At 42.1% G+C, this 288,358-nt stretch overlaps 1 protein-coding gene and 1 long non-coding RNA gene across 8 annotated transcripts; both read right to left on the reverse strand.

Moving 5' to 3' along the window:
• Positions 1–7,550: 7,550 nt before the first annotated feature.
• On the reverse strand, positions 7,551–208,215 carry zmiz1a (zinc finger, MIZ-type containing 1a). 7 transcript variants are annotated; one of them, XM_060925961.1, is made up of 24 exons: positions 207,892–208,215; positions 152,825–152,946; positions 130,188–130,262; positions 90,096–90,215; positions 77,139–77,252; positions 66,826–66,931; positions 29,669–29,804; positions 28,221–28,335; positions 27,874–28,103; positions 27,191–27,386; positions 26,593–26,865; positions 25,774–25,956; positions 25,622–25,690; positions 24,582–24,750; positions 24,116–24,257; positions 22,257–22,467; positions 21,696–21,801; positions 19,669–19,829; positions 18,866–18,933; positions 18,706–18,774; positions 18,288–18,532; positions 17,427–17,593; positions 16,419–16,682; positions 7,551–10,716 (listed from the first exon to the last, which is right to left on the reverse strand). In XM_060925961.1, the coding sequence occupies exons 4-24, from the start codon at positions 90,162–90,164 to the stop codon at positions 10,609–10,611; spliced, it is 3,201 nt and encodes a 1,066-aa protein (XP_060781944.1). In that variant the 5' UTR covers positions 90,165–90,215; positions 130,188–130,262; positions 152,825–152,946; positions 207,892–208,215; the 3' UTR covers positions 7,551–10,608. The 7 variants fall into 7 exon arrangements, with proteins under 7 accessions (XP_060781944.1, XP_060781943.1, XP_060781940.1 ...); XM_060925960.1 differs by having other exon boundaries at positions 25,622–25,687; positions 26,593–26,883; XM_060925957.1 differs by having other exon boundaries at positions 26,593–26,883.
• Positions 208,216–229,779: 21,564 nt separating this feature from the next.
• On the reverse strand, positions 229,780–231,266 carry LOC132888672 (uncharacterized). Its single transcript, XR_009654962.1, has 3 exons — positions 231,107–231,266; positions 230,350–230,614; positions 229,780–230,011 (listed from the first exon to the last, which is right to left on the reverse strand). It is a non-coding gene; the product is annotated as an uncharacterized LOC132888672 (long non-coding RNA).
• Positions 231,267–288,358: the final 57,092 nt, after the last annotated feature.

Genomic DNA, 288,358 nt, shown 5'->3' on the forward strand with positions numbered 1-288,358 from the left:
ACACAAAGCTTGGACACTGTTAGTTAGCATGTAAAAACGGAGTTACGCTAATATGAATAACATTACCCTATCTGAAGTCCTTTCAGGAATATGTTTTAGTATAATCTTCTACATTTAGGATGTAGTTTAACAGCTCAGTTATAGAGCTAGATGGGGATGTGATCAATTTACCAGCTTTATTTCCAACAATAACACTGCATCATAACAATGTGCTATAAATTCCGTGAACGTTTTATATCTTGATTAAGTAGTTAATACAGAATCCACAACAAAATTCAAAGGAAGATATGTTTAAGTTTTAAAAAATGAGACATTATAGCCATAGGCATTTAACAGAATGTAGAAATCTTTCTTTTCTAGTAGCGTTAGCTATCCAATATGATTTTGAGTTTGAAAAGAGTTTGTTAGCATGTCAGGTGCAGTTTCACTGACTAGCTAGCTTAACGTTAAACCACCATCATGGCACAGCATGTGTTCATTTTGTGAATTCACATTTCTGTCTTTGGTAACAGCATTAGGTTTTCTAAGCGCTGTGGCAATAATACAACAATGCGTTGACAGAAAATGTACTTCTAATACTTAAGTATTTTTAAAAGAAAATACTTCAGTACTTTACCTTAAGTAAAAATTTGACTGGACAACTTTCACTTGCATCAGAGTAACATTTGACCAGTGGGATCTGTACTTTGACTTAAGTAATGAAGTTGGGTACTTTGTCCACTTCTGGTGCTCATTCAGCCACAAGAGCATGAGTGAGATCAGACAGTGATATCAGATGATGAGGCCTGAGGTTCAGTCTGTGTTCCAGTTCGTCCCAAAGGTGCTCAGTGGGGTTGAGGTCTGGGCTCTGTGCAGGTCACTCAAGCTCTTCCACTCCAACGTGAACAAACCATATCTTCATAGAGTTCACTTTGTGCACCGTGAAGGGAAATTTAATTCCACAGCACACAGAGACATCCAAAGTAATTGTGTAATTCAAACTGTGCAGGACGTTTGTTGAAGACCAACATTATGGCTGTGATGCTCAGGTGTCCACAAACCTTTGGCCATGTAATATGTATACTATATATTAATATTTATGTAAACTACTGCTTAGTCCTTTTTATGACTTTTTGTTTTGTTTTGTTTCCTTTTTTTATATAGTGACTAGATTACAAATTACAAAGAAGAGGAGTGAGGAAATAGAACAACATTGTTCTAGATTATTCAGAAGCTGGATGTAAGGGTGATGATGTGTTTGAAGTTAATCCTTTAGAAAAATCAATATAGAAACTATATAGGAAGGACAACCGGTGAACCGGTGACAGGGTCATGGGCATCGAAGGCTCATTGATTCCCATGGGGCACGAAGGCTAGCCCATATGGTCCAATCCCACAGAAGAGCAAAACATAAAGGTGTCAGCATTGACTCTTTCAGCAGTTTGTGCTACAGGAGCTCTTCTGTGGGATTGGGCCATATGGGCTAGCCTTCGTGCCCCATGCAAATCAATGAGCCTTTGACACCCATAACCTTGTCGCCAGTTCACTGGTTGTCCTTCCTTGGACCACTTTTGGTAGGTATTAACGACTGCATACCGGGAACACCCCACAAGACCTGCCATTTTGGAGACGCTCAGATCCAGTCATCTAGCCATCACAATTTGGCCCTTGTCAAAGTCGCTCAGATCCTTACGCTTGCTCATTTTTCCTGCTTCCAACACATCAACTTCAAGAACTGACTGTTCTCTTGCTGCCTATGACCTTGACAGGTGCCATTGTAAAGCCCTGGGTAAACAGTCAGGTACGATGTATGCTGCATGCTCGCTCTCTTGCATTTAGATCAGGCAGTGAGACGGAGTAAAAAGCGTTGAAGTACAGACTGAGGAAAGCCATTACAGCGGCCAAGAGGCAGTACAGAGAGAAGCTGGACAACTTCTATTCTACTGCTGACTCCAGGCAAATGTGGCAAGGCCTGCAGCACATCACAGACTACAGGACCACCCCCATCACCATCAGCTTCACAGACAGGCTGCCAGATGGCCTCAACACTTTCTACACCCGCTTGTGAGACCTCCAGCTACAGCACAGAGAGGAGGCGCACACACACACCTGGACCACCCAACCCCCCTCCCCCCACCAACAGTCTCATAAGGCCAAGTACACAAAGCTCTGAGGAAGATCAACCCCAGGAAGGCAGCAGGACAAGACAACATCCCTGGGTGGGCCCTCAGAGTATGTGCCAATGAGCTGGTTGATGTTTTCACCGCTATCTTCAACCTTTCCCTCAGCCAGAGCACCGTTCCCTCCTGCTTCAAGACCACAACCATCGTCCCTTTTCCCAAGAAGAGCCCACACACCTGCCTGAATGATTACAGGCCAATAGCACTCACTCCAATCATCTCAAAGTGCTTTGAGTGAGTGGTACTGGACCACATTCAGAGCAGTATACCGGAAACCCTGGACCCCCTTCAGTATGCCTACAGGCCCAACAGGTCCACCTCAGACGCCATCGCTGCTGGCCTCCATTATGCCCTCTCCCACCTGGAAAACAAAGACTCTTACATCAGGATGCTTTTTGTTGACTACAGCTCTGCCTTCAACACGGTCATCCACCACAAACTCACCCAGAAACTGTCCACACTTAGTTTGCACCCCACCCTCTGTGACTGGCTCCTCGACTTCCTGACTAGCAGGCCCCAGACTGTCAGGATTGATAATAGGACTTCAACCAGCATCATTACAAACATTGGCACTCCACAGGGATGCGTCCTCAGCCCCATCCTCTACACCCTGTTCACCCACGACTGTGTTGCCTCCCAGAAGGACAACATCATCCTGAAGTTCGCGGACGACACCGCAGTGATAGGACGCATCACTGGCAGAGACGAAATGGCCTACAGGAGGGAGGTGGCCAGTCTGCTGTCATGGTGTGTGGATAATAACCTCACCCTCAACACGGACAAGACGAAGGAGATGATAGTGGACACGAGGAAGGAGAGGAGACCTCATTGGCCATTGTTCATCCGGGAGCTTGAGGTGGAGAGGGTGAGCAGCTTCAAATACCTAGGTGTTCACATCAGTGAAGACCTCACATGGACACAACACCACACAGCTGGTTAGGAAGGCTCAACAGTGACTGTACTTTCTGAGGAGGCTGAGGAAGTTTGGTATGTTGCCCAAGATCCTCAGCAACTTTTACAGCTGCGTGATTGAGAGCATCCTGACCAACTGCATCACAGTGTGGTATGGCAGTGCTACAGCTATGGTCCGCAAACGCCTGCAGAGGGTGGTGAAGACTGCTGAGAGGATCACCAAAACTCCACTGCCCTCTCTGCAGAGCATCTACCACCGCAGAGTCCACAGGAGAGCTGCCTCCATCCTCAAAGACCCTACCCACCCCCAGCATGGACTGTTCACACTTCTACCCTCAGGCCAGAGGTACAGAAATGTGAAATGTAAGACTGTCAGACTAAAGCACTCTTTCTTTCCCTCCGCCATCAGACTCCTGAACAGCTGACAAGAGCCTATAACCATGGACTACCTCCCTGTAAACTGTCCTTGACTGTTTACATCTGTTTACATTTGTTTGCACATTTGCACATTACTGCCCTTTTTGCTGTTGTTTCCTTGACTGTTTTCATCTGGTTACATTGTTTGTATGTTTGCACATTACTGCCCTTCTGCTGCTGCATCCAATCATTGCCTTATTTTTGTACAACCCCAATTCCAAAAAAGTTGGGATGCTATATAAACTGTAAATAAAAACAGAATGCAATAATTTGCAAATCATGGAAATCCTTTATTTCATTGAAAATAGTACAAAGACAACATATCATATGTTGAAACTGAGAAATTTTATTCTTTTTTGAAAAATATATGCTCATTTTGAATTTCATGTCAGCAACACATTTAAAAAAAAGTTGGGACAGGGGCATGTTTACCACGGTGTTGCATCACCTCTACTTTTACCAACACTCTGTAAACATTTGGGAACTGAGGAGACCAATTGCTGTAGTTTTGAAAGAGAAATGCTGTCCCATTCTTGCCTGAGATACAGTTTCAGTTGCTCAACAATTCGGGGTCTCCTTTGTCATATTTTCCACTTCATAATGCACTAAATGTTTTAAATGGGAAACAGATCTGGACTGCAGGCAGGCCAGTTTAGCACCCGGACTCTTTTACTACAGAACCATGCAGTTTTAATATGTGCAGAAAGTGGTCTGGCATTGTCTTGCTGAAAGAAGGAAGGCCTTCCCTGAAAAATATTTTGTCTGGATGGCAGCATATTGCCCTGAAACATGTATATATCATTCAACATTAATGATGCCTTCCCAGATTTACAAGCTACCCATGTCATGTGTACTAATGCACCCTCATATCATCACAGATGCTGGCTTTTGAACTGTGCACTGATAACATGTCGGATAGTCCCTCTCCTCTTTAGCCTGGAGGATGTGGTGTCCCTGATTTCTAAAAATAATTTCTACTTTTGATTCGTCAGACCTCAAGAGAATTTTCTACTTCGCCTCAGTCCATCGTAAAAGAGCTTGGACCCAGAGAAGGTGGCGGTGTTACTGGATATTGCTTATATCTGGTTTTAACGTGCATTTGTGGATGCAGTAATTAACTGTTTTCACAGATGATGGTTTTCTGAAGTGTTCCTGAGCCCATACAGTGATTTCCACTACTGACATGTGTCTGCTTTTAATGCAGTGTTGCCTGAGGGCCTGAAGATCACAGGCATCCAGTGTCTGTTTTCAGCCTTGTCTCTTGCATACAGAGATTTCTCCAGATTCTCTGAAGCTTTTAATATTATGTACCATAGATGATGTGATCCCCAATTTTTTTTTTTTTTTGCAATTTTACACTGAGGAACGTTATTCTTAAATTATTGCACTATTTGCCCACGCAGTCTTTCACAGAGTGGTGAACCCCTCCCCATCTTTACTTCTGAGAGACGCCGCCTATCTGGGATGCTCTTTTGATACCCAGTCATGTTACTGACCTGTTGCCAGTTAAACAAATTAATTTTTTAAGCATTACACAACTTTTTCAGCCTTTTGTTGCCACTGTCCCAACTTCTCTGAAACGTGTTGTTGACATCAAATTTAAAATGAGGATATATTTTTCAAAAAACAATAAAATTTCTCAGTTTCAACATTTGATATGTTGTCTTTGTACTATTTCCAATGAAATACAGGGTTTCCATGATTTGCAAATCTTCACATTCTGTTTTTATTTGTTTTCCACAGTGTCCCAACTTTTTTGGAATTGGGGTTGTATTACACTACCTATTTTGTACTATACTGGGTGTTTTTTTTTTTTTGCTTTTATTTTACACTATATTGCCTTTACTTTGTGTTATTTCTTCCGCCTATTTATTTATTTGTAATTGGGATTCATGGTGGACAGCAAACTAAGAATTTCATTGTGCAAGAGGACGTCCTTACTGTGCATATGACAATAAACACTTTGAACTTGAACTTGAATTGTAATGAGATAATCCATGCTATTCATTTCACCTATCAGTGGTCATAATGTTATGGCTGATCAGTGTGTGTATGTGTGTGTGTGTGTGTGTGTGTGTGTGTGTGTAATTTATATATATATATATATATATATATATATATATATATACACAGTGCTCAGTGTAAATGAGTGTGTAACATCTCATCTCATCTCATCTCATTATCTGTAGCCGCTTTATCCTTCTACAGGGTCGCAGGCAAGCTGGAGCCTATCCCAGCTGACTATGGGCGAAAGGCGGGGTACACCCTGGATAAGTTGAAAAGTAACATTTTAAACAATATATCATTGAACACAAACAATTTCCAAAATGTTGACAAGACAAAGTTTAATATAACATCTGTTTAACTTATAACGTGAAAGTAAGGTTAATAATATAAACTTAGTTTACACATTTTTCAGTTTTACTCAAATTAGGGTGGTGCAAAAATGAGTACACCCCACAACAAAAACTACTACATCTAGTACTTTGTATGGCCTCCATGATTTTTAATGACAGCACCAAGTCTTCTAGGCATGGAATGAACAAGTTGGCAACATTTTGCAACATCAATCTTTTTCCATTCTTCAACAATGACCTCTTTTAGTGACTGGATGCTGGATGGAGAGTGATGCTCAACTTGTCTCTTCAGAATTCCCCATAGGTGTTTGATTGGGTTCAGATCAGGAGACATACTTGGCCACTGAATCACTTTCACCCTGTTCTTCTTCAGAAATCCAACAATGGCCTTAGATGTGTGTTTAGGATCATTGTCATGTTGGAAAAGTGCACGATGACCAAGGGCACGGAGTGATGGGAGCATCTTCTCTTTCAGTATAGACTGAGCAATACGTCTGTGAATTCATGATGCCATCAATGAAATGCAGCTCCCCGACACCAGCAGCACTCATGCAGCCCCACATAAGGACACTGCCACCACCATGTTTCACTGTAGGCACCATGCATTTTTCTTTGTATTCCTCACCTTTGTGACGCCATACAGTTTTGAAGCCATCAGTTCCAAAAACATTTATCTTGGTCTCATCACTCCAGAGTATAGAGTTCCAGTAGTCTTCATCTTCGTCAGCATGGGCCCTGGCAAACTCTAGGCAGGCTTTTTTGTGCCTGGGCTTTAGGAGAGGTTTCTTTCATGGACGGCATCCATGCATGCCATTCCTCTGCAGCGTACGCCGTATTGTGTCACGGGAAATAGTCACCCCAGCTTGGCTTTCTACTTCTTTAGATAACTGCAGTGAACTTGCATGCCGATTTTCTTCAACCCTTCTCATCAGAAGACGCTCCTGTCGAGGTGTTAACTTCCGTGGACGACCTGGACGTCTCTGTGAGATGGTTGCAGGTTGCAGTTCCATCTTTCTTAAATTTTTGTACCACTTTTGCTACAGTATTCTGACTGATAAGTAAAGCTTTGCTGATCTTCTTATAGCCTTCACCTTTGTGGTGTAATGAAATTATTTTCTTTGGGGAATTCTGAAGACACAAGTTGAGTATCACTCTCCATCCAGCATCCAGTCACTAAAAGAGGTCATTGTTGAAGAATGGAAAAAGATTGATGTTGCAAAATGTCACCAACTTGTTCATTCCATGCCTAGAAGACTTGGTGCTGTCATTAAAAATCATGGAGGCCATACAAAGTACTAGATGTAGTAGTTTTTGTTGTGGGGTGTACTCATTTTTGCACCACCCTAATTTGAGTAAACTGAAAAATGTGTAAACTAAGTTTATATTATTAACCTTACTTTCACGTTATAAGTTAAACAGATGTTATATTAAACTTTGTCTTGTCAACATTTTGGAAATTGTTTGTGTTCATTGAGATATTGTTTAAAATGTTACTTTTCAAAGGGGGTGGACTCATTTACGCTCAGCACTGTGTATAGGAATGGAATCACCAAAAGATCCCTACTGGACATATGGTGCTTTAGTGTCCATGCTTTTATACACATAGAGCAGTTATATAGGCAGAATAGCAATTAGCACTAACTAGACAAACAGCCCCCCCCCCCAAAAAAAAAAAAAAAAAAAAAAAGACTGACAACTTAATGAGTATGTTTCATCTGAATACATATTTATTAGATAAATATTAGGATGTCACAGCATCTAACTACATACAGTTTTGCAAGACTAAAAATCACAATTAGTTTTTTTTTCTTCCGAACAGTTTAGAATATGAAATGATTGTACACAGAATGTACAAAACAAAAAAGACAACTGCCACTTTAGGCGCCAATCACCTCAGATTGTACCTTTTTTTTTCTCTCTCTGATCGTGATATCAAAATTGTACAAACTATTAATTTGGTTACAATCTTTTGGAACCACTCCAGGCCCCATGCCCCATCCTCCAAATTATTCCCCAGGATTTTCTTCATCTTTTGTAGCACCTTATAGAGTACACAGGTAATGAAGCAATACACTGAAGCTAATTACACAAAGGTGAAACAAGTGTGTCTCTTTGCCCCCATAATTCCCCTTTTCTAGGAGGCGTTGGAAATATTTTACATAAGTGAAACGAAAGAACAGAAAAATGGAAAGAGGTTCCACAGACGCTAACAAACACAGATTCATTTTACCCAATTCGAGTCTGATAGGAGGTTGCAAGCTTTACAAATTCTAAATACACAATGCACATTCCCCTGGGGAAAATGAATACATTTCTGTTAACGTGTCTCTATTTGTCATTTACATATGTACATGCATCCCTTATTGTCCCCTGCTTGGGCGTTCTTTCAAAACCATTTCCCACTGAGACCTGTGGCTGAATCAGGTACAAACAGCGTCGAATTCATTTCACTGTAACTGTCTCAACACCGACTCACTTCCTTCTTCAATAACTGTACAGCTACCGTAAGTGACAGGTCTAAAACAGGGACTTGTCTCAACAACCTGCAGTGTAACCAATGTGCAAGTGGAGAGTTCAGTTCAGTTCAGTTTCTGTTTGTAGGTGTCTACAAAGTAAGAACAATAACATGGCAGTGCATCAGTTAAAAAAAAAAAAAACACAAAAAAACAACCAACCATACAAGTGAATTACAAATCAACTGGGGCTACGGGCTAAAGCACATTTACCTGTTTAAAAGGACTTAAAATGTGTCAGCAATGAACGTAAGGTCCATTCATAACCGAACACCAAAAGTCTGTGATACAAAATAACTTAAAATGGAAATGAACATTGAAAAATAAAAGACATTTTGAACGGTATTCAGCTGTTTGCATTTGTGAAGCTCGAACAAGTGACTGTATTGTTCGAGCACCAACTGGAAAGAAAATAAAACTTGAAGCAAATAACATACAGTACATTCTGATGATTAACAGAATTTAAATAAGTGAGGACTAATGCATATTTATTTGCAGCTCCTATTGTGTTGAATTTATATTTTGTGTTTCTTCATACAACAACTCTGAAACAGTAATCTGATGTGGAAAGTGGTTTCCTTTTTGACGAGGCCTTGAGTTGGGCCTCATGGGGAAAATATTGTTTCTGAGACTCTTTCAGGGGCTTATGGGAATAAAAACAAAACAGATCATGTCGACCTGTACACAGACGTGTAACCTCTACCATAAAAAGACCATAAAAATATTCTACCATACAATACTATGTGATAATTATATTGTTTTGTGAATGCACTGGTGGAAGTGAAGGTGTCACATGCTTAACCATCTCAAAAGAAGATTATTATCTCGGTACGACAGGTTTGGGCCATCTCCTCCAATCACTACGCAGAACTTTGGTAATACATGGCCATTTTGTAATAAACGCACATACACTGTACATTTAAAGAGTTACAACAACGGGGGAAAACAGGAATTATATCATGAACAATACATTGCGCATAACAAACGTAGTCCTTACATGATCATAGTTCATGTTTCAAATGATTAAAAACAGGACAGAGGAACACGTCTGAACGCACCGATTTAAAAAGGAAAATCAGTCTACACTTGGTTCAGTCACTAAAACAACGTGGGATTGGCACGAGTGCACAATGAACACACTGTATGCACACATGGAGTTCTTGTTATTCATGACATCACAGGCCTGGGAGGGACAAAGCTCATGCATTAAATGGGGAAAGCCTCCCAGAAGAGACAGCTGACAGAGCATACGGATGTTTTAACACTCAAACTACTCTTTAAAAAGTGATTGCATTACTTCTTACGTTACAAAAATGAATTGTGTTGCCCACTGACTTGGATTGCACAGTACTCTGAGATGGAGAGATTTGTGAAGGAGGTACAGTGCTGGTTATTGACGCACGTCATCACACATACAGTATCGATATGTTGGTGTTCCTACAAAAAACAGTGAAATGAATTGTCACAATGCCCTCGGGAACATGTTTTGATTTGAATACAACACTCATGAGTGAATATGATGGACAAAATGAGATATGATATGCCGATCTGAAGGGGATTCCCACACATCACACGTTCCACATGAGCTCCAGAGGACTGCGGAGGCCTGGCATTAGTCTGTGAGATGGGAGTACCGCATCGCTAGGATGCTAAACCTCTCAGTGACTGTGATGCAGCCTTTTGCTCCTGTGATGTTCTCCTTTTCAGGTCTTCCTGCTGCAGTTCTGCTGAATGTTGTTGTGCTTTTTCCAAGGGACCTCTGACATACAGTGAGGACACATCCAGTCAAAAACACTAGATGGAGATCTGGGAAGCTATGGACATAAAGCTTGGAAGAACAAACCTCAGAATGCTCAGGGGACACACACACATAAGCCAGTACAGGAAGTATTTTTTTTTTCTATTCAGGTCTTGCTTTTCACAAAAGGAAAAAAATCTGAATTAAAAAATGCTACAACACTTTCCTAGTGAGCACACATACAGTTCTGTGTGACATATATTCTTATGATTATAGCTGCACAGTTTTTTTTTTCATATTAGTATTGAAATATCACTTTAGTGCCAACCAACATGGCTGCCATACATGTGTGGAAAAAGGACGTCCGTAAAAGAGTGAGATATTTACACAAGTAGAGGCAGAGGGAGGACGAGTGTTTCGCGGTTGTAAAGTACTAAATTGGTGGTCAGGGCTCTGCTTGACTCCTGACAGCTGAACTTGTCAGTGCCTCGGGTAAAGGTGGGTTAGGGAAGTCAGTTGTTCTCAAAGAGGGAGAGCAGATCATCATTGCTGTTGCTTGGGAGGTCCGGGGGGTCCAGATATGACAGTAACTCATCTGGGTTGGCCAGCTCGGGCAGCAGCTGCACACAGGACGACAGAAATTACTTCAAATCAGGAACCGTGTAGACAGTGTTTTATTCACCAAGCACTCAAATGTAATACAATGTAGAGATGTTATCATTTAAGCATGTAAATAACAACTTTCCTTTATATTCATAATCAAGAATATTTGCTCCTTCAAACTAAACTAAAACAAGATTAACCCTGTGTGGCATCAACAACACAGTCAAAGTCACTGAGCTCACATTTTCCCTCATTCTCATGTTTGATATGAACATTAGCTGAAGCTCTAGATCTGTATCTGCATTAGTTTATGCACTGAACTGCTGCCACATGACGGGCTCATTAGATAACTGCATGAATACGCAGGGGTACAGATGTTCCTATTAAAGTGGCCAGGGAGTGTAACTTCCAAAAACAAAACAAAAAAAAGACAAGATACACATAATGAATGACATATGCATTTAAAACATATGTCTGAAAAAATACAATATGACAGCACTCCATAACACTATACCGTATATATATATATATATATATATATATATATATATATATATATATATATATAAATAAAGTAAAAAAGTTCTAAGACAAATGAAAAAAAAATCTTTATTTATGAAAATAACAAAGCTATTTCTCTACATATCCTTTATTTAAGTCTAAACACTTCTGCAAGCGATGTTTCCATCAGATAATTCCTTCTTTGTATTCCTTTTTTGAATTCTTTTGAATTCCTTTTGAAATTATAACATCTTTCTTAGAACTTTTTGACTTACCATCCACACAGAGAGAGAGAGAGAGAGAGAGAGAGAGGGGATATTATACGGTTGCACAAAGATATGAAGTTTTTCTTCGAGTGGTGAATTACGAGTAAGCACAGTGAACGAATGAAAATATTTTCAACGCAAAAAAATAAACTTCGCATCTTCGTGCCAAAGTGTAATGTTCTTTATATTATATAGACACATCCACACAAAAAAAGCAAGTTAATCAAAAGAATTTTAACTGTGAACCAGTTCGCCATTTTGACAATGTGCGTCAAGTCGGCGGGAAAACACTGAGTGACATCATTGGAGTGAAATATCGGGAATTGTTATACATACGGGACACTTTTTCGAAGGAATAAAAACATGTATTCTATTCCCTTCTCGCGGGTTTCATTCATTTGGTTTAATAGCATGCAACATTGTTAGCATATCGCTTATCCTACGTGTATTATGTCACTCTACCCAATGGAGAATGAGCATGCAATATTGTTATAATATTGCACATTGTCAAGACAACATGTTGGAGAGCGAATATCCAATGAGAAACTTTTCTGCTGCGCATGCCCAGCAGCATTTCTGTGTTCGCTGGGAAAGAGAAAGATGCACTGAACACCTGAAAGGCTGCCAAAACTTCATTAGATATTCTTCACGCATATTTAGAAGAGAAAAACATACCAACAGACATCGAAAAACTGGAAAAGAGACACATCAGAGAGTTAAACGTCCACGCTAGCAAGCAACAGTGACAATTTGTAAATAAACATGGCCACCAGGTTTGATTCGTTAAATACGGAAGATTTTGAGAGAGTTTTGGCTGCCGGGTCGCTCTGTTGTGTGTAGTTGTCAATGTTGATTTTTAAAGTAACTAAGTAAATTACACAGGGAAATGAATACTTCAGTCTGAGAGAAAAATACTGTGGCAAGTGTGCATAGAAGAAGAGTCTAGCGACAGAAATCTTAGTTTCTCGGTTGTTAGCCTGTGCTACTTGCTCTTGATAGCACTGGCTTGACTGCTTCATTAGCATTCACTAACACTACTGATGAACGCTACACTGGCTGGAAGGTGACTTCACTGCCGCGCTGACTGCGCTGACTTGCTGGTAAGCTAGCGTTGGCCTTCGAGAAGGCTGATATGCTGATATGAAGAGAGTGTGTATGTATAATAATAATAATAATAATAATAATAATAATAATAATATTGGTTGGCTTTTATTCATGGTATATCAGATATATTCCATTCAGCTAGCATGATATTGAACTCGTCTTCGACTCATTCAATATCATGCTAGCTGAATGGAATATATCTGATATACCACGAAAAAAAGCCAATATTATTTAAATATGTCACTCAGATCCACAATGTATTTCATATGAAAAATGTGAGTTTTTCAACAGGAGAAGATAAACTTCATATATTCAAGCCAACATGTGATTTTCTTTTTTATTATACAGACACAAACAAAAGGACCCAAATTTATTAAAACAATTCATCAATTTCCTCACAAATGACATATTGAGAATTATTATACATACACGCCACTTTTTCCATGGAATAAAATCATGTATTCTATTCCCTTCTAGTGGGTTTATTGATGGCATGCATTATTGTTATCATATCGCTTATCCTCCATGCATTACGCCACTCTCCACAATGGAGAATGAGCATGCAATATCATTATAATACTGCATGTTGTCAAGACAACACAACGTCACACAATGGCGCTCATACAAAGATCCCATGACAACTTTTCTGTTGCACATGCACACAATCATTTCTTTGTCGGCCGGGAAAGAGAGAAGACGGGGTTAATTCAGTGCTCAGTTTAAGCTCTAAATAAATAAACTGAAAACTGAAACTAAAGACAAATTGAACACCTGAAAGGCTACCAAAACTTCATTATATATTCTTCACGCATATTTGCAAGAAAAAAAACAGACCAACAGGCATCGAAAAACTGGAAAAGAGACATGTTGAAGACATAAAACTTCTGCGCTAGTGAGTGACTGTGACAGTTTGTACACTAACATGGCGGCGAGCTTTGCTTCATTAAAAGCCAAATATTTAAAGAGACAGACACACTGAACACCCGAAAGGCTACCAAAACTTCACTGGATATTCTTCACGCGTATTTACAAGAGAAAAACATACCAATGGACATCGAAAAACTGGAAAAGAGAGCAATAGTGGAAATAATGTCAAAGTTCTACTTGGAGGTGAGGAAAAGTGACAGAGACTTCACTCGTGGACTTCACTCAGCAAAGCCCTTTTGTTTCGAACAACTGCAATGTAACAATTAACTACGACCAAAAGTAACTTTGAACTCGAACTGTCACCCTGGATATAGCTTGTATATAAGTTGGGTTGTTGTTCAGGCTTTTTGGACTTGTACCATTTTCATTGTTAGAACTTTGACTTTGTACATGTACATTGGATTGACAGAACATTGAATTACATTTGATCAGAATCAGCATTCAGTATTGGTAAGTTACCCCCCTGTTCTTAACTTTTTGTAAAATCTATAATTGTTCCATCAAATGTGTATGTATTATAATAATAATAATAATAATATTGGCTGGCTTTTTTCGTGGTATATCAGATATATTCCATTCAGCTACTCGTCTTCGACTCGTTCAATATCATGCTAGCTGAATGGAATATATCTGATATAGCATGAAAAAAAGCCAGCCAATATTATTTAAATATGTCACGGTTGCTGTTCTCGATGTCCTGGATGTAGCTCGTATGAAAAATATAAGTGGCGTATTTCCCAGTAAAACACTCATGTCCATATAATGTAGATAGTTATGTACAGTTCAGAGATTAACGACTGACTGACATAATGATTATATTATTCGTACATAGTGCAGCTATTTGATGATTTAAAAAAATTTAATTGAGAAGACGCATCATGCTTACCAAGTTCATATATGATTGTGTTATTTGTAATCACCTCACACAATCCCAGTCAGCTCAAATAATTACGATTAGAGATTTGTGTGATACTTATGAAACATGACAGACGTCTAGCAGAATAAAATAATGTTACTTTTTTTTGTTATGATTAATTTATGAAGATGTTTTGGTATCATTAGTTCACCTTCTACCTCAACAGCTTACATGCCTTGACCTACCACTAATAAACTTTTAAAAGGATTTGGATAACTAACAATTGTCATATACTCAATTCTATTAAAAACAATTAATTATACTTTTTTCTTTTTCCCATTTAAGTGAGCACAGCATGCAAGCCAGCCCCGACTTTTTACAACCCCGATTCCAAAAAAGTTGGGACAAAGTACAAATTGTAAATAAAAATGGAATGCAATAATTTACAAATCTCAAAAACTGATATTGTATTCACAATAGAACATAGACAACATATCAAATGTTGAAAGTGAGACATTTTGAAATTTCATGCCAAATATTGGCTCATTTGAAATTTCATGAAAGCAACACATCTCAGAAAAGTTGGGACAGGGGCAATAAGAGTCTGGAAAAGTTAAAGGTACAAAAAAGGAACAGCTGGAGGACCAAATTGCAACTCATTAGGTCAATTGGCAATAGGTCATTAACATGACTGGGTATAAAAAGAGCATCTTGGAGTGGCAGCGGCTCTCAGAAGTAAAGATGGGAAGAGGATCACCAATCCCCCTAATTCTGCGCCGACAAATAGTGGAGCAATATCAGAAAGGAGTTCGACAGTGTAAAATTGCAGAGTTTGAACATATCATCATCTACAGTGCATAATGTCATCAAAAGATTCAGAGAATCTGGAAGAATCTCTGTGCGTAAGGGTCAAGGCCGGAAAACCATACTGGGTGCCCGTGATCTTCGGGCCCTTAGACGCCACTGCATCACATACAGGCATGCTTCTGTATTGGAAATCACAAAATGGGCTCAGGAATATTTCCAGAGAACATTATCTGTGAACACAATTCACCGTGCCATCCGCCGTTGCCGGCTAAAACTCTGTAGTTCAAAGAAGAAGCCATATCTAAACATGATCCAGAAGCGCAGACGTCTTCTCTGGGCCAAGGCTCATTTAAAATGGACTGTGGCAAAGTGGAAAACTGTTCTGTGGTCAGACGAATCAAAATTTGAAGTTCTTTATGGAAATCAGGGACGCCGTGTCATTCGGACTAAAGAGGAGAAGGACGACCCAAGTTGTTATCAGCGCTCAGTTCAGAAGCCTGCATCTCTGATGGTATGGGGTTGCATTAGTGCGTGTGGCATGGGCAGCTTACACATCTGGAAAGACACCATCAATGCTGAAAGGCATATCCAGGTTCTAGAGCAACATATGCTCCCATCCAGACAACGTCTCTTTCAGAGAAGACCTTGCATTTTCCAACATGACAATGCCAAACCACATACTGCATCAATTACAGCATCATGGCTGCGTAGAAGAAGGGTCCGGGTACTGAACTGGCCAGCCTGCAGTCCAGATCTTTCACCCATAGAAAACATTTGGCGCATCATAAAACGGAAGATACGACAAAAAAGACCTAAGACAGTTGAGCAACTAGAATCCTATATTAGACAAGAATGGGTTAACATTCCTATCCCTAAACTTGAGCAGCTTGTCTCCTCAGTCCCCAGACGTTTACAGACTGTTGTAAAGAGAAAAGGGGATGTCTCACAGTGGTAAACATGGCCTTGTCCCAACTTTTTTGAGATGTGTTGTTGTCATGAAATTTAAAATCACCTAATTTTTCTCTTTAAATGATACATTTTCTCAGTTTAAACATTTGATATGTCATCTATGTTCTATTCTGAATAAAATATGGAATTTTGAAACTTCCACATCATTGCATTCCGTTTTTATTTACAATTTGTACTTTGTCCCAACTTTTTTGGAATCGGGGTTGTAAACCATGTTCCTAGCGTGTGACCGCTCAAAGCACAGAGAAATGACTAATGCAGTGCTGCTGTGCACACTGACAGTACTCACCTCGAGAGAGGGCTCGGGCATGTCTGCTGCTCCCTGACCGCCTACCTGGCCCTCAGCACCAGGGTTAAAGGTCATGTCTCCATGCGTGTGGCTGTTGGGGCCAGGCTGTTGCTGCTGTGGGGGCGGGGCTTGGCGTGGGGGCGGGCCAGATGAAGGGCCGCTGTGATGTAATGGCTGTGCAGATTGGCTGTTGGGGTGGGGCGATACGTGCATTCCTGGTGGCATGGAAGCATGGGATTGCTCAGCACTCACAGGATGAGGCATCTACAGGGACAGCAGAGAGAGGCAGTGAGGCATCATGGGTATTGAGGAGCATGAGCAGCCAGACACATACAGGTTAGAGCCATGCAGATGGACCTCGGAGGATAGTACCAGGTTTATAATACGAAGGGTTACTCCGCAATGGATATCCTGTTAACCCAGGGAATCACCTTCATAACAACACAATTATACATTTATATTCAAGTTATATATGATATACTGTATGACTCCTCTCCACTATTAACAATAAACTGCATGTTTTTGTAGAGAATTCTTATGATACTTGTAATGGTAGGTGTGCACAAGCAAATAAGAGAGAGGTCATGTGACAGGATCGTTTTTGCTTCATATTTACCAGTTATTTTAAATCTTTATTCCATCTATTCACTTTTAGGGCAAATAAACCTGAACAGCAACAAAGTCTTCATCTTAAGTTTTTAGATAATTGTTCCACCTTTGGTAAATATTTGAAATGAGTCACTTTGGCCTGAACATAAAAGTTAGACAACTTTACCCAATTCCTCCTCCTCTCCAAGCAAGTGCTTATGAAAGTATGTCATAAAAATATCAAACAGGTTCTGTCAACAAATGGAAGGGTTTGGTCCAGCGTTCATGTTTGAATAAAAAGCACGATTCTGGAGTGTTTAATATAAACAACACTTGAACGAGAGCATCAAGGTTCTGGACAAGAGGCCGAGGCAGGAGCTGATGTCAGAAATCTGCATGGTTTCGACGCAGGTGTCTTACCGAGTCGGTCATGCCGTGGCTCAGAGGTTTGTCAGGGCCCATGAGGTTGTTGGGTACATCCGGAGGGTGCGAAAGCTGAGGGCCGTGCATGAAGTCATTTATTGGAGCTCCTCCACCAGAATTACTGTGTGGAAAGTCAAAGTTTCCATGGCCCTGGTAACTGTTGCCTGACAAACAAAAGCAGAGAAGAGTAATGAGAAGCTGTAACCTCAGGCATGATTAGCCAGAGGCACAGAGAGAGAGAGAGAGAGAGAGAGAGAGAAATACTCGCTTTACTGAGCCTTTTAAAAACCTGCAGGTGTCTATCTGACTCTTAGCACTGTGAAAAAATGAGTCACACCAAAAGAAAACGAAGTTGCCAAAGACAACCTGGTTCTGTTCACTAGTTTCCAATGACCATGTCATTTCTGTGGCTTTCAAATAATTAAACTGTAAAATCTATTTACAGGTATCCAATCGTATTTACGTCTCAATGATGAGCGGTATCAAAGTATAGTTACAAAAATATAGACACGAAACCCCTATATATGCTTGGAGAGCCTTTTTATGGCAGGTCAATGTGCAATAAAGACGTGGAGATCACATGACATGCAATAAAATTGTCTTTTTATAAAATTGTCATATTTACAACCCAGTCAATTTATAATACTGTTATTTCACTTGTGTTGAAATCAAGCTCGTGTGATGTGATCATAATGTCTGTGATATAAATGTCATTTTAAAAATGAATGTCCATGTGTACCTGAGAAATTGAGCCAAATGGAAAAAAAAAAAAATCATTGTTAATATTTTCCCTCTTCGAGGAGGGTTATATTATTTTGATTTAGTTTAAGCTGGAGCAGATGGACTCATGATCGCTACCTTGGCTGGTGTACTCTGTGTTGTTCCCTCCATGCTGAGGGGGGAGGGAGGTGTAGGGTGAGGGTCCTGGCCCCAGCTGAGCAATCATATCCATCACGTTAGGCATGATCATCTGACTGGGACTCATGGTTTTAAAGCGCTTGGCCAGAGGGCCATCTGGATCCTCCTTTATGTGCAGGTCAGACTTTATGGGCACCGGCCGCCAACTACATGTAGGGTCAATAGTGACCTCCTCAAACTCCGAACTAAGGAGGGAGGGGGGAAAAAAACCCAGTGGGTTATGAGAGCCCTAAAGGTTTGTACAGGTCTAAACACTGGTTGTATACAGAAAAGTTATGTGACAGTACGGTTAAATAGTTTATGAGAGTTCAAAAAAGATTTAAATGCGCTACTGATTGTGGTTTTGACTCGTACATACTTTTGGATGGCATTGAGAATTCCCCACATGTACTGGTCCACTTCCAGACCTTCCAGTAATGCGGTTTTACTACAGACAAAGAGAGCCGTATAAACTCTGAAGTTATGTAAAAAGACAAAAACACTACCTTGGTTCAACAGGGTCGAGTTTTGCAACTTACTTGCATACAGGACATCTCCACGTCCCTCGCTCACAGTTCAGCTGCAGGTAGGACTCCAGGTCAAAACACTGCAGATAAGAGGAAACGTCAGTAACCGAAAATAGTGAAACTATTCTACCCTGGCGAGGAGTGAAAGCCAAAAATCATGGCAGAACATCAAAATGAAATCAAGAATTCAAAAAAATCCAACAAGAAATGAACCGGATGCGACATAAAAGGTGCACAGAATAAGCAACCGTTCACACTGCAGATGCCCCGCGAGTGCTACTCTTCCCATATATTGCTTTGTTTTAATAATAAAGGAAAACCTACCACCTATAAACATAATAGTGTCAATAGAATACGGAAAGTGTTGGAAGGTAAAGTAGCGCCAGCTGCAACTGCAACACAGTTCACTTAAAAAGGTGACACGACACACTGAGACAGTAAACAAAAAGCACATCTGTGTTTATTCTCAGTATTGTTACAGTGCAAACAGTTTGCTGTGCAGCTACAGGCCAAACAGTCATAACTTATCATAATTACTGAGTTTAAGCAGAGTTCATAACAGAGAAAGTGGGATTTGAATGGATTTGTATGGAAATTATGCCTTACTTATGTGCAGATGTGAAAGATGGGCTCACACTTACAGACACACACTGTCTCAAGATGTGTGACTTACAAAACACTGCTGAAATGCATTTGGTGTCAACTGACCTCAAGAACTCTAACAAACGTTTCAGCACATTCAATTTCCACGACATTCCGAGTTGTGTTTACATGGAATTTTTGCCTTTCTTTCTTTTTTTTTTGTGACTATTTACCTGCACATGCTTGCAGTCGTGTCCCCGGGCTGGAAGTTGGATCCGCCGGAACGTTATGGGACACTTAAGTGACACTTTGATGGCTGTCTGCTCCACGCCATCCTCTCCGTTCAGTGTCGTGTTCCCAGAGGACGCTGCGACACTGCTAAAATTTCTCTTTACTGCACGCAGAGGATGAGGGAATCAGCAGGCAGAAGAAGAAAGGAATAACAGGTCTGCGTTACAGAGATTTTTATCACAGGTATGGGTGTTCTTAAACAGGACACAAAGCAGAGTCCCTAAAACTCACTTCGGTTTGGTATAATCTTTGTAATGCATGTCTTTGAGTGACTTACTGCTTTTAAAAAATTGATAAAAAAAAAACTCAATATGATAAAATCCAGTATATGTGAAATAAGTTTATTATTCTAGTAAATAAGTTATTATTAATAATATACACAGTACCAGTCATAAGTTTGGACACACCTGCTCATTCATCGGGTTTCTCTGTACTTTGACTATTTTCTGCAGTGTAGAACAAACCTGAAGACATCAAAACTATGAAATAACATATGGAACATATATGGAATTATGTGGTAAACAAAAAGTGTTTAAAAAAAAAGAAAATGTGTTTCATATTTTAGACTCTTCAGAGTAGCCAGTGTTTACCTTGATGACGCTTTGCACACCCTTGGCATTATCTTAACCAGCTTCATGAGGTAGTCACCTGGAATGTTTTTCAATTAAAGCTAGGCGGCCTTTCGATTTCATAAAATCAGTGAAAATTAGTTCCTCTGAAATTTGGTCATCGTGATTGTTTATTTCTGTAATATCTCAACAACAACAACAACAAAAAAAAAATCAGGCCATTCTGTGGCTGGGAAGTTATTTAATTTGAAGGGATTCCCGAGCAAATAATGTGTATGAAATCACTCGCTTTGCACAGTCAAGAAGACAAAGGAAGTCCGTGTGCGCATGCGCAGGTTTACCTTCTTCTTCTTTTGGATTTTACGGCAGCTGGCATCCAGTGTTGCATTACTGACATCTACAGGTTAACCTTTGACCGTGCACTGACAGTTACATCATTCTGTTGCTAAACGAGCAGTTGATCACACCGAGGTGCTCGCTGACCGCCAATATTTATTAGTTTGGTCCTGAGTTTCCTTTCCTTTGCAAAGTAACGTCTTTTCTTCTCGCTTTCCGTTACTGTAGTCGGTCTTTCACATTTCATTCGCGTCTTCCATTTTTCTCTCCTGTTTTAAATTTGTATCCCACAATGCCTTGCGCAAACAGGGAAAGCCCACCACGTGATGCATGACATAGTATCTTGAATTGGGTCATGGTGAAGCAGGAAAAAATAGCGGAGAATTTCGGGCCACGTGGCCCTAAATTCATTAATTGTTCCATTAAAAAAAAAACGAATAAAATTGGAAGTCTGTGATTCGAATTCAGTAGCTTTCGGTCCAGCAAACAAAAATAACTGGGTGTCAGGGAAAATTTTTTTATGACCTACACTTGAAAAATCTGAAAGGCAGTCTACCTTTAACAGTTGTGCCTTGTCAAAAGCTAATTAGTGCAATTTCTTGCTTTCTTAATGTGCTTGAGATCAAACAGCAAATAGTAAATAATAAAAATACAGTAAATAGCCCTATTCCACAACTGTAGCAATCCATATTATATCAAAAACCGCTCAGATAAGTAAAGAGAAACGACATCCATCATTACTTTAAGACATGAAGTGTCTTTTAATGAATAAAAATAAAGAAAAACACTGAATTAGAAGGTGTGTCCAAACTTTTCACTGGTACTGTATGTGTGGATTATTATTAATAATATATTATATCTCAATAAAATTTTTTCCACCACGTAGTCTGTTAACAGTAAGCTTTGGTTTAAAACCTGGTGCATTAATGCAGAATTCATTTACAGCGGTGCGTTCAGTTCAGAGGTATGTGTTTATCAAGGATTTTACAACGGCTTGAAAATGCAGCTCAGCCGCACTATTTAATAATGCAGAATTGAGTTCATTATAGAGTGTGTGCTCTTACTTTTGGTAATGCAGTGTTCTGCTGGCAGGAGCCTCTTCTTGAGCAGGCCCTGCAGGACGGATCTCACTGACGGCCTGTGCACCAGCTGCAGCACGAACAAGTGAGACTGCGACAAGAGCAGACATGTGTTAACACACACCAGCAAGACTCCCACATCATCCAATCTCCTTTACATTAGTGCCATGGGATAATGATATCTCCTCTGTGCCATTTGCTTTTCCAGCAGAAACTCATGAAACTGATATCAAATGCACACACACACACACGAACCTACACAGAGCACAGCTGCTAAACCAAACCAGTGCTGCTGTTATAGTCTATATTTTATTCATTGAGCAGACACATTTATGATGTATAATTGAGACAGAATAAAATGTAACTCCACAGCATGAACATTAATAGTGACTCTCTAGCAAGCCTTGGCTTTAACTCACGGCTTTAAAGTCAATAGCTCAAAGTGTTAACCAGTGAACCACCACTACTCCAATGAACGAGGTCAGTAAATGAGAAGCTATACATTATTCAGAGCACGGCTGTTAGCTGAAGTGCAGCGGTACTCACACAGCAGCAGGCTGTGACAGTAATCTGGATGGTGTTCCTTCCTGGCTGACACACATGCTTCAGGTGCAGGGGTTTGTGGGATGTCTTGTTGTCTCCTCTCTCGATGGTGAGTGGCGTGGCATTAACGCTGACCTGCACCGACGCTGGCCAGTTCGTGTTCATCTGCCGGTCCTCATGGTGGTAGCACTTAAACTGCAGCTCCAGGTCAGACCTGACACCAACCAGCAGGTACTCGATTAACACACTAGCATGCTTTTTTATTCTTAGAATCAAACTGCTTACTTTCTTCTTTAGTCCTCTATTCATATTATATATCACATGCATCTACTGTACATTCCATGTCTCAGGTCTGTGCTAAATTTGTGAGATACAAGCTTCAATGACAGAATAGTGCACGTGTTGTTCAGAATGTTGTGAAGAGGATATGCAAAGAAGTTAGAGGCAGTTATAAAGCCAAAGGGTGAGAATGCAGGTGTGCAGGAGACTGTTTATTTCATCTCACTCTCACCTACTTCCAAAGGAAACCTGGCCGATCCTGCCAGCTCATGCACTTATTCTGTTTGTATTTGTCTGACATATTTTCTGACAAACTTAGATTCTATTTCCAAAAAATACAAACATAAGTTATTTAAAACACACCAACAATGACCATAAAGCATTTACTGAAGATGAATGAATGTGGTAAATTTGGACTGCAGCAATCCATCAAGTCCAACATGCCCACACGTTAAATCTTTGAATTTTTTTTCATTTATTGTGTTACAGTGGTGAAAATTACAGCCTACCGTTATCATAGTTATCACTCATTTTTAAAGTGTAACGTCACTCCCAGCTCTGAGCCTAACTCCACCCACTGCACAATTTTGAAAAATGCTGAAAAGGGCAAGAATCTGACAGGGAGGTGTGGATGTGTGAGGCAGGAGTTGCTCAGCGAGTCTCGATCAGCATATATTTGAAAATGAGCGTAGTTTCACAGCCTCCCACTCAAGTGCGGTGGCTGGGGGAGGTGGGCCGCCCATCTCTGGTTAGAAGGTGTTAAAACTTTTTTTTTTTTAATAAAAATGTCATGATGTAGAGATGTACTAAATGGTGAATTCTACGTTATCATCGTCGTTGCAAGGTTCAGGATGATTTTAAACAGTAGATTTGCATCTTGAGCCATTTTCAGCCCATAAAATGCCGATTTTTATCAAAATGTAATATAATCCTGTCAATATTAACACCAGCATTGACATGTTTCACCACAGTACGGTCATATCCTTTAGTTTACAGCTCAAAAAAACACATTTAGGTGTGCAGTACCTTTCTACGTTCTTAGCCTTTTTGACTGGTCGACTGAACTGAATTAATTAAAACCTCAATAATTCAAAAATGAGTAGGCTCATAAATAAATGCCACTGTGAATCTAATTAAAAATATGCTTTAATAAAAATACGAGTGAATAAGAGTCTTTAAGGCTCCAATAAATAACCACAACGTTTATGACACATTTTAACAATGAACCAAATATTTAAGCAGTTGGATTATATTCATAAAATAAATATACTGTTTATACACGTACTGAGGGGATCAGTGGAGTCCATTTTACAGTTAAAGGGGGCCCTAGCAGCAAAAATTTGAGAACCCCTGCCAGACACTGATCATTTTTGCTACTTATGGCAATGATGGCACTTCTCTTAATGTGACAAACGACATGTACTGCTGTTAAAAATTAATTTTCTTTTTGTATGCTGCTTTTCCTAAGGGTGTGCAAACTTTTTCACTCAATTATATACACCTGCCTTCTATGCATGAAAGGTTCTACGTAAATAAGTGAAGGCTATTATTATTATTATATTTCTTTTTTAGCATTCACACACCTCCACATGAGTGTTTGATGAACAGAGGGCCGCAGGTGGAAGACGTGGTTACTGACAGCCAGGTTGTGCTCCAGTCTGAACGGCTCAAGCACCACGCCGTCACGTACGGGGAAGGTCAGCCGCAGCTCCTCAGTGGGGTTAGCTAAAAGCAGTACACAGCATTAGCTCGCACACACTCACACAAATGCCATGAGTACTTAGCTTTTTAACCGACACCCACTGCACTATATGTGGTTGAACTTTGCTTTCAGGGTCACATCATTTCAACCCTCCTACTGAAATTCATGTATTATGAATGCACTCTGTGCAGATGTGAAGCAGAGTGAAGTGAGATAAATGAGCAGTGGGACTTCTTCTCACCCACCTGAAGGTGTTAAGAGGATAAAACACTTCACTTCACTGCTGATGCTGAGCTTTTAATAAAGCTGATTGAAAAGCTTTAACCTGTGGTGTCTGTGACGCTTACCTGGTGGTGGAGGCAGAGACGTCATATTCGGTTTCATATCAGGAGGAAACGGAGGCTTGACGTCCTGGTTGGGCGATAGGTATGGAGGGATACTGCTTCCTGGAGTCATGGGTGGTGTGGGATTCCCAGGAACAGGTGAATGAGGATAGTTCACAACCTGCCGCGGAGGCTACGAGGGGAAAAATACATACACATTTTCACTTATTCAATTTATTTATTTTGTTGAAACGTAAAGCGGGTTCGCCTTCATGTTCAACAATCAGGGGCTAAAAATGAAAGTAAACAAACGTCGCTAAAAATAAAACGAAATATTAAATAAACAAAATCTCATTATTACATTTCAAATTATCCAGTGTAGTAACATTAAAAAGGGTTTCACCGATTACACTGCAAAAAAGTATCGCTTCGCAAGTGAAAATATCTTGAATATAGTCAAATTTATATAAGCTCTAAATCAAACCTAAGAACCAAATCTAAGATTAATTAAACCTATTTCTAGACATTTTTTTTTTACTAATTTCAAGCTTGAAATAGTCTTATTCTATTGGCAGATAATGTTTTTTAGTTTTAAACATTTATTTCTAGATAGAAGCAAAATTGTCTGCCAATAAAAGAAGAAAATATGAAGTTTGAAAAATGTCTATAAATAGGTTTAATAATATTATATTTGGTTAACGGTGAAGGCTAGATAAATCTGACTATATTCAAGATCTTGAATCTTGCTGTCATTTTTTGCAGTGTACACCTTGACATCACATACCAGGGTGTCCCATAAGTCTTGCATCACAGGGCTAATGAGCATTTTTATACTTTTACAGATCATAATGTATCTGAGCAAGGCAGAATGAATCCAACTAATGGATTCTACTCATAAGAAATCAAAGTCAACAAAAACCTTGAGCAAGTTTTATTTAGTTTATTTGGGGGGGGGGGTGTCCTCCTATGATGGTGGACTTACGGGACACCCTGTACAGTGAAAACACTGACAAAAGCAAGCAAGGAGCAAGAAAACCACAAAGGGATGAAGAGGAACTGCTTACCCCACTGCCTTGATTATAGCCATAACTACCTCCGGAGAAATTGTTGTTTTGGCCATTAAATGGTTCCTGCTGAAGGAACAAAAAGCACATGATGAGGTGTGTAAAATGAAGTGGGACATTGTGATTTGCACCAAGCAGTTTGTGACATTTACCTTGTAGTATTGGCCCATGGGTACCCCTGAAGGCGGGTACTGGCCTGCGCCCTGCTGGCCTGGCATCCTCTGGCCGGGGTAACTGGGAGAAGGCAGGGCTCTGGAGGCGTTAGGGTTTGGGTACTGTCCTTGCTGATTGGGAAACTGGCCATTAGGTCCAAATTGCTGTCCCCCATAGTTGGGCTGAAAAGAGAATAATAACACAATTACTTATTAAACTTCTCAAGTTTATGGGAAAGTTTTTGCATGCAATGTGTACATTTGAAAAGAAAAGAAAACTGACAATTATGTCCCAGTACAAACTTTTAGCATGAACTTGTGTTCTACTCTTTTAGTTTTTCTAAAAAAGTTAAGCAACTTAAAATGTTATTGCAAATACACCTTACTGGCTCAATACATCTTCTCAACGTGAAAAAGAATATACGCTTATCACATTTTTGGTTACAGAAAGATGCAGAAATTACCTTCAGGTCATTTGAACTGAGTATGACAGTGTGAAATATTATCTTTTCAATGTGTTTTTTCTTTGCATTCACATACTTGAATATCAGTAATACTGATTATAATTAAGAGAAAGAAGATAATATTTATATAAATTGTGCTGAGCCAATTTGCAATGAAATTTCGTTTGATGTACACTTGTCGCATACTGAATGACAATAAAGGTCGTCGAAGTCTGAGTCTAATATATTATGTACTGATTTGTATTTATAATATATTATGCATCAGAAAAAAAACCCATTGTAATTTTATGATGGCCTTGGTCAAACTGCTTGTCCATCACTTAATAATAAATATAACAGGAGGGTCGATCCTCACCTCTCCAGGATAGGGCCGCTTTGTGCCCTGCATTGGCATGGACTGAGGTCTGGGGCCTGCATATCCTTGCTGTTGTATCCTTTGGCCGTGGGCTCCAAACGGCCCCATTCCTGGTGCCCGGGGCTGGTTCATGCCCATTGGAGGGCCACTGATATTGGAGCTGTTCATGCCAGCACCCATGCCAGCTGGGTTCATGCCTCCTGCCATGGCTGGCGGCCCCCGGGGTCCGGGCTGATTCATAAACTGGTTGTTATAGCCCTGCGCAGGGCCCATCTGAAACGATGAGCACATCTGGAGAAACCACAGATTGCAATTACACACTTATAAAAATAATAATTCTTACTATACTTTCCAGTTGGCACATCTTGTTTAATGTGTACATACAGCACATAATGCTTTTCAACAGTTATTTTAATCTTTAACACGTTTTTTTTTTCATTTTACTATATTTCTTATTCTGCTCTTGCAATGTCTGTGCCAAGTCACACACTTGTGTTATCTTATTTGTCTGATTCTGACCATATAGAGACCAAGAGTCAATACATAAGCAAGGGAATCAATGGTATCGTTTCAGCTTGACCGAACACACATCATTCACCTGTCCATACTGGTTCATGTCCTTGTTGGTTTCCTGTAGGGCAGCCACAGTTGCCGTGGCAGTGGCTGTTGCAGTGGCGGCGGCGGCGGCGACAGCAGCGGCAGCGGCAGCGGCGGCAGGTTGGGTAAAGTCGGACGGAGGCCGAGTGTGAGGGGGCATGCCTATGCCACCTGGAGCATTCGGACCACCCGGGTAACTGCAAAAACAAAACAAAACAAATCTTTATATCTCAACCTAAAGATCTTAACATACATTTAAGTTAACTGACATGGCAAGATTCCAACAGACTTTCACATAAACTAAGAAGACAACTGAACAAATATAAGAAACCCTTTCTGTCTGATTAAAAAAACAACAACAACAACAACTGACATCACTGAGTCTACTGGATTTCTAGCTATATCCTTAATCACTATTCTCACTCTCTCTCAGCTTGGCACTATGGGAAGGTGATATCATCTCTTTTGAGAAAATTCCTGGAAGACTAACATCCCTGAGCTAAGTGTTGTCTTGGCATTGGAATAAAATATCAAATGTCACTAATGGAAGCCTCAATGCCCACGTTTATTGAATTCTCACAGAATGGGGCAAGGAGAGACTCCTCTCTTTGTGCAGTATCTTTTCCGTCAATGTGTTTCATTCTGGTGAGCTGATTTGTCAGTGATGTGGTTTGGAACACTCACCTCCCGCTGAATCCTCCAGCCCCAGGATGCCCTGCTCGCCCGTACATGCCCTGCTGCATGTAGGCCTGGTTGGAGCCACCTTTGGCTGAGAACTGCTGTTGCTGCTGCTGTTGTTGGCCAGGAAACTGAGGGGAGTTCAGCCCTGGGTTGTTGGCTGACATGCCAGACCCAATTCCATTGCCTCCGGGGTTCATGGGGTTGTTGGAGTTAGCCATGGGGTTGCCCAACACCTATTTTAATGACAGCAGGATTAAACCTTTAGCTGTCAACGACATTCACACAATACCAGAGATATTCAAATGGAAGCACATCATACATTATTTCATGTTGTTACTTGTCTGTCTCACCTGACTTTGTGATGTATTGGTCACCCCCCACACAGTCGTCACCACTGATAGTGAGCCTGGGGCCTGGTTGGCACTCTGCTGCCAGGGAACGGAGTCGTACGGAAAGGACCCATCACTGAAAACCAACCAAATGCATCAAGCCAAATGAGATGAAAACAACATCCTAGCTCTATGCAGCAGGGTGTAAAGCAACAACAAGCCATGTACGGGGAGGTGTGCTGACTTTGAGGAAGAATTCTCTCTTCAATGGCGAACATTGTTTCTCATGGAAGCAAAGCTGTAAAATTCACCAGGGAGACTTCTTTGGCAACCAATCAGAGCTCAGGCCTCAAGTACAGAATGTTCTATTAAACATAACTTCATTGAGCCAGCACTTCTCCTCTGCTTCGATGCCCCAGAGGCCTTTTGGCACTGTATCAACAAATAATTCTATTGCCCCGAGTTCTTTACTGACTTACACAGATAAAAGTTTAAAGGAAGGTGGGATATCATCAAATGTTTTCTCTATCTTTGGGAGTCTTAAGTTTGCAAGCTATCAAAATCATCTTGAAATGACGCAATGTTTATGCAGTACGGCTGATAAAACTTTGACTGCTGGTGTCTTGGAAAAGACTACGTACAGGCAAGCAGTGGTAACAAGAGGACTCTAAAAAAAAAAACAGCCTTATCTTTTTTTGTTCAGGTCTATTCTATTCATTGCAAATGCTCAGTATAAGTAAGGCTATACAAACATATATAATACTGAGGCAATGTGTGAATAAAAAATCATCTCATCGAAATGACATTCAGGTCATTTCACTGAAGAGTAACAAAGTGATATAAAAGTGACTAGAGAGGAAATCTAGATAAAAGGGGTAAGTGAGATAGAAGTGACTTGTAAATAGGAAACAGAGATGACTTTAGTTGTTGTTGCATTACCACCTTCTTTTATTTGCATTCACACCTGTGCACACTCACCTCCCATCCCCGAGCTTGTGAAGAGATTTTGCGTATGCCATTTACATTCATTTACATTTATTCATTCAGCTGATGCTTGTATCCAAAGCAACTTAGAAGAAAGCCATAACCAAGTGCAAGTTTATTCTTGAGCAGTTGGGGTTAAGTGCCTTGCTCAATGGCCCTACACTGTGGTTCTGGCTGTTCTGAAATTAAATTCAGCAGAACCTCAGGAGTAACATTGTGTTCCCACTGACTCAGGTCCATAAAAATGTTCCTGGTGCTAATCAGATGTAACTGATCAAAAGGTACAACAGACATTTTAAATTTTATTTTACAAGTGTTTTGCTATCAAATTTATAAAGCTGGTCTAGGTCAACGTGACACTATCTGTTGTTATAAAGTGAACAGAACATTATGAAGCTTTAGGGTCAACAGCTACGGTGGTCATCCCAGGGTTTGTAGAAGGTCCAGTGAGGGAGAAGTTAATTCTCAAGCCAGTTTATACTGACCCATGGGAGAGCGAGGGCTTCATAGAGTTCATGGGTGGCTGCATAGGCACTTTGCCTGGGGTTTCGTTCTGCCGATTCTTCTGGTGCCGCAGCAGGAGGAGCCGACCCAGGTCCTCGCACCAGGATGACAGCAGTGCTAGAGAGAGAGAGAGAGAGAGAAAGAGAGAGAGAGATGAGTCTACAGATTTAATGCACAGGAACCTTAATATGATCCCGGAGTATAGGATGTACATTGGTCTTTGTTCTTCATTTAGATAATCTACGTTCGTAACCCTGATCCAACTTGTTTATCTCATCTCATCTCATTATCTCTAGCCGCTTTATCCTTCTACAGGGTCGCAGGCAAGCTGGAGCCTATCCCAGCTGACTACGGGCGAAAGGCGGGGTACACCCTGGACAAGTCGCCAGGTCATCACAGGGCTGACACATAGACACAGACAACCATTCACACTCACATTCACACCTACGGTCAATTTAGAGTCACCAGTTAACCTAACCTGCATGTCTTTGGACTGTGGGGGAAACCGGAGCACCCGGAGGAAACCCACGCGGACACGGGGAGAACATGCAAACTCCACACAGAAAGGCCCTCGCCAGCCCCGGGGCTCGAACCCAGGACCTTCTTGCTGTGAGGCGACAGCGCTAACCACTACACCACCGTGCCGCCCCCAACTTGTTTATTTAAGTACTAAAAACACAATTTTCACCTACAGCTCATAAGTTATACACTTTAGTGAAAGGATGTGATAAATGACAAGCAAATCCATGCTGGAGAAAACATAACTGCAATAATTCAGTGAGACTGCAATGCAATAACACAACAGCGTCTCACCTTAACCTTCACTGACAATAACACCCCCTTTCGGGTTCAAGCTGCAGTTTAAGCCTTTACCACAGGAGGCCACTGCAGTCTCATATTTCCCCAAGCATTTAGAGTCATTTTAGCCTCTCTCAGGATCATATGCTTTTCATCTGCAGGGCATTGTAAGCAGTGATCCTACTACAAAAGACTGCTCTTGTTTTCTCATGGTGGGAGGATGAAAACACAGGAGAGGAAGAGAGAGACTGAGGTACGGGAGACAAGAACTGAGGATCGTGAATCATGTCATGTCAACAGTTCACTGTTTGTCTTTCTCTATATCTCTGACTCAAATAAGTGTTTTAAGTGCTCTTTGGACTCTCTCTGTCTGTCTCTTTATCTCTCCCTCGCTCTCTGCGTGCTTATTCCAACACCTGTGTGCAGTGACATGGAGGAAATGAGAAAATAAAAGAGATCTGTGCTGTCCAGTACGGTGCTACTCAGATATAGCATGAATAAAAGCCATGAACTGCCTCGCCAGTGTGGTCCTCCCTCCACCATCAAAAAGATGGTGCAAGGCAACGCATGAAATATTTCCTTTAATACAAAATGAGTTCATCCTCTGGAACAATAGCACTCTTTCTTCCCGAGACCCCTCCACGGAGACAGTGGATAGAGAATAAAAAATGCCCTGTGTGCTTATTTCGACACAGAGGGTGGTGTTAAAGAGTCTTTTTCTCCTTGTTTGGGAGACTGCAGCGCTCTCTGAGCCGAGTGCACGCTCCTTCTGTCTCTCTCTTTCCGTCTGTCTCTCTGGTGCACAGAGACAGACGTCTGCTTTAGCTCTTTCCTCCCTGTATCGATCAGCCAGTAATGACTAATAAGACTGCTCAGTTGTCTCCTGTGCCCTTAATGCTGGGAGAATGTAAACGAGCAAACACACGTCTGACAAGCAGAGAGGACCCACGTGCACAGAGCACATTTTCACCTCCATCTCAGCTTTATCACACATGGTGTGTGCACGTCTTTGAAAGACACACGATCGCTCTTGCCCACCTTTATTCATTACATTTCCAGTGATTCATTTTATTCATTGTTCTACCAATGACTGTCTAGGTTATAAAACATACAATTACACTAAGGCCATGTATCGGTACATGTATCAAAGAGCCGTGTTTGAAAGCGAGTGTGGCTCACCGCACGACAGGCATGAAAAGCCGTCGCAGCAGGCTCGAATCACCCACCTATTTAAATGAGAATTATTCCACCCTGCCATTACAGAGAGCTTATCTCCGTGCTAAATCACCACCTCTGCATGCTGGCAACTGCTATTTTCTCACAAAAGACCAACTTAGAACTCATATGACAGGTTACAGCCAGCCACTGCCTGCCAATTCCTCTCTGTAGTCCCCTGCTAGCATGCCTCCTACACCTAACAAAGAGCACAGCTCTCATGCCTGCTATCCACCCTGTGCATTAGGCGTAAAATAAATAAATAAATAAAAATCTGTACTTAGCTTTAACACCTGAATACCTTTAATCAACAAGCAACAACACCTTTCTTCTATTTGAATAGCCTTCTATTTTTTCTTACTACACCTCCCGTGTTTTCATCTGTGTGGTGACATTCCCTCCAGTCACTAATTCTGCTCTAACCACATCTACCGCAAACACACCCAGTTCTGCCTCCATTTCCTTCTCATCCTTCTCACTGTACTGTTTTCTCCCTCCCTCTTTCTGCCACAGACACCTGCTCCAGTGATAACCGTGGATTGTGTGTTGGCGACTTGGCAGTGGGCAAGATGGCACTGTCACAGGTGTAGTAAGGCACTCTTTTCTGGCATTTATGGCAAACGGCAGGACAGAGGTGTTCTGCCCTCCAGTGTTTCTGTGTGTTGGGTTAATGACAGTGTTTTCAGTGGGTGGGTGGGTGGGTTAATGCGAATGTTGAGTATGATAAGCTGGTTTGTACTGGCTCTACAGCCTGCAGTATAATGGTGTGTATGTGTGTGCTGGCTCTGTGGCAGTCTGCAGTATGGTGATGGAGAACAGGATGCCAGGTTTGGCAGGCAATGGCACGCTTTAGCCAGAGACAGACGCAGCAGAGAGCAGACAAACAGCAGGGCTCCCACTGGGCCAGACGAGCACCAGTCATCCAGTGCCGAGTCTCTACTAACACCAAATTATCCAGGAGCAGTCATCAAGTCATGATATACTAGCACAGAATGTCCAGAAGCCTTACAATCCAGTGGGATATTTGTGAATTAACAATGCAAACAACCTTATTTGTGAATATTCTTTTATATATATATATATATATATATATATATATATATATATATATATATATATATATATATATATATATATATATTCTATCTGCATTCACTGCGCAATCATACACTCTGATTGGCGACTTTACTACGAGGACATCAGCTCATATACTGTGATTAGAGAAAAACAAAATGGCGGCGCGTGTTGCTGAACCAACTTAGGACAAAATAAAAACTCTACTTGAAAACAAAACCCAAAAAAATATAAAAAAGCAACAAAATATTGAATAAAAGTATATGATGGTAAGAAAAAATATTTTTTTTTGTCAAGAATGATTATTATAGCATTTTTTAGAAATTGCTACTGTCATTTCGCCAGTTTGTGTAAATTCTAAGTGGAAATTATTTTGTCAGACATTTTGTGTAAAGTGTTTATTTATCGAATTTGCAAAAAATAAAAATAAAAATGCTCTGTTTCTCAAAATCCAGTGAATGTGGCTAGCAGGGCAGGAATTTCACGAGGGCCACGGCCCTCGTGCCCTCTCAATTTGGCCTTGTGCCCTTGGAAAAAAATATCTGCCGTAAGGCCACAGTGGCCTTGATGCCCTGTGGTTTTGTAGTCTGCCTCGTGACTGCCAATAGGCTTTAACATCACCTGCGTCTACTGAGAAAATAATACGTCTTTTGATGACATTCTGGATTCTTATTGGGCAACTCATCAGTGGTGGATCGGACTCGAGCCTGGCATGAACCGCTCCGACGTGCTATAACGACACCAATCTATCACCAGCCAACCAGGAGACTTAATCAAACGCATCCCCCGCCCACTTGTGTCCACGTCTGAGATATTGAATTTTCACAGAAGGAGGGAAGAAGTTGACTGAGGTAAGACTGTGTGATAAATTAACGAACGAATAAGAGAGGAATTTCAACATATAGGGCTTAAGTTTGTTACCGTTAAATAAGCATTGCTTGTACAGTAACGTTATGTCGTTACAACGTTGACCCACTTTTAACGTGCCGAGTACCGACTGTAGCCAGTAAGAAATGCTAATTAGCTTGCTGTCAAGTTTTTCCTTTGTCGAGCTTTAAGCATAAGGTCACGGATGTTACTCCTGCTTGTTCCTGCCGTAATATGATACGTGATATGTGCTGTTGTCTGTTCATAGCCACTTTTTTAATCTATGCAGTTAGCATTATTTTGTTACTAGTATTGTATGTTTCTTTTTGCTGTTTAACCGAAGTGTAACTGCTGCCATCTTGACGAGATCACCATCGCAAGAGATTTTCTCTCATTGTTTTTGGCATCATTACAACATTAACATTTACTTTTATTCATTTTCATATACATTCTAGTATATGTTCCGTTTACAGTCAAACATTTTGATGGACTCCAGGCTCAATTTTGATTAATCAAAAATCTGCGTAGTAGTACAGTCTGAAGATGCTCTTGCACATTCGGTGTCAATTAAACAAAAATTATGGGAGGATATAGGTTGAATAAGTTTTACAATTTTTGAAGTGAGTGATGGATTGACAAGTTTAGATGTGTTCAATATTTTCTTATCTTCAGACATAACAGTGTAGGAGATGTTTCTTTACCTGCTTGATAGTTTCGACTGAGACTCCAATCTTCCTCAGAAGAGTCATTAGTCCTTAAATTAAATTAATTATAGACGTGAACTTAAAATCATTGTTTTATTTTATGGCCTTGGTGCCCTGGCTTTTGTGCCCTCAAAAAATTGACAGCACAAAAGGCCAAGTGGCCTTGCCCCTAAAATGACGAAATTCCAGGCCTGGTGGCTTGAATAAAACAATTATTCCACTCCATCTTGTCGTACTTGGCCTACAGCCAACTCGACACTACGCTCCTCATCAGCTAGCAGCTCATGTACAACACGATTTTGTGGAATAATTGGAATATATATATATATATATATATATATATATATATATATATATATATGCACACACTAATTTTCTCAGAATGTTTTGAAATGACCGTTTCACTGTTCACATATTTAGGGATACTGATAAAAGAAAAAAAAAACAGTCTTGTTTTATGAATATCCAGCATCATGCCAGCAATGTTGGCAACCACAATATCATATCATCCAATGTACAGTAATTGCCTCGATCAGACAGAAACGTAGTTAGGCTGTTGCAACTCCGACACCATGTTCCAACAAGCTTAAAAATATACTCTACATTACATTTGTTTTCATTTAATACATACATGTCAGTAACTGCTAAATGCCATAAATGTTTGTTTACAATTATTAGTTTCCCATCAAAAGCATTAATGGTGATTTTAGTTCACAGCCAGCATCAGGCCATTCTGTGCTACAGCTCTGGTAATTGGGCACTCCACAGACTCACATAATATATCAACGTAAACAAACAGAGGCAGGAAAACATGGCACAGTTATTAGATCTAGGGTACAAATCTACAGTACAAATCCCCTGGCATAGGGTGCACATTACACAGCAGTAACTGTCATAGCAAAAAAGAGCGCCACAATAAAATGTACAATTTAATACAGTGCAAGAAGTATTATAATTAAGACGTGACATTATCAGCACTGATAACTTAAGGAGTCCTGACAGATCTTAATGAGAGACCTCTGGGCTTTAAATTATCATAAAACAGATTGTTGTATTCAACATTCAGGTACAAAACTCAGAGAAGCAACATTCTGAACATCATCTTCAACACAAATGATACACTTTAAATGTTTTATTTTTTTAAAGATATTTTTTTGGGCTTTTTTCACCTTTATTGGATAGGACAGTGTAGAGACAGGACAGGAAATGAGCAGGAGAGAGAGACGGGGAGGGATCGGGAAATGACCTCGGGTCGGAATCGAACCCGGGTCCCCGCATTTATGGTATGGCGCCTTATCCACCTGAGCCACGACGCCCCCGACTTTAAATGTTTTAAACAAGCACTAAGTCTATACAGCTTATTAATCTAGAAATTCATAAGCTGGGGAAGCAGGCGGCACGGTGGTGTAGTGGTTAGCACTGTCGCCTCACAGCAAGAAGGTCTTGGGTTCGAGCCCAGTGGCCAACAAGGGCCTTTCTGTGCGGAGTTTGCATGTTCTCCCCGTGTCCGCGTGGGTTTCCTCCGGGTGCTCCGGTTTCCCCCACAGTCCGAAGACATGCAGGTTAGGTTAACTGGTGACTCTAAGTTGACCGTAGGTGTGAATGTGAGTGTGAATGGTTGTCTGTGTCTATGTGTCAGCCCTGTGATGACCTGGCGACTTGTCCAGGGTGTACCCCACCTCTCACCCATAGTCAGCTGGGATAGGCTCCAGCTTGCCTGCGACCCTGTAGAACAGGATAAAGCGGCTAGAGATAATGGATGGATGGATGGATGCCGGGGAAGCCATGGACTAATGTTTAGAGAAGCAGCTTTGGGACCAAAAGGTTGCTGGTTTGATTCCCTGGACCAGCAAGAATGGCTTAAGTGCCATCCCTGGGTATGTTGTACGTCACTCTGGATAAGAGTAATGTAAATGAATAATATGTATACACTTGTAATGTTTTCTTTGATGCACTAACTCTCATGCTAAATATGCAACATATTTTGGCCTTATGGTATTCTTACGCCATAACCTGTTTGTACTAGCATGGGGAAGTGTTTCTGAAAGGGCTGTTTCACAATCAGGATATGGTCTTCACAATAGTCCAGTAATCAAACCTCAGATTTTTGTGTTTCTCTGCTGCCAAAAATGACCTTTTGAGATGGAAATTAATGTGCAGAATTTCAGAGCTACAGGTCATATACCGGGCATGTTACTTGTGGTGAGAAGACAGCATATTGTGTATTTCCAAAATTGACCCACTTTCTTCTAATCCACAACGGTAAGATATACAAAGTGAAAAACTGTTGAAATGTTTGTGATTTGAAGTAGAAATTAAGTACTGTGCAGCAATGTTTGTACATGGTGGAAACTGTAATAACAACTGAAGTGGTGACGATCCTTGTGTTTTTCCAGAGAGGACACTTTTTGACAGACACGCGTTTCAGCCACATGTGAAGCTCTGCTGCATGTGTGTCTCACATCTGTTTCAAGTCCTGTTTCTTACTGTGCAACAACAGAGTATTCTCCTTCAAAAGAGACAAATTTTTTCTTCAAAAATGATTTACAACCTCATCATATGGTGAGTTTTCCAGTGAGGTCATTTCTGACGAACAAAGGATGCTGTGGGAGGCACCCAGGTTACGAAAAAAAATTTATCTTCCACTTAAATATCTTTCTATTGTGAATGAAAGTCTACGTTCCAACGTAAAACCTAGTTAGTGCTAAAAAATGCAATGCTGAATTTAACCAGTAAAATGTAAGTGTAATAATTAAAGTAGAATGAAATGAAATGACCACAAGGTCAAAATATACATACATATTTATAAGAACTTATAAGAGACATTAGCGCTATAGGTAGGGCTGGTGTGTCCATGTAAAATAAGGTATAAGAAACTCCAGAATATATATATACTGGACCTAGTTGCAGGAGTTAGTTGGTGTTATTCAAAAAGACGACCATGATTGTGAAACAGCCCGAAAAGAGACTTGAGTGCACTTCTGTAAGTTGTTCTGGATAAGATCATCTCCGAAATGCTGGAAATACAACTGTGCTTCCTAGGAAACAAGCTGCTGATCCTAACACGTCAGATCATTCTGCCGTCCAGCGGATCTGCTGAGAGAACAAAAGTGTGTGGTCCACCAGACAGCTCGCAAACAAGCTACAGATTTCAGACATGACCCATCTTGGTGTCTCAATCCCTTTCACTCTATGCACCTCACATGATTTAGTGAGCTGATGCCCACCAGTCCCTCCTGCTGATCATGGTAAATCCTCTAATATGCAGGTCTCCAGTGGTCTTTGTCACCCTGGTTACACAAATAGCCCCCAAATCTGATCAAAGTATGTGGCCTCACTCTGGAGTCCTTGCACCCTTATTCCTGCATCACATCTCAACCACCGCCTTGTTATGAACTTTTTAAGTATGACAAAGCCTTTCCGTCAATAATAAAATGGAGATTGCAACAAACAGACAGTGGTGTCATGGCGAAAGGCCAAAATGAACAAAGCCATCAAAGTGGAGAACTCCACTTGACTCTATAATCACAGTCTAGTCTTATCAGATAGGAGGTTTCAGTCTGGCCCGAGCAGGCAGCCCACTGTGCCAAACGCAGCACAGTGCCCTCGTCTTTTCCATTACTTATTCATTGAATGTATTGCATCTCTGCATGTGAAGAGGCAAGCTGTGGGAAAAGAAGATTTGATTATTAAGAGCGGTGAGAATTATGAAGTGATGATGTTTTGGATAGTTACTCTGCAAGTAGGCCTATCTGCATGTTAATCTGATCTGATGAAGGATTTATGTTCTATTATTACATAAGATTTGCATGCCTACATGGCAATACTTTTGTATGATAAAGCAATTCACAGGGAACGATCATGAAAGTGAGCGTTAGGTTAGGTTTGAATGTTCTAAGTAATCACATTTCGTCTTGAGTTACACAATGGGCATTACTATTCCAGATTACATGACCCAAATCAGGATCGTTGAAAACTGAAACAATATTCAACCCCGTTTTCTGTAAATCCTCTATCACATTTCCTTTGCTCTACTTTTATCCCTCTGTTCTTTCTCTCTGTCTGGTTATTGGTGCTCAGTCCGGATGGCTGCCATGCTGGCGAGTGATTAAAGGCTATCATGTCCTGTTGTCTTGTCATAGCCACATGACACCACACTACAGGCCACTTCCTGCCCTACAATGACATCATTCAAACCCTTCATTCAGCCAGCTTAATGCGTATAATAATAATAATAATAATAATATCAGAGCAAATGTGTTATATTCTGTTACTTCAAAGTGCTGCAGGCAAGGTTGGTAATATTTCACAGTGTACGGTACATGTACAGAAGTGGAGTGTAAATAAAACAATACATGCGGTGAACACACAGAATATTAGTATAAGATAATCTGACACCTAATATCCTGTTTGCATTTTTTTTTTGAAAAGGTATATGCACCCGACTTCAGAAAAATCTCCATATTTATTTCATTCTAAATTTTTCAATCTGTTCCCATGCAAAAAGTGCAAGCTGGTCAAGAGAAATCCCAAAATATTTGAAGTTGTAATATACGCCATTAACACGCCTGCTGATGCCAGAGGAAATGTGGATTTTTTGCTACTTTTCAAATACAATCCTGGAAGAATTTGTGATTAGACAAGCGTTGGCCCACCTCAGTACGAGACCTTGTCATGATTTCACTGACTATGTTCTATTTTGCTATTTTGAAATGTCAAGTCATAAAGCTGATTTGTAATTTTTATACAGTACCATCTAATCTTAAAAGGACGTGTTTGATAATTCTACTCAACATTACATGCATTGAATTGGTGAAAAGCTGTCATGTGTACCAGATCATTATGCCAATTGAATAAACTATACTCGCAAGGCTCCTCTGTCAGATTGCACCAAAAAGCTCTGAGAGCAATTCAGCGGTGTGTATTCACATCATGGACAGACAGTATACAACCAGCATCCACTAAAACATGTTCACAATACTACTCTCCGTCTGGTTAAGTACAAACAAAAGTACATTCTGGGACCTATGTATACAATTTATCATGCAGACTATTTGAATTAACACTCTTTGGGGTATCCCGCCACTGTCATCAACCGCCTCAGAAATAGCACAAGGGCTGTGATTGTGCAGAGATGTTGTTTAGTGTGTGAAGGTGCAGTAGGAGTGTGCTCCCAGCAGCACTCTGCTATTATCTAATGACACCGTGCAGGTCCTGCCTTATGAGGAAAGCCTACATACTAATTAAAACTACAGCTGATCCTGAGTGCAGGCTGCATGAATGCCATGGGACCTATTAAACCCTAACCGAGGCTAGTGAGTCACACCGTGGTCCCCTCTACCTCTGATGTAATGGCTCAAGACAGATCTGTACAAACACAGTAGATGAACTGCACACAAGGTACACCTACTAGAATTCTCAAGCTTTAAACACAAACACTAGGGATGTAATGCAATGCCACAACTTAAATCTATATACAACTGTTCTATCCACACTCACCGGATATGAGCAATCACATGCTCTGATTGGCTACTCTATTACTAGGATATCAGCTCATATACTGTGATTAGAGAAAAACAATGGCGGAGCGTGTTGCTGAACCAACCAAGGACGAAATTAAAAACTCGACTCAAAAACAAAACCCCCCAAAATACAAATATATATATATATATATGGCGGCACGGTGGTGTAGTGGTTAGCGCTGTCGCCTCACAGCAAGAAGGTCCTGGGTTCGAGCCCCGTGGCCGGCGAGGGCCTTTCTGTGTGGAGTTTGCATGTTCTCCCCGTGTCCGCGTGGGTTTCCTCCGGGTGCTCCGGTTTCCCCCACAGTCCAAAGACATGCAGGTTAGGTTAACTGGTGACTCTAAATTGACCGTAGGTGTGAATGTGAGTGTGAATGGTTGTCTGTGTCTATGTGTCAGCCCTGTGATGACCTGGCGACTTGTCCAGGGTGTACCCCGCCTTTCACCCGTAGTCAGCTGGGATAGGCTCCAGCTTGCCTGCGACCCTGTAGAAGGATAAAGCGGCTAGAGATAATGAGATGAGATGAGATATATATATATATATGGAATGAAAGTATTTGATGGTAAGAACGTATCTTTTTTTTTCAAGACTTACTATTATTGCATTTTTCACAAATTGCTACTGTCATTTCGCCATTTGTTTACATGCTAAGCAGAAACGATTTTGTCGGACATTTTGTATAAAGTTTTTTTTTAAATTGGATTTGCAAACAATAAAAATAAAAATGCTCTGTTTCTCAAATCCAGTGAATGTGGATAGAATAAAACAATTATTCCAATCAATCATGTCATACATGGCTTATAGCCGACTCAGCGCTATGTGCCTCAACGGCTATCAGCTCGTACTGCAAGCTGGCTTAGTGGTTAGCGTGTCCACCTCTTGACTGGGAGATTGCGAATTCTACTCGCAGTCGGGTCATACCAAAGACCATCATAAAAATGGTACCTACTGCCATCTGGCAAGGCACGCTGCAATACAGATGCGAGTAGGGAAGTCAAACTCTCACGGTTACCAGAGGACTAGCCCCCCACTGTAACCCTAGCTGTATAGGTGAGAGGCTGAGGGCTATGGAAACGGAGATTGGCGCCGCACCCATGCGCCTCAAAGAGCTGGTTAGTACTGGGACAGCAGACTGCCTGGGAAGACCAGATCCTCCTGCCGTGGAAGGGACTTTGACTTTTTGATGCGTCTAATATCCATATCTGTATTCCTATTTAAACCCAAAGTAGGTCTGGCCTAAACAAGAAGTTTTTTATTTGTTTGTTTTTTATATTAAACACTGTGAACCCTACCACTATGCTCTTCAAAACACTGGAAAATTGAAAAAAAAAAACCCTCAGAGGTAGAAATAATCACACTTGCTGGGCTATTATTTTTATTTGCAGCTGCCCATGATGTTATCTAATGAATTTAATTGATTCTAGTTCCCAGGATATAACTGAACTAATAGGCTAATTTAAACCGCAAACCTAGACCAGGCAGTTGCTAAGGATGGCCTCATGATCATGTTTTAATAACTTTTTTCTTGTCTCTGTCGACTCAAGCAGATGTCCAGTGAACCTTTCTACCGAGAGAAAAAAGCGTACCTCCGATTCATATCTGTATTTGCATCTTTCCAGAGCACATTATCTGTTTAATCCAAATGCTAACACGTTCATATTCTGTTACATACTCCCTACTAAGTACAGCTGTACACTGAGGCTGTTTAGTGTGCAATCAAAACAGAGAACCTGCAATGATTTTTGTCAGAGCATGTAATATTTGTGCTGACAGAAATTCCTACAATGCAGCTTCACTGACACACAGCCTTTTTTTTTTTAAAGCATCAATAGAAACAACTTGATTCTAGGTGAACTGACAAAACACATCATATTGTGCTGGATCTACAAAAGCAAGTACAATGAATAAAATAAGGATTACTCACAAAAAGGCATTAACAACACAGAGGCTGGCCTCAGAAGTGAAGGACACACAGATGGAGGTTTTGATTACAAATACGTAGTAATATGTAATAAAATAAGGAAATAAAGAGGCAACTGGCAATGACTGGCACAGTCTGTAAAAGCTTTTCCTTGTCTGCGGTATTAAGTGAGTGCAGAGCACTTTTTGAAAATGTGATAAAAACATAACTGAGCAGCACATGCTTCTGTGATACAGTTATGGATGCCTATTTAGCAGCCAACGAGCCACACACACACCCCCGTGAGAGGAAGCACATCGAAAGCATCTGTGTCACTGTGACTCAGCTCCTGTGACTGCTCACAGATGAATAAAAAAGGAAAAAAAAAAAAAACAGCATGAATGTCCAGGGTGACAATGAGAGGGGAGAAAGATAGAGGAACAGAGAGAACGAGCTCTCCATTGGATGTGTCACACAAACCAAATGAAGCTAGAACACAGAAGAGTACCTGAGTCACTTTGACATCTCCTGCAGGTGTTGGTTTCTGTAGGGTTCAAATTCAACATTTTACTCATGGGGGCAAAGCAAACGTCAACACAAACAATGCAGCATTAACAAAAAAATCAGTTTTTAGATGAGTGACTTGATGAGGTGTGAATGGGCTTTGGTCACAGTCAGGAAGCCCTAAGCAGTGCAGTGCAGTGCCGGAATGCAGAATTTGGCCTGCCTAAAAAGGCAAAAACGTACTTAATTATTCTCGATACACTGCATATTTTTCTCAAATATTCTAAGCGCTAGTCATGAATGTTAATTATCCTACATGTAACTGAAAAACGGATCTGCCTTGTTTTGCTGAACGATGAGTTTAATGTATTATATTAAATCATTTACAGATGTAGCATTCCTTCCCCAGTCTATATCTGAAAATGGACGTGCAAGCACAGGCCAGTCTGAATTCCTCATGCTTGTGATATCACAACAGTGAACACATGCTGAAGATGTGGAGAAATGTCTAACGCTACGTTCACACTGCAAGGCTTAATGCTCAATTCCGATTTTTTTGTGAAATCCGATTTTTTTGTGAGGTCGTTCACATTAACAAATATATGCGACTTGTATGTGATCCTCAGTATGAACGAAAAGCGACCTAAAAGTGTTCCGCATGCGCATTGCAGGATACGACAACGTCACACGCAGTGAGCATGGCCAGTGTTTACGGAAGAAAAACCGCCCGGTTGCAGTATGACTCATCCAATCTAGCTTGAATAGCTGTAGCCCCCCAAATGGAAATCAGCTCCCTAACCTCTGCGTCCTTCCATTGAGAAGATTCAGAACCTTCACAGCCCGAAGCGTCCCTCGCATTGATGTCATGCGCAGGGGCGCAGATACGTTTTTTGAACTGGGAGGGGCAAAAAACTGGGGGGGACAAAGCTGCCAGCAAACCAACCCCAACCCCGATATGCCTGTCAAACTTGTTGTTAGTAACCATAGCAACCAAGCTCGAGCTCGCAACCTGTGCAGTCTGCGCAGCTCGACCAACCGAATATCAGTCTTTGTTTTATGTGAGTTGTTGCAACTATGTATACACTGCCGTGCACCTCAATAAACCGAATGGTAATTAGTCTTTTGATTTTTCCGTGAGGTTTGCCTTATGCAAAGAAAGACAGCATAGACGTTTTTTCCTCCCTATAAGTGGGGGGGACCGAACGAGGTGAATTTAAATCTGGGTGGGACGAGTCCCACCCTCTATCTGCGCCCGTGATTATGCGCCATGTTGTTGTAACTTTTTTGAGAGACCCGCCGCCTACTTCAGCGCAGAATAGTGACGTTTGTGGCTTGTTGATGACGTGTAAGTCGGATGAATGCGACCTGGCGGTTCAGACTGAAGTCGCATATGAAAAGAGCGGATAGGAATCGGAATTAGGACCACATATCCAAACGGCCTGGGTCGGATTTGAAAAAATCGGATCTGTGTCGTTCATATTGTCAATAAAAGATCGGATACAGGTCACATATGGGCGAAAAGATCGGATTTGAGTCACTTCAGCCTGCAGTGTGAACGTAGCCTAAATGTTATGCTCTTCCTTGATGGGAAGGTGTTGTGCTCTTCGAAACATCTCTGCCTAGCCATTTGAAACCTACAGACATCAGAAAGCAATGGCTGAAGTTGATCTTGTCTGATGTCCATGAGGGTTTTAGTCGGTTAAACTGTTTGCTCAGCACTTTTTAATCTGAACTGCTGGAATGCAGTTCACATGTGCCAAAAAGTCACTGCTGCAGTCCATGTAGAGTAGCTCATTTCACTCCCGTGTTTTATCTGTTAATGACTATACAGTATGAACACTGATTTGATCTTCATCTGGGATTCAACATCCAGGAATATTACAACATTTTGACATTTCACTCTGCAATAGCACTGCTCATCACTTCAACGTGCAGTATACTGCAAATATGTTCATTTGCAAAGTTGTTCATGGTAGGGATATCACAGCCACGCTGGACTTAAAATGGCCTGCTCTTGGAGCTTGTTTTCTATATACGGACTGCATTAACTGATACGTTTTAAAACGTCAAACTCATTTGTTTCATTGTTAGTTTTTTCTTTTTTATCAGACATCTAATTTTTTAGGTTTGTTTACCTGACATGTTTCGACGTACGACTGTCGTCTTCCTCAGAGTGTCACCGGATGTTATTGGTGACGCATCTTTTATCAGCTGATGTTTCCGAAGGCGTGGCCTTCCTGTCTGGATTGACAGGTCGGTCATGCCTTCTACTGTCAGTTCGTCCCCTGCAAGATGGCACTCCAGGTATGGGAGAGCATGTATGCTCCCTCATCTCAGTTGATGGTCCTCGGACTTCGCTTACGGATCTCTATGGCCTCCCTGATCCAGCGCTGATGTTTATTATCTTCTGTGCGGATGACTCTGGCATTCCCCCAGTCCATAATATGATTTTCTCTTTTGCAGTGATCTGTTATGGCTGACTTATAATTTTCCTGTTGTGCCTTTTCTTTTATTGTTCGGGTTTGTCTTGTAGCTGTCTCCTTTTCGCACTCTTTCTTATGTTCATTTTTCCTTGTGTTGAAACTCCTTCCTGTCTCCCTGATGTAAGTTTTATTGCATAATTGGCATGGAATCTCATATATGGTGTTGCATCTGTTGTCCGGATGTATTCTGTCTTTGGGATGAACCAGGATCTGACGGAGTATTGTGTATGGTTTGACAGGTGTGTTAATGTTGTATTTCCTCATTGCTCTTTGAATGCGTTCCGTTATTCCTCTGATGTATGGTAATGTCACTACTCCCCTGTGTTCTTGCTTGTTGGTTTGTTTTTTCTCTTTAGATGTCTGATAAAAAAGAAAAAACTAACAATATTCAATATAAGACATAATGAACGTAATCGAAAGCTCATTTGTTTCAGCAAAACAAGTAAAATCTTGTTGCTTTTTTTTCATGATCTGGCCATGGCAGGACATGATATAGTTCTCATTTCTCATCTCATTATCTGTAGCCGCTTTATCCTGTTCTACAGGGTCGCAGGCAAGCTGGAGCCTATCCCAGCTGACTACGGGCGAAAGGCGGGGTACACCCTGGACAAGTCGCCAGGTCATCACAGGGCTGACACATAGACACAGACAACCATTCACACTCACATTCACACCTACGGTCAATTTAGAGTCACCAGTTAACCTAACCTGCATGTCTTTGGACTGTGGGGGAAACCGGAGAACCCGGAGGAAACCCACATGGACACGGGGAGAACATGCAAACTCCACACAGAAAGGCCCTCGCCGGCCACGGGGCTTGAACCCGGACCTTCTTGCTGTGAGGTGACAGCGCTAACCACTACACCACCGTGCCGCCGACATGATATAGTCGTCAAACAAAAATATTCTCTTAAACAAGAATCTTCTCCCATATAAAATCATACGAGACATTATGCCACAACGCCTTCAAACATATTTTGTCTCACTTCCAAAGCATATGACTATCTTCAAATCAACACGTGTGTCTATATTTATTATAGACTCTATAAATTATTATAGAGCATCCCATAAGCCACTTACAAGGGGATTGTACACACTTCTTATGTTATTCTCCTGTTTCTTTATACACTGCAACCTCGCTATAATGAACTTCTTGGGGGACGTCCAAATAGTTTGCTATACTGAAACGGACCCACTTGTCACGCCAAACATTCTTACGTAAAACAAGGCCAACTGTGTTTAATATATATTTACACTTAATTCACTGACATATTTACGAAGTAAAGGAAATAAGTCACCCTTTTTGATGTCATAAAAATAATGCAAATATTGGAAATTTTCAGTTAGTAAAAGTATGTGTGGCAGCAAGGGCGTGGTCGAGCCTCGGCTGTGAACAGTGAGGTGTCAGGTTGAAACAGCAGGCAACATGTGGTGAGTTACACCTGTGTCTAATTACTGGCTGTCTATTAATGTGTCTGTGTGTCTTTCAGATGGCCAGTAATAAGAGAGAGAGCTGTGTTCCCCATCACGTGTTGTGCGTGTGTGTGAGTGTGTGTGTGCACGTGTGAGCGCAACCTAAAGTGACTGAAAAGTGAAAGTAAGGATAAGTAAGTGAAAAAACGCACCCTGACCTGTCACACCTGTCTCTCAGTTCCTCATTGTCCCAGCATACAAGATGTTACAGTACGCTACTAGCGTCCCATCGGTTTTACTAGCCGAAGAAACGTGTAATCCTGGACTGCTTTTTCTTCAATGACTTAAATGTCCGAGTCACTATCGCAGTTCATTGACTGAGTTAACAGATGTTTACTTCACCCCAATTACAAGCAACATAAACAGCATATATGGTTAATATTTGCCCTTTAACGTTGTTAGATTCCATTCCATTCCATCCATCCATTATCTGTAGCTGCTTATCCTGTTCTACAGGGTCGCAGGCAAGCTGGAGCCTATCCCAGCTGACTACGGGCGAAAGGCGGGATACACCCTGGACAAGTCGCCAGATCATTACAGGGCTTACATTTACTTTAAAAAAAAAAAGTGCTACTCGTTTTGGGCGGCATAGTGGTGTAGTGGTTAGCACTGTCGCCTCACAGTAAGAAGGTCCTGGGTTCGAGCCCAGCGGCTGACGAGGGCCTTTCTGTGTGGAGTTTGCATGTTCTCCCCGTGTCTGTGTGGGTTTCCTTTGGGTGCTCCGGTTTCCCCCACAGTCCAAAGACATGCAGGTTAGGCTAATCGGTGGCTCTAAATTGACCGTAGGTGTGAATGTGAGTGTAAATGGTTGTTTGTCTCTGTGTCAGCCCTGTGATGACCTGGTGACTTGTCCAGGGTGTACCCCGCCTCTCGCCCATAGTCAGCTGGGATAGGCTCCAGCTTGCCTGCGACCCTGTAGGACAGGATAAGCAGCTACAGATAATGGATGGATGGTTGGATGCTACTCATTTTTTGTTTGTTTTTTTAATACAGTTTTTTGTACAGTGTGTGGTCATCGAAAATGTGTTCTGATATGTATATGTTCTTTACAGAAAATGAGCCAAGGCCAATGAGTCTGAGTTTGAAAAAATAATTAATCGTATCATTGTTCCTTTGATAAAAATGAAAACGGCTCCCACAGACCCGAACACCATACAAGGGTTAAATAAAGTTGTTTGACTGTGTTGAATTTAAAACACCAAATGCAGCGGGTCCACCAGACCCACGAACACTGGCTGAGTAACAAAAATATGAACACCACACAAGGGTTAAAGGATCATGAACGGAGCCGATGATTTCTTTGTCTGTTATGGAAATGATGGAGGTTACCGGTGTACCACTCAGTACGTTTACATGCACATCCAAATCGAGTTGCTGTCGGTAATCGAGCTAAGGGTCCCAGCAGGGGTGCCAGAGAAATCCAATCCTACATGCACACAAGGAAATCGAGCTATTGTGTGAGGTACATTGTGCACCTGAGCCACAGGTGGCGCTACACGCCCCATCATGTTGGTACACTTCCGGTTGTCGTCATGAAGAAGAGCTATTCAAGAGTATAAACAAAGTTATCAGTTCCGTGTTCACAAGAAGTGTTTGTAGTTTGTATGTATGAACAGAAGTGTTCCTAATAAAGTGGGCGGCTAAGATGAAGTGTCATGCCGACCGAGGCTGTTTTTTTTTTTTTTTTGACCGAGGCTGTTGTGTTTCCCGCTTGTGGTCTCGTCACTCGTCACTTCCGGAAGGGGCAGTGCTGAAGTAAGTAGCTGGACTACGTAGCTCGATAGGGTTTACATGCATTAAGTAGCTCGGCAGAAATCGCATAATCTAGGTCGTGTAGCTCGATTACGAGAAATCAAGTTCGGTTCAATTTCAGCCGAGCTAAGGTGTTTCCATGGCATTTAGAACTTCGATTTCAGTCGAGCAACGGCAGAAATTCAATTTTCTCTATGTGCATGTAAACGCACTGATTGTCACTGTCCACCTAGCCTGGGAAATCCCATGCTGCTTTGCACAATCGTTCCGATCTGAAAAGACAGCATGGAAACTATGGTCTAAAGGCTCGCCTGAGTTAGGGAGCCAATCAGAGAGTGGGGAGGGGTGGAATGACGGTGACGCGTACTACTCGACAAACGGAAGCTTGTAGTTTATTTGGGACTGTTTACGGATCACATTTAACATGGCGGCGAGCAATACGAACCAAACTTTCGATCAAGCTTTAGACACTGTTCTGAATAGTTTAGAGCGGAAGTTTGTTTTAAAAAAAGAACAGCATTTGGCGTTACAGTCTTTCTTCGCCTCTTCGTCTTCTTCGTCGCTCTAACTACGTCACCGGGTACAACTGCCATGATTGGCCATGGGCTACGTATACGCCAAATGATAGACATTCGCAACGTCCAATAAACGGCCGTTGACAATCGTAAACCACACCTCCCCTACGAGAAATTCAATAGGCGGATTCCAGACCATATTTCACTTGTGATATGGTCTGGTGTTAACCAGACTACTGTCCACCCAGTGGCTCACGATGTTTTCTAAATCTCCATCATTCACTTCATTCATGTGTTGTAATTCACTAATGACGTCAGCAGTCATTTTGTCCTTTTAAGATCCTTTGATCACTGTTCTCAATAACTGTTAGTGATCGACACGTAAGCGAGGCTCGTTAAGCCGTTGTTTTATAGCATTAAAACATATTGTTAACTTGACTGTGGACTTGATTACTTATTGTTTGTCTTGGGGGGAAGAGGAGCGCATGGCTCAGTGAATTTTTTTTTTTTGCGAAGACTCCGACTCGTTGTCACTAAAGGCAGGGGACATAAACTTAGTTGGTTATATGCGGAAGTTTGTAGTAAAAGGGTTCATTATAGCAGGGTTGCAGTGTACTATAACTGCTTTTTACAGTTTAGCTCTTCAATATACCAGATCTCCTTACTGGCTCCAAAACAACCTAGTTTCATGAAAAATTAATATATTATTCATAGATTAATATATTGTTCAATATTTAACCCCGCCGACAGTAGTCGGAGGGGTTATTATTTTCACCTGCGTCAGGCTACGTTTACATTAGACCGTATCTGTCTCGTTTTCTTCGCGGACGCACTGTCCGTTTACATTAAACCCCCTGGAAAAGCCAGGAAACGGGAATCCGCCAGCGTCCACGTATTCAATCCAGATCGTGTCAGCTCCGGTGCTGTGTAAACATTCAGAATACGCGAATACGCTGTGCTGAGCTCTAGCTGGCATCTCATTGGACAACGTCACTGTGACATCCACCTTCCTGATTCACTGGCGTTGGTCATGTGACGCGACTGCTGAAAAACGGCGCGGACTTCCGCCTTGTATCACCTTTCATGAAAGAGTATAAAAGTATGAAAATACTGCAAATACTGATGCAAATACTGCCCACTGTGTAGTTATGATTGTCTTTAGGCTTGCCATCCTTCCACTTGCAAGTGGTAAGTGATGTGCGCTGGGATCACACACACAGCGGCTCAGTCCCGAATCGTGGCTTGTGCACTTCACTCGCGCGCTGTGTGAGCTGCGCAGGGCCGGAGTGCGCACCCTCCAGAGGGCACTCACTGTTCAGGGCGGAGTGATTTGGAGCGCAGGATGCCTGCGGAGCCGAGCGTATCCGCGTATTGGTGTTGCTGTGTGCACGGCTAACGGTTTTAGTGTAAACACGAATCGTTTTAAGAACATTAATCTGATGATCCGCTGATTCGACGTAATGTAAACGTAGCCTCAGTCTGTGTGTGCGTGTCTGTCTGTCTGTCTGTCTGTGTGTCTGCAAGATATCTCAAGAACCAATGGATCGATTTGGACCAAATTTTGTACATGTGTTGCCAATCACCCAGGAAGGAAACCATTAAATTTTGGAGGTCAAAGGTCAAGGTCATGGCAGAACTTCGAAATTTTCGCCCAATGTATTTTAATAGGGAAAAGGCGGGGTTTGCACTCGTTAGAGTGTCCCTGTCTAGTTTATAATCCATTTATTTAAAAAAAGACTTATATTTCTTAGAACGGATATAAATTCATGCTTAATCAACTTTAATCAATTACAAAATATCATTTTTAGTGACCTAATTAAAGCAGGAGATTCAGCATCCTTTATTCATTACTGAGGCAAACTTAAGTGTTATAAATCATATTTGATATTGTTATTACCAGTTAACAGCTCATTTATTAGTCAACAAATTTTTACACATAAAATATATGTATTTGAGATTATATTGGTATCATAGTATTTGTAATTTTCTATAAGCCAAGAGGTGGCATCTCAGTGGTTAAGCCTTTGTGCTTGTGATCAGAAGCTTGTGAGTTCAAATCCCAGCCCTGCCAAGTGGCCACGGTTGGGTTCTTGAGCAAGATCCTTAAGCCTCAATTGCTCAGTTGTATCCTGTCTCAATTCCAAATCTGTTTAGATAAAAATGCCAGCCAAATTGAGCAAAATGAGCACTGAACTCGAATGAAGCGTGTGAGATTTCATACAGCTTAGCTTCTCAAGTACCCCTTATGTCTATTAGTGCTCACCTGTCTGCTGGCTTGGCCCATCATTTACACCTAGTACCAGTTAGCAGACTCCTTACAATCCACAGATACGAACAAAGAAAGCATCGTTTGGTAGTGTACAGACACTATCATAAAAAGACAGTAAAAATGTGCTCTGTTGACAGGAAAGTCCTCTGCTAGCTAATCAGAGAATTAGCTTTTCACATTTAATGTACATCAAAACAAAAAATAAACTCGACAAAGAGCAAAGCAAGGTTGCTGATAACTAACTTTTGCTTTATCTCATGACAAGCACTGGAGTCTCTCGCTTACTGTGTTAGCTGGTAAGAACTGATTCCCTCTGTATTAGCATTTGTGATATTTCTGAAAGTCTAGTAAGAGTACTCAATGGCCAGTAGTGTCTAAGAAAAATATTTCAGAGATTCAGATACTTGGATTCTTGTGCACTGCTGACCTGATCCCAAAATAATAAACCAACTTCATTTCATTTGCAGTGACAAGTAATCATATAATTATGGAACACCAGTTAGGCTTAAGCTCTCTGAAATATCATTATCATACAGCATGTCCTCAAAAATAATGCCGTTAACAGGAATGCCTGGTTTATCAACAAAATAACTATCGCCTGAATAGAAAAAGCAGTGCTCCAGTCTGGTGTTGTGACTAGTGTAGCGTAAATGATTGCTAGCTGCATCTGAGAGGTTACAATAACAGAAAAAAAGCACACACGGAGAGATTTGGCAGGATTGGCACATGTGCTAATTCCTACCTCAGCTATTTGGAACAAACTGTATTGAATTCGTGACGTTTTAGCCCCAAGAATATCCTGTATAGCTAAATGCTCATGCTGTGTGAATGGTCTGTGTAAGAGCTGATTGTATCACTGTCTACAAACAAGCTCCAGAAAAGCAGAGCTATTAACCGCACCTCACTGAGGAGGCAGTGTCACTTGTGAACAGCAGGATCCTTATTATAGAAAACCACAATACATTTCACCGTTTTGTCCGTTAAAATTCTCACACACAACACTCTGAGCATTAGGAAGAGTTAGCATATGTTTTTAGAGTACTAAAGACACCTTCAGTTCTGCACTGGACAAGTTACATTCTGTATGCTAATGCTAACTGGCTCTACAAATGACATTTGGTACACAGTAACAATAGCATGACAGTTTTCTGCCATGGTTCTTTCCTTTAAGTTTATTTAGTTCAGGCCCTTTTTAGCTATTATGGCCTTTTCATTATTAGAACAGAAGGTATTGTACTCAACTTCATTCATTCATTCATTTCACTGATAAATCCTAACACCTTTCTCAGTTGCATTTCAGTGTTAGCTTACTAAAATTAATCAATTAGCAGATTGTATTACTATCTACTATAAATACTAATACTTTCATATTTCTTTTATACACATTTACAGCGGGGAAAATAAGTATTGAACGCGTCAACATTTTTCTCAGTAAATACATTTCTGATGGGGCTATTGACATGAAATTTTCACCAGATGTCGGTAACAACCCAAGTAATTCACACATACAAAGAAATCAAAACATATATGTCCATAAATTAAGTGTAATAAAGTGAAATGACACAGGGAATAAGTATTGAACACGCTTACTGAAATGTATTTAATACTTAGTAGAAAAGCCTTTGTTGGTAATGACAGCTTCAAGACACCTCCTGTATGGAGAAACTAGTCAAGTCAAGTTTATTTCTATAGCGCTTTTAACAATAAACATTGTCGCAAAGCAGCTTTACAGAATTTGAATGACTTAAAACATGAGCTAATTTTATCCCTAATCTATCCCCAATGAGCGAGCCTGTGGCAACAGTGGCAAGGAAAAACTCCCTCAGACGACGTGAGGAAGACACCTCGAGAGGAACCAGACTCAAAAGGGAACCCATCCTCATTTGGGCAACAACAGACAACATGACTATAACATTAACAGTTTTAACATGAAGTCAGTTTCGTTGATGTTATAACTCTTCACTGATGGAAACTTGAGTGCAAAACTGTTCATGACTGCAGTCCTAAAGTTAGCAAGTCAACTGTAGTCCTCAGCCATAAAAGCATTATTGTAAGTGTCCAGAGCGTCTTCCAAGTGTGACTTTCAACTGTCCATCTTCCACAGGAGAAATGTGATGAGACTCCAACCAGACATAGGGCATCAGGATGGATCACGCAGGTCCGAGGAGCAGAAGAGGTCAGCATCTCGATCTCAAGATTGACATGTAACTCAGAGGGACAGATGGAAGGATGAAACTAATCGCATGCATTGCTCAGGTGTGATTTTGGCCCATTCTTCCACACAAACTGTCTTCAAACCTTGAAGGTTCCGAGGGCCTCTTCTATGAACTCTGGTCTTCAGTTCTTTCCATAGATTTTCAATTGGATTCAAGTTGGGTGATTGACTGGACCATTCTAGCAGCTTTATTTTCTTTCTCTGAAACCAATCGAGAGTTTCCTTGGCTGTTTGTTTGGGATCATTGTCTTGCTGAAATGTTCACCTTCATTTCATCTTCAGCATCCTGGTAGATGGCAGCAGATTCTTATCAAGAATGTCTCGGTACATTTCTCCATTCATCCTTCCTTCAATTATATGAAGCCTGCCAGTACTATATGCTGATAAACAGCCCCACACCATGATGTTCCCACCTCCAAACTTCACTGTTGGTATGGTGCTTTTGGGGTGATGTGCAGTGCCATTTCTCCTCCAAACATGGTGTGTGCTATGACATCCAAAGAGTTCAATTTTGGTCTCATCTGACCAGACAATATTCATCTCATTATCTCTAGCCGCTTTATCCTGTTCTACAGGGTCGCAGGCAAGCCGCAGGCAAGCCGGAGCCCATCCCAGCTGACCACGGGCAAAAGGTGGGGTACACCCTGGACAAGTCGCCAGGTCATCACAGGGCCGACACACAAACAACCATTCACACTCACATTCACACCTACGGTCAATTTAGAGTCACCAGTTAACCTAACCTGCATGTCTTTGGACTGTGGGGGAAACCGGAGCACCCGGAGGAAACCCACGCGGACACGGGGAGAACATGCAAACTCCGCACAGAAAGGCCTTCGCCGGCCACGGGGCTCGAACCCGGACCTTCTTGCTGTGAGGCGAGAGCGCTAACCATTACACCACCGTGCCGCCCACCAGACGATATTCTCCCAGTATTTCATAGGCTTGTCCAAATGTTGTGCAGCAAACTTGAAACGAGCTTCAACATGCTTTTTCTTCAGCAATGGAGTCTTGCGCGGTGAGCGTGTATAGAGGCCATGGTAGTTGAGTGCATTACTTATTGTGTTTTTTGAAATAACTGTACCTGCTAATTCAAGGTCTTTCTGAAGCTCTCCATGAGTGGTCCTTGGCTCTTGGACAACTCTTCAGATTATTCTTTCGATGCCTCTGTCAGAAATTTTGCAAGGAGCCACCTGGTCGTGGCCGGTTTATGGTGAAATGATGTTCTTTCCACTTCCGAATAATGGCCCCAATGGTGCTTACTGGAACATTCAGAAGTTTAGAAATACGGCTGTAACCAATGCCATCAGTACGTTGTGCAACAGTAAGGTTGAGAAGGTCTTGAGAGAGCCCTTTGCTTTTACCCATCATGAGATGCTTCTTGTGTAACACCTTGGTAATGAGAAACCTTTTTATAGGCCATCAATTAGGACTAAACCATCTGATATTAATTTGCACTGATGGGGGCAGGACTGCTTTCTAAATACTGACAGATTTCAGCTGGTTTCTTGGTTTTCTATGCCTTTTTGCACCTCCTTTTCTTCATGTGTTCAATACTTATTCCCTATGTCATTCCACTTTATTACACTTAATTTATGGACATATATGTTTTGATTTCTTTGTATGTGTGAATTACTTGGATTGTTACCGACATCGGGTGAAAATTTCATGTCAATAGCCCCATCAGAAATATATTTACTGAGAAAAATATTAAGGCGTTCAATACTTATTTTCCCCGCTGTATATTTAGGCAATTATCTGCATAATAATATGCATGCCTCTATAATCCAAGAGGGGTGACTGCCTTTTTCAAGAAAATAATGATTTGTTTTCTCAGAAGTCTTAAAAGTTCACTAAGCAATGTTCTGTGCAGGTAAGACAGTGTGAGTTATTCTCACTATCTCTCACTCCATATAGGAAAAGCAGTGTGGCTGGTTTATGACTGGTGCTTACCGTGTGTTTTAGTGTTCTGTAAATGAAAAAATAATATTTAACATCCCTTTTTTCATCTCCGTTAGGTGCTTTATCCTGACCAGAACTGTGGTGGAGTGAGGTTAATTTAAAACTATACTTTCTGTAGATGGACCCAAAGTCTTGAGCACACGACCAAAAATTGTCTGATTTTATCTGTTATTTATATATATATATATATATATATATATATATATATATAAATTTGATATTCATAATCTTTCAGATAAGATGACATTATGATAGTATTTACTGGAAGCAGTACTAATGATGATGATACATGATGTTTACGAAACTGATCATTAAGCAATAACAACAGCTAGAAACACATTACCAAATAAATGATATACAGTACCAGTCAAAAGTTTGGACACCCCTACTCATTCATACAACCCCGATTCCAAAAAAGTTGGGACAAAGTACAAATTGTAAATAAAAACGGAATGCAATGATGTGGAAGTTTCAAAATTCCATATTTTATTCAGAATAGAACATAGATAACATATCAAATGTTTAAACTGAGAAAATGTATCATTTAAAGAGAAAAATTAGGTGATTTTAAATTTCATGACAACAACACATCTCAAAAAAGTTGGGACAAGGCCATGTTTACCACTGTGAGATATCCCCTTTTCTCTTTACAACAGTCTGTAAACGTCTGGGGACTGAGGAGACAAGTTGCTCAAGTTTAGGGATAGGAATGTTAACTCATTCTTGTCTAATGTAGGATTTTAGTTGCTCAACTGTCTTAGGTCTTTTTTGTCGTATCTTCCGTTTTATGATGCGCCAAATGTTTTCTATGGGTGAAAGATCTGGACTGCAGGCTGGCCAGTTCAGTACCCGGACCCTTCTTCTACGCAGCCATGATGCTGTAATTGATGCAGTATGTGGTTTGGCATTGTCATGTTGGAAAATGCAAGGTCTTCCCTGAAAGAGACGTCGTCTGGATGGGAGCATATGTTGCTCTAGAACCTGGATATACCTTTCAGCATTGATGGTGTCTTTCCAGATGTGTAAGCTGCCCATGCCACACGCACTAATGCAACCCCATACCATCAGAGATGCAGGCTTCTGAACTGAGCGCTGATAACAACTTGGGTCGTCCTTCTCCTCTTTAGTCTGAATGACACGGCGTCCCTGATTTCCATAAAGAACTTCAAATTTTGATTCGTCTGACCACAGAACAGTTTTCCACTTTGCCACAGTCCATTTTAAATGAGCCTTGGCCCAGAGAAGACGTCTGCGCTTCTGGATCATGTTTCGATACGGCTTCTTCTTTGAACTATAGAGTTTTAGCTGGCAACGGCGGATGGCACGGTGAATTGTGTTCACAGATAATGTTCTCTGGAAATATTCCTGAGCCCATTTTGTGATTTCCAATACAGAAGCATGCCTGTATGTGATGCAGTGCCGCCTAAGGGCCCGAAGATCACGGGCACCCAGTATGGTTTTCCGGCCTTGACCCTTACGCACAGAGATTCTTCCAGATTCTTTGAATCTTTTGATGATATTATGCACTGTAAATGATGATATGTTCAAACTCTTTGCAATTTTACACTGTCGAACTCCTTTCTGATATTGCTCCACTATTTGTCGGCGCAGAATTAGGGGGATTGGTGATCCTCTTCCCATCTTTACTTCTGAGAGCCGCCGCCACTCCAAGATGCTCTTTTTATACCCAGTCATGTTAATGACCTATTGCCAATTGACCTAATGAGTTGCAATTTGGTCCTCCAGCTGTTCCTTTTTTGTACCTTTAACTTTTCCAGCCTCTTATTGCCCCTGTCCCAACTTTTTTGAGATGTGTTGCTGTCATGAAATTTCAAATGAGCCAATATTTTGCATGAAATTTCAAAATGTCTCACTTTCGACATTTGATATGTTGTCTATGTTCTATTGTGAATACAATATCAGTTTTTGAGATTTGTGAATTATTGCATTCCGTTTTTATTTACAATTTGTACTTTGTCCCAACTTTTTTGGAATCGGGGTTGTAGGTTTTCTGTATTTTGACTATTTTCTGCAGTGTAGAACAATACTGAATACATCAAAACTATGAAATAACATCTGGAACATATATGGAATTATGTGGTAAACAAAAAAAGTGTTAAAAAAGCAAAATATGTTTGATATTTTAGATTCTTCACAGTAGCCAGCGTTTCCCTTGATGACGCTTTGAACACTCCTGGCATTATCTTAACCAGCTTCATGAGGTAGTCACCTAGAATGCTTTTCAATTAACAGGTGCCTCGTCAAAAGTTAATTAGTGCAAATTCTTGCCTTCTTAATGTGTTTGAGATCAAACAGTAAATAGTAAGTAATAAAAATACAGTAAATAGCCCTTTTCAACAACTGTAGTAATCCATATTACGTCAATAAAACGACATCCATCATTACTTTAAGACATAAAGTGTCGTTTAATTCATAAAAATAAAGGAAAAAACACTGAATTAGAAGGTGTGTCCAAAGTTTTGACTGGTACTGTACATGGGGTCTGAACAGTTTTACAACACAGTATGTGCACATGTTCGGATAGATATATGATTTCTCATACGAAATTGGTAAAATGCCTTTATTTTATATAATGATTCAAGTACGAAGCATCATTGATCCTACTCTCTATGACGGAGATAATAACACATCGTGTCAGCACTGCTTTCGCACCAACAGAACAACAAAGGAGACATTCGCCAGTCTGAACTACAATAACAGAGTTGCTGGAGCTCAAACTGGGAGGAGAGAAAACTGGACGCAGGCCATGGTCATGGCTGGCCTCCTCCCTCTCCGCTACAAATCTAACCTTCAGGATGCATTTTGAAGAGTTCAGAACTCCCTATATTCATTTTCTGCTGCATTCACAGTTTAACTCCGATATACAGTTTCTGATATAAACATCATTCTGTTATATTGCGTTTTCCCAAACACAATAACAAACTGATCAGCAAATATAACCACCCCATGCCTTTTCATTTCACTCGTGGCAAAACATCTGTTACTTCAACTTTCGCCCCTACAAGGTAAAGTGAGAAATACAGGAAGTCTCCCATACTCAGAGCAGCTCCAGTGGCAGGGGGTGTAACAAGTAATTTTCTGGTACATATTGAAAAATAAGGGCTGCAAAACCACATTTCCAACATACAAACGGAACACGTGCTCTACATATTAGTTCCAAACAAATGCTAAGTGCAAAGAAAAGCTGCCTTCAGATATTTGCTTCCTCAAAGATAACTTGCTCTTTGGTAGTGAGATGACCACACATCCGCTACGCTACACAGTGCAGTTGGGCTCTAAGAGCGTCCCGAGCTGCTCTGTGTAATTGGGCGAGCAGTTGGAGCCGAGCTGTCGCATGGCTCATGTCAAACGGCTAAAGGACTGCCAAAAAAAACAGCCTCAAGTAGGTCAGCTCTTCTATGAGAAATAATCAAGCCCATTCAGACCTTCTCCCTCAGTGTGCGAGTAGGAAGTGGGTCAAATGTAGTCAGCTGTTACAGCTCTATCACTCTCAGCACTGGAAGCTCCAGTCACGCTTTACAACTCGGTTTCCATTAGTTAAAGGCACAGTGGGGAAACCCTCTGGAGCCCCATGGAGGCTAAACTCATACCAGCAGCTTGATGCAGATACAGTACCACTCTGGAGCCCGCCCACACACACACACACCCAAGCACATACACACACAAACAGACACACCTCTGTCTCCAGACATTACTGATACACTCAACTACAAACAGACTTACCGATGGCCAAGCTTTGTCTCTGCACGTCTCAGCCCATTCTCCTCACAGCGCTGGGAAACGGGACTCAAGCGGTTGGAAAACAACTCCAAAAAAATCTTCAAGCTTTCTGATCTCTTCCCTGTTCTTCCCTCCCTGTTTGCCTCTCTGTCTCTCCCCCGCTCCTCTCTCTTTCACTCAGTCTGTCTGTTTCTCAGGGCACCATGACTCTGTTTTCTCTCTTCTTTCGTCTGTCCAGTGACTGCACGATACACATCAATTATTCAGAAGCGGTCTCTGGATTTCCACGGCAAAGCCAATCACAGATGGAGCTGTGTGTTAATGGGCTCCTGCTGTACCTGCCACCGGCTCCTTCATGCTCCGAGACACTGGGCCACAGGGAATCAGGTTAAGCTCTTCAAAACTTCACACAGCACACACACACCCATACACACTGGTGTCTGGTGCACACAACTCTCCACTTTCCAACACACACACACACGAGAGAGAGAGAAAGAGAGAGACACTGCTGGGAGAGTGACCGCATGCCTGTAAAGCATCTGCAGTGCAAAGCCACAAATGAACAGGAAGCTCTCTCTGGTTTCAAAGGGGTTAAAAGGAAGCAAAAGAAAAAAAGAGAGTGCAAAAGAGTGAAACAGAGAGAGAGATAGAATGAAGTAAATCCTTTCTCACCTTGACTGTACGGTGTAACTGATGTCCCCAGTCTCTCTCTGTCTAGTGATCCATTGCACCTTTGCCTAATGTCCCCATCACATCAAGATGGATGGACAGACACACACATGAGCACAGACACACACATACACACGCTCGCATACACATGCACGGCGTGCCACTTTGCCCCGAAGGGAGCAAGAGGGAAATATGCAGGCGGCTCACATTTCAGACTTGCAAAGGGGGATGGTGCCTAACGTGGCAGACAGTCTGTGTCTTGGCCCATAGCCAAAGCATCACAAGAGAGAGCGATGGGAAAAAAATCCCAAACAACAAGCTTGAATCAATCCAGTCAAAGCTGTGTTTGAAAAAAGTGATTACTGCTACCAAAGCAGGGGAATCCTCCCTATTGGTGAAGTTAATCGGTGCGACTTTACGTGGGTTTGTCTGACACTAGTGACATCAAATTACGCTGATTAATTTAGTCCAAGGCTGATGGATGGCCCAACTGAACCATCTTACCCACACTATCGGAGAGGGTGGCGGTGATGGGAAAATTGTTAGTTTTTAATTCCCCTGATGATGAGGGCTGATTATAACCACCTAAAATGTTCAAAATTAGAAACAGATCCTGCTTTTTCCCAGGCTGTCAAAGATGAGTCTCCATTAATTAATGAATAAAGAGTTGTTGAATTAGTGTAGAATTAGTGTTGCGTCGCTGGTAGCTTTAACTTGACACAGCTAAAACCCGAGCACATTATTCATGCTTATCACTGTCATCCAATTAAAAATGAATCATCTGTTCAGACATTATATATTAAAGCATCAGGTCCGGCGTGACCTCGCAGACTGAGACCCAGAATGAGTCCTTCGATATTATATTTCTGCAGGGTGAAAGAAGCGATAGAAACGCAAGGACATGTCAGGGCTGCAGGCTACATTAAAGAGGTGAGGAGATGAAGCTGGCTCAGACAGGAAATTGAGCTTCCTCTCACTCTTACTGCAAATGCAATGAGTCATAATGTAGCAGGTCTCCAACAATACAGTCACCACTTCTCACGCATCTGGGTGGATGCAAAATAAGCCTTCAAAGCCCAAACAAATTCAGATGAACTTTTGCGATTTCACTAAAACTCCGAAATGCTGACAGTTTCCCAGCAAGTACAACATAAGGACTGAACTGCAGTTTAACTGTTGCTGAGCGATTTCATCAGCTGGACAGAGCACAGAACATGTCAAAACAGTGGCCTCGTTAGAGGCAAAAACCAGTCCTGTTCATTATTTCAGCCTGCCTTCTCCCCACCGCAGGGGTTGATTACATTACTAACACAAGAGCTTCTGGCTTACTAATTACACATCATTAGAGGTAAAGCTCCACACAGAGAAACCGAGGCAGTGGATTTCTGATCGCTGGGTGGTGAACTGAATAAAAAAAGGGAGAAAGAATGGTTTGTGGCGAATGTGTGCTGCAGGGAGAGCCCTGGGCTTGGGTTTCCTGTGTATTTGCACTCGCATCAGCTCTGTAAACTGTGTGTGGATATGACATGTAAAATACAGCAGGGCCAAGGAAAGTGATCCGTCACCGGCAACATGGCAGATTGGGTGCTCTCTTGACGCTGCCTTCCAGTTGTGCTGATTTACAACATGCTAACAGAATTCTTATGCAGAGTAGCGACATTCTTTACATTCGCACTCCAGGAGGATGGCGGTAGTTACACCTCGCTGCTGCAGCTTCGGAGCCGCTTTCACTTCCACCATCATCCAGTCATTCATTCAAAACATTAAAAAGCTCATCACTGTGTCTTCTTGAGCAATCAGCTCTGTCTAACAAGGCTATTCTTACTCTAACTTACACAAACAAATGTGATTAAGGGGTAAAAAGCTCCAGCGTGGTGCAAGTTTTGTGCTGCTGAAATGAGAAGTGAGAAGCATCGCTCAAGGAGACGGCTGAGTGCATTAACATGGCAGCTCACGCTTTGCAACAGAGGGCGCCGAAAATTAAGAGATGGATGATTTTTCACCGAGCTGCTGTAAGGAGTCAGGGTGCATGCTGGATGCTATCAATCTTTGTCCCTCTCTTTGGGTGTTAAGCTGTCATTTAGAAACCCAAAAGCCACCGGAGCACCACAGCACCTCTCAAAACTCAACAGTTGATGACTTTTGGATGGCATTGTAGTCCTGAAAATGATCAAATATAGTGGCATAAACAAGAGGGTGATTCCACGACTGAGGAGCCATTTGTGTCCGACTGATATTTGATTTACAAATCTGTATGTAAATTAAAGGTAGCAGGCATTTTAAACACAGGTAAAGTGTACGATGAATAAATTTCAGATAAATACCTTAAATCGTAAACAAAACATACATACAGCACACTACATAATTACACTTTACCTTGATATATAATCAGTAAAATGCCTCAAAAAACCTTATAATTTTTGCAATAATGTGTGAACACGTTTAACATCTCATGTTTGAAACATCCTTTTCCATGAGCCATCCATTATAAATGATGAAAAATGTACACTTTGGTTCTGACAACATTCTCTCAGCCCTGCTACATGAACACGTTCAACCCTGGGAAACAATTAAATAACATCGGCTGGCTTTTTTCCATGGTATATCAGATATATTCTATTCAGCTGGCATGATACTGAATGAGTCCAACACAAGTTCAATATCATGCTAGCTGAATGAAATATATTTGATATACGATGAAAAAAGCCAGCCAATATCATTATTATTATTATTATACATACATACACACTCTCTTTTCCAGTTTTTCTATGTCCGTTGGTATGTTTTTCTTTTGTAAACAGAGGAGAACTGTCAGGGCCTTCTAGGCCTTCAGAGGAGGCCCAAACATATCAGCATTTCAAATGTTATATTTAATTTCTTTCATAATTTCATTATAATTATTCTCTTCTAATTCTAATTTGGCCTCATTTTCTATCAAATTTGCTTCAGAAATGAAAGGGTTACTGTCCTGAAAACATTAAAATAGAGTTATTCGATTAGATTTTTTTGTTTGTTGTCTCTAGGCTAAGAAGAGTTTAGAGCTGGCTCAGTCACTGGTTAGAACTTCACTGCCGGGACAGAAGGCCATGGCAGTGTATGTTTATATAGGAAGTGACAGATGAATTAACCAATCAGATTTTGATTTATTGTGGGAGGGACCAAAAATGTATCGGCCTCAGCATTCTCAAAGGCCAACACTAGCTTACCCGCGAGTGGGTGCCGTCAGCGCGGCAGTGAAGTCACTTTCCAGCCGGTGTAGCGTTCATCAGTAGTGTTTGCGAATGCTAATAAAGCGGTCAAGCCAGTGCTATCGAGAGCGAGTAGCACAGGCTAACAACCGAGAAACTAAGATTTCTGTCTCCAGACTCTTCGTCCACACATGCTCGCTACAGTATTTTTCACTCATACTCATATTCATTTCCTTGTGTAATTTACTTAGTTGCTTTTAAAATCAACATCGACAACAACACACAACGGAGCGACCTGGCAGCCTGCCGCTAATCCCTTGCAAATTACTTTGCCCTGTTGCTGTTTTGTTGTGTCTGGCTAAATTTTGACTGAGCTGAAGTCCCAGCTCGAATAGCAACGGTTCGCCACTGCTTGTAAATATGCGTAAAGAATATCTAATGAAGTTTTAGTAGCCTTTCAGGTGTTCAACGCGTCTTTCTCTTTCCCGGCGAGCTAAGAAATGCTTCTGCACATGTGCAGCAGAAAACTCTCTCATCGAATATTCGCATCAGCTCCGACATGTGACGACTTTTTGTCTTGAAACCATGCAATACTGTAAACCATATTCAATGTTCATTCTCCACTGGGCAGAATGACATAATACACGTAGGATAACCGATATGCTAACGATGTTGCATGCTGTCGAACCAAATGAATGAAACCTGCTAGAAGGGAATAGAATACATGTTTTTATTCCATCGAAAAAGTGTCCTGTATGTCTAATAATTTGGAATGTTCCACAAGTCACATGTTCAACAAGAAGCTGCATTATCTGAACTTCTGAAAGATCATGGGAAGAAGAAACGTTAGCTTGAAAGTAAACAACTGATGGAAATATATTAAGTAAATCATACTGTAAGCACAGATGCTAGTTACGGTATCCAGATGATGTGCCTCTGCTAATTCAATGGGGGGGAAAAAAAATCAGTCCTGTTACTTTCAACACTGTTACTCCTTTAAGAGCAGAACGCAGCCATTGTCAGCAAAGAAATCTAAAAAATGAGAGATGTTGCTTAATACGGATCAACATATTTTCAATGTTTTCTCAGATTCCGTGTTAACAAATGGGCTAAATGGCAACCTGGTCATGGACTCCCATGGAAACAAATAAGTAAACAGAGCAAACAGTGCAAAATCCACAGAGTTATGAATGTTAATACATCACACTTTCCTTTTAGAAAGCATTCAGTCCCTTTTTAAAATGTTTTAAAAATATCAAGGCAACTCAACGTACGATGCAGATGAAGCGAAGCCACAGAGGAGCCGCTGTGTTCCGAACACTTAAAGTACACTTTGGAAAAGACAGCAAAGCATTGTTGTGTATCCAGTCGTAACTGTCTTGTGTGCCACTTGCTAAAACTAATCAAAAGGCACGTAAAAAAAAAAAAAAACCACACTCGACCAGGAGCGCACCTTGCAATTAGTCTGTCGCAACATCTCAAGAAGAACAATGGAGTGCTATCTTTGCTCTTGCATGCAAGCAAAAACGGGTCTTATGGAGATGAAATTGGTAGAGAAAAGTGTAAACAATAGCAGGTCGTCTGAATAGGGGTGTGTGAATGAGAGACACGTCCTGCCAGACAAACACATTAGCTGTCACTCGCTATGCTAATGTACTTTCTATTAAATGTCAACATGACATGCTCTAAGGGAAGAACAAGCTGTTGATCTAAGACAGCTGACTGCTACCACTGACAGCACAATGTTCAAATAAAAAAAAAAGATGACAACGGTGGTAAAATATGTACATTTTAATGATATAAATGTGCTCAGATGAGTGAAATAATGAATCATTTCATTGGTTTGTATTTCAGGATAATTCTGATGTGTTCACATAAAAGCCTCGGAGTTCTGCGAGTGTTCAGCAAAACAGACAAAAGGGCTGCTGCTGGATGTTAGACAAAATAATTATCTTATTGCCCTGTCAGTGGGGCGCCCACCAAAGCCGGGGTAAGGAGTCTGTCTGTAGCATGTAAGCAGATCAGCTCCGAATCCAGACACACACGCGCACACACACTGTGGACAGATCACTCCAGCAATCACAGATTAATACATGAGGCTAATCCTACTGATAGAGAGGTCAGCGTTCTGTTCAACCTGTCCCTGACAAAACACTCCTCTCTCTCTCCCCACACACACACACACACACACACACACACACACACACACACACACACACACACAGCCCTAAAGATCAGTTATTGACAGGAAATGGCAGGCTTGTACACTTTGCATGAATCACATCACTGATCCCTCTTTTCAGTCTGATCAAACTGTCAAGCAAAAGTCCAGAGTATTTTTCAGACACCTGTGACGTACTACCTCTGATATCTCGGTGAGCGTTAAAATGACAAAATGACAAAGATCATCTGAGAACGCAGGATAACATCACTGTCAATAAAATTCTGATCGGCGTACAGTGAATGACGGACGCCAGAGATTAACTCAGTGAAAGACAAATAGAGTGCAACAGTAATTCTACAAAGTGTTGACTGGAAGCTTTCGAATTAGGTTAATTATGGACAGTTACGGTCTTGTCATCTGTAGTGTGTGTAGAGTGTGTTCGTACAGGCTGGGGATCTTTGGCTGACTGTGCATTGATCGAGCAGCATGGCTCGGTGCTTGAGTGTGTGGTGTCGGGTGGCTGTCCGTCTGTCGCCATCCTGCCTGTCACTGGCCTTTTTGCTTGAGCTGCGCTTTCCTACCACAACCCACCGTGCGCTGTGTACCTGTGTGTGTATGTTTGTATGTAAATATATGTATGAGAAGTAAATAAATAAATAAATAAATAGGAAGACAGGCATGGAGACGAGGAGAGAATGAGGATGTGAGCATAGGGAAGGATGTTAAGGCCAGGCGGGGCGAGCGTTTATGGCCGCTGTGTGCTGTCGTCTCCCTGTCTGGGGCAGCAGACGCCCTTGTGACAGGGCCAAGATGGATGCCTGTACCATGAGAGTGGGGAAGCTCCAGTCATATCTTCTTCCCTCCCTTCCTTCAGCAAGCATGCTTCCAAATGCACCCACTGCTAAGAGGACACAAAGGATCCTAACAACTCCACCAGTCGCCACATAGCTCCTCTCAGTTTTATGAGGCACGTGAGTGCAATCCACGTCAATAAATGTCAAATATTATCTCCCTTTATACTCAGTGCTGGTTAGTATCTACAGAAGAGAACCAGTCAGTCTTTTTGGGAGGCTCCCAACATCCGGCAATCCTGGTAATCTGTACTCCTCTCAAACATCTGTTTATCTTCATTCCCCACAGCTTGCCATGTCAGGCCTTCTCCGAATGAAGTACACACACACTTCAACCTGAGCGCTCTCTCTCGCCATCTATCTGTGTTTTGCTGATGCCTGTTCGTAGCTCACTTTGATAAATGGACAAGAACAGGACACTTCAGGAGAAGTGCTGGGCTTTGGCTGAGCAGGTCGGGACTTCAAACAGGGCCAATTAGAAACGAACACTACTCTCGAGCAATGGGCTTTTTTTAATGGCATTTTGACAAATTAGGCATTTCTGGTGATATGCAAGTGGTGAAGGAGTCACCAGGAGAAAGCAGCACCTTTTCATAACTGATCAGCTGCCCTGGCGTTTTTATCCACACAACCAGCTCAAGGTCATACATGTGGGGTGAACATTTATATCAGAGTTAATTTAAGCCTGTCCTTCTTCATAACATGTGGAAGTTATTCCGACTTTAACAGCAGTGTTGGAATGGAAGCGGTTGTCGGCTTTTTCAAGCACTTAATTACTTACTTTCCACTGGAACTGAAAGTAAAACCTTATGTTTTGTCTCGTCGTGCAACTGGCAAATATCAAGTTGAAGAAAGGCTGACCACTATTTAGCCAAATTCAGCTTTTCTGACCGCATCAAATAGACCTGTATGGCTAATAGTTTGCCTGGATGAAGTTTTAAAGGTGACTTAATAGAAAAGGAAGCTATAGTTAAAAACTATCAAAAAATATACGAAACGATTTCGCCGGATTTCGTCCACGACTGACACAACTGAGCCTAAAGTGTGCGAGCAAGTGACTGAGTGAACTGAGCGAGTGGTTTCCAAGAAAGGCTCTGAATCTGAAATGGGATACAGCATGCACAGACATGTCTCCTGTTTGTACAAGGTTGTGATGTATAAAATGTAGCCTGCATTTAAAAATGGACATAGTGCAGGACATCCAGCCTGACGTAAAAGAGAGAAAGAGAAAGTTGGCAGGGCATAAAAATTGTGAGCGGAAAAGGCCTCACCTGCTGACTTTGGGGTGAACTTGTCCCGGTTGGCTGCACACACAGCCAGGAGCCGGTAGCCCAGGTCCAAGTCAAAACCCTGCTGTGCGGCAACACGGCTCACCACCTGTAGGGACAGACCAGGAGTGTGTTAAAACATGTTTCTGTGTCAGTGCCGGTGCATGTGAAGAAACACTTCTTCTGTGCTTTGCAGAGAAACTCACAAACAAAGCCTCCTAAAACTCTCTGCACTAGGGGATACAAACTGAACTCGTTTCTTAGGACTGGGACTGTTCAATTTACATAAATCTATAGAAGATTTGCGCAACTGTGCGTCCTTAAAATTCCACATCAAACCCTCGTGAGAACAGATTAAACCAGGAGTGTGTTAGGACTACACCCTTCACCCTGCTTATCTCATCCTCTTACACAAAATATCTCTCGAAAATAACTCAGAGTGGAACAATTTCTCCTATTCCCCATTCAAACACATGAAATATTTACCATATCTGTTTGCATGAATAATACATAGCAAAGGGAAACAGCCACCTCCACTGATGTGGCTCAGTGTTAAAGCTGTATTGGTTATTTTCTCAGTGGAGGACGGATGCGTTTTCCCTGGAGATGTGCCTCTTTGTTCTCTCACTCACCTGAGCCGGAACTTGGCCCAATAAATGCAACTTTAATCAATCAATCAATCAATCAATCAATCAATCAATTTCAGTGTAAATCTGTCCTGAACAAGGCCAAAAGGTAGTGTGTAATATGAAAGATACAGTGTTGGAAATAATTCTGCCTACACATCAGGGTTCAGTCTCATCTCATCTCATTATCTCTAGCCGCTTTATCCTTCTACAGGGTCGCAGGCAAGCTGGAGCCTATCCCAGCTGACTACGGGCGAAAGGCGGGGTACACCCTGGACAAGTCGCCAGGTCATCACAGGGCTGACACATAGACACAGACAACCATTCACACCTACGGTCAATTTAGAGTCACCAGTTAGCCTAACCTGCATGTCTTTGGACTGTGGGGGAAACCGGAGCACCCGGAGGAAACCCACGCGGACACGGGGAGAACATGCAAACTCCACACAGAAAGGCCCTCGCCGGCCCCGGGGCTCGAACCCAGGACCTTCTTGCTGTGAGGCGACAGCGCTAACCACTACACCACCGTGCCGCCCTCAGGGCTCAGTCAAACAAAAGAACTCTTCGCAGAGCATTAAAGGACACTTCTGTCGTTTACTGTAACAGTGCAGAGCCCTGGATTACTGCAGTTAAAGCTCCTCTGCTTAAAACAAACATTGATGTTTCTTCACAAAAACGCTGAAGTGATCATGCAGAAAAACAAACCAAGTCCAGAGAAAACACAGAAAGCCAACGTGGCACTGATGAACAGCATTCCGTTATCTTTACCGTCAGCTCCAAGATGTCGAAGACCACTGCTCACAAACAGCACATCATACACCGCTGTCTCAGCTACACAGCTGAATAAAATCACTTATTAGCACTAATTAATTTTCTCAACTAACCTTCTGATACATGGATTCATTTAAGTGTTTGACTATCAAAAAAAATAATAATAAAAATCAGGTTTCACAAACCAAATGACAGCCTAACCTGGAAAGACAGCTTTTCATTCATGGTTTAATAATCAAATAATTCAGTGGTGACAGGACTCGGAGATCTGATGAACAGCATCTCTTATAATGAAAATCCAGAGACATTTTTTATCCTGTAGTTTGCAGGGTTTTTGACAGCAGAAATGTCTAGTTTCTGCCAAACTTTAATTTCCCTTCTGCAACTTGCATCTGCCAAGAGTACAGGACCAGGCACGGCGCCACGCAGGCTAGCACAGATTCGAGCGGGCTTTAAAAATGTTCTCTCTCATAAGCCTTCGCTTTATAATCTCTGTTCTCAGAAAGCTGGCTCAAAAATTATACAATTTACCAGTAACATTTCAGGTCACTGAACCAGGCTGATCCGAGTTTACAGATTCATCATGCAACAAGAATATGAGGGAAGCAAAACAACGACAAGAACAGTTGAGGATCAGTAGGAAAAAAAGCCGCAAAAATATAAACACCCAGGATATTTACTTTGAGTTAGCAGCAGTTGTTCCATTTACAATCAATCTTATTTTACATGAATAAAGAGTATTCTGAACGATATTGACGGAAACAGACTAGGGTTAATCCAGTGACCGGTAATTTACTGTTATGTAAATCTGACATTTGAAACGGTTCGGTATCATTTCACAAATTTCAGTAGTTAACATGACTGCATTTCACCGCTTTTTTCACTATACTTTGAAATGCACCTTATAGACTGCCTAAAGTGATGCGTTGTTACGCACACATCGCTTTAGGCAGTCTATAAGCTCATCCAATTTGCACTACTGTTTATAATTGCACTAGCCATACCCACAGACTTTTATCTGTTAGGTGCCTATGTCACTTTATTGTTCTGATGTCAATATCAGGGACTTTTATATTTATCTTATACATGTCTTTTATATATTTTATATATCTCGTAATAATCTTTACGATTAGTGTGTATTAGTCCTATATTTTCGCTTAGTGTTTATTTAATGTTTAATGTTTATTGCTGCATCGTAGGTTTGAGAGTAATGCAATTTCAATCTTCTGTATGTCCTGTACATATTGAAGTATTGACAATAAAGTAAACTTTGACTTTGAAGAGTTCACTCTTTTGCCGCCCTTTAAGGTTCTTTTCGCCAACCTTTAACTAAACCAGCGTGGTACACAGGCGTGGTACAAGTCTAATAGTGAAGAGCTCTCCTTCTGACCAGTGACCTGCCATACCGCCTCGAGTTATCTGACTAAGTTTGGGAAGATGCTATGGATTCAGCAACTGCTGAACAAACTAGTGACATGAGATTTCTGAAAAAAACAAGGCTCTCTGGGCGAGATATGGTGATATTTTGCTTTTAGGGCAAGTGGCAGTGGAGAAGTGGAGTCCCCTTCTATGTCTCTGCAAATGGTGTCTCAGGTCATGTGAGGTGGGAGGAGACAATACATCTAACCTGCTGAAACATTTGATACACTACATCCTAATTTGTACAAAGAATTCCAGGAATGGAAAGTGTGCGTGATGATCACATAAATAAAATGAAAATAAGATTTTAGCAATCATAGGTACTGAACTGTGTCCATGGTTAGCTTATTCACAATATTGTATTTCCCATCCTGAATCCAGCTGCTTGTAATGCAAGTTTAGCCGGCCTGACATTACATGAGACTAACTGGCAGACAGCCACTGTGATGATGGCACTAAGGCTGACGTTTGTCTTCTCAGGCTCCATCTACATTAATACATTTTAGTTTTAAAATGCATCACTTTTGCTATGTTTACACCAGTGTCCAAACTACTCCAGAGTTTCTGAGCCTCTAAAACGGAGACTTTTGAAAACGCGGCTGACCACGTCCATCCATCATCTGTAGCTGCTTATCCTGTTTTACAGGGTCGCAGGCAAGCTGGAGCCTATCCCAGCTGACTATGGGCGAGAGGCGGGGTACACCCTGGACAAGTCACCAGATCATCGCAGGGCTGACACAGAGACAAACAACCATTCACACTCACATTCACACCTACGGTCAATTTAGAGCCACCAGTTAACCTAACCTGCATGTCTTTGGACTGTGGGGGAAACCGGAGCACCCGGAGGAAACCCACGCGGACACAGGGAGAACATGCAAACTCCACACAGAAAGGCCCTCGCCAGCCACTGAACTCGAACCCAAGACCTTCTTGCTGTGAGGCGACAGTGCTAACCGCTACACCACCATGCCGCCGCTGACCACCTTTTAGCTTGAAAACTCCAGTGTAGTGTTTTAGTGTAAACTGGCAAAAATGGAGATGTTTGGAAACAATGACACAAACACCCATGTTCACTTCCTGATTGGGTCTCATCAGTCACGATGTATCCTTCCCTGATTCGTCATGCTCCTATCACGTGACCCTTTACTGGAAGAAAACAAATGACATCAGCTGTTTACACCAACACATCGTGTTGTAATCAAGACCACCTAAACCGAGACCAAGTCATGACCGAGACCAGAGTGTACTGAGACCAAGACAAGACCAAGACTCTGAGGGGTTGAGACCAAGTCGAAACCAAGACCAAAGCAGGGTGAGATTGAGTCAAGACCAGGACCAGACCAGTGTGTGTCAGCCGTTAACAGGAACGACAATTTCAAATTTGCAGTGAGTCACGTTACTGGTTGCATTTGAAGCAGGAAGTTTTACATCCAATCTCAGTCATGATGTTAGCAAATAAATCAGACCATGCATAAGCAATTTAGTGATATTCCCACAATGCGGTCTTGACCAGTCTTGAAATATAATCCTGAGACTCTCTGTCCAAGACTGAGTAAAAATGCAGTTGACTCCAAGACGAGACCAAGACCTTCAAAAAGTGGTCTTGAGACCGGTCTCAAGGACTACAACACTACCAACACATGGATGTCCAGTGAATAATAGTCATGTGATATGCTTTTCAGCTGTGTTAGCATGGACAGAGATTATTTCTGATACAGAGCTAAAACTCTTGGTTGGAAGGAGATCATTTTCATTTTAAAATGCTGTTTTAATTAGTGCAGATGTAGCCTTAGCCTACTTAGCAGTCTACCCCTTCATGAATTCATGAAAGAAATAATAAAGGGTCTATAGAAATAACCTCAGTCAGACGTTTTTAAAAGTAGCCTACTTATAAATTCTTCTTTCTACACCTGTCATAGACAGAATCAGGAAGTCAATGTTTTCATTCATTTAATGCAGTGTTTAACAATATAACATTTGATGTACATTAATTTCATCAGTTTGTATGAATATCTATCTATCCAAAGGTGGACAGTAACAAAGTACATTTACTTGAGTACTGTACTTAAGTACACTTTTTGAGTATCTGTACTTTAATTGAGTATTATTTGTTTTGGAAACTTATGACTTTAACTTCACTACATTTGAAAGGCAAATATAGTACTTTTTACTCCACTACATTTCTATCAAGGTCCTCGTTACTCATTACTATGAAGCAGCTTTGAACGTGGATATTTTTTCTTTTTTTTTTTTCTAAAAAGTGATTGGTTTTTCACAGGTGACACTGAGACAACCGATCAGTAATCACTAGGGTCACGTCACATCCATAGACTGTATAAAATCAAGTTCAATTATTTCTCTGCAGCATTATTTAACACAATCAGTTAATGGCAGAATGGAAGGAGGTGGCACTTCTGAGGAATGCACACACTCATGGCTATAGCTAGAACCCATGTTTCAGTTTTCTAAAAGGATTAAAGATTTGTTTCGTTTTAAACGTTTGCTTTGTTTGCCAAAAATGAACCACATCACAGCCTACAAAAACTCGCCGTCCGACCTGCGGAAGCATATTGAGGTATGTAAACGTTTTATTCCAAGAGAAAGCTTGCAACAAAGTTGTCTGTGCTTTTAGAGCTAGCGGTAACGTTGCAAACATAGCTGTGCAGTCTGGTTAGTCAAATGACTTTCTATGGATTTGCCCACCAAGTTGCCATCGCCTTGTCCACAGCTAACGTTAACACAGAGCTAGTTAACTTGGACACTGTTAGTTAGCATGTAAAAACGGAGTTACGCTAACATGAATAATGTTAACTTCTCTGAAGTGCTTTCAGAAATGTTTTAGCATAATCTTCTACATTTAGGATGTAGTTTAAGAGCTCAGTTATAGAGCTAGATGGGGGTGTGATCAATTTACCAGCTTTATTTCCGACAATAGCACTGGATCATAAAAATGTGCTATAAATTCCATGAACGTTTTATATCTTGATTAAGTAGTTAATACAGAATCCACAACAAAATTCAAAGGAAGATATGTTTAAGATTTAAAAAATGAGACATTTTAGTCATAGGCATAAACAGAATGTAGAAATCTTTCTTTTCGAGTAGCGTTAGCTATCCAATATGATTTTGAGTTTCAAAAGAGTTTGCTAGCATGTCAGGTGGAGTTTCACCGACTACCTAGCTTAACATTAAACCACCATCATGGCACAGCATGCGTTCATTTTGTGAATTCACATTTCTGTCTTTGGTAACAGCATTAGGTTTTGTAAGCGCTGTGGCAATAATACAACAATGCGTTGACAGAAAATGTACTTTTAATACTTAAGTATTTTTAAAAGCAAATACTTCAGTACTTTAACTTAAGTAAAAATTTGACTGTACAACTTTCACTTGTATCGGAGTAACATTTGACCAGTGGGATCTGTACTTTGACTTAAGTAATGAAGTTGGGTACTTTGTCTGTCCGTCCGTCCGTCCGTCCGTCCGTCCGTCCATCCATCTATCTACAGTGCTCAGCATAAATGAGTCCACCCCCTTTGAAAAGTAACATTTTAAACAATATCTCAATGAACACAAACAATTTCCAAAATGTTGAAAAGACAAAAAGTTTAATATAACATCTATTTAACTTATAACGTGAAAGTAAGGTTAATAATATAAACTTAGATTACACATTTTTCAGTTTACTCAAATTAGGGTGGTGCAAAAATGAGTACACCCCACAACAAAAACTACTACATCTAGCACTTTGTATGGCCTCCATGATTTTTAATGACAGCATCAAGTCTTCTAGGCATGGAATGAACAAGTTGGCGACATTTTGCAACATCAATCTTTTTCCATTCTTCAACAATGACCTCTTTTAGTGACTGGATGCTGGATAGAGAGTGATGCTCAACTTGTCTCTTCAGAATTCCCCAAAGAAAATAATTTCTTTACACCACAAAGGTGAAGGCTACAAGATCAGCAAAGCTTTACTTATCAGTCAGAATACTGTAGCAAAAGTGGTACAAAAATTTAAGAAAGGTGGAACTGCAACCATCTCACAGAGACGTCCAGGTCGTCCACGGAAGTTAACACCTCGACAGGAGCGTCTTCTGATGAGAAGCATTGAAGAAAATTGGCATGCAAGTTCACTGCAGTTATCTAAAGAAATAGAAAGCCAAGCTGGGGTGACTATTTCCCATGACACAATACGGCGTACGCTGCAGAGGAATGGCATGCATGGATGCCGTCCACAAAAGAAGCCTCTCCTCAAGCCCAGGCACAAAAAAGCCTGCCTAGAGTTTGCCAGGGCCCATGCTGACGAAGATGAAGATTACTGGGACTCTATACTCTGGAGTGATGAGACCAAGATAAATGTTTTTAGAACTGATGGCTTCAAAACTGTATGGCGTTGCAAAGGTGAGGAATACAAAGAAAAATGCATGGTGCCTACAGTGAAACGTGGTGGTGGCAGTGTCCTTATGTGGGGCTGCATGAGTGCTACTGGTGTCGGGGAGCTGCATTTCATTGATGGCATCATGAATTCACAGACATATTGCTCAATCTATACTGAAAGAGAAGATGCTACCATCACTCCGTGCCCTTGGTCATCGTGCACTTTTCCAACATGACAATGATCCTAAACACACATCTAAGGCCGCTGTTGGATTTCTGAAGAAGAACAGGGTGAAAGTGATTCAGTGGCCAAGTATGTCTCCTGATCTGAACCCAATCGAACACCTATGGGGAATTCTGAAGAGACAAGTTGAGCATCGCTCTCCATCCAGCATCCAGTCACTAAAAGAGGTCATTGTTGAAGAATGGAAAAAGATTGATGTTGCAAAATGTCGCCAACTTGTTCATTCCATGCCTAGAAGACTTGGTGCTGTCATTAAAAATCATGGAGGCCATACAAAGTACTAGATGTAGTAGTTTTTGTTGTGGGGTGTACTCATTTTTGCACCACCCTAATTTGAGTAAAACTGAAAAATGTGTAATCTAAGTTTATATTATTAACCTTACTTTCACGTTATAAGTTAAACAGATGTTATATTAAACTTTGTCTTGTCAACATTTTGGAAATTGTTTGTGTTCATTGAGATATTGTTTAAAATGTTACTTTTCAAAGGGGGTGGACTCATTTATGCTGAGCACTCTATCTATCTATCTATCTATCTATCTATCTATCTATCTATCTATCTATCTATCTATCTATCTATCTATCTATCTATCTATCTATCTATCTATCTATCTATCTATCTATCTATCTATCTATCTATCTATCTAATTGGTGCCAAACTAGTATCGTTGCTGTTCTACTGTGCCAGGTACTGTACCGAACCCAAAATTTTGGTACCGAACCAACCGTAAAACAGAACACATCATGTCAGTCCTTTCATGTGCTTGGGGATGCGAGTATACAGTAAATAAGAGATGGAAATAACTTGATAGGGAATAATTGTGTTGTTTCACAATGGTTGATTTACAAAAAAAACCTTAAACATAACTTCTTTAACTGGACTGGCGTCCACGCCAAGGTGTTTCCTGGGACATGCTCTGAACCCCCACAACCCAAATGAATGAATGAATGAATGAATGAATACTCTCTATAATATAAATATTGCTTATGTATTTCTAGTTTATTAGAACAATCCATGTTCAAAATATTCCCTCGTATTGTTTCACTTGAAGTAAAAAATGTAAAATTTGACCCACAGATGATGAAGGAGGACAGTGAAACAATGTGCTCCCAGATAGCAGTTGTCAGTATCGCTCCTGACAGGCTGTGGGACATGACATTTATCATTTGGTACAGTGTGGAGAGTGTGTGTGGCAGGAAGAAAGAGTGTGTTGGGGACGGAGCAGCAGCAGTGGGCTACCTGCCGCCTGAGGGGCCAATGTGTAAGACATGTCCACATCTGTCGGCCAGCATTCTTATCAGTTCTTCACTTTCATCTCCCTAACACCCAGAACAGCGCTGGGAGGCGAGGACGAGGGAGGAGGATGCAGAACACTCATTCTAATCACAACTAAATGACCAAAGACACTTACATGCAAATTGAATTGGCAAAAGTTATATACACAAACCGCACACATATACTGTGCACCTATATTATACTATGCTACAAATGTGTACCCTGCTTGTGTGGGCTTAGAATTCATGCATAACATAACCTGAAGGTCTTAACAGAAACAAAAACAAACAAAAAAAAGAGCTTTTTTCTTTCGCAAGTTTTTCAGGATTTCACTTCCATAACGGATAATTACAGGCAATCAAAATATTGGACTGTACTTTCATTATGCAGTAAAAAGACAACGCCATATACACGGGATACAGAAAGTATCAGCAGAGTGAAATCAGAATGAACTCATCCCGAATCTGTGTGCTACGGGTGGTCTTGTCAGAAGATCAAAGCTAAAGTGATCTTCCTCCTCTACTTCGGGTTTACACTTGTTTTGACATTCACTTGCAATCTCTCATGTCATCTACATTATGCACTCAGCCTTTGATGATACATTATAGAGTCACTCCAACGATGCACAAAATGCCTTCCTTTAAATTCTGCTTCTTCTTTGTGTGTTTCGTTGCCTTTCTTGCAAGTCATCAAGGACACGAATGAGATCTCAGACGGAATTTGCTCTCTGCATGAGCTCTTGATTGCAGAATTTACTGTAATTAATCAAAGGGCAAAAGGCTAAAAGTGGTTTCAAAGAGTGGCTGAATTCTCTGGTTGGCTGGTTTAAACAGGGCTTTAGGGGCTTTAAGGACTTATTTAAAGAATAAAGATTATTTTGTCGTTTACTCGATGCTCCTTCAGTTTGCCATTAAGTCCCATAATCTCGCCATAAGCTGAAGATTCATCCAGCATTACCCCCAGCTGCTCCTACAAAAGAAGACTCTCGGATCACTCAGCGAAACGTGGCTGTTGATAAGGCATAAATTTTTCCAATATGTTTTTTAGTAAATCATTAGCTGAAGAATGGAGATTGATCACAGGCAGAGTAGAAACGTCTCTGCTGGAAATCAATGGGAGGGATGGCTTTCCAGCCACGCTAAGCGGCGACTCTGGAGGGCTGTGTGAAGCTGGAGGTGCTGGTCACTGGCCTCCTGCCATAATCGATGAGCAGCTGCAGTGGAGGATGGCAGGGTTGACTGCTTCTCCCTGACCTGTGCTTAAGTACCAGTGTCTTATCAGAGCAAAGGGGAGAAGGACAGAGCAAGAGGGAAACCCAGAGATATGGACTGTGTGCGCCTGTGTGTGTGTGAAAGTGAGGGGGCAGGGCAAGATAGAGAGAATGAAAACCAAGACTGAGAAACAGAGAAGGAAAAAAAAGGGCAAGTGAGTGGGAGTGAGACAGAGATTGTGGGAGAGGGAATAAAGGCAGTCTAAGAGAGAAAGAGAGCTGGGAGAGAGAAAGGGGAGAGCCCAGCTATGTGAAGCATGACTTCTGCTTTAACCTCAGTCTTTGGCCCCTGATAGAGCAACAGGAGTGGAGCAGCTGATGTCTTACCGTCAGACATCCCATCAGGCTTTGCTCAAAGGGCCTCTGGAAAGCTCTCGGGTCTCCACACCAGTCGAGCAGCTCTGTAGCTGCTGTCTGAAAATTGGCCGGGTTCTGTAAGTGCTGTTGGAGGAAAAGAGAAAGCAAATTTACTTTTCTAAGCACTATGTCCAAATGTCACAGCAGACATTCAGTATATTTAAATTATAAAACAAATCTCATACAGAAACTGGAAAGCGACTAATTACCCAATTTGTCATTTTAAATGTTTGGCGTGTACACTGAGGAACGCTGGTGATATACAGTACCAGTCAAATATAACTATATCTATAAATATAACCAATGAAATATAACTATAACCGATTGAAAAGCATGTAATGTCGCAGATTATTAAGTTCAAAATCATATTTATTTGTAAATTGCTGTGGTATAAGAGGAATGAAACACGAGTATACAGTACCAGTCAAAGGTTTGGACACGCCTTCTAATTCAGTGTTTTTATTTTTATTAATCAAAAGACACTTCATGTCTTAAAGTAATGATGGATGTCATTACTCTGTACCTAGTTGAGCGGTTCTTGACATAATATGGATTACTACAGTTGTGGAACAGGGTTATTTACTGTATATTTTTTATTTATTATTTACTGTTTGATCTCAAATACATTCAGAAGGCAAGAAATTGCACTAATTAACTTTTGACGAGGCACACCTGTTAATTGAAAAGCATTCCAGGTGACTACCTCATGAAGCTGGTTAAGATAATGCCAGTAGTGTGCAAAGCGTCATCAAGGTAAACAATGGCTAATGTGAAGAATATAAAATATCAAACATATTTTGTTTTAAATTTTTTTCACACATTTGTGTTTACTACATAATTCCATATATGTTCCAGATGTTATTTAATAGTTTTGATGTCTTCAGTATTGTTCTACACTGCAGAAAACAGTCAAAATACAGAAAACCTATGAATGAGTAGGGGTGTCCAAACTTTTGAATGGTACTGTATGTACTGAAGACAAAATTCTGCAAACGTGTCACGCAGGTTTTGTAATTATAAAATGAAATCAGTAAAACGGTACATCACTACTGGCAAATGTAGTGTCAGATTCAAAATCATATATTTTTTGATCTGAAACAATTTTTAGGATTTAAAATGCATTGCTTAGCTTCAGTAATTATAAGAGTGATAAAATATTATTAATTTGATTAACTGATAGATTAAAAAATTGATTATTATGTATTATAAATCTGTATCTTATTTGGTTATACAGGCAAGAATGAATGAATAAATGAATGAATGAATGAATGAATGAATGAATGAATGAATGAATGAAAGAAAGAAAGAAAGATATTACCATATGATTAGGACTAGACAACAAGGCAAAAGACAATATACTACAAATTGGACCCAAAACTACATAGCTACAATCCACTGATTATACTAATAAGGTAAGCTCGCAAGGGAGGACTTTCACATAACCTCATCGTAACTGCAGATTTGTTTACACAACCATGTTGCCAGGCAAGTTTTGTGTTTTCCAGCGACCAGCACAAGTGTACACAAGTGATTGTGAGCCCAATTCAGTAAACGTCTACAGAGAAATTTATAGAAGTTACATCTAAAAGAACAATGCCAGAGACCTGTAGTGCTTTTGGATGTAATAACAGATGTGGAGATAAACCTGGTTTAACTTTTCACCAATTCCTGGCGAACCCAGAAAGACAATAATAATGGCAAGCTGCAGTTAAATGGGAAGACTGGATGATACAGTGTCTTGCAAAAGTATTCATCCCCCTTTGTGTTTGTCCTGTTTTGTTGCATTAAAGCTGGAATTAAAATGGATTTTTTTTTTGGGGGGGGGGGGGGGGGGGGGGGTAGCACCATTTGATTTACACACCATGCCTGCCACTTTAAAGGTGCAAATTGTTTTATCGTGACACAAGCAATAATTAAGATGAAAAAACAGAAATCTGGAGTGTGCATAGGTATTCACCCCCCACCCAAAGTCAATACTTTGTAGAGCCACCTTTTGCTGCAATTACAGCTGCAAGTCTCTTGGGCTATGTCTCTATTAGCTTAGCACATCTAGCCACTGGGAGTTTTGCCCATTCCTCAAGGCAAAACTGCTCCAACTCCTTCAAGTTAGATGGGTTGCGTTGGTGTACAGCAATCTTCAAGTTCTGCCACAGATTCTCAATTGGATTAAAGTCTGGGCTTTGATTAGGCCATTCCAAGACATTTAAATGTTTCCCTTTAAACCACTCCAGTGTAGTTTTAGCAGTATGTTTAGGGTCATTGTCCTGCTGGAACGTGAACCTTCGTCCCAGTCTCAAACCTCTGGCCAACTCAAACAGGTTTTCCTCCAGAAATAGTTCAGGATGTCTTAGTAACCCAAATCCAGTAGCTGGTTTGCTGTATGCTTTTCAAGTGGAATAAATACATTTGTGGGTAAATTAAGAAGAAGAAGCCTTGAGTTTTGTCACATGTAAACTCAAGCACAGTAAAATTCCTTCACTGCATTTAACCCATCTGAAGCAGTGAACATGCATGCAGAGAGAGAGAGAGAGAGAGAGAGAGAGAGAGAGAGAAGAAGAAATAAATATATTTGTGGGTAAATTATATGGATCTGTGATGCCTGCATGTTTCAGCTTTTGGATCTAGCGTGATCTGCTGGTATAAAATTAATTTTTAATCGTTTCAGAGAGATTGTACTGACTGCAGTCATGTCAATTTTCATTATGAACTGTCACAGCTGTTTCCTTGTTTGCCCAGCAATATGGTGGACACTGCGTGAAAAACAAAGTCTGTGATGCCAGTCAGTGCGTTTACATGCACATAGAGAAAATCGAATTTCTGCCATAGCTCGACTGAAATCGAAGTTCTAAATGCCATGGAAACACCTTAGCTCGGCTGAAATCGAACCGAACTGGATTTCTCGTAATCGAGCTATGTGACCTAGATTATGCGATTGTAGCCGAGCTACTTAGTGCATGTAAACCCTATCGAGCTACGTAGTCGAGCTACTTACTTCAGCACTGCCCCTTCCGGAAGTGACGAGTGACGAGACCACAAGTGGGAAACACAACAGCCTCGGTCGGCATGACAACAGTAGTAGTAACGAGCAGCAGAAGAGAACACAGAACACGGAACTGATAACTTTGTGAACACGGAACTGATAACTTTGTTTATACTCTTGAATAGCTCTTCTTCATGACGACAACCAGAAGTGTACCAACATGATGGGGCGTGTAGCACCACCTGTGGCTCGGGTGCACAATATACCTCACACAATAGCTCGATTTCCTTGTGTGCATGTAGGATTGGATTTCTCTGGCACCCCTGCTGGGACCCTTAGCTCGATTACCGACAGTAGCTTGATTTGGATGTGCATGTAAACGCACCGAGTGAAAGACCTCTATACCTTGCCTGATCTTGCAATTAAGGTTAAATGGCCAGCACCCGAATCTGCATAGTAGTTTTTCTTCTGATTGGCCAGAAATCAACCTCTCACTCACTGTTACAAACAGTGTTTTACAATTACAGTTCATTAGCAATTCCTTAATCAAACTTTTACGAGTTTTTCCTTGATGCCCTCTGCTGATTTATAGCTAGTGAGTCATACATACAGATCATGACTTGTGATTACAAAATATATGTGGCAGTGGAGGCATGGGGTCTGTGAATGAAGGGTGGAGTCAGGGAAGGTAAGTAGCAGAATCACTGCACCTGATGGGAATTAACCTGTGTTTGTGTGTCTTCCCCAGTGACCGCGCCCTATAAGAGGGGAGAGAGAGCAGAGGAAGGGAGCTCTCTCCCCAACCAGAATGCTTGTGTGTGTGCGCGTGTGACTGGGAGAGTGTAGAGTAAAGAGCTGAAAAGCTAAAATAAAAAGAGTTTGAGAACTCAGTTCTGGCCTGCCGTGCTTCTGTGCTCCACCCACCTTCAACGATTCTTACAGTGGTGCCGAAACCCGGGACGGAGTACAGAAGAGAACAGCCCCATGGAGTCCTCCCCCCTCAAGGACCTGGTCCATGTCCTCACCATGGCCCAACAGAGCCAGCAGCAGGCGCTGATTGCCCTCTGGAAGGAGCAGGAACAACGGTTCGAAGCCCTGGTGCTGGCGCAGCAGGAAGATCGCCAGGCGTTCCGGCACCTCCTCGCGTCAGCGGGGTCCACCATCACCACCGCCGCGGACCCTCCCCACCTCACCCTAACGAAGATGGGGCTGCAGGACGACCCCGAAGCCTTCCTCGCTCTTTTTGAGCAGGCAGCAGAGGCATGGGGTTGGCCGGTGGAACAGCGTGGGGTGCGCCTCCTCCCCCTGCTAACAGGCGAGGCACAGCTGGCCGCACTACAGTTCCCTGCCGACAGCCGGCTGGTCTACGCTGACCTCCGCAGGGCCATCCTCCAACGCGTGGGGCGCACCCCGGAGCAGCAACGGCAGCGCTTCAGCACGCTGTACCTGGAAGAGGTCAGCCGACCGTTCGCGTTTGGCCAGCAACTCCGGGACGCCTGCCGGCGGTGGCTGAGGGCCGACAACCGCGATGCCGAGGGAATCATCGATCTGGTGGTGCTGGAACAATTCATCGCCCGACTTCCGGAAGGAACAGCAGAGTGGGTCCAATGCCATCGCCCGGCGTCGCTGGATCAGGCCATTGTGCTGGCGGAGAAGCATATGGTGGCTGTTCCGACGGCAGGACAGCGTGTCTCCCCTTCTCCCCTCCTTTCTCTCTCTCTCTCCCCTTCTGTTCCTCGCCTTCGCCCCATTCCCCATTCTCCTCGCCCACCCCAGCCGGCCCGCCACACCCGCGGTGCCCTACCATTTCCTATTTCCGTGTCTGTGTCTTCCCCCCTCAGGTGAGTGAGCTCCGAAACACCGGTGCAGAGGGAGAGCCTGGGCCGGTATGCTGGTGCTGCGGGGAGCCGGGGCACTGCCAGCATCAGTGCTCGGCGATGGAGGTGGGCGCGGTGGTCCGGATCCCCGATGCGCCAGGGACCGCCCTCAATCGGGCCGGAGCGTATCACATACCGGTGAGTATCCAAGGGGATACGTATCAGGCTTTGGTGGACTCCGGCTGTAATCAGACCTCAATCCACCAAAGCCTGGTGCAAGACGAGGCATTGGGGAGAGCACAATTGGTGAAGGTATTGTGTGTGCACGGGGATGTTCACAACTACCCTTTAGTGTCGGTTCATGAGGGGAAAAATTTAGAGTAAAGGCGGCGGTTAATCCTCGCCTTACCCACTCTATAATTTTGGGGACTGATTGGCTGGGATTTCGGGAATTAATGACGCATTTAGTGAAGAGTGGGGCCTGCCATAGTTCAGCGGGGGGAGGTCCCAGTGTGGCACTGGCGGGAACAGCTGTCACAGAGCCGTCTACGTCATCACCACGTCAGAGTGAGGAGCAGCATGCTCTCGGGGATTCCCTCGCGGATTTCCCATTAGAGCAGTTGCGAGACGAGACTCTGCGGCATGTGTTTGACCAAGTGGTCAAACTCTCCAGCCAAACGCCACACCATCCTTCCTCTATTTTTCCATTATTAAGGATAGATTATACCAAGTGACGCAGGACACTCAAACTAAGGAACAAATAACACAGCTTTTAATCCCAAAGAGCCGCCGGGAATTTATATTCCAGGCGGCTCACTTTAATCCCATGGCTGGACACTTGGGGCAGGATAAGACACTCGCCCGAATAATGGCCCAGTTCTATTGGCCAGGGATTCGCGGCGATGTCCGTAGGTGGTGTACGGCATGCCGCGAATGCCAGTTAGTAAATCCTGTGGCCATTCCAAAAGTGCCTTTGCGCCCTCTGCCATTAATCGAGACCCCGTTCGAAAGAATTGGGATGGATCTTGTTGGGCCATTAGATCGGTCAACACAAGGATATCGCATAGTCCACCAGGACTTTATTTTAGTCCTGGTGGACTATGCAACGCGATATCCGGAAGAAGTGCCTCTTCGCAATATCTCAGCACATAGTACTGCAGAAGCACTCTTCCGCGTCATCTCCCGAGTCGGAATCCCCAAGGAGATTCTGACTGATCAAGGTACTACGTTTATGTCACGCACACTGCGCGAACTGCATGGGTTACTGGGAATTAAGCCTATCCGCACCAGCGTTTATCACCCACAAATGGATGGCTTAGTTGAACGGTTCAATCGCACCCTCAAGAACATAATTCAGAAATTTGTAAGCGAAGACGCACACAGCTGGGATAAATGGCTCGAGCCCCTGTTATTCGCAGTGCGAGAGGTCCCACAAGCCTCCACGGGGTTCTCCCCGTTCGAATTATTATACGGGTGTAAGCCGCGTGGCATTCTAGATGTGCTGCATGAAAATTGGGAGGAGGGACCTTCAACAAGCAAAAATGAAATTCAATACGTTATTGACCTGCGCGCCAAACTCCACACACTCACACACCTAACCCTGGAGAATTTGCGGCAGGCCCAAGAACGTCAAGTCCGTCTGTACGACAGGCACGCGCCTTAGGGAATTCACACCGGGAGATAAAGTACTCGTGTTGTTGCCCACGTCGAGCTCCAAATTGATCGCTAGGTGGCAAGGACCCTTTGAGGTCACACGGCGAGTCGGGGACGTCGACTATGAGGTGAGGCGAACGGACAGGGGTGGGGTGTTACAGATTTACCACTTCAACCTGTTAAAACTTTGGAACGAGGAGGTCCCCGTGGCGTTGGTGTCTGTGGTTCCAGAGAAGGCGGAGCTGGGGTCGGAGGTTCAGAAAGGAAAATTGACATCGCCCACTGCTCCGGTCCCCTGTGGAGACCACCTCTCCCCGACCCAATTCATGGAGGTTGCCCAGGTGCAGATAGAATTTTCTGACATGTTCTCGCCCCTGCCCGGCCGCACCCACCTCATAGAACACCACATTGAGACGCCCCCGGGGTAGTAGTGCGCAGCCACCCTTACAGACTGCCCAAACACAAAAAAAGGTGGTTCGGGAAGAACTTGAGGCCATGCTCGAAATGGGCATCGTCGAGGAGTCCCACAGTGACTGGAGCAGCCTGGTGGTCTTGGTTCCCAAGGCCGACGGGTCGGTCTGGTTCTGTGTGGACTATAGAAAAGTCAACACGGTGTCTAAATTCGATGCGTACCCAATGCCTCGTATTGACGAGTTGCTCGATCGACTAGGCACGGCTCATTTTTATTCGAAACTGGATTTGACAAAGGGATATTGGCAGATCCCCTTGACTCCGCTATCCCGAGAGAGAATGGCTTTTTCCACACCGTTTGGCTTACAGCAGTTCGTCACACTTCTGTTTGGGCTGTTTGGGGCATCCGCTACGTTCCAGCGGCTTATGGATAGGGTCCTCTGCCCCCACGCCACCTATGCGGCTGCATACTTGGACGACATCATTATTTATAGTAATGACTGGCCGCGGCACTTAAGCCACCTAAGGGCCGTCCTTAGGTCGCTGAGGTGAGCGGGTCTCGCAGCCAACCCGAAGAAGTGTGTGATTGGGCGGGTGGAAGTACGGTATCTGGGCTTCCACTTGGGCAATGGGCAGGTGCATCCCCAAATCAATAATTCAGCAGCGATTGTAGCCTGCCCGAGGCCCAAGACCAAAAAGGGGGTGAGACAGTTCCTGGGGCTGGCTGGCTACTATCGTAGGTTTATCCCTAATTATTCGGAAGTCACCAGCCCGCTGACTGATCTCACTAAAAAGGGGGCACCAGATCCGGTCCAGTGGACGAAGCAATGCCAGCGGGCTTTCTCCGAGGTAAAGGCTGCACTGTGTGGGGGGCCACTGTTACACTCCCCTGACTTTTCTCTTCCCTTTGTTTTGCAGACGGACACGTCGGACAGGAGGCTGGGGGCTGTTCTGTCCCAGGAGGTGGAGGGGGAGGACCGTCCAGTGCTGTACATCAGCCGGAAGCTGTCGGTGCGTGAGGGCCGATACAGCACCATAGAAAAGGAATGCCTTGCCATCAAGTGGGCGGTCCTCGCCCTCCACTACTACCTGCTGGGGTGCCCTTTCACCCTCTGTTCGGACCACGCGCCCCTGCAGTGGCTCCACCGCATGAAGGATGCCAATGCGTGGATCACCCGTTGGTATCTGGCACTCCAGCCGTTTAAGTTCAAGGTGGTCCACAGACCGGGGGCACAGATGGTCGTGGCGGATTTTCTCTCCAGTCAAGGGGGGGGGGGTCAGCTGCAGGCCAGACGGCTCCCTGGCCTGAGTCGGGCAGTGGGGGTATGTGGCAGCGGGGGCGTGGTCAAGAGTCGGCCTGTGAATGGAGGGTGGAGTCAGGGAAGGTAAGTGGCAGAATCACTGCACCTGACGGGAATTAACCTGTGTTTGTGTGTCTTCCCCAGTGACTGTGCCCTATAAGAGGAGAGGGACAGCAGAGGAAGGGAGCTCTCTCCCCAACCAGAATGCTTGTGTGTGTGTGCGTGTGTGACTGGGAGAGTGTAGAGTAAAGAGCTGAAAAGCTAAAATAAAAAGAGTTTGAGAACTCAGTTCTGGCCTGCCGTGCTTCTGTGCTCCACCCACCTTCAACGATTCTTACAATATACTTGACATATTTGCAAATGTTAAGTTACAATTGTGGTTTGTGCTTCATATTTACAAATCATAAGTCATGATTACAAAACCAGTTCTACACACTGACACTTCCTTCAGGGAGGACGTGAAATATTGCTGCCAGGCGTCATGTGATATGTGAGATGCCATCTTATGGGTGTTTTCGTTTCTATTTGCAAAACGTGCTCTACGCATTTGCAAATAGGAAAATCCAAGTACAAACTGTTTCACAATACAAGTAAAAAAAATCTGCTCCACACATTTGCAAACAGTGACATCGATTTTACACACACATTACAAAAACTGCTGAAGATTTTTTAAGAGGTTTGTCATAATTTAATCATAATTATATGCTGGGATTAGTGTTGTCATGTGTCATGTATTTAATAAAAGAGTACAATTCTAACTCAATGTCACAGCAATAATGTGTTCAATTCAGGAAGTACCAAGTACATCAGTGTACTTGGAGTTTTTCTGATATAATCCCCTCGATGAAAAGAGATAAATACAGTACAAACTAGGTGTTGGAAAATCTGTTGTCGTATGAGATAATAATGAGATTTCTCTCAAAGCCAAAGCCGAATCACTGAATCAGAGCGTAAACAACTCGGTTTGTTCAGGTCCTTGCATAAAAGCACTCTTATCAGCCTTACTTTGATCACTGGACATCGTGACCTTCACAGAAAAGTAAAATTCTTCTCCACAGATGTCTCAGAGCATTCTGAGATAAAAGGTATTTTGAGTGAGGCTTGTTTATATTTTCAAGTCTCTCTGTGGTGAGAGTTGCAGCTCCTCCTGCTCCATCTTTGCTTAACCTCTGCTGCATCTGTGTGACCCTGTGAAGACACAGCCACTAAACACAAGGCCTCCTGGCTTGAACGCAGCTGTGCATTCTGGGCTGGATCACTCCCCCTCACCCATTCCCAGTAACAAAGAGCTCAGTGCTCCTCAAGGCCTGCTCACACCACCCCAGCGTGTCCTAATCCACCCTCCTCATCATCTTTTGTCCACTAAGATGTAATAGATCCGCAACACTGAAAGCAGTAGCCGAGCAAGCCGGTAAACAAAAGAATGCACATGAGGGAAGCTTTGAGGTACTGAATGAGAAGAGGCTTATTCTTTTTCACACATTTTTTTTTATTGAGCCCTGAAATTGTTTCTCCTTTCCTTGAGTAAACCCCTCCTTTCCTTTCCATCCCTATCACACTGCTGCTCACAAGACATGATGAGAAATTTAAACAAACGAGCCAGCCTCTTCAGAGCTCTCACTTTGGAAACGGCCCAATGCTGTTCGGCCGTGCCGAGAGGAAGACCACGCACACTCTCAAAACTTCCATTATGCTTGTTGACAGGCACCTCCTCTTCCCCGCTTGCTTGAAGGAAGCAGCATTGTCTCCGGGGGGGCAGCAGAGGTCGCCATTTGAATGAACGGCTTTGGTGTCCATTGACAAAGAACTCATGTGACAAAGAGCCAGTGTGTGCTGCCGCACAGCCCTGCTGAGTAAATCCCGCTCAACATAAGGGCAGTGTGGGCTGGGGGAAAAAAAAATCTCCTCCTGCCACAAAGCTGGTTGAGACGAAATTGCGTTTTGAGGCGAGTAATTCTTTGATTGAGTCGGTATTCTGAAATGAATAACGAGTGATGGAGGAAGGAGCTGAAGGTAAGACAGAGTCGAGAGTAAAAAAAAAAAGTGTGTAAATGTGTGTTTAGTGGCACAGTTGAGCTGATGTGTGCGTTGAGAGCTGCTGAGGCGTGGTTGGCACAGCTTATGGCACAGGTGTTCCAAGAACTCCAGCCAAACCTCAGCGCTCCACCTCTCCCCCTGCCATGCTGACACTGTCCAACCATGACCCCTCCACCACAGGACGCCAGCTATTTGTCACTTGAGGAACAATGACGAAGCCTCATATTGCTTAAGTCTGGGTAAGAATAATAAAAGATAATAAGAGACATCTTCCAACATTTGTCTCTCTAACGAAAAAACGTACTCTAGATCTGAAATACAGAGGCATGTCTAATCTAAAGCGATTATTTTTCTATTTGTACCAATCAAAGAGGTAAGGGTGCTCATCTCATCAGTATGATGATGTGAACTACACATCTGGCTGCTTTAGAAGCAGAGCATGGCTCACTTGCACCACACATTTGTATTCCTCTTGCATGCGAATAGTAATTCAGTCCTGCTCCAGAACATAGGAATAGGCTTTCTAATTAAAACTGAGTTGCTCTGCCATGTTTCCCTAATTAATTTCAAGCACTGAAGTTCTTGGTCTTGAAGAGGAAGGGGTAAATTAATTGTTCTGATCATCTGAGATAACATTTTTAAGCGCTTCGAGGGAAGTGCTGTGAACAATAAAGAGTTATATAGACTCTGAACAGAAGGGAGTTTTGCTCTAAGGAGCTGAAAGTAATGGTGTGCCAGATCCAGGATAAACACCGTATGGAATTTAGTTTGAAGTGCAACTGTAAGGGCGTAGGAGCTGTCACTGAAGCACTTCTCATTTTGTTTGATAGCTTTCAGCTGCTCTCTGCTGGGCATGTGGCTTTTACTGTGCATCAGGAGCCCTGTGACAACCAAAGATATGCAGGGAAAGGCCTGTGTAAATAAATGAAAGTCCTTCAACAATGACGGGAAGGAAAATATTACTCCTTTACTCTCGCTACCTTGAAGAAAATATCAACAGATAAGAGATAGGAGCAATGTCAAGAGTTGGGTAAAAGTAATACTGAGGATCAGTAACATCTTCCAGCTGATCCTCAAGGATAGTGCCCTTAGCATACTTCATTTTCTTCATGCAGATGTTCAATAGTACATCCAAAACTGACACATGTTTAAACTTACCCAGAGACAGATTTATAGACAAAACGTAGTCAATTATCTCATTGATTTCATGCAATTCAAGCTCTCAAGAAATGTCTCGAGGTGCTTTTTAATAATAAACCAGAACTGTGCATGTTTCATCAATCAAGTATCAACTCTGATGCTTTTTTTTTTTTTAAACACACATTAGAAAGTTAGCATTGGACATGCCATATCATTGCTCAACCGTCCACAATTCTGGCTTATTATTAAAATAAAAAGCACCTTTTAAATATTTCTAGATTCGGTGTACATGTCTATGACATTTAGACAATGAGTGAAGCACCAAAGAGAGCAGCTTTTCGCAGACCAACGACAGACGAAAGAAAGGAGAATGTCCCCATCAGATGCAGAGTATCAGCCTCCCAGGCAGCCAGGCTTCAAAGACAGACCTGGAGTGATAAGGTGCCCTTGTTTACCGGCACAGAAGATCAAGCTGTACCTGCTGCAGTGAAAAAACAGCGCACACACACACACACACACACACACACTGGCCTCCAGCCAGCCAGCACCCCCGAATCAAAACAGCACAGTGCATCGGGCTGCATGAAAATACACATAACGCCGGCAATCACCGACCTATCCAGACTGACTGTCACGCCTGATATACTGCACACTCACCACAACCCAAATGTGCCATTTCAATTTGATTAATGAGTGTCAATCGATGGTGTTTTGTCTTTTTGGTTAATAAGCCACAATCTGGCATGCATAATAAAGCTAGTAATGTCATTTGTTATGAATTAAGCAGGTGAAACATTTCAATTGGCATCTGTTAATGCCATCGACTGGTATAATTGAGAGGGCAGAGGTAACAAAAGCCAAGAGTTAACACGCGTGCATGCAACTGAGATACTATAAACACTCGGGAGCGCGCACACAGCCATGTTCTGCATTCTCATAAAGCTGTCAACAGCGACAAAGCATCACACCTGCACTCATAACAAACACACTGTCAAGCAATTAGCAATGTTTAAAAAAAAAATGACAATGCGTAGCCCTGGGTCACAACTACCTGTGTGTTTACTGTATACGACTCAAACTTACATAGAGTCAATAACCTTCTTCTGGTTATTCGGAATGAATTCTGCACTAGATAGATGGAGGAGTCTAGCTAATATTTCAACAGACAAAAAAAAAAAATGGTGTCATGCGCTAGACACAAAACTGCAGAAATGCCTGGGAAAAGGGCTTAGACAGGAGGACCTCGGCTCTGGCCCCATTCTGCAACCCGATCCAGGTCCAGCCAATTGGAAAGCTAACACATCACCATTTAAGGCAGCTCACAGAGGCCAAGCAGCCATGAATGCTCAGCTACCAACTGCACACATGTGCCACTACTCAAGCTATATTTGTATGCAGGTTTTATAAAGGGCTGCGACAGAAGTAAGACAAGTGTTGCACCCTGTTTTCGACGCTACAAAGAAATCCAGGGTGTACGTACTGTAAGCCTGGACAGGATTTTTTTTTCTTACAGCTGATGAGCTCAATGTACACATGCAAGTGAAGCCTTGTTTGAGATGATTGTGTTTGGTGCTGTTTGTCAGCTTACCTGTTTGATACACTGCAGTCTGTCATTGGTCTGCTGTATATGCCTGTCCATCGAAGGAATCGAATTCATCTTGATTGCTGTCTCTTTCTCTCTACCTGGAAGCCATTAAAGTTCTTCTCTCTGAGGATTGGACAGACAGAAGAGAGGGATGTCAGCATGAGAGGGAAAGCACTTCACTGACGATCAGCTCCACAAGGATGTAAAAGACATTAAGTGTCCGGGTGCCTTTTTTTCTTTTTACATACGATTTCAAAGATAACCGTTGAATTGAACACACCTCCATTCATATTTTACGGGGCTCTGTGGTAAAGCAGAGGTAAAGTATGAAATACCAACACCAGTGCTGTTTAAGATGAGCCATATCTGCACGGTCATACCCGTGGAGTCAACTTATTGTTTGCATTGCTCAGAAGTTCACCCGTCCTTGATTTACCAGTCCACAGCCAGCTCTGTTATGGATATGCTAGTTTTCGGAGCATAGGCCAGCCACGAAAATAAGATGTTACGGAGAAGACATGCTCTACATGTGTGCGCGCGCTGTTCGCAAGCAAAGGCTGCATCCCATCAGCATGTCTATTACATGGTGTTAAAGGTATCATACCTTCCATTCAAGGTTATCAATTCTGCCTTGCTGGCTGATTTACAGTTCTATTCAGCACTGAATAAATCCAGGGCGCCTGGCTTCGAGCTGTAACTCATGTGCCAGAGGAGACATGGGGCGGTAAGGCAGGACTTCATTCCTCATCAGCCCAACTTATCACCATCACTCTTACAAATTTCCTGAATCCAAACAGGCAGGCAGCTGAAAGAATCCCCCAGCACGTAGCCCTGTGGCAGCCAGATAAAGCTTGCTTCACACGCGTTGTATATATGATCTGGGTGCATAGCATGTGCTGGAACGTGGTGCAGTTAGATATTTTAAAGAGAAACAGTTATCAGTATACTGACAGGCTCATTAATTAACCACGAGACATGGACGTGAAAGCAGGATGACAGGTGTGTATCCGTTGTATCAGACTGCCTCGTTAATAGTCTCGTAGGTTACTATATGCAGAACAGTACAGATTTATTCCAGGGTATACAGAGCTCTGGGAAATAAAGCTGAGTTAACCCAAAAGCAGCAGTTAAGCTCCAAGATGCGAGATGTGCAGAAACAGGACGTTTCCAGTAGGTGTCTCCCTCCCACACCGCAGTCTCACCACTATCAGTGCACTGCTTGTCCGTGTTCCTTTAAGCCTTTACAAGCGCTACAAATCCTCTACTCTGCTCGCTGACAGGACACTCTCAAACCTGCTGCATGCCAAGTTGACCTTGTGGCTATTGATTAACCATTTCCTACCAAACCTTGGCTGTCTCTCACCTCCAGTTACCAGCTGAGACGCGATAACAAACTGTTAAAGACAGAGGGAGAGAACATGAGAAGGCACAAGAGAAAGGAAGTAACAAGAAGAAGCTTGTCTCTGTTTCTCTCACGGTCCTGAGTTATGTTTGTTTGGAGGAAGACAATAACACGAAAACATCGTCATGGCGTATGCCGAGCATCCTGCTCTGTGACGCAGGCCAGTCGTGGAGCAAAGCCCACAGTCCGGTACTCTCCCTCACTCCTCTCTCTTCTGTCCCTCAGGCAGGGAGGGCTGGAAAAACATTGGTTATATAACCCGGCAACTACCTCAATGAAAACAAACTCATGTCTTCATTATCCTGAGAGAAGCACAACCTAGCCATGAAGTCATTCCAAACACAAAGGCTACAGTCAGATACTCAGACAGAACCAGATTTTAGAGCACATGGCATATATATAACAGTTATTCCACAAAATCGAGTCGTATATAGAATGATAGCTGATGAGGCGTGTAGCGCTGAGTTGGCTATAAGCCATGCACGATGAGACTGAGTGGAATAACTGTTTTATTCAATCCACATTCACTGGACTTTGAGAAAGACAGCATTTTTATTTTTTGCAAATTCGATAAATAAAAACTTTATACAAAACGTCTGACAAAATCATTTCCGTTTAGAATGTAAACAAACTGGCGAAATGACAGGAGCAATTTAAGAAAAATGCTATAATAATAATTCTTGAAAAATAAAAAAGGTACGTTCTTAACATCAAATACTTTTATTCCGTATTTTGTTGCTTTTTTTTTTTTTGTATTTTTTGGGGTTTTGTTTTCAAGTAGAGTTTTTATTTCGTCCTTGGTTGGTTTAGTAACACACTCCGGTTGGCAAACCAACTTAAAGGTGCATTACCGCCACAAACTGGGCTAGAGTGTGGAACAGGAGATATTGGAGGTGGGGTGGGGTGGAAGAGACGAAACTATATTCTTTTAGCTATTTCTGTTTCTTTTAAATACTTGACAAGAAGACAGTCATCTATATCCCCCGCCCTATATACCAACTATATACCAAGTTTCAAGATATTATTTGTCACATTTTTCAAGTTCTGCTGCAGGAAACCGACCCTACCTCTTTACACTGACCTCAGCAGCCCATGGTATAAGTCCACCGGACCTTTGGTCCAGGTGAGCTAAAAATTCAAATTTCTCACATTTCTTAGTATCAAATCGACACATATACCAACTTTCAAGACCATACCGCTCATAGTTTTTAAGTTCTGCTCCGGAAATAAAACCTACCCCTAAGACTAACCTGAGAAACTAAGTCTGAAATTGTTTCCATAGAAACATGGAAAATAAAAATTTCTCAAATTTCTTAGTATGAAAAGGCACATCTACATCACCTTGTTAACATGTATACCAAGTTTCAAATCTGTATCATGAATAGTTTTGGACCTATGCTCTGGAAACGAACAAGTCAAAATCTATTTTTAATGTAAAAATTTGAAAAATACTTTTTTTCAAAAATCTAAAATAGCAAAAGGCACCAGTTGACATACTGCTTGATATGTATGCAAAGTTTCATGACGATATCTTCAGTAGTCTTAAAGATATGGTCCGGAAACGAAAACGTGACCAGACGGACGGATGGACAGACGGAACCCGTTTCTATATCCCCTGCCGAACTTCATTTGGGCGGGGGATAAAAATGTGCTCCGCTAGTTTGTTTTTCTCTACTCACAGTATATGAGGGGCGGCACGGTGGTGTAGTGGTTAGCGCTGTCGCCTCACAGCAAGAAGGTCCGGGTTCGAGCCCCGTGGCCGGCGAGGGCCTTTCTGTGTGGAGTTTGCATGTTCTCCCCGTGTCCGCGTGGGTTTCCTCCGGGTGCTCCGGTTTCCCCCACAGTCCAAAGACATGCAGGTTAGGTTAACTGGTGACTCTAAATTGAGCGTAGGTGTGAATGTGAGTGTGAATGGTTGTCTGTGTCTATGTGTCAGCCCTGTGATGACCTGGCGACTTGTCCAGGGTGTACCCCGCCTTTCGCCCATAGTCAGCTGGGATAGGCTCCAGCTCGCCTGCGACCCTGTAGAAGGATAAAGCGGCTAGAGATAATGAGATGAGATGAGACAGTATATGAGCTGATATCCTAGTAGTAGTGTAGCCAATCAGAGCGTGTGATTGCTCATAGAATATACACATATTATATATATATATATATATATATATATATATACACATACACACACACACACATATACATATAAACGTGGTGCCTACAGATGTGTTAGCATTTAGATAACTTGCACACTGCTCTGAATATAGCCATATGAAACGTATAAGAGCATACACAATTAGAGGAGGTGATACTCGGGGATTACAAAACCGACCCATCTGGGCATGAAACAGCCCTCCGAAGCAGAAGGAAAATTAATCATATCAGAGAAGCGGCCCTACTAATAACGCATACCACCAGAGCGAAAAACAAAAGCCAGGAAGTGGGGCAAAAAATTACTGTGTGGAAACCCATTCTGAGGAAACAGAGGAGCACAGGAACAGGGAGATCGAGGGAGGAATAGAGAAATCGCAAGAGCTAGAGGTACAGAGGGAGAGAAAGGAGATTATCTCTTTATAATCAGACACATGCCGCATGACTGACTTCTGTATTTTCAGCTCACAAATGACTTCTCGCTCTCGCTCTCAAAATATCATCAGCCGTTCTCCCGGGTTAAGGACATGGATTGAGGGAGAGTAATACCAGCACACTGCACACAATCGTATAGAAGAGCAGAGGCCAGGCTTAAAGCAGTGACCATAATTACATATCACTGAACAGATCTGGACTTCTCAAGCACCATTATATCATAATGCTGCCTGCTCTGGGCTGCACTGGTTTTGCAAATCCTGTAGTGGCTGTTATCAGTCACCTCTCATGCTGGGTACAAGGGTGAGGAGTGTGTTAAACAGTGTGCCAGCAGGGGCCGAGGCTGTGTGTCTGTAACCTGATGGTCAGAGATGCTTGACTCCCACGCCGATCGATCAGATTAAAAAAAAAAAAAACATCCTTGTGTATACATGGTAGATGTAACTAGTTGAAGCTGAGCGCCTGGATGTGAACGCATGATAGCTGATGAACACTTAACAATTAAGAAGGACAGAGAGGAAGTGTCTCATTGTACAAGTCGCAGCAAGTTTGTAAATTCTCATCTCATCTCATTATCTCTAGCCGCTTTATCCTTCTACAGGGTCGCAGGCAAGCTGGAGCCTATCCCAGCTGACTACGGGCGAAAGGCGGGGTACACCCTGGACAAGTCGCCAGGTCATCACAGGGCTGACACATAGACACAGACAACCATTCACACTCACATTCACACCTACGGTCAATTTAGAGTCACCAGTTAACCTAACCTGCATGTCTTTGGACTGTGGGGGAAACCGGAGCACCCGGAGGAAACCCACGCGGACACGGGGAGAACATGCAAACTCCGCACAGAAAGGCCCTCGCTGGCCACGGGGCTCGAACCCGGACCTTCTTGCTGTGATGCGACAGCGCTAACCACTACACCACCGTGCCGCCCAAGTTTGTAAATTATTAAAGCAATTTATAAATACTTCTGCTTAGTATGTCATGACAGTGTAAAATCTGGTAAGTGACTCGAGCCATGGTTTAAATGTATAAAGTTTTTTTTGTTTTGTTTTTGGGGCTCCAGATGCCCAGTCCCAGCGTGCAGCCCCTGCATGAGCATAAAGCTGTGTTTGTTGTGTGTAGGGAGTTGGGCTGGGTAAAGGCACTCCACTGCTTGCCATTGTCCTGTCCCAAAATGTGCTATAATCCCCTGAACAGTCTCTGCCACTCAGTGCGTGTGTGTGTGTGCCTCCGCCTGCCCCCGCCTCTCCCTTTTTCTTCTCTCCCCATTCCCTCCTGCCACTCATTCACCCCCCTCCTCTGCTCCCTCCCTTCCACCCTTCTCTCTCTCTCTCTCTCAGTCTCTCTCTCCAGAGCCCTGGGAGCATGCTGCTTTAACAGGCTGAGGAATGGATTCATTTCATCTAATGTGGTTTGGTCTGCAGCAGAGCCACTCACCCTGAGCAAGAGGCTCCCCACTGCAGTCATGTGTTTTCATACAAGCCAATCAACACGGCTGCACCAGCCTGGCCTCTCTCTCTCTGTTGCTCCTTCTCCCCTCCCTCCATGTGTCCATCCCTTTGACTCACTCTACCTTCTCCAGTCTTCCGTTCTCGCCCACCCCCTCCTTTTCCCCTGCCTTTCTCTTTCACTCTTTCCATCTGCCATTGGCTCTCTATTTTACACTGTCCAGCAGCTGAATTTCCTCCACATCTACCTCTTTTTAAATGAATCAACTTCTCGACAGGGTCTGTTAGGAGTGTGCCATTTTTTATTCCTTGGCTTACAAGACAGGCACTAGCTCAGAATTGGTGTAAATGGGGTGGGGGCGGACCACGTGCAATCACTCAATACGCATCTAACAAAGCCATTAGCTCTGCCAGTAATAATACTAGCTTCTACTATGCAACATCTGCCAGTGGTAACATCACTACTGCTATTTTTGCCACCGACCACCTCTTCCCCAGAGGGACTGATAAGATTGGACATTATGCACTCAGCTCCTAGCTAATGCTTAATCCTGGCCGATGCTTGGTGAAGGTGGGGAGAGAGAGAGAGAGAGAGAGGCACTTGGTCCGAGATAAAACAAGAGTAGTGACAACAAAAATGAAGGAAAAAGCCTTGACACAGGAAAGCAGAATGACACGAACTGGATTATTTCCAAAAGCAGGATATACAGTGGTGCTTGAAAGTTTGTGAACCCTTTAGAATTTTCTATATTTCTGCATAAATATGGCCTAAAACATCATCAGATTTTCACACAAGTCCTAAAAGTAGATAAAGAGAACCCAGTTAAACAAATGAGACAAAAATATTATACTTGGTCATTTATTTATTGAGGAAAATGATCCAATATTACATATCTGTGAGTAGCAAAAGTATGTGAACCTTTGCTTTCAGTATCTGGTGTGACCCCCTTGTGCAGCAATAACTGCAAATAAACGTTTCCGGTAACTGTTGATCAGTCCTGCACACCGGCTTGGAGGAATTTTAGCCCATTCCTCTGTACACAATGGCTTCAACTCTGGGATGTTGGTGGGTTTCCTCACATGAACTGCTCGCTTCAGGTCCTTCCACAACATTTCCATTGGATTAAGGTCAGGACTTTAACTTGGCCATTCCAAAACATTAACTTTCTTCTTCTTTCACCATTCTTTGGTAGAATGACTTGTGTGCTTACGGTTGTTGTCTTGCTGCATGACCCACCTTCTCTTGAGATTCAGTTCATGGACAGATGTCCTGACATTTTCCTTTAGAATTCACTGGTATAATTCAGAATTCATTGTTCCATCAATGATGGCAAGCCATCCTGGCCCAGATGCAGCAAAACAGGCCCAAACCATGATACTACCACCACCATGTTCCACAGGTGGGATAAGGTTCTTATGCTGGAATGCAGTGTTTTCCTTTCTCCAAACATAACGCTTCTCATTTAAACCAAAAAGTTCTATTTTGGTCTCATCCATCCACAAAACACTTTTCCAATAGCCTTCTGGCTTGTCCACGTGATCTTTAGCAAACTGCAGATGAGCAGCAATGTTCTTTTTGGAGAGCAGTAGCTTTCTCCTTGCAACCTTGCCATGCACACCATTGTTGTTCAGTGTTCTCCTGATGGTGGACTCATGAACATTAACATTAGCCAATGTGAGAGAGGCCTTCAGTTGCTTAGAAGTTACCCTGGGGTCCTTTGTGACCTCACTGACTATTACACGCCTTGCTCTTGGAGTGATCTTTGTTGGTCGACCACTCCTGGGGAGGATAACAATGGTCTTGAATTTCCTCCATTTGTACACAATCTGTCTGACTGTGGATTGGTGGAGTCCAAACTCTTTAGAGATGGTTTTGTAACCTTTTCCAGCCTGATGAGCATCAACAACGCTTTTTCTGAGGTCCTCAGAAATCTCCTTTGTTCGTGCCATGATACACTTCCACAAACACGTGTTGTGAAGATCAGACTTTGATAGATCCCTGTTCGTTAAATAAAACAGGGTGCCCACTCGCACCTGATTGTCATCCCATTGATTGAAAACACCTGACTCTAATTTCACCTTCAAATTAACTGCTAATCCTCTAGGTTCACATACTTTTGCCACTCACAGATATGTAATATTGGATCATTTTCCTCAATAAATAAATGACCAAGTATCATATTTTTTGTCTCATTTGTTTAACTGGGTTCTCTTTTAGGACTTGTGTGAAAATCTGATGTTGTTTTAGGGCATATTTATGCAGAAATGTAGAAAATTCTAAAGGGTTCACAAACTTTCAAGCACCACTGTATGCATGTTCATCGGCCAAGTGTCCAACACTGCCAATCTATGGTGTTTCATTATTCAACAGGACAGCAAGGTGAGAAATAAACAAATTGAAACAAAACTTCTCTGTGCTCAAAGAGATTGCACAACTCACAAGTGACACACTCCAGTTCTTTGTGCAGTATATCTTCAACACCACCCCAGGAGATGCGGCGACCTCAGCGTGTATGACCTTGCCCCCAATCGTGCCAGAGAGGCAGGGATGAAAAGCACATCACTAAGACGAGGCCAGTTTCGCCGCGCTGAAAATAATGTCAAGCCAGCATTTCCCACATACTAACAGCCAATGCCATGCTGCTGCACCATAAGCAGAGCTCAGATAATATCCACTTTAACTTCTCACCTGAGGGGAAGTGCTGCAGAAAGAGCTAGCGTCAGTGCAGTGCTCAATTTTTATGCACAAGCTGTGACTTCTGCGGCCGCTCTGGGGTCAGCTCGGAGTTTTGACTCACAGTGGCAAGGCTCACTATTTCACCAGAGACGGTCAATCCTACACCAGCAGTTACTGGTGAAAGCGCTACTAGATCCGTGCAGCTGATGTGCCAACTCAGACCTTCTAAATTAAAAAACATTGTTGTTTGAAGTAAATTAATTAGCTAATAAAGGGACTAATCTGAAACACAAATGAGCTATTTTATATGGAGACTATTCCTGTGGTCCTGTGTTCTGCACTTCCCAAAAGGGGAAAATTGAGAGCAGCTGTTTAACAATTTGATATTTGAGAGCATTTGGTGGCTATAAATATTGAACAGCAGCACGGTGCCAGAGGTCCTACAATGGCAGGTATGTGCAACCAGATACCCAAGGGAAAATCCCATCATTCCATGAATGTGTTGAGGGAAAAGGTCCATGGGTACGCTTGAGGTTTGTGATTCACTGCTCTGAAGGGAGTCTGTGAAAACCTCCGGCTAGTTCAGATAAGAAGTCGCCGCCTTGCTTTGGCGCTCGGCCTGCTCGACCTCGCACGATCGCAAATCACTGCGAGCGCCTAAACCACAATTTACCTCCTTGCTCTTATCAACACGCCGGCCTGACCTGGTCAAAGTGTTGGGGTGTGTGTGGGGGGCATGGCAAAAGCATATTTAGCATTCCAGACAATTCAACATTTGACTTATCCCAAGATTTTTGCTCATTTTTTCGGTTAGACAGATAGTTGGTCTAGATGTAGGACTCAGCAATATAAAGATATACGAAGCCAATATTTGTCACACGTACACTCAAGCACAGTGAAATTTAACCTCTGCATTTAACCCATCTGAAGCAGTGACCACAAACACGTGCGAACAATGAACACACACACATACCCAGAGCAGTGGGCAGCTATGCTACAATGACCAGGGAGCAGTTGTGGGTTAGGTGGCTTGCTCAAGGGCACTTCAGCACAACCTCAGGCCATGGCTGCCTCATGTTAACCCAACCACATGTCTTTGAACTGTGGAGGAAATCCACACAGACACGGGGAGAACACGCAAACTCCACACAGAAAGGCCCCCGTTGGCCGCTGGGCTCGAACCCAGAACCTTCTTGCTGTGAGGCAACAGTGCTAACCGCTACACCACCGCGCTGCCCAATATATACAGTAGGGCAAAAAAGTATTTAGTCAGCCACCAATTGTGCAAGTTCTCCCACTTAAAAAGATGAGAGGAGCCTGTAATTTTCATCATAGGTACACTTCAACTATGAGAGACAGAATGGGGGGAAAGAATCCAGGAAATCACATTGTAGGATTTTTAATGAATTAATTGCTAAATTCCTTGGTAAAATAAGTATTTGGTCACCTACAAACAAGCAAGATTTCTGGCTCTCACAGACCTGTAACTTCTTCTTTAAGAGGCTCCTCTGTCCTCCACTCGTTACCTGTATTAATGGCACCTGTTTGAACTCGTTATCAGTATAAAAGACACCTGTCCACAACCTCAAACAGTCACACTCCAAACTCCACTATGGCCAAGACCAAAGAGCTCTCAAAGGACACCAGAAGCAAAATTGTAGACCTGCACCAGGCTGGGAAGACTGAATCTGCAATAGGTAACCAGCTTGGTGTGAAGAAATCAACTGTGGGAGCAATTATTAGAAAATGGAAGACATATAAGACCACTGATAATCTCCCTCAATCTGGGGCTCCACGCAAGATTTCACCCCGTGGAGTCAAAATGATCACAAGAACGGTGAGCAAAAATCCCAGAACCACACGGGGGGACCTAGTGAATGACCTGCAGAGAGCTGGGACCAAAGTAACAAAGGCTACCATCAGTAACACACTACGCCGCCAGGGACTCAAATCCTGCAGTGCCAGACGTGTCCCCCTGCTTAAGCCAGTACATGTCCAGGCCCGTCTGAAGTTTGCTAGAGAGCATTTGGATGATCCAGAAGAGGATTGGGAGAATGCCATATGGTCAGATGAAACCAAAATAGAACTTTTTGGTAAAAACTCAACTTGTCGTGTTTGGAGGAGAAAGAATGCTGAGTTGCATCCAAAGAACACCATACCTACTGTGAAGCATGGGGGTGGAAACATCATGCTTTGGGGCTGTTTTTCTGCAAAGGGACCAGGACCACTGATCCGTGTAAAGGAAAGAATGAATGGGGCCATGTATCATGAGATTTTGAGTGAAAACCTCCTTCCATCAGCAAGGGCATTGAAGATAAAACGTGGTTGGGTCTTTCAGCATGACAATCATCCCAAACACACCGCCCGGGCAACGAAGGAGTGGCTTCGTAAGAAGCATTTCAAGGTCCTGGAGTGGCCTAGCCAGTCTCCAGATCTCAACCCCATAGAAAATCTTTGGAGGGAGTTGAAAGTCCGTGTTGCCCAGCGACAGCCCCAAAACATCACTGCTCTAGAGGAGATCTGCATGGAGGAATGGGCCAAAATACCAGCAACAGTGTGTGAAAACCTTGTGAAGACTTACAGAAAACGTTTGACCTCTGTCATTGCCAACAAAGGGTATATAACAAAGTATTGAGATGAACTTTTGTTATTGGCCAAATACTTATTTTCCACCATAATTTGCAAATAAATTCTTTAAAAATCAAACGATGTGATTTTTCTGGATTTTTTTCTCATTTTGTCTCTCATAGTTGAGGTATACCTATGATGAAAATTACAGGCCTCTCTCATCTTTTTAAGTGGGAGAACTTGCACAATTGGTGACTGACTAAATACTTTTTTGCCCCACTGTATATGTATAGATATAACATCGATATTGTGATAAGTTACACCACAGTACAATTTTCCTGAGATATCAAGGTATTATTTTCTAATTTTCTTTTTCTTAAATTACAAACTGACTGAAAGTAAATTCAAATTTTCCAAAATGTTATAGCCTACTTATTTTTAAAAACTGAATCTTTCCTCCTTTTCAGCTAAATATTTATTATTTTTTCTTAGTGAAATTTGCTAAACTTTCCTTGCAAACCTGTGGTACATATTGTCTCATGGAAAAGTCTTCAAGAATCATGATGTGATATTTTTTTGTCATGTCATGCATCACGTAAGCTCCCCAAAAAAACCTCATCGCTCTGCGTAAATTCCTTGCCGTTTCGTCATATTACACTGCTTCCCTTCGTCCTGCATTATCCGTGGAATTTTACGCAAATCAATGGAGGTGGGTTTTGCATTTTGCTTTCAGATCCACATTGTGAAAAATGCTGTCTAGTCTGTGGTTATCGATGTAAGGGAGGAGCAGTACATTTGAAAAATCAGGTCACACTGAGGCTCATGACCGCCAGTGAATCTCTCATGTGCTGTTCCAGTCTAAAAATAGAGCTTAATGCACATCACATCGAGGCAGCCACTAAAAGTCTCTCAGCATTAGAAAAGAAAGGTTCCAAGAATACTGGAGCAGTGTACTAGTAGTCGGGGTATGCAGAACGATACTTCAGGAAACTTCATATTCCTGCTCCGACGAAGAGCTTTTCTATTTGTGCATAAGTATTGACCTCTTTACAAAGAGAATACACTTCAGAACATGCTTGTAACACTTCAAGATGTGAGCATCTCTGCCAACAAGATGCATCATCAGTTAAGAGGCAGCGAGCTTCAGTCTGAAAGCCTGGCCAGCAGAAAATGTGGTTCCACTTTTAAAAAGATGCTTAAATCTTAAAACGTCTAATTTAGGGTGACAGCAGAAAGGAGGAATTCCAGGCGCAGGCTTTTTGGATACGCTGTAATTTACATTCTTGCAAAGTTCGTCAAAGCGAGAGGTTGTATTTCAGGCCGGGTCTTTATCTCGAAGCAGAGCAGCTCCTTTCAAACACGAGGACTCCGAGTCAGGAGGTTGGGGCAGACAAAGTGCTTTAAAGCAAACTTGGCAGGGCACAGCTCCAGCATCGAGCACTTCCTGCTGAACAGGTAAAGCTGAGAAATTCCACGGCCTTCCGTTTCACGCCAGGCTCATTCCAAAAGTGCTGAAAAATCAGCTCGTGGGTGATTTACGTTGTACTGGCCAAGGGGTTCGCTGCCTCCCACACTGGACAGAGAGAGAATACCATGTCCATGCCAACTGCCAAGCACTGCACAAATACAAAACACAGTACAGCTGCATGCAGATTTTATTACACATTTATCCACTTAGACGAACATATGACCATGCAGGGCCTCCAAAGAGACAAAAATTGTAACTGTATGAGTGTGTACACACCACAGACGAGTAATAGAGATATTAAAAAGAGACAGAGATGGATGAGAAATAAAGAGGAAACTGTGTAGGAACAATTGAGCTCACGCAGAAACACATCCACACTGTGTAACTGCTACAAATCTACCACTTTTTTTTCCCCTTTAGGACCCAGAGTGTGGTGACCTCCAGTGTGACAGCTTTTTCTTCTGGTATATGAAACAAATCTAATTAGTGCAAAACCTTCAACGAAATGAAAGGAAAACCAATTAGAGGCAAAAGTGAGAATCCATGAATAGAAGTTGTCAGTCTTGGCCTCAGCCTGAGCGCCCAAGCCTAAAGCAGAGATTCTGATTAACCTAGCTTGCAGCAAATGACGCTGCTATGATAATTAAAGGGATTCATCAATAGTGGTGCACGCACTTCCCAGTGCCCATTACTCCAGGGCCTGAGTGCACTCTGCAGCGAGCCTCGAGTGCAAAAGGGCAGAGGGGGTGCGAGGAGGCTCTCTTATTTCTGCTGCTGGATTGGGCAGGGAGCTAATGAGATTAGGCTGTAATGGACTGAGAGTAAACTCACACTTAATACAAGCTCTGCTGGACAGGCGTGAGCTTGATCGCCGCTCTCGTCGGCTGTGCTAATCGTGGAAGGCTGGCGTGTGAAGGGCTGTCATGTGAAGGGTTGGCATTGGGGATCCTGTATTGAAGACCGCATCGGGCAGTGAGGGCGCCAGCGGGCACAGAGTAACAGAGCCGCAGGGTTGAGCTCAGCGCTTCACACAAACACAGCTCTGTGTTCACACTGAGGAGGCTTATTCATGTACATGCAGCTCCTGGACTTCCCCTTACAGAAAAAAAAGGCATGAAGGCAGGCGTGGGCACTACTAAATATTTGTCAGCAGGAATGTAACCGCCAAGTTCTTACACAGCCTAGATGTGTAATTCCGCCTGTTTATATTTATTGTTTAAGGAATACTGCAGTTTTTTTTTTTTTTTTTAATAAACTGACTCTCCATCTCCCACATATAGCATATGTGCGACAAGACACGTTTCCCTATTCTGAGAAAATACACAAAACTCATGTTTAAACTCACTTGTTCATGCAATGTACCTTTATGCAAAACACATTTTTCTGGAACGTTTTTATAAGTCAAATATATATTTTTATTTTTTTCATGGTGCGGTTTCCATCAAATCCTGCGCTCTGATTGACTGGCGAGCGGGTCTGTATCCTACGATACGGACCCCAGTTATGGACCCCGGTTACGGACCTCTGGCGACTCGCTCGTTCACAACAACAAACATAGTAGCATTTTTTGTCAACATTTATATTTTTTTAATAAGATTTATTTATAAGATTATCAAAAATCTTATAAATTTTTGCCAGCATTTCTCAGGAGAATAGCATTAATTTTACATCATGGATAGCGATAACGACAGTGTTCACAGCGAAAGCGAGTTTTACTACCCTGAGGAAGAAGAAATAAAAGAAAACATTTCAGAAGAAAGCTAAAAACCTCTAACTTGCTAACGGCGAGCAAAAACATGGCTGAATCCTGAATGACTCCTATTTGTATAAATAGGGGACTACATAGGTAGCAAAATGTAGTTGTTTTCCTGCCATGGAAGTGCACTTGTTTACCGAGGAGGAAGCAATTTGCATTACAGCCGTGAATGAGGATTCAAAACAACGGCTCGCCTTGGCTCGGCTCAGTTTTCCCTTTCGGGCGCTCTCGTTTTCTGTTAGAATTTGGTAAAGAAAAAAATAAATATATTATTTACCAGCTTAAGGTCGGTCCGTATGGTGAAATACCGTGACCTCGGCCTTGAATACTGACCTCGGCCCAGAGGGCCTCGCTCAGTACTTTCAAGACCTCGGTCACAGTATTTCACGATACGGACCTCCCAGCTGGTAAATAACATATATATATTGCCCTGTGCTGAAGAAAAAAAAAATATTTGAATATAAATTTCAGACGTTTCAATTATATTGCATAGTATAAGTATATTGCACTAGAACTTTTTTTTTGCACTTTTTTTCCACTGGAATGTTGATTGTGATCATTCTTCCACGCAGTACACCATTCCACAGATACTGAGCAGTGCTGGTTAAACACAGGAACGGTATTTTTAGTGACAGCAGCAGTGCATACGTAAATAACATTTCTTGAGGGTTATTCCTGTCTTTAAGAACGTACCCTGGCTTCCCGGCCATTACTTGCGTGGAACCTGCTCTATGAACTGACCAGCGGGGTGAGGTGCACCGTTCATCAACAGCACCGTAGCGGAGCAGAAGATGTGTGTGAGGAGGACGGTGGCAAAATGTCACACTATCACAGAGAGAATCGGCGCACGCAAGGCGGCCTGGAATCAATCCTGCCGACTGCCACTCAGCCCCCGTGGATTAAGATTTAAATTGGAGCCCATCTACGCTGTCACTAAAATGGATACTGTATCCTTCATGCAGGAAGTAGGGAATTACTGCGCCTCCTCCTTGTCCCTCCATACGCACACACACTGCTCTTGACAGATAAGTGGTGCAAAGCAAAGCCGCGTGGTGCAGACAGCGCTGCTCCAGACCCAGCGGCCGCCTTCATCTAGGAACGGGCAAAGAGAGCTGGAGACGTGTGGCTCTCCGAGTGACACGCTATTGCTTTCACAATCTCACATGCCATGAACTGAACACAAACAAAAACAGCCAAAGGCGGTTCTCTTTCAAACAAAGCTTTCCAAATATGTGAGTCAAATCCAAGCCAAGAAATGGCACCACCATAATACTCATGTACTTAAGTCTCCATTCTGCTCTCCTCTCCTCTCCTCTCCTCGGCTGGGATGGTGTAGCTGAAAGGTCAGCGGTAGGTAATTTGTTTTTAGCCACGCGGACAGCCTCACAACAGACGCGGGCAGGTAAACCAATTACGCCGTGACATGAATCACCATGACGAAGGGCAGTGCAGCCATGAGAGGCCATGTTACTGTCCTCCTTCTCCCGAGCACAGCCATGTCCTTGGCACCCAGGCTGCCTCTCTGAGCCTTCCTCATTAGCTACCTTAAAACGTCATTTACACAGAGACTCCAGCAGCTCTCGCTTTAGTAACTAATGCTGTTTTAATAAATCAGTGAAAGGTCATATACCATGAGTGCGACTGCTGTTTAAATGGCAACAATCATTTGAGCAAGTCACTGCATTTATTACTTGAGCAAATCAAAAAGTAAGTGCTGAAACAAGCCATGTCCTCAGCTTAATGATATAAACAGCTCTGCTGCTTCGAATAAACCATTAGGCTCTATGGCTCTGTGACGGCTTGAAAAGAATGTCCTTTAGGCCTTCCACCAATGAGCTGAAACATGAGAGATTTGTTGGGATTTGGTGGCTTTTTTGTAAGACGCTCACTGATATGAAGAGACTTTATTTTTTTTTTCTTAATAAATGATTCATAAAGGTTTGCAAGCCTGCCAGGTTTCTTTCTTTTTTTTTGTCTGGTCTTCAGCACCACCTTGTGAAAACAACAGCTTTCTTGGCATTCATTACCGGTCCTCCAGAGGAAAACTGCCGCTCTGTCTGGTGGCCATGGCTTTATGGATGTGAGCAATTTCATCCACATCCTCCTTTCTGCTTTTAATCAAATTGATTCTCTCATCTACCTACAGTCAGGAAAGCTCCTTCTTCTCCGGGCCTCACGCATACACAGACAACTACCATTTGACTTGCAGCTGGCCTATGGGTAGAGCAGATCTCCTGTGCGTCTATGTTAAATATGCCACCTTTGAAATTATTGATGCAAGCGAGCAGCACTTTTAGACTCTCTAACTAGCCTTTTCTGCCATCTGGCTCTTTTGCTCATCCACTGTACTCCATTCACCGGCCCCAGAGCAGCCCTCGGCCTCGGCTCGGCTGTTACTATGGCAACGGGGCTCTTTCAGCACTTGCAAAATAATGAAGACAATGTGTTTTCCATTTAGATTAGTTTTTGGCTTGGCGGAGATACAGAGTGTCCATCTTAGCACCTCTTTTATGCCTGATACAATACAATAAAAAATGGCTCTCCCAGTCACAACTACAGGTTAAGGTTTGCTATCGGGCAGATGGCTGACAACACAAACTGGTGCTTTAACAGCACAGAAAACTTTAATAACAGGCTAAAAGATGAGATCCATCCAACAGGAAACAAGAAGAAAAAAAGTGACATCTTTTTCAACTTGGATTTGATTAGCAAACGAATCGGTTTACCCGTATAGTCGTGAGGTATTTAAAGCGCGTACATAGGGACAATTGTTTTATGCCACGGTTTCTGTCGAATATGTGTCTTGTATAAAGGATAAAGGCAGAGCATGCACATACTGATACAGGACTGCATTCTCTTCATTTTCACACTAACCTTTGTTGTTGTTCCTCGGAGGAAATGAAACAAGTGCAATGTAACTGCTTACTCTGGTAACTCAGATTCACAGTTTTTTTGGAAACTGATGCTTTTTTCGGCGGGCAACACTCACGCTGAATGTACGTACACACTCTTACATCATAACTGATGGGGAAATTAAGCAACTGTGATAAGGTGAATTACAACACAAGTCAAAGCACACATCAGACACCGAGCTCTCTCCTCAAAGCTCTTTCGTTTCATTTCATTTCTTTTCATTTCACCACTAACAGTTCATGCCGAGGACACGGAGAAGGAACTCGCAGTAGTTAAACATCGTCACTCTGAGATACCTGTTCGTGCTACTGATATAATGTCCAAACAAACTTTTCGCCTGGTTTGGCCTTTTCCCTGAAAGGAACCTTGGTGGAAAGAGCTTAGTGCATGTTTACAGTGGAAACAGTGAGTCTGGGACATTTTCTTCAAGTCCCTTTTCCACTGTTTATACAGAGGGGAGAGGAAGAACACTTCCTGAAAGGAAAGCCAGCTTTCCAAGCCCAAATGAAATCCAAGCGTTTCAACAAATCTGCAGACAGGGGAACAATTTTTGTTTTCCACTTATTGGCCAATAAACACATGCACGCACCACTGGGCCCACGCACATGTGTATGCCTTCTTTCTCTAACACGGACATACACACACTCACACACACCACAAATAAAAGATCCATGCAAGAGATTCCCTTTTATTCTAACGAAGAAAATCCGCAATTCCTCGGCTAAATGTTTACTAGCTCTAATAGGTTTTTGTCATGCAACAGCATTAGAATTTATGAGTTTGCAACAGCAGTTTATCTGTTAAAAAAAAAAACGTAATAAACTGCTTCTTAGATCTCTTCTTGCCTGAAGTAATTGAGTTGCACATGGCCCAGCTCTGATTGTTCCTCACAGTATCTCTGGTACGATTTAAATAAAAATGCAAGAAAAAGACACTTTCCTCCTTAATTACAGTGAATAAGTCTGTTAATAAATAAGGACTGCTTATAAGTACAGAATACTGGTATCTGACTTGTGAGATCTAACTCAAATTAAATCTTTGCCAAATACAGATAATTACACAGGCGGCGTGGTGGTGTAATGGTTAGCGCTGTCGCCTCACAGCAAGAAGGTCCTGGGTTCGAGCCCTGGGGCCGGCGAGGGCCTTTCTGTGTGGAGTTTGCATGTTCTCCCCGTGTCCGCGTGGGTTTCCTCCGGGTGCTCCGGTTTCCCCCACAGTCCAAAGACATGCAGGTTAGGTTAACTGGTGACTCTAAATTGACCGTAGGTGTGAATGTGAGTGTGAATGGCTGGCTGTGTCTATTGCCGCTTTTCCACTACCAACGCGGCTGAGTTGGGCTGAGTCGAGCTGAGTGGGGCTGTTGGAGTTGCATTTCGACTACAACCGTGCTGGCTGGAAGTGGGTGGACACATTGGGTGGAGTTAGCGAAAGTGGGTGGACGTCACGTGATGTCGTTAGGCGGTGCAAACAGTGACATCAGTGATCTTTTAAGCGGTAGTCTCACGACCCGGATAGTAAACAATAAACATGGAGTCGTTAGTGTTGCTGGTCTTGGTACTGTGGCTTGTTGTCACCGACAACGCCAACAGATACTGGCAAGAGCGTATAGATGAGGCGAGGCGCATAAGGCTTCAGAAATTCTCGTAATTATTCTTCTTCCGGGTTTACGGTGTTTACAGATCCCAGCGTGCTCGCGGGGCGTGTGTGGGCATGTGAGGACACTCCTCTTCACCAACCAGTGCACAGGGGAGTGTCTCCTCACGCCCCTAGCCCCACTCGGCTCGGTTTGGCTCGCTTCAGCCCCACTCCAAAACCGTGCGAGTTTTGGGTGCTAAGCAGGGCTGAAGCGAGCTGAGTCGTGCTGCTCTAAGGTAGTCGAAACGCGAGCCGTGTCGGGCTGAAGTGAGCTGAAAAAGGGTAGTGGAAAAGGGCCATATGTGTCAGCCCTGTGATGACCTGGCGACTTGTCCAGGGTGTACCCCGCCTTTCGCCCGTAGTCAGCTGGGATAGGCTCCAGCTTGCCTGCGACCCTGCAGAACAGGATAAAGTGGCTAGAGACAATGAGATGAGATGAGATAATTACACAAAGTATGTGCATTTTTGACACTTGCTCAGTTGGCGCAAATGTCACCGCTCCTGAATGACCTGTTACGTGTGTATCTGCACACAGGTAGCATTTAATTACTTGAGGTCTACCGAGAGCAGGCAGAACATGGTAGATGAGGTTGAATGATATCTGAACTGCATGATCTAGCAAAGTCTCACATGCATAAACTACAGGAAATTCATCTCCTTCTGTAGTATCCCCGCCTTCGTTTACACGTGTGCACACACTATACACAGCAGTGTGAGAAGTAAAAAGTAATGTCAGAGGCCCAAACAGAGGAAACGCTGGTGGACTGAAGCAATATTGCAAACAGTAAGCAATTATTAGCAATCGAAAACAGTCCCAGCTAATTGGTTAGCTCAGGTCAATACACAGCATGTATATTTAATGAGCCGCTGGGGTTCATCTGATCCAAAAAAGATCACAAGGGGATAGGTGGTCAATTTCACATGGAGTAAATAACCATTTATAATGAAGTGTTGTTAACGTTGCGTCTCACAAAACAACGGGCCTTTTCTTGTTGCGATTCCTCAATAATCCTCCGCTGGTTTATGATTAAGTGCAATATGTACGAGTGAACTGCTGAGTTATATAGAGGGTATTGCACATTGGAAAAAATGGTTGAGAATTGTGATGAACAAATTCTGATTCGAGACAAAGCATGAATACATTCTCATAGACTTTCATAATAATGCTTCCATAAAGCAGCCCTCACTAAGGTAAGAACTGGGCCCCACTAACTACCCAATTATGTGTTCAGTGACCTTAGCGGAAAGTGTCACTAACTCCAGTATTAAATAGCCAAAAGCAGTTAAAACGGCAGTGCAGGGCAAAGGCCTACTATATTAAGTGCATTAAACAAGTTAAGTCCACTTTGGCCTCTGGCTCATTAGAAGAGAAAGAGGTCCATCTCTCCTTCCATAACAACATTAAAGGCCTACAGCACAAGTGTGGTGACATTCGCAGGTTTAGCTGTAAAATGGCCACTGTGTTTGAAAGTGTCAGCCATGCTGGCCTTGTCCATTCTCGGTTAGAAGAGCCCTGCTAAAAAGCCCATTGTTCCAAGTGACAGGCCTGCTCGGGAATATGTAAAGAGGAAGAAAGAGAGAACGAGAGGGAGAGAGAGGCAGGTGGAGAGGTTTGATTAATGCCACACGCTGCCTGGGCTGGGCTGGTGGGAGACCCCCACAGCGCAGCCTGCCAGCCCTCACAGAGACCACCAGGTGAGCGCCATTCATCATCCACAACTAACACAGCCAAGCCCAGCCGAGCCCAACCCGCTCCAGATCGGGCATCTGCTCACAGAGGGCCCACTCGACACTGACGCACACACACACACATGCCCCCCATGTGTCTGTGTGTAAAAGCGACACAGAGACAGAAAGCGCAAAGGAGCGAAACGCCCCTCTTCCTCCTGCCCTCCGATCCTGCTGGGGTAGATAGCATGCGAGGCCGAAGAGGCCAGCGTCCAAGCCAAAATCTGTAAGGCCGAACTCGGCCAAGTCTGGCGCAGCACGCGCTCATTAAGATGCAGCCACTTTGAGAGGAAAACGCTCGGACCAATGTCATGGGGTTCTGCACTGCCATAAGGTCACACTGCAGCCCATGCCATCGATTTACATAAATGAAACAAAGGCGCATGCAGTTGGCTATGAAGCATGTGCAATGAGCCATGCATGACAGCGAGCAGAACAGGGATAAAGCCCTGTTCATTACACAAGCCATGTGGCGTCATGACGTAGTGCTGCATTTGTGTCATGTGATCAAGACTACATGAACCTATTTATTCACATGTATTCACTTGTAATACCAACGAGCCCTCATTTTGGCGTAATGAAGTCAGATAAATTGTTTCCTCATAAAATTAACCACTGGGCAGATTATATTATACGATGATAACTGCTGTAAATGTGGATGACAAACCACTAGGCTTTCAACTAATTATCAGTCAATTCTCTGCTTGCGATCACAAAAGAAGTATGTTGATGGCTTTTTGAATTCAATTTGAAATTGATTAAAGTTACAACAGTGATTTTACTTCACACTGCGTCGCCAGCAAATACTCAATCAAGCCGTTTTATTCCCAGAAGGTTTTTATTTCATGAGACGCGTTCTATCTGCCATGTTTTATTCTTTTCAAGCTTCTCCATGACTTAACACGTGCTAATTTCTTCCGCCTGACATAAAGAACACAAACTTTGCTCCTTCGCTATCAAATCAATAAATTTGCCTAATAAGTATCGACAGTCTCTATTCAAAACAATATGACACACCGGTCCATTTAGCTGCATTAATTGGTGTTTGAAACTCATTGATCCATCTTTTTATTTTCTCAGATGCAGGACAACGAGTGTGCCGCGGCCCTTTCTGAGACGGTGCCATGGACAGAGGAGCAGAAAAGGGGATTGTTTAATTATACAAGCTGAAGGCCTTTTCTCGTGCCAGCACACAATGGGCAATGATTAGCAGAAGGTGTGTCTTTGCTGGTCGTGGATGCTAGATGTTGCGTGAGCATTGTGTTTGGCTGGCAGATCAGTGCCAGGTAAGACCAGGCTCTCCACAAAAAACACAAAAGCTCACCCTGAGCTGTCTGACTGTCAGCCAAATTCCGCACACACCAACCGAGGCGCAGCATCTGGGTTACCGAAATGAATTCTGTTTTCTGACAGTAGACAGAGAAAAGACTGCAAGGGCAGCATTAACTGTTTTATATAATCTGTATCAAAGCTGGGAAAGAAAACACACACACGCACACACACACACACAAATGGAAGTACTTGCATAACAAAACGAAAAAGTCTGATTTTATCCTACAGGATGGACTGAAATCAAGTGCCCGCTTATATCATATAGCTGTGAGCCAGATTAGGGCAGTCGGAGAGAATTAAATCGTGCTGTTAAACGTTTTTTGGGTTTTTTTTTTGGTTTTTTGTACTTTCAGATCTGTGGACAGGTTACAAAGCAAACACGGAGCAAAAGGATAGCTTTATTGTGGCAACACACAGTCAGCATGGTGTTAGAGAACAGGAGCTGAAAAAGCTGGAGGTGTTTTATACTCGCTACGGATAATGGCAGTAGGTTATACCCGAGGCAGGGAAAGAAAGAGAGGGAAAGAGACAAGGGTGGGGGCAAGCATTGATTTTGCACACTGCCCTTTTTTCTATTACAAGAAGCTGATCAATATGCTTGACACTGTGCAGCAGAGGAATACCGCTAAAGCTGCATATCTGCACTGAGCATGTGGCCTGTCTGGTAATCATTCTTTTCTGATTGCGTCTCCCCCACCACTCAAGTCTGTTTAAGTGTGTCTGTAACCCCCCCCCCAAACACACACACACCATATCTAAAGATACATGTGCACACCACACGCACATGCACACACAACAAGCATAATTATGTTCATGGAAACGCACTATAGAAAGCAGATCTTTCTACTGTGAGTGCACAGATGCGCAACAAACGGTTGACGTGACAGCTACGGTTTGCTTCACAGAGTAAATGTGTGTGGTTATGAGTGGACAGGTCACTGATCAATAGAGCACAAGCTCTATAGTCCGTATCTACAGGCCAGAGTACTGCAGGTCAACCAGTCTAAAGCACGGAAATCTCAAACCTCAGGGTGTGTTGTTCACCGTCTCCTCTCTCCTCTCTCACGGTTTCTCCATCTCTCTCTTTGACTCCATGGCCACAAACACCAACAATAATCAGAATCGTACACAAACACCCAGCTCCATCCAGAATGTAATTGTTGTAGCGTGCAGAAAGCGAGTCTATGCGGTCTGGTTTCTGCCGGAGCTCGCACGGTATGCTGCCTTTGATCAGATAATCATCGCCCGGGTGTTCATTTGCAGAATAGGACATCAGCTGCATCTCGAGAATCAATTACACCGCTCAAAAGTTCATGTCTGCTACTGAGAATGAAACTAAGCAGCGCGTACAGACCTCGTGCAAAGGGAAAAATCTGCAGAAAGTGAGTACGACAGCACTGTGTGCCCTGTGTGTGAGCTTTAGCTTGTGTCAGCACACTGATGTTATGATAGTGGCATGCAGCTATTACTCTTGGCACTACCCTCTCTTGCCTAGCTACAGATTTACCAGCAGAGTGCAGCTTCTGAATCCTCAGTGAGTGCGACACCTGAAGTTGTGTCAGGGTAAAAGTAACTGGTGTCGAGAACAGACCCAAAGGCACTTCCTGTCAGCGTTTGAACAGAAACAGGCTATTAAGCATGGAAAGATCTTATAATCCAAAAGCCTGCTTCGAGAGCTAAATAAATATAATCACTGAATACAAGCTGCTCTATGACTGCTTTTTATAATAAGCGATTTTGTTGATGTAGTCGTTTAACACAAGTGATGAAAGAGGTTCAAAGGCCTCTTAAATGCTTTAATGGGTATAATTCGATGCTCACACAAGCAAGTAACAAGTCGCTCATGTCATCTGTAGCTTCTCTTTCATGGTCATGCACCGTTCCAATAAGAAACTATACACTACAATATCCGGGGCAGCTCGTATCAATGGGTTAGCAGGATTAAACCCCGTCTTTCAAAGGTAAAAGAAAAATCAATATATGGTTTCATATGTCGGGTTTCCACATCATCTTATCTGTGGTTAATAAACAGTTTAAAGAGGATTATTTGTGATTTTTTTTTAAAACCGTGTGTAACAGCACCACTAGCGGTCATCCAAAAAAAAAAAAAAAAGCCTCAATGAGGCTGTAGCTCATACCAGCCACTGTTGTTGTGTGTGAGTTTGAAATCCGACTACTGCTGGGGGAGAAGTAGCAATTTTTGTGAAATTGTGCATGACCCCTGTGTAACCGCATCCATGGCAGGTGGCGCCACCTGGTGAACAACTCTTGTTGGAATGTGTCTTTAGAGTCTTCTGGGTGAGTTTCAGTGAAAACATTCTAGCAGTTTACAAACAGTAGGGTTTGGTGTGACGAGTCACTCAAAATTTTCAAACGTCCATAAAATGTTAAATATGACAGATGGCGCCACCGTCTTGACAACTTTTATACATACCAACCTGGGGAACATTCCATATGAGTTTGATCAAAATTTGATCACTTCTGTAGGAGGAGTAGCGATTTTCGTGAAATTGTAAGTGACCCCTCTGTAGCCTCGTCCATGGCAGGCGGCGCCACCTGGTGAACAACTCTTGTTGGTATATGTCTTTAGAGTCTTCTGGGTGAGTTTCAGTGAAAACGTCCCAGCAGTTTACGAAGAGTAGCGTTTAATGTGATGAGTCACCCAAAAATTTCAGACACCCATAAAATCATAAATATGACAGGTGGCGCCATCATTTTGACGACTTTTATGCACACCCACCTGGGGAACATTGTCTGTAAGTTTGATCGAAATCTGATCAATCCTGTAGGAGAAGTAGTAATGTTTGTAAATTGTGGACGGACGACGATGAAGGACGACGGACGGACGACGCGTGATCGCATAAGCTCATCTGGCCTGGCCTGCGGCCGGATGAGCTAACCACAGGATGATATGAAGCGAGGCTGTGGGCTAACTATAACGAGCCCAGTTCTATTGGTTCATACAGCCAATCGGCGTCAGGAGTGTCACATGAATACACAGCGTGACACGCCCGCATGGTTTTGAGCTCCAATGAGCAAATATATTCCAGCCCGTTTTGGTGACATTACCAGGAGGTGTGTTATAGACTCAGTCTAAGGTGTAATGAACGTGAACGAATTGGATTATTTACTTTATTATTATTTTTCCACTAAATTATGTTTGGAGGAGAAACTGAAAGCTGATATATTGGGCACACATTGTGTAATCAAAGTACAAATTGGACAAAAGGATAGATGACCAAACCATAAGTTTAGTGTTTTTTGGTTTGAACAAAAGGGTTACAACTTTTCTGTACACCGTGTTTTTCATTCATTTTATTTGATGGCAGATTAGTAAAGCAAGCGAACTGTAATAGCTACTATGTGCACTCACCAGGGGAACTAATAATCTCTGTAACATCCTTCCAAGTTCCTCATAATGTCTCTAAACACATTTAATGAGGGCGGCACGGTGGTGTAGTGGTTAGCGCTGTCGCCTCACAGCAAGAAGGTCCGGGTTCGAGCCACGTGGCCGGCGAGGGCCTTTCTGTGCGGAGTTTGCATGTTCTCCCCGTGTCCGCGTGGGTTTCCTCCGGGTGCTCCGGTTTCCCCCACAGTCCAAAGACATGCAGGTTAGGTTAACTGGTGACTCTAAATTGACCGTAGGTGTGAATGTGAGTATGAATGGTTGTCTGTGTCTATGTGTCAGCCCTGTGATGACCTGGCGACTTGTCCAGGGTGTACCCCGCCTTTCGCCCGTAGTCAGCTGGGATAGGCTCCAGCTTGCCTGCGACCCTGTAGAACAGGATAAAGCGGCTACAGATAATGAGAGATGAGATGAGACATTTAATGAGAGGTCGTATTTGGCAAAATAAGATAAAACCATGGTTAGACGTTTTCCTTCCATTTTTGTGCATCAACTAGTAAATGGGAACTAACTGCATTTAGGAACTAAAGTTGTGCGTGGAGAACTGAAGATACATCATACCACATTCATCATAGGACTCGTCTGAGCAATAATTTGCACCAATTGTTTAGATTTTCCACTTTACGAGATAAAAGCAACATGGAAGAGATTAAAAAAATTCCTTCCATAATGGAAAAGTAACAGATATCATGTATTCCCACTTGACTGTATTTAACGGACTGCTACGGAGCGTGAACCTCCTCAAGACATGTGAACCATGCGAGACCGGATATGACGTATAATCCACGAGGCGACAAGTCTATTGTTGAGAAAATCCCAAGCTGAGACATTAGCTAGTCAGCAATATGGCAAGAAACGAGCTGTATCACATCTCAGTTGAGAGAGTTCTCTTCCTGTTCCTGAACATTTGTTTTGTTCAAGCAAAGGCTATTTATAACAATTTTGCTTATATCTGACTGTTTTCTTTGCTTGCTGTTTTGAGTTCACCACTGGTTGTTTTACACAGAGGCAGTATGAGTAGTTCCATCGCTATATCACTACATCATCAGATATGTCACAACAGTCACACCACGTGAATAGCAAAAGATTACCGTAAATGTTACTAGGTCGCCAAAGGATTGACTAACGTTTCAACTTTGCCATTTTGCTCCTGTTGCTGGGTTTCACGTGACGTCACATCCGCCTCATTAGTAATTCAAAACTTTAGCTGGTGGTCTACCAAAGCTCAGTTGACAAAGCATTTGTATGGAGAAGGTGCACTGCTCGCATGAAAAATGCCTTACGCTTGCGTTGTTTTAGGTTGTTCAAATTGATCAAACTGTGAAACTGATAAAAGTTTCTTCAGGGTTCCCTGTGAACTAATAAAAACGGGTGAACGAACACAGGATTTCACAAAAAGACATCGAGAAAGGTGGCGTTTGAACCCCTCACTGAAATCAGAGGGAGCCGAGTCGAAGCATGCTCGAGTTTGCAGTGATCACTTGGTGAAAGGTTTGTATCTCCCTCTCAGCTATGGCCTTAGTGTTTTCCAAGTACTTTTCTTGCTATGTGTTGTTATTTTACGGTACTTTTTTTTTTAGTCACGAAGCACTAAAGTCCCCAGCTGTTTCTTTGTTTACTCCTCACAAAGTCCATGTGCATGAAGGTCACAACAAAATTCTTACCCAGCCATACAGTTACAATGCGCTGTGATCACTTCTCCGTCTTGTTTAACTAAGATCCAGGTCTTTAAAGGGGTTTCTGATGATCTTTGTGAATGATTTACCTGAGAGATAAGAGTCAACACAAGTAAGAATCAAGTGAGCTGTTGTTTGTTTACACTTCAACTTGCACCCCTTCGTTGTAAAGACGTGAACGAAGAGCTTAAAAAAAAAAAACAACTTACACGGGCAAAAACAATACAGGATTCATTCGGCAGCGACTTGATACCGAGGTCCTTTACCCAGCCACATAGAAAAAAGTTGTAAGCCTCCATACTCTTTCACGCTTTCATCTGTTTTGCGGTGTAGAAGGACGTCTGCAACACCAGATAGTTCGAGATGTCGGGGAACTCGAGTGAAGGGTAGTTTTCGAGATTGTACGATACATCCTTCTTTCCCAGACTGTAGGGGTCGATTCCATTGCACATAGCAATCTCCTGAATATATCTAAAGCGAGCAGTGGCTTCTAGATTACGAGCGTACTCTGATAAGTTATCGCTAGTTGTTTGCGCTACGGCAGCCGTTTAGACCACCAGCTTTTTCACTTTCGGTAAAAGTCACGTGACTGAAACCCAGCAATTACAGCATAATCGGAGAAAATATCCGGTTTTCAGTGTGAGTGTTAATGGGTTATCGAATTGAGAAAATCATGAAAGAATTGATATCATTTTATTTGCGCAACATATTGTTGATATTTGCGTTGTAGCTCTGTCCTTGCAGATACAGAATCTCTCTCAGACGCTTTCTGATCTGAGCAAAAACAACTGGGAGCTTTTACAAGCGGTAGCCAATGAAAACAGAGAGCAGGCAGGGCCTTGAGTTAACTGAACACGGAGTCTGGTGGATTGCTGTTCTTAGAAATGAACTGAAACAGGTTCGACTTCCTGGTGCTGTTTAACCCATCCGCATATGTCTTAAATACTCTAACGCGTGAGCGCTCCAGATAACAAGTTGCTCTTTATGTGAAAACAAGCATGGATAATAAAGCGTGTTTGTACATGACTATTTCTGGTATTTTGTTACAATATTCATCACCGTAATTTGTCTTTTTCACGTCATCCGTTTCCATTACACAATCAACACGGCCATGTGTCTGGTATTGTTTTGGTGTTTAAGGTTTAATGTTTGTCGAGTTCCATGCTGCTCTGAGTCTGGCCTCATCTATGTCTGACTGATCAGCTCTGTCTGCATGGCTGAGAGAGAGCAGAGACGCTGGGCTCAGGTCACAGCCCATAGCATTAAGTGATGTTTTAGGCAGTGACTTGAGCTACGCATTAGTCAGACACTCTGCTTCATGCTCCCGATGCTGCCGCCCACCTTCGATCAAAATTCATACGCTCTTCATTATGATTTAATGCTCCACACAAGATTCTCTAAATGAATCCTACACAAATAACATGGCCATTAGGTCATTTAATATCCTGAGTCTAAACGTGTGGGGCCCCTGGGGTTCTGCTCCTGTCTAGACATATGGAAGCACTCACACACACACATACACACACACACACTTAAAGCAATCCACCCAGTGCACTGGGGTCCCCCAGGAGTAGCAAGAGAGGCAGAAACTGCTGAAAGAGACCAGGAGCAGAGAAAATAATCAGCAGTGGAGAACTCTGTGCATTTACCAACCCAAAAAGAACATCCACTTATGCTGGCTGCTGCCCGCTCCTCGTTACCCGGACTCATCTCTCCTGCCAGCATTTCCCTGGTTACAGAGATGGGTCTGAAGTGATTAAGAAGAAGGAAGACAAAAGGATTTGCTGATGGACATATTGTGGGAGGCTGGGCCCCTAGAGCGGCCCTCCTCCTGCCTGCCTGCCTCACAAGCGTGACCTCTGAACCCTGCCAGGGGCCCAAAGCACATAGTCCCAGCTCAAGCTGAAACTTAAACTCCTGTGTTGCCATTCCATTCAGGCCACAGCTGACAACTGGCCAACAGGAACCCTCTTTGAGAAAGACAAAGACTTGAGCTGCTCCTCACACTGATAGCACAAGAAGACCAACGTGAACAAGCACTGTGCAAGCTCCGAGGCACTCTGTTTCTGTAGTTAACACTCCCTTTGGTACACAGTGTTGTAAACACATGCAAACACGTGCAAGATCACTCAATGGCCCCACTGCTTTAGCAGCAACCATTAATATCAGCCAAGCAGGAAGAAAAAAGCTCCTCTCTTTTCACACTTCAATAATAAGCTGTCTGATGCTTTGTTAGAAGATGAACAGATTTAAGAGGATGGAGAGGGCAGAGAAAGAGTGGGGGGGGGCAGCACACAGGGGGAGGAGTGACAGAGAGCGTGGTTTGAGCACACAGCTACATAAGGAGACACGACGTCCTGTTTTGGTGCGTGCCGTTCGCAATGGCAAAATGCAGCGTGTCAGCTCACCGGCTGAGTGCGCTCGGGAACAAAGGCACAGTCAAAGGGGCTGGTAATGATCTGAGAAACCTGCACAATGTCTGCAGAAATTCCCCTCGACGCAGACGCCAGCCACCCAGAGGAGGCTCGGGAGTGCAGGACTAGCCCTGGTAATCTGTCTCCCACTCGCAAAGAGTGAGAGACAGAGAGAGAGAGAGAGAGATCATGCTGAAAGGCTAGTGAGGGGGTGGTTGCTAATGCTACAGCGGATGACAGAAAATGTTTCTTTTCAAGTGTTAGGAAAATCTGTTATGCAAAATAATCTCTAAAAACAGCCTAGAGATGAACAACAACAACAAAAAAACACTCACGACCTCAATGCAAAATGAAAAGAGCAGAGAGTTGTGAATTAAAAATGATAAAATGGATAGTTTCAGTTCTAAAATCTGATTGGCTCGGACCATGTTCACAAGCCGCTCTTAAATTCCCTATATACAGTATGCACACCTATGATCTCATCACAGTAACGTCATTCCATATTAATGTGGCAAGTTTTAATAAACAAATACACAGAAAATTATTATAAACAAACAGTTTTATTGTTCTACAATTCCAGTGGACACTACACGACGATCTAAATCTCAGAAACGCCACGCAGCTCGCACTACGTGAGATTTATCACTTGCGATCTGTTGTTTTATTAACACCGCTTTGCGTCGTGCCTGCGCCTTTTACCCGTGATAAAATCACTGTAACAGACACTCTCTCATGGCTAATTGCTTAATTATATACAGATGCCTGTTATTACCTCAAATTATTATGCTTTTCAGAAAGACATTTCTGGCATACCTGTCATCATCCACACCAACTGTTATGGGAACGGAGTTAAAGTTTTGGCTGGGGCTGCAACCTGAGCAGCATCGCATTTCATGACTTGTACTACAGTGCCAGATCAAGCCTTTTAAGTAATGGACAGCTCAACATGGTGGCAGCACATCAGAGGCTTAAGCACATGGAGCGGAGACAAATAGCAGCTCAGACGTTCCACCTCATCGAGGCTGCACGGATGGACTCGACTCATAGTAATTAAGTTCATTAAGGCAGACAGGAGAGGCCAAGCTAACCATAGGAATCCTACTGAATTGGTGCTTAATCCTTATTGGGGAGGCAGTAATCCTTCAGGGCAGCAGCATCCCAACACCCTTCTTGACTGATCTAGATCGTACCTTCACCTTCACCTTCACCCTGACGCAGAGACAAAAGAAGCAACAACCGGGTACGAGCTTGTAGTAATGAGAGAAAGGAAGCCTCAGTCTGAGGCCGCCGGAGTAATTAAACTCCCACACGGCTTCTTCAGGAGATGAGGGGGTGAAATCTTCTGAGACTGACGCCCATTTTGTGTGGGCTACCGGGAGCTGCAGCGCGCCGTGCTGCGCTGGACCTGAGGGACACTAACAGATGAATGCCTGCCACTGAAATGGAGCCCTTGCCTTGTGGGAATCAGCTATAAGCACTGAAAACTAATCTATAAAAGGAAGATAGGGCCATCACGGAGCCTGGTGTATACGCACACAAGCATTTACTGCGAGCAATGAAAAACAAACAGCTGTTTCCTGAGTCATATTCATGCAACATCTACTTGTTTTGATGATTTTTTTTTTTTTTTTATCATGCATGCAATGTAAATTTACATTTTAGGTAAAGAGCTTATTTCATCAAAGAGCCTCGCTGGTCCACTGACCTCTACAGAATTGTTTCCATAATTAGTGCTATTGTATCATACTCTGTTTTCTCTATATAGAAGTGAGCATGTGGGAGGTCAGACGCATGGTGCCCCTTCCAGCTGTCAATGGGTCTGTGTATATGTAGTGGAAAATAGGCTCCATCGCATTCACAAGAGCTTTCCAGGCAACAGCTGTACCCTTAATAATCAAAAACTATGTGTGGAATTTGAATTAAACTAACATGCCTAATATATATTACCAAATTGGGACACTGAAATAAACCATACAACAACTAGATCATAGCATATGCTCAGCAGATATACAGCTGCCAAATTTCATTACGCAAAACAAGACAATCTATGTATCTTAGTGAGCAAAGTGTTTCAGTCTGCATGGCCCTGGTTCTGTGTATTTTCAATGAATGTAAAAGCCTTGGCGGAGGCCTCGTTCAGGGGGAACTGGCCTATCAGGAGAGTCCATAAGCCCATATCTGGAAGCTGATACAGCAGCAGTGATCGCAGATCATTTTTCATGTACAAATCTGCTTTTGCCAGAACACACAGGCAGGAGGCAGAGAAGTAGCAGGCAGGGCAAACATGATGGCATCCTGGGATGGGGAGAGCATGAGAGCACAAGGGAGGGGGCATTATCTCCCATCACTCCCCTGCCTTCATCCACAACCCCACCTTGGGCCTTCCTTCCCAGTTGCTTGGCCAGCTGAGCAATCAGGTCAGTCAGCTCTTCCTGCGTCGCCCCTGGTCAATTGTTCCTTCTCCACGCCTCGTGTGCAGCCCACAGCTCTGCTAAAATGATGTCATATCTGTTCCTGCGGCAGTCAGACAGTGCCACGGCGTAAACACACAGCGGAGGTGGCTGTGACTCTGGCAGGAGACAATGAGCCGGGTTCAGTTACACCAACATTTCTGATTATCTCGGCACTTCTGGCAGGAAAACGGATTGTTTTTCAAACTGCACAGATGCCACTTCTCTTTCTGTAGTTTCTGCATCAGGTGGCTCTTGAAGCAATAGATTATAAAGAACCATCACTGGTTTGTTTCTCTTTGTTTTTCTTTTTGGCTCTCTGTTTCGAGAGATGAAACAAACATTAGTGCTGTAGTCGATATGTGTTCACTCAGGACTGGTATATATATTAGCATTAGTGTGGCCATTGCGCAGCCATTATATTCACAGTATCATTACTCTAAGAGATAAGAGAGGTATTAGGATTGCTCAGAAGCATCTAACCAAGTCTCATCAAAAACTCCAGCCTCACTGAGAATGAAGCAAACGTAATGCAGTATCTATAAACTCCCTGCTAGTGATTTAAAAGAACACAAACTCCAATAACGCTCTAAAAGCAGAAGGCGTAAGACAGCTCCCCTGTCACCTAAAGTGATTACCATGCACTTCACCAAGCAAGGGATTGTAGATGAATAATTCACAAACTTCAAAGCATGAACATAGTCTGAACATACAGCCCAGACAGAATGTTTCCAGTGGGCAGTGTGAGAGAGGGAAGTGGTGAATGAGAGGTCGAATCTCCAAGAGCACAGCCTCAATGAACAGGGGGTGGGTTTTTTTTTTCCATGGAAGTGCAGAGTGTATAAACAAGCAGGCGATTTGATTAAGTGTGTAATCGAGTGAGAACCGGCGCCCACACAGGCCCAACACACTCCAACACTCACACTGCATTGACACAAACCAGCTCACAGGGCTGCTAATGAGGGCAGGCTCAGAGTACAGGGTCCACACCTAACACACACACACACACACACACACGCGTAGCACGCCCTCTTTAACACCTGTGAACAGCCAAATACCAACATAATTTATTTACCAGTGGTTCTTACATAATACAGGTCAATAAGTCTCTTCCCCCATAAGAATTTCATTACTTTCCCCAAAAAGGATCAAATTATCATCATGTAAAAGAAACCAAAGGCACTATAATTTGATGGAAATAAAAATCACAGCATGGTACAACAGTAATAATAATGATGCTGACATAATACAGTACAACCCCGATTCCAAAAAAGTTGGAACAAAGTACAAATTGTAAATAAAAACGGAATGCAATGATGTGGAAGTTTCAAAATTCCATATTTTATTCAGAATAGAACATAGATGACATATCAAATGTTTAAACAGAAAATGTATCATTTAAAGAGAAAAATTAGGTGATTTTAAATTTCATAACAACACATCTCAAAAAAGTTGGGACAAGGCCATGTTTACCACTGTGAGACATCCCCTTTTCTCTTTACAACAGTCTGTAAACGTCTGGGGACTGAGGAGACAAGTTGCTCAAGTTTAGGGATAGGAATGTTAACCCATTCTTGTCTAATGTAGGATTCTAGTTGCTCAACTGTCTTAGGTCTTTTTTGTCGTATCTTCCGTTTTATGATGCGCCAAATGTTTTCTATGGGTGAAAGATCTGCACTGCAGGCTGGCCAGTTCAGTACCCGGACCCTTCTTCTACGCAGCCATGATGCTGTAATTGATGCAGTATGTGGTTTGGCATTGTCATGTTGGAAAATGCAAGGTCTTCCCTGAAAGAGACGTCGTCTGGATGGGAGCATGTGTTGCTCTAGACCCTGGATATACCTTTCAGCACTGATGGTGTCTTTCCAGATGTGTAAGCTGCCCATGCCACACGCACTAATGCAACCCCATACCACCAGAGATGCAGGCTTCTGAACTGAGCACTGAGAACAATTTGGGTCGTCCTTCTCTTTAGTCCGAATGACACGGCGTCCCTGATTTCCATAAAGAACTTCAAATTTTGATTCGTCTGACCACAGAACAGTTTTCCACTTTGCCACAGTCCATTTTAAATGAGCCTTGGCCCAGAGAAGACGTCTGCGCTTCTGGATCATGTTTAGATACGGCTTCTTCTTTGAACTATAGAGTTTTAGCTGGCAACGGCGGATGGCACGGTGAATTGTGTTCACAGATAATGTTCTCTGGAAATATTCCTGAGCCCATTTTGTGATTTCCAATACAGAAGCATGCCTGTATGTGATGCAGTGCCGTCTAAGGGCCCGAAGATCACGGGCACCCAGTATGGTTTTCCGGCCTTGACCCTTATGCACAGAGATTCTTCCAGATTCTCTGAATCTTTTGATGATATTCTGCACTGTAGATGATGATATGTTCAAACTCTTTGCAATTTTACACTTTCGAGCTCCTTTCTGATATTGCTCCACTATTTGTCGGCGCAGAATTAGGGGGATTGGTGATCCTCTTCCCATCTTTACTTCTGAGAGCCACTGCCACTCCAAGATGCTCTTTTTATACCCAGTCATGTTAATGACCTATTGCCAATTGACCTAATGAGTTGCAATTTGGTCCTCCAGCTGTTCCTTTTTTGTACCTTTAACTTTTCCAGCCTCTTATTGCCCCTCTCCCAACTTTGAGTTGTGTTGCTGTCATGAAATTTCAAATGAGCCAATATTTGGCATGAAATTTCAAAATGTCTCACTTTCAACATTTGATATGTTGTCTATGTTCTATTGTGAATACAATATCAGTTTTTGAGATTTGTAAATTATTGCATTCCGTTTTTATTTACAATTTGTACTTTGTCCCAACTTTTTTGGAATCGGGGTTGTATTACACTGCTTTATAAAGAAATACCTTTATTTCAAAACTGCAAATTGTTTTCATTCATCATACATTTTTCGCCTCATTCATCGTTTTCTGCTCTTTAAACATAAGTTTGACTATATTATTCCACCACTGATATGATCTTGAACTTTGACCTGAAATACTCTGTCAATGAAAAGCCCTGAAGTGCGTCTGTCCTTATAAAACATGCTTGACGTATTAGTGAAAGGGTTCTCAAAGGTAACCATTGACAGAAATGCAAGCTTCCTTTCACTGTTTATCTGGTGTCAAGGTAAACGTAAGAAAGAACTACCATATATCTGCGCAATTGTGACTGCTATCTTTCAGTTTCCCGACTGTGAGCTCCTGTACACCCTTTAGATAAACACCAGATTCTCGTGTGTCACACTATGTTTTACAGCTGCATAGAGTGTAAACTCTGGGCCAAATTTTCTCGCATTTGTCTCCGTTTAGTTTCTGCCGAGCCAATGGCTATAAAAAACCTGGACAGCGCAACATCTTGAAAAATGAAGCAAGCACAGGTCTAGCGCCCCTGCTGGTTGGCTGCAGTATAATATGTAGCTCCGCCCATCCCCACTGTGTTTCAATGACAAATAGATTTATTTTCCATATCACTTTTCTTGACTAACCTAAGTCAAACAGTTAGTTTTCCTTATACTGATACCTGCAAATTTAATTTTCCCCCCAGAAATTAGTTTTTAAAATGTTGTTCTACTATATCATATGAAGGCACAGCTACACTTGGGAATGACGTGACTGACTGCCTTGGCAATGCACTAAACCTTGGTATTGGGAGAAAGGGGCAGGCCTACCGAATGAGTAGGTGTACCTGACTTGGACTCTAGTCTCTACTGTGTAGACTCTGGCTCCAGATCGCAGCAGAAAGTCCCTACTGTGCAAAATTTGGCTTCAAATTTGACAACACTGCGGAGGAATTTTGGCTTCATTTCTATAAAATGGAAGTGCATGGAACCACACCGTCCATGTTTATTACAGTCACAGTGCTGAGCAAACGGCAATCGTTCAAAGAGCACTGAGGGATAGCATAAATGTATCAATGTATTATCGAGTAGAAGAAATAACGTGCCACATTAATGTGCCGCATTAACATCAACCACCAGCCTGTCGTTTAAATAATGCGATTTGCAGTAGCTGAAATAAACAGCGTAAAGGTTGTAAAACAAGTTCAAAAGTTTGCCTGAAATCAATAACAATAATAATAATTCATAAGAGAAACTGAATTGAGAAACATATTTATGGCATTTTGTTCCATAAGCACCTCTAGTGCACTGTACCCTTCCAGCACACCAGAGGTGTGACGACCGAAACATGTGCACGACTATGAAGAAAATCCATCCATCCATTATCTGTAGCCGCTTATCCTGGTCTACAGGGCCGCAGGCAAGCTGGAGCCTATCCCAGCTGACTATGGGTGAGAGGCGGGGTACACCCTGGACAAGTCGCCAGGTTATCGCAGGTCTGACACATAGAGACAAAGAACTATTCACACTCACATTCACACCTACGGTCAATTTAGAGCCAAAAATTAACCTAACCTGCATGTCTTTGGACTGTGAGGGAAACCGGAGCACACCCACGCAGACACGGGGAGAACATGCAAACTCCACACAGAAAGGCCCTCGCCGGCCACTGGGCTCGAACCCAGGACCTTCTTGCTGTGAGGCGACAGCACTAACCACTACACCACTGTGCCGCCTGACTATGAAGAAAATCAATTTTTTAAATGCATTGTTATGAGTGTCAGTTTACTATGTTTGAGTTGAATGAGACTACAGTCTTGAAGGATATTTCAGTTAAAACAGGATCGATATAAGTATTACAGTATAAATATTACAACACAATGCAGAGACCGCATAAATAACCTTATAAAAACAACGAGTGGTAAATAATATGAATTAATAATTAGCAAGAAAACATACTTGCACAATCCCACTGTGTATTTCCTCAAAGACATCTGGTGCAATTACTCTGACTAAAAATTTGCCTAACTCTGTCTCAGTATCAGGGAGATAAAATGTTAATTCATGGCTGAATGAAATGATTAGGAAATACTTGTATGACGATAAGACGATTTACATGTGTTTGTTTTTGGTAACCAAGGCTCGGTATGTCCGCCTCATTCCTGCCCACATTATAAAAGTAGCTCTAACAAACCGATTGAATGTACGGTGATTTAAATCTGAGCAGCCTGTGCCTACATGTTAAAGCCTTGGCAGAGGCAGATGAGATCATGTCTCGGCCTGCTGTGAAGTCACGAATATTTACAGCAGTTACTCAATGGCAGCTGCGCATCATGCATCTGCGAGAGGCACCACACACCCATTTCAGCAAGTATGGTGTAGCAGTTGCATGAATTAGAGAGAGAGAGACAGACTTATGCTGCATTCATGTGCTATGGGAATTATGGTAAATACCAAATGCCGACATGGAAAGCACATATGAACGCCCCCTCTTGTGGTATTTTCCACTGGGCAACTCGTAGAAAATTTTGATACACGAGTTGCTGAGATGAGATGAACTTTAACCTTTTCAACATGGCGGCGAGCGGTACAAGACACTTGAATGTTAAGCATTGTACGCTACTAAAGTTTTTTTTTTACTAGTACTAGTGGGTAGTTTTTTGTGTCTATGCAATGTTGCGTCATTAACAAGTGTAATATAATACGTTAGAAATCCGTTTCCTTTAAAAATGTGTTATGGTTTGTTTTTACCTATCCAGAGCAGACGCTATTGCTAACGATAGCTAACTAACTATTGCTAACTTGAATCTGGTCCACCATCTTTAATTTGTCAACAACAACAAAAGCATGTGAACACAACACACTGGTAAATACCACTTCCCAACTGGAAAATATCATCTTCCCATAGCACATGAACGCAGCATGAGCTCTGGTACTTTAGTGGTGTGTAGGTTAACCACAGCTAACAGGTAATAGAAGAAACCTCCAATATCGGAGCAAATGTTACGATTCGTCCCAAACAAGATCAGTCAGATCATATTGCTCCATGGTTACATGCGTGTCTGTGCGCTAACAGATCCAGTGACTGCCTCCTACCCTGATCTGTTTTTCCCACTAATGCTGTTTGTCTCTGCTCTACATCCTCAATCCCCTCTGAATGGTGGACTCGAGAGCCATTTGTCTGCATGAGTAAGGTTAAAAGTATACAAGCTGGGATATGGCTGGAGCTCAGGGGCACCAGAGCACACCGAGTCTGGCGAATTCATACACGTTATTTATTATCCATCTGAACATTGATCACACTCACTTAGCCGAAGCTGAAGCCCATGCAGCGAACACTGAAAGTCACTACTCCAAAAGGGGAAAGGCATCGATAGCCAGAGAGGTTTTGTCGCAGGTCTCAAACCCGTATTATCCTGCATGGATTTATTTGATGGTGTTTGTAATGAAAACCAGAACTTCACATAAAGCAGTGGGACCAGACCAGGATTTCTATTTTACATGCTTTCTAAAAGAGAAGAGAGAAAAAAAAAATTACTGATTTGTTTTCATATTTGGCTTCCTTCACTGATGCCACTTGTGGGTTGCCCTTGGTGACTTTACACCCCCGTTTCCTCTTCCTGAGGTTAACACAGTGTGTCGACAAAGCAAATCCTAAGTCAACAATGTGGCTTGGTATAGAATTACTATGATTTCAATTATTATGATTTTTCCATGACAACCTCCTGCTCCTGTATACGGTCCAAAATCAATGGCCTACTTAAATCATGAACAAACAGGCTATGACGTACAGACATATTTTCTATATTTTTAAAGAAACGAAAGAAAAATGTATTGTTTTTCAATCCATAGATGCACAAAGGAAATCAATGCTAAAAGATTGAGCGGGATTTATTTCACCGTCTGCATCCACGTCACTCAGGATCTGGTTGAATGGGTAGCGTTGGTGTTTTTAATTTCGGACTGTAGCTCTCTGTCACAGCTCGGCCTCCTACAGCTGAGGGTTAAAGCTATTTAAAGGAGACCCTGGAGCAAGCCCACCAAACACACCACCACTGTACAACAGCAGCTCCCAGACAGCTGAAGAATGGCTCCATTATTCAAACACACACACACACACACACACACACACACACTAATACACACACCGTGAGGTACAAACACCACTGACCTGCTCCTTGTATAACCTATTTCTCTCCCTCTGCTTACTGGAAATTCCCCTGCTCGTGGATATGAGCATTAAGCAGAGCACATTGTTCTACTACAAGGATTCTTTACTGATAACAGATATATCACAGCATGCAAGTGCTTCATTTTCATTACTACTAAAGAACCTCTAATTAGTATCTCAAACCTTTTAGGACTGCACACTGCATCTACACTCAGACTTACATAAATTAATGTAGCACTTAACAAAGCATGGATAAATTTAATCATGCTTTATCCCAAAATCATTTCTTCTCTTCTAAGGAGTCAGCTATGTATAATTACCAGGCTAATTGGTTTATAATCTTTCGTGATCACCCACTGCAATGGGTATGAGCAAGGGGAAAAGGTTCTACGTTTTAGCTGGGGGGGGGGGGGGGGGGGGGGGGGGAATATGCTCAAGAAAATGAAGTACGGTGTAACATGAATTCACGTCCTTGCAGACACAAGTCGCAGTATTCTCCACACACAGAGAGGGATCTTGAATATATTTGAAAGGATCAGCTATTTACACCCTGAATACGCAGAGTCAAGAGGATCATGCTGTAAAGTATACACTCAGTGTGTCAGGCGGTAACAGCATTGTGAATTATACCTGATGATTAAATCCAGTTCACTCAACTGCAAACTCTAATCCTAGAGCAAGTGAATGAATGCCTACTTATTTTGCCCATTTTGTCACAGCTACCGTCTGTAAATGAACAAACTGTGTGCGCGTGTGCGTGTGTGGTGTTTATGAAACATCAGGAAATACCAAGCCAGGCATTCCAGCTCATCAGCACCCCTGTTTCTCATGTGACTGGAGACACACAGCCCAGATTGTGTGCAAGTTTGCTCGTTGAGGATGATAAGAGAAATTTAGTAAAGCGAGAGAGAGAGAGAGAGAGAGAGAGAGAGAGAGAGAGGGCTGGGAGGGGGAAGATAATCTGATATGCATGACTTGAGGTTCTTCCCAGCTTCTCTCTTTCTTCTCTCTGGCACAAATCACAGGTTGCATCCATAATTCACAGGTCGCTTCTCTCTTCTAGAAACCTGGCTGGTGCGGCTCCGCCGTCACACACTCATTAGCGTAATGCACATGTCATGGCTATATACGTGTATACAGCCTCGGTCATATACGAGATCGTGTCACGGGCAGGGTTTGCATTCCTAAAGAGGCCCCAGACTGTTTTAAAACTATTTACACGTTGATGCAACTCTGGCATTTTTAAAGTAAATCTCTTATCTCGGTAATTCCGCCTGTCATTAATAATGATGTCGAAAAACTGACACTCGCTTTGTGAGGAGAAACAACAAAGAGGCAGCATGGTTTGAGGAGTCCCTGCTGCTAATTATGACTCATGTTGTACAGTGTGTTCTGCTGTTACTCAAAAACACTAAACGAATTTGTCATTTGCCTGGGCTCAGGAAATATTACCTTACACAACACAATCCATGCGTTCCTGTTTGAACCTGTAATTATACAAGTAGGGAAGGTTCAGAAAGCAATCATGCCATGCAAGAAGCACACATGATTGTAAATCTGTGATTGGAGTGAGAGTCATTAGGAGAAATGAGGAGTGAAGGATCATCAATCAAGAACCTTACCAGAGGACGCAGTAGGTTTCTTTGTTTAGTGTTTAGCAAATCCACTCGTATATCCTCATCAATCATAGAGCTGATCTGGAATGGAGAAACAAAGCATACCGTGTAAACATCTAAGCAAAGCAACGCCATTATAATAATTAATTCTGGATAGTTTTCCAGCACAGTGTGGATGGTTAACCTGATTAAAGACAGCAGCATACCACAACGACACAAATATGGCAGAATATCACGTCTCATACTGTAGGTTGCCAGCGTGAGCGGTCCCAGAAAAAGTACAGCCCACTAATTCAGATCCGTTCCACGTATAATTCACATTCGCATGGTGATGAAAATATTTTACAAAATATATTCGACAAACATGTGTTATATAATGTTTTAATTTCTCTCTCAATAATATCTCAGTGTATCAAATCAAAGGTGTGAGATTTGTCAGCTTCATGGTACGGGAGGAAGATGATTCATCTCCCAACAACAAGCAAACTTGGGTGCAGATTAATACACAAAACAGGTCTAGATCATTAAAAACAAATAACAGCATCAATCTAAAAGTCCCATACAACCCGTTACAACATCATAAAAAATTCAAAGGTAGTTACATCAATCTTATATGCCTCTCGTGTGTATTACTCATTAAATTAAACATTTTGTGCATCCATTAAAATACTAATTCAAATTAAGTTACATAGCAGAGTGAAGAAATAAACTGCTCGGTGTGTATGAAAATATACAGTGGTGCTTGAAAGTTTGTGAACCCTTTAGAATTTTCTATATTTCTGCATAAATATGACCTAAAACATCATCAGATTTTCACACAAGTCCTAAAAGTAGATAAAGAGAACCCAGTTAAACAAATGAGACTAAAATATTATACTTGGTCATTTATTTATTGAGGAAAATGATCCAATATTACATATCTGTGAGTGGCAAAAGTATCTGAACCTTTGCTTTCAGTATCTGGTGTGACCCCCTTGTGCAGCAATAACTGCAACTAAACGTTTCCGGTAACTGTTGATCAGTCCTGCACACCGGCTTGGAGGAATTTTAGCCCATTCCTCCATACAGAACAGCTTCAACTCTGGGATGTTGGTGGGTTTCCTCACATGAACTGCTCGCTTCAGGTCCTTCTACAACATTTCCATTGGATTAAGGTCAGGACTTTGACTTGGCCATTCCAAAACATTAATTTTATTCTTCTTTAACCATTCTTTGGTAGAACGACTTGTGTGCTTAGGGTTGTTGTCTTGCTGCATGACCCACCTTCTCTTGAGATTCAGTTCATGGACAGATGTCCTGACATTTTCCTTTAGAATTCGCTGGTATAATTCAGAATTCATTGTTCCATCAATGATGGTAAGCCGTCCTGGCCCAGATGCAGCAAAACAGGCCCAAACCATGATACTACCACCACCATGTTTCACAGATGGGATAAGGTTCTTATGCTGGAATGCAGTGTTTTCCTTTCTCCAAACATAACGCTTCTCATTTAAACCAAAAAGTTCTATTTTGGTCTCATCCGTCCACAAAACATTTTTCCAATAGCCTTCTGGCTTGTCCATGTGATCTTTAGCAAACTTCAGATAAGCAGCAATGTTCTTTTTGGAGAGCAGTGGCTTTCTCCTTGCAACCCTGCCATGCACACCATTGTTGTTCAGTGTTCTCCTGATGGTGGACTCATGAACATTGACATTGGCTAATGTGAGAGAGGCCTTCAGTTGCTTAGAAGTTACCCTGGGGTCCTTTGTGACCTCGCCGACTGTTACACGCCTTGCTCTTGGAGTGATCTTTGTTGGTTGACCACTCCTGGGGAAGGTAACAATGGTCTTGAATTTCCTCCATTTGTACACAATCTGTCTGACTGTGGATTGGTGGAGTCCAAACTCTTTAGAGATGGTTTTGTAACCTTTTCCATCCTGATGAGCATCAACAACACCTTTTCTGAGGTCCTCAGAAATCTCCTTTGTTCATGCCATGATACACTTCTACAAACATGTGTTCTGAAGCTCAGACTTTGATAGATCCCTGTTCTTTAAATAAAACAGGGTGCCCACTCACACCTGATTGTCATCCCATTGATTGAAAACAGCTGACTCTAATTTCACCTTCAAATTAACTGCTAATCCTAGAGGTTCACATACTTTTGCCACTCACAGACATGTAATATTGGATCATTTTCCTTAATAAATAAATGACCAAGTATAATATTTTTGTCTCATTTGTTTAACTGGGTTCTCTTTATCTACTTTTAGGACTTGTGTGAAAATCTGATGATGTTTTAGGTCATATTTATGCAGAAATATAGAAAATTCTAAAGGGTTCACAAACTTTCAAGCACCACTGTATTCAATGGGTAAAGAAAAGATGTGAGGATCTACATCTTGATCATTACATCAATGATCTAATACTGATCCAGCGTTTTAGGCCAATATTAACTCGCTACCAATATCAGCTCAGTGCATCTTTATTACTAAGTGCAACAATTCAGCAATCCATATTCACGATTACTGAGATTATAAAGCATCCCATAGCAACTCTTAGCAACCTAATATGTAGCAGAAGCCAAAGCAGCAAAACCACAGGTTTTCAGATGAGAGCGATTATTGGTGAAACAGAAGAACAACTTTATTTATCACACGTACACTTGAGCACAGTGAAATTCCTCTCTGCATTTAACCCATCTGAAGCAATGAGCACACACACATACCCAGAGCCATGCTACAGCACCCGGGGAGCAGTTGGGGGTTAGGTGCTTTTCTCAAGGGCACTTCAGCTCAAGGCCGTCCCATGCTGACCTAACTGCATGTCTTCGGACTGTGGGGGAAACCGGAGCACCTGGAGGAAACCCACGCAGACATGGGGAGAACATGCAAACTCCACACAGAAAGACCCCCGTCAGCCACTGGGCTCGAACCCAGAACCTTCTTGTTATGAGGCGACAGGGCTAACCACTACACCACCGTGCCGATCCTCCTGACTGTTTGACACACAAGCACAATTCTTTGGCAAACTCTTTAATGGACAATATCCATTTTTATTAATGAGGCATGTAACCATATAACAGTAACTCGCAATAAAAATTTATGATGAGAATGGATGAAAAAATGAGTTGTGATTATTATCAGGCTGAGTAATCTCTGAGTTTTTCCTAGCTCTAATTGTGTCGTTTAGACAGCAGAGGGCACAATGATGTACGGTAGCGGGAATGCACATGACTTCACCATAGGCAGAAGTGGCACAGCTCTAATGCTGAGAAAATACACAAAAACAGATCTAAAATGGGAAAGAGCTGTTGTGCGATTGACTGTATAAATAAATTTAACAAGAAATCGGAGCTCTCTTTTTACAGACTGCTGAAAGCTAAAGAAACAAACAGCAAATAGCAGCAGTACAAATGTTCATTAAAGTTTACTAAGAAAGAGCCTATTTGCGATTAACTTTTTCATTTTTTATAAAAGGAATATTTTAGATAATAAGCTATTATATTTTACTACAACCTTTACAACAAGTGTTGCCAGGCAAAACAAACCTCGCCCGGCCTTTCCGGTGACCCTGACCCTCACCTTGACCCGATTACCCCCAAAGTTTAATCAGGTAATCAAAGTATGGACCATTGCTCACCTACTCTGAAAATTTGAAGTCAATCGGTGCAACCGTCTAGACGCTAGATTGTTAACAGACAGACACACAAACAAACCGCACTGATTACAATACCTCATCCCGCTTACTCCGTTGCGGGCAAGGTAAATATGGGTAAATACTTATTATTAATAAAATGAAAATTTTCTATTTCACCAAAAAATATTTAAGTTAAGGTGATTAAAAAAAAGAGGAAAATAAATGTTGCTTTTTTTTGGTAATAAAATTCTCTTCTTTTTTTTTCAAAAACATCATGGGAAAATCGTGAACTAAATATCATGAATCAAATCGAATCATCAATTGCCTTTTTATTAAATGGACATAACTGGAGCTAATCGTGATTGCACAATTTTCTTCATGAACATTTGTGAACTTGTTTGCATTTTGAATTATTGACTGAATGGCGAGAGAATCCATCCATCCGTAGCCGCTTATCCTGTTTTACAGGGTCGCAGGCAAGCTGGAGCCTATCCCAACTGACTATGGGTGAGAGGTGGGGTACACCCTGGACAAGTCGCCAGGTCATCGCAGGGCTGACACATAGAGACAAACAACCATTCACACTCACATTCACACCTACGGTCAATTTAGAGCCACCAGTTAACCTAACCTGCATGTCTTTGGACTGTGGGGGAAACCGGAGCACCCGCAGACACGGGTAGAACATGCAAACTCCATACAGAAAGACCCTTGCCGGCCGCTGGGCTCGAACCCAGGACCTTCTTGCTGTGAGGCGACAGCGCTAAACACTACACCACCGTGCCGCCGCGAGAGAATCTAGTTTGCCTAAATCCTGAGCAAAAATAACTTCTGTTTAATATAAAACTTGAGTCATAATCAGGTGCCAAAAGCATCCTCCCAAAGTTAATAAGAAACCAGAAATATTAACAGCTGGTTAAATAATAGGTTGTGGCAATGTTTCTGTTCTTATAACTTATAAGCCTTTTACGAGAAAACCGGTCCTGATAAAGGCGCTCAGTGTGTAATGTGTCACTGACAAGCTTTGAGCAAGACAGTATGTGCAGCCAAGACTCACTCACCCCGTTCAGTCAGTTCGTTAGGCTGTGTATTGGCAAGAATCTGGAGATATGATACGTGTCACAATATGCTGCAATTTTTAAATCTAATTTTAGAAAAACCGTCATCGTATAAAGATCAAATCATAAAATCTGAGTATAAAAGTTTACCTTTTACGCAGTCAGAACAGTGGGATCGGCATTTGCATTTATCACAGTTCCTGTAACATCCAACATCACAGAACTACTTTTTGTGCGATCTGATCAAAGGAATTAACATTTAACTAGAAGTGCTTACAGGATTCTTTAGGTAAACAAACAAACAAACAAACAAACAAACAAATGTAAACAGACTGTTTGAACGACATGGTTCATGAGCCGGTCTAACTCTTTCGGATTCACTCATCAGTGGTAATGTTACTAGTCAGCTAGGTTGTCGCTAGTATGCTAATGTTAGCAGTGAGCCCTTATGCTACTTCCTGTCACAGTTTACGTTGTTACTTTGGAGCGAGGCTGAAGACAGATTACAGCGCTGCTATCTAGCGCTCAGGGGTTGAAACACAACGCAAAATGAACCAATGTCTGCCACAAATCTTTCATGCAAACTATTAATTAAAAAGTCAATACGGTGTTTTTAAGAATTGATACAGTATCACTTAACATAATACCGCAATACTCAAGCGTATCGATATTTTCTTACACTCCTAACATATCATTAGTTTAGTAACTGGGAAATCATATAATCAGTACACAATAGTAACATATTTGCCAACCCTCTGAGAATGAAAAGCGGTAGATAAGATTGTGTGATGCAGTTGCGCCCTTAAGGCCTCTGCATGCTCTTGTGACAAGGCTTTCGCAGATAGCTTTTCGCAGACAGTTGTAATTTATCGTTGAGCGGGGAGTAATAGGCGTGCGCGATGTTATTCACTGCCACAACGCAAGGGGGCGCGAAGTCGCGAAATCGCTAGGAGTAGTTGGTGGGTGTGGTTAGTGGAGTGTTTATCCTCCGGTTACTTATAATGACTAGAACTGGAGTCGTATAGATGTACGTACTTCCTCACTTCCTCGATCAACCGCTCTTCGTGCTGCTCCATCTTCACTCGTGCTTTTAAAAATGGCGGTCGTGAAAACAAACCAAACCGGGAAAGTAGGGAAGCGGAAGTGCGTGTACAGCGGATGTAGAGTGGACCAATCAGAGCCCTCTTGTCTGCGACGCTGTCTGCGAGGCTTCTGCGGTGGTCACAATTTTTGGGAGGTGCGCGCAGAGCGTCTGCGAAGGTGGGGGGGCTACGCAGACACTATCTGCGACGCCGTCTGCGAGGACTGGGTTGTCAGCATAAATTGGCCTTTACAGGGGCAGCCACCCTGGAAAATTTAGGGGGAAAAAGGTGTAAAATGGAGCATTCTCCTGCATTCTGAGTGCCATATTTGAGGAAAATCCATCAAGCAATCAGATCGACATACTTCACAAAATGCATGCTTCTCACTTTGCCTCGATGCTTCGATGCTGGATGATCTGACGACCAACTCGCCTCGAATTTGTTGTCAAAGCGAATCTTTTTTTTCTTCAGAGTTTTCATAGTTCGTGATCACCACAGCATGTTTGGTTTTGACAAATACTGGCGCGATTAGTTATAATATGTGACCTCATTGCCGAGAATCAGTGGAACGGCGCGACAAAGTGACACGGCTTAGATTCAACATCATTATCAAGATCAGAAGATCGAATCCAACAGTGTTCGCTGATCATTTTGTAATGCCGTATTTTTTTTAGAACAAAAATCAATAGGTGGTATTCACCTGTCAAAATCGGTCGAGTACCGCGTGAATTGGTAGCATTGGCAAGTATGTAGTAAACATTTGTTGAAGAGAAATTCTCACTGCAAGCAGATATTTTAAAAGGTTATTTTAAAATTCAAGCAGATTTGCTGTGCGAGGTCACATGATACAGCGTGAATGGCCACTGTGAGTAAAAGGGAATAGCGGTGCTGCGTTTTATGCAGTGCAAACGCTAGAGAATCAACGCTCTTCTTGACTCAAACTGTGCTGAGAAACGAATCATGATTGCAATTTTAATACACTTTTTCATACAGTCTCACTCAGTGATGGTGTTTATTTCTTTAATGTGTCATATTGCCTTTTTCATTCCCGCCCGGCTGTGATTACATATAAATATTTCAAGTCAGCTTTTGGATAAGTGAAACTGCTGATATTGTAATGGGCTCATGCTCAGAGTATTAATAGCCTTGTTTATGGTGGCTGCATTTCTTACTGGTTTGTGCTTTAGCATTTGAGAAATGTTGAGAAGTGATGCTGCCCTAGAAGTTATACAGTATGTCAGGTCATGTCTTTCTCCAATGAGTCACTCATATGTATTATAATACATAATTACAGAAATCTGCCTGACGACTGTGACTGTGTTTCAGATCAATTAAATTGGTCATATCCCCTTAATTAATAAATATTATCCAGTTGTCTTATCACACACTGAAACTTGGTGTGTGTGTGTGTGTGTGTGTGTGTGTGTGTGTGTGTGTGTGTGTGTGTTTTTAGATACTACTGAGGACCAAATGTCCCCATAAGGATAGTAAAATCTGACAATTTTGACCTTGTGGGGACGTTTGGGCGGTCCCCACAAGGAAATTGCTGTTGTTTTGTTTTTTTAAACAAACCTTAAAAAATATGTATAAAAGAGCCAAAAAGTTTCCTCTTCATTACTGAGGTTAGGATTAGATGTAGGTGCAGGCACAGCATTAATTAACTGCAATAATAATTGTCAATGGAAGGTCCTCACAAGAATAATGAGACAAACGTGTGTGTGTGTGTGTGTGTGTGTGTGTGTGTTTAGATACTACTGAGGACCAAATGTCCCCACAAGGATAGTAAAATCTGACAAATTTTACCTTGTGGGGACATTTGGATGGTCCCCACAAGGAAATTGTTGCTGTTGTGTTTTTTAAACAAAACTTAAATAAATAAATAAATAAATAAATAGCCAAAAAGTTTCCTTTTCATTACTGAGGTTAAGGTTAGGGTTAGATGTAGGTGCAGGCACAGCATTAATTAACTACAATAATAATTATGTCAATGGAAGGTCCTCACAAGGATAGTGAGACAAACGTGTGTGGTTTTTATATACTACTAGGGACCAAATGTCCCCACAAGGATAGTAAAATCTGACACTTTCAACCTTGTGGGGACATTTGGACGGTCCCTATAAGAAAACTGCAGTTGTGTTTAAAAAAAAAAGCCAAAAAGTTTCCTTTTCATTACTGAGGTTAAGGTTAGGTTGAGGTGCAAACACAGCATTAATTAACTACAATAATAATTATGTCAAAGGAAGGTCCTCACAAGGATAGTGAGACAAACGTGTGTGGTTTTTATACACTACTAGGGACCAAATGTCCCCACAAGGATAGTAAAATCTGACACTTTCAACCTTGTGGGGACATTTGGACGGTCCCCATAAGAAAACTGCAGTTGTGTTTAAAAAAAAAAAAAAGCCAAGAAGTTTCCTTTTCATTACTGAGGTTAAGGTTAGGGTTAGGTTGAGGTGCAAACACAGCATTAATTAACTACAATAATAATTATGTCAATGGAAGGTCCTCACAAGGATAGTGAGACAAACGTGTGTGTTTTTTATACACTACTAGGGACCAAATGTCCCCACAAGGATAGTAAAATCTGACACTTTCAACCTTGTGGGGACATTTGGACGGTCCCTATAAGAAAACTGCAGTTGTGTTTAAAAAAAAAAAAGCCAAAAAGTTTCCTTTTCATTACTGAGGTTAAGGTTAGGGTTAGGTTGAGGTGCAAACACAGCATTAATTAACTACAATAATAATTATGTCAATGGAAGGTCCTCACAAGGATAGTGAGACAAGCGTGTGTGTGTGAAAAACATGACAGCAGAGAACCTCCACAGGTTTTATTCGCATCCCCTGGAGAGCGTCTACAGGATTTACTCAACCTAAGGACTTACTGAAAATAAGGTTTAGGCAAAAGAACCATAGTTATTCCCTAAGGACTGCTACTGCTCCAGATTTCACACGAGCCACTACGACTTTAATTGGTTCAGTTCGGCTATTTAGGCAGGTTTCTAATGGTGCATCCCGTATTGTCTCAAACTGCCTTTAGCTTGTTATAATGACAGAGTTATTACGTCAATAAGACAGCCGTTCACTCGCGCAAACACTCTTCACCTTAAGCCACAAAAAATGAAGTGAAGATGCGAAGGAAAAAGATGTAAGAATAAAGAGTACTGATGATGAAAGAGGAAGAGGAAAGTGGTAAGAAAAGGCACACACCGCTAAGGTTTGATTATCCGCACTTTCATACTCACTGAACACAAATGGAGAGACATCTAAGGCAGACCTCCCCTGGTTCTTGGACTGTGCCGGTGCTCAGATGGGCTCTTGGATTGGCCTGTATTGTCTGTGCTCCACACTCATTAGCTGAGTCAAGGAGGGACTTACTGGGGTGTTTAGCTCGCCAGGCTTGTGCGGCAGCTCAACAAGCACTCCCAGCTGGAGCACTGCACTCTCATCACAGCTGCACACATACAATTAGTGCAGGTGCAGCCAAAGGGGTGAACTGGTACAACACACACTCACTCACTCACTCACTCACTCACACACATCCGCCGAGGTGTTTCACACTTCCGCTGACCATCAGCATTCATATTGTGTACTTTCTATTTTCAGAATTGTAATGTGCTCAAATATGATGAGTCACTTTATGTAAATAAATTAATTTTTAGCTCTGCTACAAGAGTTTGAGTGTTTAATGCAGCGCCTGTTCTGACTGTCAGTACTACATGAATATTCCTCGGATCATAGCCAAGCTTGGCATTCCATTCTCTCATGACACTAAATTAGTCTGGGTGCGAGATAGGATTAACGTACTGACTGCATTTTAGAAATAACCAGACAGGGAAATGGGATGTGGGCATGTGCTGCTTTTTTTTTTTTTTTTTTTCCCTCTGACCTAATATTGATGCTAAGAGCTCTGCTTGCAAAACATTATAACAGAGCTGTGTGCAATGGCAAAATTACACAACAAAAGCAGGCACTTATTTGCCAGTTGTTTATTTAGGGGCCTCTAGAGGTGAAACAAATTCTGCCTGTTTTTTGGCTTTGTCTCTCTGCCACATGGAGTAAAGACAAAGAGGAGAGACTCTGCAGAGCGTTGCTTATGCTGTGATCATCTTACATCAGGATTAATCTCCAATGGATGCCATTAAGTGGAGCGGCCAGCAAAACAAGCAGTGCGTACATCTGAATGATTCATTTACAGCTCAGCTCGCTAGAGGTTTGGATTCCTGTCTGGGTTTGGTTTTTTTTGTTTAATTCTTTCAGTTTATTTTTTTGCATCATTTAAATTTTTTTTTAAATATACATAAAATCAAGCTCAGCATGAGATGGCCATTCTGTAGACATTCAACACTAATTAACTCACAGGTTCTTTTGTGTGTAGAATAAGCTTTTGTTTACCTTCACAGACAGTTAAAGACACCCGCTGATCATATGAGCATAATGTAGGACTTTGGGAGAGAAAACAGTCTTTCAGCAGGCGGTCTACAGTAAGCAGATGAATACAATAATGACGGGGAGAAGCAAAGCCACAAGGGTCATAAAAGGAGGAATGAAAGCTATCGGCACAATAAAGTATCAAACTTCATTGTGGCGTTACATCTGAATTTCAATCGAGTGTCATTTGGGGAGGGGGGGGGGGATCACATGGCAACACACTTGTGATCGCTTCCGCGTGTCCCGATGGAGGACACAAATCTGTTCTCTGTAGCTAAGCACCACGGTGGCTTGTTTTATTTCAAAAGAGGATGGCAAGAGGATGCAGAGGTGATAAAAATAAACTCCATACAATATCAAGATATGTGTTATAAGTTAGTTTTACACATGGTCAACGGTGCTAAACAAACGAGCAGGACAGTTTATAGACCTCATTTACAATCATTTATTATCTACTAATTAGGCTCCTGATGTATGGCCTGTGATCTGCATCTTCTTCGTCTTCTGCAATTCTCAGTTTCAGCATCAAAACACATATACGTGGGAATTTTTAATTACTTCGCTTGGCAGCTGCAAAATGCCACGGTAGCCCACAAGTTCACAATGGCCCTTTCATTCAAACTCCAGAAAGACAGGCAAGCGGCCAACACTACCAACCAGCAGCAATGGGCCAAGCCGTAACACCGGGCCAAATCGAGCAGACAACCACAGACATGCACACAGGCAGGGGACTGACCGACACTTTCACATGTGTGACACCGGGCAGAGAAACGCGTGGAATCATAGTGCGCCACCCTCCACAGTTCAGACTATACACACATAACAATTACCAGGCTTGTTTTATCTGCAGAGCCAAATCCTGTTTATTGGCATCTAATTGTCAAAGGTTCACAGTGTCAGCCCTCAGCAGGCGCCTCCCCCACGGTCAATGTGGTGAGATTGAGCCTAACTCAGCAAAGATGAGCGAGATTCCAGCTCAGACTGCAGCATTCCTCAAGCTGGCGTTCGTTACAGGGTAGACGGCTGCTTCTGAAGGGATTAAAACAACTCCAATTCCCTGTGGAAAGGTGATTCTCAACATGGTGACCTCAGCAGTAGCTTGTAACCTGACAGTTCAAAGATCTGTAGCATGGTATTACAAAAGGTAAGAACGAAGTACGTGAGCTGAAAACAGTGCAGTATATTAAACCGATTAAGGAATAGGTCAGAGAAAAGGAATGAAGCTAACGAAAAGTCGCTGATTACCCAAGACATGTCTGGTGTTTAAAGCTTATATTTGTAATGAAGATACGATGCTAATGTAGCTAACAAGTAAGGAAAGCTTACAGCCCCAGTTTGGCACCGAAAAAAAAAAAAAAATCATGACCCTAACCTCAGACAGCATTAAATTGTTAATCATCACACATATGTTTTCCTACATTGTTTCTGACACTGTATAAGAAAGATCTACCCCAAAAATGTCGAAATTAACAATCCAGATTTACTCCTACGGTTACAAATCCCACACAGCGACAAAGGAGCTCTAATTACACACAAATATCGCAAACTGAGGAGTGAAAGTAGTGAAAACCCACCAAAATGTTGGCAGGAGCAAACGGCTCCTGCTGGAGCGAGGTCAGCAGTGCAGGCACACAAAATCATTTGCCGCTTTCGGAAAGCTGCTTCCTCCCTTGTTTCATCACCTCATTCTGCCTTTGTTAGTGCTCGGAAATGCCTTGAGTGAGGAATGAAAATACTGGCATGTCCCTGCAGCTCGGAGTGAGTGTTTCTGCAGCTGCAACGCGAGCTTGGCTCATCAGAACAGGGCGCCCAGGTCAGGTTTCCCCCACAGATAGCCATATTAGCCGAAAAAAGCATAAACACCCACATCGCATTTCACAGTGAAAGCTTCTGAGTCATGAGGGTTACGAGGCGATCTTCAGAAAACAAAATCACTCACCAGTTTTCAGTTTCTAGCATAATAAACAAATCTCAGACAGACACATCACAACAGGGTTTGGAAAGAAGGCTGTAATTTATGGACGCATTTATCAGAAAATGAAGTGTTTCGAGAGTTCGATGTCAAACATGATTACCGCTTGTGATATATTAGGGATATGGTACAAAATTCAAGCCATAAATCGAAAAAGCATGTAAAAAGACTACGGAAAACAATATCCTGGTTCGTACTGGTGTTCTGAAGGTTTAGCTGGTCAGCCATCATGGCTGTGTTTGCATGCTTTACTGACTGCACGCGAGTTACAACGGTCGTTCTGGTGATCAGCGACGTTTGTCTGATTTCTTCAGCACACGTCTGTTTACAGCTCTGATTAAAAAAAAAAAAGAAAAAAAATCTCGCCTCTTGCTGCTTTGATTTCAGTTCAGCTCCCACGTTTGAGACATCACTGATACTCTGGCGCTCACACGTGCCAGCATGACTGTGAAAGAGAAATGCAATTTCGCATGCAGCAACGTTCCTTTGTCAGAAATGTGAGAAAACCGACACAAAAACTGATGAACGCATTCAATTACGGGTTATGTCGGAGGCCATACAGACCAACAGCACGATTATTATACGCTTGTAGCAAATCTGCTTATGATCTTTCTAATCTCCATCACATATTATTGAAACCACATGTCCATGTGCCACTGCATGTGGTGGTATCATGACCTTACTGTCGTCCCTCTGCGTTTTCCCATTAAGTACACTGCTCCCAGTAATTTTAGATGAGTCAAACTGCCTTTCTGGCTCACTCCAATTAGGCCTGGGCAGGCCAAGCGCGCACTGCAGGCCTTTTTAGCCAAAGACAGCGGGGTGACGGTGATGACATCGAGATGGCGCGTGTGGAAGCCTGAGGGCCACACTAAGGAGACAGAAATATCCCCCTCTGACAGACAGGGATACATGACACTGCGCGTGCAGCTGTCTAAATGTTGCTGCTGTCTCTCTGTCGTTCTTTCTTTCTCTCTCGCTCACTATCTCTTTCGAAGCTTAAGCACTCTGACTGCTTGTCTGCAGCTGAAGTGAGAGGTCAGGCCACCAGTTGGACATGAGTATGCAAGATGGATGGGGCTGGAACGGCTGCTGGAGCCTCCTACATAGCCCGGAGACAGCCTCAGACGTTATCAATTAAGCAGGTCACGGTGCTGAGAATAATTCACTCTCCGCTATGTTGGTCTGGACAGGGCAATGGTGTGCTGCAACTCATCCTGGCATGCAACTATTTGCTTCTCAAAACAGTGGGATTGCTTTTGTTTACGTGTATGTGTATGCCAGAGAAAACACCTAAGACGTGTGTCATTCATAGTTGCGCAAGACATCGCTGTGGTGTGCTTCGTAACCGGATATCAAACGGGTTCGCGTTTCACAGCACTCAAAGAAAAGAGTGCAAATCTATTTGGCTGCTAATCTTAAACATCTAAACATCTGCATCAGTTTACAGCAAACCTGCACAGCATCCAAAGCATTTCCAAGAACAGTCTGAATCCCAGTCTGTATCCTTCCCATGTTCCTGAAATGCGAAATGCTGCACCCTGTCCTCCCAGTGCAATCAGAGGAAACTGCTTAATAGCTAGTTTTCAGGACCTTCTCCTAATTAGACACACCATTCTCTCACTCTGTGCTTCATTAACACAAATATGCAGGCCTTAAACGCAAGCTGGTTGCTTTTCAACCCGTCCCTCCTCAGGACAGAGTGGAGCTGGAGGAGGCCTCGCTGCTGATGAAATCATTTCCATTCAGATAGCGAATCTCCTGCTGCTTTTATAACGCTCACCACATTCCTCCCTCTTCTCGCACATTCACACACATTCTTACTGAATCCATAAAATATTTTCCCCATGCTGCATCTATTTAATTGCTTTGTTTCGGTAGATCTGCTAGTGCCGGAGATACGCAGCCACATGTGCAGGTGCTGCTGGAAGCCCTGATCAGACGAGAAGCCAAGTCTCTAACAGGAGAACCAGCCTGCCACACCTGTCTCTCTTTATAGAGTTCATAAAGAGCTCAAGTCTGTGATACGGTGAGCCAAAATATACAAATAGTGAAGCAATGAAAGGCTACAGAATATAAGACACCAAAATGACAGATGTCGGATACAAGAAGAAGAAAAAAACAGCTTCCAATATAGTGCATACTGCCTGCACATAAAAGGTGGAAATGCAATAAATTCAGGCCAAAGAGCAAGCCAAATCATAACGGGCTTGAGCTTGCCATCCAGCAACGATATACAGTAGCGCTTGAAAGTTTGTGAACCCTTTAGAATTTTCTAGATTTCTGCATAAATATGGCCTAAAACATCATCAGATTTTCACACAAGTCCTAAAAGTACATAAAGAGAACCCAGTTAAACAAATGAGACAAAAATATTATACTTGGTCATTTATTTATTGAGGAAAATGATCCAATATTACATATCTGTGAGTGGCAAAAGTATGTGAACCTTTGCTTTCAGTATCTGGTGTGACCCCCTTGTGCAGCAATAACTGCAACTAAACGTTTGCGGTAACTGTTGATCAGTCCTGTACACCGGCTTGGAGGAATTTTAGCCCATTCCTCCGTACAGAACAGCTTCAACTCTGGGATGTTGGTGGGTTTCCTCACATGAACTGCTTGCTTCAGGTCCTTCCACAACATTTCGATGGGATTAAGGTCAGGACTTTGACTTGGCCATTCCAAAACATTAACTTTATTCTTCGTTAACCATTCTTTGGTAGAATGACTTGTGTGCTTAGGGTTGTTGCCTTGCTGCATGACCCACCTTCTTTTGAGATTCAGTTCATGGACAGATGTCCTGACATTTTCCTTTAGAATTCGCTGGTAACCTGGCGATTTGTCCAGGGTGTACCCCGCCTTTCGCCCGTAGTCAGCCGGGATAGGCTCCAACTTACCTGCGACCCTGTAGAACAGGATAAAGCAGCTAGAGATAATGAGATGAGATTAATTCGCTGGTATAATTCGGAATTCTTTGCTCCATCAATGATGGCAAACCGTCCTGGCCCAGATGCAGCAAAACAGGCCCAAATCATGATACTACCACCACCATGTTTCACAGATGGGATAAGGTCCTTATGTTGGAATGCAGTGTTTTCCTTTCTCCAAACATAACGCTTCTCATTTCAACCAAAAAGTTCTATTTTGGTCTCATCCGTCCACAAAACATTTTTCCAATAGCCTTCTGGCTTGTCCACATGATCTTTAGCAAACTGCAGATAAGCAGCAATGTTCTTTTTGGAGAGCAGTGGCTTTCTCCTTGCAACCCTGCCATGCACACCATTGTTGTTCAGTGTTCTCCTGATGGTGGACTCACGAACATTAACATTAGCCAATGTGAGAGAGGCCTTCAGTTGCTTAGAAGTTACCCTGGGGTCCTTTGTGACCTCACCGACTATTACACACCTTGTTCTTGGAGTGATCTTTGTTGGTCGACCACTCCTGGGGAGGGTAACAATGGTCTTGAATTTCCTCCATTTGTACACAATCTGTCTGACTGTGGATTGGTGGAGTCCAAACTCTTTAGAGATGGTTTTGTAACCTTTTCCAGCCTGATGAGCATCAACAACGCTTTTCTGAGGTCCTCAGAAATCTCCTTTGTTCGTGCCATGATACACTTCCACAAACATGTGTTGTGAAGATCAGACTTTGATAGATCCCTGTTCTTTAAATAAAACAGGGTGCCCACTCACACCTGATTGTCATCCTATTGATTGAAAACACCTGACTCTCATTTCACCTTCAAATTAACTGCTAATCCTAGAGGTTCACATACTTTTGCCACTCACAGATATGTAATATTGGATCATTTTCCTCAATAAATACATGACCAAGTATAATATTTTTGTCTCATTTGTTTAACTGGGTTCTCTTTATCTACTTTTAGGACTTGTGTGAAAATCTGATGATGTTTTAGGTCATATTTACGCAGAAATATAGAAAATTCTAAAGGGTTCACAAACTTTCAAGCACCACTGTCCTGCATGTAAGTCAAATAGAGCTCTCTGTGCCAGACTGTAACACTGATCTCTCAGCTGCTTCAATTATTAGTAAATAAGTAAGAGAAATTCATAGAATGGGTGTAGCTGAGCAAAACGGTACGTTCTCAAAGCTTCAAAGCTTCAAGTATTATTAAGGCTCAGCTGGACACAAATAACAGAACTCCGCTCCAGCCCACCAACCCGTCTCTTTGATAGTCTCAATTTCAAAATTACACTCCAATTACACCACCCCTTCCAAACGCACTGTGTAGTGCTTCGAGAATATGAAAATATCAATCTCTGACTGAACAACCCTATGAGATTGCGATGTTATCTGAAGACATATTCAGATAAGTAATTCGCATATCCTGTGCAGATGAATAGCACACAGGTTCGCATTTGTGAGAATGGCTGTGATTTATTTCTCTTCAGTCAAACCTTGAGGGTTGGCACCACTCACTCAGCTCAGGCCGGGTGCTGCCAGGAACCACACCATTTGTGATATTATTCAAATGAGCACATTGTTTTCCTGCGTGCTGACACGTATGGAGGGCAGAGGCAACACAACGAGATTAGATCATTCAGATGCAATCAGATGCTGTGCGCTAGTAGCATTCTAAGTGTTTCGCACAAATTACGGAGGCCCATTAATGAATGTGTCCACTCCTGATGCACAGTATATTACATTCATTCATCATGGCTGAACTGCCTGACAGGCCAACAGAAAACATCTTCTGTAATCATATAACTTCATGTCAAGGGTGACGTACGTTTGCATTCATTTAATGGCTCAAATGTTATTTCCCCACTTGTGAGTAATTGACAAACAATGACTGTACTTCAGTTTCAGAAACAAAATGTTCATATGTGTATTTTAAACAAGACTGACGTCCTAAACCAAGCCAACGGAATAATGTGTTAACAACTAAATATTTAACAAGTTATTCTACTAAATTGAGTCGTACATGAGCTGATAGCTGACGAGGCGCGTAGCACCGAGTTGGCTATAAGCCATGTATGACAAGATTGAGTGGAATAACTGTTTTATTCTATCCACATTCACTGGATTTTGAGAAACAGAACATTTATATTTTTTGCAAATATTTGATAAATAAACACTTTATACAAAACGTCCGATAAAATCATTTCTGCTGAGAATGTAAACAAACCGGCGAAATGATAGTAGCAATTTGTGAAAAATGCTGTAATAATAATTCTTGAAAAATAAAAAAAATACCTTCTTCCCATCAAATATTTTATTCCATATTTTACTCCTTTTTTTTTAGGGGGGGGGGGGGGGGGGGGGGGGGGGGTGAGTAGAGTTTTTATTCCGTCCTCGGCTGGTTCAGGAACACGGTCCGCCATTTTCTTCTTCTTCTTTGGGGTTTTTTGGCAGTTGGCAAACCAACTTGAAAGTGCATTACCGCCACCGACTGGGCTGGAGTGTGGAACAGGAGATATTTGGGGGGATGGGGATGGGACTATATTCTTTTATCTATTTCTGTTTCTTTTAAATACTTGATAAAGTGATATATGTGACTTGATGCATGCCACCATTTTGTTTTTCTCTACTCACAGTATATGAGCTGATATCCTAGTAGTAGTCAATCAGAGCGTGTGACTGCTCATATCCAGTGAATGTGGATAGAATAATACAGAATATGCAGAACATATTCGTTAAATGTATCATTTCAAATACGAAGCATTCTCGAACATTATTCTACAAACCCTAAGCACTGCATGTGACAAACTTTTCACAAAATTCAAGAAACACAGAACACTAGCGACCCATTTTGTAACACCAGCAGTTTCGGGTCAGTCTCAGGAAACTTTCTACTGCAAACTCTGATGTCTATCAGACCTATAAGACAAGCCTCCCTGCTCTCGCTCCCTACACGCTGCTGTCATCTGCATAGAGAGAGCACAGATGCAGCGTCCTGAGGGAAGCCATTCTCAGCTTCCTCCTGAAGCACACTGAAGGACATCCAAGGAAGGAGAGTGCTCACTGCAGTATTGAGATGTTGAGATAGTTAGGAGCAGTTACACCTGTCCCACATTTACTACACGCAGTAAGTTGACATGAGACAAAGGGCACTTTCAAATATGCAGCATTTTAGAAAAGAACTTGCCGATTAGACAAAAGTTTTAGATTTTTAGAAAATAGCTGAACACTAATACTAAAGCATGTACATGTATTTCAGTAAGGTTGATTAGAGTGCTATGAATTAAAAACAGGTAAATATACAAAAACATTGGCAGGATGCAAACGTTAACATTATAATACAATTTGTTTTTAACCCTTTCACTACCACAGACCGCTATTCCAGTCTCATTGTAGTAGGGAAACCTCTTCTGGAAAAAGTTATGCAGTGGTGAAAGGGTTAATTAAGTGAAAGCTTAAGAAAATAATACGCACACATTGTTCCCAACTGACAGTACCAGTCAAAAGTTTGGACACCCCTACTTATTCATAGGGTTTTCTGTATTTTGACTATTTTCTACATTGTAGAACAATACATTGTAGAAGGCATCAAAACTATGAAGTAACATTCATCCGTAACCGTTTATCCTGTGCAGGGTCACAGGCGAGCTGGAGCCTATCCCAGTTGACTACGGGCAAAAGGCAGGGTACACCCTGGACAAGTCACCAGGTCATCGCAGGGCTGACACGGAGACACAAACAACCATTCACACTCACATTCACACCTACGGTCAATTTAGAGCCACCAGTTAACCTAACCTGCATGTCTTTGGACTGTGGGGGAAACCGGAGCACCCGGAGGAAACCCACGCGGACACGGGGAGAACATGCAAACTCCGCACAGAAAGGCCCTCGCCGGCCACAGGGCTCGAATCCAGAACCTTCTTGCTGTGAGGTGACAGCGCTAACCACTACACCACCGTGCCACCCCTGTGAAATAACATGGAACATCCATCCATCCATTATCCATAACCGCTTATCCTGTCCTACAGGGTCGCAGGCAAGCTGGAGCCTATCCCAGCTGACTATGGGCGAGAGGCGGGGTACACCCTGGACAAGTCACCAGGTCATCGCAGGGCTGACACATAGAGACAAACAACCATTCACACTCACATTCACACCTACGGTCAATTTAGAGCCACCAATTAGCCTAACCTGCACGTTTTTGGACTGTGGGGGAAACCGGAGCACCCGGAGGAAACCCACGCGGACACGGGGAGAACATGCAAACTCCACACAGAAAGGCCCTCGCCGGCCACTGGGCTCGAGCCCAGGACCTTCTTGCTGTGAGGCGACAGGGCTAACCACTACACCACCGTGCCAACCCTATGAAATAACGTATGGAACATATATGGAATTATGTGGTAAACAAAAAAGTGTGAAACAAACAAAATGTCTTTCATATTTTAGATTCTTCAAAGTAGCCAGCGTTTCCCTTGATGATGCTTTGCACACTATTGGCATTATCTTAACCAGCTTCTTGAGGTCGTCACCTAGAATGCTTTTCAATTAACAGGTGCCTCGTCAAAAGCTAATTAGTGCCATGTCTTGCCTTCTTAATGCATTTGAGATCAAACAGTAAACAGTACATAATAAAAATACAGTAAACAGCCCTGTTACACAACTGTAATAATCCATATTACATCAAGAACCGCTCAATTAAGTAAAGAGAAACGACATCCATCCTTACTTTAAGACATAAACTGTCTTTTAATTAATAAAAATAAAGAAAAAACATTGAATTCGAAGGTGTGATGAAATGAAATATATTTTCCGCAACGGTTTTAACACGGTGTTAATTCTGGCCAGTGTTTTTAATCTCTTGTAAAGGAGCCTTGTGTAACACTTGAAAGGTAGAAACAGCCTTCCGTCAAACCTGCACGCATGAAAAGTAGAGCAAAAACCGTAGCCTTATTTGTCTCAAATGAACACAATTCGTACCAGGAATGATCATGTGGGGAACAAAAATCAAACTGGACTCGGACTCATGACCTACATGTAAGAGGAGCTGAAATGCTAACGTTAATTCCTGCAGTGTTAGCAAATCCTGTGAGTGTTGACATCCTTTCTCTTTATCATGTACACTGTGTGGCATGAACACACTCATAGTAAGAGATTTAGCATTGAATTCATTTCTTTCTTCCTATCAAAATGCTCAAGTCATCTTTATTTATGGGGCAGCACAGTGGTGTAGTGGTTAGCGCTGTCGCCTCACAGCAAGAAGGTCCTGGGTTCGAGCCCCGTGGCCGGCGAGGGCCTTTCTGTGTGGAGTTTGCATGTTCTCCCCGTGTCCGCGTGGGTTTCCTTCGGGTGCTCCGGTTTCCCCCACAGTCCAAAGACATGCAGGTTAGGTTAACTGGTGACTCTAAATTGACCGTAGGTGTGAATGTGAGTGTGAATGGTTGTCTGTGTCTATGTGTCAGCCCTGTGATGACCTGGCGACTTGTCCAGGGTGTACCCCGCCTTTCGCCCGTAGTCAGCTGGGATAGGCTCCAGCTTGCCTGCGACCCTGTAGAAGGATAAAGCGGCTAGAGATAATGAGAATGAGATGAGATCTTTATTTATAGTAAAAAAAAAAAAATTACAAGTCTATTATGGCTCATTTTAAAGCACAAGGATGAAAGTTAATAGTGCAGAATTATGCTGTGTGACTGAACACTGGACACTATGCATGTGAAGAGCAGATCCACTATCCCTGCACGCCACACACACTCTTTATATAATTACATACAGTCAGACACTGAGGAAGGGTTGAATATTAAAGCAAAATGAGAGACAGAGAGAGAGAGAGAGAGAGAGAGAGAGAGAGAGAGAGAAAGGAGGTCAAAAGGTTGTGTGCATGAGAGGCAGAGGAGAAAAAAATGAAAGAAATCGCAGAGAACCGCTTGCAGGAAATATCACCCCTCCTTCCCTTTAATGAGGTTATCTGTGAAAGCCTGGGCAGGATACCGTACCCTTTTGCTTGTCACAACGGAAAGACTTCATGTCTCCTAAAGAGGCCCCATATGAGTGCAAAGGAAGTGTAAAATAACAATTATGCCCTAAGGAACAGCACTTTTCATTACATACTGTGTAATTAATAATAATAATAATAATTTAAAAAAGCCCTTCTGATATTTCCAAAAAAAAAAAAGCTACGATAAGCATATCTGTTATGATAAACACACTGTTCAGTCTTCACAGCTATATGTCGCTTTGATCAGTATCAGAGTGTGAGGTGCAGCGCTGGTGAAGTGTGTGGCAACAGCCACTAGAGTCACTCTGTGTGTATGTGTGTGTATATGTCAGTGCTCCAGGTGGAGTGTGGGAGGAGAGCCTGGCGTTCTGGCTTTTGTTGCGATTGCAGTCTCTGCAGGCTGACATTAGCGCAATAATCGCTTTAGCTGATCCCACTCGGCTGTGTGTGAGGCAGATGTTTGTCAGGCCATGGCACTGCTCTGCATTCACACTACACTACACGAGATTAACCACAACTGTCCGTCTTTATTTATTTATTTTATTTGATCCCCCCCCCCATTTTGGCCTGGCCTAAATCTTAATCTCTCACTATAAAGATAATGCAGGGAAAATCTATATAAAAGATGTTCTTTTTTTTTACTTATTACACAAGGCACTGAAGAGTCATTTCAAAGATACCAGGTATTAAAAAAAACTGCCATAACAGAGAAATACATGTTTATGAAACATCACCTTCGCTGTTCAACAGTGTCAATACAGACTATCATGTCACCTTATCAAGTCATAGCAAATGTTCCTGCTGTAAATCAAAGAGAAAAGAAAGCGCTCGCAGTACAAAGCATTAGCCTCTGTCATTTGATTCTCTCTCGCCCCCTCTTTTCTCCCTTCCTCCCTTTTTTTTTTTTAAACTCTGTTGTTCCAGTCTGCAGGTGCTGGGGCCCCGAAGGCCCACGGCATCCACAGAAGTGAGCCAGATTCAGATGGAGGTAGCAGCCCCTTGCACGTAAACACTACCAGACTCCTTGGCCACATGTTACCTCCAGGCCCCTGGGTGACTCGAATGAACCCAGTACTTGTCATGCTCATTATACACTGTGGACAAACTTCCTGAAACATTTCACAGCAAATGGAACAGAAAACTGCACCAAAAGTAAAAAAAAAAAAAGAAAACCTGTTTGAAGATTCTGGAATCTGGTGCCACGAATTTCATCAGAGCGCCGCTGGAAGTTTCGTTAGCGTTTGAGAATTTGTTCGTGGAGGAACTCAGACAGATGGAGCACTTTATCCAATCTAGCACTTGATCCACATGTTTACCTCAATGTATCATGCTACATTTAGAATAATGCAAGAACATCTGCTAAAACATCAGCCGCCAAAACCGCATGGCTATGAATCAGGATTTCTCTGTGGCTGATATTAAAGCACGACACTCAAAAGATCAAGATGCAAAACGATATTGAATAACAAAGACAAGGCTTTTCAATTTGACGTTTCAGCATGAAATTGGATGGCCCCTTGTCTTCAACAATGTTTTAAAGCGATATAAAAATGAAAAGGCACTCCAACCTGTTTGCAGTGCAGGCCTGTGGTGTGGTGACTTGCCCCCCCCTCCCCCTCCCCTCCCTTCATAGAGTCGGCGGGGAAGCTCCTTCTGTCCCTGCTCGGAGCTACACCGGCCTCCAGCGCACCTGCAACCAGATAAAGCACACATTACACTCGGCTCAAAATGCAAGCATCTTCCATGACGCGTTCCTGAGCAGCTTCACTCCGCTTGACCCGACCATGCACGCAAGCTCCATGCTCATGTTGTGTCCTGTGTGGTTTGGGTGGGGCACATTTCGTGAAAGGCGAACGCGAGGAGTTTTGTGCGACAAATGCAGGTCTTTAACTGCAAGCAGCTGGCACCAATGGCACAGAATCACATGCCCCCAAGGCTCCCTCTCTTCTCCAGTGTCCTTCCAAAAAGGTTATCGTAGAGCCGCTTTGCCGCTCCTAATCCGAAATTCATTACATATAGCAGTTACCACAGTTTAATGTGATAGGTTTCCTGAATGCCTGGCTAAGCTCCTTCACAGTTCACTGCTAACTAAGGACAGTGCCAGTGAAAGAAGGAGACACTTTATATAAGCACGCAAGCGCCATAAACATGTATGGTGGTGCGTGTCATCGTCAAATCTAATTTACTGATCTCACAACTCATAGCACATTGACGGATAAGCCTATTAAGTCACTATTAACTCTACAGAAATATAAATAATGGCAGCGTGAAGACTTAAGTTTCTTGGCGCGAGTCAGAGCGATAGCTTTTCTTCCAATAAGGAAGGTCAAGTTGCACCGAGCATCTGAGGGTGATAATGATGAGATCTTGTCACAGGACCAGGCTCAGATAGCTGTTAACTGGACTGAATGGCCCACTGTCTCAGTTTAGACTATGAGACACACACTCAGAGCATGCGGAAAATGTGGTGAAGAAGAGAATCGGCTGCGTTTGCCATGGTCAGTCCACAGACAGTACAGTACTTTATCGGGCAGCCAGCTAAACTTTACACCCTTTCAGGTCTTCAGCAAGAGACACTGATGCTGCACCAAATATTCAACAGATGTGAAACTTTTAATCCTGAAAATAATTTGGAGAAGCGACGCATTTTATCACTTTTTATGAAACCTCTAAGAGTAGCATCAACGCCTTTATACAGCAATGCCTAATTACGATTTACTACTAGAGATTTCTACTTCATTAATGTGCTGTGGAACAAGTCGTTTCTTTTCCCTATAGCACCCAATATGCTTTTAGTTGCTGCTTAGTCACAACATTTACATTACATTTACAGCTTTTGGCAGGCATGCTTATCCAGAGCGACTTACAGAAGTGCTTTGTAGTCTGCATCAAAAATATCCTCGTGCTAGCACAAATAGGTCAAGGTCTGAGAATACGATCAAGCGCAATTCCAACAACAGCTATTTACATCCAACTGAGAACAGTCAGTGAGACTGGATGAAAATATATGTGCTTTGGGAGTTGCTTGTTTCAAGAAAATTATTCATTCATCTTCAGTATCCTCTTTATGCAGATGACTGGATCTGGAGTCCATCCCGGGAACAAGGTAGGAGTATAGCCTCTGATGGTTCATCATACACGTACACACATTTACATGTAGGGCATGTTAGAGTAGCTAATCCACCTTTCAGCCATCTTGTAAAATCATGTAAAAGATTAGTAATTGCCAGTGTGGAGCAGTAGGAAACGGTTTTGGATTGTAACACAGGTAATGACACTGCTGAGTTTATCACACACCCTGGTAAGTAGGCTATAAGTAAGTTAAAAAACTAGAATTCAGAATGTGACACATATCACATATATTTAAACCTAGTTGTGTACACCTAATAAGGTTATGGCCCAAAATAGAGCTACATCCATCCATCCATCCATCCATCCATTATCCATAACCGCTTATCCTGTACAGGGTCGCGGGCAAGCTGGAGCCTATCCCAGCCGACTATGGGCAAGAGGCGGGGTACACCCTGGACACGTCACCAGGTCATCACAGGGCTGACACATAGACACAAACAACCATTCACACTCACATTCACAACTACAGTCAATTTAAAGCCACCAATTAGCCTAAGGTGGTGTTTACATTAGACCGTATCTGTCTCGTTTTCGTCGCGGATGCACTGTCCGTTCACATTAAAACGCCGGGAAACGACTCCACAGGCGGAACAACTTGAATCCGCCAGGGCCCACGTATTCAATCCATTACGTATCTGATCCGGTGCTGTGTAAACATTGAGGAACGAGGATACGCTGTGCTGAGCTCTAACTGACGTCGTCATTGGACAACGTCACTGTGACATCCACCTTCCTGATTCGCTGGCGTTGGTCATGTGACGCGACTGCTGAAAAACGGCGCGGACTTTCACTTCCTGCTATTTGTCCCGAATCACTGCTCGTGCGCTTCACTCGCGCGCTCTGTGAGCTGCGCAGGGCCGGAGTGCGCACCCTCCAGAGGGCACTCGCTGTTCAGGGCGGAGTGATTTGGAGCGCAGGATGCCTGCGGAGCCGAGCGTATCCGTGTATTGGCGTTGCTGTGTGCACGCGAATCGTGTATTGGCGTTGCTGTGTGCACGCGAATCGTTTTAAAAACATTAATCTGATGATCTGCTGATACGGTCTAATGTAAACACCACCTAACCTGCATGTCTTTGGACTGTGGGGGAAACCGGAGCACCCGGAGGAAACCCACGCAGACACAGGGAGAACATGCAAACTCCACACAGAAAGGCCCCTGTCGGGAACCCAGAACCTTCTTGCTGTGAAGCTATATATAGTATCAGTCAAAAGTTTGGACACACCTTCTAATTCAACTGTTTTTCTTTATTTTTTATTAATAACGAAATGTTATTAATAAAAATAAACAATGATAAGGAACGTTGGTGATATACCATACAGTACCAGTCAAATATAATTATATTTATAAATAGAACCAATGAAATATAACTATAACCAATTGAAAAGCATGTAATGTCACAGATTATTAAGTTCAAAATTGTATTTATTTGTAAACTGCTGTGGTATAAGAGGAATAAAACACTTGAGTATACAGTACCAGTCAAAAGTTCAGACACACCTTTTAATTCAGTGTTTTTTTTCCTTTATTTTTATTAATTAAAAGTCACTTCATGTCTTAAAGTAATGATGGCTGTCGTTTCTCTTTACTTAGTTGAGCGGTTCTTGACATAATACGGATTACTACAGTTGTGGAATAGGGCTATTTACTGTATATATTTTTATTTACTATTTACTGTTTGATCTCAAATGCATTAAGAAGGTAAGAAATTGCATTAATTAACTTTTGATGAGGCACACCTGTTAACTGAAAAGCATTCCAGGTGACTACCTCATAAAGCTGGTTAAGATAATGCCAATGGTGTGCAAAGCGTCATCAGGGTAAACACTGGCTACTTTGAAGAATCTAAAATATCTCATCTCATCTCATTATCTGTAGCCGCTTTATCCTGTTCTACAGGGTCGCAGGCAAGCTGGAGCCTATCCCAGCTGACTACGGGCGAAAGGCGGGGTACACCCTGGACAAGTCGCCAGGTCATCACAGGGCTGACACAGAGACACAGACAACCATTCACACTCACATTCACACCTACGGTCAATTTAGAGTCACCAGTTAACCTAACCTGCATGTCTTTGGACTGTGGGGGAAACCGGAGCACCCGGAGGAAACCCACGCGGACACGGGGAGAACATGCAAACTCCGCACAGAAAGGCCCTCGCTGGCCACGGGGCTCGAACCCGGACCTTCTTGCTGTGAGGCGACAGCGCTAACCACTACACCACCGTGCCGCCCGAATCTAAAATATGAAAAAGATATTTTGTTTGTTTCACACTTTTGTGTTTACCACATAATTCCATATATGTTCCATACATTATTTCATAGTCTTGATGTCTTCAGTATTGTTCTACACTGGAGAAAATAGTCAAAATACAGAAAAACCTATGAAAGACTAGGCGTGTTCAAATTTTTGACTTGTATTATATATGATTTGCTTTCCAATTACTCAAAGATAAAAATATTTCATATTCTACTGACTATTATATACGAGCATTTTAACCAGGAATATTACTCAATGACTTTTATTCCAATGATTTACTCATATAAAATGCATACCCAGGTGCATGGAAATTGACATTTTTCTAAGTGGCTTTTTCTGAGAGCCCTATATGTTGAGGATCTCCATCTCAAAGCTTCGAAAGAGGCTCCTGTATCATTTCAATGCAAAAGAGCGCCGTGAACCTATGTCGTTCTCTGTGCAAGTGGGACAATTGACCGTTTTACAGAAACACAATTATAGTGAGTGAAATGAGTACATGTTTCACTCCAGGAAAGAGAAACTGTCATTTCTGCATATTTGAATCTACTAGAAAGCAATCACTGAAATATGCAAACATTCATGAGGAAATAAATGTAGTAGAAAATTTGGTGCAGAACTGCAATTGCATTTGGATGGGAAAGTCAGGACAGAAAACACACCGCGCGCACACACACACACACACACACACACACACACACACACACACACACACACACAGAAAGCACTACACCATCCCACTGAATATTAACTACATTACAAACAGCTTAAAAACACATAAAAATTTACTAAAACACATGCTAAAGTTATCACCCTTTGCATGTGTTATTAAAGTGTGTGCAAGTGTGAAGAAAGATGTTTAACATGCATAATTAGCTTCATGTATTTATCTGGGGAAGACTTTCTGAAGGTTATGAATATACAATATCTCTGTAAGCCACATTTATTTCATGATTGTTTAGCAGAAGCAATACAATCATTTTTAAATCAATATTTTGTATCAAATTATTGATTTCGTTAGTAAATAGCCATGCAGGAAGTAGGATAATGTACAGCGAGCCGGTCATTATTGCTAAATAAACCCTGACAGGGTTTACTTATTGTGTTGTAAATGAAGTAAATAAATCACAAGGGTTTTTTTGTTTTTTTTTCATTAAGAATATCATTAATTAAACAGCGTATACAAAGTAAATCTTAATTAGGTAGTTGATTTTTTTTAATGGAACCGCCATACTGGAGTCTCATCGCATCGCTCCTGTGGAGGACGGCCCCATACGGACAGTTGAAAGTCACACTTGGAAGACGCTCTGGATTCTTATAGTAATGCTTTTATGGCTGAGGACTACAGCTGACGGGCAGCACGGTGGTGTAGTGGTTAGCACTGTCGCCTCACAGCAAGAAGGTCCGGGTTCGAGCCCCGTGGCCGGCGAGGGCCTTTCTGTGTGGAGTTTGCATGTTCTCCCCGTGTCTGCGTGGGTTTCCTCCGGGTGCTCCGGTTTCCCCCACAGTCCAAAGACATGCAGGTTAGGTTGACTGGTGACTAAATTGACCGTAGGTGTGAATGTGAGTGTGAATGGTTGTCTGTGTCTATGTGTCAGCCCTGTGATGACCTGGCGACTTGTCCAGGGTGTACCCCGCCTTTCGCCCGTAGTCAGCTGGGATAGGCTCCAGCTTGCCTGCGACCCTGTAGAACAGGATAAAGTGGCTAGAGATAATGAGATGAGAATGAGACTACAGCTGACTTGCTAACTTTAGGACTGCAGTTGCCATGAACAGTTTTGCACTCAAGTTTCCATGAGTGAAGAGTTTATAACATCAACGAAACTGACTTCAGGTTAAAACTGTTAGAATCACGTTATCTGTTATCACCCAAATGAGGATGGGTTCCCTTTTGAGTCTGGTTCCTCTCGAGGTGTCTTCCTCATGTCGTCTGAGGGAGTTTTTCCTTGCCACCGTCGCCACACGTTTGCTCATCGGGGATAGATTAGGGATAAAATTAGCTCGTGTTAAAGTCATTAAAACTCTGTAAAGCTGCTTTGCGACAATGTCTATTGTTAAACGCGCTATAAAAATAAACCTGACTTGATACTGTGTGGCCACGAACCAAAGCACATCAACAGACTTTTTTTTTTTATTGAAAACCATGAACATACAAACATGGCACTTATTACACATGGAAGGCAAGAATACAAAGGTTGAGTGAAGAAAGAAAAGAGAGAAAAAAGGGTTACCAGAACAGGGGCTTAGAACTAAAAAAGAATAAATGTAACGAGTAAAGAGAATAAATGAAGGGCTCTCTTATCTTTTACATATTGCAGAGATTTGTACAAGATCTTAAATTCATTCAGCCACTGAACCAGACATGGAGCGGTTTTAAAGTACCTACATTTGTGAATTAAAAACTTCCCAAATAAAATTAAAATATTCAAAATAAAAGTCAAATTCTCTCCATCACAGAAAACAAATTTAATTGCTTTCCAAGTTAAAGGGAGCGTGTCAATGCTCTTGGATTGGAGCCAGCTACGCAAATCATTCTGCCGGTTTACAAAGGAAAAACAAAATTTCTATATCATTTTCACAAAATACACAATTGTTCGCTTTGAAAACCACAACTAACAGCAAAGAACAAACCATCCAAAAACAGTTTCGCTAAAATCGCTGCAGATTTCTCAAGCATTCGCCGAAGTCGACAGCATTTTTAAAGCCTCTGCTAAGGTGGTGTTTACATTAGACCGTATCAGCGGATCATCAGATTAACGTTTTTAAAACGATTCGCGTGCACACAGCAATGCCAATACACGATTCGCGTGCACACAGCAACGCCAATACACGGATACGCTAATCACATGACTAATTAGACGGCACGCAAGTTGAAATGTGTCAGTGCGGCTCAGCGCTTCCTCCTCAGCGGCTGCGCTCCAAATCACTCCACCCTGAACAGCGAGTGCCCTCTGGAGGGTACGCACTCCAGCCCTGCGCAGCTCACAGAGCGCGCGAGTGAAGCACACGAGCAGTGATTCGGGACTGAGCCGCTGTGTGCGTGATCCCAGTGCATATCGGGCATGCGCAAGTCACTCACCACTTGCAAGTGGAAGGATGGCGAGCCTAAAGACAATCATAACTACACAATGGGCAGTATTTGCATCTTACCATGAACAACATTAAGAATGGCAAAGCATTATATTCATACTTTTATACTCTTTAATGAAAAACAAAAAGGTGATACAAGGCGGAAACAATAGCAGGAAGTGAAGTCCGCGCCGTTTTTCAGCAGTCGCGTCACATGACCAACGTGGCATGAACAACGCCAGCGAATCAGGAAGGTGGATGTCACAGTGACGTTGTCCAATGACAACGTCGGCTAGAGCTCAGCACTGCGTTTCCTCGTATCTCAATGTTTACACAGCACCGTATCAGATACGAACTGGGTTGAATACGTGGGCCCTGGCGGATTCAAGTTGTTCCGCCTGTGGAGTCATTTCCCGGCGTTTTAATGTGAACGGACAGTGCATCCGCGACGAAAACGAGACGGATACGGTCTAATGTAAACACCACCTAAATGTTTCAACGATTCTTACTGTCCTTCCGCTGTACCCACACAGTCCCACTCAGAGCTAGCTCAACATAACCAGTGAAAACCTGCCACTTCGTCTGAAACGCCACGATGTACTGTATAAATCAGCACCCTGCAATTTCACAACTTACCGAGTTCAAATTTTAATACTCAAATATGCCTGACTTTATTGATCTAACGTGCACCCATCATGTCTCTCGCTCTAAATGCTTCAGCTCAAGTGGTGGAGTTGCACGAGTCTGTCTCCACTGATTTAGACGTCCTGGAACTGAAATGAGCAATAAACTACAGCTTACCTCCTCATAATACACTCTCAATTTAAACAACCCAACCAGCCTAAGTGCAGAGACATGCAGAAAAAAAATCAATGTAACCAGCAGAGCAAACGGTTGGTAATTGCAGCTGGAAAGGGGAGTACTAAAGTGATTTGTTAAGGTGAAATAACACAGCTCCCTCCTAACAGCACTCGCTCATTGGAGACAGAAGTATGGCGGCGGAGGCCTGCCAAAAGCAGTAATTGATAATTTACATGCAAATAGAAAAAGCCACAAAATGGGCGCAATTTAGAATACGCAGTGAGCTCTTTCGGATGCTGTGTGGCACCGGCTTCCTGCAAAATCAATTCACACTCTGAAGAAACCATTTTCTTCAGCTGGAGATAAAGTGCCTGACTATGAGCTGTCAGATACTTATCAATGGGAAATTAGCAAAGGAGTACTATTTCCCCAAAACAAACAGGCCAAGTGTTCCACCTAGCGCTGTTGTGTCTCTTTGGAATGAACTATATCATCATCTGTTACTTTCAGTGATGTGCCACTATAAATGTCAATGATAAAACGTCTGGAGCATGTTTCCCTCAGACGGGTTGTTTCTCATAAAATCCTGGAAATACGGCACAATCTGAATGCCACATTTTGAAGGAAACAACGCCGTTGCCTTAACTTATAACCGCCTAGGAGATCCTGCGGTGTGTAACAGTACCTGTATCTACACATAGATCCTTCCACCTCCACGTCTTATCGTATGGAAACATTTTATTTCTCTTTGGCAAACATCTATCACTTCTTGCTCAAGGCAGAAGTGCAAGACAATAGCGTTCTCGAAGAGATGACAAACTTTTCTGTTTACATGGAGTGCAATATGCAGGAACGTTCCCACTCTCAGCAGGCAGCCCAGTCGCTCATCTCATCTCTCAACACGAGCTACAAACCCCAAATTTAATTCTGAAGTTTCAACCTAACCGCGAGCCATTTTCCTTTTCATCTTACTTGAAATGTGTTTACTCTGCTCCCTAAATGTGGGTGCCAGTTAAGAAAATGCTTTTTCAAAATACAGCAAAGTAGTTTCAGTTCTAACCTTTTTAGGGCTGTCATGAATATTCAATTATAATCGACTACTCGATTAACAGCAAAAAAAAATCCACAATGAAAATTTCTCATAATCAAATATTCAGTAAATGACACCGGTCTAAGAAACTAAACAGAGTTAATATGTTGAAACTGAGTGTTTTTTTTTATCCATTTCTGTCACGAGCTGCTTCAGCGGTCGGTCTGCTTTTTTTTTTTCATGCAGCAAGAGAAAATCTTATTATCTGCTCTTTATTGTTCAGTATTTTATTGTGTGCACTTCAGATAAAACTTTGATTTCAACAATATTAATCTGAATTTGATTAAAGATGCAGGAAAAAATGTCACGTCTCGTTAAACTATTTCCATATATGCAATCAGACAAAACCTCCCCGCCAACCAATCAGCTTTCTCCGGACGCATAGCACCAGAGATACATACAACGTGTAGTTAGCGCGTGGGACGCCGCCCTCTCTGCACTGCGATGCAGATAACATAAACGCAGAAGTGCATATCCTGGACCAATTTCGTGGTTTTTTTATATGAAAGAATGTCCCTTTACACACTCATCCAGAAGGGTACTTTTGCACAAGGCCATCTGTCTACAGCAGAAAAAAATAAAATAACAAAACGCGTCTGGAAAAATCCCAAGGGAGTCTGGAGCCAGATTCGTGACGTCACCTGCGGAAGCGCCAGCAGGCTGCGAGAGCTTTGCATGGTTTCAGTGCACAGCCTGTGTAGACCAAGCGCTCCCATTTCTCTCTCATTGCCCGGTCTTTTGGGAAACGATGAGTACTAATCCCATCAAGATTGGTGTTGCTACACCCTCCTACGATACATCTGTTAACCATTTTAATAATTACGTGATAACGTTGAAGAAACTTGCAGAAAACCACCAGGTCGTTTTCTCATAAACAAACCAGCGCTGACGTAGGATTCAGAGGGAGGCGTCCCGCACGCGACATCATGAAAATCAATGTTTGCTGGGAAATCCAAATGGCAAGTTTTTTCAGAGGCGGACCAATTCGCCTCAAATGGCTTGATTTCAACTGAATTTTTCTGGTATTGCGCAAGGTAAAAAAATTGCAGAGAATGCAGAATGTTATAGATATTTGACCAAAGTTTAATATAAAATAGGAGAATTACATTGAGCTTGCTCCTGAATTTACCCCTGATATGCCCTTTAACAGCTACTTTAGCAGTTTTTAAACAAGACACTTACTTACTTTTACTCAAGCAGATCTTTCGATGAGAACTTTTATTTTTACTTGAGTATTTCTCTTCTTAGCATTGGTACTTTTACAATTGTTGATAACATCGTTAATATTCTAACGACGTCTGACAATAGCAAGTATAAGTTATTATGAAATGATTAAGAATTATTATGAAAATGCAAATATGTTTTATAACAGTGAAACATTAAAGCCTACATTTTAATGGATGATTTTAACTGAGCTAGAACAAATCAAATTATTTAATGAAGATTTAATAAAGTTGTTATAAACTGAGATTAAGGTTTTTTATTATTATTTCTTTTCCTTGTCTCTCTTACAGCGAGCATGGTGGTGTAGTGCAGCGTTTCTCAAATGCTGGGCCGCAGCCCATTTGTGGGCCACGAAGCAATCTCTAGTGAGCCACGGTGTTTTGTTTTGTTTTTTTCAGGTTGAAGCTAAGTTTTACTCATAGTAGGGCACAACTGCTGGGTCCCATCTGACGTCACATCCGTCTCATTAAGATACAGTCACACTACAGCTCGCGATGCTTTGCGATGGGTTATCGATGAAAATGAGGCGCTTTGGTGACGATGCATGGCGATATACACGTGAGCTAAAAGTTGTGGTCACACAGCAGGCGAACACTTGACTGTCACGTCTTCGCACGCTTGAGTCTGGTGCAGCTCATGCGGCCGCGCTCGCTCACGGAGCACGTTGTGCGCGTGCTTGGGACCCGGTCATTATGGGAAACACCTGATGCTGATTTGAACGCAATCAGCACATGCAGACATGGACTCTGTTTTCACTGAGGCTTTGCGAAGTATCCTCATTATCACATTTGTTTCTAATCATGCTTATAATGTTGTTTAAATTCTCCGCTTTATGATTCTGCTTTCTGTTTTGCTTTAGTTTTTGTAAATATCACGCCTGCTAATAAACATTCTTCCTGCACTTAGATCCGTCTACTGCCGTCTATCTTGTAGTGTCCTGATCCCCAGATCTCTAACCCAACCATGTATAAAAAGCTATACACCTCCATGCTGTTCCAGGTTTTCATCTGCTTGTCCGTGTAGAACGATGTCTGCAGCAGCAGGTAGTTTGAGATGTCGGGGAGCTCAACAGATGCATAATTTTCCAACTCATAGGAAAAAATCCTTCTTTGTTAACATGTAAGGATCTAATCCCATTTAGTGGTTTCTGTGTCCACTTCTTTTGAGTGTACTTCTTGGTTTTAATAACTTGCTTGTTTTCTGTACACAAACATGGCAATAAGTTCTTGTGTTAATGGACCAGACTCTACTTTTGGATCATTAATCCCTTCTGACTGAGAATGCTCTGCATGCATGGTTTTATGTTGGCTTCTGGCACATCCATACAGTTTTAAATACAACGCCTACAATAAAAAAAGTTTGTTTTTATTGCATTTATTTAATTCCTGGGCTTTCATCTGTAACAGGGAATGATGTTGCATCCCATTAATACACTTTACAATAGATTATTAGAGACTGATAGAACAGATGAACCAAAATAATTGTGGAGCTTTTTTTAATGGGCCCCGACTCGTTACAAGCATGACTAGTAGAAAAGGTACAGAACTCCTGGTGTAGTGGATAGCACTGTCACCTCACAGCAAGAAGGTCCTGGGTTTGAGCCCAGTGCCCGACGGGGGCCTTTCTGTGCGGAGTTTGCATGTTCTCCCCGTGTCTGTGTGGGTTTCCTCCAGGTGCCCCGGTTTCTCCTACAGTCTAAAGGCATGCGGTTAGGTTAACATGGAGCAGCCTTGGGCTGAGGTTGGCCTGAAGTGCCCTTGAGCAAGGCACCTAAGCCACGACTGCTCCCCAGGCACTGCAGCATAGCTGCCCACTGCTCTGGGTATGTGTGTGCGTTCATTGCTTACTTGTGTGTGCATGTGTGTGTTCACTGCTTCAGATGGGTTAAATGCAGAGGAGAAATTTCACTGTGTGCTTAAGTCTGTGCTTGAGCGGACGTGTGACAAACAAAGGCTTCTTTTAGAAACAGTAAATGTTACAGATACTGACGTATTTCTGTTCAGGAAAGCCATTAATTTTATATAAAATTAATGAAAAATAATGACTTTTTTTTTTTTAAAATACAGTCATTTGGGGGAATTTATTTTTCATTGAAAGGTCAGAAATTTAGGATAAAATGAAGCATATTTATAAAGCACTTAAGAGTTGCTATATAAATAGCACTTGGACCAAGGACTCTGGATGATGTGGAGAGATTGTGTGAAGAGGAACGGTCTCAGATGCCCTGCTCTGTATCGCCAACCTTATAAAATTTCACCAGAGAGACTCAGTGCTGTTTTACTGGCAAACAGAGGTTATCCAGAGTATTAAACGCAGGGGTGCCAATAACAGTGGTACATGTCTTTTTGTTAAAAATATTTATTTCTTGATGAGGAATCTGTTTTTCTGTGAATAAATTTATTTCAATTAAAGCTTGGATCCTTATAATTTTTTCAGTGTGAGATGAAGTTACTTCACCGAAAGGCGGATTTTTTTCTAACCCTTTTTACTAATGTTTACAAGGGGTGCCGATAATTTTGGAGGGTACTGTATATGTAGAATGTATCTAGAAAAAAAAAAAAAACTCCAAATGTCAACAATTGTGTGTATGTGTAGGTTTTAAGATGCCATATGATATCAACTACTCAATTATTAATCAAAGGAAACTGTCAACTAATGAAGTATCGTCATAATCAACAGTGATTTCTCGAAACCTTTCGGAAACAAGTGGCTCAGTGAAATAATCTGTGCTTAGCATGCAACAACGTGGCGCACGATGCAATTTCAATCACGCTATTGCCTTTAAATTGCAAGGCCCTAGACATACTGACCCTAAAATTACACTCAGTTTACCCTTCTAATTGTCATTACCATCCCAGCTACGCTACGAGTCCTTCCATGCTGAAGACATTTAGGATAATCTCGGCAACGTCTCTCATGTTTTTAAGATCAAACGGTCAAAAGGAAGCCCTGAAGACAACTTGTGATTTAAAGGAATGATTGTAGAAGCATCATATAGCAGGACGCAAAGATTTTACTCTGGGCGTCTGTTCTTTTGTTTAAAAAAAAAAACCAAACACTGTAGCAGAACAATAAATGTTGAATGAACACGGCTGTGATTTTGAACGAAGGATGCCGTGTTAAAAATGAAATGCCTTAATTAAGTTACAGATAAGCATGATAATCTGCTTAGCATTAATCAAATTGTGATACACTCCATTAGTGGACTTGGGTTGTACAATCATGAAACACATTACGCCATTTTACATATTCAACCTATGAATGAATTCAACTTGATAAGAGAACGGGGATGAGGTCGAGACCTACAAAGCACCAAAAGCTAGTTTTAATGAGACGGTGGCATCCAAAGTCTGGGACCAGCAGTAAAAATGCTACTTTGCAATTCTTTTCTAAGTTAATACAACATTTTTCATTACAAATTGTATTATTAGCAATAACACGAGGAGAATTAAATGTATGAATTTCAGAGTCTCTTAGGCTACGTTCACACTGCAGGCTGAAGTGACTCAAATCCGATCTTTTCGCCCATATGTGACCTGTATCCGATCTTTTATTGACAATATGAACGACACAGATCCGATTTTTTCAAATCTGACCCAGGCCGTTTGGATATGTGGTCCTAATTCCGATTCCTATCCGCTCTTTTCATATGCGACTTCAGTCTGAACCGCCAGTTCGCATTCATCCGACTTACACGTCATCAACAAGCCACAAACGTCACTATTCTGCGCTGAAGTAGGCGGCGCGTCTCTCAAAAAAGTTACAACAACATGGCGCATAATCACGGGCGCAGATAGAGGGTGGGACTCGTCCCACCCAGATTTAAATTCACCTCGTTCGGTCCCCCCCACTTATAGGGAGGAAAAAACGTCTATGCTGTCTTTCTTTGCATAAGGCAAACCTCACGGAAAAATCAAAAGACTAATTACCATTCGGTTTATTGAGGTACACAGCAGTGTATACATAGTTGCAACAACTCACATAAAACAAAGACTGATATTCGGTTGGTTGAGCTGCGCAGACTGCACAGGTTGCGAGCTCGAGCTTGGTTGCTATGGTTACTAACAACAAGTTTGACAGGCATATCGGGGTTGGGGTTGGTTTGCTGGCAGCTTTGTCCCCCCCAGTTTTTTGTCCCTCCCAGTTCAAAAAACGTATCTGCGCCCCTGCGCATGACATCAATGCGAGGGACGCTTCGGGCTGTGAAGGTTCTGAATCTTCTCAATGGAAGGACGCAGAGGTTAGGGAGCTGATTTCCATTTGGGGGGGGGGATACAGCTATTCAAGCTAGATTGGATGAGTCATACCGCAACCGGGCGGTTTTACTTCCGTAAACACTGGCCATGCTCACTGCGTGTGACGTCATCGTATCCTGCAGTGCGCATGCGGAACACTTTTAGGTCGCTTTTCGTTCATACTGAGGATCACATACAAGTCGCATATATTTGTTAATGTGAACGACCTCACAAAAAATTCGGATTTCACAAAAAAATCGGAATTGAGCATTAAGCCTTGCAGTGTGAACGTAGCGTTGGTCTTTGAGTATCTGCTTTTTGCTTTAATGACAGTATGCACTCGAGCCGCCATGGATTCCGCCAGTGGATGTAAAACGTTTTTCAATCAAATCCACCAGACTGTTGCTTGAACATGTGTTTCAATAGCTGGGATAAGACTCAAAGAAACCCTAACCTTTTGTATAAAGGAGTTAACACAGTCAATATCATAAATGTGCTTGAATTTCAGCAATGACCTAGAAATAGGGCAGAATCTTGAATATTCAATATATCCAACATTTCCTTTTGGTTTTAAGTTGTTCAAAATTCTTATACTTTTGGATTTCACTGTCCAGAGCACATTCGTTTAACTGAGATCTCATAAGCTGTGAGCTGAGTGATTGTACTGAAGCGCCACAGGGTCACATGGCACGGCTTTTCATTGGTTTTGTGTTTTGTGCAGGTTTTTCATGAATGCATCATAAAAGAAACATAAATCCACTGAAGTCAGGAATTCCAGCTGGAATTCAATTTCGAGAAGTTATTTCAGAGTTGTTAACTGTGTGTAATGTTTTTTTCTTATTGCCTAATCAAAACTATCCCTAGGACCCATCTATGTACATCATCATTCCTTCCCAGAAAGACACTTTTCGAAGGATCACATGCTTTATGTAGCAGCTGAATTATCTGTCAGGGAGCTGAGTTCCTAAGATTCGAGCACCGATATAAAAACAAACATGACAAATTCATAAAATTATGACTCCATTTTCTCTCCGCCGTTCTCTCAGTTCCATTTATCCCCTTCACACTGACTGACTGTTTACAACAGCGGTAATTAACAGACCCTTCTCTACCGGAGGATGCGCCAAGCAGTAAAGGTAAATTATGCAGAGTTTTGCTATGCTAATCCAGGTAATTTGCTTCATGCTGAGCAAACTTCCCCAGTCTTGATTAACGATTCATTTTACTGCATTAGTCATCCGGTCATAATATGACATACTGCAACACGCACACCTCACGGAGTTTGTAAGAGATGCTGATTTGGTTGCAGATTGTTAAGGCTGTTGGAAAATAAGACATAAGACACTGGCCAATCAGAAGGCCATCTTGTCAGTGAGTGTGAAAATCTGTTCAATGAATAAATGTCTACTGACACATGAGACCGGGCCTAGCATGTGACTGCGTCTGATAAACAAAGACTGTATTCTGAGCCTCAGCAATGTCACACTGGAGGCTTGATGTTGGTTCATGGTTATGTATAACACTTTAGGCACATGTCAGAGGTCTTATCGAGGACAGGATGACTGATGGCCATAGTAAGAGCTCCTTATTACATGGACTAAGACCATAAAGACCTAAAGAGCACTGAGCTGTTATATGAAGTGCAGGCTGAGCAATAGATATTACCATGCTCACTCTTCATAACCCTGTCGGAAAGAAAACAAACCCTTTTGGGGGAAAAAAACAACAACTCATTTTCTTAGTAAATCAGCTTCCTCCTATATTCTCCATGAGAACTGATGACAGCTTGCTTGTAGCATAGACGACTGTGCTGTCTGGAGAATCCTCCTGCTTGATACGTTCATTTATACGCCTGTCACAGAAGGCGGAGGAAATATCTCTTTTTTTCCCTGAACCGATACCTCATCAGTCAACGGGAACAAAAGGTCAGAAACATTACAATGGTCCCACTTGGCACATTTAAACCAACTGCGTCTTCTTGTCTGGGGTGAACTACAGCGTAACCCCAAATGGTAAATACAATTCTGTGCATAAACTCCAGACCACGGAAACACTGATTTGTTACAGTGTCTAAAATAATCATTGAGCGATTACAATTACAGCTTTCGCGACCAAAGCTTGCAAAGTATCACTTTCAGTTGATTGTAAACCACATCCACGGATGAGATGAGGGGAAAGATAGTTGCTGTTTTGCAGGTTGCCAAACGGGGCTGAATGCCGGAGAGATGGAGAAAGAGAAATAAGAAGGATGAGAAAGCAAGGGCGAGCTCGACAGCTGAGTAGACACTGATTATGGTGATGATGCAAGTCCAGACCTCAGGCCGAGCCACAGTGAGTCACAGAAGCGAGCAAGCTGTTTGGATCGCACAACAGAGTCTATTATTACATCTCACATGTGACAACTCCCAGCTCACCGCACGGCCGTGACCCGCACCAAAACAGCAGCAAGGCTCTGCAAAACAACCATATCAATGTGGACAACTTAACGTTAATAGTTGGCTTATATAGGCTAATTTGCTATGAATAAGTAGGATAGGATTCAATAAAAGGCATTACTATCGGTGGCCTTTCGTTTAATGTAATACAGCTGAAATGGCCACTTGACCGAAATAAAAAAGGAGCCATTTTCAAAGTCCAACAGAGCATTTACAATCATCATCATGTTAAAGCTCTTGTACCGGCGACATCCAGCCAGAGGTAAAACGGCTTAACTTCATTGAGGTCAGCAGGAATCTGGCTCGCTATACAAATACACGCTTTGCAAACTTGGTGTGAGTGAAGGTGGCAGGACGAGTGCAGGGCAGGGCGGCTCAGGCTGGATCTGAGAAATGAATGCGGCAAACGGGCGGCACTTCAGGGCCGCTCTCCACAACTAAAGACCAACAAGATCAATTACCGACAGTGAGCGGCACCTTAATGAGAGAGGTTTCCATTACCTCCATAAAAGGCCTGAGCGAGGCCCGCTGATGAAGCAGCCCTGTAATAGCCTTCCTCCCTCTCCCTCCCTAATGACACTGCAAGTGGATTATGCAGCCAATCCCAGCATCCGCCGTGTTTATCATTTATGTAAATAACATAAGGAGCGGTGACACGGCACTGCAACGAGGCTCCACTGAGGGACAAGGCGGAGGAGATGGCACAGGGGGTTGGGAAAACAGCAATACAGAAGCAGGGAAACGTCTTTTCGCAGCGTATTACATTATTAAAATTGGGTTCTACCGTGACCATGTTTATGTTCAGGGGAAAAAATATATATATTAGCAAGAATATAAGTGTACACTGAGTGTGTGTGTGTGTGTGTGTGTGTGTGTATGTGTGTGCACAAGATTTTATTTTACATATAAGGATACTAAAACCCTTCTTGCTCTGCATCAGCCAAGCATTTCTAATATGCACCACCTGACAGAAAAGGATAAAAAAAATGCATCAGCAGAAATATACACAAGTGGCAGTAATCCTCTGCCCCCAATGTTCAGGCTGCGCAATAAGCAAACTGAGCTTATCAGTTCCAACCACCGCTCCTTTTAATAGCCACCGTGATGGCAGTCATTTCAGGCAGGTTTCAGTTCCTACTTTTAAAGAGCCCTAGTACGTGCTCGTGTGTGTACACAGTATGCATACATGTGGATGTGTGTATAACAGGTCGATCTTTTCTGCTCTTTGAGCTGCGCACAGGTGAAGACTGAGCAGAAAGATGTCTGAACTGACTCATTATCTGGGAGTAAACAGCTGAAGTGAGCATGCAGCACATTAATGCTTTACCTACTGCTCGCTCCCTATCGGCCTTTAAATTAGAGTTTTGCAAGCAGCTCGATTTTTGAGGCTGTTTATCATGTAAAGCACAGTGCACTCTGTCTCCAATACCAGCACCTGATCCGGTGAAAAAAGATTCATCCCGTGGTATGAATTTAAAAGCTAATAAACTTCACCGTTGTCCATTGCGGCTCCCCAAACGCTTTCGAGAACTCGTGCTAAAACTCGGTGAGGCACCAGATCTTGAGTGACGAGGACGAACAGTAAATTCCCGCCGGATCGCAACTACGGCAATTTAGATAAGTGCCAAACAGTCCAGCGCGTGCTGCAAGCTTCGGGTGACAACTTCCTATCATTCCAAGGGGTGATTTTAGATTACAAATCAAGCTATTCACACATATTTTTATTTGGACTACAACACAGAGACACAGTGTTACACAGAGGAAAGGTTTGGCCAATCGAACCACAAGCTGAACTGATTTTCACATAAGGAAGTCCGATGATTATCTCACTAGCACATCGACTGTGTTCGGAAAGGTCAGCCGCACTATTTCAAGTTCTGTTTCATGAATGGCACTTGAGTGCGATTCTTAGCGTTAAAATTAATCTCCATCTGTAAATCTAATGGATGGCATGCATGTAACCAAAGACTTGAGAGAGGAAGCAAATGATATAAATATTAGCTGTTGACGCAAGAGTGTGACCATATTTCAGCGAAGTGACAAGGCGAGCTGATCACAGGAGCATGATAATCAAGTCAGTGACGGTCACTAATGTCAAACCATGTAAATGATCTCATTCTTCCTTGCTACCAGCAACTGCAGCTCTCGACTGTTACAAACAAGATTCGAAACTCTCAGATCTCAATAACACCAGGCCGATTTGCACACTTTCTTGAAAAGTGTTAATTAAGTAAGCCATGTATTAATAATGACAGTATAATAATGATACTAATAATGATCAACTCTGTCACCGACAACAAATTCCAGCGACTACCTCAGGCCATTATTTAAGAATGCTCTGTTTCCGGTCCACCAGCCGGGTGAGTGCCGTTTGTGCGGTTGAAATTTTTTTTTTAACGCCGGTTTTTCGACATTTTTTTTTAAAGATATTTTTTGGGGGCGGCACGGTGGTGTAGTGGTTAGCGCTGTCGCCTCACAGCAAGAAGGTCCTGGGTTCGAGCCCCGGGGCCGGCGAGGGCCTTTCTGTGTGGAGTTTGCATGTTCTCCCCGTGTCCGCGTGGGTTTCCTCCGGGTGCTCCGGTTTCCCCCACAGTCCAAAGACATGCAGGTTAGGTTAACTGGTGACTCTAAATTGACCGTAGGTGTGAATGTGAGTGTGAATGGTTGTCTGTGTCTATGTGTCAGCCCTGTGATGACCTGGCGACTTGTCCAGGGTGTACCCCGCCTTTCGCCCGTAGTCAGCTGGGATAGGCTCCAGCTTGCCTGCGACCCTGTAGAAGGATAAAGCGGCTAGAGATAATGAGATGAGATGAGAGATATTTTTTGGGCTTTTTTCACCTTTATTGGATAAGACAGTGTAGAGACAGGAAATGAGCAAGAGACAGAGAGACGGGGAGGGATCAGGAAATGACCTCAGGTCGGAATCGAACCTGGGTCCCCGGATTTATGGTGTGGCGCCTGAGCCACGACGCCCCCAGGTTTCTCGACATTTTTTTTCGGGTTCGTAAATCTAAAACTGAACTTGACATTTACGCATTCCCAGAGCTTTCCACTAAGGCTCATACTAGCCAGCCATGACAAATAAGTAGCCGGGGGAGTAAACACAAAATAAACTCCTGTGCACGCAGTTCCCAGGATTAAATGTATTTTCCACAGACCATTTATTTATTCACTTTACTCAAATACAAAGTAAAATGGCAGTAATTCTTCTTTCTTTTCTTGCGTATTGCATCATGAGGCGTTCCTGGCTTGTAAATCTCTTATTTTCGGTGCATGACACATTCACGCAGCTGAGCATGCTATGAATTAACAACGACAACGGTCTGCAGTGGCGGCTACACAATTAAACACTCAGCGAACATTTCTCCATTTGTGTATGAAAATACACTCCAACCACTCAGTTTGGTTTCATTTACAACCAACGGTGTCTTTTGATGCCAGCACGTAATTGAACGAGAGAAGACTGGTTTACCGGAGACAAAATAAGCGTCATCTCTGCTTCTGTTCCCTCCAACACACTACTGCCTCCGCCGAGTGCGCGCGCACACACCGCATGTCGGGGCCGCGGATGAGTTACTCACCCTTGATCAACGAAGTCGGCGGGGAATTTGTGGTTATTATCGGTACAAACAGCGCGAATCACAACTTAAATGAGTGCGGCTCAGTTTGTCATTATTGCCAGTCCGTTAGATAAACATTTAATTTTATTAAAATCGAAAATTAATATTTAGAGCCTGTGGGCTACAAAAATAATAGTCATTAAAGTAGCCGGCTGGACTTAATTGTGTGGCCGGCAGCCGGCGCTTGTGGAAAGCCCTGCATTCCGCGCAGAATATAGAATTGAATCAGCTCTGCGCATGCGCCGTGCGGCACAAAAAAATGGCACCCACCATGAAGGAAGGAGATCCGGAGTTTTCAAACATTTGCTTAAGTGTGAAATCGCAAAATGGTATTCTAGCGAACAACAAAATAGTAAAGATTCAGAAAAACAAATCATTCAGTGATCATTTTAATAGTGTAATTTCATCCGAACTCGGCCTAACGCTCGATTTAGAACTACAAAAAGTCCGTGTGTCGGACAGTTTAAGTACCTTTGTAAAAGTTTTGCAAATGTTGCAGTCAGCATTTAAAATGCTAACTTAAAGTTTTTGTACAAGTTTCAGTTGATTAAACTGTCATATTGTATTAAATGTGTCTGCTTTTGTAATAAAAAAGTACTGAAAGAAAAAGCAAACACAGCATTGCGATTTCTTATCCATCCATATATAAAAAAAAATCCCTCCCTCCCGACTGAAAATTTTTTTGCTCACCCGGTGGACAGGAAACGGATTTTTTTTAAGGATGGCCTCAGGACGTATTTAAAAACATACAACCCCGATTCCAAAAAAGTTGGGACAAAGTACAAATTGTAAATAAAAACGGAATGCAATAATTTACAAATCTCAAAAACTGATATTGTATTCACAATAGAACATAGACAACATATCAAATGTCGAAAGTGAGACATTTTGAAATTTCATGCCAAATATTGGCTCATTTGAAATTTCATGACAGCAACACATCTCAAAAAAGTTGGGACAGGGGCAATAGATAGTTTTCACTGACGTCACGGCATTCCGGGGAACGCCCCCCAGCTGCCATCTTGGAGGGCAAACAAAACGGACCATCGCCACTACCGGCTACGTTATCTCGGACGAATTTATGAAGTTGTATAGTCAATTTTCTAAAAAAAAGATCAATGTCGGCAAAATCAAACAAACAGAAGTATATAGATACATTAGACGACATCTCACGACAACAGTATGCAGCCAAACTGGCCTTGATTGGGGGAATTGACCCCTACGAAGTGGACAAAGATGCATTTTCAAGTGACTATGCAGGGCTGCCAAAGACTGAAACTGCCAAAGCCTGCTCCAAACCCTGAAACTGACTTCATCAAACTTTAAAGGCTGTCTGATATATACAACTTTATATATTCACAGCGCGCCTTTTGGCGGATGCCGCCTGAATCACGCAGATCCGGGTTTTTTTAGGGGGGGCGTTGGGAGTGTCTGATTGTAATTTCAAAGTAAATTCTGTATTAAAATTACTAAATAAGCAAATCCGTTACAGTCCATGAAACAGGAAGTATAAGGATGAGAAAAAAACAGTTTAAATCGGGAAGCTGCGCACATTTGCGCAGTCCTGCACACCGCTCGGGCTGCACAAATGTGCGCAGCTTCCCGATTTAAACTGTTTTTTTCTCATCCTTATACTTCCTGTTTCATGGACTGTAACGGATTTGCTTATTTAGTAATTTTAATACAGAATTTACTTTGAAATTATAATCAGACACTCCAACGCCCCCCCTAAAAAAAAAAACCCCGGATCTGCGCGATTCAGGCGGCATCCGCCAAAAGGCGCGCTGTTTGCATCCCAAACACAAATTAAATCATACAGAATAGACCTAAAATGTTTTTCAAAAATGACCCTTGCGTGAGTGAAGTGACAAGTTTCAAATAGAAACGTGACAAACAAGCGATATTAAGTGTACATTACAATGTAAACGTACACTCAGCGGTTCCAGTTAGGCATTCTCCAGAGATTGTTCACATGATGTTTTGGTTTCCAAAAACAAACTTAAACACAACTGATTGTTTAAATAAACAACTTACCACTTATAAAATGATCGGAGCAGACTTTGCTGTGTTTGGAAGGCTGATAATCCTTGCGGTTGATTCTCGCAAGCCATAGATTTCTCCTTTGTATGCTGAGTATGCTTACTTGCCTTCATGCTCCCGTACAGTGGGAATTCCATAAAAGCTCCGCTTGACTTCATCATCTGACCTATTACGACAGCCGTGAATACAACAGGTGTGCACCATTGCTAGCTTTAAATAGTAGTAATGTAACTATAAATGTAAATAATATATAAATGAATGTAACTCGCGCGCTACAATGTGTGCTCAGTGACCCGTACGGTAAGCTAGCCCTCCAAGATGGCCGCCACCAGGGAATCCCTGACTCTGTGACGTCATGTGAAAACTATCTATAAGAGGCTGGAAAAGTTAAAGGTCCAAAAAGGAACAGCTGGAGGACCAAATTGCAACTCATTAGGTCAATTGGCAATAGGTCATTAACATGACTGGGTATAAAAAGAGCATCTTGGAGTGGCAGCGGCTCTCAGAAGTAAAGATGGGAAGAGGATCACCAATCCCCCTAATTCTACGCCGACAAATAGTGGAGCAATATCAGAAAGGAGTTTGACAGTGTAAAATTGCAAAGAGTTTGAACATATCATCATCTACAGTGCATAATATCATCAAAAGATTCAGAGAATGGGGGCATCGTGGCTCGGGTGGCTGGGGCGCCGTGCCGTGGGTCCGGGGACCCGGGTTCGGTTCCGACCCGGGGTCGTTTCCCGATCCCTCCCCGTCTCTGTCTCCCACTCATTTCCTGTCCTGTCTCTGCACTGTCCTATCTAAGAGGTGAAAAAAGCCCCCCAAAAAAATCTTTAAAAAAAAAAAAAGATTCAGAGAATCTGGAAGAATCTCTGTGCATAAGGGTCAAGGCCGGAAAACCATACTGCGTGCCCGTGATCTTCGGGCCCTTAGACGGCACTGCATCACATACAGGCATGCTTCTGTATTGGAAATCACAAAATGGGCTCAGGAATATTTCCAGAGAACATTATCTGTGAACACAATTCACCGTGCCATCCGCCGTTGCCAGCTAAAACTCTATAGTTCAAAGAAGAAGCCGTATCTAAACATGATCCAGAAGCGCAGACGTCTTCTCTGGGCCAAGGCTCATTTAAAATGGACTGTGGCAAAGTGGAAAACTGTTCTGTGGTCAGACGAATCAAAATTTGAAGTTCTTTATGGAAATCAGGGACGCCGTGTCATTCGGACTAAAGAGGAGAAGGACGACCCAAGTTGTTATCAGCGCTCAGTTCAGAAGCCTGCATCTCTGATGGTATGGGGTTGCATTAGTGCGTGTGGCATGGGCAGCTTACACATCTGGAAAGACACCATCAATGCTGAAAGGTATATCCAGGTTCTAGAGCAACATATGCTCCCATCCAGACGATGTCTCATTCAGGGAAGACCTTGCATTTTCCAACATGACAATGCCAAACCACATACTGCATCAATTACAGCATCATGGCTGCGTAGAAGAAGGGTCCGGGTACTGAACTGGCCAGCCTGCAGTGCAGATCTTTCACCCACAGAAAACATTTGGCGCATAATAATACGGAAGATACGACAAAAAAGACCTAAGACAGTTGAGCAACTAGAATCCTACATTAGACAAGAATGGGTTAACATTCCTCTCCCTAAACTTGAGCACCTTGTCTCCTCAGTCCCCAGACGTTTACAGACTGTTGTAAAGAGAAAAGGCGATGTCTCACAGTGGTAAACATGGCCTTGTCCCAACTTTTTTGAGATGTGTTGTTGTCATGAAATTTAAAATCACCTAATTTTTCTCTTTAAATGATACATTTTCTCAGTTTAAACATTTGATATGTCATCTATGTTCTATTCTGAATAAAATATGGAATTTTGAAACTTCCACATCATTGCATTCCGTTTTTATTTACAATTTGTACTTTGTCCCAACTTTTTTGGAATCGGGGTTGTAATTCAACTATTCGGCTTATTATTTAAAGCAACAATAGGTAGGAAATTCCATCCGTTATCCGTAACCGCTTATCCTGTGCAGGGTCACAGGCGAGCCGGAGCCTATCCCAGCTGACTACGGGCGAGAGGCGGGGTACACCCTGGACAAGTCGTCAGATCATCACAGGGCTGACACATAAAGACAAACAACCATTCACACTCACACCTAGGGTCAATTTAGAGTCACCAGTTAACCTAACCTGCATGCCTTTGGACTGTGGGGGGAAACCGGAGCACCCGGAGGAAACCCATGCAGACACGGGGAGAACATGCAAACTCCACACAGAAAGGTCCCTGTCAGCCACTGGGCTCGAACCCAGAACCTTCTTGTTGTGAGGCGACAGTGCTAACCACTACACCACCATGCCGCCCTAGGTAGGAATTTGGCCTTCAAATATCAGCAGCTTCAAAATCATTTTGATGGTACATTGACTTGTAATAGGGAGAATGGTTTGTCTGCTATTCCAAGTCCATGCATGCCCGGTTTGCCAGTTATAGCACTACGTATCTCTGGTAGGGCGTCCCGGAAACATCTCGCGAGAACTGCTTTACACTTTACAGCACTCCGGCTGGCTTCCAACATCGGCCTGCAACACTAGCCAGAAAAATAAGCTAAATCTGGATTCTCAATATGCACACCATGGCAGTCAAGGTGAAGACACCAAAGAAGACACTGAAGGAGGAAGGCAGGAAGAGAAAAAGAGAGAGTGACTGAGTATGAGACTGGACAAGAGCAAATCATGGACTGGATTTTACTCATTGCTGAGAGCTAAGAGCAAGAAAAGGCTGCAAGACAGACACCGAGCTGGCCTTCTTTCTTTTGAACTAGTAAGCAATAGCTGCTTTGCTGTGTGTTGCACTTGCTTGATGTTTGGCTGTTAGCAAAATTGTCAACTCGCTAGCTTTTGATTATAAGCCAAGTCAGCCCATTTCGACAGAGGTTTAGCTGCTATCTATGTCTCGAGGTGATTAGTAGTGCACAGTATTATCGGCATACTAATATATTACTGTGCAATTTGTTAAAAATACATATCGCAGTATGTTTTTGACATATCGGGTCACTGATTTGTAGAATTAATAAAAACAATGCCAGTGTTTGTGTTGAATGATGAGCTAAACAAGCTCTCAGTCATTCTGTAACAAGTTAATTCACTCATCTTCAGTAACCATCTTTTTCGTTTTACCATTGTTTATATTGGGTGGCACGGTGGTGTAGTGGTTAGCGCTGTCGCCTCACAGCAAGAAGGTCCGGGTTCGAGCCCCGTGGCCGGCAAGGGCCTTTCTGTGCGGAGTTTGCATGTTCTCCCCGTGTCTGCGTGGGTTTCCTCCGGGTGCTCCGGTTTCCCCCACAGTCCAAAGACATGCAGGTTAGGTTAACTGGTGACTCTAAATTGACCGTAGGTGTGAATGTGAGCGTGAATGGTTGTCGGTGTCTATTGCCGCTTTTCCACTACCAACGCGGCTGAGTTGGGCTGAGTCGAGCTGAGTGGGGCTGTTGGAGTTGCATTTCGACTACAACCGCGCTGAACCGTGCTGGCTGGAAGTGGGTGGACACATTGGGTGGAGTTAGCAAAAGTAGGTGGACGTCACGTGATGTTAGGTGGCGCAAACAGTGACATCAGTGATCTTTTAAGCGGTAGTCTCACGACCCGGATAGTAAACAATAAACATGGAGGACATGGAGTCGTTAGTGTTGCTGGTCTTGGTGCTGTGGCTTGTTGTCACCGACAACGCCAACAGATACTGGCAAGAGCGTATAGATGAGGCGAGGCACATAAGGCTTCAGAAATTCTCGTAATTCGTAATTCTTCTTCTTCCAGGTTTACGGTGTTTACAGATCCCAGCGTGCTCGCGGGGCGTGTGTGGGCATGTGAGGACACTCCTCCTCACCAATCAGTGCACAGGGGAGTGTCTCCTCACGCCCCTAGCCCCACTTGGCTCGGTTTGGCTCGCTTCAGCCTCACTGCAAAACAGTGCAAGTTTTGGGGGCTGAGTAGGGCTGAAGCGAGCTGAGTCGTGCTGCTCTGAGGTAGTCGAAACGCGAGCCGTGTTGGGCTGAAGTGAGCTGAAGTGAGCTGAAAAAGGGAAGTGGAAAAGGGCCATAAATTGACCGTAGGTGTGAATGTGAGTGTGAATGGTTGTCTGTGTCTGTGTGTCAGCCCTGTGATGACCTGGCGACTTGTCCAGGGTGTACCCCGCCTTTCGCCCGTAGTCAGCTGGGATAGGCTCCAGCTTGCCTGCGGCCCTGTAGAACAGGATAAAGCGGCTACAGATAATGAGATGAGATGAGAACCTTAAGGCTGCCTGCAGATGAACTACAGCAAAACCACCTTGCACTGGTGAAGTTCAGTCAGATTCAACTTTGATCCAGATTACAATGACATTTTCAAAGTGCGACCAATAAGACAGTGGCAAGGACGTGTGTTTTCTCTCATCTTCTCCAAGAGACAACTAAAGACAGAACCTTTCTCAGTTTGAAATGTACAAACATGCAGAATTGATTAACTTTAAGCGCATCTTGACATAGCACCGCTTAAACCTCACGGTAGCCGCGCAGTTAGCCGTACAGTTAGCTATGCAGTTAGCCACACAGTTAGCAAATCTTGAAGAGTTAATAAACTACATTTGTTCAATATGATTACAGTTGTTTCCTGATGTAATTGTTTAATTTAAAGAAAATAAGAGCTAAACTTACACTTAAATATCATGATACGTATCACAATACATTGATCATGTATTATGATATATTACACAGGCACAAGTGGTTTACTGGGAGATACGCCACTCGTATTTTTCATATGAACTATAACCGTGACATAAATCTCTGCGTGTCACTCACGAGGAAACTGATGAACTGTTTTGATAAATTTGGATAATTTTTGTTTGTGAATGTGTCTATATAATAAAAAGAAAATCACGCGTTGGCTTGAAGACAGGAAGTTTATCTTCTCGTATTGAAAAACTCGTAGTTTTTATATGAAATACATCGCAGATCTGAGTGACATATTTCCTGATATTTCACACCGATGACATCACTCCCAGTGTTTTCCGACTGACAAGACATGTGTTGTCAAAATGATGAACCGGTTCAGAATGAAAATTCTTTTGATTAACTTGTGGTTTTTTTGTTTGTTTGTTTGTTTGTTTGTTTGTTTGTTTGTTTGTTTGTTTGGGGGGGGATGTGTCCATATAATATAAAGAACATTACACGATAGCACGAAGATATGAAGTTTATCTTCTCATGTTGAAAATATTTTCACTCGTTCACTTTGCTCACTCGTGAAATATGTTCACCACTCGAAGAAAAACTTCATATCTTCACGCCATCAGGTAATATCCTCTATATATTGCGATACAAAAATTTTTGTGATACCGATCCCTAGAGATGATGTTAGCAAATGTGCAAGATAACACTCAGACATCGGTACTGGTAATAAGTGCTCTTGTGTTGGTTTTATAAGGTTAATTTAAGTTAATAACTGGTTATTAACTGGTTATTAAGGTTATTAACAGTTAATAACTGTTCTTTGACCATTAGCGTCCCCCATCATTAGTTATGTTGGTGTTAGTGTGAGTCTGATTATATTAGCTTAGCATGCTACTATTCTGAGCTGTGTGCAACTTTGACTTGCAATGCAGCGGAAAAAAATTGAGCATGCATGTTTACTTCAAGACAAGTAGCGATCTGTCTCATAGCTAACAGGAAAACAATGACATCCTGACAGCAGAGTGAACATCTGTGCCAATGTTATTTATGAAAGATTGTGACATAGGCTGTAAACTTAGAGGTGTTTTCCCTGTCTCATGGAGATTTGTAGTTTTTCCGGATGACAAAAGTCGTCTAACCTCAGAACTGTCTCAGGCTAGTAGGGATGAGCGAGTACAGCATTATCTGTATCTGTATACCATATGAATTATCTGTATCCGTACTCGGAATGGGCGGGGCCTAACCCGGAAGTGGGAGGGATTTAACCCGGAAGTGGGTCTGGTTGTCTTGAAATGGGTGGGGCTTTAACCAGTATGTTATTTTAAGCATGCAATTGATATGGGTTGATCAGAAATTGTTATATTTATTGCTGATTAGAAAACTATTTACAGGACAGCATCAGCATTGAGCTTCAGATCAATGGCTTTGATCACGATAGCAAACAAACTATTGACAGAACAAGTTTTGCAACAATTAATACAACACATGCGGTTGCAATTATGAAATGAAATGTAATGAACAAGAGTTTTCATACTCAACATAACTTTCTTTTTTTAACTTTTAATTTTTTTTATGATCAGTGTGATTTTTTTTTTGGTTCTTTTTTATTTTTTTTTATTTCCACACCAGGTGTGTGTGTGTGTGAGTGCGTGTGTAGCTTAATTTGTAATATTATTTATACCACTACTACCTAGAAAGTGTCAGACACTCAGTGCGTGAAGTAAAATAAAACTGGTTAGAGCCAACTGACGGTTTAAAAAAAAAACTCCGACGACTGGCAGAGAGAGAGAGAGAGAGAGAGAGAGAGAGAGAGAGAGTGTGTGTGTGTGTGTGTGTGTGTGTGTGTGTGTGTGTGTGTGTGTGTGTGTGGCTGAATTTGTAATACTTATACCACTACTACCTTTATTTTTACATGAATTACAGCAAGAAAGTGTCAGGCACTCAATGCGTGAAGTCAAAAAAACTGTTTTTAACCGACGGTTAAAAAAAGAAAAAAAAATTTCCGACAGGCAGAGACGCAACGCGAGTCGCTTTCTACCAAGCACCACGTCTGAACAAACCCACGTTTACCAGAACTCTACTGGTTATAAGTAAGTACAAACTGAAATAAAAACAAACTTGAAGCTGAAGAAACCCGAAACGTTAACGGAAAAGAGCCGCAAACCTGAGTGACTGAGGGAGAGACAGAGAGCTGTTCTCTGTGTGAGTGAGCAGAGCGGTGTGTGTAGGGGAGGGGCGCTGTGATGCTGTGTGAGGATTTTCATTCAGTCCGAGCACAGATATTGACTCGTATTACTCGTATAATACTCATACTCAGCAAAAGTGCTTTATCCGTACCAGATACTCGTTTCAGCCGAGTATCCGGCTCAACTCTACAGGCTAGCATGCAAATAAATTCATTTCATGCCAAAATGTTTGGCCAGTCTTTGTCAGTCTCACACCAAATAAGCCCTGAAAACTTACAACTTTGCAAACCTATCTCAGCTAGCTTGTAACAGATTACGCCGCCAAATGTATATTATGTGTAATATGAGCCTATATCATGTTGATTACACACACACTCCATATTCAAACACTTATCAAACAATGTATATGGTCTGAAACTGTAAACACTGTATCTCAGCAAACGTAAAACTTTGTCATTTTTATCCCCTGCTGGCTGAAAGGCCCGAAGGGGGATTATGCCATGGTGATTTCTGTCCATCCATCCGTCCCGGGAAGGATGCTCACCTTCTGAAATTAACTCCTCTCACAAATTTTGGGAGGAATTTCACGAAACTTGGCAAAAGGCATCGTTATATGTCGGTATTATGCATATTGTTGTTTTGTTCAATTCAGTCGCATTTTACCAGAGTTACAGCCCTTGATTAACAACCTTGTACTTTCACAATTTCATGAAGGTGTGTTTTCCTTCTGAAATCAACTCCTCTCACAATTTTTGGACGAATTTCTCGAAGCTTGGCAAAAGGCCTTGTTATATGACGGTAATACGCATATTGCGATTTAATTTCGTTTGTGAAAATTTATCTCATTTTATTAAATATAGGAATGCATTTTTGGTAGCTATTCTGTCACTGCTATAGCAAGTTATGAGTGTCTGAAATATGCTCTGTAATATATCAGTCCATATGTGAAAGCAATGGCCGTAAATGAGATTCGTTGAGACCTGTGCGAGACATCGTAGGACGGAAGTAAAACGTACAGCGGAAATCAAAGTGACCAACATCTGCCAACGTTGTCAAAAGACGCGCGCGCCCTCTTTCGAATGCTGACGTAATCAAGCCGGAAGTTTTGTTTGTTTTGATAGCAATCAGGAAAGTTTGAAAAAAGTAGGCAGTAATCGTCATTTAAACTCGTTTTTGTGCAATATTTCATTTGGAAAACAGTTTTCAAAATGACGGCACTGACACCTGGCTGACACTTCACGTTTCGAAGTCTTGCACAAGCCTTGTGAAGATCGCGCGGATAAGCGACACCTGCCGTGGACCAAACGAACTAAATTCAACACGGCTAAAAACCCAATAGGCCGATAAGTATAATATTTAATTGCAACTAGTTGCCAATACGAGTCACGATATAAGGTTACTAAAACCAAAAACGCAATTGAATCACACGTTAATTAAGAAATAAAGCAAGTTTAAAAATAACTTCAGTTCTCCTTTAATGCTGGGTGATGATTTCCTCTATGGCAAACAAGTTTAAAAAAAAAAAAAAGCCTTTTGAGACCTGTAGAGAATTTTGTAGGAATGCTCACAAACAGATATATAATCCTTGTGCCTTTAGTTGGCGCTGTGTGCTTAAATGGAGTGTGTAAGTTTGGTGGAATGCACACACACACGCACACACACACACACCATTGCTTAATCAGGTCTAGAGCACGGAAAAGGAGGGGGTTCTCCTCAACTGGCTCTTTTGCGCCTGCACATTCTGCACATCCCTCAGGCGCTCCCAGAGCCAGCATGAAATCTCTGTCCATGCTGCAGCCTCTCTGTCTCACTGTGGATGAGTCTGAAAGACACGCACATGAAATACGCAAACATCCCAGCAGCCTGACATGAAATTCCAGCTTGTTAGTATATATCAGCTAGCCACGGCCTTCACAGTGACTTAATATGCCTCACCAACACACACACACACACACACACACACACACACACACACACACACACACACACACACACACACATATATCTGTCTCTCTGCCATTTCAGGCTAAAGGCCAGGAAGACATTACTGTGCTGTTCAGTGGAATGTTCTAGAGTTTGCCCCAAGGCCACTGAGGACATTATCATGAGAACTCAGAGGAAAGGCCATTGTGTTTACAACAGGCAACTTCCTCTCTCTGATCCCTTTGTGTTTCCACGTTAATGCAAATAGATGGGACTCGGCGCATACCTGCTATTAGCCTAGAGGAAAGGGGATCCCAAGTGGAAAAAAAGAAGTCTTTGCTAATAGAATACACGGTTGGAAATGTAGACTGTCGTCCAGAAATTGTTGCTACAGAGTATATAATAATTAGTGAGCAAAAGACTGTTTTTATTTGACAAGTTAAGAGCTCTCTTCAGCTTGCTGGCTCTTGGTGACTACTCATAGAGACAAGACAAAACAAACACAAATATCAGCACGGAGCTACGCACACACGTCTCCAGCTCCTCGCGAGGCAAAGGTCAAACTGTCAGTGTACTGCCAGAGGTAAAAGCAAGCACACCGAACTGATGATTATGCCTCTGAGTAAATTATGTGAAAGTTGGGAGTGCTTAGCGACGTGGCGCAACATGACGAGGTTAAAAGGACACATTTCATGTCACATTCCTTCGAGACTCGAAATGTTCAGCTGAGGTTAATTACAAAATCTCGCCGTAACTGCAACAATGAATTCATGGAGAATTACTCTCGGATTTAATGTAAAAGGGCTCTCCCTGTCTTAATCAAAACTCTCGCTCGCTCACACACGCACACCAATAATAAAAGTGTTGAGGACAAAACTAATAACTTTCACCGTGGGTGCAATTTTCATTTTTTGAAAAAAAAAACCCAACTACAAACCACTAATTCTTTTGACAGGTACTATCAATTTGAGATTTCAAACTGGTGACTGATATTTCATGGGCCACCAAAAGTGCTTTGAATTATTGATAACGTAGGAGCAGGAAGATTTTAAGCAGCTCTGCTCCTTTTATCAATCATTCATGCGGTTTCCATCGAAAACACTTCACTCCCTCAAGTATCAGATCTCACTTGAAGGTGGAGGGCTTACACTTGGATCTCACTTCATTTGAAGGGCTACTCACCAGGAAATAACACTCCCTGGGAAATTAGGAAGTATTATCTCCATCAAACAAAATCAAGGCTAAATTTAGAAACAGCCTTGATGTAGACCTCTTGACAAGTACTTTTACAAATATCTCTGAGTTCAACAAATTCCTCTTTTTGGAGATGGAAGAACTGATCAGGAAACAAATAAAATGTTTAAATTTGGCTCACGAATTAGTTTCCAAATGAATGCTTCCAAAATAACAGGTCATGGCTTGAGCGTACAACAAACGTAATCAGTCTGTCTCACTCCTACTCGCTATAATGCAACCCAAGGGCTCAGTGCAAAGTCCTAAGGTGCCTTTTGCCCAATTAGGGTCCACATGTGAGTGCTTTCTCCACCGGCATCACAACATCAAAAGCCAGAAACCCAGTGACAATGAAACCCAAGCTTTCACCATCTGAGCAAGTCCTTGAACCTCAGGAGATACAGATCCAAAGACCTAAATTAATTTTGTTGAACAAAAGAAAGGAGCTCTATGTCTACATATCAGGATCAGGATCATCTCTTTATTTTCAAGGACATGAAGATTTTCAGCAAATGATTAAACACGGAATTTAATCAAATGTTAAAATGTCTAAAAAAATAATAAAAGAGTAAGTACAACAATCAGTTCTCATTACACCTTCCCTTTAGATGACACGCGGATAAAGATGGTAGTCAGTGGAACCTTTCATATGCTTCTACAACCTGGGTTATTGAATCTCCCAACAACTTAGCATTATGTCTTCTTCCAGCTTTCAACACCACTAAATTAGATCATCATAAGCTGGGCAACAGTAATTACCTGCCTCAGGTATGTGGGAAATATATTAGAAAAAAAAAATATATGGACTGTTTGCTTTAAGAACCTTTAATTTAAAGGAGAACTGAAGGCCAATTTTTTATTACCAAAATTCTATTTATCTCATTTTATTAAATACAGGAATGCATTTCTGATAGCTATTTTATCACTGCTATAGCAAGCTATGAGTGTTTGAAATATGCTCTGTAATATATCGGTCCATATGTGAAAGCAATGGCCGTAAACGAGATTCGTTGAGACCTGTGCGAGACATCGTAGGATGGAAGTAAAACGTACAGCGGAAATCAAAGTGACCAACATCTGCCAACGTTGTCAAAAGACGCGCGCGCCCTCTTTCGAATGCTGACGTAATCAAACCGGAAGTTTTGTTTGTTTTGATAGCAATCAGGAAAGTTTGAAAAAAGTAAGCAATAATCATCATTTAAACTCGTTTTTGTGCAATAATTCATTTGGAAAACCGTTTTCAAAATGACGGCACTGACACCTGGCTGGCACTTCACGTTTCGAAGTCTCGCACAAGTCTCATGAAGATCGCACGGATAAGCGACGCCTGCCGTGGACCAAACAAATTAAATTCAACATGGCTAAAAACCCAATAGGCCGATAAGTATAATATTTAATTGCAATTAGTTGCCAATACGAGTCACGATATAAGGTTACTAAAACCAAAAACGCAATTGAATCACACGTTAATTAAGAAATCAAGCAAGTTTAAAAATGACTTCAGTTCTCCTTTAATGCTGGAAAAAAAAACACAGCAATCATGTATTACAATCAATCAATCAATCAATCAATCAATCAATCAATCAATCAATCAATCAAAGCTACTGCAAAAACTGCTCAGTTTTGATAGAAAAGTTTTGATAGCAAACTGAAACACTGGGAATCCCTTCAGAAATGTCAGAGAAACCCTGTATCCTGGTGCTCTGAACAAGCTCGCTCTCTTTCCTACCATCGATTTGGCCCACAGTTTGAGACGACATCTAAACCTATTTTTTATTGCTTCTTATTTGTTCCTTCCAACCACCAAATGACCTTTCATTCAGGATAATGGGCAAGTGCACTTTTGTACAGCTTCAGTGTCAACTTTGTTGAGATCCTATCAGCACATACCTAACATTTCGCAATCCAGTGAGGCCTATGATGGAAGAGATTCGGTAACATTTTCAAGCAGTGTGATTTAAAGGTCAGCTTGGTTAATAAGGCAATCATATCTGAAATGCATGGAAGAAATATGCTGAGAATGATCAAACATAACACAGCTGTTTATGAAGCGTTCACGGCTATGAATTTTAAATTTATCCTTCTGGCAGAGTGCTGTCCTCTCATTACCCAAACCAGTAAGAGTCTCAGACTCAACACCCAGGGCTCGTACCCTTTCAGTGGACAAGATTCGTTCTGGAGGTCTGTGACTTATTAATCATAGGTTAGGAAAACACACACACACACACACACTCGGAATCATTCGCCGAGAACGTATGAAGTAAATGAGAAAATCTGGGTTCGAGTACTTTATATTCGGCAGTGTGTTTACACCAATTTATTACATACTGTCTAAACAAAACAGGTCAAAGCAATGTCTTTATAAAATGCAGCTTTAGGAAGCAAAATCAGCCATGATAGACTACTACTAATTATCATCCAAAATGTTTTTGACAGCAATCCCTATGCCAGTAATCTCAGTCTTGGCGCTCTGCCAGTCATGCTTATTTATTTGATTTCAGTCACAGTCAAATGCAGGGTATAATGGAAGTAGCAGTCACTGTGGCTTCAAGAGGAAAACATGCAACCTTTCCCTTTTTCATTTACCAGCCTTGCTTATACTGTGCACGATATAGAAATTTCCTTTCAATCACTGAAAACAAACCACACAATCATACCATTTACAAAGAACAGTCCAAACTGTCAGTTCAAGTTTATGGAGAAAGAAACCACAAGATTTCTCCTTTATGATAAATTACCCAAAGTCAAATATACCATGTAAAGTAGCATTATTACAGGCAATTTTCTGTGGAAAAGCTTCCAAATAAATAAATATATAACTACATCATCTGCTGGGTTCAGTCATAATCCAAAACATCAGTGCTGTGTGACAGAGATTCCTGATCTCGTGTATTATGCAGCAGACATGAATTTCTACATTTGAGTTACCAAGCAAAATGCTTAAGGGTTGTTTTACAATCAGGGTACAAAGTTTGTGTCACAGGGGTCCAAAATTCAAACTGATTCAAACTGGTTCTTGTACCAGTCAGTGCGTTTACATGCACATCCAAATCGAGCTACTGTCGGTAATCGAGCTAAGGGTCCCAGCAGGGGTGCCAGAGAAATCCAATCCTACATGCACATAAGGAAATCGAGCTATTGTGTGAGGTGCATTGTGCACCCGAGCCACAGGTGGCGCTACACGCCCCATCGTGTTGGTACACTTCCGGTTGTCGTCATGATTAAGAGCTATTCAAGAGTATAAACAAAGTTATCAGCAGTGTTGCCAGATACTGCTAACGTTTTCCAGCCCAAAACATGTTCAAATCCGCCAAAATGCACTTAAAACCGCCCAATCTGGCAACACTGGCAGTTCTGTGTTCACAAGTTCTGTGCTCAAGCTGTTAGGCTTGCTCTAACAGACTGTATGGCTACAAACTGTCCTGCGCAGACCACTGTTTTGTAAGACAACTTATTTTGCACAATTGTATATTTTTCTAAAGTCCATTTTTTGCTTACAATTTAACTTATGTCTTAATAAACACACAAAAAGTTAAATTGTTTTGTTTCTATTGACATTCTTCAGATGTTGGACATCTATACACACACACACACACAAATACAGTGACTTGTTTATGTACACAATTCACAGCTATGCAACAGCTGTACAGATGTATTTGGTGATACAGTAAGTGAGCTAAATTTTAACAGTGCAAACAATGCCACAAAAAGAAAAGATTCATGCCGTTGTCATGCCGACCGAGGCTGTTGTGTTTCCCGCTTGTGGTCTCGTCACTCGTCACTTCCGGAAGGGGCAGTGCTGAAGTAAGTAGCTCGAATACGTAGCTCAATAGGGTTTACATGCACTAAGTAGCTCGGCAGAAATCGCATAAACTAGGTCGTGTAGCTCGATTCCGAGAAATCAAGTTCGGTTCAATTTCAGCTGAATTAAGGTGTATACATGGCATTTTGAACTTCGATTTCAGTCGAGCAACGGCAGAAATTCGATTCTCTCTATGTACATGTAAACACACTGAGTTTTTAAGTGAAGGACAAGTTAAAGAACAGATTTCAGGTAATTTTTTGACGTGTGTGTATGGTAGTTTTGTGTAATCTGCTATAAGATAAAGAAGATTAAGTGTCACTTTAAGCAGGGCTGGGAGAAACAAATGAAGTGATTCTCGGAGAGGACATTTTTTTGGACAATTCAGAATCCACTACTTCCATAGTGCTTTTAAATATAAGGCTGTAAGCTTTGTGTTAGTTGTCTCTAATATTTATGTCCCAATATCTTGACCACATTTTAGGATGAAAATCATCATTTTAGATATGTTATTTTATATTGAAAAATTAGCTGTCTCGGAGAGGACATTTTTTTGACACAATTACATACTAATTTGATCAAAATAGTCTGAAAACTTACTGGCATTCAACATTAAAACTTAACTATGTTTCCAATGATATGGAACCAAATATTGGTTTTATGGTATAAAGAATGATGTAAGTGCATCCCTTTTGGAGCTACCTGTGGTCAAAAAAAGCACTTTTTCTAAATGACACGAGTAATTTTGCTAAATATGACATATATTGCCATACATTCACCAAAAATAACGTTATCACCAACTTTTTTTTGGCATGGTAAATAGAGCTATCACAGGGCTACAATAAACAACCAAGTTTATTTAGTCAAGCCTTTTGATATTGAAGATAATAAGTGTTAAATGTGATTATTAGCTTGCGTACCCTGATTGTAAAACAACCCTTAAGCAAACATGCAATATTGATCTCTCCGCTCTTCTTTTCTGAACTCTGTCTATAATTATTTCATCTCCATCAAGATCCAGCAAGACGTGGCTCTTTTGCCAAACAACTGTCATGACTTAATGAGTTATCAGATAAAGGAAAGTCTGCACCTGTGAATGACAGGCCGAAGTATAATCTCTCTGCGCTGTGTCTTGCTTTTCAATGCCTCATCAGTAACTAAACAAACAGTGAAATAATTCAAAGAAGTGGCAGCCATCGACTCTCTCGCTACACTGGCCACACTGGGACGCAACACGTTCCGATTTTATAATGTCTGTAATGGAGCACTTTTAATATTAATCACCTGTTAAGTTTTAAAAGGAAATGAGGCAGAAATGTGCTGAAAACACAAACTGTAAATGCTGTCAAAACAACATAAAAATGAAAGGTGTCCTTTCTGCCAGTTGTGTAGATAGATTCGGAAAAATATTCAAGACGTCAAAAAGAGATTTACAAATCACTTGTAATGTAGTTGAGAATTTATCTTCATAAGAAACACTGTGGCAGCTCCAAAGCCAATAGTCTGGAATTGAGGTTTCGACTTGGCGCGCGTCACGCAGCACTTCTGTTCGACGTGCTCTTGTGAGAAATTCCTCCGCTCTGTTTTACACTCCAAAGTCTTCACTGGACAATGAACCAGGGAACATCACACCTCCACAATTAGTAACGTCACACCACACGCTATATATATTTCCTCATTTTAATGAAGTAAGCCACAGCAGCCAGTTCAATGCAGCACCAATGTCACATTTTAAGCTATTTTGACTTTATCATTACAGAATAACTGGCCTTGTTTTTATCCATTTAAACCATTCATGCACAGTGTCAAACAAAATCAATGTTTTTTTAACGTCTATCATAGCTGGGGCTTTGAGCAGTCATTATCAGTATGTTATTAGTAAGACTGTGTGCTTAAAAGTCAGGAAAATAAATACTGCCTCAGGGGAGATGAAAATGCATCTGTGACTTTCCAAACATAAGGAGATTTAGATTCAGGGTGTTATCGTTTCCCTCTTTAAATGTTCAGCACAAATGAATTACACGATGTGCAACTGGATATAAAATGGAATAAACCAAAAAGCGTGTGCTCCAGAGGAAATCGTTTTTCCATGCACAACCCACCAAGTCACGATCGGTTTCAAATCGGACAAATTTCTCACTGGCATTTGCATCCTGCCTGTGGTGAACTATAGGCGGCAACATGTGAAAAAAAAAAAATCAATGATTCGCTTCCAAAACTAAACTGAAACACGGAGTTTAATCTCGCTGTGTCCACTGCTGTGCGTCGGTGAACATCAACACGGGGTGATAAATGTCTGGTGCAGTGCATGATGCCAGGCACGAGTGACACAGGAGAGGCGAGAGGAGCTCTCAGATGTTATCAGACAACAAACAAGGCAGATCTTCAAGACGTGATGTACTTTGTCATGTTTTCTGACAGTCAAGAACCAGTCTGGTGAGGAAAATCACACTCTTGACAGTTACCCCAAAGCAGGAACAAATTACCTGCGTGTTATTTAACGCTAAACTGGATTAGTATCTAATGACTAATCTAACTGCTGCATAATTATAAAGAAAATAATTGGTGTGATTTAGTGATTAGTCCTGTCGCAAACTAAGTAAAAAAAAAAAACATCACAATTAGTACATTCATAAAATGATGGCAAAAAAGTAAACAAAAGCACTGCTAATTACTAGTACTGCCAGGAATGTTAACGCTAATAATATCTTTATCAAAGACAAAAAAAAGAAGAAGAAGAGGCAAACAAAAATATAATTGCTCAGAAGAGCAACAACTCCCTCCTTAAATGAAATAAAAAGGCTTTTAGCCATCGTAATGATTTACAAAGTGACGAGTCAAACAGATTTACAGCGACAGCCTGAAAGGAACCCAACACAAATACAATTACTGCTCACGTGACTGCTGCTCCAACCCCCCTCCACACACACGGCAAAATAATAGGAGCCACGCTACACATACAAGCTCAAAGCTTCTCCGAATCCTTAAAGGAAATTAAAAAAACAATAATAAAAATAATAATACGAACCAGAGACAGGGAATGCTACTTGTTAAAGTTCATTTTAGCGATAGACCCTTGCAGCAGTGCTGAGTGAATCTGGAAGGTTTTACAGAAATCCAGTCACTCTCGTTGCTCAATATGTGTTGAGCTGATGGAGCATGGCCAGAAGGCAGTCACGTGTGCTAATTCTTTAGACACCAGCTGCAGCTAACAACACAGGCTACGCCGCCTCATTAAAAGGGTCAACACACAACAAAACAGTTATTCCTTTACCTAAATAAACCTTTTTTTTTTATTTTGATATCGAGACGAGTACAGTAATTGACCTTGAGGGATAAAAACAGCACCTACTCATTTGTTGTTCGTTTGTGAGCAATTTTTCTTAAGCTACACACAGATTTCGAAAGCAAGAACATCACAGGGGGAAAGTCAAAAATCAATGACTTGAAGAAAAGCAACGAGGATTAAAATTATAACGTTCTTTCTGTCTTTCAGATGATATTTTTGTGCGGACGGTTTTGATAGAAAGGGTGCTTATCTTGCGCAGGCAGACTAATTTGTTGCTAATTAATAATCATAAAATGATATAATTATTGTACGTTATAAACAAGTTTTTTTTTTTAAGAAATTAGCTTTGCTGATTTCTTAATTAAGTACGTTGCTGATGTGATTGAAAAAAACCATTAGAATAGTCTAAAATAAATAACCATACAAGCCTCTCTCTTTGTCAGCACTGCTTTCATGCTAATTAATAGCAAAGTAGACTCATGCGCTGCGGCCCCCGTGAACATCTATTCCACCAGCTTTAGTTGGCCTACTTCAACACGAATAAACATGCGGGCTTGCCTGCTGGGGTTGTCAATGGCAGTGGCGTGACGCAGGCTCATGGTTCACCCCCTTCCTTGAAAGCAGACCTACAAAAAATGTTTGCGTGGGGTGTTGGCAGCTATTTGGGTGGGAATTCTCAACCGGTACAAGCCCTGAGGGCAAGCCAGATTGAGTTTCCCCATTCCGGTGTTCCAAAGTCAAAAGAATTGCACTGAAAATCAGAAAGACAACCATGCACCCAAAGTCTCATGAGCCAGTACAGGGCTGGACGAAGCGATCTGGCTTCAATAACATTCAATTAGATCATTTAGATGTCCGCTATGAAAAAAGGCACTTTGCTTTTCCATAATCAGGACCGTAAGCAGAAAGAGAATCTGACTGTTATTTGTGATCAGGCTGTTTCTCATCCGTCGGCCACAGTGTAAATTTGAGCTGGCATGTGTCATGTGTCCCTTGTGACCACTTACTGTAGATGCAAAGTCAGTACACACACCCAACACACACACACACACACACACACACACACACTGCCATCAGCTCACTCACCAACACAACTGGAAAAGCTTCTCAATTCAGCCTTGAGCAGAGAGAGAAAGCCTGAATAAATGCATCCACACACTTTCCAAAGCTCACTGACGAATGCAACAGCATGAGGGTGAAACACAGAGTTGTGACACCTTAGTAGTAAACTTTCTTGCAGATATAATAGCAAAGAGAATATTTACACTATAAAAATAATTATTAAAGATCTACTAGTTTCGAGGTCGTTAAAAACAAGGCTACTAACAAATACTTGGTGTAACAACGCATATTTTTTTAACACACACCCGGGGTAATTACAGCACTTCTGCTCAATATGAGTGTTTTAAACTTTTTCAGACATTAACGTTTTTAAATACACTCATGCGGTGCTGGTACACAGAACCAAACCAATTATTATTATTTTTTTTATTTAAAAGCCAAACTATTGAGGGTGGCACGGTGGTGTAGTGGTTAGCGCTGTCGCCTCACAGCAAGAAGGTCCGGGTTCAAGCCCCGTGGCCGGCGAGGGCCTTTCTGTGTGGAGTTTGCATGTTGCCCACGGGTGCTCCGGTTTCCCCCACAGTCCAAAGACATGCAGGTTAGGTTAACTGGTGACTCTAAATTGACCGTAGGTGTGAATGTGAGTGTGAATGGTTGTCTGTGTCTATGTGTCAGCCCTGTGATGACCTGGCGACTTGTCCAGGGTGTACCCCGCCTTTCGCCCGTAGTCAGCTGGGATAGGCTCCAGCTTGCCTGTGACCCTGTAGAAGGATAAAGCGGCTAGAGATAATGAGATGAGATGAGCCAAACTATTGCACAATCACCACAAGGATATCACAAGAGTCAGTGATTACACAATGGGACTTGTTTTTATTGCAAGAACCTGCGTGTTCTGTGCACGTACATGCTCAAAATAAGGTTTATTAGCATTATTATGCGCAATGCAACTCCTATTTGTTTACAATCGACAGTAAAACGGTTTGTTTCCTTCTTTGGAAACTGATTCATAGTTACAGTCTTCGATGTTATCAGCAATCATTTTCAAAGCCTCATGCAAATGCGAAAGTTTTAATTTAACGGTTGTCATAAAAGTATTTGATTTGCCCCATCATGGTTCTTGGTGGGCGACACGGTGGTGTAGTGGTTAGCGCTGTCGCCTCACAGCAAGAAGGTCCGGGTTCGAGCCCTGTGGCTGGCGAGGGCCTTTCTGTATGGAGTTTGCATGTTCTCCCTGTTTCCGCATGGGTTTCCTCCGGGTGCTCCGGTTTCCCCCACAGTCCAAAGACATGCAGGTTAGGTTAACTGGTGACTCTAAATTGACCGTAGGTGTGAATGTGAGTGTGAATGGTTGTCTGTATCTATGTGTCAGCCCTGTGATGACCTGGCGACTTGTCCAGGGTGTACCCCGCCTCTCGCTCGTAGTCAGCTGGGATAGGCTCCAGCTTGCCTGCGACCCTGTAGAACAGGATAAAGCGGCCACAGATAATGAGATGAGATGGTTCTTGGTTCCACGCGAGTAGCGTTTGAGTGTTGACTGAAACACCAAAACAAGCAACGACACCTTGTTGGTGGAAAAGGGCTGATAAAAATATTGTATCAAGACTTTTTTTAAGCAACTGCCACTCATAGATACTAAAACTGATTGTATCCTGATGTGAAATCCAGCTTAGATGCGAATCACAGGCTGAGCTGCTCAAACTGGTCGACCATTTTTATCTACTGGTAAATTATTCTCAAGCTTCCTCAATAAATGTTTTAGGTTTTCTAATTGTCGTGTTAAGTTTTGTGTTATATTCTTAAAAAAGAAAACATATATCATGTATCAATACTCCTATTGCAATTGAGAAACCGTTTCCTTTTTACTAGCAGTAACCAGTAAGGAAAGATGGTCTACCAGTTTGAGCACCTCTGACAGTGTTTTAGTAGTTGGTAGCTGATCAGACTAAGCTGGATTTTTCAGCTGGGTAAATATAAATGCACAATCCAAAAAGGTTTTTCAGTATTATGAAGGGCCTCGTCCAACCTTGGTGATCTCTTCACAGCGCTTTGACATGCTTACAGAACATTTTATAATTGATCTAATGGAGCTACTTGAAGACATTTTTTTTTACAATTTGCTCATCTTCCACACAGTGTAGTTCCATAATCTGAACAGGATGTAAATATAGTGGCATTTATAACTACAGTATGTCACAGTTTGACTACAACTGGCATTCAAGAGATGATTGATTGGTATTAATAAACCCAAAGTGTGCCAAGAAAACATTCCCCACACCATTACACCACCTCCACCAGCCTGGACTGTTGACACAAGGCAGCTTGAGTCCATGGATCCATGCTGTTGGTGCCAGATTCTGACCCTACCATCTGTTGCCCCTTTTCCACCAAATCAGTTCCAGGGCTGGTTCGGGGCCAGTGCTTAGTTTGGAACCGGGTTTTCTGTTTCCACTGACAAAGAACTGGCTCTGGGGCCAGAAAAACCGGTTCCAGGCTAGCACCAACTCTCTGCTGGACCAGAGGAAAGAACCGCTTATGTCACCGGGGGGGGGCCAGAGTTGTTAAGACCAGCAACAATAACAAGACCGCGAAAGATCGCCATTTTTAAGCGATGAGAAGCAGCAGCTGTACAAACGCGAAGTCATCCATTATTATTATTGTTGTTGTTGTTGCTGCTGCTTCTTCCGTGTTGTTTTTGCTTTGATATTCGCGCCAAGGTTTAAGTAAATGTAGCGCCGTAACTGACGTATACAGCGACATAACTGACGTATACAGCGACGTAATGACGTGGCTCCGCTTAGCACCGCGAGCTATGGAAAAGCAAACTGGTTCTCAGCTGGCTTGCAAGTTGAACGAGTTGTGAACCAGCACCAGCACTGGCCCCGAACCAGCCCTGGAACTGATTTGGTGGAAAAGGGGTATGTGTGAGGTTCCTCAGACCAGGCTACGTTTTTCCATTCTTCAATCGTGTAGTTTTGGCGAGCTTGTCCCCATTGCACATTCGAGTGTGCAGCCTCAGCTTTCTGTTCTTGGCTGACAGAAGTGGAACCTGATCTGGTCTTCTGCTGTTGTAGCCCATCTGCCTCAAGGTTCTACATGTCGTGCATTCTGAGATGCTTTTCTGCTCACCACAATTGTACAGAGTGGTTGTCTGAGATACCGGAATGGTTCTGTCAGCTCGAACCAGTCTGCCCATTCACCATTGACCTCTCTAAACATCAAGACATTTTCATCTGCAAAGCACCCTCACTAGATGCTTTTTTCTTTATTACAACATTCTGAGTAAATCCTACAGACTGTTGTGTGTGTGAAAATCCCAGGAGATCAACAGTTATAGAAATACTCCAACCGGCCTGTCTGGCACCGACAATCATGTCATGGTCAAAATCACGGCGATAACATTTTTTCCCCATCCTAATGTTTGATGTGAAGCTGCTGGCCATATTTGAATGATTTTGTGCATTACACTTCTGCCACATGATTAGCTGATTATATAACTGCATAAATGTGTAGGTCTACAGATATATAGAAGAAGAAGCCTTTATTTGTCACGTGTACACAAGCACAGTGAAATTCCTCCTCTGCATTTATCCCATCCGAAGCAGTGAAAACACACATGCACACACAAGTGAGCAATGAGCACACACACGTACCCAGAGCAGTGGGCAGCTATGCTACAGCACCCGGGGAGCAGTTGTGGGTTAGGTGCCTTGTTCAAGGGCACTTCAGCCATGATAGAGAGGGAGGGGAAAGTGCTGTTCATTCACTCAACTCTCCTCACAGTTTCCTGCCTGTCCCAGGAATCGAACCGGTGACCCTTTGGGCCCAAGGCTACGTCTCTAACCTTCAGGCCATGGCCTGTAAAGTGCTCTGCGAGTACATGGTACTGTAAAGTACTCTATCTCAAGCACTAAACATGCTTAAATCACTGTATGGCACTGTATGTAGTCAGTGGTTTACAGTTTTATCTGCAAAGAGCTGGTGTGGCTGCAGGCTGTCATTAAAACCAAAGCAGGAGTCACATCTGATTCCACTTGTTTAATCAATTGGTCTCGGCCTTCAAACAACTGATGAGCTGCATCAGGTGTGTGTTCCTGCTTGGCTTGGATAAAAAAAATGAAGTCATGCTGGCGCTTTGCAAACACACCAGCTACGGAGCATAATGTGTATCTATCCTTCCTGCATGGTCTAGGCCGAGTAACCATTTTAGTTTTAGCCACACTTGTCAAACAAACACAGGGAGTGGTCTTGGGTTTGTGGTTTTCCTTGTTTAAATGAACTATGGGGATGGATCCTTTTCAACACATCAAAACTGTTGCCAAGTGTTAGTGTATGCATCTAGGCAGTAGTGTGTTAGTGTACACTAAGAGTGGGCTATAATCACAAAAATATCACGATTCTCAAAGGCATTTCTGTGATGAGACAACATGTACCATGATGTATATGTGTTGCCTTTTTTTTCTTTTTGATCTGTTCGAAGCACTGTCGCCTCACAGCAAGAAGGTCTGGGTTCGAGCCCCGTGGCCGGCGAGGGCCTTTCTGTGTGGAGTTTGCATGTTCTCCCCGTGTCCGTGTGGGTTTCCTCCGGGTGCTCCGGTTTCCCCCACAGTCCAAAGACATGCAGGTTAGGTTAACTGGTGACTCTAAATTGACCGTAGGTGTGAATGTGAGTGTGAATGGTTGTTTGTCTCTATGTGTCAGCCCTGTGATGACCTGGCGACTTGTCCAGGGTGTACCCCGCCTTTCGCCCGTAGTCAGCTGGGATAGGCTCCAGCTTGCCTGCGACCCTGTAGAACAGGATAAGTGGCCACAGATAATGGATAGATGGATAGATGGATCTGTTCGATGATACTTTATTTAATGGCTCCAAAAACGTAGATATATTTACTTTTAATCTTTAAAAAAATCATTATTTTATTTAAAATGAAAAAAAACCCCATAAATCTATAAATCTGTAAAAATGAACATTTCACAATTTTCGAGATTAAGGACAAATTTTAACATCAGCTGCTTTGGGTCAGTTTGTGACTATTACAAAAAAATTACAGAAATTTAATTAAAAAAAAAAAAAAATCAATAATATTATCAAAAAAATATATCATATTTATCTCAAAAACTGTACTGTGACATAATTCATCAATATTATAAAATATATATTTCAATATCATCATCATATCGTCCAGACGTTTCAACGATACACGATATTTAGACAACCAATAAATCGGTCATGTTACTGTGAAGAACTGAGTTTAGTGATTATTTAATGTCTTATAAACATGATTCGGACTTAAAATAAGGGAACGGGAAAAAAAATCCATACAAAATTCTAACATTTTACAATTTTCAGAGATTCGGTACAAACTAATTTGTAATCGTTATCAGAAATGTTTCACACTGCGTGGATACTGACGTACAAAATGCGAATTTGCAATAACCAGCAGCTACGGTTTAAAATTAAAAACTGGTGTTTAATGTATGTGTGTTTTGTGCGTGCTCCTACCTCTATGATATGGCGTACATTTGAATATCTGTGGTGATTTATGCAGACTGTGGTCTGTGCTTCTCAAAAAACACAAGCAGTCGCATTCAGATTGGGAACGAGCACGGCACAGTGGCTCTCTCCTCTGTCACTGAGTGACAATCAGGTATCTGTTTGCCGTATGAAAAGGAATACAGAAAGCATGCACTAAGACTGGAGCCACTGTTAAGAGGGGATGAGCGAGACGGAGACGAGCCCAATGGAACACTGGCCTGGTGATAAATACTAAAGCAAAAACTGGTTTAAAATACTTGAAGTCTTGAAAACCTGTTTTAATGTGGCTAAGCAGATATGTCACTCCTTTTCATTTGTATGAATAAACACTGAAAACCAGAGGATCACAAAATGCATTCGGCATTAGATCAGCCCACGGCTGCACTTCAGCTCAGCAAAAACTGCTTTGCCAGACATTCCGTTTTAGAATATTTTCACACTGAGGGTCCAAATGTGGCTCTTTATCTAAAAAGCCCAGGCTGAAAAATGAAAAGACATGAGCTTATAAGAGTGTGAAGTAGTACAGTTGCACTGGGAGCATGAAGGAGAGGGGAGGGAACCAAGTGGGCACCGAAAGCCAGGCTTACAGGACAGTTATTAACAACTGCATGATCCTGCACTTACCTGGGAAGTGGTGCTTGCAATTACATGTCAGTTTGGTCATACACACACACACACACACACACACACACACACACACACACATTTACCTCTCTCGATTCATTATGCTGTATCTGTTGCTGAGACTGCACCAGGAATCCATGAATATGTCTCAGTTGCTTACGGCTGTCACCTCACGAGCTCTGCATTGAACCTGTCATGCATGAAATGCATTTGTGCAGCAAGATTTCTGTTCTCAGATAAAATAAGCTTTTGCTTTCCTTTTTAGGGGGGAACTTAAAAGCCAGTAGTAATAGCAGAAATGGTTTTGTACTGGATGTGGTCTGAATTCCATTTACTAGAATTCATTTGTCAGCTTTATGTGACACCTTAGCCCTGTGATAACCTGGCGACTTGTCCAGGGTGTACCCCGCCTCTCGCCCATAGTCAGCCGGGACAGGCTCCAGCTTGCCCGCGACCCTGTAGAGCAGGATAAGCGGCTACAGATAATGGATGGATGGATGGATGGATGGATGGACGTGACACCTTGTGGCTGCTTTCCTCTCAGCTTTCATTTTGTTCACCTTGCTAAAATGCCACAGTGTCGAGGTAGATGTTATGATGCAAGTCGTCAAAATCTGGACGAACGTTCTTAGTCAATTCTGCTTAATTTGCTTTGTCAGAGAGGAGAAAAGTATGTATCCTTTGAAGCCATGCTGAATGTAATTGGACCTCCCTCCTAGTGTGTCAGCCATCACTCTTGGTGATGGAGAAAACCTCCTCACACACCGACACGGCTCACACAAAGTGGCGCGCTCGAGGCTTTCCATATGTTCATATACAAAGCAACATTTCTGTATATTAAATGAAAGGAGTTATGTTTCGCAGGTGTTGCTTTCTGAGTACTGTGTGAATGGAAACATGTAAATGTAAGTGACCAGAAAAAGAAAAGAAAAAAAAAAAAAACAGGTGCTATTTTCACCTAGAATTTCACATTTGCACAGCCTCTAGGGAGAGACATTACAAGCCAGTCATACATGGTTTCCTCTAGAGCTGAAAATATGTGGAAGAATTTCAATTCCTTCTTCCTTCCAAACATTAATGGGGTGGATGATGCCACCGTTAAATAGATTCCGGAAAGCCTGCAAGGTTTTTCAACCATCTCTAATCCCACAGAAGGACATTCAACTTTGCCCATCACTGTCCTTAAGTAGTCAAGCTTTTCACACATGAAACTTTAACCATCCAAAAAAAAAAGAAAGACAGAAAGAAAAAAAAAAAACCTTGACTAGTCACTTGACTACAGTAGACTTCATTCGGAATAACTCGCCAGTTAAAATTGTTATCTCTGGAAAAAAAAAGGATAGAAAACTGGGGATAGGAACACAAACCTCTTAATGACAACACTCGGTAATCAAATTACAGCAACCGTCTCGAAGTAAATTCCACATTTAATTCTTATCTGTTACTTCTTTCTTATGAATGTTTTCATAATGATTTTTTTCCTCAGGTGATTAAAAACAACACCCATGATCTCGACACATCTTTATAAACATATTAGTTCAGTACAACGGTATGCGTTAAGGAACTATAACTCATAAAACTGGACAGCCACAAAAGATTTAGTAACCGGTATTATTTTCTTAACACCTGTGTTTCAAGTGCTCAGGTGTTTCTCAGCGAGAGATTATATTATGCAATCAAGAGCAATCGACATTATACATAACACTATCGGCGGCGGCTCTGTAGCTCTCTAAATGAAGAGCTAGTCTAAATCAATCCTCCCAGAAGACAGCGCTTGCCTAAAATACAGCATTTGATTTTCCTGTGCCTGATCTCCAACTCACAGCTGTCTATTAAGTGAACATGAATGGAGCAGCAGGGCAAACGGCTTGACACAGAGAACATGGCTCAATGAATTTGTCATAGTCAAAAGGAAACCGTTTGAGCGCAATACGTTTGCTTTACTCGGGACCGATTTGCAAGACACACAGCAGTTAGAGGAACGCGCAGGGAGCGAGCCCAAAAACGAAAAGTAATTGCTTGTAATCAGATGAAAATTTGACTGCGGAAGAACATTTTGCCCCGGCTTCCAAAGTGCAAGCTCCAATATTGAGCGAGAGTAGCTGGGTGTCATTTAGGATTCAAGATTCTTGCTCTTTTGCTGACAGAAACGGGATACATTCACTGTGACATCTTCCACGTTCATTTTTCAAAGAACGTCAAATCAAACATGCATGAGCTCATGACAGCGTGGGTTTGGAAGTCTCTATCTGAGGGCAAAGCACTCAGAGTGGCACAAGCTAGCTAATGCTGGGCCCATCGCAGCCTCAAGCTTGTGCGGTCATATTGTCAGGCTGACAGCTGGAGGCCGCCGACAACAACACATTCTTATGGGGACACGAACTCTCTTTTGATCGAATGCAAAAGAAGGAGCTCCTGTCCCTTTTGGCTTCAGCAAAGCAATAAACTGTCAGCGGACATCAAAGGAATCAAGAGCTGCTGATGCATTTAAACCCGCTGTTTAAAAGAACTGTGCTTTACAAGGTGAAAATATTTAAAGTGATAGAAGCCTCAAGAATAAAACATTTTTAAAAATAGTGTTGAAAAGTTTCCTGTTCTCTTATTTATTTGTTTATTTACTTATCCATAACCGCTTATCCTGTACAGGGTCGCGGGCAAGCTGGAGCCTATCCCAGCTGACTATAGGCGAGAGGCGGGGTACACCCTGGACAAGTCGCCAGGTTATCGCAGGGCTGACACAGAGACACAGACAACCATTCACGCTCACATTCACACCTACGGTCAATCTTGAGCCACCAATTAGCCTAACCTGCATGTCTTTGGACTGTGGGGGAAACCGGAGCACCCGGAGGAAACCCACGCGGACACGGGGAGAACATGCAAACTCCACACAGAAAGGCCCTCGCCGGCCACTGGGCTTGAACCCAGACCCTTCTTGCTGTGAGGTGATAGGGCTAACCACTACACCACCGTGCCACCTATTTATTTATTTGTTTGTTTGTTTGTTTGTTTATTACACAGCAATAAAAAGCGCTTCTTCATTGTTATAGAAATCTCACGAGTGAAATAGTTACTGGGTTATAAAGTGCGTCTGACGTCACTTGTCAATAGGAGTGAAAACTGCTGAACACATCCCCTGTGGCGTACATTCAAACAGACACAAAGTCTGACTTATGCTCGAGAGTGGGTGTGTGCAGCTGGTGACGAGTAGGATGTTCTACTCTGCGATGGATAAACACGAGCCAAGTATTTCACAACTCCTGACAATAGTGCACTAACAGTTAAATGCCAACCTGTCAAAACAGTGATTAGTGTTCACGCAGTTTTAAAGGACTAGCAGGTCTCTTGTGACTACAGGCAATAAGGCATTAAAATAACACTTAACATGAGTTAAAGAAGAAGGCAACATGTTTAACCCTACTTTTGACAATAAATCAGCAACAGACATGGTGTCGTCCAACTCTCAGATGACGTTTATATTTCTTTTGTTTTTGTCATACTTGCTTGTTTAAAGCTAGACTGCTTTTCAGATTTTTCAAGTGTAGGTCATAAAAAGAATTTTCCCTGACACCCAATTACTTCTGTTTAAAGGACTGAAAGCTACTGAATTCAAAATCACAGACTTCCTTTTTTTTCATAGAACAATTTAGAGCCACGTGGCCCTCAATTCTCCACTATTTTTTCCTGCTTCACCGTGACCCAATTCAAGATACTATGTCATGTATCACGTGGTGGGCTTTCCCCGTTTGCACAAGGCATTGTGGGATACAAATTTGAAACAGGAGAGGGAAATAGAGGACGTGAGTGTGCGAATGAAACGTGAAAGACTGACTACAGTAACGGAAAGCGAGAAGAAAAGACGTTATGTTGCGAAGGAAAGGAAACGCAGGACCAAACTAATAAATATCGGTGGTCAGCGAGCACCTCGGTGTGATCAGCTGTTCGTTTAGCGACAGAATGATGTAACTGTCGGTGCACAGTCAAAGGTAAACCTGTAGATGGCAGTAATGCAACACTGGATGCCAGCTGCCGTAAAACCCAAAAGAAGAAGGAAAAGAAGAAGGTAAATCTGCGCATGCGCACACGGACTTCCTCTGTCTGCTTGACTGCGAAAAGCGAGCGATTTCATGCGTATTATTTGCTCGGAAATCCTCTCAAATTAAATAACTTCCCAGCCACAGAATGGCCTGATTTTGTTTTGTTTTGTTGAGATATTACAGGAATAAACATATATCACAATGACCAAATTTCAAAGGGAACTAAATTTCGCCAATTTTATGAAGTCGAAAGGCCGTCTAGCTTTAAAGGAAACTTGATTTTGCTCCTTTGTGGATGTCTCAGGCACGTGTTTGTTTGGCAATTACTATGTAATTACTGATTACTGTACTAATCTAAACTTTCAACAAGATGTCTAAACCAGTGGTTCTCAAAGTGGGTTCCAGAAAGCCCCAGGCGTTGTCATTTTATTTTGTTTGCTATTTTGTAACAGTGGTGAAAATCACAATGTAATTAAAAGTTATAAAACTTATTACTGAATTTCTATAGTGATTAGCCAATTTGACTGGTCACTTTAGATGAAAGCGTTTAATCCAAACCTCAGTAACTCAAAAACAAACAGGCTCGAATTATGTTCAACTTCGAAGTAACGTGTTCTGCTGGTGTCCAATAAACAGCTCAGACAATGTGTACTGTACACAATGAATTCAGGACACAAATATCTGAATTGTTGGATTGGGCTCATTAAGAAAAATCTGTGCTCTAGGGGTTCAAGGAATTTATTTTAGTTAAAGCTCTTCCTGGCTACAAAAGGTTGGAGAACCCCTTCTCTCCGGCTTTCGATTGTTTGAGATCCTGCATAAAACTACTTTTTTCATCACTACTCTCCCACTCAAATGAGCAAAGAAAACTGACCAATAAAATGCCAATGTAATGTTATCCTGTACAACACACTTAGCAGCTATATATAATCTTATTCAACAATCACTATCACATAGCATGCTCCTTTAGCTTGAGTCCAAATCTGCAATCTCAAACTCCTTTTTAACCTGTACCCTTAAACTGGAATGGCGCGACTGTGATGGCAGCGATATGGTAAAGCTGATCCTCGACCTGAGGCCCCTGTCTGCCGAAGTGACATAAAGTAAACTCTCCTATACACATTCTCTGTTCCTGACTCACGCACGTTCACAGACATGCGCACTTCAGATTTCCCAGGAGTTTTGAAATACAAGCTGACAGAGACAGCATGAGAAAGATTTTGAAAGCAGTTTTTTAAGAACCAGTCTGGACTCTCGAAAACATCTTCTGTGGCTGTAAGAACACAAATACAGATGACTCGAACTTCATACAGTCCCTGGATGAAGACGAAAGGTGCAACCTAAGATCCGTATGACAACTAATTACCTTTCACCTTTGCACCAAAGACAAAGTGAAGTAAAGAGAAGCTTGTACATTATCAGTATCCACACAGTCATGTAAACATTGCCTCAGATTGTAGAGTGCTTTAGAAGTAGCCAGGCTATTTTCTGGTACTGATGGTGGACAGTTTACTGTTCTGGGTGAAAAATAAAGTGTTCTGGATGAAAAATAATACTCTGAAACAGTAGAGACAGACATTGCTCAGAGCTGACAGGGGCTTCTGGGTGGTTATATGATATATAATATCGGTACTGTGCATTACAACAGCATTTTTATTTGATCTATGTGAACATGATGGCTGTTTTATTAGTTCGAGTTACTGGATCTGACTGGACTTCAGGAATTGAATGAAGTTGCTTTTGGCTAACAATAGTGCACCTCGCTCAACCTTGCCCTTTCATGCCTTGCTGGTGAAAGTCATGTTTCCCTAAATTCCCACAGAAAGGCACTAACAAGGGAGGAAGGGGCCGCTCTTTCCTCCTCACTGATAGATACATAGATTCTTTATTGTCATTGCACATTACTATACAACGAAACACTGTTTCAGGGCTCAGATCACAGCAGCATATCAATAAATAAATAAATAAATAAATAATAGACATAACCTTTTAAAAAGCAGCATATTTGGCATATAAAGTTAAAGTCCTTCCCGCACCGAGTGGCACCGATCTCCATTTCCACAGCCCTCGGCCTCTCACATAGCTAGGGTTACAGTGGGGGGCTAGTCCTCTGGTAACCGCAAGAGTTTAACTTCCCACTCGCATCTGTATCGCAGCGTGCCTTGCCAGATGGTAGTAGGTACCATTTTTATGGTCTTTGGTATGACCCGACCGTGAATAGAACTCACGATCTCCCGATCAAGAGGCGGACACGCTGCCACTAGGCCACTAGCCGGTTTATAAGCAGCAGTATAAATTGCAGTACGTGATTATACAACGTAACCAAACACAGTAAGGGCGGCATGGTGGTGTAGTGGTTAGCACGGTCGCCTCACAGCAAGAAGGTTCTGGGTTCAAGCTCAGCGAGGGCCTTTTTGTGTAGAGTTTGCATGTTGCCTGCGTGGGTTTCCTCCGGGTGCTCTGGTTTCCTCCACAGTCCAAAGACATGCGGTTAGGTTAATATGGGACGGCCTTGGGTTGAGGTGCCCTTGAGCGAGGCACCTAACTCCCAACTGCTCCCCGGACACTGTTAGCATGGCTGCTTACTGCTCTGGGTATGTGTCTGTGTTCACTGCTTCAGATGGGTTAAATGCAGACAGGAATGATGGATAAAGTTGTGCTTTCTTTCTTTCTTTCTTTCTTCCTCACTAACAAGGGAGGAAGGGGCTGCTCTTTCCTCCTCACTGATAGATTACTGTCATTGCACATTACTATACAACAAAACACTGTTTGAGGGCTCAGATCACAGCAGCATATCATCTCATCTCATTATCTCTAGCCGCTTTATCCTGTTCTACAGGGTTGCAGGTAAGCTGGAGCCTATCCCAGCTGACTACGGGCGAAAGGCGGGGTACACCCTGGACAAGTCACACACCAGGTCATCACAGGGCTGACACATAGACACGCACAACCATTCACACTCACATTCACACCTACGGTCAATTTAGAGTCACCAGTTAACCTAACCTGCATGTCTTTGGACTGTGGGGGAAACCGGAGCACCCGGAGGAAACCTACACGGACACGGGGAGAACATGCAAACTCCACACAGAAAGGCCCTCGGGGCTTGAACCCGGACCTTCTTGCTACACCACCGTGCCGCCCAGCAGCATATCATCTCATCTCATCTCATTATCTCTAGCTGCTTTATCCTGTTCTACAGGGTCGCAGGCAAGCTGGAGCCTATCCCAGCTGACTACGGGTGAAAGGCGGGGTACACCCTGGACAAGTCACCAGGTCATCCAGGGCTGACACACAACCATTCACACTCACATTCACACCTACGGTCAATTTAGAGTCACCAGTTAACCTAACCTGCATGTCTTTGGACTGTGGGGGAAACCGGAGCACCCGGAGGAAACCCATACTCGGGGCTCGAACCCGGACCTTCTTGCTACACCACCGTGCCGCCCAGCAGCATATCAATAAAATAGAATAAATAAATAAATATTTATTTAGTCCAATATATAGTCCAAGTCTGGATCAGGCCTCCAGCAGAGCTTTTACTGCTGAAGCTCAGCTCGGATCTGATCTGATCTGATCTGATCCTCCTCTGTCTATCCATCAATCAGCTCGGCGGTGCAGCTACAAAACATGCAACTTCATCTCGCCTGCATCAAATAAAGCCGCTTTCTGTTCGGAGGGCAACACCGTGCTGGTCCCGGAGCGCGCGCTGCTCTGCGCTGCGCGGGGACTGACCCGCTGCAACAAACAGCACATTTACTGCATGCACGTGCTTTAAAGCAGAAGCGCTGTGTGATAGAAGCGCTCAGTGCGTCACCGTCATGCAGCGCGCGGAGCTTACACTCACTCACTCACTCACTCAGTCCTGCCGGGATGCCGAGCAGCTACACATACTACACTTACGCCCGGCCCGTGACAGTGGGAGTCCGTCTGTCGAATCTGCAAACAACAATAACAACAACAAAACAAAGCAACACAGCTTAAACAGACAGAAAAGCGGACTGCTGCTGCTGCTGCTGCTGCTGCTGAGGATCTCATCAGGCTGCGTCTCACTGAGCAGCACAAAAGCCAAATTCCGCGTTGCTTATATTCACAGGGAGAATATCCCTCGATCACCTCGCGCGCGCCCTCACACTCACATCCCGGAGGCCGGGAAACAAACACAACAACACACAAACAAACAAACAAACAAACAAGCACAAGCCATGATTCAAAAGCTACACTTGAGCGATCCTTTCAGCCTCCACTCTATTGTTAGCTGAGGTCGGCGCTAGCTTTACAGGCTACATTCAAATGCAATGCACACAAAAAAGCTGGAGGTGCGAAAACAGCTCGCAACTTACTTTCAGCTCTGATCCGAGCGCAAACCCCTCTGCGCCTCAGCCCGAGCAGCGCAGGCTAGACTATCGTTTCTTGTTTTCCGTCTCCTCTGCAAAAACAGTCAGGAAAAACGCGCAGAAGGATTTCACCGGAGTGCGACTCTGCCTGAATCAACTAGCGTAGAGCACGGCAAGTTGAAGTGTCAAATTACACGGGCTATTCTATTACCACAGCCAAGCGTGGCGGCTGCTAACAAAACGCGTCCCAGACTGCTCTCCATAAGGACACTGATCACACTGACGCTGCCTCATTGATCCTGCCCGACTTCCGCTCTCCTGTTTTTGCGTTTCTAATCGCCCATTCAGCACGCCTTCCTCCTCCTCCTCCTCCTCCTCCTCCTATTATTATATTATTATTATTACTATTATTATTATGTATTATTATTATTATTATAAACGTTTGGTGGAATAACAAAAGAAAACAGCGCACGCGCGCCTCACAGGCTCTCACTTTTTTTTTTTTTTTTGGTATTGTTTTGCTTGGCGCGTGCCAGGCATCATCAATTAATCCAGATCTTCAAAGTGTAAAGATTAGCCCGTGTATAAGAGCTGAACTGATTGTCCATGGCCACGTGACTCATATTTACCGTGTCGTAGAACAAGAACGAGAACAAGAAGTGACGTGATTACTATTAGACCGATGACACATTTTATTCTGGTGTAACATTATAGTGTTACAGCAGCAATCGACTCGCGTGCGTAATCCCCCTACTGAGTTTCCTCGAAAAGGCAGAGGACAGGAGAGAGAGAGAGAGAGAGAGAGAGAGAAGGAGAGGAGGAGGAGGAGAAATGCCTGCTTCCGTATTTTGCGAGTCGCCGGCTCTGTGCGATTGAAAGCCCTGAATAACAAAGACGTGTTTGAGAGCAGCGGCGGCTCGCGCAGTCTCGCGCTCAGCGGTGACGTCAAGGAACAATGAGTCTCTCCCGACAGTGGAAAGAAGGAGAGAAGCGCGAGCTCGCGCGCCACTAACGCACTGCGTCCTCCTACTCTTCCTCTCCTTCTCCTTCTTCTTCTCCTTCTTCTTCATACAGCGCCGCGAGACTGAACTACCCCCCAGGGGGTTATAAAAGGAGGCAGGTTCAAATCTCTACGAATGCTACATGGCATTCATTCATTCATTCATTCATTCATTCATTCATGAGCCTGTCCAAACATTGACCGAAATAAAAAAATAAAAAAAAAGGATGCATTATGCAAACTATGACATGAATGCGCAAATGAGCCTCTAGTCAATTGAGCAAATTAGGCGTTGTTTATTTACAGGTCGTCGACCTCATTGGTGTTATCTTTCTAAGCTTCTTTATATTACCTGGTGCTTTACAAAGAAACACTAGCTGTGTCTTTTGAACAGCGTCCTTAGCTCTTCCACTACAAGGCTTTGACACTAATGCATTGGGCTTATTCTGTGAGCACTCTGTCTCAAGGACACTAGCTCCTGTGCAGTTATCTAAGTTGGCAGGGATAAATCTGGCAGATGACATCACTGGTTTCAGGCACTCGTTCATTTTTATTTCTGTCCTGCTCTTATATGGTGATGGTCCGAATGACAAGAGAGGTATAGCATGGGCAATGTCAGACTTCACATCTTTATCAGATCGGTCATGTTTCCTTCACGGGATTGAATTATACTGTTTTACGTTTGATTGGACAATCAAATAATGTGAAGTAGTAGGGTACATTTGAAAAAAATTGGTTAAAATTCTTAGAATATGCTTTTTCAGTCCCCTCGAGGGGAGACTGTGTAAGTGTTTTAACAGATGCTGAAGTTGCAGACATCTGGATTTTTTTTTTTTTGCAGATGTAGGCTGGTGCTAGAGATTTTCCAAAGATGGACACATACCCATGTAATATCAGTATCAAAGCAAGGCTTAGTTATTGCAAGTGACCCAGCATCTATTGTCAGATAGGTTTCAGTCTGCTTATAATATCCTGTGTTATGGACCATTAATCATGTTTTTGTGATGTCGCTCAAAGTTGCATGGGTTCATCATGTCACTTTAGTTCAAAGCCAGTTGTTGTACGAACCCCTGGTGTTGATGGGTAGGCCCTCAACTCTTGCATTCTGAAACAATATAGCCAGATGGCTGCCAAGAAGATGGATGGACTATAGGTGGAGTGACTTCAGCTTGACTGAATTGCTGTATAATTTTATACATACACGCAGCTGTGAGGTGTTATTACAGAATATTTTGCATTAGCAAAAGGATGCTTCAGCTGCCATGTATCTTGAAGTATTAAGATGCATTGTTGCTAGAGTAAGGCTCTTGTCATTTTAAATCTGTTTTCTATAAATTCTAAATGTTCAACGACATCTACGACTGCTCTAATTTTCCTCATATTCCCATCTGATATTAGAAAAAGTCATTGCACAAAGTATTCTCCAATGCTAACATGACTTTCAGGCTGAGGTTTGTGAACTCGACTGCCATGGTGAACCTCAGCTCGACTAATTCCCTGACAATCACAGGGGAAATGATTGATGCTGTTGGGCCTTCAATGCTACATGATGGAGAGAGAGTTTCAGTTCTGCTGACATAAGCTTTCACACACAGGCCGAGCTTTCACAGATTATTTACAGCTCCTATTTGCTTTACACAGTATACTATCGCTCTCATGGACCTCCTCAGAGGAAATATGGGCTATGCTGCCAAACTATCATTAACATGGTAGGAGAAGAGATTATTAAGAAAATGTGTAACAAACAAGGTGGGAAATGCAGATAAAAGACAAGATTATGAGATGTCGAGATTCCTGATCTTACCCACCGCAGAAAGGCAGAGGTGCACAATATATTTGACAACAAGACACAAGAGAAATCTGTTTAAGTACACTATTGATCCTCTTTGGAGCAGAGCCACCGAAAGCAGAGGCAGGAGTGAGACAGCGAGAGAGATGCATCTGGCCAACTATTTGCAGGAGAGTAGAGGAGGAACTCTCATGGAGACTCTCTCTCCCCCTCTTTTATTTCAGTGAAAAATGTGAGTGGTGGTAGATAAAGCAAAGAGCCTATACCCCATGCTGACTGGCTTGGCTGGCTTTGGAGAGGGTAGAGGCAATCAATGTGTGCTCACAATAGAGCAAGTGCATTGAGAGAGCTAACTGCTCCCTCAGGCCATGCACGAAGGAGGGCATGGTGGTGGTGGTGGGGGGACATTGGGGGCTAAACGGACAGAGAGTGAGTTAAGGTTCATTTTGAACTTCCTAATGAACAACTGAAAGTGGAGTTGTTTATTTTGCCCTTCTACCCCTTAACAAAGAATAGATTATGCTCAGCGTCGACACCTTAAACGATGTAAATTATTAGCAATGTTTCACAATCAATATTTTCTGTATCCTGCTCGATGGTTGTCTCACACCATGTTTACATTTGTACATTTACACACTGCAAAACCCGATAAGGTCACTGAGCTCAAAAATTTTATTGAAACCGATTACGTAAAAATTTTTGAGGTAACTTACTTTTTTTAAGGTAAGATTTCTTAAAAATTACACTATAGTTACACTTAATTGTAATTTTTAAGAAATCTTACCTTAAAAAATTTAAGTTACTTACCTCAAAAATTTTTACGTAATCGGTTTCAATAAAATTTTTGAGCTCAGTGACCTTATCGGGTTTTGCAGTGCATAATGTTGTTATTATATGGAAAATAGGAATTATATAGTTTATGTGTTAATCAGAACTCATCCATAGAAAGCAGCAGCAGCTGAAGGCTGCGAGTTATAAATGTCTTAGAACGAATGTATATAATATTTTATCTAAATGTCAAGATACAAAGAATGGCAACCTGAGGTAATGACCACAATCATCCTCTGTATGTGAGAAACAACATATCTCATCTCATCTCATTATCTCTAGCCGCTTTATCCTTCTACAGGGTCACAGGCAAGCTGGAGCCTATCCCAGCTGACTACGGGCGAAAGGCGGGGTACACCCTGGACAAGTCGCCAGGTCATCACAGGGCTGACACATAGACACAGACAACCATTCACACTCACATTCACACCTACGGTCAATTTAGAGTCACCAGTTAACCTAACCTGCATGTCTTTGGACTGTGGGGGAAACCGGAGCACCCGGAGGAAACCCACGCGGACACGGGGAGAACATGCAAACTCCAGAAACAACATATTGAAAGATTAAAGTAACTGAAGTAGATTAGTGCAATCCCACCTCTTATACAGAACATCAAGTAGCTCAAAGATGAAGAAAAATCTAACCTATAAAGTTGGATCTCACCAAAACATATCAGACAAGCACTTCAGACATCTTGTTGATTAATATGTAAGGCATGACCTGCAGGAATGCAGAAATATTTTAAATTCTGGCATAATCCTGAAGATTATATATATATATATATATATATATATATATATATATATATATATATATATATATATATATATATTTCACTTTTGAAGCTTGCCAGACCTTGCCTCAGGGATTTTACTAATTTGTCTGATTTATAGTTTGTGCATGTAGCTGTTTACTGTGAACATACTTCACAAATTGTCTGGGTTCTTTTTTCTTGTATGTTTGTTTTGCTTTTGCTTTTTTAGGTGCATAGATTTCCAATAATTATCTGTTGTGTATGTGAGTTGTAGGAAATGAATCATAATGAGAGATAAACTACTGCATTATCAGATGCCCATTTTAAAAAGTAAACAAAACTTACTGGAAGGTTCGCTTATTGAGGGCTAAGCTGAATAATCATTACTGCGGTCTCCAAGGAGCAGAAAACCTGTTAATATAAAATATCAGATGTCTATCGAGCAGGTCAAACTAGCAGAACACAAAACCTTTAAAACAACTTTTTCCAAATGCTCCTTTTGTCACCATTAACCGATATTCATATATTGAATATTCATGATACTTTCATTTGGTGTAACTGAGCGCTTGGTGCAGTGCTGATGTACTGAATTACCTCCCTAAGAAATAAATAAAGCTCTTGTCTGAGAATGACCAGCATTTTCTCAAAGCTTTTGGAGATGGATCATATTACTGGAGAACTGGCATGAGCCAGCCGGCTGAGACTGAAGAATACCTCTCCATGCATGACATCATGTGGTTAAGCAGAATGTAGCAGACAATCAAAATTCATTTTAAGCCCTCACTGAGAGGGCATAGGAGATTAGTTGCTGTATGACTATATACTTTTCTTTTAGCTTAATTTGGAATAGTTGTCTCTATCAGTAGAGTCACAGAGGTGGAACTGAGCTCCTTTGCTGCTCATGAAAAATGTGTCAGGTTTAGTAGAAATGCTCATTGAATATGGCACAGCACAGTGTTGTATACACCACTTATTTTAAAGATAATATTTGACATATGTTATTGGTCAATGATCTGAGAAGTATTTCAGGATATAAGAAGAAGTCCACACGGGACGAGACCTTTAGTAACACAAGGTACGACTATAGTTTCAGATGTCTAGGCATGTTTCACCAGCACAACAAGTGGGAGCTTCAACTGGGCAATTAGTAGACAAGTGGCATGAAAACATGCTAATGAAGTTAATCCTTCAAAGGAGTGGTGGCTCTCAGGCTCTGATGATTCAATGACAGCGATGCTAATGCCTCTCGCCAACACAAACTGGGAAGAGGGGGTGCACAATAGACTGTGAGATTGTGTTATTGTGTGGGATGAAATTAACTCGCACTCTGTTGCCAGTAAGGGTGGTCTCCCCATCTTTGCTCCGTGCAGCATGAAAAAAGGGGATTCTCCAGGGTCTTATGTCATCCAAAAAAATAAGTTATATAAATGCACAGACAGATGATACCGATGTCTGAATGTATTACATTATTTGTTTAATTTGATTTCCTGCTCAGCCTGAAACACGTCTGTGTACAAATTTCTTCAATACTGGTGACCTAGAAGTCAAATCTGAGACATTTTCTATGTTTTAAAGTATCTTATACAAGTAATCTGGTGAAATTGTTCTGCAGCAAAGTAAAGTTCATCTCATCTCGTTATCTCTAGCCGCTTTATCCTGTTCTACAGGGTCGCAGGCAAGCTGGAGCCTATCCCAGCTGACTACGGGCGAAAGGCGGGGTACACCCTGGACAAGTCGCCAGGTCATCACAGGGCTGACACATAGACACAGACAACCATTCACACTCACATTCACACCTACGGTCAATTTAGAGTCACCAGTTAACCTAACCTGCATGTCTTTGGACTGTGGGGGAAACCGGAGCACCCGGAGGAAACCCACACGGACACGGGGAGAACATGCAAACTCCGCACAGAAAGGCCCTCACCAGCCACGGGGCTCGAACCCGGACCTTCTTGCTGTGAGGCGACAGCGCTAACCACTACACCACCATGCCGCCCCCAAAGTAATCAGCTATTAAGTCCTTATTGCAGGAGCCCAGCTGTTATTGTGAAGATGACTGTTTTCTGTTATTAATTAATGATCATTACATACCCAGTGCTGGATTTTCATGACACTTTATGTGATATAATATGTTGTAACTGAAAAGTGTGCCTCGAGTGTGTTTGAGTCCAATCCACGCTAATGGCTCACTTAGAGACTTGTGTCTCACACTTAAATAATCTCCTGACATCAAGTGTTTAACCTTGGGCCTTTCCACAGCCCTCCAGGGTGATGGCATATGGGAAAAGGCATTGATACTACAGAGAAGACTGACATCTACTGGCTGAGTGTCACCCAGCCTCCCTCATGGCACAGGCTAAAGCTCAAGAGTGATGATATATACAGTATGCTATATGTATTTATAGGAAATTAAAGATTTTGGATGTCCTAAGCTCAGGCTTCTGTATGGATATCAGCATTGTTTTTATATCCACAGTACTAGGAATGTACTACATGCTTGCATAATCAACATGTAGCCTCTCAACAAAATATCAGGTATAACTTCTTACCTCATAACTCCATACCTTTCCTATTTCCGCCGTAGCTTTAGCTGTATAGATGCTGAATGCTTTACAGTACTCACCGAATAATCTGCTATACAAAATAATGACAGTAATAATGTTTACTCTTAATATTTGTGAACGAAAAGCATTGTTTCGACCCATTGTACTATAGAAATATCAAATTAAATGAAATAGATACAGTCCGGCGGCACGGTGGTGTAGTGGTTAGCGCTGTCGCCTCACAGCAAGAAGGTCCGGGTTCGAGCCCCGTGGCCGGCGAGGGCCTTTCTGTGTGGAGTTTGCATGTTCTCCCCGTGTCCGCGTGGGTTTCCTCCGGGTGCTCCGGTTTCCCCCACAGTCCAAAGACATGCAGGTTAGGTTAACTGGTGACTCTAAATTGACCGTAGGTGTGAATGTGAGTGTGAATGGTTGTCTGTGTCTATGTGTCAGCCCTGTGATGACCTGGCGACTTGTCCAGGGTGTACCCCGCCTTTCGCCCGTAGTCAGCTGGGATAGGCTCCAGCTTGCCTGCGACCCTGTAGAAGGATAAAGCAGCTACAGATAATGAGATGAGATGAGATACAGTCCAAAAGACTGATTATTGTTCTCATTCTGAGTGTCCATACTTTTTTGGATTGAATTGTTAAAATAGACAAGTGATGATTAATAAGAAACAGTAGACTGTCTCAACAACTACAGACTGTTCATGAGGGACTAAAACATCCTTGAGTCTGAGCAACAGATACCCAGTTGACTACTAATGCATTAACACACACTTGAAAGCAAGCACACACACACACACCTCGGTATTACTAAGCGTTCGTACATAACTGGCATCTTTCACGCATTTGAATCTGGTGTTTTTGTTGAACTCATTCACTTTACAGGCATTAAGGTGTCTCTGTCATAGGAGATTCTTCATTACTACAAGTAGGTTAGGAGTCATTAGGAGTTATTAGGATTCTCCCCACTTTTGTCCTTCACAAAGTCTTTCCTATTTAATAAGTGCATGCAGTAAGCAGTATTTCTAGTTCCCACATTTGTCCTATTTACAGCGCGACTGTGTGTATTGACCTTGCTCACCTGTTCCTGTAGACATGACTCTTATTTTAACTCTTCCGCCTGTGTTGACCTAAGCATCATGTAAAAGCCCAAATGAAATTTATTCGCAGCCTGCCGCAAAACCTCCTGCACGTTACAACAGGCATTCAATACCCTCTGATGGTTTTAGTTAGAAAACAAACTAACAGCTCATAAGGCATATGCTTATGCATTGTGTGTATTGTTGCATTAATAATAAGTACAAATGCCTGCATTTGCACTTGGTACATCCTGCCCCAGACAAACTCACAGTTTGTTACCAGTTAAAAGGATCACTGATTAAAGACAGCCAAATGCTGGCTAGACTCCAGGTAAGCATAGGCTACACTAAAATTATGCTTCACATTATTACAGTGTATAACAGCTTAATGATTTGGTGAATGATACAGCTACTTAGCTGTCAAGCATGGCATAATTTCCCTGAAAGCTCATCTTAAAAAGGCCGCTACAAATAAATAAATAAATAAATAAATAAATACAAATCTGTTCTGAATCACGAGAACAAAAGTCTACTAGCCAATTCTACTAACATTTGGCGGTGTCTGTCACATATGGTCTCTGCTTCATGCTCCCTGCTTTGGCATGTGGCTGTATACGCAACACATGCAGTCTTTGGTTGCTGCTCATTATGTCACTGGCTATAAACAAGAGCACTTTGAGCCCTGGCCTAAAGCACTAAAATGTCAGCATATCAAAATAGGAATGAGGTGGAGAAGAACTCCATGTGCATTTTGGAATTGTCATGCTGAAAAAAATAACTTAAGAAAATGTACGATTGGAGAACAACAACCTCTTTTGGGTTTTTTGACACAGAGAAAGTAGTATTGTTTCAGCAATCAATATGATTCTCCACAAGACTCCAGTGACGTAATTAATCAAAAGCCTTCCAGTCATGCCAGTGTGCGGGGTGGAGCATGTTATAGCACTGAGTGCACAGTATGAATTGAATTAAGGATGTTTATTAGATTCGGTTTGCAGAGATTTCTCGCTCTACAATGCATGCCAGAAAATATTGTTTCATAGTTAATACTAAGCATGCAGTGTAAGTAAACAGCTATCAGTATGTGGTTTTACTCAGAGCAAATGCCTTTAACAGCTTTTTTTAATGACAAGTCTAGCCCTCTAGTAAAGTTTTTATGCAGTGTATAACTTTGATAAAGCACAGGTGTGCTGGGCGCTTGAAGAAAAGTGACTATCACACAAAAATGTGTCAAAACTTGAAACAGGGCTATTTTATTACAGTGGATCAGCAGGTCTGTTACAAGCTTTTTTTTCCTGGTAATGGGTCGCAACACTAGTACCTTAATCTCTCACCTTAAAACTCCCTCTTCGTGGTTTTACTTACAATTATTGGCTTGCTTTAGGCTTTTGTATACCCAGCAGAAGTAAGCTTCCTTTTGTGCTGATAGTTCATCTTCCATATAAGGCTCTTCCTGTGTTTCACGAGCTAAGAGACGTTCTGCTACTATAGCCAATAGTATACAATCCTACATTTAAGTGTAAAAAAAGGATCTGTTTTATTTTTCCGACATTAAGTTGACCAAATTATGACAGAAAGATTATATAGTACGTCATCAATCTATATTTTTAATCACATCATAACACTATCCAGTGCATGTTTCAATAACACTCTCACAGATAGCATGTCAGAAAAGAGTGAGGATATTTTAAGGAAATATTTTTGTAATATGAAGTCTTTTTGGTTCTGCTTACACTTCCTTTTATGAGTCACAAGAATGTTACACACCACAATGGATTTTATGTACTCATCTTTATTTTCCACAACCCTTTGTTAGTGGACGGTATGTATGTATGTATGTATGTATGTATGTATGTATGTATGTATGTATGGTTTAATTCCAATTAACATCATATTAGATGCAATGTTGGATGTGTAAATTTTCACCACTAACTCAGTTCAAGCTTTTAGGTCAAACATTTTTAGGTGACACAGCTGATGTGAGGAGTACATGTGGTATGTCACATTATTTCCTTTCCCATCATCACTTCCATTCAGATATTACTTAATTCAGTAGTTGAGGGACATTAACACCACAACATTCATTTTGAGTACACAATGGTTTTATAGGAAGTTTTCAGCACTAGTGGTGTAATGTTAAGTCTGGAGTTATTCTGCTGTGCAAATAATACATTATATTATTTCCTTTAAAGCACAAATACTATCAAAGCATGTCTGGTTGCCTGAGAATCCCTTGGAGCTTAGAAAATACCCAAGATCTCTAATCTGGGATAGTACACAATATAGTACTTAATATACAGTATAAAGTTTTGAACATACATTATGTGGACAAAGGTACAGTATGTGGGCACCTGACCGATCACACCCCTATGTGCTTTTGGAGCATTCAGTTTCAGATTTAGTCCTCTACTCTTTCACTTGATTTTGGAGCATGGCTTTGGGAATTTGTTCATTCAGCCACAAGAGCATGAGGTCAGGCAGATCATCCCAAAGATGTTCAGTGGGGTAGAGATCTGTGCAGGAAACTCGAGTTCTTCCACTCCAGACTTGGCACACCATGTCTACATGTTACTTGCTTTGTGCACAGGGACACTGTCATACCGGAATGTGTTTGGGGCCCTTAGTTCTAGTGAAGGGAAATTGTAATGCTACAGCATATAAAGACATCCTGTACAACTGTGTGCTTCAAGCTTTGTGGCAATAGTTTGAGGAAGAACCACATACAAGTGTGATGGTCCTTTGGTTATATGCTGTCTGCTTCTCATTATATAAATCATATCTTGAGCTAAAGGTTAATACTTGAATTTTGTTATTGGAATAGCTTTTGCTGAAGTACTTCTTACACTGAAAGTACTTCCTGAAGAGGATCAGAGGCATAGTCTACAATGGGTATTAGTTTAGAATGCAAGACCAAAAAGAAGGTGAGGCATATGTAAAAGTGATTAATTCCAATTTTTTAAAAAAGGAAATATTTTTGTTCACTAACTTCCAGAAATTTCCCCGGCACCCAAACCGACAATATAACTAAGAGAGTACAAATCACACATCATGGAAAGGTTGTTTAAATTTTTTTTGGTTACAGGATGATTCCATGCAGCCTTTTTTCATACTGTATAAGTCTTTACTATTATTCTGAAAAAGTATTTAAAAAGATAAATGAAAATTTCACTGTGTCAGAATTTTTGTGGGTATTATATAATAAACATATTCAGGAAAAAAAAATCCCTATGTTATTCAATCAGTTCGTCTGACTCATACACACAGGAGTGAAATGATCAGAGTTTTGGCTGTGTGCAAAGCTGGACTGATACGGGACATGAGAAAACTCTGTAAAGGGCATCTTTTCGTTCCATCTGCTCACTGCTCTCGGCTCTGTTAGGAATGTGTTGCATGGTAACAGCCATAGCAAACAGCACACCTGGCAGTCCCAGAGTTCCAACAGGAAACCACAACACTCTGAAAGGCCCCCCCCTCCCCACACACACACACACACACTTGTGCAAGGAAAGAGCCAGAGAGGAAATGTCTGCTTCTATGCTGCATAGCACGTAGTTCCTCATCAAAAATAATTTCTATTTATATCCATTATTTTTTTGTATCTGTTTCACAATTCTTAGTCACATTTTCTTTCCCTCCTACATTTAGAGGAGTGCATGCACAATTAGCACACCCTAATGTATGACCACTTCCAATGAGTCGTGTATCATTGTGTCCATTATGGCAGTTCCCCCAACTACCTCTCCCTCACTCTGCCATCAATTTATTGTTGTTGTTGGTGGTTCAGCTGAAGCTCGTGTATTGATTTCTCACCCTCAGAGAAGATAAGGTGGAGAATCGAGATGGATTCCATATCTATTATCTAATGGAATTCCTCCTCTTAGAAAGGCTATGGATTTTCTGCCATTGAACCTCTGCAAAAGAGAGTGGGGGACAGAGTAACTCCTGCAACCCACAAGAACTCTCCACTCAATGGATTAATGTGCACAGCACAATGCAGCAGAAAAGGCTGCGAAGCTGGTCCATACTGAGAATGTAAAACAGCAAGTTGTGAGAGAAGACTGCACTGATCACAAGTGTTTATTGACCTCCTGGTGTTCCTGCTAGTGATTATTCAAGTACTTTGTATATCTTTGCTGTCTCTGCAGGAATAAGCCAAACAACAACAAGCTTTCTAATTGCACGTATGGCATATTTCAGGGAAATTTCCTGATGTTAATTGCATGCTATTCATTTCACTGACCCCCAACTCATGAAAATGCAGTTGAGCTTGATGCCACAATTACAGGCCACACAACATTTTAAGTTTGCAAAACATTATGTAATAATATCCATATCCACTCCTAGAAGTACAAAAGTTCAACAACAGCAACAAAAAAATCCCAAGTAAAAGTGCAAATAATGTGTATAAACTCTTAAGTTCAAAATGCTTATCAATCCAAATTTCTGGGAAAGCAAATATCCTAAGCTCAGTTTTTGTATGGATAGGCTATTAATGCAGACTTTTTGCATGCTTAGTCAATCAACAAATCATGTAACATCTCAATGAAATATCACATTTAATCCCTCAAACCATGATCTAAAATGTCATTACAAAATAATGGATAAATGCATTCATGGAGCACTATATTATGAACAGTAGCACACAAACTCATTCATGCAATTATCTAATCAACCAACAATGCAATACATAAAATCATGCAGATATGGGCCAGCAGCTTCAGGTAATGTTCACATCAACCATCAGAATAAGAAAAAAAATGTGATCTCAGTGATTTTGACTGTGGCGTAATTGCTGGTGTCAGACAGGCTGGATCGAGTATTTCTGTAACTGCTGATCTGGGATTTTCACACACAACAGTCTCTAGACTTCAGTCAGAATGACACAATAAGGAAAAAAAATCATCCAACGACTGGAGGTTCTGTGGCTGGAAATACCTTGTTGATGAGAGAGGTCAACAGAGAATGGACAGACTTGTTTGAGCTGATAGAAATTAAAACATCCATTCATCCAGCCTATCCCAGCTGACTATGGGCGAGAGGCGGGGTACACCCTGGACAAGTAGCCAGATCATCGCAGGGCTAACACAGACACAGACAACCATTCACGCTCACATTCACACCTACGGTCAATTTAGGTGGTGTTTACATTAGACCGTATCCGTCTCGTTTTCGTCGCGGATGCACTGTCTGTTCACATTAAAACGCCGGGAAATGACTCCACAGGCGGAACAACTTGAATCCGCCAGGGCCCACGTATTCAACCCAGTTCGTATCTGATCCGGTGCTGTGTAAACATTGAGATACGAGGAAACGCAGTGCTGAGCTCTAGCTGACGTCGTCATTGGACAACGTCACTGTGACATCCACCTTCCTGATTCGCTGGCGTTGTTCATGCCACGTTGGTCATGTGATGCGACTGCTGAAAAACGGTGTGGACTTCACTTCCTGCTATTGTTTCCGCCTTATATCACCTTTTTGTTTTTCATTAGAGTATAAAAGTGGGCGGCACAGTGGTGTAGTGGTTAGTGCTGTCGCCTCACAGCAAGAAGGTCCGGGTTCGAGCCCCGCGGCTGGCGAGGGCCTTTCTGTGTGGAGTTTGCATGTTCTCCCCGTGTCCGCGTGGGTTTCCTCCGGGTGCTCCGGTTTCCCCCACAGTCCAAAGACATGCAGATTAGGTTAACTGGTGACTCTAAAATTGACCGTAGGTGTGAATGTGAGTGTGAATGGTTGTCTGTGTCTATGTGTCAGCCCTGTGATGACCTGGCGACTTGTCCAGGGTGTACCCCACCTTTCGCCCGTAGTCAGCTGGGATAGGCTCCAGCTTGCCTGCGACCCTGTAGAAGGATAAAGCAGCTAGAGATAATGAGATGAGATGAGTATAAAAGTATGAATATAATGCTTTGCTTTGTCATTCTTAATGTTGTTCATGGTAAGATGCAAATACTGCCCATTGTGTAGTTATGATTGTCTTTAGGCTTGCCATCCTTCCACTTGCAAGTGGTGAGTGACTTGCGCATGCCCGTTATGCACTGGGATCACACACACAGCAGCTCAGTCCCGAATCACTGCTCGTGCGCTTCACTCACATGCTCTGTGAGCTGCGCAGGGCTGGAGTGCGCACCCTCCAAAGGGCACTCGCTGTTCAGGGCAGAGTGATTTGGAGCGCAGCCGCTGAGGAGGAAGCGCTGAGCCGCAAGCGCTGAGCCGCACTGACACATTTCAACTTACGTGCCGCATAATTAGTCATGTGATTAGTGTATCCGTGTATTGGCGTTGCTGTGTGCACGCGAATCATGTATTGGCGTTGCTGTGTGCACGCGAATCGTGTATTGGCGTTGCTGTGTGCACGCAAATCGTTTTAAAAATGTTAATCTGATGATCCGCTGATACGGTCTAATGTAAACACCACCTTAGAGCCACCAATTAGCCTAACCTGCATGCCTTTGGGGGAAACCGGAGCACCCGGAGGAAACCCACGCGGACACAGGGAGCACATGCAAACTCCACACAGAAAGGCCCTTGCCGGCCGCTGGGCTCGAACCCATGACCTTCTTGCTGTGAGGCGACAGTGCTAACCACTATACCACCGTGCCGCCCCGAAATTAAAATATTAAGTCAGATAACCACTCTGTACAATTGTAAGCATCTCAGAATGCACAACATGTTGAACTTTGAGGCATATACAACAGCAGAAGCCCATGTTGGGTTCCAGCTCTGTTAGCCAAGAACAGAAAGCTGAGGCTGCATTGGGCACAGGATCAACAGAACTGGACAGGTGAAGACTGGAAAAATGTAGCCTGATCTGATGAATCTCAATTTCTGCTGAGGTACACAGATGGTAGGGTCAGAATTTAGTGACAACAGCATGAATCCATGGACCCAACTTGCCTTGTGTCAAGGCTGGTGGAGGTGGTGTAATGGTGTTGGGAATGTTTTCTTGGAACACTTTGGACTTCTTAATCAATCATCACTTGAATGCCACAGCATTTTTGAATATTGTTGCTGACCATATGCATCCCTTCATGGCTACAATTTGCCCATCTTCAAATGTATACTTCCAGCATGATAATGCACCATGCCACAAACCAAAATCATTTAAATTGGTTTCATGAGCATGACAGTAAGTCCAGTGTTCTTCAGTGGCCTTCCCAGTCACCTAATTTGAATCCAAGAGAACACATTTGGGATGTGGTAGAACAAGCGATTGACAGCATGAAAGTACAACTGAAAAATCTGCAGGAACTGTGTGATACAATCATGTCAGCATGGACCAGAATCTCAGATGAATATTTCCAACATCTTGTGGAATCCATGCCATGGAGAAGTGAAGCTGTTAGTATAGTGTTACATTATTATTATAGTGTTACACTATTAGTATAGTGTTCTTATTAAAGTGCTCAGTGAGTGTAAGTTTATTTAGAGTATGAAAGTAAAACAACAAGAAAGAATTAAAAATGAAAAAGAAAACCAATACCTTATAACACACTGATTTCAGTTATTGGTGGTAGTCACCTTTTGACAAATGTGATGGTGGCCCAAGGAAAGCACTGCCCAAGCAGCGCATCACTCCTCACAGTATTGCTTCCGTGGTACTGAAGAAACAGTGACACTTCAGCACCACTGTTTTGGACTGCCAAAAGCAGTGTGGCCACAGGGGTGGAGCATCAGAAATGAGGAACAACAAAAGCTCACCAGACTCACAACAAGCTCCTGCACACCTCCACCTGGGCCAATTCTGAGCCCTGAAGACGCACACCCTGACCATCTCATTTTCCTTTGCCCCTTGATGAGACGATGCCTACCAATTCTGAACCTCCACTGCCCACTCCAGCCTGGAAGCCATGGCTCACTGGCTGCATCATATGCTCACTTATAAGCCCTCATTTTCCAAGCACCCCTGTGCAGATAGAGGGACAATTGGTGCGAGCTCTCCTCAACTCTGGCAGCACCATCATGCTGGTTTGACGCTCCATCCTGCTTGAGGCTGCAGGGCACTGTAGCACTGTCAAGGTCACCTGCTTGCATAGATACACACGAGAGGTGGCCACTGCCTATGTCTGGATTGGAAATGAGTGAGGTGAATGGGAGCTAACTGTTGATGTAGTTCCTTACGTCTCTGTCCCTCTCCACCTAGGTAGAGATTGGTCTGGGTTTCCCAAGGAGCTGCCTGCTGCCAGGAAGATGAGGAGACAACAAGAGCCCTGGAGGCCTGGGGACCACACCACACCACTCCAGAATGTGTGCCTGGCTGGGAAGCATGAGGATACTGATGCCTGTGCTGCTGAAGGTAAGTCAGACACCACCTCTAATCACCTCTCTCATCTGGGTATAAGCAGATGATTTGAGAAGGAAACTTCTGGCAGGAGCAAAAACAGGACAAGCAGATAAAAACTGTTGGGGCAAGTGCGCATTATGGAAGGTAAAGATCAACAGCCAGGGCAGCCCCTCCCCACTTCTTATTTCCTGGTCAACAATGACTTCCTCTACCACTACATGAGCGGCGTGGCCAGTCCACAGACCTGCTAGTAGTTTCCTGCTTGAAGATGGCCCCTGTGATGCATTTAGCCCACTTCCATCTTTTGGGCAGCCACCTAGTGAGCCAAAACACCCGAAAGAAGATCCATGAATGATTCTTCTGGCTAGGGACAAATGCTGAAGTGAGGAAGTTCTGCCAACACTGCCCCCATTGTCAGTGCACAGTCCCAATGAAGCCTGCCCCTGCCCCAGTTGTGCCTCTGCCCATTATGGACATCCCCTTCAAGAAAGTGGGCATGTATCTGGGGGGGTCCCCTTCCCAAGTCTACCTGGGGCCATGAGCACATACTCGTCATTGTGGACTATGCCACCTGTTACCCTGAGGTGATCCCTCTTTGGAAGGCTACATCCAAGAACATCACAAGGAAACTGGTTCTGCTGTTCTCCTGTGGGTCTCTCAAAATACCTCCTTAAGGACCAAGGTATGCCCTTCATATCTATGCTGATAATAGATGTGTGCCAGTTGTTGCAGGTCAAACAGATCCACACCTCAGTCTACCACCCCCCAGACCGATGGCCTGGTTGAAACATTCAATCAGACACTGAAGAGGATGCTGCAGTGAGTAGTGGATGAGGATGGTAGGAACTGGGAGCTCCTTCTCATGTTGTTCATAGTCTGGGAAACCCCAAAATCATCAACAGGCTTCATGCCATTCAAGGTCCTGTTTGAGAGAAAGTCCCAGGGCCTCCTGGATGTGGCAAAAAGGCTTCTGAAGAGCAGCCTTTACCCTTTCAAACCACAATTTAGCATGTGAAGAAGAAGCAGGATTGCACTAAGAAAATGGCTCCCATAGTCTGCCAAAACACGCTCACTGCCCATGCAGAACAGAGCCGCTTCTATAATTGCTCTGTCCAGCTCCAGGAGTTCCAGCCTGGTGACTGCATCATACTGCTCATCCCAACCACCCACTGTAAGTTGCTCGCACGCTGGCAGGACTCCTTCACCATGTCTGAATGAGTCAGCCCTGTCAACTATTGCCTGCAGCAACCGAGTAAGAGAAAGAGCACACAAATTTACCACATAAATCTGCTGAAATGTTGGATCAAGACTCTCCCACTGTTATCAGCCCACATTTCTGTCTTCCCAGAACCAACAGAGTGCACCCTGGTCCAGCAAGGTGAGGACCCCACCAGCTGATAACACTAAGAACTGGAAGAGCTACTAGATTAGTTAGGTGGTGTCTTTTCAGCAGAACCAGGTCAGACCCACCTGATCCAACACATTATCAAAACTCCCCCAGGTTAGTGGTCTGACAACACCCCTATTGCATCCCAGAGGCCTGCCCTCACACAATCAAGGAGGTAGCGGCTCTAATGCTGCAGAACAGAAACATGGAGGAGTCCACCAGTCCTTGGGCAAGCTCCATTGTAGCGGTGCCCAAGGCCAACAGAAGTCTGAGACTATGCAATGACTTCAGGAGGCTCAATGCTGTCTCAGACTTTGACAGCTACCCCCTGCCCAGGGTGGATGACTTGGACGATCATCTATGGAGCGCCCACTTCATATCCACCCTTGACCTCACCAAGGGCAACTGGCAGGTGTCCCTTACGCCCCAGCTCAGCCAAAGACTGCCTTCACCAACTTGTCAGGAAACTGTCAGTACCTAATCCTCCCATTTGTTCTCCAGAGGGTGTCATCAACATTCCAGTGCCTAACAGACATTGTGCTGTACCCCCACTGAGAGTTACATTAGTAGCAGCAGGAGCTGAGGAAGGCTGGGCTCACCACCAACCCTTGAAAGTGCTATCTGGGGATGACTGAAATGCAGTACCTGGGTTATCACATCAGCTGGGGGCTGCTCAAACATGCCGACAAAGAAAATTGAGGCTGTCCAGAATTACTCCAGCCCACCACCAAGCACCAGGTATGTGCATTCTTGGGGTTGGCCAGATATTACCACAGGTTCATGCCTAACTTCTCCTCTGTACCCTCTCCCCTTTCTTACCTGACTAGGAAAGGAAAGCCAGACAAGGTGCAATGGACCAACAAAGCAGAGCAGGCATTCCAGGCCCTGAAGAAGGCCATCACCACCGCCCCATCCTCCAAAACCCGGACTTTGATCTACTCTTCATTATCCAGAAGGATGCTTCAAAGACAGGCCTGGGTGCTATGCTCTGTCAGGTCTTAGAGGGAGAAGCAAATCCCATGCTGTACAAAAGCCACAAACTGTCCCTTGCAGAGAAGAATTATGTGGCTGTGGAGAGAGAAGACTTGGCCATCAAATGGGCGATCATGGAGCTCAGGTACTATCTGTCTGGTCATTACTTCACATTAGTCACTGACCATGCTCCACTTCAGTTGATGGCAACAGCCAAAGACATCAACACTTGTGTTACTCACTGGTTTCTGTCCCTCCAAGACTTCTCTTTCCAGGTCCAACACAGAGCCGGGACCTAGCATGGGAATGCTGACTGCATCTCCAGACGCTACAGACTATGGCACGAGCCTATGAGGATGGAAGGCTTGGAGCCAAAAGGGGGGGGAGGGGGGATGACAGTCCTAAGAAGCTAGGAAACCGCCATCTAAGCAATGCGTTGTTCCTCACACTACTGCCCCTGAGCTAGATAAATACAAATTCCTCCACAAAATGTTTACTTCAGGTTATTGTTGCTAAAGTTGATTTTGCATATTACTGAATTATAGGGTGTACTTATTTTTGCCACCTGGTTTCTGAGCGTTTCTTAACTTTTTGGGAATAAATAACAACATATGGAAATCTGTAGTGTGTTGCTGTTGTTGTCGTCGTCACCTGAGGTTATTTGTTTGTTTTTAAGTTCATGAGGACCACAAAATTGTTATTTAGGCCCTGATACCTAAAGACATAGACATGCTGGCATGATTTGGCTCCAGTTGTCCAGTTGCAAATCAGTGCAAAGTTATTCTGATTGGTCAACTTTACCCTATGATGAAGCATTTATATCCTCTCTCTATCACCCTTCCAGGATAAATCCATCCCCATTCACAGAGTATGAAGATGGTGTAAATGATATGCTATGGTTTTGAGAGTTGCCACACGTCAACCTAGTTTAAGAGCTTTGGTATATTTTGGACTGACATGTTCGACAGCTCTCTCAAAAACCATAATTTAAACAGCAATTAAGGAAATATATTTTGAGAGAATGGTGTTCATTCCTCAAATACACTTGATATTGGTTTTTCCTTAAATTTACCAGTGTCTGTACATCAATGTATTATATATTTTCTGTTTTATGAAATAGTGAGTAGACTGTAAAGATTTTATAGCAAGTAAAGGTAAAAAATATTGAGAGAGAGGATTAAAATCATATTCTACAAATGGAAGCTGCATCTCAATTACCGTAAATCATCATTTTGAGCTGTCCTAAAAACAGTTTCTCCAGATTACAGGTTCTAATGACATCCAGAAAATTACTTGTACAGAGTGAAGATAAGTACATGGGAGTACACATCCACTGTCCATGTGACAACTGTTCAAACATGTGACATGTTGTTTTATTAAAGTATCAGGAAAGCCTCTGAGCAACTCTTTCCTAATCAAGAACAGATCAGTATTGGCCAAACCTGTGCAGGAAATGGCTCTATATTTCATTTTTAATATCCACAAGACAGTAAGTAGTATTTCATCCACAACAAGAAGCACTTTGAAAAGTAACTGGCGCCATCTTTTATGTCCTGTTTTGTGTGTAATGCGAAGTCTCCCATTGAAACAGTAAATCCCTAATAAAAACTGCCAAGTTACTTTGTTTTTATGAGCAGAACTTTTAAGATGATAGATCCCATATATTTGTGTCTATTCATATTAATTACATATTTGAGTTCCCTGAGAGAGTAACATCATGTAACAATTTAATCGTGTAAATTTACAATCCTTATTAGTTTTGCTTGCTTTTAATAGTTTAGCTTACTTGCTTATGCATACATAAGGCAAACGTAATCACTAACCTATTGTCAACTTAAACAAAAACAAATATGAAAAGGTAACACATTTGCTATGTCCAGGGCTGCAAACTTTTCGAAATTCCTTGGAGTGAGATTTTTTTGGGGGGGGGTCGATGGCAAAATTTTTCCGCACACCATGCAGTAAGTGGGAATTTTGTATTCAGTTTGATATTCACTTGTCCCCCTGCATTTTGGTGTTTTCCCAGATAGCAAAAGGGCGTTGATTCGACGGGGAATCATCAGCATGTTCTTCGACCATACGCCGTCGAATCATCGTGGATCACCGGCGTTGATTCAACACCGCTTTGCTCATACGAGTTTGCATTGAAACGACGTTGAAAAGTGGATGGTGGCCGACAGAGAATAGACCCCCTTTCACCCTTTATTCAACTACGGATTTCGGTCGATTTATAGTTTAATTTTCGGCGATGATTCATCCAACTTTACTTCCTGTTTTATGTACAACAGGAAGGCTACAAATTAAGCAAAACAGGCTAAATTAAACTAGCTAACAATAAAGCATCGGGGCTCTTGCCTAGGATGAACACACACATGCATACTTCAACCATGAAAGTGAAACTTAATTTATATCAATGTGCGTAGGCTACGTCCTGTTTTATGTACAACAGGATATAAAAATGCATGCAACAATGCACCTCTCCTAATGTTTGTCAAGCTATCTAATGAGGCATAACTTTTAACATTTATAAGGAACAGAACACACTTGAACAAGTTCTTAGAAACATTTTATGATTTATTTATAATTTATAAATATTCCTCCTGGCCTATTCCTCCTGCGGCGCAGACACCTGTACATGGAAACAGAAAAACAACCAAAATTAATTTGATGCAGCATTGATAAAGAAAGTCAGCAGTAGGCTATGGGTTTCTAAATGCCACCCTACCTCACGTCTCCTCATCCCTCCCTCTCTCTCTGGCGCATACTTAAGCCACTTCTTGATTGCGTCACTAAAAGTAGCGTGTGTGCTCCCTGGCAGCTGCTTTTGTAAAGCATCTGAAAGAAAAAGAACAAAACAACATTGAGACTTTGCATGGTGATAATTGTTAAAGTTTGAGTTGTTAAGACTATGCACGTCACACTCTAGTGGTAGGTGGCAAGTAATGGTACTAGTACAGAAAATATATGTAAAAATCAGAAACCATAGATGTGAATCTTGTGACAATTTAAACGGGATTTAAAAAAAAAAAAACATTTTAATTTCCCCATTGACACAAAGTGGAAATAGAAATGCCACTACCGGACCGTTCGTCACTCAGTCAGCCTCCCTGGACTTGCCTGCACACCTGCTTTTTCTGAGTAAGGCACCTGGTGAGTTTCTTAATCCTTTTTAATCCTTTGCATCTTTCACAATATGTTTGTCGTTGTTGTTATAATCGTAATGTTACAGTTAGTGAAGGAGTTATCAAAGAACGTTTAGAAGTAGTGTGCAAGTACTTGCGACAGCTTACTATTTTACCCTCTTTTACAGCTTTGTGCACATGCATAACCTACCAAACAGGACATCATGGATCTTGGTGTCCTTAAACGCAGTTTTTTTCCCCCTTTCCAGCCCAGTTAAATTGGCTGGCCAAGCTGTTGACCAGGAGGCTACGCAGCATCCGCCTCACTGTGACCCCTACGTCGGTTCCTCCACAAAGGGCTAAGGTAGACACCTGATAGAATAAAATGTAGCATGAAGACAATAATGAGACAATAATGAGGCTACACAAAAGAACAGGTCAGCTCAAAATGACATGTGACCTAGGCCTACATGCTCGATTTAAACGCTAAGTTTTCACACCAACGCTAAGTTTTCACTCCAACAAGACAACTACTTCGACTCGTTTTTCGATTGAATAATGCATCTGCATTGTTGTTGTTTCAAATGGATACTAGTTGAGGGAAATTTCTCCAACGCGTGATATGACTGAAGTTCATCATAACTTCTTAAACTGCTTGAAATTGTATTCGAAATTCCCTTTATTAATAGTGACTGAATAATGGTACGTACCAGATGTCCAGGGATGAATGAAAATGTAGCGTGGTCCAGTGTTTTTCTCAATGTTGTTTCAATGGTCCAAGCGTAACAGCAGGCCGATCCACAAGAGAGTCGCGATCCAACCAAGTGGTGTGGGAGTTTCACGTGCACCCAGGTATATAATGAAAATGACGTCATCCAGTAAACAGCAGTGGTAATCGCACTGCATTATGGGACAGCGTGGGACATCCAACGACATATCGCTACGTATACGTACTGGCCCTTTTTTATATCATGCCTTGAAATGAAAGTCAATACAACAGAGATGAGAGACACCGGGTATGAAAGTAACACCAGGATAAGTTGTAACACCACCATTCCCACCAGTTAGGTATAAGATGCAGGTTTTGTAACACTTTCAATCTTCTTAGAATTAATTTATGATCATCTTGGAAATGTTAAGTTATTTGCAAAAAAACTTTCAAAGATAGAAGGTCAAATCCATTGCTGAGTTAAGAAAGTAAACTGGTTTTTGTTCTTTTTTTTATCATTATCACTTATACTTATCTCATTTACTCGTATCTATGTGTAAGCAGGATAAGACAAACAGTGGCAATTTCAGGCCTGTAGCCAGCATTGTGGAGGGGGGAGGGGGGGGATCTTTTTTCCCCAAAGGTGGACTTCATCTGGCCCCCTACTCCCGTACCCCCCAAATACACGAGCACACTTCAAATCTTCTAATTTAGACATTTAAAAAAATGTTCTACAACACTCTAGCCTAGTGACTCACCAGTAACAAAATAGACTTGAAGTATTCAGATCCGCTCTGCATAAAGCAGCTAAATCCTCTCTCTGTCTCCTGGCAGAAAGCTCCTTGGTTTGCTCCCCTTGTGTCTCAATCACAGCTGGTATTCTGTAGAAAGACTTCTTTTCACCTTTCCCATCAGCTTTGTTAGAACATCCTAACACAGCACGAAAGTTTACCATTGTAGGTTTTTGATGAACCAAGTGCCTCGTGGGTTCACATACCGCACGCTGCCGTTATTTCCCCCTAATCACGAGTTTGTTGGTCTTCCAATATGGCGCAGGGTTTGTTTACTTCCGGTTTCGGGTGACGTCAGTGAAAAGGGGTCTAATGGGGGCATTACCGCCCGCCACCCACTGTATTGGGGTGTAAAGCAGTCTGAACAAAACGTGTAAACATAAACATAGGAGAAATGAACCCGTTTTTCTAACTCGTCCTCACTTAGTCTACTTTTCTTTTTTGATTAGTCTGGATTTGATATTGTAAATTTAAATGTGAATCAATGTATATTCAGGGCGGCACGGTGGTGTAGTGGTTAGCGCTGTTGCCTCACAGCAAGAAGGTCCTGGGTTCGAGCCCCGGGGCCGGCGAGGGCCTTTCTGTGTGGAGTTTGCATGTTCTCCCCGTGTCCGCGTGGGTTTCCTCCGGGTGCTCCGGTTTCCCCCACAGTCCAAAGACATGCAGGTTAGGTTAACTGGTGACTCTAAATTGACCGTAGGTGTGAATGTGAGTGTGAATGGTTGTCTGTGTCTATGTGTCAGCCCTGTGATGACCTTGCGACTGGTCCAGGGTGTACCCCGCCTTTCGCCCGTAGTCAGCTGGGATAGGCTCCAGCTTGCCTGCGACCCTGTAGAAGGATAAAGCGGCTAGAGATAATGAGATGAGATGAGATGAATGTATATTCATCGGACATGAACAAATGAATAAATCTTGAGTAATCTTGAGGGGCGTGTGTGTCCGGGGGGGGATCGAACGAACCCTCCGATCCCTGGCTACGGGCCAGAATTTATATTCTGAACAATTAGTTGCTCATCCTACCAATGTTGAAAACTGGCCGGCAAAAGTGACGATGGTTCAACATCGTATATTCGACCTTCTCTGACGGTCAACAGATGAACCTTTACCCACGGTGATTCAACAGTGATAAATCGACCTTCTCCGACGGCGGAGAAATCGACGTTTCACGGCGCCGTTTCAGCGTTGATTTTCTGACTTACGACGGAAACCGACCATTCTGACCAAGAATCGGCGCCGTTTCAACGTCCCTCTGCTATCTGGGTTGTTTGTGGGTCGTCCAGCTGGAGATGGACAAGGGGGGCGGTGTTGAGATTTTGGATTTAGTAGATGTTCCTGCATTCTGGTGGATTTTTGGAGTGGCCTGCTGTGCCATACCTACATTCTTACACACCCTGACTTGCCAGGCCTTCAGCTTGTGGCCAACAAAAGCACCAAGTTTTGGCTTAAAAGCCCCCACACTAGAAAACTACAGATGACTGCCAATGTTCCTGTAGCCCTATAGACCTGTGTTTCAGATTTAAAGGCAAGTTCACGTTTGAAAATATTTCATCAGCTAAGCCTAAACACCTTCTGAATTGAAACTAAATGTTAAGTTTTTAATAACTGTTGCAAAAAATAAGATTGTCCCTCACTGACTATTCATTATGCATTTAAGGGCTTTCCCCACCACTGGGTTCAGCAGAAGATTGGCATGGGGAAAAATATCAACAGCAAAAGAACAAATAAAATGCTTAAACAGTAAGCAAAATGTGCATGTGCTACAAGAAACATTAAAAATGATTAAGTTTGAACAGTATTGAAACACAAAAAGCTGAACCTTGGCCATAGGTGGGACTGTGCACACAAAGTTGGGCTTAAAAATTTTGGTCATACTTAAATAAGCTATATTAATATATTTCTTATTAATTTATTTCTTATCTGTGTTTCTTATTAGTAATAGAGCATTCGTCAGGGCCTCTTTGAAACCCTGTCTCCTCAGTATATTGTTCTCTGTCTTTTTTTTTTAATTATTCACAAGTTCAAGTTCTTTGATATTACAGGTGACCATGCTTTATTTACTTTAACTGAGCAATTACATACATCATAAATAATTAAAAATAAATACCCTGTAAATAAACAATAGGTATGGTGGCTAATGGCTCTTCTTGCATTTGTAATCTTATCTCTTACTTGCTTTATTTTACAACATTTCCAGTATGGCTTCAAATAAAGTCATAAAGTATGATAACATACAGTAAACAAACTAAAAATGCGCCTTAATAAACATATGCTAAGGAGGTGCTCTCCCGTGCTGCTTGTTGGGGAAGATAGAGGCTGTGGTACGGCAGGAGGCCTATAATGATTTAGCATGCCTAGTACACAGCTCTCGAGATGGCATTAAATATTCTCACAACACTTATAGGCTAAAATGATTAAGAAACTTTATCTCATCTCATTATCTCTAGCCGCTTTATCCTGTTCTACAGGGTCGCAGGCAAGCTGGAGCCTATCCCAGCTGACTACGGGCGAAAGGCGGGGTTCACCCTGGACAAGTCGCCAGGTCATCACAGGGCTGACACATAGACACAGACAACCATTCACACTCACACCTACGGTCAATTTAGAGTCACCAGTTAACCTAACCTGCATGTCTTTGGACTGTGGGGGAAACCGGAGCACTCGGAGGAAACCCACGCGGACACGGGGAGAACATGCAAACTCCACACAGAAAGGCCCTCGCCGGCCCCGGGGCTCGAACCCAGGACCTTCTTGCTGTGAGGCGACAGCGCTAACCACTACACCACCGTGCTGCCCTAAGAAACTTTATATAAATTCATAATTACGCCAGTAACACCACACATTGGCGTGCATATGCATAAACCTGTCTGAGACACCCGTCTTCAACTCAGATACCTTCTTCTCTCTCCTCTTCCTCTAAATTGACGGTAGGCAATTATCCAACTTCCAGCGAGTGCAGCATCATTAGATGCGCCACCTACCATAGGGGAGTGTGTACAGAAGGGAACACCTCTCTGCCTGTTTAGCTGTGTGTAAGGCATAATTGATCGATCGCAAGTGGTTGGCGCGACGCAATGGGTAGCCTAGATCAGATAGATAAACTAGATTTTTTCTAGCGTGAGAAATTGGAGGTATGGCATGTGAGCATGTGAAGACAATCAAATGCGTGTGTCTCACGCTCATTGCGTGAGAGTTGGCAGCCCAGCATGTCTGACAAATAAAAAAAAGAAAGAAAACACAACTTTATTTATCACACACTTGTGAAATTCCTCTCTGCATTTAACCCATCTGAAGCAGTGAACACACACATGCACATGAGCAATGAGCGCACACACACCCAGAGCAGTGGGCAGCCATGCTAACAGCACCCGGGGAGCAGTTGGGAGTTAGGTGCTTCACTCAAGGGCACCTCAGCCCAAGGCCATCTCATATTAACCTAACCGCATGTCTTTGGACTGTGGGGGAAACCAGATCACCCAGAGGAAACCCACACAGACACGTGGAGAACATGCAAACTCCACACAGAAAGGCCCCCGCCAGCCGCTGGGCTCGAACCCAGAACCTTCTTGCTGTGAGGCGACCGTGCTAACCACTACACCACCATGCCACCCAGTGTGCATGTATAGTTTACTCAGACATGTCTGCAATGCCTAACATACAGTGGTGCTTGAAAGTTTGTGAACCCTTGAGAATTTTCTATATTTCTGCATAAATGTAACCTAAAACATCATCAGATTTTCACACAAGTCCTAAAAGTAGATAAAGAGAACCCAGTTAAACAAATGAGACAAAAATATTATACTTGGTCATTTATTTATTGAGGAAAATGATCCAATATTACATATCTGTGAGTGGCAAAAGTATGTGAACCTTTGCTTTCAGTATCTGGTGTGACCCCTTTGTGCAGCAATAAGTGCAACTAAACGTTTCCGGTAACTGTTGATCAGTCCTGCACACTGGCTTGGAGGAATTTTAGCCCATTCCTCCATACAGAACAGCTTCAACTCTGGGATGTTGGTGGGTTTCCTCACATGAACTGCTCGCTTCAGGTCCTTCCACAACATTTCGATTGGATTAAGGTCAGGACTTTGACTTGGCCATTCCAAAACATTAACTTTATTCTTCTTTAACCATTCTTTGGTAGAACGACTTGTGCGCTTAGGGTCATTGTCTTGCTGCATGACCCACCTTGTCTTGAGATTCAGTTCATGGACAGATGTCCTGACATTTTCCTTTAGAATTCACTGGTATAATTCAGAATTTATTGTTCCATCAATGATGGCAAGCCATCCTGGCCCAGATGCAGCAAAGCAGGCCCAAACCATGATACTACCACCACCATGTTTCACAGATGGGATAAGGTTCTTATGCTGGAATGCAGTGTTTTCCTTTCTCCAAACATAACATTTCTCATTTAAACCAAAATTTCTATTTGTCTCATCCGTCCACAAAACATTTTTCCAATAGCCTTCTGGCTTGTCCACGTGATCTTTAGCAAACTGCAGATGAGCAGCAATGTTCTTTTTGGAGAGCAGTGGCTTTCTCCTTGCAACCCTGCCATGCACACCATTGTTGTTCAGTGTTCTCCTGATGGTGGACTCATGAACATTAACATTAGCCAATGTGAGAGAGGTCTTCAGTTGCTTAGAAGTTACCCTGGGGTCCTTTGTGACCTCGCGGACTATTACACACCTTGCTCTTGGAGTGATCTTTGTTGGTTGACCACTTCTGGGGAGGGTAACAATGGTCTTGAATTTCCTCCATTTGTACACAATCTGTCTGACTGTGGATTGGTGGAGTCCAAACTCTTTAGAGATGGTTTTGTAACCTTTTCCAGCCTGATGAGCATCAACAACACCTTTTCTGAGGTCCTCAGAAATCTCCTTTGTTCGTGCCATGATACACTTCCACAAACATGTGTTCTGAAGATCAGACTTTGATAGATCCCTGTTCTTTAAATAAAACAGGGTGCCCACTCACACCTGATTGTCATCCCACTGATTGAAAACACCTGACTCGAAATTTCACCTTCAAATTAAATGCTAATCCTAGAGGTTCACATACTTTTGCCACTCACAGATATGTAATATTGGATCATTTTCATCAATAAATAAATGACCAAGTATAATATTTTTGTCTCATTTGTTTAACTGGGTTCTCTTTATATACTTTTAGGACTTGTGTGAAAATCTGATGATGTTTTAGGTCATATTCATGCAGAAATATAGAAAATTCTAAAGGGTTCACAAACTTTCAAGCACCACTGTAAGGTACATTTTTTATTTGTTAGAATTACATATTCATAATGATTCTTAATAAAATATTTGCCAAACATACAAACTAGGTTATTTCCAGTGAAAAATGAGAAATATTCAGTGATAAAGGTAGTAAGTGAAATCCACTATATGGCTAAAGGCATGTGGACACCTGACTAATCACACTCAAGTGCTTGTCAAAACATCCCATTTAAGAATTAGTCCTCCTTTTCTGTTATAATAACCTCCACTCTTTTGGGAAGGCTTTCCACTAGATTTCGAAACATGGCTGTGGGGATTTGTGCTCATTCAGCCATAAAAACATTAGTGATGTCAGGCACTGATGTCGGGAGAGGAGGTCTGACATGTATTGAGCCTTTCAGTTTGTCCCAAAAGTGTTCAACTGGGCTCAGGTCAAGGTTCTGTGCAGGCCACTCAAGTTCTTCCATACCAAACTTGGCAGACCATGTCTTTGTGGACCTCACTTCATGCAAAGGGTTGTTGTCACAGGTTTGGGCCCCTTTCTTTCAGTAAAGGGAAATTGTAATATTACAGCATACAAAGACATTCCAGAGAACAAATCTGGGCTTCCAACTTTATGGCAACAGTTTGGGAAAGGCCCATGTAAAGCTGTCAAGTCCCCAAATCAGAAAAAGTGGGGACTGTATGTTGAAATTGAAATTAAAACTGAAAACAATGATTTGTAAATAATTGTTGACCTGTATTGCACTCAAAACAATACAACAGCACATTTTTTGATGTTTTACCTCATTTTTTTTTTTCAAAATAAACCCTTTTTCAATTTTGATTTTTGCAACCCACTTCAAAAAAAAGTTGGGACAGTAAAGTATTTCCCACTTTATAATGTTGCCATTCATTCTCACAACATTTAAACGGCATGGCATGGTGGTGTACTAGGTGGCACGGTGGTGTAGTGGTTAGCACTGTCACCTCACAGCAAGAAGGTTCTGGGTTTGAGCCCAGTGGTTGACGGGGGCCATTTTGTGTGGAGTTTGCATGTTCTCCCCATGTCTGTGTGGGTTTCCTCTGGGTACTCTGATTTCCCCCACAATTCAAAGACATGTAGTTAGGTTAGTGTGTGTATAACTGTATGAGGACCCTATTGAAAAGATGTTCATGGTGGCAATTTATGAGATTGTTAACTGTGCACATAATTGGGCTATCCTAAATAACGATATTCTATTATTATTAAATGATGTTTAGGTTATGAAGACAAGTGATGAACAGTTTCAGGTGTTAATTTGTCATCATTGCCATATTTTTTGTTTTGTTTTTATAACAAATGTATGCGTGCTCATTGCTGACTTGTCCCCACATGCATGTGTTCACTGCTTCAAATTGATTAAATGCAGAGGAGGAATTCCACTGTGCTCTACTGTATATGTGACAAAATAAAGGTTTCTTCTTCTTCTTTTAACAGTCTGGATGGTTCTTTTGGTCTTTGGTCCAGAGCACACGGCATTCATTTCTTCCAAAAAAGACCTGGAATGCTGATTCATCTGACCACAATACACATTTCCACTGTGTGATGGTCCGTCCCAGATGCCTCCAAGTCCAGAGAAGTTGATGGCACTTCTGGACACAGTTAACAGAAGGCTTCCTTTTTGCATAGTAAAGTTTTAACTGGCATTTGTGAATGTAACTCTGTATTGTTGTGCTTGAGAAAGGTTTGCCAAAGTAATCTTGAGCCCATGTGGTTATATCAGCTATAGATGAATGACAACTCTTGATGCAGTGGCGTCTGAGGGATCGGAGATCCCGGATGTTCAGCTTAGGCTTGCACTCTTGCCCTTTATGCACCAAAATTCCTCCAGATTCCTTGAATCTTTTAATGATATTATGTAGAGGGTGAAATATCCAAATCCCTTCCTGTCGTTCTTTCAGGAACATTGTTTTTAAACATTTCAATAATCTTCTCACACGTTTGCTGATAAATTGAAGAGCCTCAGCCTGTCTTTGCTCCTCAAAGACTAGGCCTTTCCTGGATACTGATTTTATACCAAATCATAATTACAATCAGCGGCACGGTGGTGTAGTGGCTAGCGCTGTCGCCTCACAGCAAGAAGGTCCTGGGTTTGAGCCCCGGGGCCGGCGAGGGCCTTTCTGTGTGGAGTTTGCATGTTCTCCCCGTGTCCGCGTGGGTTTCCTCCGGGTGCTCCGGTTTCCCCCACAGTCCAAAGACATGCAGGTTAGGTTAACTGGTGACTCTAAATTGACCGTAGGTGTGAATGGTTGTCTGTGTCTATGTGTCAGCCCTGTGATGACCTGGCGACTTGTCCAGGGTGTACCCTGCCTTTCGCCCGTAGTCAGCTGGGATAGGCTCCAGCTTGCCTGCGACCCTGTAGAAGGATAAAGCGGCTACAGATAATGAGATGAGATGAGATAATTACAATCACCTGTTGACTTCACCTGTTTCAAATCACATTATAATTTAATTGTTTTACCTCATTATTAGACCTAAAACACCCCGTCCCAATTTTTTTTTTTTTGAAGATGTGACAGACCTGAAATGCAGGAATGGATGTATATTAACAAATGAAATGAAGTTGATCAGACAAAACATGAAATATCTTTACTGTCTACAGTCAAATACAATTCAAAGTAAATGTAGAAATCACTGCTTTCTTTTTTTATTTGCATTTTTCATACTGTCCCAACTTTTTCTGATTTGGGGTTGTATTATAATGACAACATGAGACTGAAATAAAGCAAATCCTTTTTATAGGACAATAAAGAGCAATGTGGGTTTTTTTCTGAGCAATCAGAATAAAAGAAGATACTGTACGTTAACCTTAAAGTAACCGTGTGTGTGATTTAAACAGATAAGGCACAATGTGCACACATACTATAGGACTGACACCCACAGAGACTACTGATAACAAGCTGATTTAACTTTTTTTGTTGCTCAATCCTTTACATAAGTGCTGGACTGATCTTTACATTACTACTGCAATTTTGAATGATCTGCAATGTCTTTCTTTCATCTGTGTTCTTAAAAGACATTAAAAGACACATAAAAGAAACTGTTAATGCTGTTAGATCAAGGTCAAAATGAAACATTAGCTACAGCACAAGCATCTAAAGTGAATACTTTGACATTCACTAGCTACAGTATATTTAATATCACCTACCATTAGCTTTAATAGTGTAAATATAATTTGAGTGACTTCTCAATCTACCAGGCTTCAGAGAGATCTGTGCCCACTTATAGGTGAGTCAGTGTGTGGGTGAGGATGAAGAGAGTGGGTGTGGAAGATTTATGACAGTGCCGCCACAGCAGCTCACTGTGTCCCATGACGTGTGTCTGATAAGAGCAACCCATGTCCTTTGTTAACGCACCACCTACAGTGACAAATGAAATAATAAAGCCAAGCTCCCCTTTGCATCCAGCCCCATCCCTGCTCTCAAAGAGGACTTCTTTAATAGGGAGCATGCTACTCTTAATCGGCAAATGGATGTCAAGTGCAATTAAAGGGTCCCAGTAATAATGGTGAGCAGACGGCCAAAACTGGAGGCAGGTTATGGGTTGCACATGTATCACTGGGATTAAAGATGCAGAGAATGAACATTGCAGGCAAGGACGTCCTGAGGGCACTGACAGAGCCCACTCTCTAGAGAAAACATGCGCAATGAACTGGCTAATGCTAAGGGCGGTACATCACTGAAGAATCGGTAGCAAATGTCAATAAGAGACTGAATCTAAACTCTTTCAGCTTTTTGTATATTTATTAACACTGTGAACAAATAGTCCATATAACATTTATTTCTCATTATACTATATGTACATTTATCTGTGATCATCATAGACTATCCATAACCATAAAATGACTCTTGGCAATTGATTCATAATTTAAGATGCTTTATTTTTATTCATTAGCACACAAGTGTATGTATTTGAAGAATGAAATGTTACTTACTTAATAAGTTCAGTGATGCAGCATTATGAATAGGCAAGTATTTCTTAAATAAGACATTAAATGATTTATTTATGTTGGGGTAATTCCACAATCATCAGATTGGCTTTGGTAGAATGAATGAATGAATGAATGAATTAATTAATTAATAGATAAATTTAAAAAATAATAAAAGTAACAATCCATCCATTTTGGCATGTCACTACAGTGACGTGGCCGCGCTGACAGCTTCAGCCATCAAAGTGTCCAGGGGACATTACAGTAGTGGTTTCCCATTGCCTTCTATTGGATTATTATACAGTTTTTCTCCTCTCAACCATTCACACCTATGGACAATTTAGAGCCACCAATTAGCAAAACCTACATGTCTTTGGACTGTGCGGGAAACTGGAGCACCCGGAGGAAACCCACACAGACACGGGGAGAACATGCAAACTCCACACAGGAAGGCCCTCACCGGCCACTGAGCTCGAACCCAAAACCCTCTTGCTGTGAGGCGACAGTGCTAACCACTACACCACCGTGCTGCCATAAAGTAACAACCACATGATTCAAGTGTGAAATGTACTCGTGTTTTTTTATTTAGACACTTTATACTGGACGTTTCAAACATTTTTCACAGGTACTGGATGTTTCTATTTTTCCACACATGACTTTTCAGTGTGATTCATTTATATTCATATGACGCATGTGGAAAAACATTTGTACATGCTTCATTTATTTTCACGTTAATTTTTCATGTCACATATAGTTCACATAATGTCATATGGATTTACTTGAGTTGCACTGTGCAATTTCACATCATTACATGGAGAAATGTACCTTCACTTTTTTTTTTTTTTTGCATATGGATACATTTTACTCACATAATCACATTTCCCATTAGGGTTGAACTCATTGCGATAAATGCTAGTTAGACAGAAAGAGAGAAAGCCTTCAAGAACTGTTCAAGAAAGTACAGTAAACTATGATTACCATTGTCAGAGTTTAGCTCTATATCATTACTGAACAATGGATTTGAGAATTATGCAAAGCAGTTCTGATAAGAAAGTGTTAATTTCATGGACAGTGATTTTTTTTTATGCTTGTACTTGAAGTCTTTCAAACGTTACGAATGTTACGAACGTTAGAGGTCTACGCACCAATTGGACATACCTGGAACATGATGTTCTTTCAACACTTCCTCACATTTATTGTGTATCAGAAACTTTTCTGAATAGTAAGGTTGATGACGAGATGGTGGTGGTACCTGGTTACTCCGTTTTCAGAAGGGATAGACCCAATGACTCTGGTTGGAGCGGGCTAGTAGTGTACTGCAGTGAAGCTCTTACCGTTACAAGAATGTCTGACTTTGAGAACCTTCACCATGAATTTGTTTGCCTGGAACTACTCCTCCCAGGATGTAAGATTTATATGTTTTGTGTCTATCGGCCGCCATCAGATGATGACTCTTTGTATGATGTGTTATCTGAGAATATTGACAATATCCAAGAATTCCACCCAAGATCTGAAATCATGGGGGCGTCGTGGCTTGGGTGGATGGGGCGCCGTGCCATGGATCCGGGCGACCCGGGTTCGGTTCCGGCCCGAGGTCATTTCCCGGTCCCTTCCCGTCTCTCTCTCCCGCTCGTTTCCTGTCTCTGCACTGTCCTATCCAATAATAAAGGTGAAAAAAAGACTGGTTAGGCAGTAATAAGACTGATGTGCATATGAATTTGCCATTTTGAATAACCATCAACTTGTTGTAGAGCCTACTAGGCTTGGTAAGGATGGAAACTGCTCCAAATTAGATCTCGTCCTCATTAATTCTCCAGATAACCATGTTGTCACCGTCAGTGCACCTCTTGGGTCCTCCAACCATTGTGTGGTAACTTCTGTGGCAAACTACAGACTTCCAACACAGAGTAAACCAGGCAATCATAAGACCTGGTACTATGACAAAGCTGACTGGGACGGTATGCGCTCATATTTGGCCAATGTTAGTTGGACTTCTCTCTTAAAAGGTCCTGTGCGAGAGATAAGATTAGTGAGGCTATGGACATGTTCATTCCTTCCAAGACAACCAAACATCAGTATTCTGATAAACCCTGGTTTAATGAAGATTGCAAATTAACAGTTCAAAGGAAACAAAATGCATTCAAAACGTGGCAAAATGACTGAACAAAGGACTCCTGGGCTTTGTATATTAAGTCCAAGGCAGAGTGTCAGCGTGTTGTGCGCCATGCTCGTGTGCAGTTTTCACAACACTTACAACAGAATCTCAAGCATGCAGACAATAAGCAATGGTGGAAGCTTGTCAAAACAGTGACTGACAGCAGTAAATCGTCTTCTGTTCCTCCATTAGTGAGCGATGGTAAAACTTTCAGTGAGGCAAAAGACAAGGCTGAGTTGCTGAACAAGACTTTCGCTGCAAATGCTCACCTCAACGACAATGGCAAGACTCCCCCAAACTTATCACCCAAAACCAGTGGAGTTCTTTCCTCTCTGAAGTTCTGGCCCAAAACTGTTCTCCAGAAACTTTGTAATTTGGACACCTCCAAGGCCAATGGCCCAGATGGAATATCAGCAACAGTACTTAAGAAATGTGGCCCTGAACTTGCCCCAGCTCTTGCCAAGCTATTCCAGATATCTTTTGACACACAGACAGTTCCCTCCGACTGGAAAGCTGCTCATGTGGTAGCTGTACCTAAAAAAGGAAACAAGAAAGATCCCTCCAACTATAGGCCGAACTATTACTGCCGATAATATCCAAAGTCATGAAAAGTATTATCTGTGATCACATTCGTAAACATCTTGACACGTACCGGCTTCTCCGTGACAGCCAGTATGGTTTCCAAGAGAAGAGATCAACAATCGACATGCTTTCATATATTACCCAGTGGTGGAACAATGCTCTTGACTCTCAGAGAGAAATTAGAGTTCTTGCCCTGGACATTAAGAAAGCTTTTGACCGTGTTTGGGACTGCGGTCTATTGTCCAAGCTGACCTCCTTTGGTATTCAAGGTGACCTGTATGGCTGGATTTCATCCTTTCTAGCTGACAGACACCAATCTGTTGTACTAGACGGATTTACCTCTTCATCAGTGCCTGTAACTGCCGGAGTTCCCCAAGGCAGTGTTTTGGGGCCCTTACTTTTTCTCATTTTTACTGATGACCTTGCATCTCACTTAAAGAATGACCTTCATCTATTTGCAGATGATTCAACTCTACATGTCGTTATAAAAATCCTAGCCTGAGAAACACCTGTGCTGAGAGCCTACAATGGGACCTGGACAAAATAGACAAGTGGGCCTCTGACTGGTGTATAACATTCAATGCAGGTAAAACTGAGGAGATGATTATAAGTAGGAAATGAGAACAGACCCATCCTTCTCTCTACTTCATGAACGAAGAGCTAAAGCCCACACAGAGTATTACTCTCCTTGGTGTCACCATCACCAATATTCTAACTTGGACTCCATTCATCAAAAGCCTTGCCAAGAAGACGGCTAGGAGGTTATACATCCTTGGGCGTACAAGAGACCTTCTCCCTCTTCAGGCTCGGATAACAGTATATAAGGCGTATATCCGTCCCCTCATGGAAAATGTTCCCCAATATGGAGCGGTGCTGGCACAACGGCTCTAAAGCTGCTAGACAGACTCCAGAGGAAAGCTGTACGCCAACTTCAAATTAGGGACCCACAACAGGCCGGCATTTTCCCCTTGGACCACAGGAGGAAAGTAGCCAGTCTCAGTACCTTCTACCGGCACATCTTCCTGCAACCCTCTGAGGAACTTGTAGGAATTCTGCCGCCCCAAGTTACTGGAACATGAGTAACCCCTTCAACTACAAGTGGTCACCCATACCTTGTCAATGTGCCAAGATCCAACACTCAGCTTCATTTATCTTCATATGTACCAAGGACAAGCAGGCTGTGGAACTCACTGCCAGCCTCAGTTTTCCCGGTCATTGCAAATGTGAACACTTTTAAACTGCAGTTAACAGATTCCTCTTAAACTCTTCTTAATGTTACTTTGTCGTATCTACATGTATATCTACTGTTTTAGAGGTAATGAAATGCGGATGACAATGTTTAATGTAACTTCAAGGCAAGATTGTGATGTGACGCATTCTTTTTTGTTTTTTGCTATTATGTTTTGTATTATTTTGATTTAATGTATAAGCCGCTTTTCATCTTTAATGATGGCAACACCAGACTCTTGTTGAACCTGATTAAAAAAAAAAGAAGAGCAAACCAATACAATCAGTATATACTAAATGTAGTTTAAAGTGTGGTGCTGACAACTAGCACTAACACAAATGTAATTTAAAGGTATTTTGAATTGGATTTCACATGAATGGAGTTGTAAGAAATAGCTGCCCATTCCTAGCCTTAACCATCTATTCATATGAATTCCTATATTGGATTACTGAAAATTATTTATCTGGTCAAAATTTTAGCCAGATAAATAATTGCTTCTTTTGTACCTATTTGTTTAGTAGGTATTAACCAGGAACTAGATCATACACCATTGTTCACACACCATAAACTCAGTGGTATCGGTATTGCTCCAGTTCAGCTGTAGCGACAGAAGTGTTAATACAATTGAATTTTGTTCAGTCACTCTTTAGGACATTGTAATTTAATGTAAAAACCATTACTCTGTCCAGGTGTGGGCAAAGTGATTAAGCTCTAGGCAGTGTGTAGAAAACATCCTTAATTGTATAAAGCATCCTCTTTCAATGCCTTCCCATGTTAATGACTTACACAAAAATCCCAGGTGCTATAAAGCCACAATGCACTAATCAAATTCAGCAGGGTCTTAAATTAGTCCTAAAGAGGGCAGACGCACTGCTGTGTACATTTGCACTTTGTCATTTGTAACTCCTTTATTTTTGCATGCTGGAAAGAGAAACAGGCTGAGACTAATTGGCAGTCAACCTTAACAGGACAGTGAAGAATAAGAAAGGTCTGCTGCAGGGAGACAAAACCATGTTAGCACATTAACCCCTTCTACGCAAACACACTGAATCAAACAGATAAGCACTGTACAGGTACAGTAATTCTTTATAATCTAAGAACTGAGTTAATCATTGTAATTTTTTCTCATGACCTAATTCAAAGGAAATCCAATGCAAAGGAGCTCTCAGGCACTATAAATTCTTTATGAAAATGTCGGCATATTCGAGGCTAGTGCCTTACATCAGGTGTCTGCCTCTAACTCTGAGACTTGTTTGCTTCTTGGAGACAGAGAAACCTGTGCTGGCACGTATTGAACGGTTTGATTCAGACACAGGTCTCCTGGGCTCACTTCTGATCCATTACACACTCTTCTGCAGTATAGGAAAGGACACAAGGCTAAAAGTGAACCGTTGCTTTCCGAAACTCTCTAGCCCTGTTTCCTTACCAACAAAACATCCCTTAGTCTCAATTCAGTTAGCAAATATATTTTACTACCTCTGTCCTCAGAACTGTCAGATAATACTGAGAGAAACTATATATTTTTTGGGGAAAATTTTTGTAAATACAAAACAAAGAATACAGATTTGATGTTGGGCTAAAGCTGAATTATGGAGTGTTCCTACTTGTTATGGCAGAGAAATTCATAAACACAGTTAAATTCAAATGCATCAGGCCAAGGAGTCAATGTAGTACTGAGGTCTGGAATTGTCCTCATTGTTCATCCATAAAATTACATCAGCTCAGTATGACATTGAAATTAATAAGACTTAATCCTCACATTGTGAATCCCTGAAAATGGAAACATGGTGACCTGTAATGAGACAGTGAGACATTAGTTAGTCATTGCCATCTACAGGAATTAAGTCAAGATTTTTGGAGGGTTAGCACCATTTGATTTACACAACATGCCTACCACTTTAAAGGTGCAAATTGTTGTTTTATTGTGACACAAACAATAATCAAGATGAAAAAACAGAAATCTGGAGTGTGCATAGATACTCCCCCCCAAAAAAAGTCAGTACTTTGTAGAGCCACCTTTTGCGGCAATTACAGCTGCAAGTCTCTTGGGGTATGTCTCTATTAGCTTGGCACATCTAGCCACTGGGATTTTTGCCCATTTCTCAAGGGAAAACTGCTCCAACTCCTTCAAGTTAGATGGGTTGCGTTGGTGTATAGCAATCTTCAAGTTATGCCACAGATTCTCAATTGGATTGAGGTCTGGGCTTTGATTAGGCCATTCCAAGACATTTAAATGTTTCCACTTAAACCACTCCAGTGTAGCTTTAGCAATATGTTTAGGGTCATTGTCCTGCTAGACCATGAACCTTCAGCCCAGTCTCAAACCTCTGGCTGACTCAAACAGGTTTTCCTCCAGAATTGTCCTGTATTTAGTGCCATCCATCTTTTCTTCAGTCCTGACTAGCTTTCCTGTCCCTGCAGATGAAAAATATCCCCACAGCATGATGCTGCCACCACCACCACACTTCACTGTAGGTATGGTGTTCTCAGGGTGTTGAGTTTGCGCCACATGTGGTATTTCCCATGATGGCCAAAAAGTTCAATTTTAGTCTCATTTGACCAGAGAATCTTCTTCTATGTGTTTGGGGAGTCTCACACATGCTGTTGGGCAAACTCTAAACATGTTTTCTTAAGCATTGACTTTTTTCTGGCAACTCTACCATAAAGTCCCACTCTGTGGAGTGTACGGCTTAAAGTGGTCCTATGGACAGATACTCCCATCTCCACTGTGGATCTTTGCAGCTGCGTCAGTGTTATCTTTGGTGTCTTTGTTGCATCTCTGATTAATGCCCTCCTTGCCTGGTCTGTGAGTTTTGGTGGGCGGCCTTCTCTTGTCAGGTTTGTAGTGGCGCCATATACTTTCCATTTTGCTATAATGGATTTAATGGTGCTCTGTGAGATATTCAAAGTTTGGGATATAACCCAACCCTGATCTATACTTCTCCACAACTTTGTCTTTGACCTGTTTAGAGGCTCCTTGGTTCTCATGTTACTTGCTTAGTAGTGTTGCAGAGTCAGGGTCCTTCCAGAACAGGTTGATTTATACAGACATCATGTCACAGATCATGGGACACTTTGATTGCACACAGGTGGATCTTAATCAACTAATTATGTGTTTTGTGAAGTAAATTGGTTGGAGCAGCTCTTATTTAGGCATTTCATATGAAAGGGGTGAATACCTTTGCACACTCCAGATTTCTGTTTTTTCATCTTAATTATTGTTTGTGTTACAATAAAACAACAATTTGCACCTTTAAAGTGGTAGGCATGTTGTGTAAATCAAATGGTGCTAACCCCCCCAAAATCTATTTTAATTCCAGCTTGTAATGCGACAAAACAGGACCAACACCAAGGGGGATGAATACTTTTGCAAGATACTGTATTTATCAAGCTGGATATAAATTAATTTATTCATAAATTGTTCATAGGAGGATTTACACCAGAAATGTGGTATTCATGAAAATCCATTTAGTTAAAAAAAAAAACATTTGTGTCCAGTGAAACTGAGTTTAGATACAGCATATGTACAGTGGTATGCAAAAGTTTGGGCACCCCTGGTCAAAATTGCTGTTACTGTGAACAGTTAAGCAAGTTGAAGATGAAATGATCTCCAAAAGGCATAAAGTTAAAGATAACTCATTCCCTTTATATTTTAAGCAAAAACAATCTTTTATTTTCATCTTTTACATTTTCAAAATGACAAAAAAGGAAAAGGGCCCAAAGCAAAAGTTTGGGCACCCTGCATGGTTAGTACCTAGTAACACCCCCTTTGGCAAGTATCACAGCTTGTAAACACTTTTTGTAGCCAGCTAATAATCTTTCAGTTCTTACCTGGGGGATTTTCACACATTCGTCCTTGCAAAAGGCTTCCAGTTCTACAAGTTTCTTGGGCTGTCTTGTATGCACTGCTCTTCTGAGATCTATCCACAGATTTTCAATGATGTTTAGGTCAGGGGACTGTGAGGGCCAGGGCAAAACCTTCAGCTTGTGCCTCTTGAGGTATTCCATTGTAGATTTTGAGGTGTGTTTTGGATCATCGTCTTATTGTAGGACCCATCCTCTTTTTAACTTCAACTTTTTTACAGATGGTGTGATGTTTGCTTCCAGAATTTGCTGGTATTTATTCGAATCCATGCTTCCCTCGACCAATGAAATGTGCCCTGTGCCACTGGCTGCAACACAACCCCAAAGCATGATCGATCCACACCCATGCTTCAGAGTTGGAGAGGTGTTCTTTTCCTGGAATTTGGCACCCTTTTTTCTTCAAACATACCTTTGCACATTGTGGCCAAAAAGTTCTATTTTGATTTCATCAGTCCACAGGACTTGTTTCCAAAATGCATCAGGCTTATTTAGATGTTCATTTGCAAACTTCAGACGCTGAATTTTGTGGCTAGGATGCAGGAAAGGTTTTCTTCTGATGACTCTCTCATGAAGGTCATATTTGTTCAGATGTCGCTGCATAGTAGAACAGTGCACCACCACTCCAGGGTCTGCTAAATCTTTCTGAAGGTCTTTTGCAGTCAAACAGGGGTTTTTATTTGCCTTTCTAGCAATCCAACGAGCAGTTCTTTCAGAAAGTTTTCTTCATCCTCCAGACCTCACTTTGATCTCCGCTGTTTCTGTTAACTGCCATTTCTTAATCACATTACCATCTGAGGAAACAGCTACCTGAAAACACTTTGCTATGTTCTTGTAGCCTTCTCCTGCTTTGTGAGCATCAATTATTTTATTATTCAGAATGCGAGGGAGGGCAGCACGGTGGCGTAGTGGTTAGCGCTGTTGCCTCACAACAAGAAGGTCCGGGTTTGAGCCCCGTAGCCGGCGAGGGCCTTTCTGAGCGGAGTTTGCATGTTGTCCGCGTGGGTTTCCTCCGGGTGCTCCGGTTTCCCCCACAGTCCAAAGACATGCAGGTTAGATTAACTGGTGACTCTAAATTGAGTGTGAATGGTTGTTTGTGTCTATGTGTCAGCCCTGTGATGACCTGGTGACTTGTCCAGGGTGTACCCCGCCTTTCGCCCGTAGTCAGCTGGGATAGGCTCCAACTTGCCTGCGACCCTGTAGAACAGGATAAAGCGGCTACAGATAATGAGATGAGATGAGAATGTGAGGGAGTTGCTTAGAGGAGCCCATGGCTGTTGATTTTAGGGACAAGTTTGAGGAGTCAGAGAATTTATACAGCTTTGAAATCTGCATCATCTGACGTTTCCTAATGAAGAATTTGAACAAGCCACAGCTCAATAAGCTAATTAAGGTCTGGAACCTTGGTAAAAGTTACCTGAGAACTCAAATGTATTGGGGTGCCCAAACTTTCGCATGGTGTTCCTTTTCTTTTTTCACTCTCCAATTGTACAAAACAAAAATAATACACAAATCTTGCAGAAAACGCTGAAAAGAAATGTGTCATCTTTACCTTTCTGCCTTTTGGTGATCAGTTCATCTTCTGCTCATTTAACTATTCACAGTAACAGACATTTTCAGTAAGGGTGCCCAAACTTTTGCATGCCACTGTGTGTGTGTATATATATATATATATATATATATATATATATATATATATATATATTAGTGCTGTCAAAAATGTCGCATTATTAACGCGTTAACTTGACTCAATTTTAACAGCGATAATTTTTTTATCGCGAGATTAACGCTCTGTGACATGATGTAGGTTTTTCATAAGCTTTTGAAACTGTCAGGAACTTGGAACAGAGACTTTGCTAAGAAAACCGATAGCAGCTAGACTGTAATGCCCCGCCCCGTGTGGGCAGGGCGCGCTAGTAGAGATGGGATTTATGGCTCTTTGATGGGATCCGCATCTTTGTGATCCGTTCTTTGAAAAGAGCCGTTCAAAAGACTGGCTCATTTGGCTCTTTTTAAATATTTATTCAGTTTTAAGAAGACAGCGTCTAAAGAAGCCAGATCCCTCTGAACTGTAAACTCAATGCTATCCCAGAAATCCTTCCTGTAATATGCAAATTTGGCCGCCTCTGATTGGACAGCGCGACGCATCAACAGGCAGAAAGTGTAAAAGTACAAAATGTGTTAAGTGAGCTGAAACAGTAAGGATCAGATTCAATGCAATATTTATCAACGAACAACTTAAACTTAATATAATAGTGTACTTTATATTATAATCAAGCATGTCAAGCCTACCGTCACTGTGTAAACTATCTCTCTGATTAGAGTTGTAGACTGACTCAAACAGTAGATCATTTCACTCATGGTTCTTTTGCTAGCCCCGCGCCGGTGCTCGGCTTAGGTTTCACTTTGCAGTGGCTGTGTCAAGACGTGTTATGCTTTGCAATAAAAAAAAACATTGGTACAAAGCAAGCCCATTCACTTTTTTATGCTGATAAGAGAATTACAATGGTTTTTTATGTGACAAAAATGTGCGATTAAATTGCGATTAATCGCGAGTTAACTATGACTGTCGCGACATTAATCGCGATTAAATATTTTAATCGCTTGACAGCACTAATATATATATATATATATATATATATATATATATACACAGAGAGAGAGAGAGACTCACTAATGTGAACCTCAACTGATAGGCTTCAAATCATAAAATTAGCATTGAGTTAATACATTTATTTTATATGGATTAAATTGTGAAAGTTAAATTACTTATTTATTTCAACTGCAGGCAGCATGGTGGTGTAGTGGTTAACACTGTTGTCTCACTGCAAGAAGGTTCTGGGCTCAAGGCTGACGGGGGCCTTTCTATGTGGAGTTTGCATGTTCCCCCCGTGTCTGTGTGGGTTTCCTCCGGGTGCTCCGGTTTCCCCCAAAGACATGCAAGTTAGGCTAATTGGTTGCTCTAAATTGACTGTAGGTGTGAGTGTGAATGGTTGTTTGTTTCTATGTGTCAGCCCTGTGATGACCTGGTGACTTGTCCAGGGTGTACCCCACCTCTCACCCATAGTCAGCTGGGATAGGCTCCAGCTTGCCTGCAACCCTGCACAGGATAAGCAGTTACAGATAATGGATGGATTTCAACTGTACACAAAAATAAAAAAAAAAATGTGGTGAAACTTGGTTTTCATTTTAACAACTTAAGATAAAGTAATCCAAAACAAATCCATAAATGAAAACAAATATAACTTGCCATTAACTTGGGACCAAAAAACTGACACCTTATAAAAGTAGTAAGAGTTGTAAGTGTGTACCTACGGTTAGTGTGTACAGTGTGGTCACTGAAATGACTGAGCTGGATTATTGGAAGCTCTTCAACACTTTCCTTCTTTAATCTTTCCCTCTTTTTCTCTGTGAGCAGTTTTGTGTGAGTCACAAATGTTAAGTACACTTAGTAATTTAAAAAAAAATCATGAGTACTGAAAATAAAAAAAATTTAGATTTAAAGGAACAGTCCACCGTACTTCCATAATGAAATATGCTCTTATCTGAATTGAGACGAGCTGCTCCGTACCTCTCCGAGCTTTGCGCGACCTCCCAGTCAGTCAGACGCGCTGTCACTCCTGTTAGCAATGTAGCTAGGCTCAGCATGGCCAATGGTATTTTTTGGGGCTGTAGTTAGATGCGACCAAACTCTTCCGCGTTTTTCCTGTTTACATAGGTTTATATGACCAGTGATATGAAACAAGTTCAGTTACACAAATTGAAACGTAGCGATTTTCTATGCTATGGAAAGTCTGCACTATAATGACAGGCGTACTAACACCTTCTGCGCGCTTCGACAGCGCATTGATACGGAGCTCAGTATCAATGCGCTGTCGAAGCGCGCAGAAGGTGTTAGTACGCCTGTCATTATAGTGCGGACTTTCCATAGCATAGAAAATCGCTACGTTTCAATTTGTGTAACTGAACTTGTTTCATATCACTGGTCATATAAACCTATGTAAACAGGAAAAACGCGGAAGAGTTTGGTCGCATCTAACTACAGCCCCAAAAAATACCATTGGCCATGCTGAGCCTAGCTACATTGCTAACAGGAGTGACAGCGCGTCTGACTGACTGGGAGGTTGCGCAAAGCTCGGAGAGGTACGGAGCAGCTCGTCTCAATTCAAATAAGAGCATATTTCATTATGGAAGTATGGTGGACTGTTCCTTTAATAAAATTCTGCCTAAACTGTAAATTTAGCCGGAATTAAAATTTTGGTTTATCCTACAAAAACACTCTGATATCCCGCTGAAATTATCATATTTAATATCCCACTGATATTAAACTCCATTCAACATGCACAGATTACATTCCAACTACAACATCAAATCAGAAAAAGTTGAGAAGGTATGCTGAAATTCAAATTAAAATTGAAAACAATTATTTGCAAATAATCTTTGAAATGTATTGCAATCAAAAAAATTCAACAGCACAGTGTTTGATATCTTCCTCATGAATTTTCTTGTTTTTTCAAAATAAACACATTTCCAAAAAGTTGGGACAATAAAGCAGTTACCACTTTATAAATGTTGCCATTCCTTCTCAGAACACTTAAAAGATGTTTAAGGACTGAGGACATCAAGTGAAGAAGCGTTTCAGGTGTTATTTTGTCCCATTCTTCCTACAAACAGGTCTTAAAGGAGATACGCAGAACCATGGCCTCACTTTTTGTTTATAAATGCCTTGAGACCTCAAGAATGGCATAGGAATAGTTATAAGTGTTAACAATAAATCTAATATAGTAATTTTTACAATTAAAATGATTCATATAGGTAGCGGTCTGAGTGAATGACCTTGACATCTGTGATGTCACCGCAGGAAGGCTATCGGTCTCATCGCCATTTCCGCTATACTAAAACACAGAGCTGACTGCAACTTCGAGCTTCCATTTTGAGCTAATTTATCGCCATGCCACATAGATGTGTTGCTGGCCGGTGCAGCAACACGACAGAAGGTGGATTTATGTTGCATTCATGGCCCAAGAATGTTCAAACTGCAAAGATTTGGATGCTTTTTGTGAGAAGTTCACGGGCACATTGGACGCCTATGAAGTGGTCTCTGCTCTGCTCTGCACATTTTACTGAAGACTCGTACAAGACCTCTGATCTGTTGAGGAGCGTTGACTATAAGCCTGTATTGAAAGATGGTGCAGTACCAACAATTAAAGGAAAAGAAAACTACAAGAAAAGGAAAGTTTTTTATTTTTTTAAAGGAAAGTAAGTTCAGTTGCACCAGTTCTCCTGGAGTGTGAGCTGAGGGTTGTTGCTAAAACCCGGGATGGAACGGGACAGGACATGACATATTATTGCTCAGGTAGTGACCTCCCCGCGGCTGTTGCTAAAACCAGTAACGTCCCATCCTGGGTTTTAGTAATTGCCTGAGCCGAGCAGTAATGGCGGACTACTCAGTATGGAGGAAATGGAGAATGAGTGGAGCAGCCGTCTGATTTCTCTGCTGGCTATGCTTGCCTCAGCAGCAATATCTCGCCCTTACGTGGAAGAAGCGAATGAACGGAGAACTGAATGAACAACTGAAAGTCAGATTGTTTCAAAACAATTGGCTATGAGGTTGGCCTTCAAGAAGCAAGAACACAGATGGGTAAGATGAGACTCTCATTTGGATACAAAACAACACTTCTTGTTTACCTGCATTTAGATTAATACATGTAACTTGTATTGTGTGTTTAAGTTACCAGTATAAGATTATTTAATTTGCTTCAGAATGTGATTGTCACAGTTCATCTGATTATTTAATTAGCCTTTTACGTTTTGTCAGTGAAAATGCATGCATGTACATGTATGTTGCATAAGTTATAACACCTATCCTGTTTTAATGAGAGTCAACCCACAATCAATGAAGTCAAATCAGTCTTAGTTGAGCAAGTTGGTAACGGTATTTCTTACTTTCACCATAAATTTTAATTTATATGACTTTGGTCTATAGCTGTCAAAGGCCTCGGCCTTAAAACCGGTCCCTGCTGTGACATCACGTACTCAGGGCTGGCTGGCTCAGCGGGGCAGCTCGAATGCCAACTTTGTGGTTGATTTTAACTCTCAAAAATATATATATATTTTATTCCCATTTATGCAGCATACAAGAGTCAAGGATGGCGATACTATTCACTCAGAAATGTATTTAAAAATAAAGGTTCTGCGTATCTCCTTTAAGCTGTGCAACAGTATGGGGTCGTCATTGTCATATGCATGGTTTTTATTTCAAAATTTGCCACACCTTCTCTTTTGGGGACAGAGGGGACAGACACCTTCTCCTTCCACCGCCATTCCTTTGTAATGTGTGCAGAATGTGGTTTTGCATTGTCTTGTTGAAATATCCCTGGAAAAGATGCCATCCTGAAGGCAGCATATATAGCTCCAAAACCTCAATGTACTTTTCTGCATTAATGCTGCTATCACAGAAGTATAACTTACATTTCTCAAGGGCACTGACACTACCCCATACCATGACAGACCCTGGCTTTTGGACTTGTTGCTGGTAACAGTCTGGATGGTCCTTTTCGTCTTTGGTCTGGAGCAAACAGCATCCATTTCTTCCAAAACAAGACCTGAAATACTGATTCATCTGACCACAATACACATTTCAATTATTTTCTCATGGATTTGTTGACACACTGGAGATCCTCAGCCCATCATTACTCCTCAAACACTAGGCTTCACATGGATACTGATTTTGTATCAAATCATGATTACAATCAACTGTTGACATCACCTGCTTCAAATCACATCATTATTTAATTGTTTTACCTCATTACTAGCCCTAAATTCCCCCATCCCAAGTTTTTTTTTTTAGAATGTGTTGCAGGCCTGAAATGCAGGAATGGATGTATGTTAACAAATGAAATGAAGTTCACCAGATAAAACATGAAATATCTTGGGTTCATTCTGTCTACAATCAAATACAAGTCAAAATACATTTAGAAATCATTTCTTTTTTATTTGCATTTTCCATACCATCCCAACTTTTTTTTGATTTGGGGTTGTACATGCTTGTCCTATAAATAATTAATAGCAGTTACTTAATAACCTGAATTAAAAGGCGTTCCTTAAGAATAATCTGTAGCTTTGAGGCTTTAAATCTGATAGTGAGCACACAGAGGACCCAAAGCAATTATGTAACACAGAGACTGAGTTTCAGCAGCCCTTACAAGTTTTCACAGCACTTGGATATCTTGCATTGGTACTAGTGTGAGTGAACTTGGCTGCAGTCTGCTTAGTCTCAGAGTTTGGTGCTGACGTTACCTCACTGCCTGCTGAGAGCCTGCGAGAAAAATGACAAAGAGCACCTTCACAATATAAACTCTTACAGCACTCCTTTTTGGCTTGATCACAGATGAACATCTGCTTTGATTATTAGCTATTAAAAGGCTCTAGTTGTTTCAGATTACACTCGCTAAACTTACATACTCCAGCCTCTTGCTTGGCTTCTAGGTTATGAGAATGATGTGTCTCTCTCTCACTCTTTCCCTCTGCTTTCCATTACAGCTAAAATATTGAAGTCTGTGTATAAAAACCCAGCACTGCCCATCATTTTTTGTACAGGTTTTTATAATTTCTTTTTTAATCCAAGGCTCATATGAAATCTCAATTCATTATGATCTCCTCAGCATCACTCAGCAAATAGCAGATAGCAGCTGTTGGTACAGTACGCTCTGTGCTGTCATCTGCAATGCGTTAAGCACATTAGCAGAAATACTGATTTTGATCAATGGAGCTGTAAAACATCATATTTATACAACCCCAATTCCATTATTTTGGGACACTGTGTAAAACATAAATAAAAAACAGAATACCTTTACTTTTGAGAGACTCAGTCTCTCTGGGATGCTCTTTTTATACCCAATATTACTGACTTGTTGCCAATTAACCAAATGAGATTGTTGTTTTTTTGGTTTTTTTTACCATTACACAACTTTTTCAGTCTTTTGTTGACCCGGTCTCAACTTTTTTGAAACATGTTGCTGTCAGATTGCAGGCACTTATGGATGTCTGTGCAGAAAGAGATTGAGAAGTTGACTGCAAACAAAGCCAAATCGTGTGACGAGAGACGTAGCCGGTAACCAGGCAAGGGTCGATCAATCATGCAAACAACACAAAGTAGGCAAGGCAAAAGACAAGAGAGAAATACTAGCAGGGGTCAGAATAATGAGATAGAAGGCAGGCAGACAATGAAAAGGCTCGGTAGGACTGGTCAAAACACAGAACAATACTTAACAATGGAGGTGTGGAACTGGCATGGTTGTATGGGGAGACTAATGATGTGTGTGATGATTGTCAGCTGAGTTCAATAGGCCGGTGACAGAGGGTGCTGTGTGTTCTGGGATGTGTAGTTCTTTGAGTCCATGTTTGTAGTTTGGTTAGTGACTGCGTTTTCAGTGGGGATACTGACAGTCACTGACATCAAATTCAAAATGAGCAGGCATTTTTCAAAAAACAAAACAAAAAAAATCTGTTTCAGCATCTGATATGTTGTCTTTGTACTATTTTTAATGAAATATAGGGTTTCCAAGATTTGCAAATCATCATAATCTTATTTATTTATTTATTTATTTATTTATTTACGTTTTACAGAGTGTCCCAAGTTTATGGAACTGGGGTTGTATTTCTGACTTTTTTAATTCTCCATAAGCATCATAACAGTATCTGAAATAATGAAATATTGATGTTAATTTATTTTAGATAGACTGAATGTTGATTTCATATGGAACACTACAATAAGCACACCATGATTATAATGCGTATGATTTATTCAGGGTGGCACGGTGATGTAGTGGTTAGCGCTGTCGCCTCACAGCAAGAAGGTCCGGGTTCGAGCCCTGTGGCCGACAAGGGCCTTTCTGTGCAGAGTTTGCATGTTCTCCCCGTGTCCGCGTGGGTTTCCTCCGGGTGCTCCGGTTTCCCCCACAGTCCAAAGACATGCAGGTTAGGTTAACTGGTGACTCTAAATTGACTGTAGGTGTGAATGTGAGTGTGAATGGTTGTCTGTGTCTATGTGTCAGCCCTGTGATGACCTGGCGACTTGTCCAGGGTGTACCCCGCCTTTCGCCCGTAGTCAGCTGGGATAGGCTCCAGCTTACCTGTGACCCTGTAGAAGGATAAAGCGGCTAGAGATAATGAGATGAGATGAGATGATGTATTCATATTGTATGTATTTATTAATAGCCATTTGTGTTAAATACATGTAAAACTCATGATAGTGATTTGTTTAGATGGCTGTTTAAGTGCTAGGTGTTGCCTCTGGTGCAAAAACAGAGAGAAGTAGGGAGAGAGGGGGAAAAATGCCACTTCAGCTTTTGCCGTCCTGGTGCCTGTGAAGTTGCTGCCAAACTGAGCCCTCAGGCTTATGATGCAAGTCTTTCATTTTGAGCTCTTTATTTTCCCCTTATAACCCAAATTAGACCACAGTCAGCTCTTTTTGCTGACTGATACAGTTACATTTGGGATACAAATCCCAAAGAGCTGCTCAGGTACTTTCCATTGGCATTAATAAGTGCCTGTGAGCACTGAGTGGCAAAGCTGTTTTGTTCTGCTTCTATTAATCTGTATTGTGAAACAGGAGAGGCAGAAACTATGGACTATATCCCACAGTCCACATCTGGATCAGATGATGATGATGATGGATGAACAGCATATACCTTGTGTTGTTAGGAATACATCAGCCTTGTAGGAAACCATATCTCTTTTGCGTCATTTTAACTGCTAAAACTTGGATAGCTGTTAGGACAGAAATCACATGATGGCTCTATCACAATGATTATGACACTAAGCAAAAAAACAAACAAACAAACAAACAAACAAACAAAAAAAAACATCTACCTAATCAGCAGAGAATTGCAGTGTTCTGTGAGAAAACCACATGACCACATTTCATATGCTTAAATCAAATGCAAATAGTAAACAATAACAGCTAATATGTTTCAGCTATTTCAACTGTTTGAGTTGTGTTCCCTCCAGATTCTCTGGTTTCCGACCACCTCCCAAAACATAAGACAAATTGCTCCTCTGTATGTGTGTGTGTGTGTGTGTGTGTGTTGTGCTTCAATGGCTTGGGGTCCCATCCAGGGTATATTCCCACCTCACGCCCAGTGTTCCTGGGGTCCCATCCAGGGTATATTCCCACCTCACGCCCAGTGTTCCTGGGGTCCCATCCAGGGTATATTCCCACCTCACGCCCAGTGTTCCAGGGATAGGCTCTGGATACACCGCAATCCTGGCCAGGGTAAAGCTGTTACTGATAGTGAATGAGAGTATGTGATTAGTCTCAACAAACACATCTTTCCGTCTTGTTGCATCATCAAAACCCTGTTGTTCTGAGACACTTTTGTTGTTATGCTACTTTTTTTTTTTTACTGCTGGTCTTCCTGCTATACTTTTTCTCTGTCTTTTTTTTCCCCCCTACTCAATTGCATGTTAACGCTGTCTGGAGAGAGTTTACACAATCTGAGGACCAACACTACAGCAGCGATGACTGTTAAGACTATGCTATGGCAAAAATCCAAGTTGTATCTTTATTTTGAAGCAGATTAGACGCAATTGTTGAACACACCCACATTCCAATCGCCTGGACAGCCACTTGTTTATGACAAGAAATGTAACAAATGGGCTAAGAGGGGAAAAAAAGGAGGGAGGGAGGGAGGAAATGACTCTCTCATTCTTCAGAATTCCCAACTGCCTTTTTCATCCTTTGCCACTGCAGTGTGCTTAGGTTTGTTTATGTTTAATAGAAAGAAAGAAAGAAAGAAAGAAAGAAAGAAAGAAAGAAAGAAATATCATCATCCTTTCAGTTTTCAGTTTTTTTGGCATAGGGAAGTTAATTTCCTTTGAGAACTGAACAGTATTTTCCTTCACTGCCAGCTTGCCTTCTGTCCTTCCAATGCCCCAGTGCCTGCTGAAGAGAAGCAGCTTTTTGAGCAAATTACTTGGAAGAATGTAACACCCACAAGTCCAGTGTTTTGAATGAGTTACTAAAATAGAACCAACACCTTTCGAAAGAAAAAGTGTGTGTGTGTGTGTGGCCTCACTGTGTGGTACCCATGTGTGTGAATGCAAATAGAAAGCATGTAGTCCCAGTTCAGTGATCAATCCTGGCAGGTAGAACTCCAACAGGAGCCTAATGTATTCAAGCTAATTAAAACGCGCCAGCGGGAAACTCCAGAACCCCGCTATTAAAAACGATACTTTTAAATGCAGTGCAATTAGATTTCCCATTGGCACACATGGCCCTGAGAGCATCTGCAGCAGTACCAGCAGATCAGCTTCACCAAGTCATTTCATGTTGTGTTCTGAAAACCAAGCTCAACTATGTTTAGACACAAAGCACTGCACTGCTCTAATTATGTCATGATACTCTGCCTCTGTTTAAGGAAATGTCTGCGTGACGTCTCTTGATTGTTTTGGCAAAGGGCTCTCTGCTGAACAAAAACTGTGGCTATCATTAATCTCATAAATAACTGCTACAGGATACACTGGGTTGGACAAATACATACACTCCAGACTATCATATCACACTTAGGAGTTAACTATTGTAAAGTATTTACTGTGTCAAATGTTAAAAAATGTAACAGAAAAACACCTTGAATTGCTTTGCTCCGGTTTGTTGAGTTGAGGATCCCAGTGAAGTTTCCCTAAGCCATGCTGTGTAGAAGAGATAAGAATGACTTGAAGCTCACGGCAGCTCCCATGTACATAAAAATGTGCTGCTCTGATTCAGACCCAGCTGCAAACAATGGATTTCCAGTCTAAGTCTACGTGTTCGTTTTAACTTGGGAGCTTCACTGCTGCGTAAATGGATAATCGTATCTTTTATTATCTTGACATTGATTTGATTAAAAAAAATAGCTCATCCTTTTGATAACTTTACATACAGTATCTTGGCTCATATACAATACCAAAAATCTATCACCATGACAGCTGAATTTCTTCTCTTATTTATCTCCTCTTGAAAGATAATCAATAAAAGACAAAATCATTCTTTTGCAACAGATAGGATATTTTCATCACTCCTCTAATGCTGAGAGTATAATTGTCAGTTCCACTGTTTTCTCTCTTGTCAGGTGTTTAATGAATTCAGACTTGAGTAATCAGAGGGTTCCTCAATTGAAACACAGCGGACTTTAGAAACAAATGTATTATTTCAAGGTATTCTTGGCTTCCCGGACTGTTCTATATGCACTTAAACCATGCTGTGATTTCATTAATCCATGATTACTTCTAATTTTCACTTCTAAAGCTAATCCTTGGTTTTCTGTTTTTGGTTTTTACAAATACATGCAACTGCATGTGTAATAAAAGAGGATACACATACAGACCAAATTAAGTTGCAAAGCTTGATTATGATTGCAGTACATATACGTACGTCGCATTTGGGAGGGAAGACACAGGATAATAGACTCAGCTGTTCTTACTGTTGTTAGATTTTGATAGTGCAGCTCTAGCCCACTGTCTGTGATGTTCACTTGCCCAGCAGTGGTCTCACAACACATTGCTTCTGACCCACAAGCCCCTGCCAGCTGATTTACATAAATCACACTGCAGATCTGACAGTTACTAGGCAGCGCGGGCAAATAGCGACTCATCTCCAAATGGAAATCAGGCTACCAACCCAGAGAACATCAGCTCTGCTACTGTGACAAATGTGGCAAGGAGGGAGTTTAACTGTTTCCTCTTCCTGCCAGTGTTTGCTCTCTTTTCTTTTTTTATTTGATTTTTTTTATCCACATCTTAGACAGCATTTCTTTGAATATGCAGCATGTGCTATATATATATCATTAAGCATAAAGCTAAGTTAACTTAGCACATTAAAGAAGACCCAGTAACTGCACTTAATCACTTAGTCATTTTTTTCCCTAGAAGTTGGCCAAAGAGACTTATGCACCGTTTATATCAGCACATTATTGATCGTATCAAATGAATACAGCTCTAAATTTCCATATAAATATGAATACAGGATAAGGTGTCTAAAGAAATAAAACATGGTATGACATTATAATGCCTTAAGCAGGAGGCAAAAGGAAATTAATAACAGCAGTAGTGATGTTGATATAAAAGCTCTGAACCATGGCTGAAAGGTAAGGATGAGATTTTCAATACACTCCATTTTGGGAATGGAGATGTGACCCAGCGAAGTGAGGGTCATATTTCCCTCAGCTCCTTTAATTGGTATTTTAAGGATATCTCACCCCTACACCAGCTCTCCTGTCGGACTCTTTGAAGTGGAACATTGCAATTACACACAGGAGAAGATTTTACCCAGCTAATAGAGATCTGAGGCGTTTCTTCCGAGTCCTGCTTGCCTGGTGTAATATGATGACTAATATGGTGACAGTCATTGTCTGTGTTCCTGTGGGAACGCTTCAGGAGATTGGTTTCTGAAAAAGACAAAGCTGATTTTTTCCAAGGGAAATATTCCTGAAATAAACAAATGGATTTAGTTTGACTGGAAGTTTCACACTTTGTATTGTATTAATCTATATGTAAGGTAATAATTTTGATCAGCAAGTGAGTGCGTGTATTGCACCAAATATCTTAATTAGTATTAGGAGAATTCAGCTCTAGGAAATATCATTTTATTCATTGGGATAATCTGAAATCTCGGTGTTTATGCATATTATACTGTAGATAAACACAAAATAATAAAAATGTAAATTTTGCAAATTAGTTTCAACAGCATTCAGAATAACATTATTTTAGAATGTCTATAATTCATTGTTTCATTCCCTTGTCCACTAAACCGTAATGCGTGTTTGTTTGTTTAACAGCATGGTAGACATTTAAACTGCATCGCAGACATCCATCCATCCATCCATCATCTGTAGCCGCTTATCCTGCTCTACAGGGTCGCGGGCAAGCTGGAGCCTATCCCAGCTATCTCGACCTATGGGCGAGAGGCGGGGTACACCCTGGACAAGTCGCCAGGTTATCGCAGGGCTGACACATAGACACACAACCATTCACACTCACATTCACACCTACGGTCAATTTAGAGCCACCAATTAGCCTAACCTGCATGTCTTTGGACTGTGGGGGAAACCGGAGCACCCGGAGAAAACCCACACGGACAAGGAGAGAGCATGGAAACTCCACACACTGGGCTCAAACCCAGAACCTTCTTGCTGTGACGCAACAGTGCTAACCATTACACCGCCGTGCCGCCCACTGCAGACATTATAATATAGCATTTTTGCTTTCTAAAAATATTGTCCTTCTTTGAATATTCAATTTTAATACTTACTGGACTAATCATTAATTTATGAAAGCAAGCTAATAACAGGTCAATTAATTTTTTGTTATCTGAATGGACAACTACTTCTAATGTTCATTTACATAAAGTTGAGCTGGAGACATGGTTTGTGGACATCTTTATCTCATGTTCTCTCTGTTTCTGTTTGTTTGTGTGTGTGTGTGGGTAATAGTGTGGCTTCGCTTTGGTAAGGTTTCGAGCGTCATATGCACACACCCCTGGCACTTCACCTCTCGCTGACACCACAGCTGTTTGCCTGTCCTTTGTGCTCTGCTCAATTACATAATACTGCCTGTGTGAGAGAGAAGGAAAACATGGACCAGCCCCTAAATGGTACTCGAAAAATGTTGACAGGGAAAACTTGTACTAACCATTTAATAATAACAAATATGCAAAACAGTTGCAGATTTTATTAACTGGCTTGTTGACATTTTGAGATAAACAAAATGTAAAGGAATACCTTAAGCATTTGAAACCCACTTTTAGATCGGAACTTCACAACAATGTGATTTCAGGTGGAATCATTTAGTTGTGGTCTAACAGTGGCTCAAAATACATCTGATGTTGTTTTTTTTCCACTTTCCTGACTCACACGCATCAGTAGTTTTGTGAAAAACATGGAATCTGAGACAATATTAGAAGCTTTCCCCTTAGGCCCTTCTTTGAAACTCAATGCTAGAGCAGGCCCACTGATAGCATGCAGCTTTCTCTCTTGGCACTGATGACAGCTAGGGCATCATTAATCTGAGCAACATTTAGGCATCTTGAACAGCCTTTTCCAAACAGTGCCAAATCATATGTGCAGATTTGTTTTGATTAGAATTGTAGATAGATGTGTGCAAAACAATCCATTTAATATTGTGGTGCTTTTTCTCACTGGTGTTAATAGATGCACACTGCAATATTGCAAAAATACATAAAGGAATGCAACATGCAGTAAAAAGGTATCATCCTGGTCATTAATTTTTATCATTTCTTTTGCCTGAACAAATGCCACCAAAGGTTTTCTGTATAAAGCAATTTTGTGGTATAAACCAGAGCCCTCAGGGAAGAGCAATAGTGTGCAGGGAGAGGAAGGACAGCCTCAGTTAACTCTCAAAGACCTCCCAGTCAGCTGCCACTGTGCCTCTGGTGCCTGTGAGACCATGCCGCTCTGATAAATATGTCATTTCTTTGGCTGATAGGGCTACAGATGGAATCTGGTTTGTACTGGGAGAGTATGCAGTGCATTTTGTCATCCACTGCACTGGCTGGTAGAGGGGGGCCTCAGAGGGAGCAACCTGCCAATTCATATTCACACTGCAGATTTTCCCTGTCTCCAGGAGGATGGGGGTTTTCAGGTGAAAAATAGCATGCCGTTGTCCTTTAAAACAGGCTTTTTTTTTATTTATAACCCCCCTCTACAGAATGCTGAACCAGTCTCATTAATATAAATGCAGTTTGGGAGTAAAGAAACACATGCTTGTTTTGCCCGCTAATGCTGTCATAGAATCATAATGGTTCCCCATGACAGTATTACATTATACAGTAATTGTAGTGTGCTTCATTTTAGCTTGTGTCCGCTCTAATCACTCCATGTTCTTTGGGGCTAGAGGCTGTCTAACAACAGCACAGCTCAGCATCACACAGCCAGTGTGACACAACATGGCATCTTGTGAAGTGTTGATGTAACTGTCTTGAGTCTTGCTGTGTGGACACACAGCAGCTGAAACACAACAAGAACAAGGCCATGTAGAAGAAAAGAGTCCTATCTGTGCGACTGTCACATGGAGTCGAGTTTGCAAGGCCGTTCATGGGTGAGACAGTGGGGAAAGAGCATTCTTGCAGTTGTGCAATGGGGCCAAGTAGAGGTTAAGCACAAGCTGCAAGGGTGAAAAAGAACGGAGTGTGCGCCGAGTTTAAGGGGAGCCAGGCTGCTGCTACTACTACACTCTGGCGTACTCCTGTTAAACTCTCAGGACTTGTCAGCGGGTCTAGACTTACATTCCTCATACTTGTAACTATGTCACTTTATTTTACCTTTCACTGTAGTTACTGAATAATCTGCTGGTAATATACACTAACGCAGTACTTTATTTGGAACACTGTACTAACACTGAGTAGGGCCTCCCTTTGCTCTCAAAACAGTCTCAGTTCATCATGGCATGGATTCCACAAGATGTTGGAAACATTCCTTTGAGATTCCGGTCCATGTAGATGTACGGTAATAGCATCATGCAATTCCTGCATATTTTTCAGGTGCACTTTCCTGCTGTGAATCTCTCATTCTCCCACATCCCAAAGCTGTTCTACTAGATTCAGATCCAGTGACTGGGAAGACCACCGAAGAACACTGAATTGACTGTCATGTTCATGAAATGAGTTTCAGATGACTTTGCTTTGTGACATTATCAAGCTGGAAGTAAACATGAGAAGATGGATAAGATGTGGCTATGAAGGGATGCACATGGTCAGCAACAATATTCAAACATGCTGTGGCATTCAAGCAATGATTGGTATTAACGAGTCCAAAGTGTGCCAAGAAAATATTCCCCACACCACAACACCACCTCCACCAACATGGACTGTTGACACAGGGCAGGGTCCCTGGATTCATGCTGTTGGCACCACTGTCAACATGTGTGCCTTAGTAGAAATCAAGATTCATCAGACCAGGCTACATTTTTCCAGTTTTCTTCTGTCCAGTTTTGTTGAACCTGTGACCACTGCAGCTTCAGCTTTCTGTTCTTGGCTGACAGAAGTGGAACCCAATATGGACTTCTGCTGTTGTAGCCCGTCTGCCTCAAGATTCACTGTGCATTTTGAGATACTTTTCTGCTCACCACAATTGTACAGAGTGGTTATTTGAGTTTACTGTAGCCTTTCTATTGTCTCCAACTAGTCTGGCCATTCTCTTTTGACCTCTCACATCAACAAGGCATTTCCATCCACAGAACTGCAGCTCACTGGATGTTTTTTTCTTTATTCTGCCACTCTGTGTAAACTCTAGAGACCACTGTGTGTGTATATGTGTGTGTGTGTGTGTGTGTGTGTGTGTGTGTGTGTGTGTGTGTGTGTGTGTGTGTGTGTGTGTGTGTGTGTGAAAATACCAGGAGATTAGCAGTTACAGAAATACTTAAACCAGCCCGTCTGGCACCAACAATCATGGCACCAACAATGATGCCACGGTCAAAATCACTGAGATCACATTTTTTCCTCATTCTGATGGTTGATGGGAATATTACCTGAAGCTGCGTGCTCATAGCTGCATGACTTTATTGCATTGCACTGCTGCTACACAATTGGCTGATTAGATAATTGCATGAATAAGTAGGTGTACAGATGTTCCTGATAAAGTGCTCAGTGAGTGGTAGTAGTGGTAATAATAATAATAATAATATCCATCCATCCATTATCTGTAGCTGCTTTATCCTGTTCTACAGGGTCGCAGGCAAGCTGGAGCCTATCCCAGCTGACTATGGGCAAAAGGCGGGGTACACCCTGGACAAGTCGCCAGGTCATCACAGGGCTGACACATAGACACAGACAACCGTTCACACTCACACCTACGGTCAATTTAGAGTCACCAATTAGCCTAACCTGCATGTCTTTGGACTGTGGGGGAAACCGGAGCACCTGGAGGAAACCCACGCAGACACAGGAAGAACATGCAAACTCCGCACAGAAAGGTCCCTGCTGGCTGCTGGGCTCGAACCCAGGACCTTCTTGCTGTGAAACGACAGTGCTAACCACTACACTACTGTCCTGCCCAATAATAATAATGATGATAATAATAATAATGGATGCCCAATTGACCTAGGACATACCGTATATATTTATTTTAACAAGTTCCATATTTATTTTATAATATTACAATTCAACACACAAAATTCCATCACATGTTCCTGGAAAGGAACATGTAAATGCAAGTGTGAATGCAAATAAACAAAACAGGCCATTTTATTTCACCTTGTTACTTTCAAATCGAAAATCACATGAACATAACTTCTGTAATAGCACAATGGCACAGCAGGTAGCGTTGGCACTTCATGGCTCCAAGGGCCCTCGTTCAATCCTGAGCTCACATTACTGTCCCTGTGGGGTTTCACATATTCTTCCAGTCCATATGGGTTTCCTCTAAGTTATTCTGTTTCTTCCCAAAAACATACTGGTAGATGGATGTGTAAATCTCATCTCATTATCTCTAGCCGCTTCATCCTGTTCTACAGGGTCGCAGGCAAGCTGGAGCCTATCCCAGCTGACTATGGGCGAAAGGCGGGGTACACCCTGGACAAGTCGCCAGGTCATCACAGGGCTGACACATAGACACAGACAACCATTCACACTCACATTCACACCTACGGTCAATTTAGAGTCACCAGTTAACCTAACCTGCATGTCTTTGGACTGTGGGGGAAACTGGAGCACCCGGAGGAAACCCACACAGACACGGGGAGAACATGCAAACTCCACACAGAAAGGCCCTCACCGGCCACGGGGCTCGAACCCGGACCTTCTTGCTGTGAGGCGACAGCGCTAACCACTACACCACCGTGCCGCCCTGTATTGTTCCTTTTTTAAAAAAAAAATTATTTTGACATGAACAGAACATAGGTGTTAAGATGTCATAGTCAGCAAGGCATTTCGTACCTGCAGTCAGAATCCTGAGAGGAATTTCATCATGTTACAGTCTTCTTTCGAGATTTTTATCTTCAGAAAGCAGCAGAACTACTGGATACCTTTTAAACTCACATTTCAAAGCCCATGTCATATCACCATTATTTTAATCATAATAATTTCAGATGGCAGTAGTTTTGCTCATTTAACATCTGTTTAGTCATTTTGCCTACTAGGGTTTATATAGCACAACTGGGGCATCAGTAATCCCACAGGCTGTGTGTTTATAATTACTGAATAACTGTGTGAGCTCAAACTGCACTGTTCGAATCTGGTTAACAGAAGGTGGTGTGACATGAGATGAGACAATGCAATATAAAGGTTCATTTTAAGCATTGTGAAATGCACCACTTTTGTATAAATGACTCAAAGCTTTGAACCATTACGTCCATCTTATAAACTGAGCATTGTCCTAGAGTATTTTATACTATGTGCTGCATTTCCCTGGATAATAAAGCAGGCAAACTGTATAAAAATTGACTCCCTGTCCTCATGCACATATAAAAACACTTTGTCCATCTTTCTGTCCAACCCCCATCCCCCTCCATGCTATCTGCCTGTGCAGAGCATCTGCTGCCCAGAGAAGAGGGGGAACATGGGAGCACATTAGTCACCAGATGTCACCTTTCGCTGCCAGCCCTATCGAACAGGCAAGTAGACAATGCCGCATGCATAGTGAACATCTGACTGAGCCTCTCCTCCGTGGCAGAACAGGACATATTTTCCTGGACTAAACAGCCCCAGTGGTAGAAGTGGCACCCACAGTTTCCTTTACACACACACACACACACTGCAGTCCTGCCACAACATCTCACACAGTGTATGTCTGGTGATCACACTAATTGCTGCATCCATATTTCTGCACCACTCATGCGATGAGAGTTGTGTTATTACATGTCTTTTTTTTTTCAGATTGAATCTCACAGAGGACAAGCAGGCAACTCTCCACAGGGAATCAAAGCATCAGTTGTTGTGCCTGGAATAGCAACGCCTGTAGACATGACCTCATGCATACATTTCCAATCTATTAAGAGTGTGCAAGGTATAATCAGTTTGGTGTTGTACCTTGGGCAAGCTAAAAAGATTCACCTTGAAATGTGAAGTTAAATATTTTCAATGATCATGCTAGATATTAATAATGGATTTTAATTCTTGTTAACCATATTAATGAGTTTTCTTGACTAGTTTATATATTTAGATTCAGCTCTCAGGGTCTTAAACTCTTGCTGTGCGGTCTTTAGACTCACATTATGAAGACCCTGTGTTACACTGATGGTGCTGGAGCAACACGCTGACCTGAACAGTGACCAAGTCATAAATCAGAACCTCATAAATGATGAATATAGCCGTGCCTATGGCAAAGAGGTGTGATGCAAGGATCTCAAGTTTAAATCACCAAAGCATCTGCTATATTGTGTCTGCAGTTGAACATATAGTGTGTTCATCACTGCTTTGCTAGAAAGAGCCTCAAATGAAGGTTCAGGTATATAGCTGATGATGTTTCCTATGTGAACTTGTTTCCATGAATAATTAAATTAGAAGTAAAGTGGTTGACCTCCCATCTTTCTCTCTTCTCTCCATCTATATTTAAACACCTCTTTCAACCATTTAATTCAAAAATGCATATATATACCTTCAGAATTCTCTTTTATTTATATATATTTACATATACATGCACATATAAAAACACTTTAGTGTTTTTATATGTGCATGTATGTGGTATATATATATATATATATATATATATATATATATATATATATATATATATATATATATATACCACACAAGCAATATGTTTTGCAGCCTTCTTTCTGCAGGCAAAATAGATCAAGCGTGTTAACATAATAAAGGGAGAAACTCTTTTTTGAATATGAAATGTAGATATTTCTATACAAGACGTGTTCTTTAGTGGTCAGGCACAATAGCAGGAAGGCAGCAGTAAGGTCAATGACCATTGATTTTCTTGCAGCATATTGTCAAATCTGATTCAGAGGATTTTAACCCAGGTTTATGAGCTACATCTGCGCTCGTGTGAAAGCTTTATAGGTACTACACTACAAAGAAGCATAACTGTGAACATTATTTTCTCCAGATGTAAAAGCTATGGGATGCTATTAAATATTGTTTGCAATACAGTATTCAGCAAAAAAAAATCTACCGAGTATACAGCATCTGAAAACTGTATTTTTGAAAACTGAACCCATTTTTCTTCATGCATTAAAATTCTGTGGAACAGAGAACATAATCATCAACCTCATACATGTTTTCATGCTTCTAAATGTATGACATATCCAGGACCAACACATCAAGGAAGGAGAGAGTCTCTCTTGCAATCAATAGTAAAATTCGCTGCTCTTTGCTCCAGTAAGTAAATGGAATTGAAAGTGGGGCAGAGGGTATTAATGCAGAAGGAGGAATATCCATTTAATCACATCCTCCCTGCAGGCTGTGTTGATAAAAATGACAGCGGGAGCACATTACTAATTCCACCACTGTCACATCCCATAGTCACTTACCTTGCAAATGAAGTGCAGTAATGACACCTGCCTAACAGTGCAAATACATATACATTCACTAGAATAAGGCATTGTGTGCAATACTTAAATGACTTCTTTAGTCTGGAATTCAGTTCACATTTGGCAAGATGAATGTGGAGAGAACGGTAAGACTTGATAAGCTGTAAAATTTATGCTATAGGTTTCTAATTAAATTCTTCTCAAATGTTTTTGAACAAAAGACTAAATGGAGTGATTTGATTTTTTTTTTTTATTCCAGACCAGAACCCAAATATGTTATTTACATTTAAATTGTTATATCCGTGCTTACACCTAACATCTGCACATATTACTAAACTATATCACTCTAATTGCATAAAAAAGGACCATCACTGTTATTTATGCATTGATGTCTTTTGTCATGTTATTTATCACAGTAAATAAAATGGATGCTGCAAAGAGTTCCCATTCAAAATGTCTTATTTGGCTCCCCCTGGTGTTGGATTACTTGATTAGCTCCTGGCTAAACTGGGAGTGGTTGTATTCGAGTTTACCAACTTGCAGGAAGCATCATGTTCTTTTAGCAATAAATAATTCATGTGAAAATGATTTATGACACATTGGAAATAATGGCACCTATTACAGTTGAATTGCAGCTGCTAATACAATATTAGAGGAGGAAAACATCCATTACTGAATGTACAGGAGCATATATACATCTCACACACACACACACACACACACACACACACACACACACACACACACACAAAATTAATACTCTGCAATCCCCTGCCATGTTAAATGAGTTTTCCCTCTGAAAAAGTTTACCAAGTTTGTAACAAACCACCAGCCTCCTCTTATAAATTAAACATGCCATAAAACACTGAACAGGTAATTGGATCTGAAAGCCAGTTCAGAATCTTTTCTATTTACACATTTAATGAATTGGGTTTTGTTCATACATTAATGAGATCATTCATATTTTATTAAAAACAACAGTATCTATTTTAATTCGGAAAGGCGATATTTGCTTATTACAATACATAGAAAATAATTGGGAGGTGGCACGGTGGTGTAGTAGGCGCTGTCGCCTCACAGCAAGAAGGTCCGGGTTCGAGCCCCGTGGCCGGCGAGGGCCTTTCTGTGCGGAGTTTGCATGTTCTCCCCGTGTCCGCGTGGGTTTCCTCCGGGTGCTCCGGTTTCCCCCACAGTCCAAAGACATGCAGGTTAGGTTAACTGGTGACTCTAAATTGACCGTAGGTGTGAATGTGAGTGTGAATGGTTGTCTGTGTCTATGTGTCAGCCCTGTGATGACCTGGCGACTTGTCCAGGGTGTACCCCGCCTTTCACCCGTAGTCAGCTGGGATAGGCTCCAGCTTGCCTGCGACCCTGTAGAACAGGATAAAGCGGCTAGAGATAATGAGATGAGATGAGATATCATGCATTCCAGATCTAAAACAAAAAACAAAACAGTACTCTAGTGCTGTGAGATATTTTTAAGTGTTCAGCATTAAGGATTTCACAGCAGGTTTGTGTGAAAGATCTTCTAGCCAGGAATTAGAAAGCATCATATACAGACTTTAGCACACTGTACGGGTGATCTAGGGGGAGCGAGCTGGCTTAATCCAGACAGCTGAATGAATCATTTTCAGTCAATCTTCAGCCTTTGATTAGCTGAGTGATAATCTGCAGAAGGAAGGTAACAGATCACTGAGCCCATAGTCTATGATAATGGCTTTGGTATGATAAGAGAGACGAATGTGTCCAGAAAGGACTACTGCAGCAAGGACCTACCGGTAGCTCGTTGATCTACATGCAAGTGAAATCTACACTATATCAAAAAGTCTGTCAATTTATACATGTGTACTTGTAAATTCTTAAAATTTACTCCAAGCTCTGATCACCTGACAGTGACAGTTTTGCTCGGACATCTGATCATCATAGCTGATTTTTCACACACCCCCAGTCCTCCTATTATATCTGTGTTTGCCAACACAAACTATGATTGCTCAGTCAAACCTCTATTTTCTCCCATGAAAATAATGAGGACACACATTGGAGGATCCTCTACCCCACTGCATGCTGCAATCTTATTCTTATTCTTTGCCAACAGTCTGACAGAGAGATTTTACACCAAGACAGGGCAGGGCTGAGAGCAATTTTCTATTAAAAACAGAAATGAAGCATGCATAGAGAAATCATCTACTCATGACAACCCTCCATGTAAATGGTAAATCATGACCAAATTAACTGGAGTGAAGACTTAGAGGAGAGTAAATTATAAGGAAATAAATAATCTAATGAGCATATGCAGATGGCAGAAGGCTAAGCCTTTATGTAAATGTAGCATAGTAGCACTCAGCGTGAGTGATGTGGCATGAGCATTGTGGAGCGAGTGGAGGAGACTCAGCTTGTTTTCATTATGCACTCTGCAGTTTTTGTCTGGGCAAATCATAGCCTGAGCCAGGCTTGGGATACAGTGTGCATGATTAGAATTCTACCAGCCCTGCATGGCCTCCGCAAATCATTCGCCAGATCCTAGGGGCTTTTAAAAGCCTGCACATTTTACATATTAGCACCTAGCAACCGGCTCAAAGCACATTGGCAGTACCAACACGACTGGATGGTGATTACTGCTGCAGAACTGATATTATTGGGCCCTTCAGCAAAATGTACTGAGCTGAACTGGGAATCCACATATCTTTAAATGTATCTTAGAATTAACATACTTGTGTCACTGTCATATTAGTGACAGTAAGTACATGTAGCAATTAGTGGCTGCAATTACCTGGTGTTTGGGAAGATATGAATGTAATCATTTAAAAGAGAACAATTTCTGTTGAAGCCTTCTGATAAACACGAACAACATCCCAAAGAAAGCAGTTTGTTTTTACTATTGACTCCAGCTGGCGTTAACCATCACAGGTAACTCATTTATAGGATAGTGTTTGCTTTGGCATGAGGGAGTAGTGCCCGCTATGCTCCATGCTCTACTGTGAGGGAAGTAAAGACAAACTCAGCCTTGTGTTCATAATTTGGAGTTGCCCTGATTCTTTGTGTGAAGCGGCAGTGCTGTATCTAAAATGTCATCTCAGTGCTCTGTATGGACAAATGCCAGCACACGGTTTGAACTACTTCAACACACTGGGCCATACTGACACTGACATAGTCTTTAGCTTAGCACCGTCTCCAGTCTATAAGGAGGATGCAGAGGCAAACTCTCCTCTCTGTTTCTGTCTTTTATCTGCAGCTGCCCCTGGAGGAGAGTTGAAACGGCCCCGCCATCTGCTTACTGTGCCTGGAAGAGCCAGGATGGCCGCCTCGGCCCAGATGACAGAACTGGCCGCCTGAACCTCTCCAGTCTTGCATAAAAAAAGCACCCGCCCTATCCTTCTTTCTGTTCCATCTTCCCTTGTTTTTCCTTTTCTCTCCCTGGGCAGCGATGCAGCAACTTAATGTGGCAGTGGTTCGGTGAGCTCACTCGCTGTTCTTCCATGCGTTTGTGAGTGAAGAGAGAGAGAGAGAGAGAGAGCCCCTGGGAGCCAGCATCAATGCTGTTGAGAAGAGCCTCATTTTCCAATGCCATCTGTTACCAGTCCCAGAGTTGAAAGCCCCATTTATGTCATCTTTCCCATTGCCACACAGGCAAAACGAAGCAAAGCAAAGCAAAGCAAAGCAAAGCAAAGCAAAGCACTGTGTTCTGTCGCTCTATTGTTGCTCATTCTATTTGTCTGCAGCCACCCAGACTCAAATGTTCCTCTAGTCATTTTAGCTGTTGAGCAACATGCTTTAGCCTTGAAATATAGATTCTTTTATACAATGTAGTATATTGATCATCAAGGTAAGACTTACTCCAGGAGATGTATGATGTTTAAGGACAACTGAATTTGAAACATTAAAGAAAATTTTACTACAATTAATATCAGGGGAATGTTTTCTAATATCGAATATGCTGTCTTATTGTTTTGTTCACTGTCAGGACAAAAATAATGAGTCTACAGGGTCTACAGCACAAGAGTGAGTAAAGGTGCCTCTGTTCTCTTACAAATGTACAGTAGATGGTTTGCAATGACAGGAGAAGACTGTAGACTGAGTGTAAGTAATCTGTGAGAGAGCATGATGTAACTATTGCATTAAGAGGTTAACAGTACAGAATCAAACACAGGTCCACCTACAAACTACAAGTTAAGACAAAAAGACAAAATGTAAAAAACCACAAAAAAAAAAAACTTGCAATAAGAAAATGTTAAGGAATGGATTCTCATGAGCTTTACATTTGTTGCAAGTTAATCTTCATGCTATCTTTCCAACAGCCCAATTTACTCATTTGTCTCAGAATTTTACTTCCTTGTTACATACTATATTTTTAGCAATAGATAACCGGTGTACCGAATATGTACCAACGATGTACCAAACAGTTGCTTTTGATGCATCTAGTTATGTTAGATTTCCCGGATTTCACACTTCTTCAGTCATGATGTTGAGAGACAACAGTAAACCATTTCATGTGAAATGGTCTCACTCTTGAGCTTTGATTTTAATTCAGTGGTACTATGCTGGCCAAGACCCAACAGAGCAATCAACTACCTAATTAATTATAGACCCCTGATACTGGGAGGCTATTTAAAATAATCATACAACCTGTGTAATCCTCCCAGTGCATACGTGAATAAAAGCTGGCATTTTATACTTTAACCTTGGAGTCGTTACTTCATTTCGGTGTCATTGTGATGTAGTACAGTGATAAAATATACATTGTGACACTATTCCAAAGGTATACAGACTGCAAAGTAAGCTGCAAACAGGAAAAAGAGGTGATCGGTACATTGACAAATAATTGCCTGCAGACTGACACTGAGATTCATTCATTCATTCATTCATTCATTCATGCATCTATCTTCAGTTATGAGTTTATCCTGGTCAGGGCCATGGTGGATCCAGAGCTAATCCCAGAAACACTGAGAATGTTGCAGGAATACACCCTGAAATCAGGAATCCCCCCCTTTTTTCCCCCGCATGTAGACCTCTGAGTAATAATGTTAATCTGATGTCACTTGCACCTCCTGGTTGCAAAAAACAAAGCAGGAGATTACAGTAATTTTGTTTTCTAAAATGTCATGCTGTGCTGTTGGCTGTCAGGCAGTTATGAGACATAATTGGTCCAGGGAGCGCTGTCTTTACAGTGCCCATTTCATCTCAGCTAAATAACTATCATATCAGTGAAGTTGCCTTACAAACTAAGAATTTAACAGGCTTTGCTAGCTAGGTAGTTAATATGCTTAATTTACATTGCTTTAGTTTAACCAACCTGTGTAGCTCATGTAAAATCTACATCACAGAATTAATGCTAAATAGCTACACTCTCAGAAAACAAAGTAAATCATTGCACCTTTAGGAGTACAACGGCTTGCCACTGGATCAGTACCCTCTAAGGTACTTATTTGTACCATTTATATACTGATTGGGAACATATATGTACCTTTCTGACCCTAAACAGGTACACATAGTTACCTGGAAGTCCAATAATGAGCCCTAGGGGGTACATTAGTGTAGACTGTACCTTGGGGGACAGAAATGGACTCCTACTGTTCCCCTATTTCTGACAGTGTAAGGTGAATTTTTAGGAGTAAAAAGTATAATGGACACGATTAGCTAGCGAACTTTTTTCAGTTAACAAGTGAGTTTATGGTATCTGATTGGGCAACACTTCACCTTTCAGCACTACAACATCCTCGATGTTATAATTTTTAAGCATTACATCTTGAACATGCACACAAACAACAAAGTTCCAAGCTTCAAGAGATTTGTATGCCTTCAATTTCTCTCTAGTAAAAATGTTCGCCATTCCTTTGAGATCTGTATATACAACCCCGATTCCAAAAAAGTTGGGACAAAGTACAAATTGTAAATAAAAATGGAATGCAATAATTTACAAATCTCAAAAACTGATATTGTATTCATAATAGAACATAGACAACATATCAAATGTTGAAAGTGAGACATTTTGAAATTTCATACCAAATATTGGCTCATTTGAAATTTCATGTCAGCAACACATCTCAAAAAAGTTGGGACAGGGGCAATAAGAGGCTGGAAAAGTTAAAGGTACAAAAAAGGAACAGCTGGAGGACCAAATTGCAACTCATTAGGTCAATTGGCAATAGGTCATTAACATGACTGGGTATAAAAAGAGCATCTTGGAGTGGCAGCGGCTCTCAGAAGTAAAGATGGGAAAAGGATCACCAATCCCCCTAATTCTGCACCGACAAATAGTGGAGCAATATCAGAAAGGAGCTCGACAGTGTAAAATTGCAAAGAGTTTGAACATATCATCATCTACAGTGCATAATATCATCAAAAGATTCAGAGAATCTGGAAGAATCTCTGTGCGTAAGGGTCAAGGCTGGAAAACCATACTGGGTGCCCATGATCTTCGGGCCCTTAGACGGCACTGCATCACATACAGGCATGCTTCTGCATTGGAAATCACAAAATGGGCTCAGGAATATTTCCAGAGAACATTATCTGTGAACACAATTCACCGTGCCATCCGCCGTTGCCAGCTAAAACTCTATAGTTCAAAGAAGAAGCCGTATCTAAACATGATCCAGAAGCGCAGACGTCTTCTCTGGGCCAAGGCTCATTTAAAATGGACTGTGGCAAAGTGGAAAACTGTTCTGTGGTCAGACGAATCAAAATTTGAAGTTCTTTATGGAAATCAGGGACGCCATGTCATTCGGACTAAAGAGGAGAAGGACGACCCAAGTTGTTATCAGTGCTCAGTTCAGAAGCCTGCATCTCTGATGGTATGGGGTTGCATTAGTGCGTGTAGCATGGGCAGCTTACACATCTGGAAAGACACCATCAATGCTGAAAGGCATATCCAGGTTCTAGAGCAACATATGCTCCCATCCAGACGACGTCTCTTTCAGGGAAGACCTTACATTTTCCAACATGACAATGCCAAACCACATACTGCATTAATTACAGCATCATGGCTGCGTAGAAGAAGGGTCCGGGTACTGAACTGGCCAGCCTGCAGTCCAGATCTTTCACCCATAGAAAACATTTGCACATCATAAAACGGAAGATACGACAAAAAAGACCTAAGACAGTTGAGCAACTAGAATCCTGCATTAGACAAGAATGAGTTAACATTCCTATCCCTAAACTTGAGCAACTTGTCTCCTCAGTCCCCAGACGTTTACAGACTGTTGTAAAGAGAAAAGGGGATGTCTCACAGTGGTAAACATGGCCTTGTCCCAACTTTTTGGAGATGTGTTGTTGTCATGAAATTTAAAATCACCTAATTTTTCTCTTTAAATGATACATTTTCTCAGTTTAAACATTTGATATGTCATCTATGTTCTATTCAGAATAAAATATGGAATTTTTAAACTTCCACATCATTGCATTCCGTTTTTATTTACAATTTGTACTTTGTCCCAACTTTTTTGGAATCGGGGTTGTACATATGTTCAGCCATTGCAGGCTAGACCACCACTTAGGATGATTTAATCACTGATGGCACCAAGCCATAAGGATCTTATAGACCACCATTTGAAAGTGTCCAAATATCCAAATAGTTAATAATAATAATTATCCAAATAGTACTCCTTGTCTTATAATGGTAGTCAATCAAATCAAACACAGTCAACATACACATATACACAATAGGATGAAAAACTAGCAGCTGTATGATAACTGCACTTTTGTAATTGTGTGAGCTTCAGATGAACACTTGTCATAATAGTGAACAAATGGCTTTTCAAATAGGTAAAGAGAATGTGAGTTATGCATCAGCAAAAAAAAAAACCTGAGGAGGACCATAATAACATCAGTGTAAATCTGTATGTGCAGAAGATTGCATTAGTTATTCAATTTCATCTTAATTATCACCCTAAGAAAGTGCTTAATGCAAGAAGGGTGAGTCTGTCCGAGGTGTGTTAGTCCATCACAGTACACCATGCATACACATGAACATACTCATTCACACGTAGGGCAATGTAGCACAGCCAATCCACTTACCAGCATGTTTTTGGGAGGTAGGAGGAAACCCACATCGGCAGAGGGAGAGCATATAATAACATTCACACATATGACAACCTAAGGTCTGGTTCAAGCCAAGGATCCAAGAGCTGTTACCACTTACCTCTGCACTCACTGAGCCCACACTGATCATACAGTATACTGTCAAATTTACAGTATGTTATTAATATCCATCCATCCGTTATCTATACTGATTATCAGTCAGGGTCAGAGGCTCTGGGCCCCCTGGGCAGGTCGCCAACCTATCACAACCCTATGGCTAACACAGAGATGAACGAACATTCATGCTCACATTCACACAGTTGATCTCATCCGCATGTCTTTGGACTGTGGGAGGAAACTGGAGCGCCCGGAGGAAACCCAGACAGGCACGGGGAGAACATGAAAACTCTACAGTCAGGCCCCAGTCAGCCGCATGGTTCGAACTCAGAACAATTCTTGCTGTGAGGCGACAGTGATAACCACTGCCACCCTACGTTATTAATAGTTTGAAGAAATCATGCCAGTCTTGTCAATATGATTTGAAATACACAGTTAATTGCACACCCAGGTCAGAGAGCATTTGCTAGTTGCAGTCATTAGTTAGAGGACACAAAAAGCCTATGTTTATATTTGGCTGCTTGGTTTTTAATACCAAAAACGAATCCATGCATAGAGTCAAACAAATGAGGTTAACTGGACTTGTTCAAAGGCCCAGCAATGGATTGCTTGGGATTTGAACTCACAGCCTGGTGACCTTAATTGCTGAGCCTACACTACATACCAAGAGATACCAATAATAGAGCAGACAACACTTCATGCTAATTAATAACAGACTAAATCTTGTAATCATGTATCATCTTAGACACAGAAATATCAGCAATATAAATGTGTCTTAAATGTGGAAAACCATGTGAATGAAAGCCCTCTTGTCGAGGCACATACAGAAACAAAACCAGGAGAAAACACACCATACAGATTAAAATGGAGTGAAACGTCTTCATGTGATATTTAGGGAATACATCATTCAGACACGAGGCTTATTTGAAAATCACAGCTTGCAGAAAGCAGGTCACAGACAGGGAGCAGTCCGTGTTTTGACATGTCAAATGACTGCAGCGAGAGGTGTGCATGTGCTCTGCATTCAGCCCGCTTTTACGGAAAATTCCACACAATCTCCTGTGTCTCAATGCGACCCCACCAGCAGCCCTTCTCACATCAGATTCAACATGCTTGTGCTACTGTTCAATATTTTATTGACACAAGCCTCAAAGACTGCTGCTACAATGACACCAGAGATAATTATTTTTTACCACAGTCTTTTTGTTCTGAGACATTTTCCCCCCCTTCTACAGCCTGGCTCCAGCCATTCCTGTGGAGAATTGTTCTGCATAAATCAGCCAGTGGAATACTGAATCAGCTCCGCCACAGGGAATGTAGTTTTGTGTGCAGTGTGTGTGTGTGACTGATTATTACTACAAGTTGGGCCACAAAACACAGGCAAAAGGAGCCCCCAAGTGGCAGATTTTGTTACTGGAGTAGAAAGACACACGTTCACACACCCTGGCCCTGTTTCAGTACTCTTAACGTTCTTTCTAGCGGAATCCCCACCACAATCCTAATGGCCAGAGTGTAATAAGTTTTCTCATCTCATCTCATCATCTCTAGCCGCTTTATCCTTCTACAGGGTCGCAGGCAAGCTGGAGCCTATCCCAGCTGACTACGGGCGAAAGGCGGGGTACACCCTGGACAAGTCGCCAGGTCATCACAGGGCTGACACATAGACACAGACAACCATTCACACTCACATTCACACCTACGGTCAATTTAGAGTCACCAGTTAACCTAACCTGCATGTCTTTGGACTGTGGGGGAAACCGGAGCACCCGGAGGAAACCCACGCAGACACGGGGAGAACATGCAAACTCCACACAGAAAGGCCCTTGCCGGCCCCGGGGCTCGAACCCAGGACCTTCTTGCTGTGAGGCGACAGCGCTAACCACTACACCACCGTGCCGCCTAATAAGTTTTCTAACATACTTTATTTGTTCATATTTAGTAGATGAAGGGCTGTTCGATTGTCATCAGATCAAGTCAAAAGTAACTGTCGAATTAAGGAGCAGAGGTTGCTTCAGAGACATTGCAGTCTAATGAAATTGGCATTGGATAACAATGAATAACAGCAGTTTATGAAAACTAACATTAATAATACAACATTTTATATAAAAATATACATACAGTGTCTTGACGGTAGTGTAGTGGTTAGCACTATCACAGCAAGAAGGTTCTGGGTTTGAGCCCAGCAGCCGACGGGGGCCTTTATGTATAGAGTTTGCATGTTCTCGCCGGGTTTCCTCTGGGTGCTCTGGTTTCCCTTACAGTTCAAAGACATGTGGTTAGGTTAACACGGGGAAGCCATGGCCTGAAGGTTGGGCTGAAGTGCCCTTGAGCAAGGCACCTAACCCCCAGCTGCTCCCCGGGTGCTGTAGCCTAGCTGCCCATTGCTCTGGGTATGTGTGTGTGCTCATTGCTCACTTGTGTATGCATGTGTGCGTTCAGATGAGTTAAATGCAGAGGAGGAATTTCAGTTAAGTGCTTATGTTGCTGAAAATAATTGGGGTGAGATGTAACTTAAAATGGAAGTTTGACACTTTTCCCATTGAGTAACATAGAAATGGGCGGGGTTACAACTGTACTGCAGCCAGCCACGAGAAGGCCTCAGAGACAATTTTGGCTTTACTTTTGAATCCCTGTTACTATGACAACCCATATATACAGTCACTGGTTTTGCTGGGATCATAGTTTGTGAAGTACATCCACATCATTGTTGTTCTGTGTCGTCTGTTCATTAGTGCAACAACATACACTAAGCTCATGTCACATGGGATCACCTGGCTTTGTCTGTTCATACTGGAGCATTTTTAGTACCAGTAATGCTATGGTTGGTTCATAGTACTTAGAATCACCATGAAATACCATAGTAGAACCATGGTTACTACCATGGATGAACCATAGTAATACTATGGTTGGTTCATAGTACTTAGAATAACCATGAGATACCATGGTAGAATCATGGTTACTACATAAAAACCATGGTAAAACCATAGTAAACCATGGTAGATTTTCGTAAGGGTGTGCTTGAGTGTACGTGTAATAAAGGCTTCTTGACTAAATGTTAACCCACACTGATCTTTTCTACATTTTGTAATCGGGTATCGAAATTGGGATTTTTACAGCTTGAGTTACACAATAAAGGCAACATGGTGGTGTAGCGGTTAGCGTTGCTTACTTACAGCTCCAGCATTCTTGGTTCAGTCTGAAACTGAGGTTACTGTCTGTGTGGAGTTTTGCATTTTCTCATTGTGTTCATGTTGGGTCGCTGTTTTCCTCCCACCTCTGAAAAAAACATGGCAGAAGAGGAACTGGCTACACTAAATTGCCCCTATGGGTGAATGAGTGTGTGAATGTGTGTGTATGGTTCTCTGCAATGGACTGGCAAAGTGTATTCCCACTTTGCACCCAGTGTTCCCAGATCCCCCACAACCCTGACCAGGTTAATTAAAGAAAAAAGCTGACAATTGTTTGCTGCATAAGTTTTCACCCTCCCCCCAGGGTCAGTGCTTGGTAGAACCACTTTGGGCTGCAGCTCCTCCGGTTGAAACAAAAACGGTTTCAGGGTTTCACAGAAATAAGGGTCAAATACTTATGTAATAGCAACCTTTATGGCTTTTATTTGTAAATAAATGTGAAAACTATATTTACACACACTTTGATATTACGGGCTAGTTTGTGTATATGCATGACATATAATCCCAATTAACTCCATTTTAGTTCCGAGCTGTGAAGCTACAAAATGTGAAAATGTTCAGTGCTGATGAATACTAATTTGTGCATGTGAGGCAAAGAACCACTGGATTTCTTCTGTCCAAACTGGCTTTTACATAGCCAGTTACTGCATCCCAGTATGACAGCAGATCCTTATTACTTTCTTACTTTACTGTACTCTGCTCGATAATTAGCAAGCTTATGTTCACTTGTTAACATAAGCTTATGTTAACATTTGTTTTTGTAGCACAAGACTAAGAAATAAAGACGCTGATTAAGATGAGACTATCTAATGATGACTTCACCAGAGGGCAAACTAAAAATGATGTTAAAACATCTTTTTCTTGATGTAGGGACCCACATTTGTACTTCAGAGCACAAATAAAGATGAGCCACATTGGCCATTCCACCTCATGTTCAGGTCTGTTTCCATGTGGCCTTGAAAACAGAGCTATGATCTGTGCAAAAATATAATTACTGAACATTGCCCTGGGTAAGGACATCTGCCAAGCAAATAAATAATGTAATATAACATAATGCAAACCTAACCTCAGGGACCTTGGGGGATGCATAGCTGTTATTCACTCTGATTATGTGCATATTTAATCGCTGTTTACAGGAATGCTAATGAAATGCTCTTCAGAGAATGCCGACCAGCTCCTTCACATACTTTCTATAATGTGGATTTGAGCCATATTAACACACTGCAGCATAGTCAGTCTTTCATCCAGATTGAACATGATATTCCAGTTGAGTAAGAGGGCCAAGGCAACCTGAGTGCATTCAGTCTGAGCGTCAATCAACATTCACTTAAATGCTTTTAGTATTTTAATTACTCGCAAATTATTATTTGTGTTGTTCACAGTTGATCTTTCAAATAAAAGGCAAACAAGCATGACACATTAGGACAGGGATTGCTCATCTGATTGTTTATAAAAATTGACTATCCATCGAACAATTGCTGCATTCGTAGAGCACATTGCATCTCTCAGTTCACTTTTCACTCCGCACCTGTGCTGACAAGAGAATATTTCTCTGTGAAGCACAGTGCCCTGAGGCAGGAACACAGAAAGGCATGAAATCTTCACATTTCCTCGCATGTTCCCAGTGTTTTTGTGACTCATAAATCAGTGGGTTTGAACTGAGGTCTGTGCACACAGGGAGCACTGAGTTTCTGTGGTTACAGTGGAACCCTAAAGACACAGTTTGCACAAGACTGCGTGCCCCAGTGGCATTTCTCTAACAACATCTCCTTGAACACACAGTCAGTCTGTAAGCTCTTCAAAATGATACAAAGAACAGCAGTAGGATTATTCTAGCCTTATTGTAAACATGTGCACTACTGATGCAATAAAAGTACACATATTGGGCCCCTTTGGCTCTCTCTCATTGCTATTTATACTGGGTTTTTTTCTAACTGAGAAACAAGTACAGCAGCCCACTGAAGCAATATGGTCCGTCTGCAAATCATACACTATGAGATGAATTGTACAGTGGATAAAAAAAGTCTACACACTCCTGTTGAAATTGCAGGGTTTTGTGATGTAAAAAAAAGAAACCAAGATAAATCATGTCAGATCTTTTTCCACTTTTAATGTGACATGGCGATCAACAATATTCAAGTGAAAAACAAATACAACAAGTAAAATGCTTTAAAATAAAAATGTACAGTCGCTTGGTTGCACACGTGTGCTTAAACGTTTTGCTTGTAATACAGCACTCAGTTTTTTAGTTTTTGAGTCTACCAACTGGGCGGCACGGTGGTGTAGTGGTTAGCGCTGTCGCCTCACAGCAAGAAGGTCCTGGGTTCGAGCCCCGGGGCCGGCGAGGGCCTTTCTGTGTGGAGTTTGCATGTTCTCCCCGTGTCCGCGTGGGTTTCCTCCGGGTGCTCCGGTTTCCCCCACAGTCCAAAGACATGCAGGTTAGGTTAACTGGTGACTCTAAATTGACCGTAGGTGTGAATGTGAGTGTGAATGGTTGTCTGTGTCTATGTGTCAGCCCTGTGATGACCTGGCGACTTGTCCAGGGTGTACCCCGCCTTTCGCCCGTAGTCAGCTGGGATAGGCTCCAGCTTGCCTGCGACCCTGTAGAAGGATAAAGCGGCTAGAGATAATGAGATGAGATGAGTCGACCAACTTAGAATATTTTCTCATCTCATTATCCCTAGCCACTTTATCCTGTCCTACAGGCAAGCTGGAGCCTATCCCAGCTGACTACGGGCGAAAGGCGGGGTACACCCTGGACAAGTCGCCAGGTCATCACAGGGCTGACACATAGACACAGACAACCATTCACACTCACGGTCAATTTAGAGTCACCAGTTAACCTAACCTGCATGTCTTTGGACTGTGGGGGAAACTGGAGCACCCGGAGGAAATCCACGCGGACATGGGGAGAACATGCAAACTCCACACAGAAAGGCCCTCGCCGGCCACGGGGCTCGAACCCAGGACCTTCTTGCTGTGAGGCGACAGCGCTAACCACTACACCACCGTGCCGCCCCTTAGAATATTTTGTCTTGACTCTTCCTTGCCAAAATGCTCCAGATCTATCAAATTATGAGAGGGTCTCTTGTGCATAGTCCTCTTTAAGCTATTCCACCGGATTTAGATCTGGGCTCTGACTGGGCCGTTCCAAAACATTGATCATCTTCTAATGAAGCCATTCCTTTGTTGACTTGGATCTGTGATTTGGGTCATTATTGTGCTAGAAGGTGAAATTTTTCTTCATCTTTACCTGTCTCAAAGAGGCCTCCGGATTTTGTGCCAAAACAAACTGGTATTTGGAGCTATCCATGATTCCCTCTATCTTAACCAAAGCCACAGTCCCAGCTGAAGAGAAGCAGCTCCATATCATATTGCCGCCACCACAATGCTTCACTGTGGATATGGTGTTCTTTGGGAGATAAGCTGTCTTGTTTTTTGCCAAACATACAGTACTGTGCAAAAGTCTTAGGCACATGGAAAGAAATGCTGTAGTCCAAAAATGGCTTAAAAAAATAATGAAATGAAATGTTTCAACATTTAAAAAATACTATAAACAGCAGTAAGCCTTAATAAATTAAACAAAGTCAGTATTTGGTGTGAGACGACCCTTTGCTTAAAAAAAAATATATATATATATATAAGGAAATGAGCTGTAGGTTTTACTGAGTGTCTTGCAGAACCAGCCACAATTCTTCTGGACACTTTGACTGTCACACTCGCGTCTTAATTTTGCACCAAAACCCAGTAACCTTCATTATGTTTTCTTTTTTAATCTGAAAAGTGGTCTCTTATGTAATATGCTGCTCAGATACAAACTTTTTTTCTGTAATATTTAATTTGGTGCTGGAAAACAAACGTCTGGACTCTAAAATGTTTTTGTACTGACTCGATAATGCAGAAGTCATAAAATAGAAATCTGTAACAAAGTTTGTATGAAAAAATTAGAATGCCTAAGACTTTTGCACAGTACTGTATCTTTTAAAATAATGAATAAAAAGTGGTATCATGGTCTCACCAGATCACAACACATCCTACGCCATAGCCCAAATATGTGAAGGATATAAAAGACTGTTATCACATGCAGGGAGTGACCAGTACTTGCCAGATATTCCTGCAGCTCCATTACATTACATTACATTAATGGCATTTAGCAGACACTCTTATCCAGAGCGATGTACAACATACCCAGAGCAGCCTGGGGAGCAGTTGGGAATTAGATGCCTTGCTCAAGGGCACTTCAGCCATTCCTACTCATCCAGGGAATCAAACCAGTGACCTTTTGGTCCCAAAGCTGCTTTTCTAACCATTAGGCAATGGCTTCCCCCGTTAATGATGCTGTAGGTCTCTTGGCAGCCTCCCCGATAAGTTTTCTTCTTTTCCTATTGCTTGTAATGTCACTGTGGTGCCCCAGTTTCTCCATTTGTTAATGATGACCTTCAGAGTGTTTCGTGGTACAACTCATATTTTGGAAATTCTTCTGTACTCCTCTCCTGACTGCTACCGTTCAACAATGGGATCCCGTACATACTTTATAAGCTCTTTGCAGATCATGGCTTCAGACATCCAATGAAAACAAGAATATGTCAAGAAAATCCTACAGAAACAGCTTATCTTAATTTAGGGTTAATCAGAATCCACAACATTACATCTGACTAAACACTGATCAGCCATAACATTAAAACCACCTGCCTAATCTTGTGTAGCTCTCCCTTGTGCTGCCAAAACAGCTCTGATCCATTGAGGCATTAACTCCACAAGACCTCTGAAGGTGTGCTGTGGTATCTGGAACCAAGACATTAGCAGCAGATCCTTTAAGTCCTGTAGGTTGCGACATGGATCCTCCATGGATCAGACTTGTTTGTCCAGCACATCTCACAGATGCTCAATCGGATTGAAATCTGGGGAATTTAGAAGCCAAGTCAACTCACTGAACTCTTTGTCAAGTTCCACAAACCATTACTGAACCATTTTTGCAGTATGGCAGGACACATTATCCTGCTGAAACAGGCCACTGCCGTTAGGGAATACAGTTGCTATGAAGCGGTGTATTTGGTCAACAGCACAACAATGTATAGGGAGGTGGTATGTGTCATAGTAACATCCACATGAATGCCAGGGCCCAAGGTTTCCCAGCAGAACACTGCCCAGAGCATCACACTGCCTCCGCCTGCTTGCCTTCTTCCCATAGTGCATCCTGGAGTCATCTCTTCCCCAGGTAAGTGACACACACACACACACACACACACACACACACACACACACACACACACACACACACACACACAACTATCCACATGATGTAAAAAAAAAAAAACCATGATTCATCAGACCAGGCCACTTTCCTCCACTGGTCCATGGTCCAGTTCTGATGCTCGCATGTTCATTGTAGGAGTTTCCGGCAGTAGATAGGGGATAGTATAGGCACTCTGTCTGATCTGTGGCTAAGCAGCCCCATACACAGCAAGCTGCAGTGCACTGTGTCCCGACCCCTTTCCATCATTGCCAATATTAACTTTTTCAGCAATTTGTGTGGGCGCGGCACGGTGGTGTAGTGGTTAGCACTGTTGCCTCACAGCAAGAAGGTCTGGGTTCGAGCCCCGTGGCCAGCAAGGGCCTTTCTGTGCGGAGTTTGCATGTTGTCCGTGTGGGTTTCCTCTGGGTGCTCCGGTTTCCCCCACAGTCCAAAGACATGCAGGTTAGGTTAACTGGTGACTCTAAATTGACCGTAGGTGTGAATGTGAGTGTGAATGGTTGTCTGTGTCTATGTGTCAGCCCTGTGATGACCTGGCGACTTGTCCAGGGTGTACCCCGCCTTTCGCCCGTAGTCAGCTGGGATAGGCTCCAGCTTGCCTGCGACCCTGTAGAACAGGATAAAGTGGCTAGAGATAATGAGATGAGATGAGCAATTTGTGCTATGGTAGCTCTTCTGTGGGAACAAACCAGACAAGCTACAGTAGTCTTTGTTCCCCATCAATGAGCCTTGGGCTCCCATGACCCTGTCAGCAGTTCACTGGTTGTCCTTCTTTGGACCACTTTTGGTAGGTACTAACCACTGCATACCGGGAACACCCCACAAGACTTGCCATTTTGGAGATGCTCAGACCCAGTCATCTAGCCATCACAATTTGACCCTTGTCAGTCGCTCAGATCCTTACGCTTGCCCATTTTTCCAGCTTCCAACACATCAACTTCGAGAACTAACTGTTCTCTTGCTGCCTAATATATCCCACCCCTTGGCAAGTGCCATTATAATGAGATAATCAATGTTATTCACTTCAGCTTCAGTGTTTTTTAATGTTATGACTGATCAGTGTAAACCATTAAAATGTGAGGTAAGTGTTTAATAAATTAAAACATTACAATCAGTGGCAAATCACTGTGGTATAAGTGGACCAACACCCTTATTGGCTATAATACGAGTACATTTCCAACAAACGCAGACTGTTTCCATAATGTCAGCTTTTATAAATGTGTAAGAACTACATAACATTCTGGTAACTTCAAAACACATTCTCTTATGGTTATATGACAATTGACATGAAATATTTACCAAAGTTTCCTTTAGGTTTTTTTTTGGTAACAAATTAACATTCTGAGAACATTTCTATAACATTCTTTCATGGTGTCATAACCAAAACTTCAAGTAAGTATATATAGGAACAGTCTTTGAACCAATGTACAACAAATTGCAAATGTTATAAATTTGTAAATAATAAAAAAAAAGAATACTGGAAAACTAAATGGGAACTAAAAACATCTGTTCTCAATGTTGATAATTATTAGCTGTGTTCTGGCATTGTACAGTGCAAATAGATCACATACTTGAACACAAATGCAAAGCAAAAATGAACCAGAGAGCACAGGGAAAATTTCAAACAGTTTACTCCCCAATGATGCAGGAGTCCTGAAATTTTCAAATTTGTAAGAATGATACGGTGGTGAGGTGATGAACAGGCTCTTCTATGAAACAGCAGGATTCTGAATTCAGTGTAAGTGAATGGCGGGCATATTATGGGTAAATTAAGGAGCAAGATCAATGTAATTCTCCTATTTTATATTAAACTTTGGTAAAATATCTGTCACATTTTGCGTTTTGTGCAATTTTTTTACCTTGCGCAATACCAGAAAAATTCAGTTGAAATCAAGCCATTTGAGGCGAATTGGGCCGCCTCTGAAAAAACTTTGCATTTGAATTTCCCGGCAAACATTGATTTTTGTGACATCGCATGCGGGACGCCTCCCTCTGAATCCTACGTCAGCGCTGGCTTGTTTATGAGAAAATGACCTGGTGGTTTTCTGCAAATTTCTTCAATGTTATCACATAATTATTAAAATGGTTAACAGATGTATCGTAGGAGGGTGTAGCAACACCAATCTTGATGGGATTAGTACTCATCGATTCCCAAAAGACCGGACA

This window comes from Neoarius graeffei, chromosome 7 (genome assembly GCF_027579695.1).
Source record: "Neoarius graeffei isolate fNeoGra1 chromosome 7, fNeoGra1.pri, whole genome shotgun sequence".
Classification (NCBI taxonomy): Eukaryota; Metazoa; Chordata; class Actinopteri; order Siluriformes; family Ariidae; genus Neoarius; species Neoarius graeffei.

Coding starts and splice junctions, on each gene's coding strand:
- zmiz1a (XM_060925958.1), bottom strand. CDS start 90,164: ATGAATTCGATTCCTTCGATGGACAGGCATATACAGCAGACCAATGAC. Junction 28,104..28,220: donor CCAATACATCACAAAGTCAG/GTGAGACAGACA, acceptor TCATTAAAATAG/GTGTTGGGCAACCCCATGGC. Junction 17,594..18,287: donor CACAGAGTACACCAGCCAAG/GTAGCGATCATG, acceptor TTTGTTTGTCAG/GCAACAGTTACCAGGGCCAT.